At 40.6% G+C, this 288358-nt stretch overlaps 1 protein-coding gene across 5 annotated transcripts; it reads left to right on the top strand.

Moving 5' to 3' along the window:
* Nucleotides 1-170356: 170356 nt before the first annotated feature.
* Nucleotides 170357-285346, top strand: INTU (inturned planar cell polarity protein). Of its 5 annotated transcripts, none has more exons than XM_030564133.1 (16): nt 170357-171118; nt 190401-190993; nt 203699-203784; nt 219034-219237; nt 225414-225532; nt 235342-235431; nt 239363-239440; nt 241084-241273; nt 254299-254352; nt 256016-256078; nt 257649-257870; nt 258489-258980; nt 259983-260080; nt 262943-263132; nt 282721-282878; nt 284884-285346. In XM_030564133.1, exons 1-16 carry the CDS (start codon nt 171006-171008, stop codon nt 284993-284995), a joined length of 2862 nt encoding a protein of 953 aa, XP_030419993.1. In that variant the 5' UTR covers nt 170357-171005; the 3' UTR covers nt 284996-285346. The 5 variants fall into 5 exon arrangements, with proteins under 5 accessions (XP_030419993.1, XP_030419996.1, XP_030419992.1 ...); XM_030564136.1 differs by lacking the exon at nt 170357-171118 and adding an exon at nt 180718-180905 and having other exon boundaries at nt 258489-258911; XM_030564132.1 differs by lacking the exon at nt 170357-171118 and adding an exon at nt 180718-180905.
* Nucleotides 285347-288358: the final 3012 nt, after the last annotated feature.

The following is a 288358-nucleotide window of genomic DNA, read 5'->3' as shown; positions in this document are numbered from 1 at the left end:
TGAAGACTTCCCTCCACCGAGATTTGAAAGTATCTTGTCCCCCTATTGGTCCTCTGGTCAGGTGTCAGCCGGGTTCACTGAGCTTCTTAACCCTTTACAGGTAAAAGAGACATTAACCCTTAACCATCTGTTTATGACAGAAAATGGAGGAAAACTTCTCCCTTGCTATGTATGTACATTGACTAAACCGATACCAGTAAACAAAGGAGTCAGGCTTTCTAAACTACACTTAGAAAGCAGGGGAAATCTGTAAACCTTACCCTGATTCCTAGGAACTAATTCTGATTTTATTCACCAGGATGCAAACTAGGAGGAGTAACTCAATGGAAGCCAAATGAAGTGAGGCAGCGCCTGCTACTGAAGGCAATGGAGTCTCTCACCTTATACTTGTAATGCAAGCTCTTCAGGGCTCTTGTTATAGATTTGTACAAGGCCTCGAACCACACAGAGGCTAAGGTCTCTTGGCATTACCACAGTACAAATAATAATACCTTATCTGAAGAAAGCTGAAAAATGGGCTTTTGAACTCATCCAACTACATGCTTGTTGGTAAGGGCAGATGTGTTCTCTCACAACTCCTTTGTATTAAGAACAAATATACTATTTTTATAGGACAGGAGGGTTCCTATTGCTAAAATTTCCTACCTAAGCCACTTCCTCGAGTAAGTCTGATCTAATGTATCTTCTGACCTAAAATAGCAAAACTCATATTGCCTTCAGTGGGATAAAAATCAGACTCTAAGCTTAAAAAGAGGTTGGGTCTATTAGTGTCTAGCAAAATTCAAATATTTTTAATCAGTTCTGGATTGTTTTAATAGATTAGCTTTTTCTCATTTTCTTCCTTATTTGTATTCAGCAAGTTGATTTATTTTTCCTTGAGTAACAAAGCATAATTCATTAAGATGAGAGACTACAAACATATTGGAACTAATGTGCAAAGCAATGCACCATTCAAATCAAATGTTAATTTCCTTTCCCCTGAAGAAATGGTTCAGGTCTTCCAAACAAACTACAAGTACATCATGGAAAAGAAAATCCATAAAAGCTATATTACAGACCACAAGAAAGCAGGTAGAACAGAATTTTGGCTGAATCAGTTTAGCATGGAAACTCATACTCTTCCTAATTATTTCTGTTTTTAAAAGTACTGGGTCAAATGATTTCTTGGTCCAGTTTACTTGTTATTAAGATTCTATACACGATCCAGCATCCCCAGATGCTCCTATGAATATAATTTAAATAACATGTAAAACCTCTGCATATTTAATCTGTCCCTTTAAGCAAAAAAATCTAGCTCCTTCTCTCTCCCCACTTTGGACAAAAAACAAAATGAAATAGTAATTTTAAAAGCTCAAATGTAGAAGCTAATTCTAATCTTTTTGGAATACATTAATCATTTGCGACTTTATCAAGTAGTATGAAATGAGAAAGAATAAGAAAGAAATTAAAGAGGTAGTGGGACACAGAAAGGAAAGGAAGTGAGAAAGGAGAAATAGACACGAGAGGGTCAGCATTCAAATGCCCCCTGAAGTCAATGGGAGTCTGTAATGGGCTTTGAATCATGCACAAATGAGGATCGTGCACAATAAAATCTGATCACCAAAAAAAACTTGTACAGCATGAGGCTGCCTTGCACCATCTTTTGGAACCAGGAGAACAAGTCCAGACTGCCTCTCCCTGGACTGGATCCAACTCCCACTAAAATCAATGGAAGCTGAGTCAGGGCCCTAGCAAGCATGGGGTTTTTTTAATTAGTTTTTTTTTTAATTTTATGATGTGATAATGTAATGCTTTCTCAGTACTTCCAGAACTGTAAATCATATTGTTACTCTTCTGCCTCAGCAAGAGAGAGGTTTGTTATTGCTAAACTGCATGCCAGCTCCCTGACACACCAATGTTATACAGCCTAACAACTCCTCAGGACTCTGCCAGACCTTTCCTTTCCTGTCAGATAAGTCTGGATGCCCCCAGTTCCCAGCCACCCTGGAAGAACATCCCTCTGTAGTACCCTGCCTGTCACTGGACACTTAAAGAAATTGTCAAGTCCACGGTCTCCAATGGGAGAGAATACACACTAACCTGCTGGCTCAACTGAGGATGTACACCTCACTTCAATATGACAGCACTGAAAAATTTACAATAAAACAAGAAAAGTTTTTTAATAAAGAATAGAGATTTAAGTGATACTAAGCAGAGAGATTAGAAACAGAAAATGATTACAAAAATACAATCATGCTTCCTAGTGATTAAAACGTAACTCAACAGGCTACTACCCTAACTAAGATAGTTCTCTTACCTAAAACAGGCTTTCAGTATCACCCTGCCATGTGGTAGGGGATCCACTCCTCAAAGACATAGAAAGCACTCACCTGTTTGTCCCCTAAGTGATGAAAAACAAAGGGGTTCTCTCCCCTTCTTCTTCTAGTCCAGTAAACCTTTGAAATGCATTTTCTTTTGAAGCGTATCCCCAGATAAAGTTCTCTTCCCCTGCTGTTTGTGCCCCAGAGAGCTGACACCATGCTGTCTTCCTCACTCTTCTCTCAATTTGTCCTCCTGTTAATTCAGATGCAAAGGTAACTTCCATAGTTTCTGGCTTTAGGCAGACAGGTACATCAATATTCTTTTGTTTAGGACAAACTTGTTTATCAACTTTGCCTCCAAAATATATTTAAGGAACCTATCTGCAGCACACATGCTTAACTCTTTACATACCATCCATACATTTCATGTAAAGATATTAATGACCAGTGTAACACCAGCTTTCATTTGATACTTCACATGACACTCTTTATAGATAAATACTATGACAGCAATATGTTAGGAGTTAGAACAGTGGGCCCTCTGCCAGTTGGCATTAAAAAGCTTTTAGGGTCACAGCTAATAAAAATGATTTCCACTTTGAGATTGAAGGAGGAGATTTTTTCCACTGTCTCTGCAAAACTCTGTTGTACAAAGTAAGAGCTGTGAAGGCAAATTTTAAAGATAGGATAGCATGAGTTCATCCTCATCAAGGCCCAGGATACGGTTTAACAGAGGCTAATGAGGTATTGTGGTGCCCTTGTCCATGTCAGGGCTACTATCTGGTAGGCTCAAAGGATGGTGGTAGTGTCTTCAGAAGATTGCAGGCTAAAAGTCTAACAGAATGTGCAACCTGACTGATGTCTATTCAATATTTTATTTTGAGTTAAACATAGTTTGGGAAAAGACAAAGTGCCAGATTCATTTCCAAGTTCATCCTACAGAGTAATTTCAAGTTTCTTATTCCAGTTTGTCCTGGATAAAGGTGAGGATGACAGTATTTAACCACTGGTATCACTGCCCAGAGAAATAGCATCCCTCTGTGTTGGAGCAAAACTACTGAGTGGAAAGGTGATTGGTTCAGAATTACAATGGCCTGGTGAAGTTTCCTTAATCTGATGTCTATGGAGGAAAGATTCCAAACCATAGGAGATCTACATAAATTCATCAACACTTAAATATAACAATTTATCTTTCCTAGCATCAAACATTTCACTGTCCTATAAATGAGCAGTTTACCACTGGTAGATGAAACCAATTGCTTCCTGGGGATTAAAACTATTGTTTTTGAGTGTGATACCTCGTATCTTGTCTTGATAATCTATGTAGACCTGAAATCAGTGGGAGCTATTAGAGACCCAGCTCTTTTACAAACCAGGCCACCTATTTAGGTGGCTAAATATGGATTTGTGAAGCCAATGTCTGACATCCAGGGAGATAGGAGATTAGGCAAACCACCTGTCCGCTCTCTGCCTCAGTTTCCTCATCTGTAAAATAAAGATAATGGGTAATATCTGTTAATTATTGAAAGAATTATACTTTTTATAACTGGATGTCAGACATTGGCTTCACAAATCCGTATTTAGGCACCTAAATAAGTGGTTGGTTTGTAAAAGGGTTGAGTCCCTAATAGCTCCCACTGATTTCAGTTCTAGATATCAGATAGCTTACAGGTTTCAGCTTCATTGGAAGTTTGTTCTGGGTTGTCAGGTGCCTAAATACGGGTTAAGAAGTCCAGCTTTAGGCATCTAGCTTTGAAAAAAATTGGTCAATACCTACCTACCTGACAGGGTCATTGTGGGGTCACAACATAATGCAATGTAAGTGCAAAGTATTGGAACTATAAACATTTTGGGGAAAACGGTCTGTGATCAGTATTATATTATTATTATTATTATTATTAAAGTAAAATCCACTGTGATCAATGTATGGCTAATCAAAATACAGTTTTGAACAACGAGTATCCAAAGTCATGTTCTGATTGGACAATTTGGTCTTTCCAATGACGTCAGAGCCACATACCAATTCCCCAGGATATATGTCTGGATCTAATTAAGAAGATAAAAAATAAGAAAATCCCTACGAACTTTGTGATAAATGGGTTTTTAAAGCTCATTTAATAAAGGGAAGCATCTAAAGCATTTTTTTAGAATCAAGGTTTCTATAAACCCAATATTTTTCCTTTGTTGCTAGAAAAATCCTGATCCTTCTTCCACAGAGAAATTGCTGCAGACATTATTTTGGAAAAACAACAGCTGCCAGGAATGACAACTTGGATCAATTTCATTTCACTTGGGATCTTTTGTAAGGGATCTTTTCTTGAGTACTATCATTTACTCTTACAATTTCTTCTTTTCCAATCTAATTCTTATTTACTTTCTTGCTTACTTTAACTTCTTTTTCTGTTTAACTTTTGTAAATAAAACCTATGCCTGTTAAATAATTGTTTTGTTCAAAGGAGATATTAAGGGCACAAGAACTATATTAGAAATATTCTTTTTTATTGGGTGTTTATTTTCAAAAACCTGCCACATTCAAAATCTTCTGCATATTTGTCCATTAAAATTAGAATGAAATGTTATGTAATCTTTTCTGTTTTACTACTATAGATTACATTAATACAATAAATATTTTAATAAAAAATTGCAGGAAATGGGGATGGCCAGGGAAGTTTTTTTTAACTCTTTGTCACTGTTACAGGGCAAGCTGCACTTCTGTCGTCTTTCTGGTCTCTTAGGTTTTGTCTACACAGCAACTAGACACCAGTGGCTAGCCTGTGCCAGCCGACTTGGGCTCATGGGGCTTGGGCTGCTGGGCTGTTTCTCTGCTGTGTGAGAGAGAGAGCTTTCCCTTCACCCTCTTCCCTTGTTCCTGTCATGGAGATAGAAAGCAGAAGACCACAAGTCCTAACTGCAGGCAATGCGATGTTTATTGGAGTTAGTTTCCAGTAAGCATGTGTCCCATAACTCTGACACCACAGAGCCTTGTTTCCGCAGTGTTCTGTCTCCTCCATCCTTAGTAGGCATAATTATATCTGAAATGCATGCCCACAGTCCCACTCCTTACAACATATGGTCATTTTCCATTCTGGGGGGGTCATGAGTTTGAGGTCTTCATCCCACCCCTTTTGTACCCTAGGGGAGGGGTAAGGAGTCAGGTTGTGCTATGGTCAGGGGCAGGCATTTCTCTGGTCTTTAAGTGTTTTACCTCCCACCACCCCCATTCCCTCTTGCTTTTCCAGACTGGCTGCTTGACTTTGCCTTGAGTTAAGGAGTTGAGGCAGTCTTCAAGTGTGCACTCATATATTATATTCCCACCATGCCCACTAACACATTAACAAGGCCATCTGGCTTAGGCAAAAGCAATGTACACAGTATCTTTGTCACATATTGTCACTAGTGTAGATATGTGGGCAGAGTTGGCATTGAGGTTTCCACCACAATTTCAACAGCTTCCATCCCACCATCAACCTCAACCTGGACCAATCTACACGGGAGGTCCACTTCCTAGACACCTTGGTGCAAATAAGTGATAGTCATGTTAACAACACCCTATACCGAAAACCCACCGACCGCTATGCCTACCTTCATGCCTCCAGCTTCCATCTCGGACATACCACACAATCCATTGTCTACAGCCAAGCGCTGAGATACAACCACATCTGCTTCAACCCCTCAGACAGAGACCAACACCTACAAAATCTTCACCAAGCATTCTCAAAACTACAATATTCGCACGAGAAAATAAGGAAACAGATCAGTAGAGCCAGATATGGAGCCAGATGTGTACCCAGAAGCCTCCTTCTGCAAGACAAGCCCAGGAAAGAAACCAACAGAACCCCACTGGTCATCACATATAATCCCCAGCTAAAACCCCTCCAATGCATCATCAGGGATCTACAGCTCATCCTGGACAATGATCCCTCACTTTCACAGACCTTAGGTGGCAGGCCAGTCCTCGCCCACAGACAACCCGCCAACCTGAAGCATATTCTCACCAGTAACTACACACCGCACCATAGTAACTCTAACTCAGGAACCAATCCTTGCAACAAACCTCAATGCCAACTCTGCCCACATATCTACACCAGCGACACCATCACAGGACCTAACCAGATCAGCCATACCATCAACGGTTCATTCATCTGCACGTACACCAATGTAATATACGCCATCATATGCCAGCAATGCCCCTCTGCTATGTACATCAGCCAAACTGGACAGTCCCTATGTAAAAGGATAAATGGACACAAATCAGATATTAGGAATGGCAATATACAAAAACCTGTAGGAGAACACTTCAATCTTCCTGGACACAGAATAGCAGATTTAAAGGGAGCCATTCTGCAGCAAAAAAACGTCAGGACCAGACTTCAAAGAGAAAATGCTGAGCTTCAAATCTGCAAATTTGACACCATCAGCTCAGGATTAAACAAAGACTGTGAATGGCTTGCCAACTACAAAAGCAGTTTCTCCTCCCTTGGTGTTCACACCTCAACTGCTAGAAGAGGGCCTCATCCTCCCTGATTGAACTAATCTCGTTATCTCTATCCTGACTCACTCTTGCTTGCATATATATACCTGCCTCTGGAAATTTTCACTACATGCATCCGACAAAGTCAGTATTCACCCTCGAAAGCTCATGCTCCAATACTTCTGTTAGTCTATAAGGTGCCACAGGACTCTTTGCTACTTTTACAGATCCAGACTAACACATCTACCCCTCTGATACTTGACATATTAGTAAGGATCCCTCTGCTCACACATTAATAATAAGAATATGTATATGAATATGTACATACATACTTATGTATATGAATAAGAATAAACAGGCAAGCAAAACCCAAAATATCTCAGGAGAAATTCTACATTGGCACTAGCACTCCAAACAGTGTAGACTTCCAGACTTGGGTTGGAGCCTGGGCTCTAGGACCCAGTGACCTAGGGATGTAACTAACCTCTGTCCTTGTGGTTTGTTCTCTCTCTCACCCTCTCCCCAGAGGAAGAATCACACCTGCAGTGGAGCGTTTTGTTTTGGTAAACGTTGCTCTGTGTTTACTTAAAAGAAGGCAAGGTCAAAGAGCTTCACCTTGCATTTGGAGCAGAAGATGTGAGATTTGCCATGGCTTTTAGCCCCCTAAGAAAGCTCTCTCTCCTGCACAGACAAGTTTTACCTTGAGGATAGAATGTGGCTGAGGAGTGGAGCTGGCAACTGACTCAGCAACTGTAGGCTTCTTATTGGAGCTTGAGATGGTCTTTTAGACACCCTGCTCCCAGGACACAGAGCTCCTTGAAGACACTGACTGAGACCTTGAACTTGACTTAATATAATGGAGAACAGGTTTGAGGTGCAGCTGGGGATAGGGATATTTCTCTAACAGAATATTAAAGAGAATAATAGTATCTCATCCGTCAACCCTTCATCACTTTTCCTTCCCTCTCCCATCTTCACTTAACTTTTCATTTTGGGAAGCTGAACTGGGAGGCCTTCAGCCAGTTCCCAGCTTTCTAAAGGAATATTTTAAACTGAAATGTAAACAGAATGCTTCTCTGTAATGGCTTTGCATGGCAGCTCAGCTGGGAAAGGAACAGACTTTTTTCTGGAGCCCCAGTAGAAAGGTCAATCCCAAAACATGTTTTTTATTTACAACAACACAAACTTTTTCTGGAAAAAAACTATACAAAAAAAAATCAAGAGTACCTGACAGAGTTGTATAATTACTGGTTTGAAAATTGACACTGTACAAAGGACTTTACAGAAATGTCTCACCGAGACGTATGGATAGATATAGAACAAACTGTGTTTACACTACACTACATATACATACACACTACATATACATATACCCTACAAACAAAATTGCAGGTTTCTGCATAGCTAAGAGTAGAGCAACAAAGTGTTTGGAATGTAAGGTCATAAAAGTTGACATTCTATGACTCTTCACTTCACAGTAGCTCCAAACCAATAAGACAGCCCTCACATGAAAAGCAAAGTAGGCAAAAAACTTAGCAAATATTCTTGTGTGTCATTTATAAAGCTATGAACTAAACCAAAGGTATTAAGGTCAGTTTGAGAGAATGAATCTGAATTGATATTTCTCCTGGTAACAGAGGGGGAATGTGAATGCTCTGCATACCCAGTTCTTTTCCTCCTTTCTCCAAATCCCAACAAAAGACCAATTAGAAATCACACAAGTCTAACTCCAGATGTAGAGTTTTAGCACTTATTTCTACAACAGCCCTCCTTGGTCTCTTTTAAGTTGTTCCATCAATGGTGATAGGATACTATTCTCCATGTTATGGCCTCTTTTTTTGGTCAGCAAGTAGTAACACAGGATAAAGAAGATCATAGCAAAAGTGGTAGGAGGATGAACTTGGAAGTCAGGGTTGGTTGATGGAACAAAAGAACTTGCAGAGGTTATAGAAATGATACTCAAAACACTGGCTGCGAATGTCTGAATTCTTATCTGAACTACTTGACTGCATTACCCCGCAAAACTGGGTTGGCAATCTATGAGAACAAGCGCTCAAAGGAGATTTGTGGTACTTCCAGCTTCCTGTAGAATTGCCTCTCATGTTATTTCAGTAATGGCAGGCTTTGTCCAGAACTTGAAGTGGAAACTCAAGGAAGGGCAGAGAAAATGAAAAACCATATGAGAGTGTTATATTAATGTATCTGTATCTCAAAAGGGTTTTGTTTGAGTTAGGGATGAAGGGATTTTTGGGGGGGAGGGGGAAGAAGGAGGGGTAACCCTCTACCACTCCTTAAATTGACTTACATAAATGTCAGACAAAGTAGTTGCAACTTGGAAAAGGGAGAATAAATGAAATGTTAAAATACAGCAGCAAGTTACAGAACAAGTAAAAACATATGTTTTCCTAGGAAGCTTGATCAGTGCCCATGGTTCCACCAAGGATGAGGTTAAAAGGAGATGTGCTTTAGCTACAAGTGCTGCACAGAAGTTGATTAAATTATGGTCTGATAAAAATATTACCTTTAGCACCAAAGTGAAAATGTATCTAACTAGTGTACTAAGAATATCACTCCATGGTCATGAAGCAGCTACATTAAATGAAACATTCAAAAGGCTGGAGGCAGTAAAAGTGAGAGTTCTTCAGGTGATAGTGGAAGTAAAGTAGAATGATTTTAAGATAAATAAAGAAGGTAGAAGGAAAGTAGGATGTGAAGTCAGGATATAGGATTGGCTGCAACCAAAAAGATTACAATGGAGGGGATACTGTAGAAAACAGTGACAGGATGCCAAAGAAAATAATGCAAATGCAACCAAAATCAGTCAGACCTAGAGGGCAACCATGACTTGATGGCAGGGGTATGACCAATCTGGGCTTAATGGAGGAAGATGCCATCAACAGGAATGAATGGTGATGCTGCACAGCTCACTGACTGTAAAGATGCCTTGGGATGAGAATGAGACGACAAAATGGGCTCAGATCATTTCAACTCCTACTACAGTCAAAGGAAGTCATTGACGTCAACAGAAGATGGATCATGTCTTTACTGACTCCCCTTTGTTCTGGGCCTAGAAAAACATTTACACTCAGCCTCGGTATTTTGGTGATATAGGCCAGTGCATACATCCCAGGAGCAGGGGAAGAGCTTTCTCAGTTGTAACCGCTTTCACATAGGATTAGACTGTATTATCAGAGCGCATTACAAGATGTCTTTTCATAGAGGCATTTTTCTAACAGATGTGCATGGCCCCAACTCCACTAGAAATATGACATTTATAGTAAAGGGCTAAAAAGAAACAGAAGAGGTGGAAATCCTGTGCTCCCTTTGAGTCAGTCCTTTTGCTCTATATCCATGAGACAATCCTATCTAGAGACTATGATGATGGGCCCTTTAGATGATGGGCCCTTATATGTAATAATACTCTAACTGGAGCACCCTTTCCTATTTCTGATTGGTTATTTTATAAAATATATTTTCATTAAAGTTTCAATAATTAGACATAGAACACCTATATTATATAAAAGTACAAACATCAAGTTTATAAAACAGCCTTCCATGCTATTTTGATCTTTCACCTGTGGTCCCAGCTAGACTTAAGAAATGCAAATATGCATCAAAAGGAAAAACTATCCATTTTGGAACTCACTAATTTCTACCTAAAACTGTTGGGCTGAAAATGTGGAACTTTTCTCAACTTACAGGATGGACAGAATTGGCAGTTGGCAGAGTGAACATTTACTGATGAAACCTTCAAAGGCACAGACTCCATGACCTGTAGTACAGTAAATACCACTCAAAAACCTAACAGGCAAAATCTGCACACTAATGCAATTCTACTGAGGTCCAGGGGGTTGCAGAGTGGCAAATAAGAATACAGTCTGGCCCACACTGGTGTTGATAGTTCATTTTTGGGGCAGGGCAAGCTTCACAGATTGGCACCTAACATTTAGAAAGGAAAAGATAACTGCCACAAGTTTGAAGAGCCACTTATCTGTTGCAAAGATGTAAGCATCTGCCTATTTTCACATTTGCGAGCAGCTATGCTTAAGTCAGGGGAACTACTTGTGTGCTTAAAGTTGCACCTGTGCTTAAGTGCTTTGATGGATCAAGCCAGTGTGCTCAGAAGCTTGCAGGATCAAGTCTTTAATGCCTTCATGCTGGGTGGACTTTTCATGGATGAGGCACTGTATTTTCCACCAGGGAAAAAAAAACCATTCAGAGTTCCAAAGACAGTTGAAATGCATGAAACTTACCCCCCAGGAAGTATTTTAGCTTTGTTAACTTTCAAAAAATATAGTAAAAACATATTGCATTTACACTAGAAATGCTATGTTCATTAGCATAATTGTTATAGAGTTCTTAAACACATGATTAATAGCTCACATTGCTTACTAGTGATGTCACTAAATGCTGTGCATTTGGTACATACTAGTATAATGCTGAAAAGCATTAGCATAAGGAGCATTCCAGGAGAAAACAGTTAAAAGCAATTGTCAAGTCTATTAATTAAACAGGAGCTAGCTTATTTCCCTCTAATATAAAACCCAGACTATGTCTTGGAATTCTGAGACTTTTCACTGCCCACTCAGATATTGGGCCCCAAGTATGAGCCCAGGTCTTCAAGCAGGGCTGCTTTTAAAATTCATACAGCTTAACAAAATGGAATGAGGTCCGGATTTTCAAAGCCTAATTAGTGTGTGCATTCCTCTAGCTACTAAGCATCCCTTTGCATTTTCATGTTAGGGTAGTGTTTTCAGAGGTCCAAAGTCCACTCATATTTCATATGAAAATTCAGCCAAAATGTGCACTTGCAGTAGGTAGCTGAAGGTTTGTGCACAAGCTAAAGCTGCACTCTAAAAATATTTTCTACATCATCATAAACATGCACAAACTCCTGTGCTGTCCTGCACTATTCACTTCAGGCCTGCTGTGAATAATCTGATGTCCACTGTAAATAGGGCTGAAGGGCTTGCATGAACAGTGAGCCTGGCTCACATGCTATCTATCAGCATCTCTTCCTACAACAATAAGGCTAAAAGCAGGGAGCAGACCTGATGCCAGAGCAAACATATTCAGATGCTGACCACAATCTTTCTGCTTCATGAAACTACTGAACACCTTCCCCACAACAGACCATCCTCCTGCTCACACAAAGGTGGATCCTGGATCCAGGATAACGTCTGAGCCAGGTTCAATGGCAAGGACTCCCATCCCGAAAAGGTGGAGAAAATGAACAAAAAGTGGAGGGACCTCTAGAAACAAGCATCACCAGAACCCCCAATAGCTCAGGGAAACAGCCCTTTCATCACTGTCTCATAGACGTAAGGGGAACAAAAGCAGTTTAAAAGCCAGCTGCTAAAGTCCCAGATTATGGATTTAGGGTAGTTTGGGGAGCAGATGGCACACAAGTGCATATAACAAATGCTAGCAGTGGAAGAAACAGGAATGAGAATAATATGCCAAGAAAGCAAGAGCTCAGTGAGGACAAAGATGGCAGACCACATTAGGACAAATGTGGGGTCAGCCTGGAGGTTTTCCAGAGAAAACCAACACCCTCTTAGTAAGGTGACTGATGCAGTATCATCTTTGCACTGTCTTGAAGTGGCAAAATCTGACCTCTTATTATACATTATGTCTTTTTGCCATGACCTTTGAAACGTCCTATTAGTTTTTTAAACTACTATTCTGGGCATTTTTATTCCACTCCAAGAAGAAGAATATAATATGTTGAGAATAATGTTGACTGATCGATTCATGAGGTCTATGTAAGAGAGACTGACAGCTGTAACATCAGCACCAGAAAGTCAAGGGAAAACACCACAAAAGCAAAAATAAAACAGTCTCTTTAACATGTCCACTCCTTGGCATTGGAGCCAATTTACAAACAGGCAAAGGAAGAATTTTCCCCTCAGCTTGACTCAGAGACAAGCACTGCTGAAAGGGTGAAACTAATGTCCTGCTGCATTATTTGTGCAGCGAGAGTATGCCTGCCAGGCACCGTTTCACACTCCTCCACACCATGCAGAAGCAGCCATACAGCTGTATGATAAAAGTACGTATCACAACTTCTGATATCTTGGGCTTAATTTAACTGTCACTTACACCGGTGTAAATGAGGACAAACTGCAGTGAAGGCACTGATGTAAGACTAGTGTGAGCAGTATAAATCAGGCCCATTTACTTTAGGGATTTATATTTTTAATATTCCTCGTGTTTATCCTTTGGCTGAGAGGGATTCAGTGGAAAAATTCAGGGACACCATGAGGAGAGGTATGACTTTTCTCTAGAGATACAAATCAGAAGCATGTCACAGAGGTGAAAGGAATTCCCAGTCAGAAGCTGATGCCTAACTGAGAAACCTCTCAGCTGTTTGCCTGCTACACAGAAAGTTTCTCTTTAATTAAATAAACTGATAGGCCAAAAAATATGAGGGAGGAACTACCAGCCACTTGCTCTTACTTCTCCTATTAGAAACATATGGCATACAAATGTTTCCCATTTCAGGGGGATGAATTAATATCTTTATGCACTGGGAAATAAATTCTAATACTGAACTTATTTACACACCATGTATAATGAAGATCAGATCTGTTTATAAGAGGAAAAAAGGTTTGTTTTGTTTTTTTGTTCCTAGGAAAATTAAATCAAACTTCGTTGGTCACGGCCTACTTGATTTCGGACTGCCTAGTGGACAAATGGTTTATTGAATTTACAATCTATCCAGGGTACTGATTTTATAATGTGAGGCATGTTTGCATTATATATTTTATGTCTTCTTTCCCTAGACATATTTCTCCCACACACTCAGAGTACAAAATTTACTTACCTCTCCTACCAACCTCTTACAGGAAACACATATAATCTTTATGTTACTTAAATGAGTATATTTATGGCATGTAAATTCTGCACTTGACTCTAAATTAAAATCACCCCCAGTTATTTAATTCATGCTCTAAACCAGGTGTACTCCAGAATGGAAAACTAGCTGCCATTTGCGCTAGCTAATCTCAACCTTATTCTATTTAATTTTCAATCAATGGATCCGCTCAGCCAGCTAAGCCAAATGCAGTGTAAAATTTACAACTATATAAAGCACAGAGACAGAGTTTCAATGGCCACATACATGCTCAACTACTATGAAGTGTTATCTTAGACATCACTGTTTTTTCCTCATAAGAGATATTTGCCTATTGGCAAATGTAGACATTGTAATAGTACTCTCTATATTTCAATTACTCTATATTTCATTACTCATCAACAATCCAGTCAGTGTCCTATGTTCCTTAAATGGCAGATTCATTTATTCTTTCATGAATGTTATGTAGCACTCAGATCCTGGGGAATTCATATAGCTGATCAACAAGAACTTAAAGTCCTTTGCCTTATTCTGGAACATTTCCACTGGACCTTTCCTGTACTAGTACCCATACTACCATACACCTTAATTTTAATAAATCCACACTAGCATTTTTTCTCAGTTTCCACTTCCTACTCTTCCATCTACTGTACAGAAGGCTTTTCCCTCTTTCTGCTTGTGAACGGTGACAAATACGCAATCTTGGGGACTGAAATCCTCTTATTAATAATTGTTAGTTTTGTTTGTGGTTGTGGCTGAAACCTAAATCAGGATTGAGCACTGGACAAGAGAAGATAAGATTCATTCTCAGAAGAGTTTATAATACTAGAAGACAAACATCATGTGAAGGGTTGGGTAGAGGGATACAATCAAAATGTGTGTAATCATTACATATGTCATTTTAAAATAAATTTATTCCTGATTGCTCCTCCACCTAACCTTTCTGAAAGGTGTACAGAAGAGTTGGATCTTGAGGAGGAATATGAAGGTAAATAGAGTAGTAGCTTTGTGCATCCCCTTGGGGAGGGCATGCCATGCATGGCAAGCAGAAGAGAAGAGACAAGACATATTTGTGGTAAAAGTGGACATATGGACAGTCAAGGCTAGAATCAATCACTGAGCAATGTGAAAAGACATAAGAGCAAGAACAGCTATTAACGAGGACAAATTTGAACCTGATGAAATGAAAGGGAGAAGCCACTGGAAAGATTCAACTTGTATTTATTAATTCACATCACAGCCAGTAGCAGATGCTTCCCCACACTATCCATCACTGTGCACAAATATGGACCTTGAAAAGATCACCGCTAGCAGTGCAAAGGTGATTCAATATCTTTGTCCAGCTAATCCTTGAAACTACCAATCAGGATGCCAGTTATAGCAAATGCTGTGCATGTACTAAGCCACCTTTTCTGTTGAGCAGCCAGTGTAACTTCCAGACACAAGAAGATGCAGCTCAGGAGCATGAGATCCAGCACAATCTAAGACTTAGCACAAGAAATAATCTTACAGTTGGGGGTTATTGTTTAAAATCTTATGTGTCAAACTCTGCTCTTATTTCCTCCCCACACAAGTTCGTTGATTTCTACAGGCATGCACGGGAAATAAATCAGGATAGTATTGGCTTTACCGGTAATTTTCTTAAGTTACAACTGTGACACTATGCCCCCATATTCTTCAGAGAGATATTGTTATGAAGTGAGTATGGCATAATTATGATGTTCTTTGTGCAAGAGATATCATTGGAAAGGTTATGATTTATTGAATATGATTATCCTATTTGTATGCATGTATCATTTCTGTATCTGAAGTTAGGAATATTGAATATGTATCAATTACAAGCATTTACACGCCTGGAGAACACCCACCAGACAGAATGCAATCAGTTGAGATGGCTCACTGTGAGGAAGAGCCATTAAAGAGAACACTAGGTTTCAGAAGATGTTTATCACCCACAGAAAAGCCTTTGAGTTATGGCTGCAGGGTCATGTGGTCAAGTCACCTGATACTGGACATCATGATAAGGCTAGTATTTTTTTTTTCCACTGATGGGGTGTGGGGGCAGGGGTTGGAGGGAAAAATCTTACTGGAAGACAAAGGATTCCCGCAGTATGTAAAACCTATTTAAGGCAGGGGAATGAGATAATCTGGGGTTGTTCTTCATGGAATCCCCACCCAGGATGACTGCTGTAAACATCTAAGAAACAAAGGGTATGTTTACACTTGCAGAGTTTTTGCGCTGTAAGTTTCACTGGTGATAGGGAATTGGTGAAAGAAAAGTGCTAGTTTGTGCTCTCACTTACTTCCCCAGGCGTCAGAGAGTGTTTACATTAGCAGCACTTTCATCGCTGATGAGAGCAGCGCTCTAGGGTAGCTATCCCACAGTGCAGCACTCTCCAGTTGGATGATGGGTCTTAAGGGAAGGAGGAAGTGATCAAGGGGCGTCCTGGGTCCCTGCAAACACTGATCAACTCCAGCAGCTCAGCGTTGCTCCAAGCAAGGAATTGTTTGCTCCGTGGAGCAGGCATTGTCACCTGGCCAGATAAGGGACCACTTGCAAAGAAAACAGGAAGGGGAGTTTCAAAGTTCCTGGGACTTTACAGTGGGAGGGGTGGGTGTCTTTTTACCTGGCAACAGAGCAGCAGAGCTGCTGGTTAGTTACCTAGGCACTGTGGGATATCCTCAGGAGGCTAAAAGCTGTGTAAACAGGAAGAACGTAACATATCTTCACTTGCACATCACTGCAAAAGCATCACTGGTAAGAGCTGTATGCCTCTCATGCGGGTGATTTTCTTTTTGTAGTGAAAATTCTGAGTTTCACTGCAAAAAGTCATTGGCAAGTGTAGACGCTCCCATGGTTTTTGCACAAAAAAGGGACTTTTTCTGCCTTAAATGGCAAGTATAAATATGCCAATGAAAAGTGGTTTCTTGAGAGTCATGGGGAGGAGGCTATTAGGCTGGTTTTTGTAAGGAGAGGGATGGAGAGACTTGGATTGTTTCTGAAGAAATAAAGTATGGGAGAGGAGGAAACCTTTGCTGATTTTACACTGCTTTGGAATCAATGTGTATCTTTCACCACAATTTTCATTGTCACTAAAGTTGGCCCCATGTTTGTACAACAATGAACAGAGTAAATGCTTAACAAAAAAACAATCATGTTATTTTTCATACCACAATGTTAATGCTGTATAAAATTACTACAATAAACTCACTGCAACTGCATTCAGGGCCACACATCACCAGCCTGACTGTGTTCTCACATCACTGTGAAGCAGAAAGTATTCCACTGAAGTCGATAAGGTAAAATCAGCACAAGTGAGATCAGAATTAGGCCCTGTGTATCTTCTGAAACTTTGTAACAACACTCAGAATAAGGCCCTGATCCTGCAAACACTTATACACAAGCTTTCCCTTGAGCACATTAGGAGTCCTGGTGAAGTCAATGGAACTATGCACAAATGATGTGTGTAAGTGTTGTGGCATAGGGCCTACAATATTTAAATTCTCAAAATTAAAAAAATCTAAAAATATACCAGCACAAAAGGTGTGGTTTTTAAACAGAAACTTTGATCTCTGTATTGCAATAATTAGCACACACATACTCATCCACAAACACCTCTTATGTAACTAATGTATAGAAATCTGCATGACGGGAAGCTGTGACTGTGGGGATTTTTTTATTTCTTTAACAGAATATTTGATTTACTATATGTATCTTGTATAAACTTTTCCTTTAAACAATTATAATTTTGCTTGCATTATTTTAAAGTTTCATCTGTTACTGTTTAGACTCTTGCTCGTGATTATTCTTTATAACTGTCATATGTTCATTATCAGAGATAATTTTGTTAGTTAAGAAATGGAGTCATAATTTGAAAACCTGATGCTGAAAACATCATTTCCTGTAATAGAAGACATGACACACCCATTAGTACACTAGTAGGAATATTCAACACATTTGACATAGTGCTAGGAAAGTAATAGATTTGATCTTGGCTCATTGACCAGATCCTAATAACTTTCTTGGCAAATAGAGCAGATCAATTTATCAAAATTAGTTGTTTCCAAACTGTAATGGCACTAAATATTTTATCTTACTGGCAATGGGTACTGATGCTTTGAACATTAAATCAAATGCTATAGCAGATTTAAGCAGAATAGCCTTACATAAACACACCCAAACCACTTGCCCCTAAATTATATGCCATATGCTTTCAGACAGCCAAGGGCTTCAACCAATCCCATCCCACCCTGCTGTTTCCTTAGGGTTACAGCACTATTGGAATGTAGCCCATTCACCTCTGCCACTCCAGGGAACCTAATTTAAAGTTCATATTTTTTTTAAAAGTACATTAAAAGTAAATATACAATAGGGGAGTTCATTGGAGTTCTTTGACCCTTTGTAAACCTGACTTATTCCTGTGCTAAATGTAGTGATGAACTATACAGACTGGGAGTATTCTCAAAGACTGAGATGCTAAATTACTGCCAAAGTGTGTGACCAGAGCTGTCCTTGGTTGACCTTGGGTGCAGCTCCAGAAGGAACTTTAAGTAACATCTAAGGGCAAAGCTGGTAACCCAGCATAAATATTATTGCATTACAAGCTAGCAGCCTATAAATCCCCTCCTATTTTTGAACCTCCAGAAAAAAAATAGATGCTAGGTTCCATATGGAGGGGGGATATCATTGGATCTCAAAAAGCTGTAGACCTATTTGGACTTTTTTACTGCTTTATGTCTTCATATCGGGAAACTACGAAAAGCTATAAAGGTTACATACCTATTACTTGCTACTTTGTGAAAAACAAATTGAAAGTGTAGCTGCCCAAAACTCTGTCACATGCATTTTATTCTGGGCACTTTCTCTTTCTTCTTCCTTAGAAAATTGAATCCCCAGATGTGTCTGACTAAATAACAGAGGGAGCTGAATTGTCTTATTTTTCTGTCAAAGAATCAGAAACAATGACTGTGTAAAGACAGTAGGAAGGGTTTTTGTTTTAATTCAATTAACCACACTGCCTGGAATCGGACTCTAAAGAACATTCATTCAGCTGCTTTCACATATTATAAAGCATAAAGTTAACCTGGACATGCTATTTACTTTTGTTTGAGTTTATAACGGTTTTAATTCACACAAGAATTACACTTTTCTTGATTAATCTCAGTAGATCTCACACACACACACACACACACACACACACACACACACACACACACACACACACACACTATATCTGTAACTTTTGGGGCAACAGCAAGGAGTATTTAAAAAAAAATTATTCAACTGAGCTAAAAATATCAAAATCCTTTCATTTTTTCCTTTTCTGTTTTCTCTCAGATACTATTTAAAAAATCAAATAATAAAAGGATCAAAACAATAGTACCCCTTTTGGGTACCCTCAGAAAATACTTCTCCCCTTTTAAAAAATAAACCAAATAAAAACAGTTTTTCTGATTTCATTCATGTCATCTTTCAGTCTTAAAATAAACTTTACAAAATGCCAGATTAGCTATTCTTTTTTTTTTTCAATTCAGTATTCTCTTTTGAAAACTCTGATTCACAAGACTGCAACATATTGGAATAGTGGGAATCAGCACAAAATATTTATCATCATTAGCATGTGTCTCTCTGCTTAACTTATCATTAGTTCTGCAAAGTGCTGGATGGGCAGCCCTAGAAAGTGAAGCCCTCTCTGTACAAGAAGATAGAGCATGCTTCTTCATTCTGCCCCACCAATGTGTCTTAACTGGGACCTTGAGACTGAATTAACCCCTGTTCAATTCTTGGCCTCCCTGTGGAGTCTGCCAACAATGGATATGTGTTCATTGCAACAAAACACCTGCAAATGGCTGTGTCAGCTAACTCAGACTCTGGATCTATAAAATTACACTGTAGACATTAGGGCTTGGGCTGGACGCTGTGTAGGGGGTGGGGGGTTCCAGAGCCCAGGCTCCAGCCCAAGCTTGAACTTCTACACTGCAATTTTGTAACCCCACAGCCCAAGTCAGCTGGCATGGCCATTTGCAGGTGTTTTGTTGCAAAGTAGATGTATCCAATGTTGCCAGTTAGTGCCAAGCGTGGTGGCATTTTTTGTGATATGGACATGTACCATCCAGCAACTGGACTGAGAAAACCAAACTTATTTTACCATAGGTAACCTATGGGCCGTCAGAGGATATTTGATTGGGTCAAATCCATCTTGATGGCAAACAGTGCAAAGATATAAATTTCTCTTCTGTTTCCTAAATCTTTTCATTCCTCTCACAATCACTCCTGCTTTAATGGAAGATAGAAGGCCTGATTCAATTCTCACACAAGTTTTTATACTGATGTAACCCAATCGACAACAATGGAGTTGACTCCTGATTTTATGTTGCTATGAGAAGAGAAAGAGACTCAGCAACTATAGCCTACAAAACACTCTCTCTCTGTAGGAAATGGTTTGTTTCTTGTACAATTGGATTTCCAAGAGCAAACAGCAACTTATTTTATTATGTATTCTATTACAATAACACCTAGAAAGTCCATCTGAGATTGAGGCCCCAAGATTCTAGTGCTAAACACATACAAAGAAAGAGAGTCCCTGCCCTGAAGATTTTACAATCTAGACAAGACCAACAAATGGTAGGAGAAAGGAAATTTGCTGTCCCCATTTTACAGATGAGGAACTGAGGCACAGAGAGCTCAAGTGACTTACTCAAGGCCCCATAGGAAGTCTGTGGCAGAGTCAGAAATTGAACCCAGATCTTGCAAAACACAGACAAGGGCCTTAATCTTAAGGGCTTGTGTTGTTCTACTGTCCAGAGATTCTGCTCTGTCATTCATAATGCCTTCCTTCTGCTGTGAGCACTGAGAGAATTAACTGCAAACAACATTAAATATAAAGAAGAGGAATTATGCCCTTCCTGATTTTAACTTTTATAAAGTTTTTTAAAGCACTTTTGAATTTTTAATAGTAATAAAGCTATTAGTATGTGACTCTCCCTCTGAATTCCTGCTCTCTCATTCCTGCTTCAAAGCTGGCCATTTTATATTATTTGCCTACACTCACTCAGACTCTATTGATTCTGCACCAAAGAGTAATATAAAAAGCCCGAAGGTGGGTTACAGATACTGCAATGGTTAAACTTAAATATTAGAAGCTGGTAATAAAAGGGCTTGAAGGATCCTTCACTGAAAAGCAGATGAAAGTAATAAAAAAGGGGCAGGTAACTGAATGTGAAAACATGTGTGTTCTTTAATGTACCAGAGCTAGATGGGGGTCAAGGAGGCAGCGTGGAATGGGAGCATAGATCAGGTCTCCACTAGGTACGCCTACTGTAGAGCGGACAGAGCTCCAGCTCATTCTGCTGTGAAGCCCAACAGTGTTCTAGCAACTACTCCTCCATCTCCTCCTCTGGAGCTCTGCAGGACCCCAACGTAGGAAGAAGGAGAGACTGCATTAATTGAGGTGGGGATTTTGAAAAATCACTGAGTTTTGACCTAACTCTGCTCCTATTGAGTTCAATGGGAGTTAGGCCATTGCTGAGATCTTTGGAAAATCCTTCTGCAATGTTTAAGTTAAGAAATCATGTGATCAGAAATTAAGGAATTTCAATAGTAAATACTCAGCCCACATGTTTGCCACCTTGAGCATATGCCCTAAAACATTTAGCAATAATTTGTCAAAAGCTATACTACGAACTAGAATTGGCTGTACCTAAAGCTTTCACAGCATACGGATTTACACTGCATCACCATAGGACCTGTATTTGTGACCATTTTGTGTAAAATAGAGTTAAATTTGGATCAAATGTGACAGCTCTTGTAAAAAGGGACAGCCAAGAGGTACAGCTGGCACACAGGCAGCTTCACCACAGTAAACATTAGCTCTTTCTGTCTATTTTCTTTCTACAATCATAGCCACTTCTGTCCCCCTTTCATGTATTCTGAAAAAAAGTTGGAGGCAAGACAGCTCCTATTATGTCCTGCAGTTACATAAACAAAATCAGGCTTTCACATTCAAAGAGACTCATACCTAGGACTAAGCTAATAGTTGAGTTCTAAATCCAAATGCCCCCACAGCCCAATACTTAGCATTCAGGGGTGGTCGAGTTTGTAACTGAGCGACCTTGCCGTGGTGCAGCAAGAATTCAGGGATTTATTGTATGCTATTGGCATTCATCAAGTCCTTTTTGGGGCTCTATATCTCAAAGTGCTTTACGGAGCAATTAACTACATATTGGACCTACAGCACAGTTCCACTGAGGCCATTTAGAGCCGTTTTCATGCCCTTACCAGAACCTAACCCTTAATCTCACATGATTACAGAAGAGTTAGGAATTCTGAAATCCAAAGCTAAACACAAAACAAGGGAACACCATGCTATCTCTTTTAATATGCATTTGTTTTTATATAACTCTGTAACTACATAGACATTAAAATAGGCTTTCAAAAGTGCCTATCCAAACCTTTACCTGCAACTGGCACATTATATATAATTGGTCAATTTTAAAAGCAATAGCTTCCATTTTTTGTTGCCATAGGTTGCGAGTCCAAATCACTGTGGACAAAATTTTGTATCCATGACTAATTATAGGTGCAGTTTAGTCTCTCAGCTGTCCAAAGCTTGGGGAGAGGGTTGGGCTTCAGAGTCCAAGCTCCAGCCCAAGATGGAACATCTACACAGCTATTTTTAGCAGCCTAGTGTGAGCCCCACAGCCCAGGACTCTGAAACTCACTGCCATGGGGGACAGAGGATGAAGATGGGTATGTAGTGTGGCTATATCAAGTGCCTGACTGCACCACCAAATCAGGTGCAATCCTTAGACATCTAAATGACCTAAAATGTGCACACAAATAACTACACCCATGCAATTTAAGAAACAAAGGCCTAGTTAAGGCCAGGCTATAAATCAGGCCGTAAATACTGGGGCTGTCAACTAATCACAGTTCACTCAAGTTATTAATGCAAAGCAAATTAATTAGATCAAATAAAATAATTGTGATTAGTTGCAGTTTTAATTGCTCTGTCAAATAATAATAGAATACCAATTTAAAATTATAATTATTTCTGGATATTTTTCTACATTTTTCAATTGACCTCAGACAAGTACTGCAATACAACCTCTTTATCAGAAAAGTGCAACTTACATATGTAAAATTATTTTTAACATTACTGCACTCAAAAACAAAACAATGTAAAACTATAGAGACAACAAGTCCACTCAGTCCTACTTCTTGTTCAGCCAGTCACTAAGACAAGTATTAGAGGGGTAGCCATGTTAGTCTGGGTCTGTAAAAGCAGCAAAGAGTCCTGTGGCACCTTATAGACTAACAGACATATTGGAGCATGAGCTTTCGTGGGTGAATACCCCCTTCATCGGATACACGTGGTGGAAATTTCTAGAGGCAGGTATAAATATGCAAGCAAGAGTGAGTCAGGCTAGAGATAACGAGATTAGTTCAATCAGGGAGGATGAGGTTCTCTTCTAGCAGTTGAGGTGTGAACACCAAAGGAGGAGAAACTGCTTTTGTAGTTGGCTAACCATTCACAGGGCTTGTCTACATCAGAAAGTTGCAGCGCTGGTGAGGGAGTTACAGCGCTGCAACTTTGAAGGTGTACACATCTGCAGGGCATCACCAGCGCTGCAACTCCCTGTTTGCAGCGCTGGCCGTACTCCCGTTTTGTCTCGGGTGTAGAGGATCCAGCGCTGGTGATCCAGCGCTGGTAATCCAATGTAGACACTTACCAGCGCTTTTCTTGACCTCCGTGGAAGGAGGAAGCCTCTGGTAATCAAGCTGGTCTCCTTCCCCGGCTTGCTCTCGCGTTCCCGGAACCCCGAGCAAGCAGGTCTCCTTCCCTACGGTTTGCAGGGTGGTCCGGGAACGTGAGAGCAAACCGCGGCGAAGCTGGTCTCCTTTCCCGGTTTGCTCCCTCCTTCCGAACCACCCTGCAAACCGCAGGGAAGGAGACCTGCTTGTTCGGGGAACGCGAGAGCAAACCGGGAAAGGAGACCAGCTTCGCCGCAGTTTGCTCTCACGTTCCCCGAACCACTCTGCAAACCGCAGGGAAGGAGACCTGCTTGTTCGGGGAACGCTAGAGCAAACCGCGGCGAAGCTGGTCTCCTTTCCCGGTTTGCTCTCGCGTTCCCCGAACCCCCCTTGAAGCCGCCCAACAGCGCTGCAGTGTGGCCACATCTAACACCACTTGCAGCGCTGGTTGCTGTAAGTGTGGCCACTCTGCAGCGCTGGCCCTATACAGCGCTGTAACAACCAGCGCTGCAAAATTTTAGATGTAGACATGGCCACAGTCTTTGTTTAATCCTGAGCTGATGGTGTCAAATTTGCATATGAACTGAAGCTCAGCAGTTTCTTTTTGAAGTCTGGTCCTGAAGTTTTTTTGCTGCAGGATGGCTCCCTTTAAATCTGCTATTGTGTGTCCAGGGAGACTGAAGTGTTCTCCTACAGGTTTTTGTGTATTGCCATTCCTAATATCTGATTTGTTAGCATTTACAGGAGATAATGCTGCCTGTTTCTTACAGGGTCGCCCAGATGGGGGGGCAAGTGAGGCAATTTGCCCCAGGCCCCGGGCCCCGCAGGGGCCCCCACAAGAGTTTTTCGGGGCCCCTGGAGCAGGGTCCTTTATTCGCTCTGGGGGCCCCGGAAAACTCTCGTGGAGCCCGGGCCCCCAGAGCTTCTTCCGCTCCGGGTCTTCGGCGGCAATTTGGCAGCAGGGGCCCCCAGCCACTCAAGACCCCAGGCCCCTTGAATCTTCTGGGCAGCCCTGGTTTCTTATTTACAATGTCACCTGAAAGTGAGAACAGGCATTCGCATGGCAGTGTTATAACCAGCATTGCAAGGTAATTACATACTAGATATACTACACATTCATACATTTATTCATAAATAAGCATTCACTTATACCTATTCATGCTTCAACTTGTAGGCTCAAGTTTTACAATGTTTTGGTTTTGAGTGTAGTTATATTAAAAAAAATTCTACATTTGTAAGTTGCACTTTCACGATAACGAAATTGTACTACAATACTTGTGTAAGGTCAATTGAAAAATACTATTTCTTTTGTTTATCTTTTTTTACAGTGCAAATATTTGTAATAAAAAATTATATAAATGAGCTCTGTACACTTGTATTCTGTGTTGTAATTGAAAACAATATATCTGAGAATACAGAAAAATATCCAAAATTATTTACAATAAATTTAAATTGGTATTCTATTTTTAACAGTGTGATTAAAACTGCCATTAATGACAACTATTTTTTTTAATCTGGTGACTGACTGTAATTTTTTTTAATTGTTTGACAGCCCTACTAAATACATGTTCATTTCTGTTGCACTTGTTCTGAACTAATGGAAGGATAAAGAAAGAACAAAAGAAATAAGTGATGTCAATTTTGAGCAAGAACTAATTTTTTAACTAGTTTTTTAACTGGATAATTTGTTATGGGACAGCAGCAGCTGAAATGACTACTACTGAAACCCAACCCAATGCTTTTTCAGGGTCTCTTTTGTCAGCCACTTGTCCGTCTGCCTGTGGGAAATGTACAGAGTTTTCTGTCCTTGGCCACCCCTTTTATTCTTCCTTTACACCTCATCGCATCTTAGTTTCCTGTGTCATCTCTGTGTTGAAAATTTACATTTATACCTCTCCACACCTGCTTGTCCTTCCCTAATTGTGTGACATACCATCTTGGATCACCCACCCACAGCTCGACGTCAACATACCTAAAATTAAGCTAGTTATTTTTTCTCCTAAACTCCCCTTTTGCTCATTTTCTCTATGGCTGTTGACAGTACTACCCTTCTCCTGCTATCTAGAACTCATAATTCTTTAACTATTCTCTCTCCTCACTCATTTAAGTGGTCCGCATATTTTGTCACTTCTTTCAAAAACATAACCCTTATTCCCCATCTCAACAGTTAAACCACTCAGCCATGCCTTGTCATCTCCAGCCCTGACCACTGTAATCTCCTTCTCTCTGGGCTCTCTGAAGTCACATCATTGCCCTCTCATCAATTCAAAATGCTGCAACAAAATTCTCTTCCTTGGCCATAAATTACATCATGTAATTCCATTCTCTGGATTGTTCAACTGGCTTTCCCCTTGCTCACCAAATCTAGTTTAAACATCTCATCCTCGTCTTCAAGTCCTATACCACACATATTGTCTCCTACACCATTCCCACCTTGTCCCCTTCTTTCCAGTGACATCTGCCTCTGCACCGCTTTGTTTCAGTCTCCCACTCCTGTCTTTATGCCTCCTTTCATGCTGGTCCTGTGCACAGAACAACCGCACTATCCCAGTCCTCAAAGTTCTATTCTTTATTCTTTCAATTCCTTCCCAAAGAAACACTATTTCTGAAAATCCCACAAGTATACTCAAATGAAAAACAATAAATTCAGGGATTAAAAATATCTAAAGTAACTTCTTTCTTTGGATCGCCCTCTGCAACTTGTCCTTCTGTGACTGCCTGTAAGCTAGACTGAAAACTCTCCAGGGCAGGTACTGTCTTGCTATCTGTGCTTTGTACAGAGTAAGCACATTGTCATTACTTGACAAAAGATAACTCCCATTCCACAGAATTCTCTCCACAATCTCTAGCTGACCAGTGACAAGAGCATAACAGCAGGACTTCTGCCATTAAGCTAATCAACATAGTCTAGAAAACCAAGCCAAGTACCCTGAAAAAACTCCATTGCACTCTCAGCCTGCTGCTTGAAACAAAATATATGGGAAGGGAGGACTTCTAAGAAACACTGCCAGTATACAACATTATTTCCTCTTCTCCCCATCTTAACTACTTTGGGGAAATGTGATAGCTTGTCCTTTCCTGTGCCCTATGCTGAACATGGGTTCCACTCTCCTGGGGTAGAGGATTATATATACCATCATATCTATTTGCTCAGAAATCTCTTTAACGTGTGTATATCATGCCATTTCAACAGCTTTCCTGTTATCAGTGTGCATCTCATTCTGCCTGGAGCAAGTACAATGAACAGATACATGGTGGAAGCTCATGAGGGCCAAAATTAGGACAGCAAAGAGCCAAATGAGACTCATAAGTCACAGGTTGAAGGTCACTGCTCAGCAGTGCACACTATCACCAATTACTTACTATATTTTCAGAAGTAATGTGATACTTACATATTGGTCCTCCAACAATCTTCATACAGGAGAGAAGTTCTGTAATTCTTAGTCTCTAGCATTACTTAATCTCCCCGTTTTTGGAACAGTGTATACTGAAGTTTCTTCCCAACTTGAAAGGTGATTAATGTTCAAAGGATGTCCGGTTTTGGTTTGGCACAGGGAGCTAAATAGCCCCATTGTCTATTAGACCCTGAAATAGGGTGACCAGACAGCAAGTGTGAAAAATCGGGATGGGATGTGGGGGGAAGGGTAATAGAAGCCTATATAAGAAAAAGACCCAAAATCAGGACTGTCCTTATAAAATCGGAACATCTGGTCACCCCACCCTGAAAGAACACTAATATTTTAACATTTCAGTCTCAGTTATAGGGAACAGTGGCATCCAAAAGCCAAAATTTGGAAGCAAAGCCTTTCCATTCCAGCTCAATTTTATTTGGCAACTTTTCCTCTTCACCCATTAAATCAGGTCATTCTGGCTTCCCAGTGCCACTGCCCATGACTAATAATAATCACTACCATATTTTGCTAGAAGTTCAGAAACCTCTACCCAAAGAGGGATAAGTGGCCTCCTTTATTGTTAACATGCCAAGAATTTGGGGATTCTGATACATCAACACATCAAACTCACCTTAATAGGGGTAGGACTCTGAGAAAGCAAAGCTCCAGTTACCTTCCCCGTAGATTTGTGACTGTGTGAGTGCAAAGGTGGCAGCCCAGACAGATGTAGATGGAAAGGGATAGCCCAACTGTGAAAAGGAACAGAAAGAGGTATTGTTAATATATTCATTTGGTTTTTTAAACAAAGTATTATTTGGTATAAAGGCAGACTGCATGCTCACTCTCTGAATCAATGACCAGTGTTTAATCACTAGACTATGCTAGCTTGTTTTCAGATATATAACTAAGAAAACATTTTGTGAAGCCAAAAATACAGTAAAATTGACAGAACCCCAACAGTGTGTGTGGTATCTCAGTTTGGTGTTTAGCCATGTTGTATACAGTTCCAGCAGGTGTAATAAATGTCAAATAGACTAGTATAAGCGGTGCTGCCCTCTTGCTGTCCTGTATTTTTTAAGTAGAATTCTAGCCAGGCAGACATCAACAGTTTTTAGAGGAGGGGAAATTCTCACTCGGTCTGTCAGTCCAATCCATAAATATTCCCCCTAACACTATGCAAACACACACACACAAATGTTGAGTTCCCGGGCAGAAAAGCTTCTGAAATCAGTGACAGCCCTGTTTAATTATTGTGATTTTTATTTATTTGCATAGCACTGCAGCGTGCAAATTGTTTCACAGGTATTTATAAAGACACAGTCCCTGCCCCACAGACTTGATAGTCTACAGAGGCATCCAAAGAGAACTCCTGACTGGCTTGTAGTAAAAGGGCTTGTGGTTGCTCTGTAAAGAATATTTGTGAGAGCGCTCCTGCACCCTTAATGTTTACAGAATAAAAGAAAATCAAATAAATCATTAGATCCTTGCTTGCTAAATCTCATTTTGCTTATTCTATGATAAAAATTCAATATACATTTAACTTTCATTCATTTAATTTGCCAGTAAACAAGGAATTGATGCACTGGCTTAGAAAACCTTGAACTTGGAAGAAAGAACATGTGTTATTTCAAACTAAATGAAGCATGAAAAGTTTAGTTTGGTGGTGATCTCTCAATAGAATCTTATATGGCTGAATTTTCCATAAAGTAATAAACAGTCACTGAAATAGGTTTGTATTCAGACACACTTGGCTCAGCAAGCTGTGGTTTAGCCCCATAGGTAAGCTCAGGTTTGACGTGGGTTAATATAAAATACTCCTTGACGAACTTGTTGCGGTAGCTGAAATCTTATGCTTGGTGAACCAGTAAGGTGGTTCAGATCCAATTCTTCCACAGTTCCTGAAGCTGGAACAGGCCTGGTCAGTCAGTGCCCTACATCATCAATCCTGTGTGCCTGATCGGTCTGCGTTTCACTAAGAAAACAGTAAGAGAGTCCTGAGACACACAGACATAACATAAATAAAAAAATACATTCATGTTTCCAACTGTCCACACATTCTCAAGCAAGTTGCACCTATGTTATATTACTCAGCATGTGGTTTCAATTGTAAAAACAATGCACATTTGTTCGACTACATGCTGGCTGCTAACTACACTACTAGCTATGTTTAAACATGGCATGGCCTATGACTGACTCCCTTTCAGGGGTCAAGTGTCTGGCATGTGCTTTCTATGTTATGGTCAATATAATCTTATAGATTACCCAAGCAACAGATCTAGACATTTTGATGTCATGAAGTCTTATGTATACACAGTATATATACACACTGTGTATGTACCTTTAGGGAGGGAGAAAGGGAAAAGAAAGAGAAAGCTTGATGTCCCTGTAGGTCTTTCCAGCATTTGTCGTTCCCTTTTCATTTGGATTTCCTTGAAACTGTTTTTCCCGTAAAGAATCAAATGACAACATTCCCCACCACTCACCAAAACGAGTTGCTCACCTCTTAACTGGTATTCACAAGGAGACTTTTCTTCTTTTACACCACTGACATGTTGCCTCTCTCTGCAGGAAAGCTGACAACGAATGTTACACCATGGAATTTCACAGCAATATTTGATAGTACTCTCTATCAAAACATTTATATTCATGGCTTTCAGTGTTCCAGGCTCATGGATTTATGACATGGCCTATACTTTTGCTTTTAGTTCCTGCACGATCATAGTGGGGAGATAAAAGGGTAAATAGAATTAAACATCATTTGATAAAGCAGACTCTATTTTAGAACTGCCATGGATTATTTAACAATGAAAGGGGGCTGTATCCATCCGTCTACTGGAAAAAGAAATTGATCCCTGCCAGACATCTTGTATGTGCTTTATTCTTCTTTGAGCCACTTTGCTTTTTAATTGTTAATATATTAGTCTATTAGTGCTTCCTGTCATTTCCCAATATTAGACCCTGTTTTCAGTTGTTTATAACTTTGTGAAATTTAACTATTTAAAAGGGCTGAAATTTTACATGCCTGATTCAGGGTGGCTTTCTCTCCCCCTCAAACCAAATGGCTCAGCCACTTCCAGGTACAATATGTTGTTTTGCCCAAAGGTCTTTGAAATGTTTTAGCACCCTCAGGCTTAGGAACTGGCACTTGTGTAGCCTGTGTCAGGGATATGCCGTTTGCGATGCCCATGAAACTCTGCCCAGATTTGCCAAAAGCCTTTGGAAAAAAATCAATTTGCACATGCTCAGTAAAGACTTCTTAGGGTTCACCAGCTAAAATAGTACATGATTATATAATAAAAGACTGCATTCATAATACATACACACAAGGAGGCCAAATTTACATTGCAGAAGCAACCTTCATTCTGACATTTCCGAACTTTTGAGCGCTTGACTTTGCAACCTTAATAATGTTTTTTTAAAATACATTTCTCCAATCCATGTGACACAAAAACTCCAGCTTGGAAAAAGCTCCCAGCAAGATCAGAATTTAACGACTGAGGCCATTAAAAACAAAACAAAAAAGCTATTTAAAGATTTTACATCCTTCTCCACTGTAAAATATGCCATCCTGTTCCTCCTACCCTCCAGGCTATGTGGCATCATCTGGCTGCCACAATGGAGCCACGTCTTGCAACCACACCCGAGACTTCATGGTGCCACTTCAGTCACAGAAAAACATTGTCCCAAGCATAATGAACAAGGGCTCTGTTTTGTGTTGCAATACAGATCAAATCTTTCCAGTGAAAGTCCCAGAAAAGAAGGACAGTTTTAAAGGTTTATCCACCCTCAAAGTATGTTTGCTCCACAGCAAAGTCAAGTGTTTTCTATCGACCTCAGGATACAGAACTTTCAACAAAAATGGGAGCTCTTGGTTTGCTAGAATATCAGTCCTCAGCTGAAAGAGTGTAAACCTGAATTATGATGGGACCCAAAGAGTATCCCCACAAACACACTGGGTGAAGAAAGTAGGATTTGTTTAGTATTAGGTTTCCTCAGAGTTCCCCTAGGTATACGAAATTTACATTTTCTATTCAGTTTGTCCCCTTTCAAAGTCTTTGAGAGTTTGCAGGTCTTCTTGCAAAAATAAAAAAAAAGCTAAGATGCAATGTGGAAAAGGCCAATGACCAAATCACATTATCACTGTAACTTGGTAGACATGTTTTATTACATATCACCGATAAACTGAATAAGATGGATCCGCTAAGTACAGGAATGTGACGGTTGTTATCACTATCTTATGTCACAGCTCACTGGGCACTATGTTGCTTACTTACTGAATGTACGGGCTGGGAGCTAATATTTTACAGCCGGAGTAACAAGCTAAAGGCGAGTAGCTGACAGGAACAGAAGTGGCATGAGGTAGACTCCTTTACTGCTTTGGGAAGTTGAATAGTAGCAGGGGTGAAAGTAACTTAAAGGATTTACCGGTACTCTGCAGTCCTAAGGAGGGGGCGGGGCCTCAACAGGAAGAGAAGTGGCCTCTAACAGAAGAGGTGGGGCCTTTAAACCCCAGGCACTTTAAATCAGGATTTAAAGGGCCCGGGGCTGGGGCTGTGGTAGCAGCAGCTGGGAGCCCTGGGCCCTTTAAATCTCCCCCGAGCTAACAGCTGCAGAGGTGGCTGGGAGCCCCAGGGGTGATTTAAAGGGCCTGGGGCTCCAGCTGCTGCTACCACAGCAGAGGCCCAGTCACCTTAAATCAGCCTCTGGCAGAGCTTTAAAGGGCCCAGGGCTCCACTGCAGTAGTGGCAGCCGGGAGCACCTGGCCCTTTAAATCACTGCCAAACCCCCGCGACTGCTACCCCAGGGCTCCAGCAGTGGGGCTTGGGTGGCAATTTCAAGGGCCCAAAGGGTAGCAGCAGTGGGAGTCCCAGGCCCTTTACATTGCCACTCGAGCCGTGCTACCAGAGCCTCAGGGTAGCAGTGGCAGCTGGGGGCTTGGGCGGTGATTTAAAGGGCCCGCAGATCCAGCTGCCACTACCCTCTGGGCCTTTTAAATCATAATAATAGGAGATATATCTATCTCCTAGAACAGGAAGGGACCATTGAGTCCAGCCCCCTGCCTTCACTAGTAGGACCAAGTACTGATTTTTGCCCCAGATCCCTAAATGGCCCTCTCAAGGCTTGAACTCACAACCCTTGGTTTAGCAGGACAATGCTCAAACCACTGAGCTATCCCATCCCCATAGCCATGCTCCTGGAGCCCTGGGGTAGTGGCAGTAGGGCTCTGGTGGCGATTTTAAAGGCTGGGGCAGTAGCGGCTGCCGCAGCCCCAGATCCTTTAAATAGCCACTGGAGACCCGCCACCACTACCCCAGAGCTTCAGGGACAATTTGAAGGGCCCAGGGCAGTAGTTGTGGCAGGTGCCCCAGGCCCTTTAAATCGCTGCCTGATCCCCGCTGCTGCTTCCTCAGGGCTCCAGCAGCAGGGCTCTGGCAGCAATTTAAAGCGCCTGGGGCTTCAGCCACAGCTGGGAGCCCCAGGTCCTTTAAATTGCCGCCAGGGGAAGCCAATCCACATCGGTACAGCACACTGGTTCTTGCCGGTACGCTGTACCGGGGCATACTGGCTTACTTTCACCTCTGAATAATAGTCATTCACTGACAGATCCTGGTGCCTCTAGAAATAGGGTCATTTATTGAAGCAGAGAGCATTTTAAATAGCCCAGAGTTCCCATCATGCTCTCCGTAACTATCTGGTTTCTTATATACCATGCCCCTCATTGTACTATTAGAGCTTCCACAGAAGCTAATTACTCAGCACTTTTGAAAATCAAGCCATTATTTAAGTGACCAAATAAATACTTAGAAACCTAATTCTATTTTCGAAAATCCTGACATATATGTCAAAATAGGAAAAGACAGAACGGAGAAAGTACACATGGGAACAATGGTGGGCATGCGAAAGTCATCTTTGGGGGGAAATTGTTAGTGACATGTAAAAATGGGGACAGTTAGCTAAGGATAAGTGTCAAAGTAAACAAGTCCCACATGCTAGGACATACCTCAGAAAGGAACAATTGCTTGCTGATCTAAAAGGCAAGGATCATAGGTAGTCACTCAACCAATTGACCTAGTGCTAGCAGATTGAAAGGTATTCAAGTGGAGCGAGCAGGAGCTAGAAATATGTGGAAACAGCACACACAGGACCTGGAAGATGACGGAGGGAGGCCTCATATCACAGAAGCTGCTTCCCCAGCCAACATTCCATGTAGTGTTGATGGGCTTTTGAGACAGAGAAAGAGAGAAGCACCCAAAACAAATGGGATCGGAGTGAAGAGGGAGGAAGGAAGGAAACTGGAAAACAAAAAAAAAAGCATGTGGGTGTGAAACTGGAAGATACTGTATCTGAGAATAAAAACACCTACTTTCACCAAATGAAAATCACTCCACAATAAAGTTGTTGGGGCGGTAGCAAATTAATTTTGCATATGTGCAGCATAAGCATGTGCAGGACACATTCATTAAATAATAAAATTACATATAAAAAAATCTGCTAAAAGTGTCAGGCCAGGCATTGACAGCTAAAATACAAAGTTACACATTATGGGCCAAATTCAGCTATCAGTTATACCCACGCAGACACATGCAAACCTAGTTGGGCTATCAGCTGCCAGAATTAAGCCCATAAAGCATATGGACATAAAGTATGTTTCCCTGCTGCCTAAAGCTGGACAAATGGGAAGTGGAGGCTTACATTCTCTCAGCTCTTCCACTTAACTGATCAGGCATTTGTGAAAAGCAAATATTTTGATTTATCCACTTGCTTACTGTTCTAGTCTGTGGGTATTTCTTTTCCCATGCACAGTGCCAATGAAGAAATAAATGTTTTAACCCCTTTATTGTAAATGCTCGCTTAGAGCTAGGCTGGTGATATCCTATTTCTTTAGCCAGCACCATCTAGCAGAGAGTGTTGGCAACCCCCCCCCCCAGAAATGAGGTGTGAGACTTCCAGAGGAACCTCCCTTGCAATCCAGTTTCTGAGAGATTCTGTGATGGGTCCATTCCTCTTCTTCAGCCCCAACAAAAAAAATTAGAAGTCAGCACTTATGGTCAGTCATGTCCAGCCAAGGCAGTCATGAAACAAAAAGCCTGACCACACATACTTGCTTCACTCAGTAGCAGAGAATTCATCGGACACGTACTATGCAGCCCATACAGTATGACAGCTGAGGGTCCATCTCAAGATGAGATTTAGTCAATAAATTATCTGTTAGTTTTAGTTATTCTGCATGTCAGGTCATAGTTCTGCATTTCATTGTCCAGGTGGTTACAGATGTTTGCATATTTTTGTTCTTGTCTTTTCACCTCCTCAGCATTGATTTAAGAGTTGTTATTCTCGGCAAATAGAAAGTGTGAGAAAATCAAATCCATCTGTTTCTGCCAAAAAAAGGAAATGGAAGAATGGAATCAACAGAAAAATTCACTTGCTGAAAACCACTTACGCACACCACAGAAGACTCTGCCAACAAAACCCATGTTCAGACACGATGATCAAAGTAAACAAACTGCCTTCCTGGTAACAAATCCACATCACCTGTCAGTCTTGCCAGATGGTCAGTTGCCTTTGGTCAATTGCCACTTAACCAATTTGAGAAATAATTCTCAATCTACCCATCATAAGCTTTCAATTTCTGTACAGCACTCACAGATCAGTTCAGTGGCTGAAAAATATCACGGATGAACCAGAAGTAATAATTTTACTATAGTTTCAAAGCAAATTTTTTAAATTTAAGGGGGCAGGGAGTAGTTTTCAGGCAATCCTACCCATCACCATTTATGTTTTTAACCATAAAGAAAGGATAATCTGCTATTTGCATACACACAGAAAGAGAGGCAGTGTTGCTCAGTGGATAGGGGAAGGGACTAGGACTAGGACTCAGAAGAACTGGGTTCTATTCCCAGCTCTATGACTGGCCTGAAGAGTGACTTTGGTCAAATGTCTTTGTGCCTCTGTAAAAAGAGGATAACAATGCTGACCTTTGTAAAGCACTCTCAGCTCTACTGATGAATAGCCCCAGATAAGAGCTAGATATTATTATTACATCAGATAATATACAATTATATTTACATTAATAATTCCTAATCATAATGCACATGTTCATCAGATCCAATTAATGAAATAAATTTCCCTTTGGATTTTATCACTTTATTTACCTTTTGATATATATAGCGTCTTACGTGGGTGTACAGCCCATTATGTCTTTGATCCATAATCTCACTGAAGGTGCAGCATTTCTCATCCAATGTAATGCAGTATACTTCTTTTGCAATTAATTAAGCACAAACCCAGATACTTTTATTGCCACTGCTATTGAATTTCAGACACATTTTAAAGGACATTGCCAGGATAAAAACTATGGACTAGGTTCACTCTGGCTGCCTTGTGCCACTCTGCCAACAAAAAGCAACCTAAATGGCCGGTTTAACTGGGTTTGTGGCTAACTTTTTATCATCAGCACAGCCGTGCAAAGCAGGCATTGTACTGGTGAATCTGGTTCTGTATTTTCTTTTCAAAAAAGCAAAATGTCCCTGCCTATGATATTAACAAATGTTTGCTTATTAAAACTAAAATAGTTTTGAAAATCTGATTTACTGTTCAACATTACTGCTGTTTGTTTACTAATTAGCTCCGCATGGTTTAGTGGAGTACAAGTGACAGAGTAAGGAATTTATTTCTTCTAGTCCTGGCTCTACCAACAACTCACTGAGAGGTCTTGCACAAGTTACACAGCGTTTCTGTGCCTCTGTTTCCCCATTAATAAAATGAGAATAACAACAACAACAAACAACATACTTACTGGAGAGTTGTGAGAAATTATGTTTTCCCAGGTTAAATCCCTATTATTTTGCATTTCACTCAACTTGGATAAAGACAATAGTCAATCTGACTTGCATTTACTCAGGTTCTAGACAATTTCACTTTCATGTTTTCATGCACTGGCACAACACTGCAGTGTTTGAGCTGGCAATGCTGAATGGGCACGTTCATTTTAAAAAAATCTGCTACAATTTTTAAAAGGTCATGGAAACTTTCTGTTTCTCACAAGTTTTACAAAAATCTTGTTTTTACAAAATCCAATTCCTGGACAAGCTGTGATCTGGTAGTGTTTCTTTATGACCAGTCCCCACCCTGCCTTTTCCTTACCAACTCTGCACGTTGGGTGTGGGGAGGTAGAACCTGTTTCTCTCTTGCAACTGCAACCTATGGTAGGTATTAGGTAGCCTACAAGAGGGAGTAAGGTGGAATCCTTAAGCCCCTTTATTCCCTTGCACAGGCCGTGAAGATCTAGTGGTAGAGACCCTCAACTGGTATTCTAAACCACTACTAACCAGGTACTTTGTTATTCAAGATTCTGGAACATAAAATAGGAAACAAGGCAACCTACATTTTTAACTGAAAGGTTTTGCTCTAAAAATTTTCAGTTTCACCCAACATCCAGCAGAGATCCGTATGATGATGCAAGAACCCAAAGTCTTTTGGACGTAATGAGACACACATTCCAGTAGCCAGCACTTGCCTTTCCCACACATTGAGAAAAATCCCTTTCCCATCACACTTTAAATTAGACTGGGCACCCAGGCACCTTCTGCTTTCACAGTGGCCAGAATCTTCCTTTCTCCCCACCTTTTTCCACATCCGTCTAACAAATCGGAATCATGGAATCATAGTTCGTTCATAGTCTTCCAACTGAATGGTTCTCTCTTTAGATGAAAACAGGAGATGATGTTTTTCTCTTATTCACTGCAAAAAAATATTCCCTCTCTGATCATAATTATTTGGTATTTGTTTTTTTTTAACCTGAAAACCAACTGAAAGAACGTTAGGTAACTAGAGAGTATCCCTGTCCCAAAAGGAAGTGTTGGAAATAAATCCTGTGAATGCAAAAACACTCTTCAGTAGTATAACTTTTGTCATTGGCAGTAAAAAAGTTTATTTAGTTCAGTCTAGTACTTCAGAGGAAACACTATTTAAATTATGACTCATGACTAAGAATTCGTGTCATCAAAAATAAGTGGAACATGTCTAACAGCTCAATACAGAACCAAGGGCATTCTAGGCATCAACACCACTGGACCTGTGAGATTTCCACTGCTACAGGTGATTTGTAGAAACACCATGCTATACTGAACGGCACAGATCCGTCTTCTAGGAAGAAAATGTAGTTACTTATAGTGTGGGTTTCCTTTTTGTAGTATTTTTTTCTGTGCTTCTTTCTATTCAAACTGTGACTCAAGTTTTAGGAGTCTTATTAGCGTTTAAAGTATTATTTTCATTGAAGATTGTAAGTAAATAAAAGAGGCCCTGTCTAGAAGCTCTGGGCCACGAGACAATACTCCCCGTCCCCATGGATGCATTCCACCAGCATCCTTTCTCCAGGAATAAGCCAATGCAGCTTTACCAAGTGCCGCTGTATGGGGGAGCAGGCTGAGGCCATATCCACTAGACCCCTCTGAGGCTTTCTCCCCACCTGCAAGGGAATGGTGACTATCCCATGCCTCTTCTTCTACCCTCCAACCATGGTCCAACCACAGAATTCAGTGGCCTCACAGTCCATCACTCAGGCATTAAGAGCTTTTATGCCCCGGCTGTCCACAGCACCAGCATACAAGCTGTCCCGGGCGGCTAGAGGTTCCCTTGTGCTCCTCCCGCCGCTTGTCTACCGGCTTCCCAGCAGGGTACTCATGGGTTTCATGCCTCCCTCTTAGCCTTGCAGGGTCCGATGCTAACTCAGAGGTAAATCTTCCTCTGCATATTCCTCCGTCCTTTTGACCACGGCTTCTACGCTGATGTCACCACACCCAGACCCGTATGCTATCGGGAAGCCACTGCACAAACTGTTCGGGAATCATCTGATCCATGATCTGCCCCACAGTTTGGGTGTCGGGCCTCAACCACCACGTCACCCAGTCCGTCAATTTCTGGGCAAAGGCCCAGGGCTGAATGCCCCCTGCCCACTCGCCTGCCCGAAACTTTTGCCAGTATTTTTCCAATGAAAGCCCCAGTTGGTCCAAGATGGCTGCCTTCACTGTGTCATAGTCTCTAACCTGAGCATCTGTCAGGGCCATATATGCTGCTTACACCTCTCGCTAGGGGCTAGCCGCAAGGCCTATGTTGTCCTGTCCCTCCCATACCCAGGGCCACCCGCTCAAAGGTGCCCAAAAAGGCATTGGGGTCATCCGCCAGGGCCTTCTTACAGAGGCTGAGGCCCAGGGGGTGGGTACCATCTCCCCCCACAGGTCTCACCAGTTTCTGCAGGAACTGCTGTTGCAACACTGCCTGTTCTTTAATAAAGTCCTGCAAAATCCTTTGTTGCTCGGCCTGCCAAGCCAGTAGAGCTTGTCTCTCCAGCTGGTAGGACTGCTGAAAGGCCTGCAGTGTTTTCTGCATCTCCTCGTGTCACTGCATGAGCCACTGCAGAGTGCCCTCCATCTCCAGGTCGCCAAACTGTGTCTCTGGCAAAAGATCCGGAACAAGCCCACACATGTAACAGGGTTCCATGACCGGCCTCTCTTCCTGGGGCCCTCTTGCCCTCCCCAATAAGGCTCAGACAGGCTTCAGAATTATGCAAAACCCATGTCTTTATTTACTTCGTTGTCTCACCACCAGAATCCATCTATATACAAGCTTTACAGGTTTGGTTATGTCCCTCACAGGCAGGGTCAGAACTTCAGCTATGAAGCCGCTAGCTCGCTCGCTCCCTCCCTCACTAACTTCTCCCTTGCTGCTCCCTCTCTTCCTTCTGGCTCCCCCTAGCCTTTATAGTCCTTGGCTTGTCAGGCCATCAGGTGTTGCCAATCCTCAGGCCAGCATCAGACCTTTTCCATCAGTCCCAATCTGCTTCCATTGATTGGAGTTGACCGAGCAGGGGCTAATTAGGTGCTTCTGCACCAGCACCCTGCTACAGAATTATATAGTGCATTCAGCATTCTCTTTGGCCAATAGAAAGTATCGGTCACTTGCTGTTCACAATACTTGGTAGCACCCAACTAGTCTATGAATGCATTATATAATACCAAAAAGAAACAGCCAGGGAAGCCTTAGAAAATATATGGAAAGTGTAATGCTGACAAAACTCTGTTAATAATAAGCACACTTCTCTCTTTACAGCAACTATGGGTGGTCCTCCAAAAAAAATTCTGGCTGCTAGCTAGCTAACTGGCAAATTCAAAACCAAATATCTGCCATCAGGTGTGAAAGGAGTGAGACAATCCAAAAACAACGAGGAGTCTTTGTGGCACCTTATAGACGAACAAATTTATATGGGCATAAGCTTTCATGGGCTAAAACCCACTTCATCAAATGCATGAAGTGGAAAATACAGTAGGAAGAAATATGAAACATGAAAAGATGTTAACAGTCAGATGGGTCACTACAAGAACTGAAAAAACCTAAATTTCCCTATGCTAATTTGCCCCTACTGTTACTCATGCCTTCTTGTTAACTGTTTGAAATGAGCCGCTTTGATTACCATTACAAAAGTGATTTTTCATCCTTTTGATAGCCCACTTTAATTGAATTGTCTCAACCCGCCCACTGGGTAAGGCAACTCCCATCATTTCATGTACTGCTCTATATTTCTTCCTATTGTATTTTCCACTCCATGCACCTGATGAATTGGGTTTTAGCCCACAAAAGCTTGTGTCCAAACAAATGTGTTAGTCTATAAGGTGCCAAAAGGACTCCTGGCTGTTTTCGCTGATACAGACTAACATGGCTACCTCTCTGAAACCTGAGACACTCCAGTCTCCCGCAGCCATTAGAACTTTGCAGAATTTCCAGCACTGATAAGACTTCCCAACTCACACCTCCTTTGTTAGGCCTCATGATCCTGCCTGAATTACTTTGACACTGGGGATAATCATTCACCATTTACAATAAGTGTTTCCAACATATCTGAATCAAATATACCGTACAGTCCAGATATATTACTTCAAGAACTCACACTGTGCTAGTTACATATTCCTTATGAAGGGTTAGGGAGGTGGAAGTTGTGGGTACAATTATAAGATGTACATCAACCAAAACAATAAGCATTCCTGCTGGTCACATCTAATATGGATAGGCATTTATACATTTCACACACAACATACTCATCAGCTAAATCAAAGCTTTTAATTATTGGGTAAGGTTGACTCATGTGAATACACAAAGTTAATCTATAGTTTCTATTTTTTTAAACAACTCATCGAAAAAAGAATCTGTACGTAACCCCTCTTTACTACCCACGCAAAATATCAAGTATTGATCTCTGACTCCCCTGTCAGAATCAATTTATTCCTTAGTCAAACAAGTCCCTTTCATTCCTGCTTATATCAAATGTCCTTTCAGACCTCCTTCTAGGTCTCTGTCCCTCATATAGACGGCACATTGCGGGAAATGTTTGCTTTAGCATTTGCCATCAGGGTACTGGGATAAAGTATCAGACGACAGGCTTTCATCTGGATATAATTTATTCATTATATCAATACTTTATATTAAAGAAAGTGCATCAGTGTGAAAATATGAAGGGAAAACACATTTTGGCTATTGAATAACCTGGAAATTATTAAAGTTAAAAGCTCCTGGGTCAGAGGGAGTAGCACCATGTTGTTATAATAATATGTTAATGTTTCAGTCATGTAACCTCTGTGGGTCTTTGGAACACCTGTGATGGAAATGAGTTTTGTGCTATTACAATACTAACAAATAGATTGAACCTAGTCAGTTTAAGTGCTTGAATCTGTTCATGGGACTGCTTTATTAGCTAATAAAACACATCCTGGCATAAATATAATAAAGATTTCATACATGACAATACCCTAAGTCAATTTTCAACAAATTCTTCCCTTTTTTTTCAATTGTATTAGTCTCTATTTTCCTGTTCCTTCGGTTTTATTCAATACAGCTCCCGCTCAGCGGGTGGCTGATGTCACTGCAGTGAGATTGAAATTGTGGGAGTGCATGTCAGCTACCATATTATCTGTCATTAAAAAGAGGAGAATATTGCTGGTGAATTTAACTCTTAAAAGTAGCTTTGTCCAAGATCTCCGTCCCACTTTTTTGGCCCAGCAGAATATATACCATTGGCAATGCTGTTTTCCCATTCCTTGTCAATATTCCCCTCTTAGCTTTATCCCCCCCAAATTTACACCCTTTCCCTCTTTGCTCCCATTGCCTCTGCTTAGTGTTATTGACTTACAATGATCCATAACTGCACAGCTACTACTGTACAAAGCTGTGTGCTCTATGTAGCAATGTCACTGAGAGTGGCATCTGGGAAACCATTTTCCGTTTCTGATGTCAACAGACCTATGACATGAAAAGACAGGCCTGAGCTGCAAAGTTCAGATACGGAGTCAAACTTTCCCAAAAGCTTGTGGAGGAGGGTGTTTGGATCAGGAGTTTGATTTGGCCTCATCTCTAAATGAGTTATCCATTGTACCATTTTCCGGTGGGGAAAATAATGAAAACATCAAGGTTTTTCCTATGTCTATTAGGAAACAATAAGCAAGTTATAGAAATATTTAAAAATCTAAAAAGGGAGAGGAATAGACGGAGTCCCTTGTGATTGGAGAGAGAAGTGTGGCGAGTGGTGAAGTCAGTTGGCATTGCATGTAGAAGGTAGTGAATGGCAGTTTATGCTGATAGAAAGGGCTTAGTTGCTGGATTCTAGAAACAACTGGAAAATGAGCATGTCATCACACTATTGAATTCATTAGCTTTTTTCTCATTCTAATTGCAGCAAATTTGAAAGCTGCTAATCAATGTCATAAATGGGTCATTGCTTTCAATGAATTACCAGACAGAAGTGTATGAAATACTACAGTTGAAAGTAGTAGGAAAACAAGCAATTCAAGGGATTCAAGGTAGTGAAGAGAGAGAATTCTTCCAAAATAAAAGGTAAATATCATTAAGAGTTAAGTAACAAGTTAATTCATGCTCATCTCAAAAAAGTTCAGAAAGTCAGTTTTTGATATTGATTTCCCAGCTTCCCAGAGATGCTTGGTGGAGCACCTTTCCACTTACTGTGCATTCACTTTGAATGGGCACAGAACAACACATTATATATGTGTCCACCTACTGCAATTACATTGAAATCTGCACTGAACACGTGCTTTATTCAATTAGGGTGTTTACACATGCACAAAAAGAAATAAAGAGAAGTTGACATATTACCAGCTGATGAAAGCGCTGTCAGAGTCTCTGTGGAAATCTGGGTTGATATAATTAAAAACAAGAACTGGAACCACAAATGGATAAAATTAAAAAAAAATCCAGAGAAACTATGGAACTTCAATTATTTCAATAGGATTTGTGGATGCATCTTTGACAACCAGAACACTTATTTTTGCACTTAAATTTGGATTAAGGAACCTAACTTTAAGAGACTTTTGATAATTTTGGCCCTAACTTCTCTATCTTGATTTCCCATTTGTAAAATGAGAATATACCATTAGATTTGTGTGAAATTCATACATTTTGTTTCGTGGAATCATAAAAATATTTGGTGTTTAGTTTCATTAACTTTCATACACCCATAATTTATTTAAAGTTTTGACAAAGTAGCTAATTTTGGCATAAAAATATGAATGTTCATGTTTTTGACATGACCACAATATTTATGGAAAAGATGAGTACATTTTCGTTCAGAAATGTCCCCATTTGCTAGGTCAATTCAGCTACGCAACTTTGAACAAAAATGGGAACATTTTCATATGTGCAACAACTACAAAAAATAACTTTGAATATTGAGTAGTTTTGAATGTCACTAAAAATATTTTACACGGTAACATTAATATGTGTTATGAATGTAATGTTGCCAACACTCCAGGATTGGCCTGGAGACTCCAGGAATTAAAGATGAACCTTTAATTAAAGATTAGGTCATGTGAGTAAAGCTCCAGGAATACGTTCAACCAAAACCGTCAACTCTATAAATGGACAATAATCTCTGAGTCCTGTTATCACATTATGCAAGGCAGCAAAATCAATAAATCATCAATTTAGAGGGGAAAAAAGCCATAACCATCAAGATGTTGAATCTTGCATCATCTTTTTTCTTAAATGAGCAAAACAGGCTGTAAAGAGAACAGCTGTACTCTACCTACAAACTAACAGCTGTAAAACAATGCCAGGAAATGGAAGAAATACCACCTTAGAAAAATTCATTTTTCCCCCAGCCACACAGCCTAAATTAACAGATCTATTCATTTGCATTTTTAAAGCCTTTAGTAAATTTGGTCATTTTTGCAAGATATTTAAATGCCAAAGTTTTATTGATTTAATAGAAATTCCTTGAGTGGGATTCAAGAGTAATGTTATTTTTTCCTCCCTTTTGCACATATGTTTAAATAATTATGTAAAAGGATTCCTGACTATGTCTTCAGTTCTTTCAGAGGATGACTCATTTAATTCATTTTCACAAGGCACGGTATTGCTTAGGTGCAACTGAACGTTACTTTTATATATTTAATGTGGACTACGACCAACGTAGACCAGTATAGGGACTAAATGACTCTTTGCTAATTATGTCAGCAGACAGAAACAAAATACGAGTGTGGGGGGAAAAGGGTGGATGAGGGAGGGTAATTGGCAGTCAGAAGAGAGATGAGGTGCTTGGTGACTTGGTGATGTGTGGGAGAGATTTGGCAGCCTCCCTCTGAATAATATATCTCCATCTATCCTGACCCTTGAGATCTACCACTCTTCCCTGAACATTTAGGTCTATATATTCCCCTTCTGTGCAAAAGCAACAAATAAATGGAAAAAATCATTAGCTCAACTGAAGCTACTGAATCGGCACACTCACCCCGGCTTTCCAGCCCCAGTCTGCAACACTGGGAGGGTTATGGGACAGGACGGGGTCAGGACAGGGACTGCACAGCCATGGCTTCAACCCCATGGTGCACACCTATCTGCATGGAGGAAGTATCCTCCTCACTACCCTGCAGCCCACCTCCCCACAGCACTGACAGCATTGGCTTACAGGTGTGAATTCTACCCGAGGAAGGATTAATTCTCTGTTGCTCTTATCTACGGATTGACTGAAGATTTACACAGGAGATGCATGCAGATTCATGTGGCTTCTTCCCTTCACCTCCCCACTCCTTCCCCAGCCAACTTGATATTTGTCAAAGGGAGGAAAGTGGTCTTGTGATGTAACAGCATCCTCCTTAGCCATTTTCACCTCCACAGACCTCCACATCCTTCTGCTCCTCTCTGCATTGCACTGAGTGAGGAGGGTTGGAGAAGCAGTAGGCGATCCTTAGTTTGAGGCTCAAATGCAACTGTTCTGGGCCCCATTTTTGTCCCATCTCCACTGAAATGTTGTCCAGTGTCATTCAGAGCTCATGAAATCTATGTTGCATACAATTGGCTACACTCTAGGATTGCTTGCAAACACACACAACTAAATAAAGTGAAATCACAGAGCCCAGCACAGATTCAGCTGGGATCCAAATTAATCTTGCAATGTAAGGAGGACATGCCAGGCCATCCAAACTTGCCTGCAAGCCACTTGAAACCCAGAGCGTGCCAGCTGGCCATCACTGACCTTGAGGGCCATCTTAAAAACACTGATATCCTGTTCCATAGAGAGTAACTCAGCTGATTGTGGAAACTCCGCCTTGCCCTTATGCAGCTGGATTAGAAGGATGTCATTTGCTAATAAGTCACATTAATTTAAGGAGATATTAGACAATTAGAAACCCAGATTGATTGTACTTTGAAGTTCACTTACAATGACAGAACTGTGACATGCCCCATGGAACAACCCACCAAGATAATTATGATCTACCCCTGGATAGACCCAGGTTCCAGTTATCTGGACATTCTCAACAGTAGATTTATAGCAGTGGAGCTTTCCAGAAGAGATCAGATTGGAGCTACAACCCAACAATGTGAGTTCAATAAATAACACTCCTTTCTGAGAAAGTATTCACCCAGAATCAACACTCTTAATATAAACCTTGTGCACACAAAGAGCGGCTTCTCTGCTATGGAAGAACAAAGAGAGAAAAACAAATTTTTCTGTGGCCTTTCATGGTCCTTAATTTTCTCCAGCCCTTAAGTACTAGGGTGATAGGCACTATGTAAATCCCTAAGACCAAGAAAATATATATTTGATAATTTAGTTCCTAGGCCATGTCTTGAAAAACAGCAGGTAGACTGTGAAAATATATCAAAACATTTTCCTTATATTTCCTAGCATGTGTGAACAAACCTATTTTTGAAATAGGGCAAAAAGTCAGATGGGAGACTCTTCTTTTTTGCTGATTATTAGGCTAGAGATGTCACAAAAAGAGATGACTGCAAATGTTCACTGATTACAGTTTTCTTGGGGCTCTTCACAACCTGTTATGAATAAACAAAAAGTGTGATCCAGAGATTTATGCAACACTGGAATTCACAAAAAGCAGGCCTGAAATATTGTCATAGGCAGCCAAAGACTATTCAAAAGTCCTAGGATTCCAACATACACTGTGAGACAGGAACTTCTTTTTAGCAGTTTTTACTGAAGGTACAGACAAAGTTGTCAAAAGAAATTAAATTAAATAGCCAAAACTATCTGAAAATAGTCAAAAAATTGCCCAGTTTATCACAAGTGGGAATTTTTTAAAAAATTTCATTTACATTTGTTTTCATTGTACATTAGGAGGTCAGTTTGTACTGGATCCATTTTTGTATTTCCATCCATTTTTAATGACATTTCTTTTTACTTTATTAGAGCACATAGGAATAATAATTGGGTCTGGTGGAAAAGTGGGATCATCAAGCGGGTTTTGGAACCCTAGCTCTCTGCTGCATCAAGCAGCATCTCACCCCACATAAAGTATAACAGCATTTACTGGTCTGTAGTTTTCTGTCATCACCACAGTCATTGACATGTATTACTCTATATAAAATATTCCAGCACAAATGGGACTTTAATATTCTCTGCCTGTGAGGGCTTGCCTGTGCAATGTTAATATTCCCTTTTTGCAAGCACTTATACAAGTAGCTAATAATAGCTTGAATGTTCCTGGGGAGCTAACACAACAGGAGCAGGAGAACAGATGAAGACAAAAATAATTCATTTTTGGATTCATGCGAATGCTCACAGCAGTATCTTCTCCAGAATTCATGCAGCTATTTATGCTGCTCCTTCTCTTTCTTTCTTTTCTACCCACCCATGTTGGAGAGAGGATAGCCCAGTGATTTCCCTACACCCCCCCGGGAGGGTGTACACCGCCCCTGAATTTCCCCAACACCCCCCCCCAGTTTTGTGAGCTAGTTACATACCAATTTAGTGACTGTTTGGAAATCTAAATTTAAACTGAAACATTAATACACACTTTAAAAGCTTATACAGTGTATGATAAAATATGTGTATCTGAAAAAAATATAATAGATTTGAAAAGTATGAACATAGACTAGTTTCCTTGCTTCCTTATACAGCTGTTGTTTTTTATGATGTCAGTGCATTAATTTCGGTGATGTTGGCCAACCTAATAATTTCAAATGATGATTTGTAAGCAAAGTCTAAATGAGCCTCCCTGACAGCTAGTGATGAGCTGGGGCTGTGGGGAAAGGCTTCAGGGCCAGATTATATTTACATTCACACCTAATCTACCTAGGTATCCAGCAAACAGAGCTGTGTTGTCCAAGTGAAAGATTTTGGCTGGGGTTGGGTTACAAGCCACTTGAATGTGGGAGGAACAGAGGATGAAATGTTGTTCTTATTGTATGAGTAAAGGACAGTAGAACTGTATTTAGCCTATGATGATTTGAAGGCATCAAGAGAGAAGGTGGGGACCTGTCCCTCTTCACTGTTTAAAGACAGCGCTGATTAGGCTCCATAGAGAGTCTTTTGTTCTGTTAAGTGACCACTGCAGCTGAAATCACTGACAATCAGGTCTAAGTGCTTAGTCCTGTTGTGGAGACAGTTTTCCTGTGGGTAGTGTTTTTGTGTAAGAGACAGCCCAGACTGCACTAGCAGCGAGGTTCCCACACTGAGAGCTCAGCTGAAATCACTGAGAGCTGGTGGAACCTCAAGAGATCAACTCGCAGAGGTCACAGTGGCAGGTGGCAACAGAAGGTGACTACGTAGGGCCATTGGCAACAGAGCAGTGGAGTGAACGGTGGCACAATGAAAAAACGTGGCCAGAGCGAACAGAGAGCAGCTGGAGGAACAAGCAAGGTGCCTTCTTGTCCCCCACCTGGAAGGTATACTCAGGTGAAAGCACCTCTGAATTCTGAGTCTCCACTGACCAAGGACAACACCAGTGAGTGAAGTGCAGTGGAGGGAAAAGTGAGGGGCATGTTAAATAAACCTTTATTTGTTGGACTATATTTTAGTCACTTTGCTCCAGAATGCTAGATTTGTGACGGGGAATGGAAACTTATATAAATATGTTTCCTAGTAGGCCAAGATTTTTAAAATGCATTATTTCCCAAGGTTGTTATCTCACATTGTTGCTATCTTGGGAGGTCATTATGTTGGGGAGTTTCTCTACTAAACATTTTTATTATTATAATTAATTTTTACATAAGAATGGTCATACTGGGTCAGACCAATGGTCCATGTAGCCCAGTACCTGTCTTTCAACAGTGGCCAACGCCACGTGCCCCAGAGGGAATGAACAGAACAGATAATCATCAAGTGACCATCCCCTGTTGCCCATTCCTAGCTTCTGACAAACAAGCTAGGGACACTCAGAGCACAGTGTTGCATCCCTCCCCATCCTGGCTAATAGCCACAGATGAACCTGTTCTCCAGGAATTTATCTAGTTCTTTTTATAATCCTGTTATAGTTTTGGTCTTCATAGCATCCCCTGGCAAAGAGTTCCCTGGGTTGATTTTATATTGTGTGAAGAAATACTTCCTTTTGTTTTTTTAAAACCTGCTGCCTATTAATTTCATTGGGTGACTGCTAGTTCTTGTGTTATGTAAAGGATTAAATAAAATTTCCTTATTCACTTTCTTCGCACCAGTCAAGATTTTGTAGACCTCTATCATATCCCCATTGGTCATCTCTTTTCTAAGCTGAAAATTCCCAGTCATTTTAACCTCTCCTCCTGTTTCATACCCCTGATCATTTTAGTTGCCCATCTCTGTACCTTTTTCAATTCCAATATACATATTTTTAGGATGGGTGACCAGATCTGCACACACTATTCATGGTGTGCACATACCATGGATTTATATAGAGGCAATATGATATTTTCTGTCTTATTATCTATCCCATTCTTAATGATTCCCAGCATTGTTTGCTTTTGTGACTGCTGCTGCACATTGATTGGATGTTTTGAGAGAACTATCCACAATGATTCCAAGATCTCTTTCATGAGTGTTAGCAGCTAATTCAGATGCCATCATTTTGTATGTATAGTTGAGATTGCTTTCCAACATGCAATACTTTGCATTTATCAACATTGAATTTCATTTGCCATTTTGTTGCCCAGTCACCCAGTTTTGTTAGATCCCTGTGTAGCTCTTCGCAGTCTGCCTGGGACTTAATTATCTTGAATAGTTTTGTATCATCTGCAAATTTTGCCACCTCACTGTTTACTCATTTTTCCAGATGAATATGTTGAACAGTACTGGTCCCAGTACTGACCCCTCAAGGACACCACTATTTATCTCTCTCTATTCTGAAAACTGATAATGTATTCCTACCCTTTGTTTCCCATCTTTTAACCAGTTACTGATCCATGAGAGGACTGCCCTTTTATCCCATGATGGCTTACTTTTCAAAAGTCAATTTAAATTAAATACATTTTTTTAATTTTTTTTTTTTTTTTTAGAAATCTAGATATGTTATGTGTTTTGGTGTAACTTGCATTTTCCTTATGTTAAATTTGCATTATCCTAACAAAATATTTACTTTATTCACTTTCTTCACATCAGTCAAGATTTTATAGACCTCTATCAGATCCCCATTAGTCGTCTCTTTTCTAAACTGAAAATTCCCAATCATTTTAATTTCTCCTCCTGTTTCATAATGCTAATCATTTTAGTTGCCCATCTCTGTACCTTTTGCATTTCCAGTATGTCTTTTTTGGGATGGGGTAACCAGATTTGCACACTGTATTCAAGGTGTACATGTACCATGGATTTATATAGAGGCAATATATTTTCTGTCTTATTATCTATCCCTTTCTTAAAAAAGCAAAGGTTTCAGAATAGCAGCCGTGTTAGTCTGTATCTGCAAAAAGAAAATAAGATTTTGTGGGCTACATCCAATGAAGTGGGGTTTAGCTCACAAAAGCTTATGCTCAAATAAATGTGTTAGTCTCTAAGGTGCCACAAGTACTCTTGTTCTTTTTAAAAAAGCAAACAGAATGTTGGGAATCATTGACTGCAGCTGCACACTGAGTGGATGTTTTCAGAGAATTATCCACAGTGACTCCAAGATCTTTCTTGAGTGTTAACAGCTAATTCAGAACCCTTCATTTTGTATGTATAGTTGAGATTGTTTTCCAATGTGCATTACTTTGCATTTATCAACATTAAATTTCATCTGCCATTTTTGTTGCCCAGTCACTCAGTTTTATGAGATCCCTTTGTAATTCTGCGCAGTCTGCCTGGGACTTAACCTTCTTGAATAGTTTTGTATCATCTGCAAATTTTGCCACCTCACTGTTTACCCATTTTTCAAGATCATTTACGAATATGTTGGACAGTAATAGTCCCAGTACCGACCCCTCAGGGATACTACTATTTATCTCTCTCCATTCTGACAACTGATAATTTATTCCTACCCTTTGTTTCCCATTTTTTAACCAGTTATTGATCCATGACAGGACTTTCCTCTTACCCCATGATGGCTTATTTTTCAAAAGTCAATTTAAATAAACACTTTTTTTTTAAATGTATATTTTTTAGAAATCTAGACCTGTTATGTGTTTTGGTGTAACTTGCATTATTCTTAACAAAACATTTACTTTATTCATATCTCTTTTATATATCTCATTGATCCTGAAACACACACACCCCTGTAAATTCAAACACCCCCCCCACTTTCAATTCCTGGGGAAACCACTGGGATAGCCTATCCACACAAACCACCAGAGATACTGCAACTAATGCTGCCCCTGCCTCATGGCTGCCTGTCCTCCCCTCAAATACAGCCACCTGGTGAGGTAGGGCTGGAGACAAACACATTATAATGGAGTCTCCCATCAAGTTTGATGGGGAAGCTACAGTCACTTATTGTGGGTCCTGAGGTGAGACTAAAAACTAATTTCATACCTGCACACCCAACTGCAAATGCCACAATTAAAGACAATTGTAGATGAATGTGCATTGCTTTTAGTTTTATACCTCGCTCGTCTCTCCTTGATTGCAGCAATCTGTGAGCTCTCAAAATCTTTCAGTCCAAGGTGGCAGAGCTGCTGTCATTGGATTTCATTTCAACTTAAAAATGTTGACAAACTTAACAAGGCAACTGAACTTGTGGAGAACTATTCACAGGCCATCTCAATTTACATACTCAAGGACCTTAGTAAGATCAACAGCAACTTCAGATATATCTTGATTCTGCTCACATCATTTCTCCTGAATTTGCCAGAGTACAAAGATCATGTGTCATAAACAGATAGCTAAGGGTTAACGTCTCTTACACCTGGAAAGAAGTACCTGAAACACCTGACCAGAGGACCAATCAGGAAACAAGACTTTGTCAAATCTGGGTGGAGGGTTTTTTGTGTGTGAGTCCTTTGTTCTTGGTCTTCTGCCTGCACTCTCTCGGCTATGAGGGGATTTCTATTTCCTGCTTTCTAATCTTGTTTCCAAGTTGTGAGTACAGAGATCATAAAAACAATAGGGGTTATTGGTTTTTTCTTTTGTATTTACATGTCTATAGTTGCTGGAGTGCTTTGAATTGTATTCTTTTTGAATAAGGCTGTTTATTCATATTTCTTTTAAGCAATTGACCCTGTATTTGTCACCTTAATACAGAGAGACCATTTTTATGTATTTTTCTTTCTTTTTATATAAAGCTTTCTTTTAAGACCTGTTGGAGTTTTTCTTTAGTGGGGAACTCCAGGGAATTGAGTCTGCAGCTCACCAGGGAATTGGTGGGAGGAAGAAGTCGGGGAAATCTGTGTGTGTTAGATTTACTAGCCTGACTTTGCATTCCCTCTGGGTGAAGAGGGAAGTGCTTGTGTTTCCAGGACTGGAAATATAGAGGGTGGACTCCCTCTGTTTAGATTCACGCAGTTTGCTTCTGTGTATCTCTCCAGGAACACCTGGAGGGGGGAAGGGAAAAGGTTTATTTCCCTTTGTTGTGAGACTCAAGGGATTTGGGTCTTGGGGTCCTCAGGGAAGGTTTTGTGGGGACCAGAGTGCCCCAAAACACTCTAATTTTTTGGGTGATGGCAGCTTTACCAGGTCCAAGCTGGTAACTAAGCTTGGAGGTTTTCATGCTAACCCCCATATTTTGGACGCTAAGGTCCAAATTTGGGACTAGGTTTATGACATCATGTCTGAAGGACAGAAGCCACAATGGCTTTCAGGCAGCATCTTTCTTGGACCACCTCAACCATGGATTGTTTGTTGTCTAGTCTCTACCCTTTGACTTGCCCAGCTGAGGTGCTCTACACCCAACAGACTCATAATGGGATGGCAACTCTTGCTGCTGCTACTGAGCAGCAACTGCAATGGAATGCTAAGCTTTATTATACACTTCAGCCATTAGGAGGCATTTGTGTGTAAAATACCTTCTGTAAGCTAATCTCAATCATACTTCCCAGAGCACTAAAGGATCTTTAGTGAACATGTCTGTTGTCTCTCTCTGAGAAGGAAGCTCTGTAGCCAGTCCATATTTGGCACAGGAGCCTCACCTGCTAGTAGGAGCCCTGCAGCCTACCATATACAAGAAGTACGTGGCAGCAACATTTACAAAACACTCAGTGTCACTACACCTTCCCTATACTTCTTGCAAGTTTAGGAAACATGACATTTTTCCTCAAATTGTAGTTCTGTAGAAAAGAATGGCTTTTTCCAGCCAATCTTACCAAATCCTTTTTCCAGCTGCTAGGGAAGAGTCCTGTATCAGTTCAAGTAAGAACAAGTGACTCCCAAGCTTTCTCTCTTGTTATACCCACTTCCCCTCCTTTTATGTGGGAATTAGTATCTACACCCTGCCATATTGTCATAACTGGATTCCTCTGCAATCTGTGCAGTGTGGAGTGACCCCTATTACTCGCCTGCCCACAGACAGATTTTTGACATTCTTTCTCCTAGTTAGTGAATGAAATATTTCACAAGGTAGGGTACAGTTTGGTTTTATCTGAACATTGCTTTTCTATATTCAATGTGGAATAAGACCACCACAGATCAGCATGTAGACCAGCATGAAAAACTTGTTAGAAAAAAATCCTCATCCAGTAAGTGAATAGTTGTATCATGGAAATTCTGATAGTCAGTTGACTAGGATTTTCTTAAGTGTTTACTTAGCAGAGTTCTCTGTCCTTCGGTAGCGGTGGCTGGGTCTTCTAGCCCAAGCAGTAGAGGCTTACCTACCCTTTTCACTGACCTTTTCATTGCAAGACCTCACTGTCTCCTACCTCAGACTCCCCAGGGATACTTAGGATATATGTCTACACAGGAGTTGTGAGCATGCTTCCCAGTGGAGGTAGACAGACAGGCACTAGCTCTCTTCCAGCCAGCACACTAAAAATAACAGTATGGCTGCAGCAGCACAGGTGGCAGCTCTGGCTAGCCACTCAAGTACAAACTGACCATGCACATGAGTGGCTAGCCCAATACAGTGCTAGTGCTGCTGCAGCCAACAGCTACTTTTAGCATGCTAGCATGCTAGCTCGAGCACAGCTGGCACACATCTGTCCACCCAAGATGACAAGCACATTACCAGCTGCTGTGTAGACTTACCATTAGGGTATGTTTACACTGCAATTAAAAACCCAGGCTGGCCTCTGTCAGTTGACTCGGGCTCGCAGGGCTCGGGGTAAGGGGCTGTTTAACTATGGTATTAACATTCAGGCTCAGGCTGGAGCCCAGGCTCTAGGACTATATAAGGTGGAAGGATCCACGAGCTCAGGCTCCAGTCTGAGCCTGAATGTCTACACAGCAATTAAACAGACCCTTAGCCTGACACCCATGAGCCCAAGTCAGCTGGCACAGGCCAGCTGAGGGTGCCTAATTGCAGTGTAGATATACCTATAGAGACAATGAAAAGGAGTGAAGCCATACATGACTGATGTATAGTCCTGGCCCAAAACCTCCAATCAACTCTCAGAGAAGCCATTAAAATTTACTGTTGAAACCACTGCACCAACCAGACAGCCAAAAACTTCATGTAGCTTTAAAAAAAGCTCCTCAGATGACTATCCATGGCCCCTGAAAATCAACCACAGCTGTTGCTGAAAACTAGTCCAATTCCACAGGAAACCCACAGAACTGGCAACTTTAAAAACAACAGCAAGTTTCCCCAAACAACTTTTAATCATGTACTGGTCCAAAGCAGATGTATCATCTATTTCTCAAAAAACTCATGATAGTTGACTAAGTGTGGCCTTTTCCACTGTCAATCACACTCCTCTCCAGCACAAAATGGCCAAACACTAAGCTATGAAAAATTTCCAATATAAATTATAAAAACACTTATAGGAAAAAAAATTCAATACATTTTAGATTATGTGATCACAGAACAGAGGCACAGCAGTTTATACGCAAATATTTATATTTTTCCCAAACATTATGGACCGAATTCCGAACCAATTGGAGCCTTATATAACCCTATTGACTTCAGTAAAGTCAAACAGATGTACTGCAAGTCAGCACGGAATTTGAACCTGTGACTGTAATCTTGAAACCTCAACAATCTGAGAGGAAAATAAAGGCTATCATTCAGATTTGGGGCTGCATTGTTACTAATTTGCACTGTACTGCTGGCAAGAAGTGGTTCTGCAGCCCTCACATCAGCCTGCATGTCTGCTGGCATGAAGTGGTTCTGGGATCATCCCAGTATACATGCATCATCTAGCTACTCTAGTAGCTTAGAGCAGCATGGTAATGCCTACACCCCCCATTCTTCCTGCTGCCTTTGCAGAAAAGGCCAGAGGAAAGGGAAAATAGCTAGGACTTCTCTCCCCTCCACTGATTCCCACTTAATATCCCCCTATTATCTCCTTGGAGCTGTTAGCAGCTAGCTCAAGTCAGAGCAGACTTTAGGCTCTTCTAACTTATGCCAAATGAATGGATTGTTGCACAGCTACGATAGACATCACCTTTGAAAATCTCCCCCTCTAAACATCCCTCCAGGAACCTCAACTGCTCATACTTGAAACTGGCCAATTGCCTCAGCTAGAGAGCCCAGAATATATGGATGGAAAACCAGAGAAAGTATGACGTCACAAATTCTCACACATCAGCAAAACAAGTTGAGAGTTATCACACCATGTGAGTCCAAGGAGCAAGTGGAGTGGGAATTCAACCTGAGATGACGTGCCCTAATCACGTGTAGAGATCCACGAGCAATTGATTTCTGTGACCAGAGACTTTTGTCTTGAATGTTCAGTTTTGCCTATTCACCAATTTATTGAAGATATTGATTAATCACTTTGATGAAAGAAAAAATATCATTGGATTTTGCCTAGCTCCAATTCAAACACAGTTAACTCTCTTGAGAATCCTAAAGGGACAAATTTCACATACACAGTTCATATGTGACAAACTGGAGTTAGGCCATCTCATTGGACAATATGTGCTTCACAAATAAAGGGTTACCTATCCTTACATTAAAATATGTGTGGCTGTAGTTAGACTCTCAGGTAGTTTAGCAATTACCACCTCTGATTATTTGATAACCCATTTGGTGCAGGTACTTGCCCCAAATACCATCAGATGGACTAGGACTACAGATAAATGTGCAAAAAATTCATAATCAGCTTGGAGCACTATTTGCAATACCTACTATAACAAGATCTTCATTTGTTCTTAAATCCAGATATTACAGCACACAATAGCAACTACTGGACTATGATATGTGTATATATACTGGATGGACTTTCTAAACATGGTGCTGGATATGCTGCCTCATTAGGGTAAACTCATCCCCCATGCTCCAGGGCTGTTTGCAATTCCAGTGCTTGAGAAATTACCTCATTGATAGATATCGCCAGACACCCTTCCATTTTTATTTTAGGAAGGTTTGCCAATTGTTTATGGGATTAATAAATATTAACAGGAATGGTTGCTTCATGCCTCCCTTATGGCCAAAAACATTAATGCAAAAGTTGAAACCCTGCTTTACTCCATGAGTCAGTGATAGGCATACCTGTGCGAATGATTTTGCTCTAACGGATAAACTGGCATTGAAACTAATTGATAACGGATGACTCATGATATATAGTCTGCTTTTCTGGTTCCCTATATTTAATAATCAACATCTATTTATATTTTACATATACATTCTCATTATTTGTACTTAGCATATTCCATTTGGTTTATTTTTCCAGACTCTCTTTGTTCTTCACATACTTTATTCTTCTGACAATCAATAAAATAGTTAAACAATTTAACAGAGAAACAAGGTAGGTGAGATTAGATCTTTTATTGGATGAATTTCTGTTGAACAAACAGTCACATACATTAAGTCCCACCAATTCTTTCAAAATAAATATTATCAAAAATACATCCAGCATGAAAAAGGGGAAAATATAGCAATAGCCCAAATTCATCACTGGTATAAATTCATTGCACTATTGAAAGAGTGATAGCAGGGTCCCATTTAGCCCATTAAGTGTTTGAGCTTAAAAAATGGTCATTTTAATAAATGTATACTGATTTAGTGCATTTTCAAAATATAAATTAAGCATGGGATCATTTCAAAAATAGCAAGGTAAATTCATCCCTGGTGTAACTCTAGTGTGGTTCATGGAGTTAAAACTGGGATGATATTGGCCCTGTGTTTTTCTAATGGGAGTACTTAACTTTACTATTGGCAAAGTTGGTGTGCAATCATTCCTACAGCTGTTTCCAGGTGGTTTTAAATACGCTGGGCTCAAATACAGTATTTTAGACACAATAATGAAGCACGTTATTTTATGATTTTTTTTTTGCATTGAAGTTACATACATAAAGTAGAGATGGGTGAAAGGTTCAGACAAAATAACATACATCTCCTGGTTCTGACTGGAACCAGAGATATAAAACAAGCAGATCCCGATCTGAATTGTGTCCTCAGTGTTTAGTAATAACTTAACACTGAAGACCTGAGTCAATATAAAGATTGGGCCAACCTACTCCCACTGAATCAATGGCAAAACTCACAGTGACTTGAACAGGATCAGAATCAGGTGATTCTGTATAGCCTCTGAAATTTAGATGCCACAAAAAACAAATTTAAACAAAACACATGAGGTAATGGCATGCTTGGTGAACAAAGTTACGTAAACATTTGATGTAAAATTTATAAATCAATCCAAAGCAGCAATGGTTTAAGAGGTGTTACATGTGTCCCTGATCCAAAGCCTACTGAATTCAGTAGAAGTTTCTATTAAATTTAATGTGCTTTGGATAAGGTTCCTGATTTGCATTTCCATATCTACTTATTGCAGTGGTTTGGGGTGCTAATTCACTCATTAGATCAAGTCAAGAGCAATAAATTGTGTTGCATCCGACGAAGTGGGTATTCACCCACGAAAGCTCATGCTCCAAAACGTCTGTTAGTCTATAAGATGCCACAGGATTCTTTGCTGCTTTTACAAATTGTGATTTGTGATTCCCATTATCACTACTAGGTTAAGGAAACAGATTATCCTGTGTTATTTGTTAAGTACAAATAAAAACTTCTGTTTTTAAACATATTTCTGTAACTCATGGCCAAGGCCCCTGGAGATACTTGATAGGAGATATTATTCAAAATCTGTAAGCCTACTAAATTAAACATGGGACTCTGGGGTCCTTGAAAATTAAGTGGAGAAATCGGAGATTTTTGGCTAGATAACTCAGTGAAAGTAAGTGGCAACACGGTACAGTTAGGTTCATTGTCCTGTGCCTTCTTCAGCCTGGTTACTCCAATTAAACCCAAAGGTTAGGTTTATGCATTCTTTCCACAGCTTTCATGTTTCTAATATTCTTTTTGATGCTGGCTAGAATTGAAACCTTTTCTGTCCCTTTTTCATCCCTTTTTCATTTTCCAAATGAGAACAAAAACTATATTTCTCTTGAATATTGTGTCATTAATATTCCTGCTCCAGTATGTCATATTGTTTATTTTGGTGTATTCCTTTGAAGTTTCTAGCAATTTTGCTCATTATTTTCTGATATGCACTTTGTTCTTACCCAATGGTTACTTGAAAAGCTGTTTGCAAGCATGATATTTAAGTAATCACTTGTTCACCTCTGTGGGGTTTTAATATATATAGAAACCTTTGTAGTTAGGTTTGTTCACTGTATTTTTCAATGCTTGCAGTAACCGTAAAGGATTCCTTCTCTGCTTTTTTCACTCTCTCTCTCACTCAGCTTCTATATCGATTTGGTAGCCAATTATGAAGAAGTTTCCCAACCAGTATCTAGGTCTCTTCGTTTCCAACTTGTCAATATTTCACTCCTGTTCTTTGTGGAAAGTCCTCCTTGTCTAAACTCTGTATGCTGTTGGCTGACTAGGATATCTTGCAGTAATCACCAAAGATGGCATCTTCAGAGTGGATCCTCAATGTGGCCTTGCTGCTTTTACAAAAGATGGCATCCTTTGGGGAACTAGGATGAAATCCTGATGCTGCTAATGGGATCAGTGCAGAGCGCATGATAGAGGCTGTTTAACATGACACCTTCCAGAACATTGCTGAGTGTACTTTGCTGCTCCTTTAAAGAAGAGTAGCGCCCCCTACCCAGTGCATACTGCTCACACTCACCTAAGCACTAAATGAGAAGCCTATCACTTGCACAAGAGGTTGTGAGAAGACGCCTTATGCTTTCTTTTCCACCAAATACACCCACACAACAAACGGCATATTTTGGCCATTCCTGTGCAACTATAATAACCCTTAAAATATTAATCTGAGAAAATTAGAATATAGCATGCAGCATCCTTGTTTCTTTCTGTTATGGATACATGCTATCCTGTGTAATGTGCCAGCGTCCGGCCCAGGATTTGATTCACATCCACATAAGCCCTCAAAACAAGATAAATGTCATCCTTAAGAGCACACTAGTCTTTTTTTTCCACATAAGGCTATGTATTAAACTCGTCCTCAACCTGCAGTCTGCAGACCTCTGGTGACCCAGAACTACAGATGCCTTAGGGATGATGTGAAATCAGGATTGGAAGTTCGTGAGGAGAGCAGTCAAGGAGATGATGTGCATCTTAGGATGTGATTAGTATATATAAGCATTACTGGACTTTTGAGACTAAAGTAGCTTCATAGATTCCTAGGTCAGAAGGGCCCACTGTGATTATCTAGTCTGACCTCCTGCATAGCACAGGCCACAGAACTTCTCCAAAATAATTCCTGTTTATAGACTGTATATGGCCTACATATTTACTGACTAGATCACTAGACCATATCTAGATTCATTTCCTTCCCGGGACACATCTGACAAATGAATACGGAAGGTGTCAGCCCATGTCCAGGTAGAAGCATTTCCAGCCCATGACCCAGCCAAGGCAGTTCCCATTCACTCCATCCACTTCTCATAAAGGACAGTCAGAAAAATAGACTAGTCTCAGTAATATAGACTCCAGAAATAGAGATAACCCAAACCAGTTCAGCCCTCCCCAGACTCTATACAGATGAATAGGAATGATTGTCTAATAGAACTTAATACCAAATCCTGACACAGCATGGCCCAACCACTGAAACTTGCTGTGTAGTTCTGTAGTTTGAGCAGTTGATTTTTTTCCTCAATAAGCATATAGAAAAGGCATTATGTGCTGCCTATTTAGGAGTTACAGGAATTGAGAAGTTGTGAGGGAATTCTAGCAATTGGCAGACAGAATATATGTGGTAATACCGGAATTCATGCATTCCAAGACTGGACAGGCCCACTGTGATCATCTAGTCTGACTTCCTATCTAACTGAAGTCCTAAGACTTCCCTGAAGTAATTTCTGTTTGAAATCAATCTTTTTAAATCAAGATTGGATGTTTTTCTAAAATTCCCATGACAGCCCCTGGTAAGTTGTCCCAGTATTTAATTTCCCTCATTGTTGAAAAAAAATGCACCTTATTTTGAAACTGAATCGGTCTAGCTTAAACTTCCAGCCACTGGATCTTGGTATGCCTTTGTCTGTTATTCTGCAGAGCCCTCTATTAATCATGTTTTTATTCCCGATGTAGGTACTAATAGAGTGTGATTAATTTGCCCCTTAATTTTCTCTTTGATAAGTTAATTAAATTGAGCTTTTTGAGTCTTTCACTGTAAGGTATGTTTTCCAATCCTTTAATCATTCTCTGAACCCTCTCCAATTTCTCAACATCTTTCTGAAACTGTGGACAAAGGGTTCCGGTAGCAATCATATCAATGCCAAATACAGAAGTAATATAACCTCCCTACTCCTACCCACTATACCCATTTATACAACCAAGGATCACATATGCCTTCTTGGCCATAGTGTCACAATTCAAAACACCCTTAGAGTTAAGGAACAGGGCTGGGAGTCAGAAAAGTTCTCTTCCCACCTCTAGCTCAGACATCCTGTGGGATCTACACAGTAAGTTGCAACCTTTTTGCTCCTCACTTTCTTCTTCTGTAAAATAAATAAATGCCTATCTGAGGGTTTTGGAGAGGCTTAATTTGTTCATGTTTGTAAAGTTGTCATAACGGATAGTTAAGAGTTAATAGAACAGAAGTACTTCATCTCTCTTTTGCCTGTAAAGGGTTAACAAGTTCAGTGAGCCTGGCTGTCATCTGACCAGAGGACCAATCAGGGGACAGGATACTTTCAAATCTTGAGGGAGGGAAGTTTTTGTGTGTGCTGTTAGTTTTTGGTTGTTGTTCACTCTGTGGGCTCAGAGGGACCAGACGTGCAACCAGGTTTCTCTCCAATCTCTCCGATACAGGCTCTTATAAGTTCAGAATAGTGAGTACTAGGTAGATAAAGCGAGTTAAGCTTATGTTTGTTTTCTTTATTTGCAAATGTGTATTTGGCTGGGAGGAGTGCAAATGTGTATTTGGCTGAAAGGATTTTAATTTGTACTTGTATACTTAGGCTGGGAGGCTATTCCCAGTGTCTATAGCTAAAAGACCCTGTACCTATTCCATTTTAAATTTACAAAGATAATTTTTACTGTTTTTCCTTTCTTTAATTAAAAGCTTTTCTTGTTTAAGAACCTGATTGTTTTTTTTATTCTGGTGGGACCCCAGGGGACTGGGTCTGGATCCACCAGGGAATTGGTGGGGAGAAAGGAGGGAAAAGGGAGAGAGGTTAATTTCTCTCTGTGTTAGGATTACTTTCTCTCAGAGAGAGTCTGGGAGGGGGAGAGAGAAGGAGGGGGGAAGGTGAATTTTCCTCTCTGTTTTAAGATTCAAGGAGTTTGAATCACAGTGATCTTCCAGGGTAACCCAGGGAGGGGAAGCCTGGGAGATGCAAAGGTGAGGGAAAGGGTTTACTTTCCTTGTGTTAAGATCCAGAGAGTCTGGGCCTTGGGGTTCCCCGGGCAAGGGGGACCAGAGTGTACCAGACACTGGAATTCCTGGTTGGTGGCAGCGCTACAGGTTCTAAGCTGGTAATTAAGCTTAGAGGAATTCATGCTGGTACCCCATCTTTTGGACGCTAAGGTTCAGAGTGGGGAATTATACCATGACAAAAGTTCTTTGAGATTCTCAGATGGAAAGTGCCATGTACATGCAAAGTTTTATTATTAAAAGCTCTCTCTGCTCTACTGGCTCCTGAAATCTATATTTATTCGTAATGAGTGTGTTTGTGCAAAATGGCAGCTGTGTTCCACTGCAGAGGAGGCAGCATTGCAAATCATTTCATGGCTCAGTGTTCGTGCCCTTGGAGATCTCAAGATGAAAAATGACATATTTAGCACAACAGTATAACAGTAATTCATTCACTGTTGTGCTATTTTCCTTTCAGTATGCCACAGACCATTTTCAATAATGACTTAGAAATTGCAGTATATTTTTACACTTTACAATTTTTTTCCAGGCACGGCTTGAGTTGTGTCTAAAAGGCATTTAGTTTCTGCAGTAAACTCCTCCCTGTTAAATTCTTCTGCAAAATTTAAATGTGGATTTATGAACAGAACATTAAAAAATGAATTCTGGAGTTGGTTATTAATCAGAATTGGTATTTTCACTCTTCCAGATTAAACCACTTTTTCCAAATTAAAAAACAAAGCCCCATTAAATAAATGACATAAAAATGGAATTTGATTTCAAACAGAAAAAGCTTGCAATAACAGCTAATAACTGCTAATGTGATTCAAGCAGCATCTTTCTTCTTGCTGCACCTGAGAAAAGAATTCCATCTTTGAAACTGTATTTAATTGCACCAACAGAACTCCACTGGCTATCACATATAGTCCCCAGCTAAAACGCCTCCAATGCATCATCAGGGATCTACACCCATCCTGGACAATGATCCCTCACTTTGACAGACCTTAGGTGGCAAGCCAGTGCTCGCCCACAGACAACCAGCCAACCTGAAGCATATTCTCACCAATAACTACACACCGCACTATAGTTACTCTAACTCAGGAACCAATCCATGCAACAAACCTCGATGCCAACTCTGCCCACATATCTACACCAGCAACACCATCACAGGACCTAACCAGATCAGCCATACCATCAACAGTTCATTCACCCGGACGTCCACCAATGTAATATATGCCATCATGTGCCAGCAATGCCCCTCTGCTATGTACATTGGCCAAACTGGAGAGTCCCTATGTAAAAGGATAAATGGACATAAATCAGATATTAGGAACGGCGATATACAAAAACCTGTAGGAGAACACTTCAATCTCCCTGGACTCACAATAGCAGATTTAAAGGTAGCCATCTTGCAGCAAAAAAACTTCAGGACCAGACTTCAAAGAGAAACTGCTGAGCTTCAGTTCATCTGCAAATTTGACACCATCAGCTCAGGATTAAACAAAGACTGTGAATGGCTAGCCAACTACAAAAGCAGTTTCTCCTCCCTTGGTGTTCACGCCTCAACCGCTAGAAGAGGGCCTCATCCTCCCTGATTGATCTAACCTCGTTATCTCCAGCCTGATTCTTGCTTGTGTGTATATATATATATATATATATATATATATATATATATATATATATATATATATATATATATATATATATATATATATATATATATATGTACACACACACATATACACACACACTGTGACAAAGTTCCTCCTCTACGTTGGTGGGTCCTGCACTTATTGACAGATTTGCTCACCTCAGTGATCTCCCCTACAGTCTGGATCAACTCCTCCTGTGTCTGATCAGGAGTTGGGAGGTTTGGGGGGAACTCAGGCCAACCCTCTACTCCAGGTTCCAACCCAGGACCCTATGGATTTGCAGCTGTCTATAGTGCCTCTTGTAACAGCTATGTGACAGCTACACCTTCCTGGGCTACTTCCCCAAGGCCTCCTCCAAACACCTTCTTTATCCTCACCACAGGACCTTCCTCCTGGTGTCTGATAATGCTTGTACTCCTTAGTCCTCCAGCAGCACACCCTCTCACTCTCAGCTCCTTGCGCCTCTTGCTCCCAGCTCCTCACACACACTTCCTCTCCTCTGGCTCCTCCCAATCTGACTGGAGAGAGCTCCCTTTAAAACCCAGGTGCCCTGATTAGCCTGCCTTGATTGGCTGCAGGTGTTCTAATCAGCCTGTCTGCCTTAATTGGTTCTAGCAAGTTCCTGACTACTCTAGTGCAGACCCTGCTCTGGTCACTCAGGGAACAAAAAACTATGCACCCAGTGACCAGTATATTTGCCCTCTACCAGACTCCTGCACCCCACTGGCCTGGGTCTGTCACAATACACACACACACACATAGTATGTATATATATATATATATATATATATATATATATATACACACACACACACACACACACACACACACACATACATACACACACACACACATACATATACATATACATACACACCTGCCTCTCGAAATTTCCACTACATGCATCCGACGAAGTGGGTATTCACCCATGAAAGCTCACGTTCCAATACGTCTGTTAGTCTATAAGGTGCCACAGGACTCTTTCCTGCTTTTAAAAATACTGTGTATAAATGTGTTATTGCTGTGCCAACTTTTGCATATAGCAAAGTCTCTATTCATCTACCACATTCTCAAAAGCCTAAGGTATATTGTGTTCCTTTGAAATCTTTTTCTTTCTTGTGACATCAGACAGTATTGATTTTGTCTGGAAATAAAGATGGTCAAAAGTACTAAAATACGTAAAAGAAAAAATGCACATTTCTTACATGCCTGCATATGTGAGGTGAAATTTTCTAAGAGAATCAAGAACAGGAAACAGACTCCCAAACCAGGAACAGCCACTGCAAACCTTCAGTGATGTGACTTCCGCTGAAGAAGTTCTTGTAGTTTTAGTACTTCACTTGTAGTGAGATTTGAATTTGTGTTTTATCTTCTTGGGCCAGGCATCACAGGACAAGTCTTCATAACTTGCATGAAGCTAGAGCTCAGCAGAATGTCTTCGGTATTTTAAAAATTTGTTTCATTTTTGCTGTCGACTAGACTTTATATAACAAATTGGGTCATTCAATTTTAAGTATGCAGTTTTCAGGTAGCCAGCCCATATTTCCCAGATAACGCATGCTAAACTTTTTATAACTGATTGTGTAATTAACAGAACATAAAAAATCATATGCAGATAGTTATTTTGCTTTACTTTGGTATGTGGTCTAAACTGAAGTATCTGGGGGCCTAAAAATATAAAAGTTTCATTTAAATAAAATGTATATAATAGCTATTTATTAATAAAGAAACAAGAAAAAAGTATGAAATTTTCAATTTATTTTTCTACACAGTGAATGAGAACTAATACAATCAAGTCTTAAAGACATGAGAACTATGTAATGGTTGAACATAAGCTTTTTCTAAATTTTGCAAATATAGATCTGTTCAAATAGATCATAGATTCATAGACTCTAGGACTGCAACGGACCTCGAGAGGTCATCGAGTCCAGTCCCCTGCCCTCATGGCAGGACCAAATACTGTCTAGACCATCCCTGATAGGCATCTATCTAACCTACTCTTAAATATCTCCAGAGATGGAGATTCCACAGCCTCCCTAGGCAGTTTATTCCAATGTTTAACCACCCTGACAGTTAGGAACTTTTTCCTAATGTCCAACCTAAACCTTCCTTGGTGCAGTTTAAGCCCGTTGCTTCTTGTTCTATCCTTAGAGGCTAAGGTGAACAAGTTTTCTCCCACCTCCTTATGACACCCTTTTAGATACCTGAAAACTGCTATCATGTCCCCTCTCAGTCTTCTCTTTTCCAAACTAAACAAACGCAATTCTTTCAGCCTTCCTTCATAGGTCATGTTCTCAAGACCTTTAATCATTCTTGTTGCTCTTCTCTGGACCCTCTCCAATTTCTCCATATCTTTCTTGAAATGCAGAGCCCAGAACTGGACACAATACTCCAGTTGAGACCTAAGCAGCGCAGAGTAGAGCGGAAGAATGACTTATCGTGTCTTGCTCATAACACACCTGTTAATGCATCCCAGAATCACGTTTGCTTTTTTTGCAACAGCATCACACTGTTGACTCATATTTAGCTTGTGGTCCACTATAACCCCTAGATCCCTTTTTGCCCTACTCCTTCCTAGATAGTCTCTTCCCATTCTGTATGTGTGAAACTGATAGTTCCTTCCTAAAAAATAATGGAGATATCCTATTGCCTAGAACCAGAAGGAACCTTGAAAGGTCATTGAGTCCAGCCCCCTGCCTTCACTAGCAGGACCAAGTACTGATTTTTGCCCCAGATCCCTAAGTGGCCCCCTCAAGGATTGAGCTCACAATTCTAGGCTTAGCAGGCCAATGCTCAAACCACTGAGCTATTCCTCCCTCCCTGATCACATACAGTAACACTAGATAATGGGAAAGTGCACCAACAGTGACTGGAATTTCCATTGCTTTTATACACCTAAATTATTTAGACTGACATATGATGTTTCCTGTTAGCAGACTTTCATGCAAATACTGGTACAGTGGCATCAATAGGAGTGATAATGGAAATGGTATTATGTAATATATAATCTCATGTTTTCCCCTCATTTTCTTTACACTAAGATTGGACAATGGTGATGTAATTGATTTTCATGCTTACATCCCCAAAATATGCAAGCAGGCACATTCAGTAAAGGTAACATTGCCTTTCATCAACTCTTGTAACTTAAAATTATGCCACAGTGACTAGTGTCGGCACAAAGCTACATTTCAGCTCTATTTACTGTACCCTGTGGCCTCCCCGTGCCAAAGGTGAACAACACAGTACAAAACATACGTGTGCTTTCAACCAGCCTCCAGACTCAAATTTCAGAACATATGGGACTAATTTTGAAGCCACAGTCAACTTCTAAATCAAGAGAGAATGAATCATTTTAAACGATGCCTTTAACCAGCACAATGGGAGAAGCCATCAAACTACCCATGTACTATTGCTGAGGTAGGATTCAGACTCATGGTGGGCCAATAAAACTTGTGGTAATTTTTCTGTAAGTTAAATGGTTTCTCTCTGGTTACGCATGTGTCTTATTTTAAAATTACTAAATTTCTTCACACACACACAAATCCCACTGAGTCACTGGAAATAAGATCCCACAAATAAGTGAGTGATTCTACAGCTTTGAAGAAATCAGTCTCCAATAACACCTACCCAGGACATGCTCATCTGAACTAGGCTTATAGTCATTAAGATTTATGGGATAAATGAAAAGCTTTTGGAACGATCAATGGGAGACTGCTGTAAGAAACAACAAGCAAATATCTGAAATCTGTTCTGTATTCGGCTGTTCCAGTAAAACCATAATCTGGATTTCCTTTCTGCCTAAGTTTCCTCAACTATAAACTGGTGTTAATATTTACTTGCCTCACTGGGCCGGGGGGACGATTAGTTATTTTATGTTTGTATAGCTCTTTATTGATTATTAACTATCTATATTACAGGAGCTTCTTGACCAAACAGATTTAGACCCATTACGCAGGACACTGTACAAACAGAGTTGCAGGCAGTCTCTGCCTCTAAGAGCTTACAGTTTAAATGGACATGACAAATGGCAAGGGAGAGGGATAAACAATACAAAGGGTGACTTCAGCTGGTGTAAATTGCCTCACCTTCGTTTAAGTTGATGGAGCTATTATGACAATTTACAGCAGCTAGGATCTGCTCAAATATGAACAGAGTGGTGGTTTGCAAAAGTCATGTTAGTTCCATGATATTTTTATTAGAATAATGGGTTTTGTGCTACAATACTAAATTCTTCCTCCTCACCTGGGGCCTGGTCCAAAGTTCACTGAAGTCAATGGAAATCTTTCAGTAGACCCTTGCTGCCCCTTTTTACAGATCAAACCAGCTCCCACTTAAGTCACTGAGAGTTTTGTCTCTGATTTCAATAGAGGTAGGAACAGACTGAGTGATCAAACATAAGCCAACCCATATTAGGTATTATAAAAAGAACAGCCAGTTCCCAGCTAGGAAAAGTTATTTATTCTGGACTTAAACTGTGTTTACAGAAAAGGCAAAAAGAAGAAGAAAAGGTCCAAAATAAACATTTTTGACATGCATGACAAGAAACTCTGTGCAAAACAAATGTCATGATACCACTACCACCATGAGTCACTGCCCTAAAAAATACAAAACAATGACAGAAAAACAAAACCACAAACTATAGGAATTAGAAAGCTACCAAATAACACCCTTCCGGACAAAGTTCCCCACAGTTCAACAACCCTGGGAGGAGAAACTAAACAGCTTAGAAAGAAAGGGGAAAAAAAAAACAGGATCAGCCTCATGCCACAAAATAACTAACCTGTTCAAGAAAAGCCAGACACACTGGATAATGAATGTGCACACATCTAGCCATGTTAAACATTTTAATTTTATTATTAAGTATTAGTATGTTGCATCACACAGGAAGATTTATAAAGGTCACTGATTATAGCAGAGACACAAGGTGGACGAAGCAATATCTTTTATTGGCTCAACTTCTTATTATAATACCTGTTATTGAAACAAGAAGAAGAAATTGCTCAACAACAGATATTACCTCTTCTGTCTCGTCTCTCTAATATCCTGGGACCAACCAGCTATGACAACTCTGCATGTATACTAACTATAGCAGGCAGCAAGTAGCTACTGCTACAGACCAGCTTTTAACAAAGCATTCAGGCACATGCTGTATTCCCACTGAAATCAATGAGACTTAAGGGCATGTTTAAAATTAAGCACATGATAAATGATTTGCTGAATAAGGGCCATGGGTAAAGTTAGATTTGGAGTTGCATTATAATCCTCTGTTTCCCCATGCTCCCAATACTGGGTCTGGCTTTCAACTCCACTGTGGCCTTCTCCCCTACTCCAGCTCCACCGGGCTTACACCAGCATAGAAGTGCCCTGCAAAAGGAGGAATTCTTTGCTGGGAATCTGACTGATCTAAAGCAGGACAAAAAGGCCTTGGTAGATATGCAAATCTGGCTCTAAGGTTAGGAAGTTAATTCTCAAAAATCAGAAAATGTCAGAAGGTTTTCACTGAAAATCCAGCTCAGAAAATGGCTTTGAAGGAGAAGTTTCATTGCAAAAAGGCTGCTTCATAAAACATTAGCATGGAAACTGGAAATAAGAAATAGGACTCACACTGCTAAATTTCACAACTGGTATCTTGGTTTGGCAGATCTGGCTTTCCATCTGATGGCAATGTTTTATTTAAAAGATAAACAGAAAGTTAAGGAGATCTGGTTCAATCTTCTGTTAGTTTACAATAAATACATTTTGTAATTGTTTTTACATCAAAGTATAATAAGGGTGTGTGTGTGTGTGTGTGTGTGTGTGTGTGTGTGTGTGTTATTAGTGTGTTATTTATGTTCTGTCTTTAAGACATTTATTGGAATTATTCCGTATTTGTATATTTTATTCCACTTTGGAAAATAAACATTTTGAAAGCAAACAGAGGCAGACAAGAAAAACAAAGGGCAGACTTCTGGTAACAGTAGGATGTCCAGACATCCCAATATTAGAGGCTTTGTCTTCTATAGGCAAATATATCCTCCCCCCCAAAAAAGGTCTCAAATTTTTATACTGGCTCTCCAGTCACCCTACATAACACAACACAATAAGGGGCCAATGTATAACTCCTTATACATTACTACTGGGCTCTGTGAGTGTGCAAAAAGCCCTTCTTCACCTCAAGAAGACCTCTTCCAACATGGCACTACTGGGCAGCGGTGGACATATTGGCAGTCTCTGTACTCTTCTAACTAATCCATGTCAGGGACGTATTATAGAAATTGACACACCAAATCAAAGCAGTGGTCATTCTAATCCAGAATCCTGTTTGACAGTATCCTGTACTAGCTGCTTCAGAGAAAGTTGCAACAAACCCCACAATGGACAATTATGAAATAATGCATTTATAGGGGACATTTCTTCCAAACCCTACCAATTATTGATTGCCTTATGCTCTGAAGCATGAAGGGCTATGTTCTACTTATATTTTATCCTATGCAATGTATCTGTTCATGTTCTGATTATCCATATGACTAATCTTTTTCAGAAGTCTGTTAAATTCTTGGAGTCAGTAGTTCATGGCAATGAGCTCTATGGGTTAAAAATATAGGTTATCATATCCACCGTAGCAGTGGATATTCCCATTCATATAAATGTGTAATACTTACTGAATCATGCAAAACTCTTGTTTGCAGTTGCACGTGTTAATTATGCATTGTACATAAGTATTTGCTTTAAATTTGTCATAAACAGATGGTTAAGGGTTAATGTCTCTTTTACCTGTAAAGGGTTAAGAAGCTCAGTAAAACTGGCTGGCACGTGACCAGAGGACCAATAGGGGGACAAGATACTTTCAAATCTTGGTGGAGGGAAGTCTTTGTTTGTGCTATTTGTTTGGTTCGTTGTTCGCTCTTGGGACTGAGTGGAACGGGACATCATTCCAGGTTCTCCAATCTTTCTGAATCAGTCTTTCATGTTTCAAAATAGTAAGTAATAGCCAGGCAAGGCGGATTAGTCTTATGTTTGTTTTCTCAACTGGTAAATGTGTCTTTTTGCTGGAAGGATTTTTTACCTCTCTTTGCTGTAACTTTGTATCTCAGACTGAGAGGGGGGAGTCTCTCTAATCTATATGAATCTGAGTACCCTGTAAAGCATTTTCCATCCTGATTTTACAGAGATAATTTTTACCTTTTCTTTCTTTAATTAAAAGCTTTCTTTTTAAGAACCTGATTGATTTTTTCTTGTTTTAGAATCCAAGGGATTGAGTCTAAACTCACCAGGGATTGGTGGGGGGAAAAGGAGGAGGAATGGTTAATTCCTCTTTGTTTTAAGATCCAAGGAGTTTGGATCTGTGTAAGCCTCTCAAGGCAACCCAGGGAGGGGAGAGTCTGGGGGGAAAATGAGGGGGATGGTTAATTTCTCCTTGTTTTAAGACCCAATGGGGTTTAGGTCTTGGGTTCCCCAGGGAAGATTTTGGGGGAACAGAAGTGTGCCAGACACAGACTTCTGGCTGGTGGCAGCGTACCAAATTTAAGCTAGTAATTAAGCTTAAAAGTGTTCAGGCAGGTCCCCACTTTTTGTACCCTAAAGTTCAAAGTGGGGGAAAAAACCTTGACAAAATTGGTTTTCATTTTTTTTTGCCTTACAATTTAACTCAATGTCCTCTTGTTCTTGAAGTAAGAAACAGGTAAATAGAAGCATCGGATTTACCTTCTCTATACCATTAATTATTTTGTATATCTCTATCATATCTTCTTTCTACATTAAAATTCCCAGTCTTCTCTTTCTCATCTTATATATAAAATGTCCATGCTGCTAATCTTTTTTTATTGCCAGCCCTTTGGTCTCTTCTATTTCTGTTACAGTTTTTTGAGAGAGGGTGACCAGAACTGGTTATAGTGCTCCCTCTCCTTGGAATACACTTGATTTACATAATGCCATCATACTGTTTTTCAGTATTATTGTCTATCCTATTCTTCAGGCTTTCTAACATCTCTTCACTTTTTAAAGCAAATTGAATATCTAACATGCATCATAACCACTATGTATTATTAGTGATTGTCTCAGAAAACAAAAGTATGTTTCACTATAATGCAAGTTAAGAAAGGACAATGAGACAAACACATCACAGAGAAGCTTCCTTTTTTTACATTTGCTGTTCTGATGCTGATTCTGTATTTCTATTGAAGGAGATAAGCTGAACTGAATACTATGAATGTTTTTGATATTGATAAAAAGAAATAAATATTAAATACACAGCTGAACTGTAAAGTGGATCACAAGTTCAAAGAAAGACAAAGGGCAAAATTTAGGCTATCAAGAATTACATCTTCTTGTAATTTCCACAAGATAACAAGCTATCAGGCTATAAGTAGGTAATCTGGAATTCCTTTAAAAACATCATGTGCTCACAAATGCAGCCAATAAAGATATCCTTGACATATCAGGAAAAATATACTGTTAAACCCGAGGGTTTCTGATTCTATTTTCTATAAACAAAGAGGAAAGTGAATAACTGTAATTGTTGTTGCTTTTATTTTAATCTACATATTGTTTTCCCAAATAAGTACACTCCCCACTGTAGAGCAAAAGCCAGCTGTCAGTGTTATTTTCAAACAAATCCACAGACTATCTAGTAATCATTTCAACTAAACTGTATGGATAATTATTTCTTTTGGCTATTTCAGCAATGTGACTGGTTATATGTAGTTTTGGTGGAAACACATTGTGAGCCGTGCACCACTCACAATAATGCTCCTAAGAGGAGCTTCTGCCAATCCAGACAGTGGTCTAGGATTTGGTGGGTTATTTTTCTGCATGGGTTCAGGATCAGCTCCCTTCTGTGAGATAAGTAGGTGTGGCTGACTCTCATCAGGCTCAGCACTTAGAGTGTAGTTGAGTTATTCCCAAGGCAGTGAGAAGAGGGTTGTGACAACAAGTAGCTCTGAGGAAATAAGAGAACTAAGGCCTGGTCTACACTACGCGTTTAAACTGATTTTAGCAGCATTAAACCGATTTAACGTTGTACCCGTCCACACTACGAGGCCCTTTATATCGGTTTCTGTACTCCTCCCCGACGAGAGGAGTAGCGCTAAAATAGGTATTACCATATCAGATTAGTGTTAGTGTGGCCGCAAATCGACGGTATTGGTCTCCGGGCGGTATCCCACAATGCACCACTGTGACTGCTCTGGACAGCAATCTCAGCTCGGATGCAGTGATCAGGTAAACAGGAAAAGCCCTGCAAAATTTTGATTTTCATTTCCTGTTTGCCCAGCGTGGAGCTCTGATCAGCATGGGTGGCAATGCAGTCCCAAATCCAAAAAGAGCTCCAGCATGGACCGTAAGGGAGATACTGAATCTGATTGCTGTATGGGGAAACAAATCTGTTCTATCAGAGCTCCGTTACAGAAGACGAAATGCCAAAGCGTTTGAAAAAAAATTTACAGGCTACACAGTGCTGCGTGACAAGCATAACGGGAAGCCAGAGACTCAAACGGATGCTCATGGAGGGAGGGAGGGGGTACTGAGGACTCCAGCTATCCCACAGTCCACAGCAGTCTCCGAAAAGTATTTGCCTTCTTGGCTGAGCTCCCAATGCCTGTAGGGTCAAATACATTGTCCGGCGTGGTTCAGGGAATAGCTCACCAATTTACTCCCTCCCCCCCCACGTGAAAGAAAAGGGAAAGAAATCGTTTCTTGACTTCTTTCAATGTCACCCTATGTCTACTGAATGCTGCTGGTAGACGCGATGCTGCAGCAGTGAAGAGCAGTATCCACTCCTCTCCCCTCCCTGGTGGCAGACGGTACAATATGACTGATATCCGTTGTCACTATCAGCCCATGAGTGCTCCTGGCTGGCCTCAGGTGAGGTCGGCTGGGGGCGCCTGGGTAAAAATAGGAATGATTCCTGGTCATTCCCAGTAGATGGGACAGAACGGCTGGTAACCGTCCTCATCATAGCAACTGGGGGCTGAGCTCCATCAGACCCCTCCCTTTCCTGTGTAAAGAAAAGATTCTGTACTGCCTGGACTATCATAGCAGCGGGATGCTGGGCTCCTCTTCTCCGCACCGCTTAATGTCCTGCCTGGACTGTCATAGCACTGGGAGGCTGCCTCCCCCTCATTTTATCTCACTAACAAGTCATTGTTTCTTATTCCTGCATTCTTTATAACTTCATGACACAAATGGGGGGGGACTCTGCCACGGTAGCCGAGGAAGGTTGGGGGAGGAGGGAAGCAATGGGTGGGGTTGTTGCAGAGGCACTCCCCGGGAATGGCATGCAGCTCATCATTTCTGCGGGATCTGACATGGAGCAGCTGTACTCTCTGATACACTGCTTCTCTAGTACACTTGCCCCAAATTCTAGGCAGGACTGACTCTATTTTTAGAAACCATAAAGGAGGGATTGACTCGGGGAGTCAATCCCAGTTTTGCTTTTGCGCCCCCGGCCGACCTCAGCCAGGGGCACCCATGATAGCAGCAGACAGCACAGAAGGACAGATAACCATCATCTCATTGCCAAATTACCCTGGCAGCAGACGGTACAGAACAACTGGTAACCATCTCTGCTATCATGCAAAAGCAAATGAATGCTGCTGTGTAGTGCTGGAGTATCGCCTCTGTCTGCGGCATACAGTACACATACGGTGACTGTAAAAAAAAAAAAAAAAAGCTGAACGGGCTTCATGGTTGCCATGCTATGGCATCTGCCAGACCAATCCAGGGGGAAAGGGCGCGAAATGATTGTCTGCCATTGCTTTCCCGGAGTAAAGAATGACTGACGACATTTACCCAGAACCACCCGCGACAATGATTTTTGCCCCATCAGCCACTGGGCTCAACCCAGAATTCTAAGGGGCAGGGAGACTGCGGGAACTATGTGATAGCTATGGAATAGTTACCCACAGTGCAACGCTCCGGAAATTGATGCTAGCCTCGGACCATGGACGCACACTGCCGAATTAATGTGCTTAGTGTGGCCACGTGCACTCGACTTTATACAATCTGTTTTATAAAACCGGTTTACGTAAAATCGGAATTATCCCGTAGTGTAGACATACCTTAAGGCTTTGAATTGGACTTGCTTAGTGAATTCCCCAGCCCCAGTTCAGCCCAAACTCCCTGCCCCATTCTCAAGCTTCCCCCAACTTTGTCTCTGCTTAATCACCAGTGCTTCTCTCTTCATGCTCCCCTGTTGCAAGCCATGGCTTCATTCATCCCTATCCTCCTGTCTGGTTCCATCATCTCACATTGGTACCAGCTCCAGAGCTCAGTTTGAGCTCCAAGCATCAGGCCCAGTGTTCTTCCCTCCTTTCCCCAACAACAAACCCTTAACTCCCAATTATTGGGCAGGGGGGATGGGAATAGTGGTCAGTATCAGGGCGCATGGAGAAGCTTGCTGGGATTGAGAGCAGGGAAAGGATGAGTGAGGAAAGGGAAAACCACTCTGTAGGGAGTAGAGCTGGCTGGATGAATAAGAGCTCCAGGACATGCTTGAAGCTGAGATGTGGTGTGGGGCTTGACACAGAGCAGGAGAGCCCCACTCCTCCTGCATTACATCTTTCGTGGAAGGCTTTGATGCTGTTGGTGGTGGCTGGTAGTTCCTGGCTTCAGGCCTGCTGTAGTTCTTGGAGGTAGCTGTAAGGTCCTCTGGTAGCTGGTTCTAATTCCTGGTCCTTGTTGCAACAGCTCCTTATAATGGCTCCTAGTAACTGCTACTATGCACCTCCTTTTGGCTTTTACTGACATCCATCTCCAGCTGAAAGTAAGGTGGAGGAGCCAGCAACACCTTTTGGGCTCACATCTCTTTTCAGACCAATAGCAAATGATGTGAGAATCACTAACGTAGGAGAATTGGAAGGAGTCCACTTAGGGTTCTTGGGGAGGAGGAGGAGGAGATGATCTTTGATTGTTTGAAACAAAAAACAGAATGGAATTAAAAGGGGTTTTTTATTATTATTATTTAAATCCCCTCAGGTAAAGATACAAATAGTTTACTAAACAATGTGATGTTCTCGTGAGTTTTGGACAAACTTTGTTTCAAAATCCTGCAGATTTTCCAAAGGTTTCTCCAGAATGTAGGAAAATGTTATATAGAATTTATCAAACTTCCTCAAGATTTCTAGCCGCCCTGGCAGTAAGCAAGCAAGCTCTTGTCCAAATACAATTTAATGTTGGTAATGTTACTATAGTCAGTAAGTAATAAAACCATTAACAGAAAAGGACTATAACATAAAGATGGGATCAGGTTAAAAATGATTGACTACAAAAATGGAGTTCTGCAGAATGGCTTTCTCCCCTGCACTTTGAGTTTGTCAGAGCCCATCTTTAAGAAAACTTGTGACTAATAGATTTTAGTTCTAGTAATATTTTAGAGAGAAAATTAAGATATACAATTATCACAGAAAAAGTTTGCCATTTTGGTCTCCTGCTGTATCCTGTCAATAAAAAAGACAAATTGGAACAGATTCTGAGCTCCACCCATGCTAAAACATATACGGAGGATGGCTACTTAGACACAGTGATTAATTCCTGGTGTAACTGCATTGAAATCATTAGTATTACACAAAGGATTAACGTATTATTTGTTATTCAGTCACTACTATTATTAGAGGTGTTCTATGGTTCAGGGGATCAGAGGACTGTTTAAGAAATAAAAAGAAATCTGAACTAAGATGAAAGCGTGCAAGATTTCAAACTTACTGAAAATGCACAAACAGAATCTTTTTAAGAAAGATAAGATTGATTCTAGACAGCTCCATTTCCAAACATGCCATGTACTGCGGAAGGCACTCTAAGGTGCATCAAATGGCATTAAAGTTTGATGCCCCTCATTGCAGCTCTAGACCTTTCCTATATCAATCTTTGGCAGAACATTTCAGTTCATAGCACTGTGCGTCAAAGACATTACATTCAGCAGCATTTACTGATATCAAAAGCATCACCTTGCCAAACATATCAAGTAGCATTGATCATAACAGTGTAAGTATTATATGCACTTAATGTTTAAAACATTTCGGGGGGGGCGGTTCTCTATACAGTACATTTGCAAAACTCCTATCGGATGTTAGGAGACTGCATGGTTTTTTAGAAGGTTAGTGATAGATACAAAGCCTTTCACCCTCCTCTTCAACGTCACTTAGAATCCAACCCAGGTCAATGGGTGTTTGAAAGCCATTAACAGATGATGGCCACTGTGTATGTGAAATGCACTGGTAGTCTTAGTCCAGTGCTTTAAGGGATCCAAAACAAGGGGGAAGCCTGTTTAAATACCCCAGCCTCTGGGCAGGACAGGGGGCCTTCTTGATTAAATGCAAGCTGTCTTGGTTGTAGGCACAGGATTGTCCTTAAAGGGCACTCCTTCACAAGTGCCAATGGGAGAAGTATCCAGTACAAAACCACAACCACATTTGGCATCAATTGGCATTTTTCTAGTCAGTCAAATCAGCAACATGATGGAGATTGAACAAACCTCTCACCTAGAGATGGTCCTATTGAAAATGGTTGAGGCACAGCAGTGTAGGGAAACTTGCACTTTTGCTGCCTGTGCACCACCTGCTCTGCGTAATTGGCACTGGTGCGACTGCTGCTTGAATACGGTGTCCAGTTCTGGTGTTCACAATTCAAGAAGGATGTTGATAAATTGGAGAGGGTTCAGAAAGGAGCCACCAGAATGATTAAAGGATTAGAAAGCATGCCTTATATTAATGGACTCAAGGACCTCAATCTATTTAAAAAAGAGAATGTAAGAGGTGACTTGATTACAGTCTGTAAGTATCTACATGGGAAACAAATATTTACTAAGAGGATCATCAGAGAAACTAAACAGAGAATGACCCAAATTTCTGGAAACTGAATTCACAAATTCATCCTGGAACTAAGGTGTGCATTTTTGACAGTGAGGGTAATTAACCACTGGAACAATTTACCAAGGGTCGTGGTGGATTCTCCATCCCTGTCAATTCTGAAATCAAGACTGGATGTTTTTCTATAAGATACGCTTTAAGAATTACTTTGGGAAAGTTCTATGGCCTTCATTATACAGGAGGTCCGACAAGATGATCTCAGTAGTCCCTTCTGGCCTACAACAAACAAAAGACAGAGAGACAAGGTAGGTGAAGTAATACATTTTATTGGACCAACTTTCTCACCAAGAGATACTACCTCACACACTTTGTCTCTCTAATATCCTGGGACAGACACAATTATAACAACAATGCATAAACAAAGGTCATCAGTCTCCCATGCTTTGATCCAGAACACATTATAATGCAATCCAGTTCACATTATAATGGAAGTAATATTTTTAGAGGGAACAGACCCTTTAATTTTGATTATCTAACACATTCTTTACTCTCTTGGCTTACTCTATCACCACAAGAACAATGTGCTGCACTTATGGCATTGTAATATGGAATAGTTATTTTAAATATACACAAAAAATTCTAGATAGTGAAAACTGTAGTCTCAGCAACCACTGGGAATATAATCTGGACTAACAATAAAATACAGGACAACATGACTTTGAAGACTGTTTGATTCTCTGGGAGCATATGAAAAATATCTTAGTGCTTATGTTACTTTACATCTGCAGTTCGTCATATTAAATTAACAGTTACATATTAGCCATTTTTGCTTATTTCTAAAGGTTTCTCAGCATTCATTCAGTAAACAGTTTTGCAAACAAGTCATGAACAACCAAGTCAGAAGTCTATGTTACTGCTAATGCTTTTCTGTCACACTATAAAGGCTAATAGTTAAGGTTAATAAGGCTTTTTTAAAGATGTATGAACTTTTTCCAATCTGTCATAATTTTGGCAAAAACTATTCTTTAAGGCAGAAATTTTCCATGTTTAGTCTCAGTCCAAGAAGTTTCTTTGCCAAGCATGACAAAATATAATTCAGACATCTTTTAAGTTACCAGAACACAAAATATAAAATAGTTTTAAAAGCTTTTTTTTTTTTTTTTTTAGCTCAGATAACTAAAAAAAAGTGATTAAGTTTTAAAACCCAAAGCTTGGCAACTGACAGAATTTTTAATAAAGTTAGTTTATATTCAAAAGATGCCTGATGTGTTATTTGCATAATATTATCAGTGACATCACCTTGTTTCAATAAAAAGCATTAAGCTCAAAATGGCTGCCAAATATTACATCACATCAATCATGTTCATTTTTACATTCAAAACAGCTTTGTTTCATGTAAGTGACAAATAAACGTATTTCTTCACCACTTCAATTGCACAACACAACTGTCAGCACTGGAACTAACACTGAAATTGAATATGTGATAAGATAGAAAATAAGATTTGAAAACTCCCACTTGTTTGTATCACAGACTAATTTGCCTCTAAAACTGTTCCTTATCTTTCTCTTTTTCAGGGTCAATATATTTGCATTGAACCTCATACTGGGAACTCAGAAGAATTAAATTTACCTTAAAATCCAAAATGCAAGAAAACATACAGTTTTGATGTATTTTTTTTCCTAAATAATTGCTTCCATATTTTTGGCTCCCTTTGACTGCATTGTCAAATTGTTTTGATTATTAGCTGATGAAATGACGAAACTTTCTTTCCATCATACAGCCATGCAGATCACACCTAACTAGAATTAATTCCTTTCATATCATGACTCACAAGTATTGTTTAACCACTTCATTCAAAAATATTTTTTTCTTTAATTTACCTCACTAGATGAGCAGGATTATAAAGGCTTCTTCAGAGCTTCCAATCACATTCCTCATATGTATATCCTAAATGAATCTTAAAAGTACAGAACTGAGAAACAGCCTCAAGAGATGTAATCATAAAGTAGATAGCCCCCACCATCACCGTGCTTCAAACCTTAGCGGCATGCTGAGAGGAGGAGAGTGTCATACAAATTAAACTACAGTCCAGATCCTATCAGCAAGCTACTATTGTCCAAAAGTCCCATTATATAGGACACTCCCATGAAGGACACTCATCACACCAGTTACGTAAACATAACTTCCTGATGTTCAACATTTTTTGCTTCCATCGAGATGCGTTGTCTCGTCCAGTCACAAACGCTTGTATTAAAATATGTATTTCATCATTCCATTTTTTCTAGAGAATCTTAGTGTTCATTTTTGTCCAAACTAATTAGACATTTCGGATCACATCCTCAGCTGGTTTTAAATGCTTTAAACTGTTTAAAAGCCTCCACTGAAGTCACTGCAGCTGCGCCAATTTAGGACTTGTCTACACAAACTATTAGACTGAGGAGAGGTGGGGGTTATACACAAGCTGTGTAAATCTTTCCACCTCCTGATATTTCTCTTAAATGTACTAATTACATGAAGAGATTATGTGAGAAGTGATGAGGGGTGAGAGAAATTTGGCTCTATTTTCCATTCAGTATGAGTATGTCCATAGCAAAGGATTCTGAAAAGCTTTTATTATTCATTTGTATTAAAACAATTACAGTAGATTAGAGATGCACCCAACTGAAATCCTGGAACCAATCTCCCCAATTTTTTTATTTTTATTTTTATTTTTTTGAGCAGCAGAGTGATTGAGGGTTTGAAGTTACAAAAGATTCAAAGATGACACTTGCATCTTTCTATAATGGATTGAGCCAAATCTCCAGCTCTGAACTTTTGGGGGCCTGAAGTCCAGATGCAAATTTTGCCATTCAGGTCTGTGATAAATGAAGGGAGTGTAGCTCCCTTTTATGGACAGCTATCTATAAAATTCCTGTTAGTAGCTGTTCTCTACTTGCTTTACCTGTAAAGGGTTAACAAGTGCACAGGTAAAAGGAAGGGAGCGGGCAACTGACCAAAAGAGCCAATGGGAGGGCTAGAACTTTTTAAAATTGGGGAAAAACTTTCCCTTTGTCTGTCTGTTGTTCTCCAGAGAGAGGAGAAGCAGAGCAGGAACAGGGCTGAACTATGCTATAGGAAGCTTTAAACCAGGTATGAAAAATCATCAGATCCTACCTAGAGACTCCTTAATTGGAACCCCTAGATGTATAAGTAGATCAGGGAACGTCTAGGAAGATGCAGTTAGGTTTAGATCCTTTTTTTTTCTCTTATTGGCTTGTGGACTCCTCTGTGCTAACCCAAAATGCTTTTGTTTTATTTGTAACCTTTAAGCAGAACTCAAGAAAGTTATTCTTGATGTTTCATTTTTGTACTTGGGTTTTTAAAATCTAGCAAAAGCCCAAGTTCCAGATGTATTTTCTTTCTGTTTTTAATAAAATTAACCTTTTTTAAGAACAGGATTGGATTTTTGGTGTCCTAAGAGGTTTGTGCACATGTTTAATTAGCTGGTGGCAACAGCTGATTTCCTTTGTTTTCTTTCTCAGCTCTTCCCCGGAGGGAGCGTGAAAGGGCTTGAGGGTATGCCAGAGGGAGGAATTCCCAAGTGCGCCTTCCTGGGTCCCAACGGGGTTTTTTTTGCAATTGTGTGGTGGCAGCATCTACCCATCCAAGGTCAGAGAGAAGCTGTAACTGTGAGAGTTTAATACAAGCCTGGAGTGGCCAGTATTAATTTTAGAATCCTTGCAGGCTCCCACTTTCTGCACTTGAAGTGCCAGAGTGGGGAATCAGCCTTGACAGGGTTCATCTCTACAAGATTTAAATTAATCAAATTTCTCAAGGTTAAATACAAATGAAAATATACTGAAAGCAACCAACTATATATAAAAGTACTATTTAATAACAAGAGGCCTGAGTCTGTGTCTGAAGCAGTCAATAGAGCTTTGTCATTGACTTAATGGGAAAAGGTAGAGCCCTAAAAGGGGTTCAGTTCATAATAATGACTTGAAACCAAGTTAAGAAAGCTGTCTACATAGATATGACCTTGATGGGAATGTAAGGCACTGCTCTGATGACAACAAGCATTAGACTTGAGTCCCAAATGTTCCAAAGAAGCCACTGATTTTTGGTGACTCCATTTATATGTGCCCAGCAGAGAATGTGGGCCTTATTTTAGAAGTGCTGAACACTCAGAATTCCAACTGAAGTCAATGGCAGCTCAGCACCTCTGAGAAACAAGCCTGAGGCATCTGAAGATAGGCACCCAAAAGCAGAGGCACCCAAAAGTAGTGGACTTTTTTGAATATTTTAGCATTATTCTTTTGTGTTTTAAAAGTAATATCATGCATAGATTATGAGATACCTTCTTTACAGAGAAACCTAAAGCCAAAATGTATGGAAATGCCTGTTACTCATTTACTTCTCACTAGGGCTGTTGATTTATAGCAGTTAACTCACACAATTAACTCAAAATAGGTAAACCCGATTTAAAAAATGAACTGCGATTAATCACAGTTTTAATCACACTGTTAAACAATAGAATACCAGTTGAATTTTATTAAATATTTTGGATGTTTTTCTACATTTTCATATATATTGTATTGTGTTGTAATTGAAATCAATATATTAGAAAAAGCAGAAAACATCAAAAAATATTTAAATAAATGGTATTCTATTGATTGCAATTAATTTTTTTAATCGCTTGACAGCACTACTACTCACATTTCAGAAAAAATACAGCACACATAAGGTCAAATTCTGCACTCCTAGTTTCATACACAGTACCAAAGAACAGAGTTTAATTCTCAGTGTATTAGATTTGATTTTTGAAAAGTTACATATATTGTATGTAGACCTCAGTATGAATTCGGAAACATGTGTTCAACCTGGTTGAACTAATATCAAAGTTATTGAGTTCCAGTGTGTTTGCGGTTGTATTTTTACTGAGAATTCTTCCCAAAAAAATTCTCTTCACTAAGTGGCAAATGGATTATTTTGTTTCCAGCATTCTTCAAAAATCTTTGTCATAGTATCTTTGTCAAAGTATTCTGCATTTAGCTGAAATATCTAAACACTTTAAGGAAACCACATACAGTGTAAACTACTAATCCTTAGCACATATTTTCCAAACAATAAACCATTAGAATGCTTAGCAAAATTAGATCAAAGATAAATCATTCATCCTTCTAAAGTGTTTTGAGCTACCTAAATCAATGGTTCAGACACCTATAAGTGGAACAAGATTCTGTCTGTATTGTAAAAAACAATAGGAGTCCTTGTGGCACCTTAGAGACTAATGAATTTATTTGGGCATAAGCTTTCACGGGCTAAAACCCACTTCATCAGATGCATGGAGTGGAAAATATAGTAGGCAAGTATAAATACACAGCACATGAAAAGATGGGAGTTGCCTCACCAAGTGGGGCGGGGAGGAGTCAGTACTAACAAGACAAGCCAATTCAATTAAGGTGGAAGTGGCCTATTTTCAACAGTTGACAAGAAGGGATGAACACCAAGGGAGAAAAAAAAATCGCTTTTGTAGTGCTAATGAGGCCAATGTAATCAAGGTGGCCCATTTCAAACAGTTGACAAGAAGATGCGAATATCAACAGAGGGAAATTAATTCCAGTTCTGCAGTTTCTCATTGGAGTCTGTTTTTGAAGTTTTTTAGTTGAAGAATTGCCACTTTTAAGTCGTTATTGAGTGTCCAGGGAGATTGAAGTGTTCTCCTAATGGTTTTTGAATGTTATTCTTGATGTCTGATTTGTGTCCATTTCTTCTTTTGCGTAGAGACTGTCCAGTTTGACCAATGTACATAACAAAGGGTATATTGTGTTTTCTATCAACATCTCATTTACAGTCTGTTATTATGCAACAGATCAATTGCATGCATTATGCACTAAATAGGGCAATGCTGTTAGATGTGACTTAGCACTCTGAGGAGTACTGCACAGGGACCTATAACAAATAGTTTTGTCCTCCAACAGATCTTCTAAGATCCACACATTTTGCATGCCAAAACCCTGTCAGTTCCACCGGATTGGACTGGGGGAGAGAAGCAGATCAAACATGTTCTTGTAACGGAACAATCCAGAGCAAACTTCATGTGGTTCTTCTCACACAATTTCCTGTCCCCTATGCATGTTTTTCCTGCATGAAGCAAACCTGAGCCCTGGTTTCTTCTACTGTGCTGTTCTCACTTTCTGTCTCATTGACTGCCAAGCGGGACCCATCAACTCCTGCAAATAATATTCACACATGGAGAGCTGAAGCTGTCATTTAACCTTCCCAATAGTATAATACAGAAGGTATGTTCAAAGAACCCTCCCCAAAGATTTGTTTCCCAGTTGCTCTCTTGGCTGTAGGTAAAATACTTCAGTGACTTGAGAAGAACAAAAGCAGGTAAGAAGGCAATAGGACCAAAGGCAGACAAAAGAAAACAAATGTATATGCTGCAATTCTATGGTAAAGCCATTTCCTCAACAGGAGAATAGTAAAATTAAGGCTATGATGTGGCCAGATTTTCTAATAAGCAATACTTCCCAAATCTCCCTGCCTGCTTTCTGGGAATTAGATGCAACTGACACACATTACTAACACATTTTCATGCTCTTCACCACTAGCCTTGGTGAGGATGCATGTATACACACAATTTTTTTTAAACTACAGTATTGTTATTCTCACACGCTTCATGTTGCATCACGCTGTGAGGAATCATTTACCAACAGATGTCTTCTTAGTAACAAACTGTGTTTCCCATCTGAAAAATGTATGATATTTTCATCACTGGAGTAATCCATTCGCCGGACAAAGTGGTTAAATGATCTCTCTCAGTTGTTTTGGGTGTGGCATACCGGTAAGCACAGTTCCTTCCGATTAACCCACACACATAAGGTGATCTGAGAAATCTTGAAAGATTGTAAAGGAAACAAGCTTCAAAAGGAAATACACATAGGATTTTTATTTTCAATTTCAGTGTATTCTTTAGGTCTGTTTAAACTCTGGGTATTTCCATGGACTTCACCCACATTACAGGAGCAATGAGCTTTGCCTTTTCATCTGTATATAAACAGTTATGCCTAAACAGATACATTGGCCCCAATCCTGGGCTGCATTCCAGCTCTCTCACTCTTTAGAAAGTAGCTGAATTTCCATAGTGAGTCATTCCCCCATTGAGGGTGGGAGTCCTAGGGTGCACAAATCTTTTGTAATGACTGCATGCTGCCTTTTCTCACAGTTCCTGATAGAAGAGTCTTTTCAGAGTAGGCCCAGGAAAAGGAGGGAGATATGTGGAGAGGGAGTAATGGGGTGTGACCAGAGCATTCTGCACTCTGGTTATTTTGGGTTACTGGTCTCTTGAAAACCACGTCAGTTTGAGCATAATGTAGAGCAGCTCCTGGGGCTGTTCTAGCCAATGCTGGGAGCTGGTACCCACATCAGTGCCAGAATCCCAAAGGTGCATACATGGTTTATAATCACCTTGGCCCCTGCCCAAAGATTGAAGCTCATAAACTGTTTATCCTAGGTGCAGCTAAAAATCAGGTCTGAAAAGGGACAAAATATTTGATTTACATCTATTGGAACTTTAATTTTAATAGAAAGGCCTCAAAAATGAAGAGCATTTTTCCCTTCTGATATTTCTTTTAAGAAAGATCTGATCTCCAATCTATTTACCAAATAACACTGATCTTATTAATCAATATGCACCTGGCTAGTTCTTGGATTATTCAAGCCAATAATGGATTCCAAGATCTGGTCCCATCCCTTATCTCTAAAGAAATGGAGTCTGTGCTGGGCAACTTCAACAGTTTACACCTTGTTAGCTTGTTAAAAAACGTACAAGAACAAAACCCGTCAAGTATCAGAGGGGTAGCATTGTTAGTCTGTATCCACAAAAACAACAAGAAGTCTGGTGGCACCTTGAAGACTAAAGGATTTATTTGGGCATAAGCTTTCGTAGGTAAAAAGACACTTCTTCAGATGCAACCTTACATCAATAATCTTTACTCATGTATGTAGTGCCATTTAAATCAACAGGCCTGTTCTCAAAAGTAGGATTTGCAGGATTGGACCCCGAAAGGAATGGCATGGAAAATCTGTGCTATCTGAATACAAAGAGTTAATAGTGTCACTGATTACTGAAAATGAGCTGCTGCAAGGAGTGTAACTGATACAAGGTGCTTATTCTGCCTCCCGCCCCCTTATGCTTCCCAGCACACGCACTTTTCAGTAAAGGTCAGGAATGTGGACTTAGACACAGGCATTTCTCATAATAGGTTAAGTCTTGGGAATTAACAGCAAGAGGCAAGGCTATCTAAGGTGTCATTCCCCTTTTTAGGAAAATATAGCATAATCAAAATGACAAATTTAAAGAGATTTTTTTAATATAGTAGTTACAAAAGCAAACTGAAAAGAAGTCTTCCACAAGGGGAATATGATCATAAACTCCCTTTTGCACAGCAACACTGAAAGCCCAACCAGTGGTCGTGGAATTCTGCTCTAAATGCCAGATGATCCACACTCTGGCCACATGTTCTTTATTGCATAGGGAGATGATTGGGGTCCTGTGAGTGTTAACCCACATGTGATAGATTTATAAGGTTTGGCATCCAGGATGGAAAATGGTCAAGTCTGCACCAGCAATAAAAAGATTTTTTTAAATAAAACTAAACTTTCTTATTCCTATATCCTTCCTCAGAGAAAACTGTCTACCATAACAAAATGTCTTCCCCCACCCCCAGCAATTCTGTGCTGTAGACTGTGTAAAAGACTAAAAAGAAGAGTCTACTCTAACCTGTTAGTATTTTAGGCTGGGATGAAGGTATGTCCTCAAAAGATCAAGACCAGAGCCGCAACCACCATTCAACACAGTCTCCACATTGTTTACATATTATGAATATTTTTAAAGATAAATAATATTTCATTGTTTTCTATCATTTTATAGCTTTCCCTTTTGTTTTATACCCAAGGGCTCATATCAAGAGCCACCTTGAATTGAGGGAGGTAACTAAATTGTGGAATTTAGTCTCCCACAAAGAAACTGTTAACTTTTTTTTTTTTTAAATCTTCCATCCAGAGGCTCTGAGCCAAATAGATTTGAGATGGAGAGATGCCCAGATTTCTTGCAGCACTCATTCACTAAACTATGCTAGCTTATTGTATATTCCAGTACTATAGAATGTATCTGACTCACTGAGAATACTACTGACCCATTTTGCAGCACTGCAATCCCTGAGATAAAATGATCTCCTCTAGTAGAGCATGGGGGGGGGGGTCAGCGTTCCAATGGCTGCACAGGTTGGATGATCTGCATTCAGCTGCCAAGGGGAAAATAGAATTCTGACACAGATGTGCTTCATCTCCAGCTGCACTCACACCTCTTAAATACTACACACACTGAAAAAAAAGAAGCCTTTCAAAACTGTCTTGTTGGCAGTTTTTACAGCAATCACCTCCATAACCATGGTCCATTACTGGCACTTAACAACTGGTCCTTTGGAATGGTGAACAAACCAGTCGTTGAAATCATGTAACCCACACAGCTGTCTCTGCTTAACTGTGAGCCTGTGTGACTGCATTCTGATCACGGACTGGATGGGATGTTGCCTCTCAGGATTTTTAACTGCCAGTGTTTCACTGGTTTTCAAGAGGTTAGGAGACTGTTTGTGTTTCCACATCTTGGCCAAGTAACACAGTGTAAGGATCTTTCCTGCAGAGTGATGAGGTTGATATGCAGCCTGATTTACAAGCAAATTCATCCCAGTCATTCTCTCTCTCTTGCCATTGATTACTTATGAGAACTATTCGCATTTCATCTTTTTGCATTTCTGATGTCATGCATGTTTCGGGGGTCTGCATGGGCTCTTCTATTCCTCAGCAGCCTCCACAGCATGGCTCCCTGTTGAATATCTGGAGCCCAGACCAGGGGAGAGATAATGCAGCATTTGATAAGAATTGGTACTGCAGTGGCTGGGTACCATATCATCATGTGATAGCTGGTAGAGCCAGAATGGCTGGGCAGCTAGCTTGCGCACCCCCAGCAGGGCCTGAATTCTCAAAATGTCAGCCCAGTTTGCCCTCATATTTGAATATTCCTGTGATATCCAGAGCATGCAGAACTGAGCATTCAAAACACACCCATATCTTCTCCGAAAATTCCCCTGCAGCTATCTATCTCAGTTTCCTTGTCTGTAAAATGGGGATAACAAAGTTACTTCAGAGATGCTGAGAGAATTAAAGTCTGTAAAGTGCTTTGAACATGAGAAATTTTGTTGTTAGTGCTAAACATTTATTACATGTTGTAAATGCTAACTATTGACTTATTACAACAGCCTGACTATCCTACAGCGACCCAACAGTCAACAATGCAATGTAAATTATTCCAAATGTTCCATAACGATGCACCTATCCAGTCTAATCCTGTAATCAATGGGTTTTTTCCTGAAACAGGACAGTATGGTAAGATCCATAAAGAGGGACCATAGCTCTAACTACTTGGTGGACCCTCTTTTCATTACATAGCTACATATGTTGAGTAAAGAAAAAAAATATGTAGTGCCACCTTGGCCTTTCATTCAGCCAGGCCATCTGCCACTATCTGCCTATTTTATGCAAAACATTGTGTTGGTTAAAAAAGTAAAGAAAAAAAAATGTAATCCTAAAAAATTCAAGAAATTTCTCCCACATGCAGGTTTGAAGGACAACTGATCAGCTACACAAGTATATGCATTTTTAAAGGCTAAATATACATGCACCACTTCAAAAATGTAATAGCTCTCCTGGGAAGGGAGGAACCCATTACTTTCAGGCCAGGATTCTTTTTTAAACTATTCCCTTTCCTTCCTCAAATCTGGACTCTGTAAGAATCAGTTCAAAGCTTTTCTCCCACATTCACTGACTTTGTTTCATAAACATCCTCCTCCTTGGCATTGTCTCTAACTTGTAATATACATTTCATCAAACATATTAAAAGTAAATAATTAGATTATTTATACATTGATTATTGTGCACCATGGTGATGAATTAAACAATATGGGACTGTGGAGACAGTTTCTTTTGGCATTTCCAAACAATGTTTGACAGCCTATTTCATATTATGAAGATAAAACTGCCTCAGGAAAGTCTGTTGCTCCAGGATGGAGGAACAGAGAGCTGCATGTCATGACATTAAAGTTGCAAGATAGCAATGTTACTTCTGCTGCTGTAGCGTCCTGCCAAGAGGAGACACCATCTGAGGTATTACGGGGAGAGAAAAAAAGGAGAATCTCTCAGGCAAGGTGTTCAGTTTTATTTTTTGGCCTAATATAATTCCATTGTCTTCAGGGATGAGTCTGCCCTATATGTTCTGCAAAGCATTTTAGAACTTTAATTCAACATTGTGTTTTCAAAGAGAAATACAGCTCAATGTATAAATCACTACATTAAATAAACAGCACCTAAGAACTAAAATGTGAGATAAGAAAAAGAGTTTTGTTTAAAAACAAACGGTTTTTAAAAAATTTGGCCTGCCCGGCTGGACATGCATTCCAGAGTTCAGCACTTTGGTCTAAATTTTCTCTCCTCAGAGAAAGGTTCCCTCACGCCAGCTCTCTTTCTCCCTGCAGTATCAGATTTCTACGTTGTTTTCTTGTTCTCTCTGGGCCAGATCCTGCACCCACTGAAATCAATGAAAAAAATATTTCATTGATTTCAATGGAAAGAGAAGAAATGCCCTGGCTTTCAAGTGCCCTGGCTTTCAAAGAGGTTTCACATTTTATTTACAGGACCAGTGTTCCCAACTCAGTCAGTTTTTAATCACAAGTTTAGTGATCAATATTTAGCATTTCATTTAAAGTCCTAGCTCCTGAAATCAATTGTTTACATGAGAATCTTCACTTTCATGTTTTGTACAAAGTATGTTTTTAAGGATACCTAGGCCTAAAAACATGACCCAAGTACACCCCAAAGGCTCAGAAACCAAGAGTCAATAAAATGGACTCAATATAGATTGTAAGGTCTTTGGGACAGGAACCATCTTCTCTGTCCAGCGCCTAGCACAATGGAGTTTTGGTTCATGACGGGGACTCACAGGGGTGACTGCAATAATAATTGCATGATTTGGGAGAGGGAGAATTCATGATTTTTTTGAATGGTTGGTTTGGCAAAACTGCAAAAAACCAGTTTCAGCTAAGAAACAGCAGGGAAGAGAATGAGAGACAGGAGAAGAAGGGAAACATATATACTAAAGCTGGTTAGAAAATGGTTTTTCTCCTATGGAAAACAGATGAAAAAAATCAAACCAAAAATTCAATTTGGAAATGCTGATGTGGTGACGCATGGGAGGCAGTTTTCGTTTGGGTGCCTCAGGCCTTCCTTCTCATATAGAAGCTGAGCTGCCTGGCTTGACTACATCTTCCATGATGTACCGAAGTCTCATCTCCTGCTGAGGCATCATAATGCATCCTGGGAGTCCCTAGCTGCAGCATCATAAGAGAGAGACTCTGACTGGAGAACCTGACCCATAGAGGAAAACGGGGGCATCAGACACCCAGATTACAATTCCCATGAGGTACCACAGCAGCATTTCCAAATCACAATTTAGGACAAAATTTTTGGCATTTGGTTGTTTGTTTTTCAATGAAAAGTAAAAATATTCCACAGAAAGCAGAAACATTTCATGAAAAATTATCAAAAACTGAATATTCCATCGAAGGCAAATTTGATTAAATTTATCAGCCAGCACTACTGTATATTGTTTATAAATACAAGTGGAAGTCATCCCTATGGAGGTCCCAAGTTGAAGTTGAAGTAGAATTTCATTTAGAGCTTCAGATGTGGGGAAAGAGGGCTTACTTAATTACCATATAACTACTACCTATCTGCTAGAGTACAACTCCTTGTAACACAGGAAACAGAGCAGGACTTAGAAATGGAATCTCATAATTCTCTCTTCCAATTCTCCCTCACTTTCTCTCTGGGCTCCTTTCTCTAGGGCCTTATGCTTCTCTGCTCCCAGGCCCCCATTACCCTCCCTGCTTTCACAGCACCTACTCTTTCATTCTTTCCATTTCACTGCTGCATAGACTTTGTCTTCAAAGGCAATCCTGATCTTACTGCTAACTCCTAAATAATGATGTCACTACAGCCAAGCCTTGGTGTGCACCTGAGAGTTTCACTGTCTACCCTCCCATCTCCAGTGTGGTGTATGGGCCATCACACCAGAGATATGCACTGTACAGACTGAGTTAGAACTATTAACACTTAGAAAACTATCTAATGTCCAGATCGACATGGCCTGAAGGGCTACCAAGAGTGGGAAGATTCATCACTTGGCAAAGTTGGAACATTCATCAGGTAGTTTGCAGGAGAGTTTGGACAGATAGAAGGGAGGAAAAAGTGACCAGGTGCTTAGGAGGGAATTTTCTGAGAAGAGGTTCAAGTCTAAATACTTGTAGAGCTAAGGCATAATGTGAGACAGTGCCATAGTTACTTGAAGGACTGGGTTTTAAACTTCTCTGTGATGTTGCTGGAGAAACACAGATAACAGAAGGATCCAGCAGCTGGGACATTTCTCAGTTTGCCTAAGATAAGTTCAGCAACTGTTGGGAGGCTCAGAACCGGACACTTCTTACTGAAGTGTCTTATCATCTAGGGAGCTGCCAATGGATTCTACAGTTCGAAAGAGGTTCAGGGCACTTGGAGGTGATTGTGGGAGTTTCAGATAAAGTACTTCTGCGGTGGGGGGCGTTAACACTGGCAGGGCTGGCAATATAGAAAGCAGATCCCAGAAAGAAAATTAGACACTGCAATAGCAAACGAGAAAACAGGGAGAGGAAGAAAGAGGGCCCTGGACACAAGAGGCCTGATCATACCTCATTGTTGGCAATGGATGTTTTGCTATTGACTTAAATGGCAGCAGTATAAGAGGAAAGAGGCTGATGGGACCCTGGCAAGCAGAGAATAAATCAAAATGGCTTTAAGAAAAGAGAGATTGGTTCAAAGAAGAAGGAAAGGGAAGAGAGAGAACTTTCAAGGAGAGGTCAGGAAGAGAAGCCAAATGCTGTCTCTGTGAACTTAGTTACACCCATTTTCATTTATTTAAGATTTATAATATGCACCATCACCCACGGCTTCGGGTTAGCACATACTACTATTGGAATTGACACAATAATTAAACATACCTTTTATGGCATAAACCAAAGGCTTGATATTCTACTGTGTAACCAAATCTTAAGTGATCCAGTGTCAGACCCCACCACTGCATAAGTTTTGCCATCTTGCTGGGTCAACATTTCAGATCCTGCTGCATGACGCCTAGTCATCTGAACCAACTACTTGTCCAAGCACAAGCCATTCACCAGGCATAGAATGACACGGAAAAGATGGGGCTGAACCCCAATTCCTTAAAGGCCAGGCCAGCCCATGATACAGTGATGAAACTCCATTAACTGCAATGCAGGGATGACTCAGGAACCCATATTTACAGGATGTTGAATACAATGCAACATTCAGAAGCACAAAACACCACAAATACTCCACATTGAAATAGTGAATGTTTGCTTAGTGTTGCCATGGCATTTAGACTTAAAATTATTGGTTGGTGGTCTCTGGTAGGCCAAGCTGCTTTTTCCATAATGCTTTTCTTTTTTGACAGTAGTTTTAAAAGTTATGAAAACTGAGTATGGCATTCTATTAAATCATTCAATAAAAAGACTAATTTATTAAATAGTGGTTTTTTAAGTGTCAAAACTAGGTTTAAAGAAAAATAAGAACAAGCACTGGCTGGAGCCAATGGAGTTTTCCATTTACTTGGGTGAATAAAACAAATACTGTAGGTCCAACAATTAAAAAAGGGAACTTATTTGTATTAAAAATGATTAATGCCTAGACAGCAGCTTAAAGGCTGGAAAATAAACTGTTCAGAGCATTTGGCTACTGGAAAAGTCATTTTTAGTAGTTAACCCTCAGAGCTGCTCAACATCTGGAAAAGCAACTGATTTTATTATATATTTAATATTAAACATCATATCGTTTGCATTTAAAAGACGGATTTTATAACTGAAGTCGCTAAATGGCTCTGTGGGTTTAGACAAGATAAGACATATATATGGATATGTAGATATATAGGGTATTTAAAATTAGGAGAGGTGTTCACTGATTCGAACAGAAGTTCAAAGACTCCATAAAATGGCTAATGCCATTCCTCAAACAAAGGCTTGTTAGACATGTAGACATTATGAGCTCAGTTCTGCTGGGTGCTTAGCATCTTTCGGAGATGCTTATTAGAATAAAACCCGTTCTCTCTGGAGTCACAGGAATATTCTGCACCTTGCAGGATTGAGACTCAAGGACAGGTATCTGCAGAGTGCTGGATTGGACGCTCATTGAATTGAGGGCACTCTGTACCTTGTAGGATGTTGCCATGGGTCTGGGACACATATTCAAAACCATAGTTTAAAATCCTTTAATCGGGGTTAACTTGTCAGGGGACTGAGTAACAATTTTGTGTAGCTACATATGTCACCTGTTTTATAGAGATATATGCATGGTCAATGGGACACTGGAAAAGTCATGATTTGATAGGAATTAATTGTCAGGAAAGGGCCAATACAGATGAATATACTAATATACACACAAATCAGTAACAATATAAACATAAAGCAAGAAAGAAAATAAAGCTGGAATTTTCAGAGGTGCCTAACGGAGCTGAGATAGGCACCAAAGTCCCATTGAATATTGGTGGAGTTTGGGTGCTTAACTGCTTAAATTGCCTTTGAAAATTCTAGCCCCAAAGTCCATTTCATTCCAACTAGTCATTAATGCCCAGGAAATACCATGTGTCTTAAAGCAGATTGCTTAAATTGGTAATGGTGAATCAATGCTCCAGCATTCTTTTAAAGGACTCTAGGACATATTCTGATCACTTAAACCATTGTAAATTTGGAATAAATCCACGGACATGCTGTAGAAAGTCAGTCTCTCTGGACACCTTTGCTATAAGTGGACAAGACACGGACTGTGGGACTGGATGAGGTTGGAGTAATTAAGGACTGTGCTGTAATTTCTGGCTTAATTATGGTATGTTCCTTCTGCAGAGATGATGGGGCATGCTTCAGTTATCAGTACTGTGACACCTGGCAGTTTGTCTAGCTGCATTCAAATCAGGAAATGTGTGGGGGTTTTTTTGCTGTCACTTCACCCAGAGTACAGCAGCTTGGCTTTCAAAGTTGCAGGTTTGAGCATTTGTATGTAATAGTGATACTTGACTGGACGAAATTCTATCAGTGCCTGGACTTCCATGACTTAGAAACCATTCTAAAGCATATCAAGGTTGCCATGTGGCTTCAGTGTCTGCACCTAGAACTATGTCAAGCACAATTAACAAGGCCAGGTGATCTCTTCCAGTGTTTCTTTCACTTCTCCCAAGCAAATGCCAAAGTGGTGAGCACAGTAAAAATATACAGTGCTTCTTTTGTCCCCTGAATCTCTTCCATATAACTAGGGAGAAGAGAATTTGGTTTGCCAGATTAAGGACCCACTTGAAAATCATAGGTTCTTGCTCGAGAACTGAAAACTTTTGAGGTTTTAGCTCTGTTTTGCTCTCATAAGATGAAAACTCCAGGGTCACTCCACTTTCTTTTTTTTTTAAATTTTTTCTTTTATTGATACTAGAAGCAAGACAAGCATTAATTTTAGACAAGAACTTTCCTTGTTTCCATAGTCCAAGATTCCATTTAGTTAGAAATGTTTTGAGTTAAATTTCCCTTGAAAAACAGCAGTTTAAATTAAGGGGACATATGTTTAACAGAACTCAAAAACATTTTGTGAAACCAAAATCTTATTTAAAAAAAAATAAAAAAAATAGAATTTTCATAAAGCCCCAACACTCCTATGTTTTCCAACTTCTCCTCATAGGACAAACAAATCCAGCCCCACACCTTCCCATCAACTCTTCCATAAGCATGGATCCAGGTGGGTCTACTGAGCAAAATGTGTGTATTATTTGTTCCGAATGCAGTGCAATTTCTGCTTATTTTTCATAGTTCTTCCTTTTATTTTAATCCCTTTCTTGTCATTTAGGATCTCCATTGCAGAGACCATGATGAGTTTTCTAGCTGAAAAACCGAAGACTTCTGCAGCACAAAATCCTCATAGCTTCGCTACTCCCATGTTACAGGGAGCTACAGCCAACAGGAAAGCCAAAAAGGCCAACTCATGGTCCAGAATAGTAAACGTATCATAAAATATGGGAGGAAAGGAGGAGGGGAAGGGAACAGAGAGGAATGCAGAAGAAAAAAATTAAACTGTTTACTCCCTTATGGCTTTAATTGTGTAGCAAAGAGGAATAGTTATAGCAAGAAACAGCTTGGCTTAGTCCTGCAACAGCCCTAAGTTTTGGACAGAAGCAATGTTATAATGTATAATTATATAATTTACTTGAACAGTTGCTTTCCATATGGGAAGTAATGGATTTGCCCAGCTGCATTTTGGCAAAGACCGAACCTACCATTATTCAGGGTAGAACAATTCTGTTGAAAATTGGAAATCCTACTGAAAGAATCTGTACATTTCTCTGATGGTTCCTGACACTATTTCTTTTTTCAAAAGAAATATATCATTTCGCCCTCCTTTATCAGGGCTCCCAAGCCATATCCAACATATGGGATTTTCAGGATAACCTGATTGTGTTCTGTTTTGCTGGCTTCCAAAATGAGATAACCAGCAATACTGCACTACTCTGTTGCTACAATGAAAGTGGGCCTAGGGGACTGAGGAAAGGATGGTTTTATTTTGAATGCCCCATTCTACACAATCTTATAAGGCAAAATGTGCTTTGAATTAATAGAATTGTTTCACTCTTTCAGCTGCTCTGTAATCTATATCCCAGTTAAAATTTTGTCTTCTGTATCAATAACCAATTAGCTGAGGAACAACATGGTCCTCAGCAGCCACAGAGGAGGAAGCAGGGTTTATCCTTACGTAAATACACATTCCAGCATCTCAGATATAGGCACACGTTTGGTTACATCCTTTTTGATATTTTCAGGAATTCACTTTATGTTCTATGTGTTTTAGAACCGCAGCTAACATCAATAAAGAATCTTGTGATGTCAATAGTCCCTGTCCAACACATGAGCCTCATCAGATTCCCTCCTGTTACATGAATATCAAGAAATGGTTTTCAAAATAAATATAAATAAATATAAATAAAAATAAAATAAAAAACTAATAGGCCACACAGGATATAAATTGTGGAGTGTGAGAGCTGGAAAAGAGAAGCCTCAGAGTCTGTCATACTTTCAGAAGATTGAAGCACAAATGACCTAGCTATGAGAATATCTGAGATTCTCAAACTTGAGTCAAATGCATATCAGTTGGTAGCCTTCATATGGCAAATCTTTAGAATATTGTGCATAACATTGCTTTATCAGGCATACTCTACTTCTTAAGTTTACGTCATCCAAAGATGGAAAAGAGGATGTGTGTCCACGAGGAAAAAGACAAACCAGAATTAAATTGACAAGGGAGCACCAAAAGTGGTTCCACAGATGCCACTCTAGCCTATAACTTTTTCAGTATCCCAGAGGGAAATTACCTCAGATTTCTTGTGTTCTCATTTGCCCAACACATGTTTTTATTGCACAAAACTAAAAGATATAAAATGTATTCCATGAAATTCCTCCAAGAATCAAATTGCCACATGATATTGCTTTCTGCTCTCTTTGTGCATCATGGTTTTGAGAAGCAAAACTATGGTGGTCTGGACAATCTATGAAGGCATCTGAGAGCCTTAGCACAGCTCATGAAGAGTCAGCAATTTGTGCCAGTAGTGCTTATGGTCTTCTGCCAATTCACATGTCTAAATCCACTGGAATGTTAAAACATCCATGCTTTGTTTCAAATATCTGCTGGCACCTACTCTGAGCGGCTATAGCATAAATAAAGTGAGACTGTCTTACACAGACAATGTAATAGAAAGCTAGTCACAAGACAATCATGTTTTCAGGATGGATTTTAAAAATCTGCTTAAGTCCTTGTTTTCAGAGGTAAATGAGACTCAATTTGAAGTCAGAGTTTTAGGCACTCAGCATGTCTGAAAATCAGACCCTCATAAAGCAAGTATTCACAATGGAGCTAGCAGACCAAATCAGAACAGTTCAGCAAAGCATGAAGCCACTGTGAGCTGCCAGATGTCAATGGGAGCTGCTGAATTCAGCTCTTTCGAAGATCACCTATTTAGGAGACAAAATTACTCTTGGGTATTTAGGATACTGTGGGGTGCAATCCAAACCCTTCCCTGCAACAGTGGTGTCTCACAATGCTTTGCTGCTGAAGCTCCCAGCCTGAGCTCCTCACAAACAGCATGCAGGTCACATCCTGAGTGTCTGTGTACAGCCAAGGCCTGATCCAGCAGCCTGTCAGCAAACACCAGCCACACTCTGGCTTTCAGCAGCCTTGGTTACTATCGGAGGGTGACCCCAACACACTCCCAGTCTCAGATTTTCTCTCAAAAACATGTCTTTTGCATGGTCCAGCCCTCTCCTGGACAATCCAGATATATTAGGTTCATTGCCCATGAAAGGCAAACAACACACAACAGTCTGCTACCTTAAATGAAGTTACCCAAACAAGGCACAACACTAGATTAGTTTTAATTAAAGAATAAAACAAAATGATTTAACTTGAAAGGGAGAGATTTTAAGTGACTACAAGTATAAGGCATTAAAGTCAGAAATGTATGCAAGAGAAATAAAGATAAAATGCTTTCTAAACTTAAGAAACTAGATTTGATTCAAGGTGAAGTTCTTACCACGAGTCCAGCAACAAGGCTGACCAAATATGAGGTCAGGATTTGCTTCCAAAGTCCATAGGTTGTTTCTTTTGTTATCTTAGGTGGAAAAGAGAGATGGATAGAGATAACTTGGGGTGTTTTGCCCCTCACTTTTATAATTCAGTTGCTTTTTAAATGTATTTTCCTAAAGGTTACCCCTACTTAAAATTCATTCAAAAAGTAACATGGTGTCTGATGCTGAAAGGCAGATTTTCCTTGTATCCTGTCTTTCCCCTTTCACTGTCTAAGGACTCTGTTTACAACTTATATGGAAACTGAGGTAAAACACACATTCCTTCTGTTTAGGACCTGCTTGAGCATGTGGGTTTTAACATGTGCCATCATCATCATTAGGGGGAATTCATAACTTTACATACAATGCTGCTACACACATTTTACCATGATATTATTGACCAGCAAGTCATTAGTTTTCAAATGATATCTCATAAGGCATATTTTGGACAAAGATTATTACAATAGTGTGTAGGGTGTGAATACAAGTGTACATTTGGTCACAGTATTTCAACACACATATAGCACAGAAGGTTGTTTAACAAAAATGTTCAAAACCTAGAGAGTAAAGGACAGTCTTGTGGGATGGGAATCAGGAAATCTAGGTTCTATTCCAAGGTCAACCACACCTGCATTACAATGAGCAAATCACTAAACCTTTCTGTGCCTCAGTGCCCCTTTTGGTAATAATAGTTCCTCCCCATACAGAAGTGTCAGGAGTCTTCATCCATTAACATTTGTGAGATGTTCAGATACCAAGCACCATATAAATGCCTATAAACAAAGGGTGGTCCTGGTGAGGAAAAGCTGATTTTACCTCTGGGCCCCAATGAAAGTTGAAAGCTCTGGGCAGCTTTAATTTATACTTAGCAGCTTGTAACCCATACGGCTGCTACAGGAAGCAGAACAGCTGGAACTCTGGACATATCAATAACTGATACATTCTATGCAGGGAACTCCTCTAGACTATACAGTGGGCAGATCGGCTTCCTTTACGGCTACTTTATGCTGCTAGAATGATGTGAAGGAACCATAAGGAAACAGAGACGTGGGCCCCTTTGGTTTCCAAAGAAAGGTATTATCACAAAATACTGAAATAATCTTTCCTAGACTCCATGAGGCTGATGTCCAGATTGTACCTAGAAATCCCACTTCAACGGGAAGTAAACTGCAGACTCTTTGCAGGAACTGATAGCTTGATAGAAGAGGTAAGAATATTGAGGGGGAAAAATAAAATAAATAAGGAGAGAGAAAAGAAGAGGAGAGGAACAAGACCTTCTGGATGAGAAATAAAGGCTACATGGACTATGCGTAGGAAGTATCCAGAATACTAGCAATAATCTTTGGATGGTGACATCTTATCACTTTGGATCCAAATCAGAGAGAGAGAGAGAGAGAGAGAGAGAGAGAGAGAGAGAGTGTGTTTTTACTAGCACTGTAGACTTCTATTTCTCAATTCTTCCTATAGCCAAAAGCAAGATAAAGATATGGTCTACATCTGAGTTTGGAACCCAAGCAGGGCCCTTCACTCCTGGTTGGCAATGATTGGGAAAAACAAGGAAGCAGCATGCTTAGCCCGAGTGCAACACGAGAACGTTGCTCTGCTTTTTTCTCAGCTTCTGCTGGCAGATTTATGGATCAGCATGGACAAGAAAGAAAACAGCTGTGTGGAACACAAGGCTTTTGATGAAGAGAAGAGTAAAAAGGAGGAGAAATGGAATGTTCCTCAGTGCTCCAAAAGAGGCTAAAACACCCACACACACACACTCCCCAGCCAATCAGATCAGCACAGTCCATAATCTCTTCTTGGGGCAAACAAAATACTTCTACAACTGTGATACCCCAAACCAATCACTTTCTAGTATTTGGGATTTTGCTGATGCAATACATTTTCCATTCCACTGAGTGATTCTGGAATCGTTATGCAAATTTTAGCATATTCATCTGTGAACGAAGATGCTGCCAGCCCTTCGCACAGAGTGACAGCTCCTCACTCCATGATTCAACTCCACATTGTGAGAACCTGGGGGGTAGAATATTTTACTGACACTCTATTTCCATCTAATTCTTTAACCTGACAAGTGCCGGTCTAACTTCCTCCCAACAATGAAAAGCAGTCCTCGGCCCCTTCCAACATTTTATGAGCAAGAGCTTGTAATTTGGCTGTAAAAAATAGACATATATTCCAAGGTGAAATTTAGCATGCAAAACTCTTTGTCTGAGAACTGTACATATCTATAGGCATGCACACACACACACTCACAATATTTGAAATAAAATGTTTAGGTCACTTTTTAAATTAGTTTAAAAATATGGTAATTTCCATATTTCAGGTGCCTTTGTCCTACCCTGAACATGAACAGCTGTTTTTATTTAAAGCTGAAACATGACAGGCAATGAGACCACAGTGTGAACGCCTAAAAGTACAGGAAGAAAAGAGCCATAACAGGGCTTTTATTATGAAGGAAGTTGGTAGGGTTTATAACATTAAACTACTGCTCACCAAAATGAAAGGGCATGAGATTATCAGGTTTGTCTCTCTGGATGAAGTCTACATTAAGGCTAGGCAAGGGGAAGGCACCCAGCAGAAAGAAACGGAGAAAAAAAAAACAAAAATAAAAAAATAGTTCAATACTGTCTTAATTTTTTCATTAGGAGAAAAGAAAGGAATTATGTACAGTACCCAGCACACCACTGACTGGGCCAAAATCGTATCTGGTGAAACTGTTAACTTAAGTGAAGTTACACCAACAATGAGTCTAGCCCTCTGAGCTGAATTCTGATCTCATACTAGTTAAAATTAGGAGTAATTCCACTAAAATGAATAAAGTAGCACCATTCTAAGTGTAAAACTGATGTCACCACAAATCAGACCCTCTGTATTAAAATGATCTTAGTAAACCCCCAAATGGCACATGCTCTGACAACTCAGAGGTCCAGCTGATTGATTGTGAGTGGAATAAGCATGAATGCTTATTGGCAGATATTTCTTAAAATAAATCCCATTATTGGTTATATACACAATATTTTACTTTATAAATGTATCTGTCTTACAACCATGGAAAGAGTGTTACTTTAAAAGACCCTATAAAAGCATACCAAAGAGGTCCCTTTGCTGACCAAACCATCTCAAAAAAACTATCTTTCTCTAGGAAGAAGAAGAAAAAAGGGATTCGACTTCCCATTTTAAGAGCTCACAAATTTACTCCAAAAACAATGGGGCCATCCTTGCATATTGTAACAGAATATGCTACATGGCTGCACTGAGATATTGTTGATAAACACCTACCTTTAATTATTTGTATTTAGTTATTACCTTGTAATATTTTTTTTCCTTGAAATAAAAAACCCTCAGGAGGAAAAGAAAACAAAATACTGAATTCTTGCTCCTTACAAGTGAAACCTGAAAAAGAGAAATTGAAGAGCCAGAGTGCCCTCTAGTGACAATACAGCATCAATATTAGTACTTAATGTTAAGAAACATACTTTAGTTTGTTTTCATACGAACAAACCAATTCTGATGTATTTTGTTTCTTTTTCCCATTATTCCACATAGAAAGTTTATAAACATGAAGTGAAAATTCCTGAACCTTCTTCAGACAGAGAGATTTTTTTAAAAGAGACTGGAGAAACTATATAATTTTCATATACTGTCCTTCCCCGCTGAAGGAAATCTGGAATTCATTATGCATGGAAAATAAAGTTCACGCTCAGCCTCTCTCAGTTCTGAACACTATAATGGTTTGAAATGAAAAATAAGTCACTGGTAAACTTGTGCATAGATGGCTTTGTTTAACACCTGAAGCACCAAGTGTAGGAGAAGGAGAAATCTATCCACCTCACAGGGAAAGAAAAATTAAATATACTGGACTGGACAGGAAGAGAGAAGAGTTTTGCACTCAGAACTCGAGATCAACACAGATCCTGTGAAATCTTGATGTCAAGACCATTCATGCTGAAGCTTTGTGCCACTCTGCATTAAGGTTGGCCCCAGTCCAACTTCCTACCTTGTTTCCCAGATAAGCTGCTGTTCCTGGAACTCCCCACAATTACTATCTTTAAGGGAGGGGCTGCGCACTTGGAAAAGAAGCTCTGCACAGACTAAGGCTACATTAACTTTTTTGTGGATTCATTGCTTGTTGCTGAAAGAAAGAAGATACAGGCTGCTTTGATGCTTTTCCTTCTTGGACCAATGAAGGACTGACTCCAGCTTCACAACAGGAGTGGAAGATTCACATTCTTGCAAACAGAGGATGACTCAGACTTGGAAATGGGATAAGAAGCCATTCACTGGTTTGAATCCAGAACATACTGCAAGCAATCAAAGGCCAATGGCTATTCAGTGTGATTTATATCCAGCGAGTTGTCAAGTCCTACTGGACCAGTGTCTGCATTGTAACCGTGCTATTGTTGTTATGACTGCAAAGGATATAATAAGTGTAAAGGTTACATATGGACTTGCAGAGGTTGCCCATCTTAGGTCATCACTGACACATTTTGATGAGGTGTGGGGAAAATCTGAACAGCTAGTGCTAGTTTGAGGATAAACAGACTTCTCCCACATCAGGGGCATTAATCCAGTACCTATTCCCAAACTCAGTTTTGAAAGAAAATACATTTGTGAGCATCCACTTGTAGTTTTCTTCTAGGACTCATGATTACTATCCTCGAGGGTAACCTACAGAAAAATTCCATATAATTTAAATAATTTGACTGAAATCAACAAAACTGAGGACACTCAAAGCTAAAACTGACAATCCAGCCTCAGCTAAAGAAATTCATTCTAAAAGCCAAAAGCTGTATTTCAATTGAGGGAGGTACTTTCCGAACCTCAAAATTTTCAGCCAAGTGACTTTTTCCAGTTAAATTATAAGCCACTGATTTAATACGTTATCTATTGCCAAAGCTTTCCAAAAGAGGGTAAGAATACCTCTATGGGCAATTTGTGTGCAAAAGGAACAGCTCATTAAGGACTCCTTTATTGAAAATATGTAAACAAGGGCCTTGGCCACAAAGAAACAATTTCCTGGGGCAAACTTTATGGTCTGATTTCCCAAAAACACATTGAAAAGTTAACAAAAGTGAATGCCCTCCATTGTTTTGTCTGGAGCCACAGAATACAACACAGGGCCACACCCAGCAAGGAGTTAACCATAGCACCACTGGCATGAACAAAACAACAAAGGTTACAGCAAGAACAGATCAGGTAAAGCTGGAGTTTCAAATTATAATACATGGCATGCCTGGACTTTTTTTTTTCCTATATCAAAAAGATTTCTGTAATTTTTACATTCATTTTGTATTTAATACACTACAACCTTAATTACCTAGAGCACTATTATTCGATACACCCTAACATATGGGTAATTGAGATGGTCTTATATATCAGGCTAAGAGTTACTGTGACTGAAGTTCTGATTCTTTAGACGAAGAGCAAATGACAAAGTTTAGTGTGGTTCTACTCTAAAAAGTGATTTTGAAAAAAGTGGCTCCACTGGTCTCTGTACGCCTAAGTCAATCTGTTTACTATACTGACTATAATATATTTTACTACTTTTACACTTTCATTGAACAGGATGCTATAAACTGGAATATGAAAATTGTATATGGATTGCAGATTATGTGATCATGTAAAATCCCTGTCGTATGGTATAGGCAGAGTAACAATGTGATGGTGAGGTCTCTTGCTTCCTTATTCATTTTGGGCTATGATACATCAATATGATGTAAATCTAACAATAACATTGATATTGTGCTCTGTAAATCAGTAGCACTCTTACAAGCAAAGTGTTGCTATAATTTTGGGTTTTGCACTGTCCCCATTACAAGTTTCATGTGTGTACAGGGGGGAAAATCTTACTTATTGCTTCTGATAGTACTTTGTTTAGTCAAAGTTAAACATTTTGGTAAGGAAATCTAAGCTGGTGCTTTGTGATTTTCGGAACACAGGACAGAATAAGATAAGATGAGTCTGACTTTTTTAATGATTTCTGGTTTGTTCCTTGAAAAATCCTTACTAATCATATTCACAAGAGGAATCAGACTTTTCAAAGCTCTTGCTAGACAATCATTGTCTGGTGTAAACCAGGATTTTCATGACACAGATACCTTTGACATTTATGTGGGTCACCATTAAAATTATTTCTTCTCTAAATTACAGAGGAAGAAAAATGTAAATCCATATTTTTGACCATGGCAAGTAGAAAGACAGACTATTGATGAATGAAATGTCATCATAAAAACTAAGTGAAAACAGATTGTGAGCTTGATTAAAATCTTCACATTCCCCCAAATCCAACTTTATTGCAAAATGTTAAAATCTACGCTTCCAAAGACAATCACTAGAAGAAGGGCTCTTCAAGTCCCTGGTGAGCTTATATGAAATGTCAAGAGATTGTCACTTTGGGCCACTCTTTGCTATGTGACAGATTTGTTTGGGATGTCCTGAGGCAGGGGTTGGCAACCTTACAGAAGTGGTGTGTTGTGTCTTCATTTATTCACTCTAATTTAAGGTTTTACGTGCCAGTAATACATTTTTAACATTTTTAGAAGGTCTCTTTCTATTGTTGTATGTAAAGTAAATAAGGTTTTTAAAATGTTTAAGAGTTTCATTTAAAATTAAATTAAAATGCAGATCCCCCTAGACCAGTGGTCAGGACCTGGGCAGTGTGAGTGCCACTGAAAAATCAGTTCGTGTGCCACCTTTGGCACGCGTGCCATAGGTTGCCTAGCCCTAGGAGGTAAGCTGGCAGATACAGAAGCCCTCATCACAGAGGGACATCACAGGACATAAGGAACAGCACAATGAAATGTGCCTCAGTAAAAAAGTGAACTCTGAATCTTGCATCCTTGAAAAGGACTCTGAAACCCTGGCAAAGAATTCAGAGTGACTTTGCAGAAAAGGAGAATTGTATTGTTCCCTGTAACAGTGGGTACTCAAAGGGCCCGATTCGCCAGTCCAGCATAAATCAGGTTTAACTCTACTGAATACTGTGGAGTTACATTGGTGTCTGGGAAGAATAAAGCATGGACTTTCAAAGGATGTCAAAGACAATGGCTCTCAATCTCAAGAATTTCAGACTTTCTTTTTAACAGGATATCAATCACAGTAAATCAGCTGCTACAGCATGCATCAAATTGGCTCACAGGGCACCTTGTCCAAACATTAAATATTGCAACAGATGATATTCTCTCAAGTATGTCAATATACCACTTTGTAGCAAAATGTTTAGTTATCTGACTGCTACTCCTCAAAAAAAGAAATTATATAAAATTTACTCAGTTGTTTTAAAACATCTGGAAAAAATACCCCTAAATGGACAAGAAAAACGTGAAAACAAAAGAATAAAGTATTCGCTCCTAAACAAGAAAACAAGAAGGTAGAATTAAGGGTCCAGATCTCAAAGCAGCTAGAAACATGGTGGATCCACCTACTTGGCTATTCCCCCGATATATGCTATGTTATCCATGCTACACATCTGTAAATCCAGAAAACAGATTAGTGTGCTAAGGACCTGATCCAAACCCCATTAGCGTCAACTGAAAGACTTCCATTGACCTCATTGGGCTTTGTATCAGGCTTTGAATTGCCTAGCACATTTATCTATAGCAAGAACAATTTTCAGAGGGGTAGCCGTACAAAAGAACAATTTTGTATTTTCGAGGTCCATGAACACTGAAGATTGATAGACTGTGAGTCAATGAAAATATGCCCTAGACCAGTGTTTCCCAAACTTGGGATGCCGCTTGTGTAGAGAAAGCCCCTGGCAGGCCGCGCCAGTTTGTGTACCTGCCACGTCCACAGGTCCGGCCAATCACGGCTCCCACTGGCCATAGTTCGCTGCTCTAGGCCAATGGAAGCTGCTGGAAGTTGCAGCCAGTACGTCCCTAGGCCCGTGCACACAATTCACAGACAAAAAAGCTCTAAGTTTGCACCATCCTTCAGGTCTTCTGGTGTGTTTTGTGTCTGATCGTTGTCTGTCAATCTAAAATCAAGAGCCTCTGGGCCAGGAGCACACCTTCAATTGAATCTTATCGTGCCAGACAAAATCAGGACCCAAGGATCTTTTATACAATTTCATGTCCTCTTTGACAAATTGGGAGTCCCTCCAGGAACAAAAGATAATTAGGATTACTTTGAAGGAGGTCTATCACCAGTGCTTAGCTAAACAAATTAACATAAGGCAATTTGCTTGTTCCGCCACCATTCACAGATTATTTGTTATACATTTCAAAGAGAGATGAATACAGAGATAACCCGTGTTTACAATTCATTTAAATGCTAGGATGTTCTTTTGATCTGAATTATCAGAATACAGCATAGACAGGGACTGTTGATTACACTGCCGACCCTACTCCTCATAAATATGTAAATACACAAAAAACACAAACATTATCTCCCATTTATTCTGCAGAATGTTTAACCTTTTCTAGCTATGTGTCACATCAACATATATATTTTTAGGTGCTCATAGCTTTATTTTAACATAACTTGAATTAATGTATTTTATTGTCAGACAGTGCCCAGTGATCCAGGAATTTCAGAAGAAGAATTTTATTTACAAATCACCTCCCTCAAAAGTGCTCAGAGTGCTAAGCAATGTCTGATTCATTAATTAAACATCCTGACTGCAACAAAACTGCAGGCAAAATGGGTAAACAAATAAAATAATAAAAGAAAAACAGCAGTAGTAATTTTAAAAACACCCATGGGAAAAACTATGTTTTTAAGGGTAGTTTTTAAGTGGGAGGGGTTAAATGAACCAAATTTCAGGAGGGAACAAATTCCACACCATTAGGCCTACCACAGCCAAAGCTTGATCACCTCCTAACTTCAGGCACAATAACAGAACCCCCAAACACCAAGTTGTATGTGAATGTACAAACCTATCAGGTGAAGGCTCAAGGAGGTGGTCTTGAATATAATCACGGACAACCCCATTCAGAGCTTTATAGACCAGTAACACTAATTTAAACTGGTCACTTGACAGGCAGCCAATGTAAAGAATGTAGTGCAGGCTGAATATGATCAAAACAGCTCAAATAGCTATTGTGTTGCTGTATTATAGCAAGCTGCAAGCAATGGATCAGCCTCATCAATAACCCAGCAAAGAGAGAATTACAATTATCAAGCCTCAAGATCACAAGGACAGGCATTGCCATTGCCAGGTTGGCACGAGATAAATAAGGGCACAACCTACACAAACTCCATAGCTGTAAACCATATTTCCAAACCACGTCTGGCTTTCCATGGACACCGCATGGTCAAAAATAACACCAAGATTTTTAACCTGACTCTCAATCTCTGAATGAGGATCTCAAATCAAAAGACACACAGAGGAGGAGCCACTCATCTCTGTCTTCTCAGGGTTCAGGGCAAGATAGCTCTGATGCATCCATCTAGCAATATCATTCAAGCATTCCTCCATATCTGAGACTAAACTCGCAGGGTCCATGAGACACGATCTATATAATGAAGTATTATCGGCATATTGATAGTGCTCTACCTCATGCTTCACCACAATCTCCCAAGTAGCTGCATATACACAATAAACAACACTGGTGACAAAATCAACCTTTGAGGAAAGTCATATTTCAAATCCAAACTTGTCCCACACATCTCTGTCCCCTATCTGGCTTCTTCAGCCAGGTGATCTCAGACCAGACCTACAAAACAGTTATTACACATGCATATGAGAGAGAGGGAGCTGGCTACAGGACACACTTAATTCACCCCTGGACATAGAAATTCACACATTCACTCTCTCAGCTAGGGTTTGATCCTGATAGTTTTGCTATTGACTTTAGTGGGAGCAGAATTGAGCCTGAAGTGAGGCAGAAACCGCAACTCAGAGTCAGAGTCAAATTTGGGTTATTCTTGGTTCTGTATATTCAACTTTAAAATAATTGTTGAACAAAAGGAATTCTTTAAAAGCCAGTGATTTTCTTCCCCATTATCAATGGAATTTGAATTTATTCCATCTTGATTTTGACTATTTCCTACTTAATAGCAAAATAAAAGATAAAACTTATTCCATCGTGCCTTTTCATTTGTTTTTGTAAAATATTTATTATATATTTTCTATTGTTTTTAATTAATGAGTTAATTCTCGTGTTCTGAAAAATCTGTGGTGTTTCTCTGAATTCAAATACAAAAAAAGTATTACTTATTCTCTCTCATCATACATCAATTATGCAGATTAGCACGAGCCATTTTCAGCTCTATATTTTCACCAACAGGTGGTGCTAACAATTCTGAATTCATTACAATACAGTATCAGTTAGAAAATTATATTCTCAACAAGCTAAAAAAATCTTTTTCACTGAAAACTTTTAAGGGAACAATATTTCACAGGTTAGCTGCAAAAATGTCACATGCAGGAGGGAAGTTATGATCAAATCAAACGAGGATGTGCTAAATCTGAAGTAAATTGAAGTCCAGTGCTCTGTGATAGGCACTTTAGAAATATCATAGATTAGATGGATAGCATATGCTGAGAGAATCTTTTCTCTTTATTAAAAGAGTCTTAATGATGTGACATTTCCTAGATACTATCCCAGAAGTTAATTTAAACACAATACTAAGTACAAAATAACATCTAAACAGGAATGAAAGAGATTTCAGAAGTCTACAGTTCTTACACATAAGGTAAGTTGATAAAGGTTCTGTATGTTTTGCATTCACAAAGTTCTGTTCTAGAGTATAAATTGTGTTAAGACTAGAGAAATGGTAAAATTCTAGAACTGAATTCTGCTCTGAGATATGCCCATGCAACTCCCATTGACTTCTTACGTTACCAGACAATTTCCAAAGCATTGACAGAAAACTTCAGTATAAGATACTTCAAGTTTGATACTCCATTAGCCTCTAGTCTGCTTAAAAATTAACATACCCTCTGTTTAGGTATCAAATGAAGATGTATATACTAAAAACACATTAAATTCTAGTGACATTTCATATATGAAAAAAACAGCAGCCATTTACTTGCTGAGATTCTGTGTTCTGCACTCTTTATAAATGAAGTAAAATAATGTTTGAGAATGACAGCATGAATAACTACACTTACCATATTTCATGTGTCAAAATACTATCTCACCACTCGTGGAGCCCGGAGAAACAAATTACTGATATTCCTTCCTGCGGGAAACCAGCTAGTAGATTTATACTCTCTTGTTCACAGAAAATGAATCTTTGGTAGGAGGTGGAGGGTTTTGTGGTTTTAGCAAGTAATGAGATTTAGCAAGCAGTGCTGAAAAAATATAGAGGGCCAAATCCTCAGCCTGAGCAACTAAGCGTATCACCATCGATGTTCAATTAATGTCAATGGAGCTATTACACCAGCTGAGGATCTAGAAAGTGAGACAAAGTAGAAAATCACAACTGGTCATACTTCAGAATCATAGTCACATACCAGCTATACTTTTTAGTGGATATTGGATTCATAGGCAACAAGACTGACTAAAATCTGTTCCACAATTGTAATATCCTATACAATTGTTGTGGCAAAAATTAAGGGCCCAAACTGCAGTCTTTATTCATGCAGGTAGGCCTTACTCTCATAAGAATTATCCCATTTACTTCCATGGGGCAACTTGCATAAGAAAGGAGTGAAGGATCAGGCCCTGAGAAAGTATCCACCATCACATCCTTGAAAATCCAACTATTTGAACTTCTCCAGAGGAGTGTTACAAATATAAATCCAGCCTCCCTCTGCTCAGGAACTAAGCCAACATTTAAATAATTTTTCATCTATTTTATGCATATTATGGGTTGGATTCTAGCTGGATCAACTGGCTTAAATGATAACAGAACCATATCAAGAGGAGCAAACAATCTCTACTCTGGTCAAGTTTCATTCAATAAAGCTCTGGAGGAGCTGTGACAGCTGCACTAAGATAGATGCACACCCCTCATGCCTGAAAAGTGCAAGTGGGAATGCATGCACACTCTGGGACCATTATTGGTAAAAAAATAAAATTAATAAATAAAATTTAAAAAAAAATTAACACCTGCTGACAGGACAGGCTGCCAGCTTCCTTCAAATGAGCAGCTGTTAAACCTCTGATTAGAGAATCATCTCTTGATGTGAGCAGTCTTGCCACTTACCATGCTGCCCCCAGCTTCCCATTTTGGGGGAAGGTGATTGAGAAGGCTGTAACATTCTAGGGTTATCTGGAAACAATCTGTCTTTCAGGCTGGGCATGGCTGAGAGATTCACTGTTGAAACCTGTGCAATATCTCCTTCTGGGGTTGGAGAGTTGGCTATACATGCAGTCAGGAGCTTTCAATACTGTTGACCATGAACAATATCTTAGCAGTGTAAACACAATCTTGCTTCAGCTGTTCTCTCTTTTCTGAGAAGGTGTGTTGGGCAATTATTCATACACCCAAGAGTCCTCTGATGCAGGGTGTGCCAGGCTCCAGTATGTCACTCTCTCATTAACTGTATAGTACAGAGGGATAGCCAAGGAATATAGAGTTGATTTGGACTGACACATTGATGATGTTCAGTCCTTGGAATAGTTTATCTGCTTTTCCAGTGTTTGTCTGAGACAAGGTCTGAGAAAGTGAGCCAGCTGAGGTTTCTTCCAAATTTAACAGAGGTGATGTTGGAAGCTAGTGGGGAACATCTACAGTTCCTGATGGAACATGCACCATCTTTCAAAGAAGTTAACTCTGAACCCCCATCTGTTCATATACTCTTAAGTAGGAACTGTGGATATCAGCACCTTTTCCCATCTGCCTTTTGTCAGGTTTCAACCATTTCTTTCTGAGGCAGAGGTCAGCACAACTATCCATGAGTTTGTAACCTCCATGTTGGATGAATTCTCTGAAGGCCACTCAAGAACTTCAGTTAGTGCAGCCTGGGATAGATTGATTTCTAGTGGTGCTAGGTGTTCACCTGTGGAGTTCCTTATGGCTCAGGTCTAAAATCATCTTTCTCATCTTTTGTAATCACCTACATTAAGCAGTTTGAGGACATTTTCAGTTCACATGATCCCAAAGGTCAGCAGGACATCACTCTCTTTTTTCTCAGATGCAGGCAGCACCATCTTCCAGCTATCCCTCTGTCTAATGAAAGACAGGTGGCTGAAGATGAACCTAGAGAAGACAGCGGTGATGTCTGTAGGAAGAGGAAAATATATTTAAAATATAGCAACCACCATCACATCATCCTCCATCAAAGTTGTCTTCTCTGAGGCTATCAAGTTAGTCATCAGCCATAGGGTCCCCAATGCACTCAACACTGGTGTGGGATGCTCAGATAACAATGGCCTTAGATAACTAGCTAAGAGAATGTGCCCCATCTTATAAAACAGATAGATCTGGTGACAATGATCCATGCACCTTTGTGATCTCCAGGCTTGTTTACTGCAGCCCACTGTATGTAGGAATGAGTATTCCAACATTTGTAAAATATTTCAGTGAGTCCTGGGTTTGACAAGACAGGCAGACACAAGGGGAAAGAAGAGAGAGGATCTTAAAGGTGGGAGATATACAGCAGTATTTTTACTGATGTTCTCAAGATACAAGCGGGGGAGGGATAGCTCAATGGTTTGAGCATTGGCTTGCTAAACCCAGGGTTGTGAGTTCAATCCCTAAGGGGGCCTTTTAGGGATCTGGGACAAAAATCTGTCAGGGATGGTACTTGGTCCTGCTGTGAAGGCAGGGGACTAGACTCCATGACCTTTCAAGGTCCCTTCCAGCTCTATGAGATAGGTATATTATAATAATAATAAAGGCAGCTGGTCAGTCACAGACAAATACTCTGGGCTGATAGGTCAGCTGTTGTTCTGGACCCTGGTTTGGGATGTCTTCAGGTTGACCTTTGTCAGGTCTTTCTCAGACTAGGCAGAACTGAAATGGTCATTCCATTGTGCTCATGCTGCATTATTAAATTGGTCTCAGGATCAAGTGAAAACAAAGCTGAGTCTCTGAGTATAGCTGAATGTTCTCCAAATAGGGGTGGTGATGGAGTGGCAAAACTATTCTACCAGCACAGGATTATAATGCAACTTAATTTCCCTCTTTAAATTTACTGAAGAGAAAATTTCTAATTTGTCATCTACACTCAAATTTCTCTTGTGTGTAAACTCACTCATATGCTGTACTGGAGTGCTGGTAACAGGAGTATCTCTTAAGCTTGGCAAGTATTATGAACTGACAATACAGTTTGTTGCAATTATATGAACGGGAAAAAAAGCCATGAGACAGCTGAAGCTTGGGCACAGCAAGGTTTTGTGTTATTTCACTGTTGTTCTGCTGCTAATATGGTATTAGATCTTAAATACTATTCTTTTTACTCTGTCATGGTATAATTCCCCACTCTGAACCTTAGCGTCCAAAAGATGGGGTACCAGCATGAATTCCTCTAAGCTCAATTACCAGCTTAGTACTTGTAGTGCTGCCACCAACCAGGAATTCCAGCGCCTGGTACACTCTGGTCCCCCCAAAACCTTGCCCAGAGACCCCCTAGACCCAGTCCCTCTGGATCTTAACACAAGGAAAGTAAACCCTTTCCCTCACTGTTGCCTCTCCCAGGCTTCCCCTCCCTGGGTTACCCTGGAAGATCACTGTGATTCAAACTCCTTGAAGTTTAAAACAGAGAGGAAAATTCACCTTCCCCCCTCCTTCCCTCTCCCCCTCCTGGAATCTCCCTGAGAGAGAAAGTAATCCTAACACAGAGAGAAAATAACCTCTCTCTCTCTCCTTCCCTCCTTTCTCCCCACCAAGTCCCTGGTGAATCCGGACCCCGTCCCCTGGGGTCTCACCAGAATAAAAAAAAAAATCAATCAAGTTCTTAAACAAGAAAAGCTTTTAATTAAAAAAAAGAAAAAACAGAAAAAATTATCTTTGTAAATTTAAAATGGAATAGGTACAGGGTCTTTCAGCTATAGACATTGGGAATAGCCTCCCAGCCTAAGTATACAAATACAAATTAAAATCCTTTCAGCAAAATACGAATTTGAACTCCTTCCAGCCAAATACACATTTGCAAATAAAGAAAACAAACATAAGCCTAACTCGCTTTATCTACCTAGTACTTACTATTCTGGACATATAAGAGACTGTATCAGAGAGATTGGAGAGAAACCTGGTTGCACATCTGGTCACTCTCAGAACCCAGAGAGAACAACCACCAAACACTAACAGCACACACAAAAACTTCCCTCCCTCAAGATTTGAAAGTATCCTGTCCCCTGATTGGTCCTCTGGTCAGGTGACAGCCAGGCTCACTGATCTTGGTAACCCTTTACAGGCAAAAGAGAGATGAAGTACTTCTGTTCTATTAACTCTTATCTGTTTATGACATACTCACATTCAGTTAACAATTTTGGGTCACTTTAACATGCCATGTAGATAACTTTTTTAATTATATGGAGATATACCTATCTCATAGAGCTGGAAGGGACCTTGAAGGGTCATTGAGTCCAGGCCCCTGCCTTGACAGCAGGACCAAGTACTATCTCTGACAGATTTTCACCCCAGATCCCTAAATGGCCCCCTCAAGGATTGAGCTCACAACTGAGAGTTTAGCAGGCCAATGCTCAAACCACTGAGCTATCCCTCCCCCACATTCTGATGCTGTACAGAATTACCAAGAGAGCTACATTTGTATTTAAAATATGAGAACCAGAATTAAATAAGAGAAGCGACCAATCCCAGTAAGGGTGTGATATTTGAAAGTCATTACATTATCTTCAGCTCTGCAATAAGTTTCTTTGTACTGCACTGTGAATGATATTGTTTTGCACGTTGAGATTAGATGAAAAGAATTATACACATGCTAGTTATGATTCACTGAAACCAATCAAAGTATTAATCTGCAATACTTTAAAAAAGAATTATACACATGCTAGTTATGATTCACTGAAACCAATCAAAGTATTAATCTGCAATACTATGAAGCAAATACTACACAGATATGCTTTCTATAAAATTATTTGAAACAAAAATGGAAAACTGAAAAATTACAGCTGGGATTTTCAAAAGGTACCTTAAGAAGGTAGGCACTCATTTCCTACTGAATTTCCCTATTTGGCTATGGTATGTTTAGATGGCTGTCACCACAGTATCATTGTCCTTCCATGGAGAGACCATTCCATACTGCTAAGTAGAACTGAGATTTGGTTTTGCCTTTACTTTTAAACAGCAGCAATTATTCTAACTCATAGTGACATTTGGAAAGTTGTGCACAGCTTTAGGTATATGTTGCAGCAGGCTAACTAGACTATTAAACTGTATTTACTGCTAATTTAATTGACTATATATGTACTGTAGGTGATTTGCACCAGAGAGAAATAATTTCATTTGAAACTAAGCTATTTATATCATAAGTTATTTCTGATCCCAATTCATCTGAAGCCACTATAAAATAAAGAGAGCATTAGGTTCACAAGGCTTGTTGGGTTACTGAGAAACACAGCTTTGGGATACTGAGGCCATCTTAATCATAGCTCTGTGTCTAGCTCCACAGCATAAGGTGTGTGAAAAATTAGCTAAAAAGGCCAAGAAGCAAAGCGAACTGTTATAACAACAAATAATTGGGTAAGAATGAAAAGGACAAAGGCTGTGATTTCTATGTGAGGTCTTTAAAAGAGGAAAAAACCTCTAAGAAGAAATACAAAGTGTGAAATCCTGACCCCACTGAAGTCAATGGAAGTTTTGCCATTGACTTCAGTGGAGTCAAAATTTCCCCCAAAGCTAATAAGCCATTTATATAATGGTGTTTATTTATAAAATACATCAACTGTTCCCACTTGGTTAAAATTTCACCTGAAATATAACCTACATTCTACTGAAATTTCAGTCACTAAAGCTCATTTTTAATAGAATCATTCAATATAGCATCACTGGTAATCTCACTTCAGGGACACCCCCAGAACTCAGTTAGTATGGAGATTTAATCCTTTCAGATAAACAGACATTGTTTTTCCTGTTCCCAGTTTAAAGCATCAGTATATTAATGGATGTTCATCAATATATTTTCAGTATTCAGGAATATTGGCCATTTGCAGCAATCCACCATCAAAGATTGGCAAGCCAGGGGGCTTAGGAAAATGCTGCTTTCCCCTCACACTGGACCAAACCATTCAGCATAATTACAGTTTTGCTAGGATTTATTCTCAGCCAGTTCCTAGTTAACACAACTTGGATCCTGATGATAATGTTCTTTGAGGGAGAGAGATACAGTTGCATACAACAGGAAGCCATCTCTCTCCAAAGGCAGCATATAGTTGCTGAGGAGAGTAGGGAGTCTTGGGTTCTTAGCCTGTTCCTCACAGTCTAGCCTCTGACTGAGAACAGAAATGAATCAAGTACTGAATCTAATGCTTTCTGTGTTGTGTTGTTACAAAAATCCCAGTGACTTCCATTTAACAGGAAAGTTTCAGGACAGTTTCAGTACCTGCTGTGTGTTAACAAACAGTCCTGCCAAGCAAATGATGAAACATGGATTTCAAACATTTACAAACATTACCCTAATAAAAAACTTCCCAAGTAAATAGCACAAGGGAGTTCCAAAATTTTAGTTTCTAAGGAGAAAATTTTATTTCAAAAATATTTACCATACTTAGCCTGCAGATTGGAAGACTTGGGATATAGAAACTACAGTATTACTCTGGAGTGCAGTGAATGTTTGTTACTGGCTCTGCTGTCACAGTAAGTTTCTATGTATGTTATTATGTGCCACATGGCAGGGAGTTTACTCTTCCGGTGATTACCTTTGGAGAGGGGAAACCTGAACCACTGACTGGAAGTAACTGTAATAGTGATCCTGCTTGGCAGAAAGCCTTGCATTGTATCTCTACAGGCTCCAGTCCTCCACCACAGATGTCATAGTGGTTTGTCAATACAGACAGAGAAGGAAGTACTAGGCTGTAAAAAGGGAGTTAGTCTGAGAAGAGAATGTATACATAAATAAATATAACATTAAATCAGTTGTACATGGATGCAGGCCAGTATTTAGCATCTGGTTGCAAAGTGAGTGAATATTTACTTATGTTCTCTTGTTATATTTCCCATGCAATTATTGTTCACACCAGCAACCACTTCACTATATACTGTAGATTACTGGTTTCCAAATTGTTCAGCCTAAGAGTCAATATTATTATGTTTAAAAGGTCAATAAGCTACAGTCACTACTTTCAGTTCTATTATTTGCCCCATTCCATTTCTTTTGTGCTACTCAAGTGTGCAAAAAGAAAACACCTTCAAGTACCCTGTTGGGGATTCCTCTTGTGTGTGAAATGTTCAACAAGCACAAAGTCAGCGTAGATGGCTCTCATGTCTTCTTCCCCACAGCTCCAGATACAAGGGCCATGTTGGGTGCAGAGGAAGATATCAAGATATGAAAGAGGCGTGGTTGGAGCATGCTATTATCCCTAGCTGTGCTGAGATTTCAAGAAGGGATCAAGCAGAGAACTTCTGGGGTTGATGAAACAGTCTCAGGGTGCTACAAATCACTGTTCATTCTGTGTCATCAGAACTGCTGATGATTAAGTAGCATATGGTTTGGGTTGTGTCTGTAAAGGAGAAGGTGATTAGAGTGTGGAAGGGGTCATCTGAGTGAGTCTAAGACAAAGTATTTAAGCAAACTTTAAAGGGTAAAAAGGCAGGGGTAGCAAGACAGAATCACGGGAGAACATACAACATACCAAGCTAAACAAAGTTTTCTCTGTAAAAGTAAACAAGGGAAAATATGGCAACAGCATCTCCTTTTGCAATGTATTTCTCTAATTCTTTGAAAAGCCCAGCACCTCCTCACCTCTCGAGTTACTATCTTGCCCTAAGTAGATGACTAAAAAAGAGCATCAGTTTCAGTATGGAAGGTAAATATTCAGTTGCTAGTGCTGGTGATACTGCTATTCATTTCAGACATAATGTTGTCTATTCTCCGGATATGTGAGCAACTTATTTGCTAATGCCCATTAGAACTATTACAATAATTCTCTGTTTAAACCCATTTTCAGTTTTAAAAAAAGATTAATCTATATTATGCAATATCAATTTCAATTTTTTAAAATAATCAGTTAATTGAAAAGATGAACCAATGAGATCACAAAAGTAGAACAAATACTGATAGAGTCAAATATTTGAAGTCATACAATGCAAGCTGGGGACAAAAAGTGTTAAAATTAGGCATGAAAATGAGAAAACTAAACACTGTAGAATAATCCTCTCTCATCTTATGTTAAATATATGCATCCTACACAAGACTGAGGGCCCAATCCTTAAAGGACCTAGGCACACACTGCAAGATGCTCAGCGCTTTGGAAAATCAGTACCTTAAAAATTGGAACAAAACGTTCAAACTTGAGTGTGTAAATATGGGCACCTACATCCGTATTTGGGCACATAAAAGTGATCTGATTTTCAGAGCACTCCGCAGCTTCTGTTGACTTCAATGAATGAAATATGATTGACCAGTCTGAGACAAAAGTGTGGCAGCTCATTTCACTAACCTAGAGTTATAACAAGAAAAAGGCAAACAGGAGCTTAATATTTCTTGCAGACTACAGCCAGCTCCTGTATCAGCACACAGACCCCTCCATGGACGCGTATATCCTTTCACCATAAATGCTGGCCAAGGTAAGAGACCAGTTTTATTCATTCATTCTGATAATGCTCCACATTCTCCAGCCAAGCCTGTTACAGTGGTATCAATGCAAAGAATGGTGAAGAATTAAAACATGTTTACTGCCACATCATCAGTATGGCCAGGGAAGCAATGAAAGGAGTGCTGACAGATGGCAATGGAAACTGGGAAGATAAATAATGACCCAAGTTGTAATTTAAAAGCAGGACAACTTAAAATGTCATAGTACCCAGTGAATCTTTGAAATCTGCAGGAAAAAGCCATAACTATATGAATGGTAGTAAGTGACCATCAGAGGTCCTATGCTGCAGAGTAGGATTAAGCTTACATTAAGTAAAACCCCAGTATTATCTGCACTATTTTTTAAAGTCAAATTCTTCTCTCACACCAGTAGAATTCCTTAGTATCTCTACTGAAGCCAATATAATTACTTTCGATTTACGCTAGTGGAACTCAGTGCAGAATTCGGTCCCTAAATTTGTACGGTCAGTGATTCACTCTCTCTTTCTGTCTTGTGTATGGGATGTTATTGTTCTGAAGCAATATCTCATGGTGGCAAAATTGTGAAATTCCTACAGTCTCTGTCCCTCATCCCCTTTGGTAAAGCAGTTCATTTAATTGCACTTTAGGTGGGAAAATTCAACAGCTTATCTGTCTCTCATTATTTGTCAAGTACCAGTAGTTATTTTCTCTCAGTTCTGTTTAGCAGAGACCAAAATTTCCTGAGCCATTCTTGTAAGATTTTGGCCAAAAATCTTTCAAGACTGACAGTTCTCAAGAAATTCCTGCCGTTTTGCCACATCTGAACTTTCACTAAAAAACGGCTCCCTCTTCTTGTTTTGGATCCAGCTCAGAACCAAAAATCACAGGGATATTATTTTCTTCTCTAACATGGCTGAATAAAGTCACCAGAGCTCAGGAACTCCAGTACGATCGCTAAAGACACTGATAAGTATGTTTATTCCTATTGATAGTGAGTTAGGATTTAAACAGCATGTATGCTGTGGCTCAATTGGATACAAACTTCTTTGGGTATCTCTGCGACTAGAACCTTCTACCAATGAGGAACAGCCAATGCACCTGAATATATATTTTTTTAAAAACAGCACACAACACTCCTTAAGCCAGCTCAGATACAGAGATATGGATCTGAATTCCCTCTTCCCAGCTCAGACCCCAACACGTAAAGATATTTAGTCCAGCTCAAATTGTAACCCTTTGAAGACTCTGGGCCAGAATCACTCTGCCTTACATAAGACATCTCTGCTTCAGTGAAAGTCCAAGTCCAGGCATTCTAAGAGGAGATAGCTGATGGTACAAACACCATCTGCCCTCTTCAGGGACTCTGCTAGGGAGAGCAACTTTCATTTTTGTTTGTTGCTCCACTGGGGTCCTGACTGTGGCTGCTATAGCAGGTCTGTGTTGAATCAATGTACTGACTCAACCAGAATTCTTTTAGGGGTTGATGGGTGGGAACGTATGCTAAAGTGAAAGCACCACCTTCTTAACCAGGGAGCAGTATGTGCTCCTCACCACACCAGTCAAGTTCTGTTGGCCAGTCCAGGAGATGGGACCTGTACCCATTCCACCCACTTTGGGGTGGCTAGTATCAGCAGCACTAGCCCAACAGTAACTATGGCTATCACCACATCAGGGATCCAAATGGAAAGAGAACAATTTTCAACCATTTGCCCACTGCTGTGCATCCACTAAGGGCTAGACACAACACAGCCCTAAATATGTACCTTCAGGGATTACTGTACATCTTAGAATTATACTATAAAATATGCTGGACATGGAATGTGGGTGAGATAAGGTTGCTGTTGAAACCTTATTTTTTACAATTCCTACCATTTTGTGATTTTAAGCATGCAACCTTGACATTGAAGTAGTGTTTGCTTTAGTACTTATATCAGTGGAGTAGGAGGAGTGGACCAAGCATAGCTGAAGAAATTGTAGGGAACCAGAGAAGTCTTGTGCTTTATTTATTTATTTGACACATTGATTTAAAAGCTCACCTGATGTATAAAATTTAGGACATCTGCCTAGAAACTTAGCCCGGGTGCATATTTTATAAAATGTATATATATATAATACATGTCTTCCTAAGCATTGAGAAATGTTAGGATTCTGTGGGTTAACTTTGATCTTTGATCCATTATTCTGTCACTCAAACACACAGAACCACCACTTAAGTGACTCTCAGTGTTTGATTTGATTAAATGAATAAATATAAATAAAGCTGCTTTTTCTATACAGCAAAATTTGCAAAGCATTCCAGGAATTTTATTTTATTTTGCCAATTTTAGCTTATGTGACATTTTTGCACTTCTTATTTTCACCTTTCACTAAGACGGCAAAAAAAAAAACCACCCTAACTTTGAGACAGTCTATTTCAGTAAATTAAATGAAGATATTTAGACATTGACCAAAAGTTCGTGCTGTGCAACAAATGTTCCAGGGACTAAAAGCCAAAACCTTGAAACTTTTGTATTTCTAATGAGAGAACTACTTTTTTTATTTCTATAATTATGTTGCACAGCTAGATGCAGATAGAGATGATAAATGTGGAGATTTGTGTAACAGTCAGACACTGCACAGGTGTCCTTTATAAACGTCAGATATGGAAAGACTGCTCCTTGGAGACTGGAGTATTACAAAGCTGAACGTTCTACACATTCATCATTGAAACAGGCTGGATGCCATCACTCTAGGCCAAAGCAAAGCCAAGTGTTCTCAGCTAGACTCCATAGCACATCGAGTAATCAACTATCCTAAAATGGAAAGCAGAACTTTTGTTTTAAAATTATCATGGGAAGTGGAATCACACAAACATTCAACTCTTCTGAGTCAGAATCTCATTCTTTTTCCTCAAAGTTTCCATAGAAAAAGGTAATTAAATTATTTCAGGAGGTAAAAATGCTGTAGTTTTCCCAAAGGAAGACATAGGTTGCCTTCTCCTAGTGTTTTAGTAAGGTCAGCAGTGGGTATATCTGCTTGTGTTGATGCCATTTAAACTTTTTTAAATAAAAAGAACACTACCAACTAAATTTATGAACTCAAAATCAACACAGTCACACCCAGTAAGGCCAAAATTCTGCTGGCCTTACTTGTGAATTGTCCCAGGGCCTTCGGTGGGACTATATGTGTAGCACCAACAGACCCCGGTCATCGGTGGGCAGGATTGAATCTGGAACCTCTAGAGCTAAATGCATAAGCCTCTATTGCATGAGCTAAAAGCCACATGGCCCTGAGCTAATGCTGTAGAGCAGACTCTTTAAGTGGTCTTGGTGCCATTAGGGGGGACAGAACACCACACCTGGGAGATGTGTGGGTTACATAAGCATGCAGGGTTTGGTATTCTTTCTAATACAAATAACTTTATACTTCTTACACAAGCTTGGTTTATAAATAAGGCACCCTAAAATAATAGCTCTGTTTTACTGGGACAGGTATTTAAACCTCTTTTACTCTTACTAGAAGTAGCCCACCCTTTTACCTGTTTCAGTTTAAGGACAGCATTCTTCCCAACAACTATTCACTGAAGCACTTTTACACATCACATTAAAGAAGAAAAAAAAACTGGTTTATATATTTTTCTGCTTCCTCTCTGATGCCTTCTGTCAGCATTACACTGGTAGCCTAAGCATCTTTGAAGCTAATGCTAAAGCTTCACCAAGATATAAGACATGAACGAATAATCTTTTGCATAGTCTGGGCAAACAGCAGTAATCATTTATTCCCCATTGGAGCAGGTGGGAGGCAAGGGATGAGGAATAGGTGGGACCTTACTTCTCCCCCCATCACACTGGCTCATGCTGCTGAACCTGTGCAGGGGGCAGCATAGGTGGTATTAATTTGCAGCAGCTGCAGGCCAAACAACAAAATTACTACTCCATAGTGCAAGGGAGGGAATTGTGGCTCCTTCAGCATTATTGCACGACCCCCTACTATGAGCTAGGTCTTATGACACAAGCTAGCCTTTAGTATGTCTTCAATTATCAAGACTTCTACTTTAATACATACATCTGTAACCACTCTTGTAAATATTAGCAATTACACTGCGAACATGTTTCAAAGCATGACATCTTCTGGGAGAAGAGAGGCCTCCAAATATAGAAGGCATGTTCCTCATAAATTCTTAAGAGGGTCTGCATTTACATCATATTTGTTTTAGAATTAAGTAAACTATTAATCTCCATACAAGGGTTTATCACTGTAAGTATATAGAACCTAAGACATGTAACAAACTGTATCAAACTCCCAACTTTTGTCAAAGCCTGATTAAAAACACACGTTTGTTAGTGGACATTTCCACAACCACACAATCAAAAATCCCATCCTTTACCTGACCACACATGCATCCAGAGTGGCTATTTCAAGACACACGGTAATGTGTATTATGTATCTAACTACAGAGTTTAGACTATAAGACTGAAATGTTGTCAGTGATACGGTATGAATTTGCCCCTCTCAAAGAACAAAGATATTTGTTGCCTTTCCAGGCATTTTATAGGAGTCAGCTCCATGCCAGGCCAACTAATTCAGCAGAAATCTCAACAGGATTTTTAAATAATTTTTCTTCATTTAAGAGAACTGAAACTAGGTCCATACAGATCCACAGGAAGAGGAAAGTTCCCAAGGTAGTGTTACCCAACCTGTTGGACTGACTGTACTAGAATGGTACCAGACTAGCCCTAGGGTAGCTGACCCAAAGAGAGGAACAGTGGGTGTAGAGAAAGTTACATTACTTCGTATCCATCCAGCTCCCCAACGAAAAATGTACAAATGTGGATAAAATGTTACATCTTTGAAAACCACCCTCCTTTCCCTGCCCACACTTGCAGCCACTTTTAATGCATATGGCAGCAGATGTGTACAAGGCTGAGGCCTAAAGGGAGTCTTTTAGCCCAAGCTTCTAAATTATTTTCTGTTCACACGACCCCCAGCCACATTTCAAGAGTGCATATCACCAATAGATGCTCCCTGCCCATACTGAGCCCCTTGTAGTTTTCTGGTAAATGGCAAGTAGGAGCTATCAAAGCAAGGGAAAGATATGCAGGAAAGCAAAAGATGAGAAAAATAAAAAAGAGAAAAGGAAAAAGAACAGAGGAAAAAAGCAAAGGACAGGAGAAAGGAAACAGGAAAATATGAGAATGTGCTGATGTAAGGCATGAAAAAAAACATGATCCGAAAGGGGACAACATCCATCCATCAATCCACTTCAAAAGATGCTCTAAGAAAAGGGTTAGGAACCACCGCCTTAAGGACTCATATAGGTTCTCTCTCCTATTTCTGATAGCTGCCTGCCATTCTATTGACTTCAGTGAGGTTGTGGGGTTGTAAATAAGGTCGGTATTTAGGTTGGCAGATACAGGGTGGGATTTTTCAGAAATGCTCAACGTTGTTTTAGCTCCGCTCCCCTTGACTTATCTGGGAGAGTGAAACCTATACAGAGCACTTCTGAAAATCCCACCCATAATGCTCAATTCTCATCCAAGTTACACTAGTACAAATCAGGAATCACTCCACTGTTATACCAGTGTACATGAGATCAGAACCAAACCCATGAACTTTAACTCTGACTCGTGCCAAATACAGGTATTCCATCAATTTCCATAAACCCTTAGGAGCAGAGCAGTTGTATTTAGAATAGGAGAAACATGTTTCATACTTCTGAAATAAGTAATTTTATATGCAAAAAACATAGTATGAAGCACCAAGGTAGAGCTATGTCAACAGTGAAAGAAGTTGGCGGTCATCTTTTGGCATGAGGGCATATTCACTTACAGTGCATATCCCAATTTTATGGCCCTACTGTGTCCACACTTACACTTCAATAACAAAAGCACCTTTGAAAAACCACCTATTTTCAGTAGGCATGCAGAAGATTTGATATGAAAGCTATTCATTTTAAACCTTCTGAATTCACTACTACACAATGGCAAACCAAAAGAACTTCATGAGTAAATTGGTTCAGCTCTAGCAATATTACACAGAACATTAAAGAGTGATTTACAAGCCTTCCACTGAATGTGAAACCTACCCACCTTAGTCAAAAACAAAGATTTTTAAATTTTCCTTGTAAGCGAGAGTGGACACTGATCAGTGAGAGAAGACAAAATTGAGTACCAGCTTCAAGTTTCTTCAAATTCTCTTCATTGGGGCTTGCTTTATTTTCAAAAATACAAAATTCCAAACCAGAACAAAGCAATTCAGACAGAGACCTTTCCAGCTTCATCCAGCTAGGAGCAGAGAGCACATACTCTCTCCCCCTGATGACCTCCTCTACACCTGTTTCCTCTTAACACTTTTAACCCAACCTAGATCAGCCATGTGATAGGCAGGAACCCAGAAGCCTTTTTCATGCTGGGTATCTTTACATCTTTTATCATTTCTAATAAACAATTTGTCTCATAACTTAAGGGTATGTATTTTTACCTCGTAGAACAAAGTTACAAACTTGAATCATCTTCAATTCAATTAAAGAAACAATATTAAGGATTATGACCACAGTATCATTACCAGCATAGTCCAATAAAAATATGTCTGCCACATTTGGGAGCAACACGAACATGGACTAAGGATTCATTTAAATATACGTTTATAATTATAATGATTTACTGTTTTATTTATCCAAGTGCCTGGCATTTTATAACATGCTTTTGAATATACTGAAAGCAGATATGAAACAGGCATTTATGTTGTTTAAACAATATTTGCCGGGATTACATGCTATTTGCAACAGCTTGTAATAGCATTATTGGTTCAGAATTTAATGTATTTATAATGTGTGCTGTTATAAGATTATATGTAATAAGTTATGAAAGAGCATGATGCCATCTGGTAATCATTTAAGAGCAATTAATGGGCCATTTATTAATGGAACTTTAAGTTAAGGTGTTACCCAAATTTGTTCCTTAAATATTTTTCAGTTTATTTAAAATGTGCCAAAGAAACAACTTTATAGCATGTATGGGAATTATATAGCTGGAAAGCTTTTGGTTATTGGCAAGTTACATCTTTAAAGCAATCTATACTGTATTAGGAATTAAGCTTTCCAATCATAGTGGGAGGCACATTTAGTAAAACACCATTTCTTCAGCCAGAGAAATCTTGGATCTTAAAGAAGAGCACATCCTTACTTACTCAATGGGATTACAATGGGAGCCCATTCACACAAAATGTAGTCCTGGAAGCCCTGATGGTAATCAGGGCTTCTGCCTGTGACTTGTCCCCTGCCTTTCCTGGCTAATAAAAGGGAATACAGCTCACCTGACCTCTGTTAACAGAGCTTGAGAGTCTGCAGCTCCTGAACACGAACCCCTGGGCTACTGCCACATCCACGCTACATCCGCATGACAGTTCTGCTAATGACTGGAGATTTGAAAAGTCTAAGGCCTTACACGCTGCCTAAGATACCACCCCAGGGACCTGATTGGATCAGTAGACTGTTTAAGGAGAGAGGAAGTTGTCTGTTAAACAAGGTGGATCTTGGCTTGCTGCTGCTAGAGCCCCTGCTCTCTGCTACCTGACTCCTGACCTCATCCCCGGTTCCTGATTTTGACTCTGCCCTGTTCCCAGCTTCTGCCCTTGGATTCATTCCAGTCCCGATTGCCCTGGTTTCTGACTGCTTTGGCTCTGACCTAGGCTATGGCTCTTTGAGCATTTGGTTGGAAGCCACTCTGTGCTTTGGCTGCGGTTTCCTGATTGACCTAATTCTGACTTTTGGTTCTGACACCTGACTCCTGACATGCCCATTGGTCTCTGTTTCCTAAATACCAGGCCAGACAGCCCACATCCCGGTCTTCCACAGACCCCAGCACAGGCTTTCAACATCTTCTTTGATTAGGTGAATCTATTACCACTCCAAAAAAACAGGCACTAAGTGTAATCAATGTTAATCAACACTTGAGACTGCAAAAAAATTATCATCATCTAGCATCTTAACCTCCTCCACCACCCATTTCTAAGCAAGCTAATTAAGCAACTATTTAAAAAAAAAAAGTCTCCAATACCATCTGCCAGTGTCCTGGACTCCCCACAGTCAGGCTTCTGTTAGAGACACTGTACTAATCCAGCATGTGTTGATGGCATCATGACTATAAATAAGGACAGTAAGTCCATACTCAGCCTACTGGACCTCTCTATGGTGATGGATGGTATCAAATGCCAAAGTAAGACCTGCCTAAGAAATTGATGAGTGAAGAGACACATTCTTAGATGACTCAGAGCCTTCCTCATAGGCAGTTGTCCCTCCACCACCAAAACCCTCTTACTGTGGAAAACCTCAAGGCTCAGTCCTCTCTCCTGTATTATTCAAGGTAAATTTTGCCACTGAAACAATTATAATCAGATGTTAATAATTATTAACTACAAATACAATTAAATGCTAATGGACACTTGGGCAGAGTAAGGTACAATATTCATTATTTTAGTACCTTACCCAACCCATCCCCTAGGACCGGCCATTCTGGCCAGCAGAGCATACAGGTGAAGGTAACTGCTTGGGCTTTGCTTTTCACGTGTCCAAATCAGAGTCACTCCAGCAATTGAGCAAAGAGCCCCACTTACTACAAATGTGGCTGCATCCATGGAAAGTTTAGTGCCCTAAGCCAAAATCCAGGACCACACCAGAATGCAGTCTTCCCTTATTGGGTATTCTTGTCAGTTCCAGTTACTGCAGCTTTGCAGCTGCTAAGTACAGACACAACTTAAGACCTGGCACAGTGACAAGTAAAGGCATAGATGAGGAAGGAAATGCTGTAATTGAAGGTCTTTTGTGTTTTTCAGAAGCCTAGAAGGTGAAGGTAAGCTCCATTTTATGGCTTCCTCTCATTTTATGGACTCATTTTCAATTATATTGTTGTCCCTGTGCTGAATGGTAACAGATGTCAGGGCCTTGCAGGTTAGCTTCCTAGTGGAGAAAAAAAATCAATGGCATGAAGTCTGGATATGTTCTTGGGTATGCAACTTGTTTATTTTTATTTTATGCCCCAGTCCTTAACCATAGGTGGTCACAAACAGCACATAGGCAATCCTCTCTTTCAGGGATCTCAGCCCAATTACCGATATCCAGTTCCCAGGGAAAAACTCAGCCTTAAGAACTGACACTAGTTAGAGAGTATTAGAGAGGTAGCCGTGTTAGTCTGGATCTGTAAAAGCAGCAAAGAGTCCTGTGGCACCTTATAGACTAGCAGACGTATTGGAGCATGAGCTTTCGTGGGTGAATACCCACTTCGTCGGATGCATGAGTCAGAGAGTAGTTAGAGAGTAAGGCAAAGACTAACTCCCTTGCTTCTTGCCAGAGCTCTACCAAAGAGCTGCATAACAAAAACTAAAAGCAATAAAAGCATTTATTCAAAGACTGAAAAGAGCTCACATACTAAGAAAAAAGAAGTTCTGAGTCCTTATGTAACAGCACCATCTGTTGACTTCCATCATAAGAGTATTTATTCCAAGTGATGTAACAAATGGTAATGTTCTCCTGATGCCCTACCAAAGATCTATGTACTCCCCTTCCTGCCTTAAAAGGGCATGAAAAGGCTAGAGAGATACAGGGTTCAAATCTGCCCCCATCACATTTGTACATCAAGCACTTTCCACAATTTTGGTGCTGTACATCTAAAAATAATAATCTTCCCCTCCTGGAGGGAGGGACAATGATGGAATGAATAGGGAAAGAGGCACTGGTCAACAAAAGTATAAATGCTGGGATCTGTATAGGAGAAACCAATGGACATCTAGCCTTGTAACACCCTGCAACTGAGTCTTCCAGGTCCCATCGTGCGTTCATGATATTACTATGGGGTGTACCTGCCCTACCTCCTTTCCCCAGTGCATACACCACATCCATAGTATTGGAAAGCCATGGCAGGGAGAGGAATTTCTGCTACTAACAGTGCTTTAAGCATTCTATTTCCTGATGGGCTGGGAAGGTAAATTTGCTGTGCAGAGTAGCTCTTCCTTTCACTCCTTCCTATGGCCATGCCTTCTAGCTGCGGCAGAGACTGCTGTGGAAAAAGAGCCATGTGGCAGAGCACAGGTAGGCAACAGATGGCATGCATGCCAAAGGCAGCATGCAAGCTGATTTTCAGTGGCACTCACGCTGCCCGGGTCCTGGCCACCGGTCTGGGGGGCTCTTCTGCCAGCCTGAGGGCCCGGCTGCCAGCCTGGGGCTCTGCAGCCACCCCCAGCTGTGGCCCACTGGCCCCAGCCAGGGACAAGAGGGGGCGCTGCTCAGCATCCCCACCTTAAAAATTGTTCCAGTGCCACTGTACTGGGATATTTTTAAGTTCTGATTTGCTGCTTACATCACTATCACGCCAGATGGAACGGCGCACTGCATTTGACATTGTGCATGCCGTCTGTCGTGATTTTTTTTTCCAAATGTAAGTTGAAGGGTACATTTGACAAAATGTCAGCTCCTAAGAAAGCAAAGTTAGATGTCCATTCATTTCAGCCTTTTTGGATAGACACATTTGGATTTATTCAAAAGAAGGACTGTGCTGTTTGTGCTTTCTGTTGTGAAAGTGATGTTTGTTGCACATTAAGTGTTCGACGACATTTTCAAACAAAGCATGAAAAAAACCTTTGTTGACGACGCAGACAAGACTGAATCGATCAAAAAGGCAGTAGCAGGATATGAGAAGCAAAGCAGTGTTTTTAAATGTTTAAGTGTAAGTAAAAAACAAGCCACAGAAGGAAGTTGCAATGCACTGTGCAATATTGTAAAAAACAGAAAGCCCTTTACAGATGGAGAATATATAAAATAAGTTTCTCCTCAGCAGTTCAGAGGTTTAGTTCAATGATTTGCCAAATAGGATCATATCTTTATCTAGAATAAAAGAACTGCCTGTCTCTGCCAGAACAGTTGAGAGATGTGTAAAGGAATGGCAGAAAACATTAAGGAAAAGCAGACGCCTACATTAAAAGACACAGCAGTGTTTAGCCTTGCAGTTGATGAGAGCAACGATATAAATGACGTTCTACATTTGGCAGTTGTTGCAAGATATTGTGCTTCTGATGAAATCCAAGAGGAACTTTGTTGCCTAAAACCCCTGAATGCCACAACAAAGGGAGAAGATATAATGGAAAGTTTTGTAAACCATTCTGAAGAATGAGAGTTGACATCAAAAAAATATTGTGTGACAACAGATGGTGCTCCTGCCATAGTCAGAAAACAGAAGGGATTTGTAAAGTTACTTGAATATCAAATTGGCCACCCAACAGTCAAATTTCATTGTATCAACCGTCAAGAAAATCAGTGTGCTAAAATTTCTAATTCAGAGCTTAATAATGTGATGAATACAGTGGTGCAAATTGTGAATTTCCTTGTTGCTCGATCTTCTTTGACTCACAGGCAGTTTCAAGCACTGCTAGAAGAGATGGACAATGCTTATAATGACATTCCACTTCATAGCAACATTAGGTGGCTAAGTTATGGCAAGATTTTGGTGTGCTTTGTAAACTGTTTTGATGCAATCAAGGCCTTTTTGTCAGATTGTCTGCCATCTCAGACCATCGTGGAGATATCCCACAGGGAGGAGCAGGTGTTTGCAGAGGTCACAGGAGAAAGACACAGACATCCGAACTGGATGATGACAAATGTCTGTGTAAGCTCATGTTTCTAACTATCACTGCTCACCTAAATGAACTCAACCTCTGTCTCCAGGGTGCAGGGTAAACGGTTCTGGATTTTTATGAAGCCTGGAAGGCATTTGTTGTAAAACTAGCAGTTTTTTCCTCGGGATATTCAAACTTCGACTTTCCGCTACTTCCAACACATAAAAGAGCTATCAACATGTTGCACTGTCCGTGTCAATGAGATTGGAAAGTACATGCAAGAACTGGAATCATAATTTTCTGACAGATTTCAAGATTTCCAATGATTTGGCCCAATACTTTCTTTTCTAATTAAACCTGAAAAGTTCAATGAAAGTAACTTGGATTTGTCTGTATTTCATGGATGGGTGTTGAAGATTTCAAAATGTAGCTCATTCAGTTAAAAAAGCTCAGAATTGTGGGCATCAAAGTTTGGAGATCTGCAGAGTGCACTTGAAGCTACCGAGAGAGATCATGGGGCTTCTATTCTTACCTGCTAGACGTCCCTGCCAGTGAAATTTAACTGTTTGAAGAAAATTGCGTTTGCAATGCTTTCGGCATTTGGATCCACATACCTGTGTGAACAGGTATTTTCATATATGAAATCTGTCCTCTGTCCCTCTCAGAGCTGGTTAACAACTGATCACTGTTTAAAAGCCTGTGTGCAGCTTAAAGTATCCAAATATGTGCCAGACATTGAAAAACTCAGCAAGGAAAGCAAGGGCAAGGATCACACTGATGAGATCTGCATTTTAATTTAATTTTAAATGAAGCTTCTTAAACATTTTAAAACCCTTATTTACTTTACGTACAACAATAGTTTAGTTATACATTATAAACTTGTAGAAAGAGACCTTCTTAAAATGTTAAAATGTATTACTGGCACACGAAACCTTAAATTAGAGTGAATAAATGAAGACTCGGCACACCACTTCTGAAAGGTTGTCAACCCCTGTGGCAGAGAAACATGTTTAGCTGCCTTTTCACATCAACACCTCCCGGACTCCCTTTTTTCCAATAGAATATTTGCATCTCTAATGTTCTCTTTTGTGATACGTGAAGGGAGAGAAGCATATGGTCCTAAATAGCAGCTACCTGAAATTGTCCTGCTGTTGCCTTGTCCACATCTTTAGATTTTATATTTTAAATATAGTAATTTGAATTATGATGTCCCAAAAATCTTTCCTAGGTAAATTCCTCTCAAGTGTCCTTTCAAAATATTTAGTTGGAGATTAAAGCCCTTTAGCTGAAATCATGTCCAGGTGATTAGGTATACGAAAGACCAAGAAAGACACCTGTGAACAGTATGGCAGCAAAAGGCCCAGATCCAGCTGTGTGTCACAGTGAGTGATCCTTGTCCTCTCCTGAGAAAAAAATCTCCTGCCTTTGCTGCTACCCAGCCAGACAGGATTTAGAAATAGTCTGTAAAACTGTAATAATCTGCTATTGGCAATAATTCAGTTTGGATTTGTGTCATTCCCTACAAAAGCAAATATATTTGCAAAATTGATGTAAGGCAAAATTTCCACATTTCCAGCAATATAAATATGTTTTCAATGAAAATGGTAAAATGCCATTCTGCGAAAATAGTGACTTTTCATTTATTTGCCCTGAGCAGCAATTACAAACATTGAAATGTCTTTAGTGTAACAGTGAAGTGCTCTTGATCTTGGCTCCTCGTCACACTGAGCTTTCCCTGCTATTGATATGCTTTGTACGTGGCAAGAATGTGGCTCATTTGCCACAGGTCATTTGAACTGAACTATTCTACCACCAGGGTATACTCATGTGTTCTGTGAAACAGACACAGTATGATGAAGTTTTATAAAAAGTCTGCCATCTCAGACCATCGTGGAGATATCCCACAGGGAGGAGCAGGTGTTTGCAGAGGTCACAGGAGAAAGACACAGACACACAAATGCAGGACAGAACAGAAATGTTCAGTTTCCAAATTAATTTTTAATGACTAAATGATAAAGGACCAAATTCTCCTCTCAGTTACACATGTGCAATCTCACTGAAACCATAGATGTAAGAGAAGATAAATTGGCCCCTACATTTACATTGCTGTAATTAGAATTGTTATAGGAGCAGTGGGACTGCCCCTGTGCTGAACCCACTGCTGGGAAGTGGGGGGTGGGGACAAGGGAGCATCTGAAGCACTGGTGTCAGCAGAGAGAAGAGGGGCAGCAACTGAGGGAGCTGCTGTGCCGCTGGTCACACTGGCACAGCTGCCAATGGGCATAACAGCAGCAAATGGCTTTAGTCACATTCAGAAATGTTCCAGGCAGTCATACAAGTCATATTATTCATACATTATCCAAGATATGAAGCACATAAGATAAGATGGCAACTTCTACCAAAAATTTGTGAAATATGTCTATCTATACAAGTGGTAGCCAAACTGTGGCTCACGAGCCACATGTGGCAGACCCCCCCCACACACCCATTCTTAACCTACCAGACTGGGTGGTGCGGGGAGCTCAGGACCTCTGCATTGCAGCAGGGCAATCAGATAAGGACTTCTGCCCAGCAGGGACGGGAGCCTTGGGGCTTCAGCCCTGCAGGGCATACCTGCCAGGGGATTGGGCTTAGGAGCAGTAGGCCTGAAACCCTGAGCCCCGGCACCTGGCAGGTCTGACCCCATCTCTCGGACTTCTGAAGATTGTCATATGCAGCTCGGAGGACCAGTAAGTTTGTCCACCCCTGATCTATATGATCTTTCTTCGGGAAGGAACAGAGAAGGTTGGTGCCATTGTCTTTTAAGTTTTAATTATTTTCATACAAAATTAAATTAACACCCACTTTACTGCTCCTTTACACTGTAAGTGTGGTATAAATTGGGCTTAACATAAATCCCTTTTGTAAAGGATTTATTCTATAATGCACATGTTCAAAATAAAAGAGGGAATTTTATTCTCCTGGTATTACAATTCAAATATCTGTGAAAGCTGATAAAGTGAGTCTCAGAAGCTCTCTCCTTTCCTAATCTATAGAAGGTGAGACTGATTTTTAATAGTTAAGTTTCAGTTGCTCATTCAGCATCTTTTCTGCTTGATGCAATATGTTTGCTAGTGTTGCCCTTTTTCAATTCAAGCTAGCAGGGGTGGCTCTAGGTATTTTCCTGCCCCTTGCCTGCGGGAAGTCCCCAGTCCCGCGGATTCAGCGGCACGCCTGCGGCAGGTCTGCCGAAGCCGCGGGACCAGCAGACCCTCCACAGGCATGCTGCCGAAGGCAACCTGCCTGCTGCTCTCGAGGTGACTGGCAGAGTGCCCCCCATGGCTTACCACCCCAGGCATGTGCTTGGTGTGCTGGTGCCTGGGGCCGCCCCTGCAAGCTAGTCAAAGCTTGGGGCCCTAGGGGTGTTCCAGTTGGGAGTAGAAATTATTGTAGTTAGCTATGTCTTTGACCGATGTTTATTTGCAAAAAAGGTTATGTACAGAGTCCTGTGTCTCTGAATGCAGAAAAAAATCAGTTAGGAGGAAACAGCTTCTTTTTCTCCCTACATCAAGAGCACTATTTTGGTCTGCAACCGTGACCCAAAAACTTCTCCCTGGCTTTCTTCCAGGGTCAGCCATGTGCTTTAGCTGGTCTTTCAAACTGCCTTGTTCATTCTGTCTGTTCTTGTTTGACCTCAGTTTCTGTGAGATCTCCCCACCTTCTCCACACACACCATTCACCTATCCAAAACAATACTCAGCCGAAAGCTCCTGGAAAGATTCATATCATTTTGGTTTTGTGGGAGAGGGGAAGGGTTTACACTTATAGGTTATATAAATTGAAGGGTAAGTTCACCCACCAATCTCAACAAGGTTTAATTCAACCCATAAAACCCAGCTCATAACATTCTGATGTTGTCATAACAAGGGCATGTTAGAATTAATCTCAAACTCATCTTGACTCTTAAAAAACAAACAAACAATGAAATGGTGTTTATACATAGCTCAGTACAAACATTTTAAGCACCATCTAGATTTTTGTATTTGATGTCATTACTTTAAGTTTCTGTTAATCAGAACATGTTATTTTTATTTAAATTACCCTGTGTCATCAAGGCCCCGTCTGTCCATTCCTAATTGTATGTAAGGAGGCTGTTTAAAATCATCTCTTGGCACTGTCTTCTCCAAACATGAATAAGTTTGATTCTTCAGCACTGTGGCGACTCTAGTATGTTTGTGGGAGGAGGGGCAGAAGGAAGATTTGAAGGAGGAGTGTTGGCAGCACTCCTACTGGAGCAGAGCTAAGGATGTGATGAATTGTCTGCAGTGCATTGGTGACTGGTCTAGCAGCAAAATTCATCTGCGGGTGTCTGGATGGAGGTGTATATATTAATTACTTTAACTCTTTGTTCCTTGATGTGGTGGTTATGGGAAAGGTATGTTACAAGTACAACTTAAGTTATTTACAAAAACTAATAGAAATATTAAAAGTTCTAGGGTTTTATACCATTTTTTTAAATGAATAGACTATTTTGGTTGAGCCTTATGAGATATTTTATGCAAATGCTGAAGAAGCACCTATTCCCTGGTCACAGAGAGATGTACAGAGGAAAAATTAGTAGGGTCTCTTTACCAGTGACTCTATTTAAAGTTATCAATATCATTAGGATAAAGTTACTATACAGTTAATTATGCAGCTTATTATGTGGTTCTCTTCAAACATATATACCAAAACCTAGGCAAGACTCCCACTGACTTCAATGGAGCTTGGATTTCATCACAAATTTGTGACATGTTGCTGGCGTCCCAAACCTGCATATTTTCCAGCAAAAAATTTCAGCCAACTATATTTTCACCCAGCACTAGTCTTGGATGAGAAATAGTCAACATGAAAGAGTGAGCCCGCAACAGCATCAGGAGATTATTGTTAACAAGCAATTTCTTTATGCAGACCCTTTATCCCTCCTCTGAATTTTTCTGAGATATGCCCAGACCATAGAAGGTGAAGGAACTTGTTTTTGGAGGACCATTAGAAGAAAACGGGCAGCCCTAAGATGGTCCAGCACACTGATCAAATATTTTACAGATAGTAAAGAATTTGACAAGTCAGACAGAACCAGAATTTAAACCCGTTCCCTGGGAAGCAGTCAATGGTAACATGTAAAGTAAGTGGATAAATGTAAAGTAATGCACATTGGAAAAAATAACCCCAAAACTATACATACAATATGATGAGGGCTAATTTAGCTACAACTAATCAGAAAAGAGATCTTGGAGTCATTGTGGATAGTTCTCTGAAGACGTCCATGCAGTGTGCAGTGGCAGTCAAAAAAGCAAACAGGATGTTAGGAATCATTAAAAAAGGGATAGAGAATAAGACAGAGAATATATTATTGCCCTTATATAAATCCATGGTACACCCACATCTTGAATACTGCATACAGATGTGGTCACCTCATCTTAAAAAAGATATACTGGCATTAGAAAAGGTTCAGGGAAGGGCAACTAAAATGATTAGAGGTTTGGAACAGGTCCCATATGAGGAGAGATTAAAGAGGATAGGACTTTTCAGCTTGGAAAAGAGGAGACTAAGGGGGGATATGATAGAGGTAAACAAAATCATAAGTGGTGTGGAAAAAGTGAATAAGGAAAAGTTATTTACTTGTTCCCATAATATAAGAACTAGGAGCCACCAAATGAAATTGATGGGCAGCAGGTTTAAAACAAAAAAGGAAATTCTTCTTCACACAGTGCACAGTCAACCTGTGGAACTCCTTGCCTGAGGAGGTTGTGAAGGCTAGGACTATAACAGGATTTAAAAGAGAACTAGATAAATTCATGGAGATTAAGTCCATTAATGGCTATTAGCCAGGATGGGTAAGGAATGGTGTCCCTAGCTTCTGTTTGTCAGAGGGTGGTGATGGACGGCAGGAGAGAGATCACTTGATCATTACCTGTTAGGTTCACTCCCTCTGGGACACCTGGCATTGGTCACTATCGGTAGACAAGATACTGGGCTGGATGGACCTTTGGTCTGACCCAGTATGGCCATTCTTACGTTCTTATGCCATTCTGGACTTGTTTGCAAAAGGCAGAGACTTTCTTGGATGAGGGAACCAGAAAGGATGCACCCCTCTGATTTCAGTTTCTCAAAAAGGACACAGCACTCTGCTTTTAAATAATAGTAAAGGACCAAGCTCAAAGGCTTGTGACTGAAGGAGACAATGCATTACTCCTTTTAAATGCTGCACAGGGGTAAGAATTTTAAGTAGATTTCCCATAAGATAGCCAAAAAAAAAAGCAGCCTTTTTTTAATTTTGGTTAGAACAACACTGCTACAGCATCTCATGGCCAATTCAAGCCTCTGTAACATGTGGGGTACAGGTCTCTTGTCAGGATTATTAGAGTATATCTCTCAATATTTCCCTGCCATTGCAGGGACCTCAGGCGTTGGTGCAACTTGGTCATGCCTACTGTCTGTCTGTAGCACGTAATAGTCTAGTCTCCTGTAAATTGTAATAGTCTCCTGCAATACTTTAGTCTCATTTTGATTGTTCAGTTTAGTTTGCACATGCTGGATTTGTTGGTGATATACAGGAGTCAAACTAGATGATCAAGTGGTTCCTTCTGTTGTTAAACTCTATGACTATGACCCCCACCACATAAAAACACATACTTATTATGAAACACTCTTTGTTTGAAACTATGTAAACTTTTCCCACATCCCCACAATCACATAAAAACACATGCTTTTCATTAAAAAAAAAAACAACTCTGAGAACAGATTTTCCATCTAATAAAAAAAATTAAGATTAAAAAGAAATTACCCCAAGTTGGGACAAAAATGCCAAAATGGATGTTTGTGTGAAGTTAAATTAAAAAAAAATACTAATTTCATGTCTTTCAAACCATTTCAGGATACCTTGATATTTTTTTTTCCAATTTTTTTCCGAAACAAAATGTAGTCTATGTGACTAAATTCACACACAAAAAAGTTGATTTCACCAAACTGGCATTGTCAAACAGAAAACTGTCAATTAAAATTTTCTAACCAACTAAAATCAGCAAGAAAACTTAAAAGAAATGTGTGATGCTCCAACATCACAGAGGTTTTCAGCCATACCACAAGTCTCTGCTTCAGCAGAAAGACATTAATATTGTAAATCTAGGTCCTTAGAAGGAAGTACTTCCCTAAAATTATTTTTAAATATGCATATATTAAATAAAATAATTTAGCATAACCAATATTACAGGGTTACTGAAAAAAATATGTTCAGGTCACTTAACGTTGTCTAATTACTATATTTCTAACTAAGTCTTCGGAAGAACTCGGGAAGAAACTACCCCTTGTTGGTTCCATCCCAGGTTTTACAAAAGATTCAGTGCATTTGAGACAGGATTTTTGAAAGTCATTAGTTACATTATATGTAAACATGTAGCCTGATTGTGTGTAATCATCAAAGCTGCTGATTCTTTATATTAATACTAAGTCTTAGCATTCTAATTCAGGGCTCTCAGAAATCTGAAACAAGTCACCTTTTCTTTTAACTTGCTTTTGACCTTTTCTCTGGCATACTCCCTTGCCTTATCCTCTTCTCCAAATAATCTAAACTTTTTCTTGACACACATCCAAAATATTCTTTTTTGATCTTTGACAACAAACACTCCTCTACACGAATTTGTATTATCTACTCTGTTTTTCTTGTTTTTCTTGACTTTCATTAATCTGCAGGGCTGGCCTGTGAACAAATAACAGTGTTAGACTACAGTACCCCAAAACACATGGAGTTCTTGCTGACATCATGGGGTCAGCTCCAGAATGCACTTTTCTGAAGTACGTGGCACACTTGAGTCTCAACAGATTATTTGTTGCTGCTGTTCTGACAAGCTGTCTACATTTTCCACCAGGAAATTCTCCCATACCCTAGAAAAGTTCCCAGAATGAAATTGATGAAGGGAAGAGAGAGATAAAATAAGGCTAAAGAAGCTGAGTTTCTGAAAATTAATTCAATATGACTACTAGCATGCCAGCTTGTGACTGGACTTTATGCAAATGCGCAACATGAATCCTTGATCCCATTCCCCTCCACGTCAGCCAACACCTCTTGCTTTTGGTAGTTGGAGAATTGAAACACACAACTCTAGAATTCATTCATTTTAAAAAAAATTAGGTCTCCTTTTAAGATCATGTTCATAGCCCTATTCTAACTTATCAAGAGTTGTAAAATACACTTATTCTATTTAGGATCAACTTGCATTTTTAAATGATTTAAAGGCTTATTAGAAGCTTTTATTACTCTGTATATTCAAAAAAATAGCTCTCTCAGGTCCATTTAAGAAAGTTGTCCAACCAAAATAGTTTGAGAACCTTGAGTTTCATAACCTGGTGAGGTTTTTTTTCTATTTTGCCAGGAAATGAATTGTATTTAGTATAGTTTAAATGCAGAGATGATCAACTCTTTTAGCTGCATAAAGAGTTAAGATATGTGATCCCAGAGGATGCTGAGTTACTCCACCAAAAGTGGTCAATTAAAGAAAATACTTGAATTTTTCAGGAAACAGACATAGCTACAAGACTTAACTTACAATACAATTATAAAGATGTCTGTCTTGCAACCATAAAATAAACTTTATACTAATACCAACTCCCACTGGTCTCTCTTCAACTGAGTGTTGTGAAAAAAGTAGCTTGAAAAAAATGACAATTGAGGACACACTAATACAAAGAGACATCATTGGGAAAGAATAAAAGGAAAGATTAAAAAGACGTATATAAAGCTTAGCCAGATGACATCTATGGGGGCAGGGGGAGATATAATCAATGCACACATATCTGACATAAGCCTTAAGGAAGAGTATGAACTGTTCAGGATGATATAACCAGAAGTAATTTATATTGCAATGGCACCCAAAGGACTCAGACAGTATCAGAGCCCTGTTGTGCTATACAAACATATAGAAATATATGGTCCCTGTCTTTTAGACTGAAAACTTAATCTCAAGAGAAGACACAACAAGTGAGCATAACATACAATGGAAGGGAAGGGGAGGGCAACAGTAATAAAATCATGTACTGATGTAGGCTAGCTAGAAGCACACCTTCAAAGAGAGCCAATATTTCACCCTATTTTAATAAAATATAGATATGAGCAATCCTCACTGGCCCCATTATCTTTGAAATTCAACAAAAGAAATAGAGGCTGAACAGAGGAATCGTTTCCTAAGAATTAACTCTATTAGATGATGGAACACCCAACGGAAGCCCCATTGCTTTGATAATTAAAAACAGGATGAAACTAGCAAATATGTGGCAGGGAACAAGGTTGCACTGGAAAGGGAATAGACAGGGTGACATAATAGTGATGTGTTAGAATTTTCCTGATCCATATTGTAATCTAAGTTTATTTTGGGCAAGCTGTTTGGGCCTTCTTGGTGATATGATCCCAAACTTAAATAACTCCCAAAACATAGGCAAGATATTACCAAATCATTTTACTTACACACGTCTCTAGCATAGCATATTAGTAACCACATTAACTGATGTAGAAATACACACCGACAAGAGCTCACACTGGATCAGCACTGGTTACTCCCTCTGAAACAGTGTAGCTTGTGATATCCCATACCAGCTTCCATACACAGACTGGTGTAGAAGGGGGACTGGTCTATGTTTTCACCCCATGCATTCACGTTCCTTTTACATGTCTAGCACAGCTTATTCACTAGATACCCAAGTCCTTGTTCTTATGGAATACAAGGATGGGAATTTTCCCTGACACATCAGTGAAGAGACTCATTGATGTGTTTTATTGGTTTAATAATAAATGGCAATGCTTTTAACAAGACCCTTTTGAATTTAAGGGTGATACCTGCAAGGAGCAGAAAGCAAGAGCCACGATGACAGTGATGATCAGTCTGCAAGGAAGGGGAGCTTTTCTGATTAATAAGATGAGTTAACAGGCAATGCAAATAATGGGAGCTAGAGCAAAAACAGGAAGTGGGTGTGGGGGCCAGCAGGGGAAGCATGGAAGGCAAGGAGAGGAGATTCAGTAGAAGTGGGCAGGAAGAGGAAGAGAACCATGGCAAGGGAAGGAGTGGAAGCAGTAGAAAAGATGGAAACAGAATCTAAACAACACAAAGCAAGTATGGAACATATTAGTGCAGGAAGGGTGGTGGTCAGGGAAGAAGTAATCTAGGAAGTATAAAATCATACATTATGGCCTGTAATGCCATTTCAGGGGTTTGGTGACTTGAACTTCACTCTTCTAATTATTAGATTACCAAACCCACCCATTTTCTTGATAGAATTACAGCCTGGTGATTCACATTGAACTGTTTATTCTATATTTGATACACACCCAAGGCAGTGGAAGACATGAGGCCTCTCAAAAGAGCACATAGAAATTTTCAGTTGCTGAATCAATTAATATGCCCTGTTACTCTGTGGAATTCCCATGATGTTTTTCCATCTTACATTTTTCTTAATTATTTTAAAATATATACAGTTTAAGAAACACTCCCTTTCAAACAGTGATTTCATTGGCTATTACCTTGCATATGCTGACATCTCTTCTAAAGAGAAGTGTTGAAATGTTTAAACAGTTGAGAAACCTGACCGGCTGAACACTTGGTGAGTTATATAGTAATAATAAACAAAAAAAATCATCTGTAGATTTTGGGTTCAATGTAAAGTCTGCAGACGGTAATGACAGAATGGATAAAATGTGACAAACACATGAACACTCTGGAAAATACAAACACACAAGCCAACATTGGAAACTTGCTCTTGGTCCCTGGAAAACAGAGTTGGATTATGTCATTGCAACTGTTGACAAAGAACAATTCAAAGCGCCATCAAATAATCAGAACCCATAAAAAAAGAGCTCTAGTGCTTGGAGTTTTCAAATATGTAACATTGAAGAAATGAAAAGTAATTTTCCTGACAGTTCTTCACATGTGATAAAAAATATTGGGAAGATACTGTTTTAAATGTACTCATTCTGCTTAGCACAGCATTTTGAAAATTCATATCTGAACTCTCTTTGACATGTATAAACTGAGAACTGCATTTGGCTAGTAAGGGTCAAATATTGCCTGCAGATCTGCTGACAACTCTGACTGTTAACAACCAAGTTATGGAATGTATCTGAAGACAGAATTTCACCCTATTTAAAGAGGATTTTTTTTGCAAACCTACCATTGCTGGGGTCCATCTGTGGTGGTGATACCACTTAGAGGCAAATCTTTCCTCAGGCAAGACTCTCTTTGAGTTCAGTGGGAGTTCTGCTACAGTAGGGCCAAATTCTCAACACTGCAGACACTGAGTAAACGGTCTTTGCAGATAAGATCTATGTGGGGCTGGGAGTGTGATATCCCCCATGCCATACTGTGGCCATGCGACTCCCATGATGCACCACCGTGACTCAGCAACAGGGGACTTGAGGCACATGAACTACAACTACTATAAGGTACCGTGGCTACATTTCCCAATCAAAAGTTTCAATTTTCAGCTGAACGTTTTCAAAATCTGCCAAAATGTCAAAATTTTCAGCGGGGGAAAAAAAAAAAAAAAAAAAAAGACTAGTATGACAAGCTCTAAACTTAATTTTAAACCCTGCCTTTCTCTTCTAAGCAGAGCAGAATGATTTAATCCATTCAGGCTGTGTTTTGTTGCCACTGTGACTAAAACCTACTATATGATCTTCTGAAATGTCAATGATGCAGGATTTTAAAGCTGTTTTACATAAATATTCTGAGCCAAGTGATTCCCTCAGATTCTCATATAACTCCTATGGGCCAAATTCATAGCTCATGTACACAGATGAAACTTTCAGGGAAGTCTTTGAGCCATAAGCAGTGGATTTATAAACTCTGATGTCAATTATATTTCCTTATAAAGTGGGTGTAGATTTAAAAGAGAAAATAATGGCAATACCTTGGATTAACACTAGTGTAAATGAAATCCAAATCTGGCCTATGGATTCTTGTTCTGCTTTATCCAACTTGAGTTACTGATAACTAAGAACCACAGTATCTTGAGGGCATAAGGATCAGCGGTGAAGGTGGGGGTGGGCAGGTTGAGAGGAAAAGGGGCAAACTGCTCAGTTCAGTCTTCCCTAACCTTAAAGATTGCAATTCTAGCCAGCCTTTATATGAGCAGCAAAATAAGGCAGGAATCTTTTACTCCCTTTAGTCCAGCTTATTTGTGAATGAGTGAACTAGTATTTCATCATATGATGCTTAAAGAAAACAACAACTTGAGCACACTGCCTTTATTTATTTGTTAAAGTTTAGATGCCAGTCAGTGAAGAGACCAGCATATTGAGTAACTGTCTTGTAAAAGACTGCAGACAAAAATGAAACCACACCACTGAAACTAATTCAGGAACACCACTTTGTAGTTATCCTTTCTCACCTAGAAAAGTCTACAGAACAACCAAAAAGCCTGAATGCATCATTTGGTTGATGGTAAATACTTATCTATGCCCTATCAACAAGAATTATATTATATTAGTCCCAGATTATACTTCAATCATTCTTTTTAAAACCATGATAGGTGATATTTTACTCAGTTAAATGCAATCATGCTTCACAGTAGAACTGTTCAGAAAGGTCACAGCTGAAGGACACAGAGCATGTAAATAGTGAGCAGTGCACTTTCTAATTTTATGGAGATGACAATGCAGTCTTTTTAGAACTAGGGCACAAAGTTCAAATTTTTCTAATTTATCATTGCAGAGGCTACCATAGAAAAAGTGTTCAATCATGATGCTTTGCAACAGGTAGAAAGAAAAATGAATATCTTCAAAAGTGCGATAGTACATCCACATGACTTCCTTGCAGCTTTGTAAACTTGTGCTGCAACTTGCTAGGCTATCTACCGTAATTTTGAAAAAATTTTTGTAGGTAGTGGAGGAAATGGGAACCTATAGTGCAACCATCTCTATCAAAGCAACTCTAAAAATCTCTATCCTTCAGCCATGTTTCAGCAAAGTAAGTCTGGATATCTAATAATCTGTTACTGTGTGTGGTTTTTCATACAAGATATTTGTGTTTACTGCTTTTTCTTCTTCCCCAGAAGATGGCTAGTCAGCCCATCTGGTAAATAAAAGACATCCATCTTTTTCTTTTACTCTCGTTTACTCCTTTGGGGTTATCCAAATTATCCTTTTGAGGTAAGATCATTAATAATATAATGAAAGTGAAAGAAAAGCATCTGTCAAAATCTCTGGATGGCCAGCTAAGGCAGGACCAGATGCATGATGGAGCAGGGGCTGGCTAGCATGGAAACTGGTACCTGCTGAAACAGGAACAAAGCCCAGCACAAGCACAGGTAGTCTTCTGATAGAAAAACTAGGCAATGGGATTGGGTACCAGACAAGTAGCAAACTGGAGAGACTGCTTCCCTGAGGAGCCCATATACTTGCATTGGAATCACCTGGGTGGGTCCTTAACTTGGATTGATTGAACCTGACTGAATGGATGTGGCCTATCACCAGACTTACAGGTAACTGCTTCTGATTACTCACAACAGTGTCTCCCTCAGGCATGACACATCAGGCTCAGGGTCAGAAGGAACTCGTGGGTGACTCACTGCAATTTCAAAGGAGGCTATTCACAGTCATGGCACATGGAGAGGCTTTGCTATTTTGAGATAAATAGGCTTTAAATGTTTCATACTGTTTAAACATTCCATGTTTCTTCAAAAGGAAAAACAGACAGCAGAGCAGCTCTTCCTTTGCATTTTTTTTCTTTAAGGACCCAAACCATCAGCCATTACTCATGAGAGATTCCTGACAGCTTTAATAGCTCTCTGTATGATATAAATTATATTTTACAGTATTTACTATTAAAGTAGCTTCTGAAAGCCCTTAGCAGGATCAAGTCCCTGTACAAGCTAATAGGCAGTCACTGCACTGAAGAGGCCCCACTCCTACAGAGACGTATGGCTTAACTTGTCGCAGAAGTACTTTCACTGACTTCAGTGGAGCAAAAATCTTTACATGTGTTGGACCCAATTTAAGACAAGACAAAGCAAGCGAGTGTAACATACAATAAAGAAAGAGGAAAGGGATGAAGAGTATAAATAATCAGTTTGTGCCTAACTTGATTGTCTAATCCCTATTCAGCACAAACCTTCTTTGTTAGTTGATTTCTTGTAGGCATCGGATGTGCATCCTGAGGCAGAATTGGAGGGAAATGGTTGTAGCCAGGTGGAGCAGACAGGGGAGGACATTCCATGAGTAAGAGGCAGCATGGAAGGTAATGAGATGGTTGTAGAAGAAACAGACAAATGGATATTCAAGGCTAGATGACTGGACGGGCAGAGGGTGAGGCAACAAGAGACCAGAGCTGTTAAATAGAAAAGGTCAAACTATGGAAAATGCATTGCAAGTTGTCTGGATTTTAAAAAACTCCAAGAGTTTTTCCCTCAGTTAAGTATTTGAGAGAAAAAGATATCAAACTCAAGTTGAACTGTATCTATTTGCAATATCCTCAAGCACTGGGTGACCTAGTGGTCAGAGCAGCACAGTGAGAATCAGGATTCCTGAGTTCTACCTCCAGCTCTGCAATGCATATTTTATGAGCTTAGGCAGGTAACTATTTTTTCCTGTAATATGTTTACACATCTGAGAATTGTGAAGATTAATCAGCTGCTATTGAGTACATTGTTATCATTGAATAAAAGCAGCTATTTCACAGCTATGTATTTTGACTTTTTGCTTCTGCAGGTGCGTGCTAGAATGAGTATGTACTGGTGCCCTACCACAGTATACATATTTCTAATCCCACTAATCGGGGCCTGTTATTAGGGATCTAGTGCTGCCCCTGCTGAAGTTAGTAGCAAAATTCCTATTTACTTCAATAGGAGCAGGATTGGGCCCAATGTACTCTTCTTTCTAGCAATTTAATATTTGTTTACATAATATAAGGCAATGGCATTTGAAAGATGTTGCTTTTCTAGAGCTATATTACAGCCATATGATTTTTATAAGGTTTAACACTGAAAGCCAAGTGCTTTCAACCACTTGAAGAGTGCATTCCTCTCCTAGATTGCCTGTAATTATTAATTCCTACTCCATTGGTGTTTACACTTATTACAAACACAAGCGGTTGCAACAAACAATTTAAAAAATCCATTTCTGCTCAAATAAGACATTTGTGGAAGCTAAATTTAAAAAAAAAATTGTTTCCAAAAGTTTTGTTTTTAAAAACTTTTTAAAAGTAATTAGTTGAAGTAGATTTCAAAGTGTCATTTTAATATTTTTAAATGAAATATTGACTTTTTTGGATTCTCTACCCCAACTGCTGACCAAAACGATTAGATGAAATCAACATGAGTTTACAAAATGTTTCAGTCAACCTGAATGTGCATTTTTTGGCCAAAAGGGTTTTGACCAAAAAATTTCACCCAACTCTGCTTATTTGTTACTGTTACTTGCGGGAAGTATTACAAAAATACATTTCTATTATTCTACACTTCACTGATTCAAGACAATCCTTGCTGAATAATCCCGTACAAGCCAGTTTGCAGTTGTGTTATTTGGCCTCAGTCCCAGATTCATTACTCAAGCAAAACTCTTATGAGTTTTGCCTGGGTACGGAATCCAATAATGAGACAGTTGAGAGTAAATTTTCAAAGGAAGACTGTTCAAATTTAGCAGACCTTACTCCATATCTCTGCATTTGACAGTGTACCAGATAAAAAGTTACTGATCAACTTTATTTTTATATAAAAGCAAAAAGCTTTTTAAACTAGAAATTATGTTTTGTAAAGCTACAGTTGTTTCTTACCGATCTTAATTTCAGACTTTTTAAAAGTTTGAAATTGATTTAATGCTGTAGTTTAAAGAAGCTAATTCCAATACATTTTCACACTGTATAACATGTACTCTTTTCCCTTGAAAAGTAATATCCTCTTCATTGTCCTGTCTTTAATCAAACACCCTGCAATCCTTAATTCACTGTCATATTTGTGGAGGGATGAGGCTGGGACTCTCTCTGAGACATGACTTCTTAATCCATAAATTCTTTAACCAACTGGAGGAAAAGTTGTCGAATGAAGTGAAGCATTGCCTAGAGCTTTCCCCCTTCACAGCTAAAAGTGCTACCTGACAGCCTGGAGAGAGAGAAAAATCTGGACATGACTGCTTCTCAAAAGGATTCTTAGAAGCAATTGGTTAATATTTTTCCTGGGGTTTTTTTGGACAGAGGAACATCCCTCAACCTGCCTTTGCACTCCACTCTGACCCCTACCATTGGCCCAACATACAGGGTCAAATTTTTCCCTCAGACATACTAGTCCTACTGTCTTCAGAACAGATTTTGGCCTTGAAACCTTGAATTCTTCAGTATTCTCACTGCCACCACCACCTTATTTTTCACTAAAAGTATGATTATTTAAATAGTCATGAAAAAATAAGTTTATGATTAGTAATATTGGGACCAGAAAAAAAAGCCCACCAGAAATTCACTACTATGCAGACAGTGTGAATGTAAAAATGCTTTTAATTGTGCTGGAGCAGCTGCAGCTTTCATTAACCTTCACTTGTTCCTCTGACTGCGCTTAGCATTCTAATTTAGAAATAGAGTATAAATTGGGAGAATTAAACTCTCCCAGAGCTTTTAAAAAATAAATATGATAAAAAGAAGTATGCAAAGCACTACTGAGAAAGTTTGGCCAATACAACACAGGGGTCCAAAACAAAAGGAGGTCAGCAAGCCTGGTGGGTAGTGGGGGAACAGAGTATTAGTAGTGATCTTTCTGTTTAAGAGTTTTGTCTTTTTTTAAGATTCCCACTTAACACAAGATTAAAGATTAGGACTTTTTCTATTTTGTTTTCTTGAGCTTATTTGCTATAATATGGAAAGTGGTGCTTAAAATGTAAGCAAGGTGGTTAGGTCAATGTCATACCCATGCATTGTTTGAGGATGGCTGGAGGGGTATGACTTCATCATCCACCAACCAGATGGCTCCTTTCAGAAAATTCAGCTCAAAGCCTTATTATATTTCTTGTAATGCCTGGTCTTTGCTTTATTATGATCATTATATCTTGCCAGCTTGCCTGTTCCGAAGTAGCTGGGAACTGATTGAATTAGAGCTGTGACCTTTATAAAAGTGACCTGAATTCACCAATATTCTGCTGTCATGTTGTTTTATATTAAATGTATATTCTCTGCTGTAATACAATTGAAGTTTGCTTCACTGACACCATTTGTGTACTAGCAGCACTCTAGGAAAAAGATAACTGTAAAGTGTGGTTTGTCCATGGATGGCAGGTACTGGTTTTTATGCACACTTAAGAGTTCAGTTGTGTTCCAAGTTGATAGATATATCTAATTTTCTTCAATGCACAGATCATGCTAATTGCCTTTAACATACTGTGGAATTTTCATATTGTTTTCCTACTGGGCAATGCAATGATGTTGTTTCTCTTAATATTCATCATGAACGCTTTTATGATCAGGCCATCAGACAGGTACTTTGACCCAATGAAGGCAGGGCCGGCTCCAGGCACCAGCCCAGCAAGCAGGTGCTTGGGACGGCCATGAGGAAGGAGCAGCACATCCAGCTCTTCGGCAGCAGGTCCCTCACTCCCTTTTGGAGCGAAGGACCTGCCGCCGAATTGCTGAAGACTGAAGCAGCGGTGGTAGACCTCCCGCAGATCGTGGCTTTTTTTTGTTTGGTGTGGTTTGGTTTTTTTGTGCTGCTTGGGGAGGCAAAAAACCCGGGAGCTGGACCTCAATGAAGGACATACCTATGTGCTAGAATCTGTGAATGAATATAACTTGCCTTCAGAATTATCCTAGGAGGGAGCTTAGGGTTTACCTGGACTAGCTAAAAGGACATCTGTCTTATCTACAGTGGGATTTTAACACCTGGTAGCTAACAATTGTTTGTTCTCATGAGGACAAGGCCCTTGACAATCTTCAGAGCCTGGAGGTTATAAAACTCTAGAACATAATGTAAAACATTTTAATCAAATTCACTTTGGTTAGTTTTTGGGAATGGATTTGGCCCATTTTGTTTGGGTTTTAACTACAAATATTTGTTTTGTGTTCTATTTTCTGTAACTAAAGTAGCAAGCTAACACGGGTAGACCTTAGAGAATTAGAAGTTGATTCCAATTCTTAACCTATATGAACTGTTTTCCTTTTCACTGATACATGGCAGGTACTCATATAATTTAACTCAGTAGTGAGAAAGAAGGGCATTGGTCTTGTGATATAGTTCTCAAGCTCTGCTCAGGACAGACAGTAAATTGGCTGCTCAGTTGGGCTGTGGGACATGATCTGATAATTGCTATCTAGTTCTTCATGTACACTTGTCCACTTCAGAAACTGTTGTAGTCACCATTCCAGAGGAACGTCCATGCTGATGAGGGGTTCTGCTCGATAACAATCCAAAACAAGGCAGACCAACGCACACTAAATTTTCATTATCTGAGTCAGATGCCATCAGCAGAAGGTTGATTTTCTTTTTTGGAGGTTTGGGTTCTGTAGTTTCCGCATCAGAGAGTTGCTCTTGTAAGACTTCTGAAAGCATGCTCCACATCTTGTCCCTCTCAGATTTTGGAAGGCACTTCAGATTCCTAAACCTTGAGTTGAGTGCTGTAGCTATCTTTAGAAATCTCACATTGATACCTTCTTTGCATTTGTCAAATCTGCAGTGAAAGTGTTCTTAAAATAAACAACATGTGCTGGTCATCATCCAAGGCGCTATAACATGAAGTATATAGCAGAGCAGGCGACATACAGTTCTCCCCTAAGGAGTTCAGTCTAAATTTAATTAACTCATTTTTTTTAACATGGAAGAATGTCCTCTAGAAAGGCGGCCGAAGCATGAAGGGTCATATGAACTTCTAGCATATCTGGCACGTAAATACCATGCAATGCCGGCTGCAAAAAAGTGCCATGCAAAAGCCTTCTCTCATTTTCTGGTGATATTGTAAAGAAGTGGGCAGTATTATCCCCTGTAAATGTAAACAAACTTGTTTGTCTTAGCGATTGACTGAACAAGTAGTAAGATTGAATGGATTTGTAGGCTCTAAAGTTTTACATTGTTTTGTTTTTGAGTGCAGTTATGTAACAAAAAAACTACATTTGTAAGTTGCACTTTCACAATAAAGAGATTGCACGACAGTACTTGTATAAGGTGAATTGAAAAATACTATCTTGTTTTTTACAGTGCAAATATTTGTAATAAAAATATAAAGTGAGCAATGTACACTTTGATTTCAATTACAACACAGAATACAATATATTTGAAAATGTAGAAGAACATCCAAAAATATTTTATAAATTTCAATTGGTATTCTATTGTTTAACAGTGTGATTAATTTTTTTGAATTAATCACATGAGTTAACTGCTATTAAATCAACAGCCATACTTATTTTTAATTTGTTTTGTATGACACTCCTTCTGGTAGCCTCTGAGCCCGTCAGATATTGAAGTAGAGCAAATATTTTAAAAATTGTTCTCTCGAATTAGAGACTAAACTAATATGCTAAATACTCTGCATGATAAATAATATGCAAATGAGGACCTGATTAGCAGGTTTTCCTGTTTGACAAAAATCAGGCTGTCACACAAATTATCCGAGCAAATAATTGACATCCACTCACTTCAGTAGAGCTTTCAGTGTCTACTTCTGGATAATACAATTTCAGAAATGGACAGCAGAAGCAACCCAACAGATCTGAACTGCAGCATCTCAGTTATCATTACAGTGCAGCTCACAGATAGGGAAACCATACATAGCATTTTTAAGCTCTGTCCCTGACATCATAACTTTTTTAGCAAAACTGGGTATTTGTTCCATTCTCTCTTGCCGAGGGGAGGAGGGGCACAGAGGAACATTTGGGCAGAACAAAAGGGATAAATTCCAAGTTTTGCCAAAAAAAAGTCACAGTGGGGTCTGGACAAAGGGCCCCATATGGCATTAGCACACCTGCGTGTTGTTGCCGTTTAGACAGTGTCTCATTTTCAGTTTAGTGAAATGTGGTCACCCTACTCATGGAGCGCTGGTGTAATGTACTCTGTGACTCACCTCTCTGAGATTGAACCATTGCATTCTGTTCTCTCTGATGTCGGTCAAGGGTAGAGCCAAATAAAGCCCACTCCAGAAATTCAGTCTGGGAGGGACAAAAGCATAGATCATTGTGTCAAGAGGAGCAACTGTTTTCCAGCCAATCTCACTTGTGGGGGAGGGAGGGGACCAACTAGTATGAGCCACCGCTGCTATCTGAGAACCCAGAAGCAGTGACAAGTCAAGAATGCCTCTAAATTCCAAAAGATATTGGCAAGACCATGTCGTATTCCTGCACTAGAAGGAACAAGTATCTCCCTTCCAATTCCTTACAATGCTTCCCCTTTCCAACCAGCACCACTTTCATCTAGTCAAGGGGTGAGTTCTAGCCAGTTTGCTCTCATCTGAATCCCCAGATCTATCAGACATTGGCAAAGCATAGAATCCACAGTCTCTGGGGATCAAAAAAGGGAGATATGTATTCAAATTTGAGAGTACACAAATGTTTCAGTGAAAGCTGTAGCTATTGATTACTCCCAGTAGTTCATTCTAAGGGTATGTCTACACTACGGGATTATTCCGATTTTACATAAACCGGTTTTGTATAACAGATTGTATAAAGTAGAGTGCACGCGGCCACACTAAGCACATTAATTCGGCGGTGTGCATCCATGTACCGAGGCTAGCGTCAATTTCCTGGGCGTTGCACTGTGGGTAGCTGTCCCATAGTTCCCGCAGTCTCCTCTGCCCATTGGAATTCTGGGTTGAGATCCCAATACACGATGGGGCAAAAACAGTGTCGCGGGTGATTCTGGGTAAATGTCGTCACTCATTCCTTCCTCCATGAAAGCAACGGCAGACAATCATTTCACGCCCTTTTCCCCTGGATTGCCCTGGCAGATGCCATAGCATGGCAACCATGGAGTCCGTTTTGCCTTTTGTCACTGTGTGTGTACTGGATGCCGCTGACAGAGACGGTACTGCAGTGCTACACAGCAGTATTCATTTGCCATTGCAAGGTAGCAGAGACGGTTACCAGTCGTTCTGTACCGTCTGCTGTGCCATTGTAAATTGGCGATGAGATGATGGTTATCAGTCGTTCTGCACCATCTGCTGCTGTCATGGGTGCTCCTGGCTGGCCTTAGCTGAGGTCAGCCGGGGGTGCAAAGACAAAAATGGGAATGACTCCCCGAATCGATCCCTCCTTTATGGTTTATCTAACAATAGAGTCAGTCCTGCCTAGAATATGGGGCAACTGTACTAGAGAACCAGTGTATCAGAGAACCAGAGAGCACAGCCGCTCCGTGTCAGATCCCACAGAAATGATGAGCTGCATGCTATTCCCAGGGGGTGCCCCTGCAATAACCCCACCCGTTGATTCCCTTCTCCCCCAACCTTTCTGGGCTACCATGGCAGTGTCCCCCATTTGTGTGATGAAGTAATAAAGAATGCAGGAATAAGAAACACTGACTTTTTAGTGAGATAAAATGAGGGGGAGGCAGCCTTCAGCTGCTATGATAGTCCAGGCAGTACAGAATCTTTTCTTTAGACATGAAAGGAGGGGGGGCTGATGGAACTCAGCCCCTAGTTGCTATGATGAGGATGGTTACCAGCCATTCTGTACCATCTACCAGGAATGATCAGGAGTCATTCCTATTTTTACCCAGGCGCCCGCGGCTGACCTCACCTGAGGCCAGCCAGGAGCACTCATGGCTGATGATGACGATGGATAGCAGTCATATTGTACCATCTGCCACCGGGGAGGGGAGGGGAGAGGATGCTGCTATTCATTGCCGCAGCACCGCATCTACCAGCAGCATGCAGTAGACATAGGGTGACATATAAAAAAGTCAAGAAACGATTTTTTTCCCCTTTTCTTTCACAGTGGGGAGGGGGGTAAATTGATGACATATACCCTGAAACACCCCAGAAAATGTGTTTGACCCTACAGGCATTAGGAGCTCAGCCAAGAATGCAAATGCTTTTCGGAGACTGCAGGGACTGTGGGATAGCTGTACCCCCACCCTCCCTCCATGAGCATCCATTTGATTCTTTGGCTTTCCGTTACGCTTGTCACACAGCACTGTGCTGTGGCCTCTGTCTATCATAGCCTGGAGATTTTTTCAAATGCTTTCTCATTTCGTCTTCTGTAACAGAGCTGTGATAGAACAGATTTGTCTCCCCATACAGCGATCGGATCCAGTATCTCCCGTAAGGCCCATGCTGGACCTCTTTTTGGATTTGGGACTGCATCGCCACCCGTGCTGATCAGAGCTCCATGCTGGGCAAACAGGAAATGAAATTCAAAAGTTCACGGGGCTTTTCCTGTTTATCTGGCCAGTGCATCTGAGTTCGGATTGCTGTCCAGAGCAGTCAAAATGGTGCACTGTGGGATACCGCCCGGAGGCCAATACCGTCGATTTGCAGCCACACTAACCCTAATCCGATATGGTAATACCGATTTCAGTGCTACTCCTCTCGTTGGGGAGGAGTACAGAAACTGGTTTAAAGAGGCATTTATATCGCTATAAAGGGCCTCGTTGTGTGGACGGTGCAGCGTTAAATCGGTTTAACGCTGCTAAAATCGGTTTAAACGCGTAGTGTAGACCAGGCCTAAGTGAATAAAAGTGCCCACACAAGCTAAGTTAGGAGGACATCAGCCATGGAGCCACAGTGTGATTCTGCTTCAACTGTAAACAGAGTTCTGCTCCTTATCTGTAAGTTTCCATTGTGAATTCTCTGGAATTCTTCATGTTTTTGGCATTCCTGCCTATTTCAGCACTGAGTATAGGTACCATTTCCTGTGGTTTTAGAATGAGATGCATGGACTTGTTACAAGTTGGCAGTCAAAATTCATGACACAGAGGTAATATCAGCCAGAGAAAGTCCATTTCATGTTCTTGTGCCTTTCGAGTTTCTACTGCATTATCTTTCCAAGGGGAAAAAGTTTGTGATATGGATCACAGAGCAGAGAGTTGCATGCAGATCCCAAATATTTACGGGGGAAGCAAAGAGCCATCCTGCTAATTCCATCCCATTTCTGATAATGGACTTGTACTGTCCAAATTACTACTCACCTCTTTAACTCTCTCATATTTCAGTATGTAGCTTGGAATTCATTGGAAGCAGAAGCTAGCTGCTCATAGAATTTCAATAGAACTATATTTACAAAAGTATTTTGAAGAGCACTTGTACAATTGCTGGCAAAATAAAAGATTTATTCTATTTTTTAAGAAGAGACAAGATGTAAAATTTAATGTTGCCAGCTGCCTGGCCCCCCCATAGAAAATTCAACTTTAGAAATGGTGTCTATTTAATTCTGTTTCATTTACATTCTGAGAGAACATGTGCATTATATTTTGTTGTTTGTTTCCATTGTGTAATGCACGTGCTCATTGCCTGAAACAATCATTGTACTTATCATTTAAGTGCCAGAATTTCCACACATGCCCCACTGCACAGTGACCTTCACAGCTTTTCTGTCATGTAAATGTTTTGTTAACCACACAGAGAGCTGCTGTTGAGAGCACTGTGGAATTAACAGATGAATAAAACTTTTAATGCCCTCTAGTGTTTCACACTTGCAAATAAGAATTTATAGTCAGTGAAAAATTTCACAGTTGGTTATTTGGATTTTCAAGTCCCTCTGTGTATATTGAAAACAAGCCCATTGTAAATAAAGCCACATCATGCAGGGTAGGAGATTTAGCAAACTAGCACTAGATTTATACAAGCTGTGGAATATTTTCAGTTTTTAGAATTGAAGTGTTGAGAAGCCAAGGGTAGTGAAACATTTTAGCTTATATTGTGCAGCCCCAATAATCTATATACAGTCAAGGCCCTGTGTACTTCATGACAACCCAGATCTTAATTCTGTGCAAAATGACTGAATTCTGCAGCACTCTCATACAAACTTGAACTTCTGTGGCAACTTCATTTAAATTAAAAAAAATATGTTTTTATGGCCAGATCCAAAGCCTATTAAAGTTAACAGGAATCTTTCTGTTGGCTTTTGGCTCAGGTCTTTAACAAACTAAATATGAATAAAAAATACAAACATTACAGTACACATTCATTTGAGGTTGAAGTCTGTTTTACATTGTCCCCATATTTTCAGTTTCTGATATGCCACAGATTTGTGGAGTAAGAACTGATAGCTGCATCGTAAGACTTGTTGAGATGAAGCTGAACATTTTGGCCGCTGGAATTTTTGACATCTGGGGAGCCAGAGGAAGCAGTCTGAGACTGAGAAACACAACAGTTGGATGCTTCATCTCAAATTATCTGCAGTGAAATAGTTAATGTTGTTGATTTTGAAATTGTCACTTAGTTTGAGCCTTCACAGCCCATTGAGGTAAGGAACGCAATTCACATCGCTCAAGGTTGGTGTTTCAGGCTGTCTGCAGACTCAGGGATGCAATGCTGAGTCTGTTTAAAACCAGTTCAGATTTTGAAGATTTCTTTCATAACCATAAGTGATAGATTAGGGACTTAATAATGGGACAATATGGCCTATCATTTTATTTTTAAATAAAAGCTTTAATCTTGAGTACTATTCTGTGGCAAAGGATGGATTTCAGAAAGACAGTTGCAGAACACATGAGGCTCTGGATATAATACTCAGTATAGGCTTTTATGTGATAAATCTTTAATCTGATATAAATATAAGACTATTTTTATTCATAGATTTTGTCTTCAATATTCCTGAAAAGGTCAGGATTTTTGCAGATACTTATGGGACAAACTCTGATTGCCCTATTCAGAGCCTTATTGAGGTCACTGGAGCAACTTGTATGAAATGAAGTAAAAAGGATTTGACCTAATACAACTTTAACTGGTAACCAAGATGGAAATTAAGGCAGTTTATCTTTAGAAATCAGATTCCCCTGCTTAACTGTTCATTTATTTTTGTAGTTTTACATGGCAGCAGTCAACATAAAAACCAATGAGTGTCTCAACATAAGAAATTGCAGATACCTCATGAACAACCAAGGGAAGTTTGCCAATCCATTTGATAGAGGCACTACACTGAATTAATGGAGTTTCTCAACTTCACTCAGCCCCTTAAGGATGATGAATTGAAAAGAGAATTTATTTTAAAGTGAAGAACACAAAGCTGGGAGATAATTGCCGAGATCATTTATGTTGTTCGAATACATCAATATCTGGACTGCTCAAACTTCAATAATAAAGCTGAGCATCTAATTACATACTATTTTTAGCATAACCTAGATTGCCATGGCCAATAATTTTACAGGTGTTTTTAAAGCTGATACAGTGTAGCAGTAGAACAGGTTTCTCAGTAATGTCCATACATGAAAAGTGGACACAGAAGCTAGATCCTCAGTCTGAAAGGTGATTGACTGGTGCGTGAAAACCTGGCACCCTGAAGTCAATGGCAAAGCTCCCATTGACTTAAACAGAGCTAGTATATCACCAACGAGGTAGGAAATTAACTTTTTTTTTTAGCTAAAATTTTTGCAAGCTAAAATACTATGAACATTTTGATTTTCTAATAGAAAATGAAGCAATGTCTTCTATTCTTCTATTCTCAATGTCTTCTATTATTTGCTGAAGCAGAATCATTTACAGATCCACTGAATGTGTAATTTTAAACCCTTTTAATTTAAAATTTCTGAAACTCCTCAGATTTATACACTTATTTTCCTTTCTAAAACCTATAGATCTGTTTTAATTTTAGGCCTATTAATCATAACTGATAGTCTAAATAGATTTGCTTTATAACACTTTCCATTCACCAAGCACAGAATGGGCGTAACCCTGCAAATTGCACCTCCCTGCTCCATCTTGGCCTATTGCAGTCACCAAATGTCTGTGAAGTGATGTTAGTACTGCCTTCCTTTTTGAAGAGTCTCTGTTACTGGAAAGGGGCTTTATTCTTATCTGGAGTGGGTTTGACTTCTGGACTGCGGGTTGGCTTGTTTGTTAATATTTTAAATATATTCTTTTTTGTGATCTTTATTTCATTAACTATTCAAAGGATACTCTTAAAAGGTTATAGTACTAAATATGGTTATTAGTTATCTTTTGTAAGAGTGCTTGTAATTGCTGTTTCTTGAGACTATTGTTTGTATTTTAAAGTATATATTTTTGTATAGTATTGATCTATGTACGTGAACTTGAATTAGGTCAATGTGTGTCAATGTACACATACATAATTTTTTATTTTTTTAACAGTTGTGTTAGCAGGTTTCTTAAGGTTACTACCGAAAGAACAATACTGTGGGTCAGAATTAAGGTTGTGCAGAGATGAACCATGCATCATTATACTTTATTAGAACATACATGGTCCAAAACAAGTCCTTATGTTTTATGTGAGAGGCAATAACGTGATGTGATCATTACCCCTTAGCAACCTCAACTGATTATTTAAACAAAGTATTTTTTTAATATACTCATTTATTTATTACATCTTTAACTTCTTTTGTAGAGCTAAATGAGGACAGATTTTTACAACTGGAACAAATCAGATTATTAAAAGGTGAAACTGAGGGGGCCCCCAACCCAACACTGACTCCTACAGAACCCTGCCTCTTTACAACCACTTCTGTACAACAGGCCAGCACAAAGAGCTTGCGTTAGCTGTCTCGGGGGGTGAACGTCACCCTCACTGCACACCTGGGAAGATATACACAGTATCTAGGTAATTAATTTAATCAGGTATAGCTTGTTTTCACACAGATAAGTGATTTGCCAATATTCAATTACTCACAAAAGTTATTTTTACAAATACACTTTTTCTAGAACGCTAATACTGAGTGACATTAAGGAGAATATAAATTCAGAGATTAAGTATCACTGCTTTTTTATCCCTTATTACCTATCTAACCAGCATTTCATGACCAAGACAAGAAGGGCTGCTTACCTGTTCCTTACTAAACTGACTTCCATTTAAAAAATGTTTTATACACTTTTGGATGTTAAACTTTCCAAATTTATGTTGTGATTTACATGGAGCTGCTGTGTAATGATTTTTTCATACTGATCTTGTTAGTGGAATGCTTGCTGTGATTGTTTTTGTAAATCAAGAAGTCATTTTACAAGAATGATTTACAGTTCACCTTTAAAAATTTTTTTAAAAAATGAGGCCACAGAGTGAAGGGAACAATAGGTATATCACTGGTCATACTATCTACAAAAAGGCAAATAAGGACAACTCAGGGAACTATAGATCAGTCAGCTCAACTTTGTTACCCAGAAAGATAATGGAGCAAATAATCAATTTGTAAGCACCTAGAAGATAAGAAGGTGATAAGTAAAGCTACAATTTAATCATGGGTATTTTTAGTAAAATTCATGGATAGGTCACAGGCAAGAAACCAAAAACACAATACATACCACGGCCTGTGGCCTGTCCATGACTTATACCATAAATACCCCTGATTGAAGCTTAGGGGGGCACTGCCAAGGTGGAGGGGGGCATAGCCCAAGGCACCAGTTGCCTGGGGATGGGGGTGGGAGAAGCTCTAGGGGGCCAGCGGGGAAGGCACCGCTGCTGAGAACCGTCAAACTGCAGCTGCTCCAGCCACCCCCAGGACTGCTGCTCAAGTGGTCCCCAGGGCCAGCTGCATCAGCTACCATGCAGGCAGGCCCTGGGGTGCAGCTGGTGCCAAGGCCACTCCAGCAGTGGCTGGTGCAGCTCGGTGCTGGGCCGCCCAAAAGTCGGGATGCAGAGCCACTCCAGCAGTGGACAGTTTGGCTGTCTCCATGGCTGTCTGAGCAGCTGGCTCCAGGGACAGCTACTTGGGCGGCCCTGGGGTCAGCCACACTGGCCACTGCAGAAGTAATGGAATCCATGACTTCTGCAACCTCCATGACAAACACAGAGCCCTAATGATAAGTAACAGTCCACATGGATTTGTCAAGAAAAAATCCTTTCAGACCAGCCTAATATCCTTCTTTGGCAGGGTAACAAACAATGTGGATGGGGAGAAAAAACCAGTACATGGGATCTCTCTCATCTTTAGTTATGCTTTTGGTATTGTCTCACATGACCTTCTGATAAGGAAACTAATGAAATATAACCTAGATGTGTGCACAACTGGTTGGAAAGTCATACTCAGTCACACTAGAAAGGCAAATCAAGTGGAGCCCTGCAGGGATCTTTCCCAAGACTGGTTCTGTTCAGTACCTTCATAAATAATTTGAATAATGGCATAGAGAGTACACTTTTACAGTTGCAAGCACTTTGGAGGACAGGATTAGAATTCAAGATGATCTTGAAAAACCTGGAGAAATGATCTGAAATAAACAGGATGAAATTCTTAGGGGTGGACACTGCCAGGGCTGGGGGGGGGCAGTACAGCAAAAGTACTAAACTTAGAAAGGAATACTCAATTGCACAAATAGACAATAGAAAATGACTGTTTAGGAAGGAGTACTACTGAAAAGAATCTGTGGGTTATAGTTACTCCTGAGGGAATTCAACACACAGTCTTAAAATTCTGCAAAATTTTGTTTGTCAATAAGTAAATATATAGGCTCCAGCACGGCAGTGGGGAGCACAGACCACTGGCTGCATGGAGATGGGAGATCACCGTACAGCCCCCATCCCTCCCTAGGACATGGACTGCACCTGACTCTGACATAGCAAAAGGGCCATGCCTACCCTTCCACACCAGGTGCACCAAGATAGTAAGTGAGAGGGACAGAGTCTAATACACACACCCAGCCCTGCCTCCCCACCCCAATCCAGGTGTGCGGCAAGCAGGCCCTTAGCCTGGCAGTATCCAAGTATGGGGCAATATGCGTGCAGGCAGCTCAGTGGGGTGCAGGGGCAGCTGAATACAAAGGGGCTTGTTGGGGGGTTTCGGGTGCAGAGGGAATGTGATTCTGCAGGGTGGTCTAGGAGAAGATTGTTGGGGCTCAGAAGAGGGGACTGGATGTGGGGAACTCGTAGAGGTGGTCTAGGTGATGGGGAAGTGAGGCTTAATAGGGTGGAGGTCTAGGTGCAGAATGGGTGGGGCTCATTGGGGTGGGGGTCCAGGTGCTGGGGGGCTCACCATGCTGGTCCAGGTGCAGGGAGAGTGGGGCTCATTAGGGTGGGGCATTGAATGTGGGGGACTCAGCAGAGAGTGAACTGGGTGAACAGGTGGGGGTCCAGATGCAGGGGGGAAGGAGCTCAAGGGGATCTGCATGTAAGAAGGTGGAGCTTGGCAGGGAGGGGCAAAGGTCGGTGTAGGGCTTACTGGGGGTGATCCAGATGCATGGAGCTCCATATGCAGGTGGTGAGGCTCAGGCCTGGTCCACACTACGCTGTTAAACCAATTTTAACAGCGTTAAATCGATTTAATGCTGCACCCATCCACACTACACTGCTCTTTATATCGATTTAAAGGGCTCTTTAAATTGATTTCTGTACTCGTACAAAACGAGAGGAGTAACACTAAAATCAATATTACTATATCGATTTAGGCTTAGTGTGGATACAAATCGACATTGTTGGCCTCATTCTTTTACAGTAGCTACCTACAGTGCACCGCTCCAGAAATCGACGCTAGCCTCAGACCACGGACGCACACCACCGAATTAATGTGCCTAGTGTGGACACGCACAATTGACTTTATAATATCTGTTTTATAAAATCGGTTTAAGCTAATTCAAATTTATCCTGTAGTGTAGACGTACCCTCAGCAAGGTGCAGGTTCAGGTGCAGTGACTCAGTGGTGTGGATGAGGCTCAGCTAGATGTTCTGGCTCTGGGGGGGTGGGGTTTGGATGCATTGGGGTTGGGCAGACAGGAGAGCAGCTCCCCATACAGCGACTCCTCCCCCTGCAGTTGCCAGCATGCTGGTAGACAGGCAAGCTACACCATTCCTTGGGCTGGAACAGCTTCTTTCTCTGCAGCCAGTAGGGTGACCAGACAGCAAAGGTGAAAAATCAAGATGGGGGGTAATAGGGGCTTATTTAAGAAAAAGACCCAAAAATCTGGACTGTCCCTATATAATCGGGACCTCTGGTCACCCTAGCAGCCAGCCATTTTCATTTCATATTGAGTGAGGTAGGCCAATGGCTCCATCATCTCCCTACCCTTTTCTCGCTCCCTTGAAGCGATCTTCACCCTAGGAAACACACAAAAGTAGCAATCCATATACTCCTCTGACCAGTGACAATCAGAGTACCTGTGCTCATCACCAAGGGGACAAAAAAAATGTATCCTTATACTCTACTGCCTCTGTGCAACCATGCAAGGCCAAAATAGATTAATTCTCCTATTGTGGCTCTAAACTGCAGCTGCCTAATGGTCTAAAGTTAGGATTCCCTTCCTTTAATGCTTTTGCACAGTTCTTTATCTTAGTGGCTTTCAAACTGGGGGTCAGACCCCTCAGGGGGTCACGAACTGTCAGCCTCCTCTCCAAACCTCATTTTGCCTTCAGCATTTATAATGGTGTTAAATATATAAAAAGGTGGTTTTAATTTATAAAGGGGAAGGAGGGTCACACCCAGAGGCTTGCTGTGTGAAAGCGGTCACCAGTACAAAAGTTTGAGATCTACTGCTTTATCCCTTTTGTTACTCATTATTTCCTCTTTTGTCATTTTTTCTGCATTCAAACAAGCTCTGGTCTCCCACATTGACAAGAAAACATTATTTATGTTAACACAGACTCTATGATACCTAGTCATGGACCCAGACTCCATTGTACTAGGAGCAGAACAAATATTTGACCCCCTTTCTCATGAACAAAGGCTACCCAGACTCTCTTCTTCCTTTCTCAGTAAAATTTGGGAGAGTACTATTCATTCACAGCTTTCATTTGTACCACTGCTTACTTCTTCCCCTCTTGTCAGCTGCCACTCTAATCAATCGTTCTCATGAAACTGTTGTTCTCTTCTCCCCCACACCCCCAGTGCTATAGATTTTTCTTTATTCTTTTCAAGCTTTCAGTGGCTGAGGAAGCACAGTCTTCTCAAGGTCATGTTCATCCCTTGTGTAATCAAATATTAGGATTTGCCCCTGCCCATTTCTGGCATGACAGCTCAGTTGGGGCAGGGGTTTCCCCTCTCCCCATAGTGCCAACCTTATCTTTCTATCCATTGCTTTCTGTGTCCTGAGTGCAACATGGGAGATCTCTCCTCTAATGCTGCAGCAAATGCCCAGAACATAGGTCTGACTGGGGATTAGACCTCGCAGAGTGCATGATAAAGGAGCCGTGAAACAGTACAGCAAGAGTCTGATTGGAATTATTTGTCTTCACTAAGGGGGAGGTTTTCAAAAGTCACGCACAACAAACTCCCCTCTGTGCTTTTGAAAGTCTCCCCGTTTCATTCCCTATCATCTTTTAATTTTCTCAAAATAACTGTGTTTCATTCTTTAAAACCATTTTTTCTGTTCACATGAAATAGTACGTGGTACTATTTTACTTTAGAAGATGCGTAGGAGCCCAGTGTGCAGGAACCCTTCAAAAGCCCAAGTTCCACATTTAGCTTTTGTGCTGTCACTTTCTGCATTCTTACCAATTCTCTGGATAATAAGAAAGAATCCCCAACAAGTATATAGGAGTTGAATGTAAAAACTCTGACACCAGATGGTGCTATTTCGCTATTTTTAGAAAGCATGTGAAATATTTAGATATTAAAAATAAATTTTGACAAAATCTAAACTAGAGAGAAAAGTATCTATTGCATCAAATTATTGGCCAGTTATGTGACTGCTTTAATGATTGTGTATTCAGCATTTTAAGGAACTATGGATTTTCAGATCATATCGGATATGAAACATAAAAATAAATGTCTTAACCTTTTGCAAATAATCCCGATTAACTCATGATGAAAAGTTACATAAAATGCTTAATCCACAAAATTACTACATTTGCTTCTAAGAGCGTGGTTTAAACCCACAAAAGTTGAATTTCAGTTACAAACAGCTGTCACACAAAGTGGAGAGGACGGGGAGAGAGAATTAAGGGCAGAATATCTGGATTATTGGCCATAACTTTTTATTCCTTTTTTTTATGCAAGTATGAGAGAAGAGTTGTTCCTTCTCTCCATTTCTTCTGTTGACTTGAGGCATATTCAGTATTCCTAACCCCAAGCATTAAAAATTCATGAGTCAGCCCCCTCACCCCAAAGTCACAAGACTGTTTTACAAGGGAAATTGGGCTGTATAGTTTGGATATCCTCCACCTCAGTAGAAGGGGGACCAATCTCCTCAGGGATAGGCTGGCTAGAATAGTCAGGAGAGGGTTAAACTAATAGCAAAAAGGAAAAGGAAAAATAGGGAAGATATAAACACTCAGATAGCACAAACATAAGATGTCGGGAACAACATTCATCAAGAAACTAAAAATGACATGGAAAAGAAATTATTTAAATTGCCTGTACACCAATGCTAGGAGCCTGGGTAGCAAAAGGAATTGAAACTGCTCGTTTATGAGCATAAATTTGATCAAGTTAGTATTACTGAAACCTGATGGGATGATTTGCATGATTGTAACGTTAAAATCAATAGTTATCTATTTAGGAAGGATTGGGGGGGGCAGAAAAGGATGGGCGAGTGCATTCTGTCAAAAATGGCATTACCTGTTTCCAAGTCACTGATAATTTGTGGAGAAAGGGAACTTGAATGCTTATGGATCAATAGCCTAACAGATTATGCACAAGATGGGATATTAGTTGACATCTGCTACAGATCACCAAATGTCACTAGTGAACATGATGACCTCCTCCTTATGCACCTATCTATAACATGTGGGGCGGGGGGGAAGAACTGTGTTATCACAGAAGGACTTCAATTTGAGTGGCATATGCTGGAGGTGTCATACTGCCAGGACTAAAACATCCTTGGAATGTCTAAACATTAGATTAAATCTCTTAACTCAAAATGTGTTGCACTCGACATGGGGGAATTCTTTATTAGATCTTATCCTAAAGAGAAAATGACCATAGGAAAAAAAAAATAATGGTAGCTTAGGTACAAGTGATCATGACTTGATCACAGAACTTGCAAGAAGAGTAAAGTAAAATACGTGTTTGGTGCTTTAATGGGTCTAGTTTTATGAAACTGGAAACAATTACAAGCCAGATCAGGTGAGAGGAAGAATTTAATCAGAAAAATGTGAATGATAATTGTGAATAATTTAAGAACACCTTACTACATGCCCCAAAAGCCACAATCGGGGGGAAAAGGCCATGCTGGTTTTAAAAAAAAATGCACTGGTTTAGAGGGGAAGCAATGGCAGCTATAATATAATAAATGGAAGAAAGGGGAAGTTGATAGTAATTAATATAAATCAGAAGATAAGAATTTTAGGAAGTTAATAAGGGAAGCAAAAAGACACAAGGAGAAATCTATGGTCAGTGGAGTTAAGGACAATATGGAGGGTTTTAAACGTATATATTAGGAACAACAACAACAACAACAAAAAGTCCTGACAATAGTTTTGGTCTGTTACTACATGGAAATGTAGAATTATCAATAATAATTCAGAAAAAGCAGAAGTGTTAAATAAATATTTCTGTTCTGTATTTGGGAAAAAACAGATGATACAATCTCATCATATGGTGAAACACTCTTTCCATTCCACTAGTATCTCTGGAAGATGTTTAACGGAAGCTACTAAAGTTATACATTTTTAAATCAGCAAGTTCAGATAACTTGCCTCTTGTTGAAAGAGCGAGCTGAGGAGCTCAACGGACCATTAATGTCAATTTTCAATAAGTCTTGGATTGCTGAGGAAGTTCCAGAAGACATAATTACACTAGCATAATAGTGTTTCCAGGATTATTTGTATCAAACTGAAAAAACAGGTATAACATGCAGTGCTGCCAACATGAGCGGAGTTATTGCAGCTGCTTTTGTGGGGATCACATCATAAAACACCAACAGCTCAGGAATTTTGCTTAAATTACCTACAGTTTTCTCCTTTGGCCACTAGAAGCCACTCTGCCACAGGCAGCTGCCTGCAGTATCCAGGCATCCACAATAAAAAACCCACAGCACCAAGTCTCACCCTATGTTAACACTGTAGTTAGACACCCATGGCTGGTGCCTGCCAGCTGACTCAGGCTCATGGGGCTCAGACTAAGTAGCTGTTTAACTGCAGTGTAGACATTAGGGCTCAGGCTGCAGCCCAAGCTTTGGGACCCTCAACTCTCAAGGTCCTACAGCCTGGACTCCAGTCTGAATGTCTAGACTGGAATTAAACAGCCCTTTAGCCAAAGTCAGCTAGCATGGACCAGCCATGAGTGTCTAACTGCAGTGTTGACACACTTTCAGAGCCCAACTCAATTAACTCAGGCTACAGCGCTAAAAGCCTGGGCTCAACCTGAACACCTACAGTGCAGTTTTTAGCCCTGCATCCTGAGCCCAGGCCAGCCATGCCTGTGCTGCAGTTCTTATTCCAGTGTAGTTGTATCCCAGGTGTACTCTGAGCAGGGCAGAGCTGGACCCTCCCCCCAAGATTAGCAACTTCACCATGACAGTACACAAGAAGAGAGTTAATGGAGGTAACAGGCCAAGGCAGCCCCTTACCCTGCAGGCTGGAAAGAAGAGACAGCAGCTGGAACCTACCAGGGAATATGGAGACTATAGGACCTTGCTAGGACAATAGGGGATTGAAGAAGCCAGCCCAGAAGAGAGGCTTCAGGGACTGCAGGATCCTATCTGGGGAACTGGAGAGTGGGGAAGCAGGTGTAGGTATGCGTGTGTGTGTGTGTGTACACAGTTACGTGTAGAAGTTTGGATTTCAGTCTGTAATTGTCACACATGGTGAGGAGAGGGGTTCTCAGGAAGAAGCTAAAAAAAACAAACCAACCACACCACACACGCACACAGAGAAAACAGACCAAAAACCATTTTAAGAAAAGAAATCTAAGTTTTTAAGTCATGATTTTGGGAGTTCTAAGTTGTGATTTGTGATCTGTGGTTTAGGAATACCAAATACTTTAAAAGTGTCCTGAACCAGGTTCTCTGATCTGGCCAATGAGCGCTCAGCATACAGCCACATACGAGGAAACGGTAACCACCTTTGGCACTCCTGGAACCAGTCAGAAACCAGTCTGGTCTTTAGTGTAAATTAGAGCAGCCCAAAAGGAATCTTGATCTCAGTCTTATCCTCTAGCCACTATAAGTTGCAGAATTATTTCTGCATAGAACAGTCATTCAACTAAACACAACTTTAAGATTTATAAGCTAAGTCTGGCTTTATAGGAGTGTATTTCAGATATACTCTTTCACTGAATAAAAGCTAAAGCACAGAAGGGATCAAATAGCAAAACTCAACCTGGAAAATATTTGTAATCTCTCAGAGCAATGACAATGCTGAAAATTGAGTCCTGTCTACACCAGAGTTTGTACCTTTGCTAGTACCAGGGCAACTAAAAAACAGCTACAATTTTCTAGTATGCATATGGTGCTAGAGTAAAAATATAGACCTAGAAAAATGTTTAAGTGATCTGCCATTCTTTTCGGTTCTTATAACCCAAACCACTATCCTGGTCAACATATCCCATCATATGGGCCTGGCTGAGGGAGGGCTGACACAGAAGAGCACAGGGACTATAAAAGCCCTAGTAATTTTACTGATTGTTGCTCTATGGGGACCCACTGAAGTACTCTCTTGTAGCTGGGCCCAGCATAGCAGATGGTCTCTCCAGTCCCGTGGTAGTTTAACTCTTCTTGTGACAGCCCTCCAGCCAGGTCACAATTTAATTCCACTCTTCCCAGGTGAACAAGAGTACAACACAAGACAGCTTTCTGCCACCTTTGGGGCTTTTCCTAAGCCTGTCAATTAGGTTCAGTCTTCCACCCTACCCTGGCATCAATACTCCTTATATAAGACTTATGCACCCTTTCCTCAGAGCTGGTAGGGGAATTCAGGCCCTGGACCATGACCAAGGGACTTTGGTTTAACATCTTCTTGTTTCATATAGCCACTTCCTACCTGTCTCTAGTTTGTGTTTAACACATGCTCTCCTCTGGTTCCCCGTCCACCAGCTTCTCCCAGCTCTTCCTTTCTCTGCCGGAATACTGCTCCTGCAGAACTAGCTGTCTGTGACCTACCCCCTTTCTAAGGCTCATCACAGAGATTCCAGCCCTATTCCAAAGAATAGAAACACATGACCTCAGCTTTCAGTGATTTCTCAGTCTTCCCTAAAACTCCCCTGTAGCTTTCACTTCCTTCCTTTATAAAGCCCCAGCTCCTCAACACTTGGGTCTAATAACAAATCAAGGTTGACACACCCTCCAGGTGCAGCAAGGTGAGCTACCTTTTGTTCTCCTGCATGGGGTAGGCACACCATCACACTTTGAATGATATAATGTCCCAAATTTACCCCTAATGCAACACCATTGATTTCAGTCATATTACACCAAGGAATAATTTGACTCAGTATATTTTCTGTCATTGTATATACTACAACCAGGAACAGGCTTTATGCACAGAGTAGACAGTGCTTATTCTGTGTGTAGGGGGAAAAGGATGGAGGAACTGGAGATCAGAAATGCATCTAGGAGAGGGAAGAAAAGATGAAGATACATTTAATAAATATTTGGGTAATTAGGACATGATACAGAAAGAAAAGAGGAAGGACAGACAAGGGATACATAAAAAGGAATAGAAAAAACACTTATCTTCCCTGCTTTCCTCCTACTGTTTTCACTCTATTTCTCCCACTCCCTTCTTTCTATTTTCCTTCAATCTATGCCTTTCTTTTGAAGATGCTCATTAATATGCATTAAGCAGAGTTGGATTAAGGCATAGGCAATACAGGCACAGTTTCTAGAGTCATGTGATGACATCAAAATCTCAACTTTCATTTTTTTAAATAATTAAATCTCAAACCTTAATGGTTGCAAATAAACTATAAACCCAGCATGACTACTGCAGTGACGTCTGCTGGGAGTCTGATTTCATAATTCTCAGAGGTATGAACTGTCTAAAGAATTTCAGTAGGATGTTAATGCCAAGACCAGCACCAACCCAACAGAGAACTCTGTATATAAAGGAGGAAAGGAGAGTAGTGAGCCTGACCCAATCTATCCCAAGCAGATACACCTGCAGGGGTAAGCCACTCCTGGCTTCCTCAGTAGGGGCAGAGAGAATCCAAGCTGCTCCTGAGATGTGTGTCCATATTTTCTTTTGGGGGGAAGGAAAGGGCATGCTGCTGCCTCTGCCTTTTTAGAGCTCCCTTTCCTCCAATGGGGGGGGGGAGTGCAACCACCATGGTGGATGTGGAGCTGTCATAACATTTTTTCCCAGATCTGGACCTTAGCGTCCAAAATATGGGTGTTAGCATGAAAACCTCCAAGCTTAGTTACCAGCTTGGACCTGGTAAAGCTGCCACCAGCCAGGAATTATGCAGTGCCTAGCTCACTGTGGTCTCCCCAAAACCTTCCCTGGGGGACCCCTAGACTCAGATGCCTTGAGTCCTACAACAAAGGAAAATAACCCCCTCCCCTTGTTTCCTTGTTACTTCCTCCCAGGCTCCCCTCCCTGGACGACCCTAGGAGATTCCCTGCTTCCAGTCCTGGAAACACAAGTACCGAGAGAGCTAATCTCTCCCCCTCACCCAGAGGATATGCAAAGTCAGGCTTAGTAAATCTAACACAAAGAGATTTTCCCCCTGACTTCTTCCTCCCACCAATTCCCTGGTGAGCTGCAGACTCAATTCCCTGGAGTCCCCACTAAAGAAAAACTCCAACAGGTCTTTAAAAAAAAGCTTTATATAAAATAAAAGAATAAAGGACATTAAAAATAGGCTCTGTATCAAGTTGACAATATACAGGGTCAATTGCTTAAAAGAAAAATGAATAAACAGCCTTATCCAAAAAGAATACAATTTAAAACATTCCAGCTACTACACACATGTAAATACAAAAGAAAACAATATAAACCTATTGTCTTACTATTTTTGTACTTACAAATTGGAAACAGAAGATTAGAAAGCCAGAAGATAGGAAAATCACTCTCAGAGCCAAGAGGGTTAGACACTAGACAAAGAACTCACACCCAAACTTCACTCCACCCAGATTTGAAAAAGTCTTGTTTCCTGATTGGTCCTCTGGTCAGGTGTTTCAGGTTACTGGTGTTACCCCTTTACAGGTAAAAGAAATTAACCCTTAGCTATCTGTTTATGACAGGAGCCACTGAGGTCATTAACCAGAATCTCAAAAACAAACAAAAGAAGGGTAAAAATTTAGAAAAGTAACATAGGATATAGGATAGTGGACAAACTGACTGAACGGTTTAGAGCAGTGGCTCTGAATTTTTCCAGACTACTGTACACCTTTCAGGAGTTTGATTTGTCTTGCATACCCCCAAGTTTCACCTCATTTAAAAATTACTTGCTTACAAAATCAGACATAAAAATACAGAAGTATTACAGCACAATATTACTGAAAAATTGCTTACTTTTTCATTTTTACCATATAATATAAAATAAATCAACTGGAATATAAATATTGTACTTACACACCAGTACTTTTTATGTAGCCTGTTGTAAAACTAGGCAAATATCTAGATGAGTTGATGTACCCTTTGGAAGACCTCTATGTACCCCCAAGGATATACATACCCCTGATTGAGAACCACTGGTTTAGAGCACAGGTTTCTTAAGGGGATATTGAACCTTTCATCTTTAAGTCACATGTTCAAATGTCCAGTTATTACCTTGTTATGGCTGTTCAATAGTCTGTCCAATTCTTGGAGAACAGATGTCCACACCACAAAACCACCACCACAACAACTACTAAATGGTGGTGGTCTGAACAAACATGGAAACCAAATTACACTGCAGTTTATGATTGAGGCACATTCTTAACACAGAGACGGAAATTTTTTCATACGTGCCTGCTTTGTGGCTTGACATATTGCAAGGCTAACTTCACTGATAAAGATGGCTGATTCTGTACTAATTTATGCAGCCACCCCTTGGTTGTACAGCAATTGCCACAGCTACAGAATTGTTATGATTGTTTATTAAGCACTGGTGGCATGTTTGGCATTGTGTATGAAGAAGTTGAGGAAAACAGTCACATTCTAAATAGATAAACAACATAACAGTGCTAGTTTAGCAGTTTTCTTTATTTTTTTTTCTTCCATGTGGTAACGTAAAGCTTCTGCTTAACATGTACATCTGAGGAAGCTATTCCTTAGATTAAAAATAACAAAGGGTGTACAGGTAACATAATCAGAAAAGAAAATCTCTCTATTGTCAGTGCCTGCTGAGAATTGGTTACTGACCTGGTTATAACAGTCAAGCAGGTAAACCCATACTCAGGGCTGTAACTAAAATCCACTTACCATAGGCAAAAAGCTGCTGTTGTGGATTTACTTGTCACTATAACTATAAATCAAAAATCTGACCAAAAGGGCTGATCCTAAAAAAAAAAAAAAAAAAAGAGGTGAATTGTTTCTTCCAACTCCTCACATCCTATTGAATTCCTTCAAACTACCATCATAACTTCAGTCTTAGCCAGATGGAATGACAGACAGCTCACTCTCATCCAAGCCTAGATCCCAGCAAGATAGTGTGTTAATCAATCAACCACATTAGCCAGGTCTAAGGAAATAGAAATGTAAAGTTGTTTATCATCTCAATATTGGACATATGCACCAGTCCATGCTCTCTTGTAAAAGATTTATGGCCAATAAGCAATTATCCTACATTTCCCTTTGGGTACTCATTGAAAGACAAGAACAGAGCCGCTTCAGTATGACTTCATTTATCCCTCCCAAAATCTGTAATAGTCTTAACACCTTGTGGTTAATGGTATCAGTGGCAAACGATGGATCTAAAAGAATGATCACTTGATTTTTATCCATTGCCAGAAGGAGATCATCCAGGCCTATCCAGGCCTAAAACCCAACCAGCCACAGTCAAGGAAATCTGAATATTCGAGATATAGCAAAAGTTGATTCAACACTACCTTCTTCCTAATCTTCCTCCAGAAAGGAAGATTATAGAAACACTGTCACGAGAGAGTTTCTTGACGAAGGGCCTAACAACTGTGTCTTTAAAAGAAGTCATCAATATTTCCTTCAGAGGTTTGGGTTTGAAAATCTCCTCATGATATTACTCCCTAGCTCCACTGGATCACACACTTCAGAGGGCCAACTGGATAGTACCACAGAGGCCAGGTTAGAGTGTCAGGCCAAGTACAAGTGCTAATAACCTTACATAGTGTTCAGTATTAGGCAAAATTTTATTTCATAAACATCACAATCCTTCCCGATCTTTCTTACATTATAAACAATAATCAACACAGTCAAAAGTGGGTAGCCCTTTTAACGGGTCTGACAGTAAAGCTTTTCATGGGGAGAGTGGGACCAGATGCACTGGAATTTTTCTGGCAGGCTGGGTGCCACTTTTAAGAGTTTGTTTCTTTTTCTTCATTCCCTTAATTTTGTAAATGTTACTTTTTTTTTCCCATAAACTCTCTCTAGTCCAATGCATTTCAATAAGTTAAAGATACATCCTGGATTCCCCTCCCCCATCCCTCCCAAAACTCTTTCTTGTAATAAGAGCTAAGTAATAAAAGTGGACAGATTTCAAATATAGTGATCGCTAATATCCTTTCCTCCCTAAAATATATAAATAGCTACTTCTGGGGTACTCTCTAAAATCCTGAAAAAAATTACAATAAAATAATAATTTTGTAATCTCTGTAGTTTAGTGATCTCAAATTTACATGGCTCAAGACTCAACTAAAATAATTATTGTAAATGTCAAAGGTTAAGGATTTGCAGAAATCACGTTTGAGGATTAGTCCTGCTTTCTTGGAGCTTTTTCTTTAGCTGTGAGGAACTTGTCTACAGCTTGTAGGAACATAAATAGATCCAAGAAAGAAAATATACTTTCTTGAATGTATTCACTGCATCACGTTTGGATTGTTCCTCTTCTTTCTTTTTGTCACTTCTGTTATCTGGACGTATTGATCTGAGGTGTAGTGACTTGGAAAATGTACAAATTAGTGTGCAGCGATATATTTTATTGGACTTTAAACTTTGTGATTTTATCAGTTTGTCAACAGCAAGGCCCTATTGGATCTTTTGTTATTGTACCTCATAAACCAAAGTAATCCTAAACCAAATATTTTACATTTTCACATTTTGGCAAGCTTGAGGGGCTTTAAAGTTTTTTAATTGATTTTACAAGCTCTTTTTCTTCTGCGGCATAAAAGATTCTAAAGATTTTTCACATACATTTTGATCACACTCATAACAAAATGTAATATTGCTCACAGCAGATAATATCATTAAAAATAGAATTATGTGCATAACTACAGGAAAAGTAATAAATGGTCTCTTGGGAGAAGTAGCTGCAGGATGGAGAAAAGCTAACCAGTTGCATGGACAGTCTACTGGCAACACAATCTGATTTTAATGTCCAATGTGTCATTCTACTGTTGTGTTTCACCAGCAAACACTAGTTCCAGAACTAGGTTTTACATTGTCCGAACTAAATTGGGAAATTACACAGCCCTTTGAGTCCAAAATGACTGTAACACCTATGTGTTCGTAAGGCATAAAAAACCGAAGGGAACAAAATAATACAAAACTTATACTGCTTTTTGTGTGTTGCTATTATGCAATATTGTTCCCATACCTCCACTTTGCAAGGCCAGTAGGAATGTAGGGAAGGCAGACTGGAGGCAAGGCCAGATAAACTGCTGAAGCTGAGAATTCAAAAGATATCATATTCTAAACTTTTCAGATCCTATCGGCTTATGAAGGGACTATTCCCTCAGCGCTCCTCAGACCTCATACATACAAGGCAGCACAGCTGGTTCCTGCTGCCATTGGCAACTAAGCGCTGGTTGTGCTCTGTGATTCCTCCAAGGAGAGTAACAAAATGTTTTAGGATTAGTTGTTGCTGCTCTGAGCAGTATTAGCTAATCTCTGTTTTTTCTGTCCATTGTAATCCACGTAGGAGATGGAATGTACCACTTAGAACAGCTATTTCCCAACTCCTCCCTACTCTCTCTTTCTGAACAGCCCTGGGCTGTGGCAAATATTTTGTACGGATACTGAAACAGCTACATGAGAGAGGGGAACAAAACTCATGACCTTTCCTTTTCTCCCTGATGCACACCTAGTGCTGGAGGCACCATAGTGCAACCAGGTGTGCTACACTTTAGAGTGGGTGTGTCTTGGTAAGATGAGGATGTGACCAGTGCTATGCCCTGCACACCTTCCAAAGCCAGTGTGGTGGGGAGTGCAAGAGCCTCTTCTAAGCATGCTCAGCTAAGGGCCCCAGAAGTTTGTACCATACATTCATAATGCCTCCAGAAACTGCTATTTGGGCACCACACTTCTGCATAAGCTTCCATCTCCCTAGCAATACAGACCTGGCTTTAAAGATCACAATAAAGCCTTCGTGGACATGAAGATGAAAGATACATATACAAAAATATCTAATAACATACTTTGTAATAGTAGAATTGTGAGGAGACTGTCTCTCTGTCAGAATTTCTGACCCTTACTAGAGAAAAATGTTAGACATTCAGACATTAGAGACATCTCATTCAGAATTAATATGACATTAACTCTAACCACCTAGCAATAGTGATTCTGCATTCACCACCTCCAGGCTGGACTACTGCTACTCAATCAGTCTGGAGCTGAAAACAAGACTCCAAGAAAGGTGCAGCTTTTCCACTCCATGGTGGCCTTCCTCCCAAGCAGTGGCCCTAGAAGTTAGTAGCTGGTGACACCACTCCATGGTGGCCTTCCTCCCAAGCAGTCATGTTGAAGAGAGCAGAGCAGCTAACATCAGTTCTCCACAACTTTCACCTAGTTCCTGTTCATTATCAGATCTGTTTCATGGTAGCGGTCCAGATCTTTAAGGACCTTATTGGACTGTCTTAGGAACCACTCTTTTTTCATTGCTGTGCTGTATTTACTATGATTATCTTGCATACTATGGCTGAGAAAGACTAGGGAGACAATAGCAAGGATCTTATCAGCTCACCATCCCAAACTGTGGGACTACCTATCACTGGAAATCGGGAACCCAAGTCTTGTTAAGTTCTGGAAATGATGCAAAACTCATTTCCTCATGAAGGCATTTCACAAAGAATTAAGCAGAAGAAAAAGCTAGCTTCCATCATATGAAAGACTATAATTTATAAATAGGAAATGAGAATGGCAGAGGATATGATCCTCAAACCAGATTTACACCATTTACTTAAGTGGAGCAGTATTTGATGTAAAGGAAGCATTGCCTCCTGTGATTCAACAACTATTTAAAAGCAACTAGATTCTTTGATTAGGAGTGTTCAGTTTTTTATTTGTTTGTTTGTTTTTGTATTCACAACACACCCAACAACACCCTAGGTTGGATGAGATTCTGTATGTTCTATTATTTTTCATATACATTTGTAATAATGAAAAATAAAACTGATGAGTGCAAGAGTATTCACTATTGCGACTGCTAGTAAATATGTCAAAAAAAGATTTTCTAACGTTGCAGGAGCCCTGGCTGAGTGGAAGAAGTTGTTACCTGAAGGATCTAGAGCTGCCAGTAAATAATTGTTTTACTTTATACAAAACTTGAGTTCATTTCCACAGGCCCAGGTCTATTTTTTTGTGGTGGGGGAATAGACTGACAGCAACATCATACCATATTAACAGCATTCTTAAGTTCCTTACTACATTACAAGGCAGGCCAGTTGCTACAGCTGACAACAGACCATGAAGAAGTTCATAATTTCAGTTCCGTTTACATGCACAGGATTCAGAAGATAAGAGATCATTATGTCCTTAGAACCAGAAAAGTTAGTACCTGTTTTTTCATGGAACAAATAGTTGATTCCTGGCCAGCCGTTTGGGACTTCCACCCCCAAAAGTTACCTTGATCCTTACCAGACTGTGCATGGAGGACTTTAGGACCAGGGGAAGTCCGGGAGGAAGCAGGAGAATTGAACAGCTCCCACCTGCTCGGTTTGAATTGCTTTCAAAGTTTCATCTGCAGATTAGAAGTTTGCCTTGGAGGCTGGAGCAGTAGCAAGCGATTCTCTCCTTCTTCGGGTAGACACTGGGCCCTTTCTCAAAACATTCAGGAAAGCTCTTGAGTGAGGGCTGGTATCTGCAGGCATCGGCTTTTGGAGGAAGGAGGAGATTCTTCTGCTCTCCGGAGGCAGAAACTGTTCGACTCATGTTATCTTTAGATCACAGAAGAATTGCTCTGAGGGCACATTCAATCCTTCCTCTTCACTTCTCCTGAAATGACAAGCTTGATCATTGCTCTGAAATAGCTAACCCACCCCGGTGTAGCTGATCACTAGCCCTCGCGTAGAGGGGCTTGCGTGAAACCTGGCGAGCAGTTCTGTGTCTGCAATGAAGTGGCCTCTCCTGTGCAGCATGTTCAGCGTTGGTAGGTACAGCATCCCGAGACCTGTGACCAGGAATCTGGAGGATCTGGACTCAGTGCAAAGTATCCTACTGCACAGGTTAGTGTGAGGGGGATGGGAGCTGAAAGGCAGGAGAGGGAGCTCACAGACCTTCCCTTTCCCACCAGGCACTCAGTTCAGACGGGTGAAGAACTGTTTTAGATTTTTTTTTTTTATGTAACTGAAAGGCATTGGCAATTCTTGTTTTACACTTCTTTCTAGCTGCTTCCTCTGGGACAGGAGCAGTCGGGTCTGAAGTCCCCTCTGACCCCCGCACTCCTGTAATTCCACTAATATGCTATGGTGAACCCCTTCTCTCTAGGCACCCCAGAAAGAGGTGTATTGGTAAACTTAAAAAACAAAAACACCTGGAAGGGCTAAGAACTACTGTGTGACACCCACAGCCACTGAGCAATGAGCTTCCGTTATAGAGAAAGGTAAATAAAGAGATCATCTCTCACTGTGCTCCTTGCTTAGTTTACAGACCCTGCTCCTGTGCATGTGCTTTGGCTGTGCTGTAACAGACACATGATACTTACAAGAGGCAGCAGTTCAGTGCAGTAACTACTACTGCTCTCAGAACAAGGAAAAAATTGAAACTGGGATATGCAGTTATTAACTTTCCGCTTTCTCTAGGAGGATGATTAGTGGGCAGAGAGTCTTTTGTTGTTCAGACAGGAAATGAGAATGTGCTGTTTCCCCTTTTTTTGGTTATTCAGTCGAGGATGGGGAAATGTTTAATGTCTGACATACAAAAGAAGCATGCTCGATACAAAACCCAAACTTTCAAAGCATTATAGGTGATGTACTATTCGGAGGCATGGGAGTAAAATGGATTGGATGGAGAGAATATTGAGCCGGGGCTGTTTGTGTCGGGTAACGAAGAGGATGGGAAGAATTTTTACCTCTTTAATGCTAAGACTAAATAAAAGGGCTGGCTGGTTTTAGAATAATTAATAATTCTCTTGTTTAACTCCCTATTTTAAGTGTACTGGCATTTCCTGTAGTTGCCACATAGAGAGGGAAGGAACGCTGTATTGATACTTTGTAAGGGCACTATAAAAATCTAAGCAATACAATATGAGGGGTTTCGGGGCAATATTCAGGCTTACACTTAATAGAAATGTTGGGGGGAGGAGACAAGAGGAATCACTTACATGATCATCTTGAATTTTTCTGCCTTTTTTTTTTTTTTAAATCACAAAGCTATGCCAGATGGGAAAATCGTCAGTACCTTTGAGATGCAGGAGGAACGCTGAAAAGAAATTGCTTCTTTTCCCCCTTCCCCGCCCTCACCATCCCTAACATGCAATTTTCCACAGTTTTCCGCAAAGAAGCACTCACAATGAGACCTTATCAAAGGGGCTAGTAAAGAAAGGACGCTAAAAGGAATCCCAAAGACAATTTCCCAGCACTAACCAGAAAAGGCTCATGACTAAACCACACGTTACAATACGAAAATGATTCTATTGAGCAGTATTTAATAAAGCTCATAAGTAGCCTGTGTCCAATAGAGCATCTGTTTCCCAAAACACACTTTTTGCTAAATTATTTTATTTGCTATTGCAAATGAAATGCTGCAATCTGTCATGTCAGTGCCAGCACCAAATAGATATAGCTACTGAAAATGAAACCTAATTATTAACACAGCTGCAACTGAAAAAAGTTTAAAATTAGTATCTACAGAATTGTAGCTATGAAAATAGAGACAAATACTACCCTGGAAATAAGTAGATAGGAAATTCTGGAACAGACTTGCCCTCATATCACATTATGAAGCAACTTTTATCTGAATTACAGATAAATGCTCCCATATGTGACGGGACCCTCTGAAATCTGAACAGTTATGGATGCATTTGTCAGTGACTGTAAAGCTGAGTGGGTGTTGTGGGGCTTTTTTAAATCACGGTAGCAAAATGTTGCCCAGCAGTATTTCTTATTTTAATTTACTTTCCATGCACTGGAGTACTATTTGTACTTACATTTGCATTTTGACTAACTGCAAAGAATCACTGTATTCTTTAAAAAGAAAAGGAGTACTTGTGGCACCTTAGAGACTAACAAATTTATTTGAGCATATTCTTTGTGCTTAACCTATATGTCATATCTAAGTGATCCTCATAAAGGCTGTGGAATTTAACAACAACAACAAAAAGCAAGCTGTGGAAAAATCCAATTTCAAATTATTGCTACTTTAAATGCTAATAGGCAATGGTTGCTGGAAATTAGTTGGTGACTCTATAAAATACTCCCCCAAAGGAGTCACAGAGGTTGGTGTGGTCTTCCTGATTTTTTTTTCATATCTGTCTTCCAATATTCTGTTGTTCTTCTTACTGCACTGAGGACACCAATGACAGAGGAAATAGAGGCAAAAAAAAGTGAAATCTGCATTTACTTATTTTGTATGTGGTATTTGCAAACCTGAAGGCTTTTTCCTCAAAGTTTCTATTATTTTTTGTCACAAAGGTAGCCTTCACTCTGGCTTTAGGTTATCTTAATTTAAATACACTAATTTAAAATGAACACAGTTTCCCTATTAAATTCACCTTGCCTTGAAGTAAACTGTCCCCACACAGTAATAGCAGCAAAGTTGTGAACAAAAGGTTTTATGCTTGTTGTTTGTCTTTATAAAGTATTAAAGACCTGAAAGTCCATGCCACTTACCCTTCAAACACAAGCTTTTTTTCTGCTTGTTTTTTATTTTACATTTTTTTTCATATTTGTACGTCTTCCCTTCCCTGTTTTGCTGAAGATGTCCCTTGGAGAACACAAATGTACACCTACATTGAAAGGGCCAGGGTAGAGAATCTTTATCAAAATAAAATCTTTTTTGCCCAAGTAAATCTGTTAGTCTTTAAGATGCCACCAAATTCCTTGTTGTTCTTAACAAAAGAGGGTGTGTTTTTTTCCCTTCCAACTTTGTTTCAGTTATTTGAGCAAAGTAGGCATTAACAAAAACAAACAGAATCTTAACTTAAAATGAAAATCACTTCCCTGCTCCACTGTGGTTTTACTTGCTTGGTATTTATAATATCATATTTCTACTAGTTCTCCAGTTGACCATAGAGTCTTCCAGGAGAAAAACCAAGTCGAACAGACCTGAATTTCAGATCTTAAAGAAAAGCAGCAAATAATCTTGTATGTCTTCTCCGTTATCTTTAAAGAAACAAAACCTGTAACTTCAAAGTCCAGTGGAAAATGGGGAAGAGGAAGAAAGCTGGGGACCGTTTAAAATGTTGTTAAGCATTGGCAATTAAGAAAGGCACATTCTGCTGTAGTCAAAGCACATTCATTGTTTGCTATGATCTATTTATACTGGCTATATTATGCAAAGGGGCCACAGAGCTAGCAGATCCAGCCACCAGGAAACTGTCCTGGCTTAGGGGGAATCTCTACCCCAATAGAGCCAGCAGCACAACAGATCTATGAACATTCACACACACACCCGCCAACACACACACAGCATCTGACATTGGGGGTATAGATAGAGGGGAAAGGGTGTGGCTGAAAAATCTCTGAGCTCGAGCTATTTCTGCAATGGTCCTTCAGGGCCATAGATAACAGCCATGAGTTGAAGCAACCCTGGCTGGCCCCAAATACAGGAGGTGCAAAGGTGGCATGCAGTCACCAGGCCATCACTTTCAGTCCTGCATGGAGGGGAATTCAGCCACACCCAAGACCCAGGGCTATATCTTGTCTACACTAGCCAAACAAATCATGCTGGCATCTTTCTAGCAAATACAACAAGACCAAACTGTGCTATAAGAGAGTGAGGGCAATTCCATATTTATAAAAGCAAAACAACCATTCTTTATACTTCTGCCACAAAAGAGAACACATCTTCTCCAAATACCAGACCTTCCTTTTGCAACTTCTCATTGGAAAAGCCAATTACCAGTGAATAACAGTGGAGAAAATAATACTCAAAAGCAATAGTTTAATTTTCAATTTAGTCAATAACTATCTCTATTTTCATTTATATAAAGTAATGCATTAACCAGTTGTCTAATAGGAGATAATTATTATATCAGTGCCAATGCTAGCCTGTGGCAGAACTCTTGGCATCTGTTTGTTAATGCAGGAAGGATTGGAGAGAAGTTTCGCTAGACTTCCAAGTCATGAGTACCAGTCCAGCTAATCATGTTAAATATAAAGGGTCTTCCATATGAATGATTATTTCAAAGCTGCTTATAATTTTTCTGTATAGGGTATGGTGTCAGGGTTTTCCCTTCTACAGAGATCTTATGGGAAATTCTGTCTCTATTCAAATAACATCCTGCTGGGGGAGAGACAGTGCCTTTGCTTGGTTGTTTCCACACCAGCAAAAATCATAAATGTTTCAGAAAACATACTTGGGAGATTTGCCACTACTGCTTTCAGTAAACCGATGTTCTCTGGTGCTTCGCTCCCTAATACGGTTATCCTGGAAAACAGCAGTATATGGGCTTTCCTTCTTTTAGGGAGAGAAGTCTGTCCTTCTCACTTATTGAACTAACAACTGGAAACAATTAACCAACCTTTGAACTCAATGAAATTTAACATAACAGTCTATGCCAGATGGTCCCATCACTTCTCAACAGAGACATTTTCATGTGCTGCATTAAAGGTGCTAGCAAATATAAATGGAATTAAGCAGGGAGGGATTGAATATCTCACCTCCAACTTTTTATTAAAATCCTGATTTATTGTGTAATATTCCATTTAGAAAATCACCGGACATTGGGTAATTTGGAGGAGTTCATGTGTCTCCTGTTTATCCAAAATGTTTTGTTTTTTGAGGAGAATTGCTTGAGAAGTTGAGGTAGGGGGGTTTCCCCTCCTGCTTATCTGGAAGTAATATACTTGCCTTATTTTATCTTGCCTTTATGCCATGCCTTAAAATTACCATGTGCTAGTCTAAAATAGAAGTCATAGATCTGAATCTGTTTAAGAATTCTCCACCATTAAGACTGGTATACATTGAGTGAAATTTTTATGTCACCTAAGATGGGAAAAGCTTAAACCCTGCCTATTACTTCCTACCCTGAAGCTGAACTGAACAGTTAGGGATTTTTTTGTACTACTACGTTTTCTTAATTTTCTCTTATTTTCTTCCATAAGAGCATTAATATGCAAATTAGATACAATTAAGTATCCTTCCCTATACGTGGATGGAGTTGTATGACTAAACCTATATACTTGCATTCATAGATGACAGGCTTTTACTTTTAAAAGCAAAAGCACAAGTCTTGCCTAGAGCCTACTTCTAGTCCAGGGGTCCCCAACCGACGTCATCAAGAGGCGTCGCTGCTGAATTTTAGCGGCATTTCGGTGGATGCTTGACCGCGCCACGGTTCTTCATCTGGTGCCTGCCAGACGAAAAGGTTGGGGACTAGGGTGACCAGATGTCCCGATTTTATCGGGACTGTCCCGATATTTGCTTGTTTGTCCCGCGTCCAGACCAATGCTAGCTCGGGGACACTGGACAAACAAGCAAAGGCTCTGGAGCCCGGAAGGGCTCGCGCCCGCCCCGACTCCAACCCCTGATTCCCCCATTGGCTCCCTCCCCAAATCCCGCCCCCTCACTGCCCCATTGGCTCCCTCCCCAAATCCCCGCCTCTTGTCAAGCCCGCCATGCCCAGGAGACAGGGGAGCGCGGGGCCGGGGTGAGTGTGAGTTCGGACTGGCGTGGAGCAGGCGGGGCTCGGGCGGGCTACCTGGAGGGAGAGTAGGGGGCGGCCTGCGGGCCAGGCGGCGGCTGTTCTCCCCACCTGGGCAGCGGGACTCGGGAGCATCCTGCCACGGGGGGAGGAAGTGGCCAAGCACGTGGCGCTCGGCGGCTTTGGCGCCCGGGCCCGAACCCCCCAAGCCTGGGCCTGCTGCGGGGACCCAGCAGCGCGCACGCTGCACCCAGCCCCTGGCCAGTCGCGTCTGGGCTGGCTGCCCAGCTGGTGCAATCCCGCGGCGGAGGCATCGGCAGCCCAGCCCCGTTCGTTCCCCTGCGGGACCCGAGCGGGACGTGGGGGCTGGGGCCTGCTGCCCCCGCTCCGGGGCTGCCCGCAGGATTGCATCAGCTGGGCAGCCAGCCCAGACGCGACTGGCCAGGGGCTGGGTGCAGCGTGCGCGCTGAGTCCCTGCAACAGGCCCGGCAAGCTTGGCCAGCGGCTGCTTCCTCTTCCTGCAGCAGTGGGAGCCGCAGCAGCAGCTGTTCCCGAGTCCCGCTGCCCAGGTGGGGCGAACAGCCACCGCCTGGCCCCGCAGGCCGCCCCCTACTCTCCCTCCAGGTACTGCGCCCGAGTCCTGCCTGCTTGGGGCCAGGCCGGACTCACACTCACCCCGGCCCCGCGCTCCCGTGAGTCTCCCGGGCCTCCCTCCAGCGCTTGCGGAGGGAAGAGGAATCGGGGTTGGGGGTTGTGGTTTTGGGTTGGTTTTTTTTTGGTTTTTTTCTTTTTTTGGTTTTTTTTTTCCTCTGCCGCCATTTTATTCCCCTTCCTCCCCCGCCCCGCGCGTCCCGATATTTGACCTGGGTGAAGTCAGATTTCTGTAACAGTTCCAGTTGAAAAGTTAGTTGTGGAGCTAAGAAGGATATGTGTCCAAAGCACTCCTTTGTCTGTTAATTCACTTGGAATCCTCTGTTCACTAGTTAACATTTTCTGTGAAACTGTCTCAAGTACAGAAGTTTCACACTAGACTCTTACACCTACTGCAACAAGCTCCAGCAGTGTAATGTCTAGATCTTCAGAACACAGATCAATTCCACACTTTTAGAAATGTTCCACCAAGTTTATTGCATCTCATTCTGTATGCACCCTAACATCTTGTTGTGGTTATTGAATGCAGCTGTGCATCCAGCATAAGTTTTCATTGAACTGTTTACTGTGACACCCAGTTTTTGAGTTGATAGAACCCTGTTGGATACCTTAACTTTTATTTCCGATGTGTATTATTCTGCATTATTTGACACTGAATTTCATTTACCAATGCGTTGCTCATTTAGGTCTCTGAAGTTCTTCACTCCTCTGTGGTTCAGACTAACCTAAATAACTTGGTCATCTGCAAACTTGCTACTTCACTAATCATTTGCCTTTCAGATCATTTAATAAATGTATGAAACCTTGAGGCACTCTGCTGTTAACCTTTTTTGCCAAGGTGAAAACTCCCATTTAATCCCATGCTTTCTGTCTCCAAGCCAGTTTTTGATATGATATTTTTGCTTCTCACCCAGAGCCTACTTAGCTTCTTTAGGAGCCTCTTGTGCAGGACCTTGTCAAAGGCATCTTGGAATTCTCAATAAACTGTTAACTGGTTCTCCTTTATTCACTACTATATTGATATGTTCAGAGAATTTTAGGAGATTACAGAAACTGAGCCAGATAACATGTTAAAAGGACAACTTGCCTTGTCTGTGCTGGAATTTCAACAATTGGCTAACATGTTAAAAACACCTTCCTCCCCCTCAGGCATTTTCTGGACTGGGATTTAAAGTTGTGATATTAACATGTTGACTTTCACTGTCTAACTAGCACATTTTAAGTATAGTGTAATGGCACACTGCTTTTAACATGAACTGACTGATTTAGCACAAAGCCTAGGATTTCCCAAGGCTTCAGCTCAGCCAATTTAGCAGGTTAAAGGCAGTAGTTTTGTCTACACATCTTAAATTCTAAGCTAGATAAGTCCATAATGAAAAACAACCATGAAGCAGCCAAAGCCTCTGGCAAAGGTTAAAGTGCTGTTGTGGCAACAAATCGATAAGCTTTAACCTTGTAGTTGTAGACCTGAACCATGTTTACAGTTAACCATATTAATCTATATCCACACAAAAAATGAGGAGTCCGGTGGCACCTTAAAGACTAACAGATTTATTTGGGCATAAGTTTTCATGGGTAAAAAACCCATTTCTTCAGATGCCACATCTGAAGATGTGGGTTTTTTACCCATGAAAGCTTATGCCCAAAAAAATCTGTTACTCTTAAAGGTGTAACTGGACTTCCCATACCAGTAATGTGTTACAAACGCAAATCAAAGCTGTAGTGTGGAAGGGCTTTAAAATACATTAACTAGTAATTGCATTAGATTTGAATTGAAAAGAATTTCAGGGTTTTAACTTCTGCTTTTTTATATTACTGGAACAAGATCTATGGTCTGGGAAAGGTTTAGAGTTCCTTAAAAAAATTAGCTGGATTCCAAAATGTTTGAAAATTGTTACAAGCCACATGAACTTCTCAAAGTGACCATTTTCATTTTGTTTGTTCGTTTTGAAAACTATAATTTCACATGAAGCATTAGTAAAATTAAAGATGATTCCATGTAAACATTTGTTCTGTTGAGTCAATCATATTGATGGATTATGTGCCTTCTAGCAATAGGTCATCAGTTTATCCCAAATAGTGGTTGTATTTGAACACGTTTGCTTTTGGGATAGCAGGTGTAAGGGGGAATCACTACTGGAAATAAGCCCAGAAGTTTATGTTCAGTTTCTATTTTACCTTAGTTCTGTTCTGAGGAAGGGTGTGGGGCCTGGTGGATAGAAAGTGAGCAGAGACTCAAAACACCTAGGTTCTGTCCTTGGCTGAGTCACCATTTCTGCTGGGAGACTTTAGGCAAATCACTCTACCTCACTGTACCTCAGTTTCCCTACCAGTAAAGTGGTGATGACAATACTGACTCCTTTTTCAAAGCAGTAGGAGAGTGAATGATGAAAAGCCTTGAATAAGAGTAGAGCTGCTTATTATTATTATTATTATTAAGGTGGCAATTTTGCAACAAAAACTTCAAAAACAGACTCCAAAGAGAGACTGCTGAACTCGAATTAATATGCAAATTAGATACAATTAAGTTAGGCTTAAATAGAGACTGGGAATGGTTGGGTCATTACACTAATTGAATCTATCTTCCTATGTTAAGCTCTCCTCGCACCTTCTATTATCACTTCAAAAGTGTTTGTTTTTTCTCCTGCTGATGCTAGCTCATCTCAAATGATTAGAGTTTTCCTGTTGGTATGCATACTTCCACCTTTTCATGTTCTCTGTACGTATAAATATCTCCTGTCTCTGTGTGTTCCATTCTGTGCATCTGAAGAAGTGAGCTGTAAGTAGCTCACAAAAGCTCATGCTGAAATAAATTTGTTAGTCTCTAAAGTGCCACAAGTACTCCTGTTATTTTTGCGGATACAGACTAACATGACTGCTACTCTGAAACCTGTTGTTATGGTGTGAAATATGCCTAAGCCTTGAGTCTTTCCAGGGCTGGTGCCAGGGTCTATCCCACGCTTTTCTGCCTGACCCCTCGCAAAAGAAGGCGCAGTCCGCTGTTCAGGTTGAGATGTGGGATGGGAATCGGTACCCTCGCCTGCCCATGAGGTCACAGGCGACGTTAGGGCACAAGGGGCGTGCCTGTTGCTCCGTCCCCGGCTGCCCTTGTCTCTACTGCCAGCACAGCGGGTGGCGGGAGCGCCCCCGGGCTGTTCCGCAGGTCCGGACCCTGTGCCGCGTAGGGGGGGCTCAGACAGGGAGGAGCCCGAGCCCGAGCGCGCTACCCGGTCGCTGCTGCAGTAGGAGCTGCCTCGCCATCACCGGCCGATCTCGCTCAACAGGGCTTCTCCCGTCTCCATGGCACCCGGCCGGCGGCACCAATAGAAGGGCGGGGCAGGCATCACATGTCGCCTCGTGCTTCCGGGTGTTTGGTGTCATGGCGGCAGGGGGCTGCTGGGCTCCGTAGTGGTGGGGTGACATCCCCTCGGCATGGAAGAGCCGCTCTCGCTCGAGATGCCCCGGGAGCCGGCGCCGCGGCAGGAGGAAGAAGCTGCGGGCGGCGACGAAAGCAGCGAGACCGGCTCCTGCTCTGCATCGTTCTCCGGGGGCTCTGAGTAAGGGCGCCCCCACCCTGTGGGTCTGGGGCAGAGAGTGACTGGCTTCCAGGGCACCAGGTGTGAGAGCGCACCTCGGCATCCCGAGGCGCCTGCCACCCAGCTCCATTCAGAAGAGCTTGGATTTTATGCTCCCCTTTTCCGCTCTTCAGTTGTGAGAACTCGAGCAAACAGCTTCACGCTCTGTACCTCTGTTTCCCACCATAAAAGGGGGGGTAGGAAGGGCTCCCTGCACTGCAGAAGGTGCTTTGAGATTCTTGGGCGGAAGGTACTGTAAAAGGAGAAATGGCCTTACTTAGCCCTTATACTTGATTCAATGTAGGGAGGTTCAGTTAATCAATTTTGTTAGTCTTATTAATCATTTAAATAGCTCCCAGAAGGGGACTTGGCTGTTTAAAAGTAATATTTGTAACAGTTTATCAGGATCAAAATAACTATTCACTCATAAGTATGTATGTGCCAAGTATTATGTATTTTTGCAGATTGTGGCAGTTGGGATCTGAAAACCTAAAGCTAAGCTCTTAAGTCCATTTTTAGATACCTAGATAAGTGGTGTGATTTGCTCCTAGGAGCTTCTGTTGATTTCAAATGGCTACAGCTTTTGTTGTTGTAGGGTTACACTGTTGTTTCTTCTCCTAGCTAAAACATAAACCAAGTTGATTTCCCCACTTCCCCAAGTTCGGGTGGAAAACTGCTTTGTTCTGTGGTGGGTTTTTTTGTTTTTGTTTTGTTTTTACTCTGTTTCCAGAACATTGTTCATTTTGTGCTGGCTGTAAGCTAAAGCCTCCCCTACACTTAAAATTTAGGTTGATGTAGATATATCAGGGATGCGAAAAATCCGCATGCCTGAACTTTGTAGCTATGCTGGCCTAACCTCAGTGTACATGCAGCTAGATTGATTTAGCTACGATTGTTTAATATAGACTGTGGTCTGGCCTATACTACAGGGTTAGGTTGATTTTAAGCTGCCTTGCATCAACCTAGCTGTGAGAGTATCTTCACTTAATTTGGCTCCTGGTGATGCAAGTGCTTCTCTGCTGATTTAGTAACGGCACCTTCCTGAGTGGCATACAGTCACAGTCAATGTAAATAGATCGACGCAATGTCAGCATAGACACTTCATGGTTTACATCCATTGTTACTGGCAATGTTCCACACTGATAATACAATCAATACAAGTGCTTCTGGTGAGGATGCACACCACGAGCACAAGGAGCCAAGTGTGCACACACACAAGCGATTTAATAACTGTGATGGCTGTGTGCTGACATAAGCTAGGTCAACATAAATTTGTAGTGTAGACACAGACCGAGTCTACCTTGTGGTGCCAGAGCTGTGCCAGTACAGTTCCATAGTGTAAATGTGGCTTGAGTTTTCTGTGGCTCCTTGCTATGTTTGGTGGAATGAGTAAGGGCCTCAGCCTACAGAAGTAGCAAACACCTTGAAATCTACAGAAACCTGTTACTTCTTTACAGCTAACCTACTGCCTGATCCTTTCGCTGAGATCAGAATCCTGAAATAACCTTGCCACTGTTGTCTAATGTTGCTACTGTTGTCTAACCTGGTGTCTAACCTTCCTTTTGATTATACTGCTCCAGCCTCTGTTCGAGTGACTATTTTAGTTTAAGGCTGGAGTAGCAGCCTCAGAATAGCTCTGCTACTACAGTAAGGTCTGGAAGTGTGCATAGGAATTCTTCTCTTCCAGAAACACCAGTAAGGTTCACAGTTAACACTCTAATGAGATGTATAGAAGCAGCGTATGCTTCTGGAGGCAAATCCTGTTTCCTGCAGATGACCATCTTATAATTAAGGGCCGGTCTAAGCTTAAAATGCGCACAGCTTCACTGATGCAGTTCTGCCCATGTCATGGTAGAATTCCCCACTCTGAACCTTAGCGTCCAAAAGATGAGGTACCAGCATGAATACCTCTAAGGTCAATTACCAGCTTAGTACTTGTAGTGCTGCCACCAACCAGGAATTCCAGTGCCTGGTACACTCTGGTCCCCCTAAAACCTTGCCCGGGGACCCCCAAGACCCAGTCCCTCTGGATCTTAACACAAGGAAAGTAAACCCTTTCCCTCACCATTGCCTCTCCCAGGCTTCCCCTCCCTGGGTTACCCTGGAAGATCACTGTGATTCAAACTCCTTGAATCTCAAAACGAGAGGAAAATCCACTTTCCCCCCTCCTTCTCTCTCCCGCTCCCAGACTCTCCCTGAGAGAGAAAGTAATCCTAACACAGAGAGAAATTAACCTTTCTCTCCCCTTTCCCTCCACCAATTCCCTGGTGAATCCAGACCCAGTCCCCTGGGGTCTCACCAGAATAAAAAAACAATCATGTTCTTAAAGAAGAAAAGCTTTTAATTAAAGAGAGAAAAACAGTAAAAATTATCTTTGTAAATTTAAGATGGAATATGTTACAGGGTCTTTCAGCTATAGACACTGGGAATATCCTCCTAGCCTAAGTATACAAGTACAAATTAAAATCCTTTCAGCAAAATACAAATTTGAACTCCTCCCAGCCAAATACACATTTGCGAATAAAGAAAATAAACATAAGCCTAACTTGCTTTATCTACCTAGTACTTACTATTCTGGATATATAAGAGACTGTATCAGAGAGATTGAAGAGAAACCTGGTTGCACATCTGGTCCCTCTGAGCCCCCAGAGTGAACAACAACCAGACACTGACAGCACACACACAATCTTCCCTCCCTCAAGATTTGAAAGTATCCTGTCCCCTGATTGGTCCTCTGGTCAGATGACAGCCAGACTCACTGCACTTGTTAACCCTTTACAGTCAAAAGAGATATAAAGTACTTTTGTTCTATTAACTCCTACTATCTATTTATGACAGCCCATGTAGTGCTTTAGTGAAGATGCTCTAAGCTAGTGGTGGGCAATCTGCGGCCCTCACGCAGCCCACCACTGCTCTAAGCAAACAGGAGTGAGATTCTCCCATCAGCTTAGTTAATCCATCTTCACAAGAGGCTGACCCATAGCCTCAGAGTTTGCCATTGAACTGTGAGCTCTGGCTTCCAATCAGCTTGGAAGCACTGTGAATCTTTTTCAAGCTGGAGTTCTTGGGGTTTCCAGGCTTCCTGCTGCAGAGCCAGGGCTTCCCAGCTCTTCAGCATAGATCCTAAAAGCTCTAAGTGTGGTCTCCTCAGCAGCCCACCAGGCAAGCTGGCAGAAACCAGGCCAGGTTCTGACAAAACCCTGCCTATTTCATAAGAAGTTTGTCAAAAAACATATTTCAACAAAACATTTCAACAAATTGGCGTTTTCTGCCAAAAACCTGTTTCATCAGAAAATTCCATAGCAGCTGTAGTTGCCATGTTTTGGGTGTGATTCATATGCACTGAAAACCAATGGGATCTCTCTTCTCCTTTCCCCATTTGTCACTGTGTGGTTAAAATTCTATTAAAAACTTAATCCATTAGTACAGATTTGTTTTTGTTTAGAAAGGAACAAGTATGTGTGTGGTTAGACAGTTCTTTCAAATATTTCTATAATACTCTAATAATTTTAAATTTGGTTTCAGCAGAGGGGGAGGAGAACAGTTAGTGAAGATAAACTTAGTTTTTGCACAGTATCGTGTGGCCTAATTATTGGAGGTTGGAGTACTTCACTGTGTTGCATAGATGACCTATGTTCTCAATTTGTAATTTTTAAAAGCAGTCATATTTCTGTCTGCCGCTATTGCTTTTGAAGCTTTTTGTTTGTAAGATCAGAGCACAGCTTATACATCCTTCCATTCTAGTACATCTTTATTCACACTTTTACCAAGAAACCTGCACAGATGTTTTGTAGCTGACTCTGAAAGCACAGCAATGCTAGTTGGATATAATTCATAGGTTTCAAAGAGTAAATTTATATGAAAACTGATATTCTGGTCTAATCAGTATATTGTTCCAACTACTTCAGTGTCAAAATCCCTACTAATGAACCAAGGTCATTCCAGCTTATGCCTACTTCTCTAACACATTTCATGTCCTGAGGCCGTATTGTATTGATGGGGAGGAAGAATGACTTCCGATGTTCAACTTATACATCAGAGGGGTAGCCATGTTAGTCTGGATCTGTAAACTTATACAGTTTATTTCAAACCTTTACCCAGGAAGGAAGAACTTTAGTGGATGGGTGAGGCTGTGTAGGTATTGTGGCCCCACTGTTTTGCAGATCCATGGGGAGGGAAACTCCCAGGCCTGCACAAATTTGATCCTTCTATGCTGCTGCTCTGCTTGCTCCTCCCTCCCCAGCTGCAGTACTCCTGGAAGCTGGAGGATGGATAATGGGGATGAGGATGGGAGAGACGTAGAAACTCATTTAATTTTCCCTCCAGGCAGCATGATCTTGTGTGCAGAGATTTGTCTGCAAATGGAGAATGCTGTGCAGAATGACTCCTTTTGCCACCAAGTTATTTATATTATCTTAGCAATTAGGAGTCCAGTGTGGGTTAGGGCCCCATTATGGTAGGTGCTGTACAAACACAGAAAAAATATATTCCCTGCTTCCAAGATGTTGCAATCTAAGTAACCAAAACTGTAGATCTCCCTCAGAAGGGCTCTCCTGGGGCCTCAGGAAGAATAAACAATACATGGAGTTCCTTCATAAACATTCCATCAGAAATCTGTCCACCTCAATTGTCCCTTAGATCTTCAGTTATATAGCTGACTGTATATAATGTGCTTTACTCACCTAAACCCATGGAAACCTATATTACCATAAGAGTACTCTTAATTTAGACTGACTACGGAACTAATATTGTACTGTAATCAGTTCTAAATGGAAGCTTATTTTATTGATACTTAAAAATAAACCCAGTTGGGATAGGAAAGGGAGGTGGAAATCTTCCCATAAACAAAGCATTGATAGTCCGTTATCTTTTATTGCTAAAGTACACTGCTAACTCAATTTTTATTTGTATGCTGTTCATAAATGCCAACAATACAACTGTTCTTTTAGATGGCTTAAGGAAGGAACATGGGAAAGAATGGACATGATGTCGTTCTTGTTTGACTAAAAGAAAACCCCTCACTCTGATGGATAATGGTTACTTATTCAGACATGGCTATGAAAGGAACGGTTCAATGACATTGGCTTCTGTGAATGATGCTTTTGCAATTGATGAATAGTAAGACACTATAAAAAGCTACTTCAGACTCTGGAAGGGCAGTTGTGGTTCTCCCACTGCTTTTTTTTTTTCTTCTTTTTTTCTTTTCTCTCTGTAAGGATTTTTATATTCAACATGATCTAGAGCACCAAGGTGTCAGGCTTTTTCTTTAGCAAGCGCTAAAGAGTGTCGGAGGGTGCTTTGTAGGTTGCTTACAAAGTCCAGAATGTTAGTTCCTGGAGAAGGCGTAATCCTCTCCCATTGCTGCTTCACCAACTGTAATGGCCCCTTAACCTTATGGCGATACACAAGTTCAAATGGTGAAAACCCTAAACTGGGATGTGGTACAGCCCTGTAGGCAAAAAGCAACTGCTGCAACACTAGGTCCCAATTATTGGAGTGTTTGTTGATGAATTTACGTATCATGGCCCCCAAAGTTCCATTAAACCTTTGGACCAGCCCATTGGTTTGATAGTGGTAGGGGGTGGCAACCAAGTGGTTCACCCCATGAGTTTCCCATAGTTCTTTCATCGTCCATGCCAGGAAATTAGATCCTGAATCTGTAAGGATGTCGGAGGGCCAACCTACCCTGGCAAAAATGTCTGTTAGTTCCTGGCACGCAGCTTTAGCCCTGGTGTTGCCTAGAGCTACTGCTTCCGGCCATCAGGTAGCAAAGTCCACGAAAGTCAGTACGTACTGCTTTCCTCTGGGTGTCTTTTTCAGGAAAGGACTCGGAATATCCACAGCTACTCGCTGAAATGGGACCTCAATTATGGGGAGTGGCTGGAGAGGGGCCTTGACCTGGTCTTGGGGCTTTCCCACCATTTGGCATACCTCACAAGACCGGACATACTTGGCAACGTCCTTGCCCATCCCCTCCCAGTGGTAGGACTTGCCCAACCGGTCCTTGGTTCTGTTCACCCCAGCATGGCCATTGGGATGATCATGGGCTAAGCTTAAGAGCTTTTTCCTGTACTTAGTTGGAACCACCAACTGTTTTTGTGGATGCCATTCTTTCCGGTGTCCACCAGAAAGAATTTCCTTGTATAAAAGTCCTTGGTCTATAACAAACCGGGATCGATTAGAAGAGCTGAGAGGCAGTGGGGTTCTCCGTGCCGCCGCCCAAGCTTTCTGAAGGCTGTCATCTGCTTCCTGCTCAGTCTGGAACTGGTCCCTTGAAGCTGGAGACACCAGTTCTCCCTTAGACTGTGGACTTGGGCTTGGTCCCTCTGGAAGCGATGTAGGTAATGGAGTTGTTTCCGCTGCTGGCGAACTGCTCTCTGCTGGTGCACCAGGGGGTATTTCAGGCTCTGTCTGAGCCTCTTGGGTGTGGTTGTCTGCTGCTCTGCCAGTTCAGGCTCGCTGGCGCCCTCTGGTGTTGGGGTTGAAGATGGATTTGCAAGCACTGTCGTCAGTGCTGGCACCGGTTCTGGTGCTGGCTGCTTTTCCAGTTCCTGGTCTGGGACTGGAAGCACTGTGGCTGTTTCCGTTGTTGGCATGGGATCCGGGTCCACTACCTCTGTCTGGGTCTCTTGTAACACAGATGGGGCCTCTGTGGACGGCTCAGGAACAGGAATGGGTCTGGAAGCTTGCCTGGTTTGGCTATGTGTAACCATTCCCACTTTCTTGGCCCGCTTCACCTGGTTGGCCAAATCTTCCCCCAGTAGCATGGGGATGGAATAATTGTCATAGACTGCAAAAGTCCACATTCCTGACCAGCCTTTGGACAGGCAGTTCAGCTGTAGGCAAGTCTACAGCTTGTGACATGAAGGGGTAAATTGTCACTTGGGCATTTGGGTTGATGAATTTGGGGTCTACGAAGGATTGGTGGATAACTGACATTTGTGCCTCCGTATCTCTCCACGTAGTAACCTTCTTTCTGCCCACTCTCAAAATTTCCGTTCGCTCCAAGGGTATTTGAGAGGCATCTGGGCCTGGGGGTCTTTGGTGTGATGGTGGTGTAATGAACTGCACTCAGTTGGGGTTGTTTGGGCAGTTAGCCTTGATATGTCCCAGTTCATTACACTTAAAGCATCTTCCAGCTGACTGGTCACTGGGTCGAGGTGGGTTACTGGAGACTGGTGAGGTGGAAGAATAGAGCATCTGTGGCTTTCCTTGGGTTGTAGGTGGGGTCTTTGGCTGCCCTCAGTTGTAGGGTTTATTGTCGGTGTGCTCCCTGGGGTATTCATTCCCTTTGACAGTAGCTTTCTTGCTTTCTGCCACTTCCATCCATTTGGCTCCAATCTCCCCCGCCTCGGTGAGATTTTTGGGTTTTCCATCTTGTATGTACTGTGTTATGTCCTCAGGAACACCATCCAAGAACTGCTCCATTTGTATGAGGAGGTGCAGTTCGTCCATGGATTTAACATTGGTCCCTGATATCCAGGCCTATAATTCTTTCCAACGTAGTAGGCGTGTCGGGGGAATGACACATCTGGTTTCCACTTTTGGGTTCTGAAACGCCGACGGGCATGATCCAGGGTTATCCCCATTCTGAATCTGGCCTTGGTTTGAAACAGTTTATAATCGTTCATTTTGTCCTTTGGCATTTCAGCCACCACCTCTGCTAAGGGTCCACTGAGCTGTGACCTGAGCTCTACCATGTGCTGGTCTTCAGGGATGCTGTACCCAAGACAGGCTCTTTCAAAATTTTCTAAGAAGGCCTCGGTGTCATCACCTGCCTTGTAGGTGGGAAATTTCTTGTGCTGTGGAACAAGTATTGGCGAAGGGTTGTTAGGAATGGCTGTGTTCTGTTGCTTAGCCTGTTCTAATTCCATGGCCTGTTGGTGTGCCTCCCTCTGTTTTTCCAACTCTCGTTGGTGGGCTGCATTGTTGGCTTCTTCTTGTTTTTGTAGCCTTTCCATCTTTTGTTTGTGAGTTGCCTAATTTCTGGCCATTTGTGTTCTTAGTAGTTCTATCTGTTTTTCCATTGCTTCCTGCTGTACTGCATTCTGGTTCCTGTTTTCTTGTGTTGAGGTGCCCTCCAGTGTTTATTGTCTGAACTGCTGGCTCTCTGTTGTCTCCTGGGGTTTTGCCTTTTTTTTTCTTCTTCTAGCTAATCTTTTAAATGTAAAGTAAACCAGAAAAACCACTTTATTTGCATGTGTGTTTTGCTGGGGTACTTGACTCACAGTCGGAGTGCTATAGTTTAACAAAAGACCCTTTGTCAATCTTAATAGTTCCTTGCTTAATATGCAAGCCAAACTGCAACAAGAGAACAGAAAAAAAAAATTTTCTCTGGTTCCTTTTAAAACCACCCTTTCTCTCTGCTTAAAAGCCCTAGCAGAGAAAAAGAAAATAATATTCCTACTGGCTTCTGGATTCTTATCTATCCCTCCGCTTCCACCATGTCATAACTTTCCTACTCAGATCTGAACTTTAGAGTTCAGAACATGAGAAGCTAGCATGAAACCTCCAAACTTAATTACCAGCTTGGATCTGATATCGCTGCCACAAGCCAGAAAATTCCAGTGTCTGGCTCACTCTGGTCTCCCCAAAACCTTCCCTGGGGAACCCCAAGACTCAGATGCCCTGAGTCTCACCACAAAGGGAAAGAACCCACTTCCCTTCCCCCTCTTTACCTCCTCCCAGATTTCCCCGCCCTGGGTACTTTAGGAGATTCCCTGCTTCAAGTCCTTGAAACACCGCACCGAGAAATCAAATATTTCTCTCCCCTCACCCAGAGGTTATGCAAATTCAGGCTTAGTAAATCTAACCCAAAGAGATTCTCTCTTGCCCCCTGTCTTCTTCCTCCCACCAATTCCCTGGTGAGCTGCAGACTCAATCCCCTTGAGCCCCCTCTAAAAAAAAATCCAACAGGTCTTAAAAAGAAAGCTTTATATAAAAAGAAAGAAAAAGACATAAAATTGGTCTCTGTATCAAGGTGACAATATACAGGGTTAATGGCTTAAAAGACAAAAAATGAATAAACAGCCTTATTCAAAAAGAAATACAATTTAAAACATTCCAGCAACTACACACATGTAAATACAAAAAAACCCCAATATAAACCTATTGTCTTACTATCCTTGTACTTACAACTTGGAAACAGAAGATTAGAAAGCCTGGAGATAGAGATCACTCTCAGAGTTGAGAGGGCCACGGAACCAAGACAAAGAACACCCACCCAACAACTTCCCTCCCTTGACATTTGAAAAATCTTGTTTTCTGATTGGTCCTCTGGTCAGGTGTTTGGTTCCCTTTGTTAACCCTTTACAGTAAAGGAACATTAACCCTTAGCTATCTGCTTATGACACAAGGCCATTGAATTTCAAGAGGGAGACTTTCTCACCCCCTATCCAAAGTAAACAAATGTAGTTGGTATTACTATCTTCCTTGTCTGCATTTGCATTTAATTGTTTTTTCCTCTCTCTCTCTCAGTGACCTTGAGCCTGAATGGTTGGACAGTGTGCAGAAAAATGGGGAATTATTTTATCTAGAACTGAGTGAAGGTGAAGAAGAAACTCTTCTTCAAGACAGCTCTTCGGAGGTGCCTGCAGTGAATCATGTCAGGTTCCGTGAAAATGAAGCTGAGGTTATTCAAGAGGGATCACGAAAAGAAAGAAAGTATGAATCCAGACTGAAAAAAATCACCAAAATTTTAAAAAAGAAAAGCCTGTTACCAAAGCATTCTAGTAAGAAAGGAACTGGTGGTAGTGATAGGCATCCTTCTGGCCCAACTTCCATACTGAAACACCAATCCACTCAGAAGGTGGGAGTCATAGTCCAGCAACAGTACAAAGATGTATGTGTTTATGTAAATCCAAAAAGACTACCCAACGATGGAGCAGGGGAAAAACTCAAGCTTTTGGAGGCATTGATAGGGATTGTTCATCAGTCTTCATGGAGCAACAGAAGAGCTGAAAAGCAAGGAGAACAAAACAGAAGCAACAAAGGGATCAATGAAGAGAAGCTTGTGGTTCATGGCTTGGTCCCAGGCAGCTCAGCCATAAAAACTGGTCAAATCTTGATTGGTAAGTAACCCAATGAACACTGACGGGTGCTTGCTCCGATCAAAACCAATGTTAATTTACTCTTCAAATTGCAGCAAAACCTAGACCACCAAGCATTTTCAGTAGACGTAAAGGATAACTTAAATATTTCTGAGATTTTAAGTATATTTGAGCTCATAGTATATATATCAGCTAATATCTCTGACTTTCTACTATAACTGGAATTTAGTTGAACACAAAACAGCATATATAATTTATTTTTATTAAACAAAACAACCATATGTTTTGGATACATAAACTTCTCTCATCAAAATATGATCCACATTTACAGCTATCTTATAATAAGTTTAGGCCTCAACATATTTGATACTAAATTCAGATTTTAAAAAAAGCCCATATTTTTATTTACAAAAAATTCAATTTTTATCCAAACTGAGCTATAGGCACATAGGCTATTCATAGACTTATTACCAATAAGCAATGAATGTGTTTTTGTGCTCCTGGCATGCTGAGTCAGTTTTCTGTTGGGTCTTGGATCACTGTGGGCAATTTAATACAAATCTCTCTAGGCAGTTGAAGCCTTGTCCCCCTCTCCAACCATGGTACTCATACAGACAAGTGAGACTGCATACACTAGTTTTGACTGGGTTCAAGAGGAGCAGCAAACAAAGGCTCCAAACTGTGTCAAGGGTGAGCCTGAGCTGATTCAGCGTGTGAGGCACTTTGGAACAAAGAACTGATAAACTAGTGTATGGGCCTATGAGAATCCCATGCAGATAAGTAGTGCCTGGTGAGATTAGCCTGCATGTAGACTTTTGGTTTTTGTAATACATTTTTCTCTGAAATGTTTTTGTCCTAAATGTACTGTGGTTTGTGACAATTGATTGGTCACTGGTAAACCTGTCATAGTTCCAGGTAGATAGTCCAGCACCTGCAGTTCTACTAAAGTGAGATTTGTTTAAAGAAGCACTGTAACTAGGGTTCCCAATTCGGTTGGATGTATTCTTGGAGCTTTCATCACATGACATAGTCTTTAATTAAAGATTAATCTTCTAGTCTTGGAGACTTCAGGACAATCCTGGAGAGCTGGCAATCCTAACTGTAACTTGCAAGAAAATTACCGCCCAAATCCCTAGTCTGGAAGGGGAGGGACATGAATTTCTACCCTGAGAATAGTGATGGCTAGAGGCCTGAGATCTGAGTAGGAGTGCCCTCAAAGGGATCAGAGATGCAGTTATCCCTGTGGCAATTTTGGGGTAATCCAATAAAACCATCACTGTGTGATCCAAAGTGTGAAGCTTTGAAATGTATGTATATGTTTGTATTCTGAAACTGAATTAAATTGTGGGAGGGAAGCATGTTGGGTAAGGGAAGCATGTGGGCAGGGAATGAAAGTCCTAGGCCACCATTTTACAGGGTCTTGGTAGAAATTCTGCAATTACCTTAAATGCTCAAGAGGAAACAATCTGTAAGTATAAAGGTCTAAATGGATTGTGAGAACAGATACATATTGCACAAAACCTTTACCTGTTCATTTGTAAAGAACTGGTGATATTAGCCTTCAAATTGTTCTCTGGAGAGAAAGGAGTGAAGATGTATACTCTGGATGGGATTTTCAAAAACTCTTAAATTTAGGAGCACAAGTCCCATTTGAAAGTCAAATCACATAAGCACTCTTGGAAATTCCACCTTTGACTCAATAGTGCATGTTTTGGATAAGAGTATTAAAGAATATTCCCTTGTTTTTAAAAAAAAAAATGAATAACCCTTCAAGTTGTGCCATAAAATAGGAAAAGGCTAATATATAAATAAGGTTGAAGGGAGACTCAAGCTGTATCTTCAGCTTGATAGGCCCTGGTTTATATGCATAAATTTCATTAACCAACAGTTGGTAAATGCCTGCCATCACACTAACAATGTAATACCTTTGCTTGGGACACACTTAAGGTGACCAGAGAGCAAGTGTGGAAAAGTGGGACAGGTGGTAAGAGGTTATAGGCACCTATATGAGACGCAAACCCTGAATATCAGGACTGTCTATAAAATTTGGACGTCTGGTCACCCTAGTCACACAAGTCCTGAGTTAAAGTAGTATTCTCTTCTCTCCTGATTTTTGTCTACAAGAATAGGCATACAGGCAGATCACTATGACAAGTACCTGGTCTTGGAGATGAGATTAACTCCTCAACTGTTTCTGTTTCCATGGCAGGTGTGTCAGTACTGCATTTATCCTTAACAGAGCTAAGGAGGCAAAGGCATGTTAAGAGGATGTGGAGAAATGAAATCTTTGTTTTGTTTTAAGTGGGGACATTTACTTAAACCTCAGAGGTTGGTAGTTTATTGCATGTCCTGAGCTACCATCAACCAACATAACCTTATTTTTACATGTTGGAAACAAAATACTTTAAAGCATACTGCCATCATTCAGCTTCGAACAGGGAAAATGTGCTGCCTCCTGTGCCAAGTGGCATAAAAGTATAATTTCCCTATAAAAATACTCTAAATTATACGTGTGCAGTGAACATTGGGTACTCTGAAATCTATATGTGGTATCTAGCACCAGGGACATTTTGCATAAACTAAATGCTTGGATTTTAATGCAGTTGGCACAAGGGATGTACAATTAAAAACCCAAACTCTCTTAATTTTTTTTTTTTTTTTTTTTTTGAAAACCACATTTAATTTAGTTTGTTCCAGTCAGAAACCCTTCAGGTTTAGCATTGCTGTATTGTATATCAGAAGGCAAGATAGCCAGGTCCTTATGAGTGTACACCCAAACTCTGGTTAAAACCGCAAGTGCAGTTCTGCAGGCTGACCATCCTGTTTAATTTTAGATACATACATGGTACGAACATGAAGAGAATAGAAAAATACATGTTTATTATGGTCTAAAATATCACTTAAAAGAAAAAGCTTAAGATGAGGTTCAAGAATCCTGCCCTGAATTGAGCAGTTCTTTATTAAAATGTACTTCAAGTTTAAGTTGATCTAAATACTCATGAGAATTACTAGTTTATCAGTTGTTAAGTTTATCAAAATGGTATAGGTCAGGCTAACCAATGTTATTAGAACTCTACTTCTCTCATCTCTTACCAATAAGGGCCTGCAGAACAATACACTACTTTGTCTATATGCATTTGTTACTCTGTAAAACAATGTGTGATCTCACTGCTCATCATAACCTTGAGAACCAGGCATTAAACAACTTTTCTCTCTGAACATGAATATTTTGAAGTGCTGTTCTTTGACTATATTAGTAACAGTCTTGGGACCCTTGGCATATCTAATTTAACTTTCTAATTTGATTTCTAAATCAGAACTCTGTAGATTTTAGTTTTGTATCCCTGGCAGACAGAATACCTGACTTTTTCAAGTAATCTCATACAGCTCTGAGATTGTAATCTCAATGACAAGTATGGTAGCTACTTTAATAGCGGTCAAAGTTTAATATTGCAGATTAAGCACTTCGTTTTACAACCAAATGGACTTCCAAAAAAGATGGACAAGGCAGTTACTTGACATTTTAATGGAAATTTTTGTTCATAGTTCCTTAAAATAGTGCCTTAATGTATCTTGTCCAGTTTATTCTGAAATTTGTATCACTATAGCTTAACACTTAAGATTGAACATCTATTTGTGCACCACGCATTTAAAAAACATCAAAGATTGCATATGGAAGTAATGTATTCTCTTGCAATACTTAACCATATAGATGGTCAGAATCATGATTACATTTTAATAATAATAGGTATATCTCCATGAATTATAATTATCTCCTAGAACTGGAAGGGACCCCAAAGGGTCATTGAGTACAGCCCCCTTCCTTCACTAGCAGGACCAAGTACTGATTTTGCCCCAGATCCCTAAGTGGTCCCTCAAGGATTGAGCTCACAACCCTCAGTTTAGCAGGCCAATGCTCAAATCACTGAGCTATCCCTCCCTCTTTTATATTCTGAGAAGAAATAAACCAGTTCTGGTACCAAACAGTTACTGTCTAATAGTCCTGTGTTTTTTCAAGAACAAAACAAAAATACTTTAGCCAGGTCTGTTAAACTGTTTACTACAAAGATGTTCTAAAACTAAATCTTTCTGTATATTGTGACAGCTCCAGTTGAGTAGTCTTCTCTTGGCCACTTAGCACATCCGAATCTCCCAAGTGTTTTAAGTCTCCCTGGGTCTTAGCAGGCTACAGTAGTGTTTCTTCCCTTTGTGCTCTGTCTGGCATATTTCTGGGGCACTAACTCTGTTACTCTCTCATGGAAATGGAGCCCATCAAGCTACCTGTATAGGCCCCCACTTCCAGCACTCCCAGGATACCCCAGGAGTCTATATAATCCTAGAATCCCATCAAAGGTCTGATCTTTCTGGGCTGCAGATTCTCTCAAGAGACATGTGGTAGGTGTAGCATATAACAGACACTTTTTGTTCTGTGACACTTTGCTCTTTATTTAATAACATAGGAAATACACACCATCCATTAAAAAAAACTACATGCATTTCCCCTCACCTTGGCAGTCTTTGGGGAACAATCTGTGTTCAGGTACGTAGGGTCCACCCTTCTGTCTCATCCATCTCCCGCAGCAGCTTCTTTCATCTTGAGTTGGTGAAAAGTGGCCTAAGACAGAGGAATAGAGTAGTTTCTGCCCCCCCATTATAGCCTTCCTGTCTCCTCTGTCAGATGATTTCCTAGTCAGCCTCAGCAGGTGACCACTGAGTCCTATCCAGTGACTTCATTGTCAGACCACCTTCCCTTGACAAACGAATTATCCTGGCTGGGAGTCACTCTTGTCTACAGCTGTTACACAACAATGATCGAGCATTTAAGTCAACAACCCTTTTTGGTTTGCCCTTTTGCCTCCAGGCTGGACTGAAATACCAGAGCACATCGAGAAAGCAACTAGTTTCTACACTAAAAATTAAATTTGAAACTTGATAAGTATACATTCAAAGTTTATAATCTCACACAGAATTTGCTAATTGTAAAGACAGGTGCCCAAATCGTCACAGAGGTCCATCATAGTTCACCATCCCAGACAGAATTAAAACAAACTTACCCCTCAGGTCTTCTTTAGTCCAAAAAAGTTGTGGGTTTATTTAATTTTTGCTCCGAATGTTCTTTTTATTTTTCTGCTCAAAGTAACAAGCTGCTAGGCCTATTGTGTTTGTAATGACTCTTATTTCAGATCCTCTTTGCAAATGTAAGTCCTTTTGTATTTTTGCAAAACCACTTTTGCTTGCCCAGCTTCATTCTTAAAGATCATGAATAATCTTGGTTTCCTGTTGCTGCTTTATCAGTCATTCCAAGAAACTATTAACTATATTCTCCATTTAGTGTCTGTTCAGTGTCACTCTTAGGCTAACAGTTCCCTATCCTAGTTAAGATTTATGAGTATAGGTCTTTTCTAGTATTAGATGGTGGTAATGGAGTAAGTGTGTTTGTTGCCACTTCTCATACTTACTCAGTAGTTGCTGCCTAACTCATAATTCCTTAATTTCTGTGTCTAGGATGCCTATTGCTGCATGTGTAAAGAAAGTAGAGATACCATATAAGGGAAAGATTCTCCTTTTCTACCGGAGATGCTTTTTGAAACGTCTCAGTTTGTTACTGAGTCTCAATCTTTCACTTTTCTCAGGATGCAAAAGGAAATCTCATAACGCTCAGCTTTTTGTTTTGATCAGGTCAGTTAGGTGCAGGTGCAAAGCAGAGCTTATTTTAAAATAGACTTTTGTATGTTTAAGTTATCCTGCAAAAATTCTGGTAAAGATGATCAAAACTTAGAACTCTGAACATGTTCAGTATTTTATCAGAAGATTTTATAAGTGGTCTAATTCATTTAATTTTATAAAACTGTACATAGTTCTCTTTTTTTTTAATTTTTTTTTCCTCCCAGTGCTGAATTTTTCTCCTTCCAGTTTTTTCTATCTGGTGAAAGAGCTAATAAAGATAAAAAGGCCCACCAAAACAAGCCCAAGAAAAAAATGACTTCTAAAGACAGAAGAGGCTTGTGATAAGAGATGCTAGTATGATTGGTTCAATCTCTTCTAATTGAGTTAATTAGCGAGAGAGGAGAACTGGGTCCCCCTGTCTTATGGGATGGGTGTTACTTAACTGATGCTATTGCAAGTCTCACAATAGCCCAAATGTTAGAAGAAGTATGCATGGGGAGGAAAATCCTTGCAGAGACTGAAAGGTTAACACTGTGGCATCCTAGTTTTTTAGTACTACACAGTGCCTTGTGTGCTATAGCTACACAATCATTCCCATATTGACCCACCTATTGACTTCCATTCGTTCTGTTACTGCACTCGTCGCCATGGTATCTGATTGCCATTCATGGCTTCCTTTACTGCCTCAGAGAACACAGAGGTACTTTTTGTTTTCTAACATGATATAAGAACTCGAGAGAGACTAAGGCTATGTCTGCACTGGCAACTGAATGACACAACTTTGTGTTTCAGAAGTGTTTTTTTAAAAAACAAAAACCATCAGACAAAAGTTTTGCCAACAACAAGCGCCGGTATGAACAGTGCTTTGTCGGCAGGAGCGCTCTCCTGCTGACAAAGGAAACGCTGCTGCTTGTTGGGGGTGGAAGGCTTTTTTGTTGGCCGGAGAGCTCCCTCCTGCTGACAAACAATGGCTATGCTGCATGCCTTTTAGCGGCATGGCTGTTGTGTAGACATAGCCTAAGTACATTCAGGGTTACTGTAATTCTAAAGAGTGCAAAGCTGGGGCATAAGTATCTGTTGCATGTAACATTGCAGATGCTCAGTCCTTGTCCAAGCCAGAATGAACACTAGAAGCTAAGCTGGAAGACAATCCCACATCCTCTTTTAATGGCAAATTGATCTTTAAGGTTTTGTCCTCTAAGAAAGGGAAGCTTCGTCTCATTTCCACTTTTCGCTCCCAAGAATCAATGAAGGATGGTGTTGGTTTTCTTGCAGAGATGATTCCTATTGTAGAGAAAATGTGGTCCATCATGCTTATGAAATAATTCATTTTCTCCTGCATTTGAACAATAAAAGCTAGGCCTGTTAGTTAATTGCAGTTAATGGTTAACTCAACAAATTAACTCAATTAAAAAATTGTCATTTTAATTGCACGTTAAACAATAGACTACCAATTTAAATTTATTATAAATATTTGTGGATGTTTTTCTACATTTTCAAATATATTTATCAATTACAGTACAGAATTCAAAGTGTACAGTGGAATCATGGTCAAAGGGGCATACAAATGTTTAACATATCTGGCACAAAAATACCTTGCAATGCAGACTACAAGAGTGCCATGAGAATTCCTGTTCTCACTTTCAGGAGAGGTTGTAAATAAGCGGGCAGCATTATCTCTTGTAAATATAAACAAACATGTTTGTCGTAGTGATTAGCTGAAAAGGAAGTAAGACAGTGGAGTTGTAGGCTCAAGTTTTATATTGTTTTGTTGTGAGTGCAATTATGTAAAAAACCTACATTTTTAAGTTGTGCTTTCACGATAAAGAAATAACACTACAAAACTTGCATGAAGTGAATTGAAAAATACTATTTCTTTTTTAGTGCAAAAATTTGTTATAACAATATAAAAATGAGGGCTGTACACTTTTTATTCTGTTCTAATTGAAATCAATATATTTGAAAATGTAGAAAACATCTAATATTTAAATAAATGTTTTATTGTTTAACAATTGCAGTGCAATTAAAACTGCAATTAATTGCAATTATTTAATCTCATAATTAAGTTTTTTAATAATTTGACAGCCCTAATAAGAACATCAAACCTCAGTTGTGGAGACCCTCATGTCAAGTTTTGTGTGTTGTATATTTATTTTTAAAATACTATCCTAAAACGTCACTAATCCATGGGTATTGACAGTTATTGAAAGAGATTGGGCCATACCAGTGGATAATAACAGACATGGACTCTGCCTAACTTTCACTTGTTGTCAAACAGCAACCATTGCATAAAGACAGGTGACTCAGAGGCATATACCTGCAAGGCAGATATGTGTCTGTCATAATGGAACTAACACACAGCTAGGATTCATGTCAATAAAAGCATTCCTTTGAGAGCTCCAAAGTACTTTAAGGGATCTGTTAGGGTTTTTTTTGTTCCCAAGAGAGAGAGATTGTACTCAGGTAAAGGGTTATGTAAACTAGAACAAAGTTAGCCAAAGCTAGCTGTATGGTATTTGCATAAGCATTGCCATGTCTCAATTTTCATTATAGAGTCTGAGATGCAGCTTATGTTTTGAGCCTCCTCTTGAAACATAGCAGCATTACTTTAGGATAAAAGTGCCCTCTAATTTATGTAGCAATTAGTTGATCGGTCATCAGTGGAATGTGTGGGTTTTTTGTTTTTTTTTTTGGTTTTTTTTGAAAGGAGTATGGGAATATTAACCCTTAAAAGTATTTTTGCCTATTGACTTAGTGGAATTAGAGAAGGTGGTGAATGTCAAGATTTCATGTAAAGGTTATCTATTTCCTCTCCCATCAAGGTGCTGAAGTAGATCACTCTCCATGTTTAAGGTGACTTCCACTTTCCATTTCAACCAGAACATGATATTCAGTCATCTGTGGCCTGAAACCTCAGTTAGTAAGGATAAGGGCATTGAGGCCTAGATCCTCAAAGGTGTTTAGGCTCCTAACTTCCACTGATTTTTCAATGGAAATTTAAATACCTTTTTGAGGCTCTGGGCCTGAATGTGTATCTTTTAAGAGGACAGACATTTTCAGAATATTAGACTGACTTGTGCTTTGGGACATAGGAAGGTGGTCCCATTTATACATGGATGAAGGAAGGTATGAGAATAATGTAGCTTAATGCCAAAAGTCCCAAGAGTTTAAAAAAATACTGTCTGAGTAATAGCTTTCATCTTTGACTAAGAGGTAACTTCATTAGAGATTTGCAAAGAAGCCATCTCAGTTCTATATACAGTACTACTAATACAGGTGGTGGGGAAGGTACTGTGCATCAGGTGCCAGCTGGACCTTAAACTTATCCTAGGGATTTATGTACTGCTTTTCAAAATCTCATGCATCTGAACTGGTGAAATAGATTTAAGGAGGCTAAATAAATACATTTACCTGACTTTTTTTTTTTTTTTTTTCTTTTTAGTTCCTATGTTATCAGTCCAGCAGGACTGTTCTGTTAGGCTTTTTTTTTCTTCTTCTCCCCCAATGATTATTGTTTTCCTTTACTGGATTAACGTTCTCTGCACCCTTGGTTGCTCCTATTCTTTCCATACAGCCTCAGAGGATCAGTCTGATAAATTTAGCTTTTCTCAACTATACCATGAGTGATCTATAAAAAATAAGGCATTTTTGAAAAATGGGAACCACCTATGGGAATGGTTGGAGTCTCTGAAAAGCTGATTTATTTATAGTGTATGCTTACATTTTTATAAATTTAATTAAATAAATAATCACTGCAAGAATGGAAGTTTTTAAATACATGAACTGTTAGGCATCAAATGATAAAACACTTTGAGTACATACAGCATAAATACTGCTTTTAAAAGGCAGTTGAAAATTTTCTGCTTCAGGAAATTGAAACATCACGTAGGAAGTATGAAAGTCTTCCTTTCACTTAAAAATATTAAGGTGTTTACGTTCCCACTAAAATGTGTGCCGCTGGTTTGAACTTTATTACTTGGCAGAAAATTAAACTATTACTGTTGTGCAGACAGTGGTCTAAAAATTTTGAATTCCCTAGTAAACAAATTTGTTTTATTAAGCAATGCCAGTCATCTGGAACAACTTTTTATATTTCTTCTAGTGCCTGTAAAATTCAGAGGTTCTAAAACTTTTGTAATGGTAACCCCGTTCACACAGCAAGCCTCTCTGAGTGCGACTTCCCCTCCCCCCCCCCCATTATAAATTAAAAACACCATTTTTATACATTTAACACCATTATAAATGCTGGAGGTGAAGTGGGGATTGTGGGGTGGAGGCTGACAGCTCATGACCCTTCCCGCCCCCGCAATAACCTCATGAACACCTGAGGGGTCACGACCCCCAGTTTGAGCATCCCTTCTAAATGATAGTCTTCAACATCCTGTACTAAAGTATTGCATAGTATGACACTTCGCTAATTCTATTCTACCAACTATGTTCATTTAAAAAAAAAAATTCTTTAACATAACCTCTTAACATTCAATGTTTGTGATCTCTGTCTGTACTATCATAGTGTGGACACCACATACAGAATCAGGAACCCATGATTCCTGTTGCACTGGTATGGATTCCCCTTGGTTGCTTTGGGCAAGCCATTTAACTCTGCCTCAGTTTCCTCATCCTTAAAAGAGGGGTAATATCTACATTACCTATGGGGCTGATGAGGACATCTTATGTATTTTTAAAATATTCAAAATGTGAAATAAATGTAATTACTTCTGCCCTAGAAACTGTTGTGTGGGTTTTATGGAACTGCTGAATACCCACAGGATCCATTGACTTCAGGGGCAGCTGCAAGTGCTCAACACCTCTGGAAAATTAAGCTGTGATTGGCTAAAGTCCAATTCTGCATACCAGAGCCCAATAGTACACAGCTGGTATAATCACTAAATCCTATAAAAGAAAAGTCCATATGCGCTTTGCATTAAATGGGTAGGTGAGATGAACCTATAGAGTTAGAAGGGGACAAAACTAAGAGACCATATGCTGCAGTCTGAATGTATGGGAGAGATTTTTTTGTTCGTTGGGAAGAAGTGATACTCATGCCAAGGCCTAAACAGGCCAAAGCCTTTCCTGTGGTGTAAATCAGAAAAAATACAAACTGGAGAGAGAATGGTAGAGAGATCTACCATTATTTGAAAGGAAAAGTTTTCTATGGGACGTTATCCTAAGGAAACCCATGATATTTGCTATAATAATAAAAAGGGATTTTATCAGTGCTGTTGTTTGTAACGCACTTCCTTTTTGGGGGGTATTAATAATTATACAGGACTGTGCTTCAAAATCTAATGTCAAGTGTTCCCAAGAAAGTTTCAAGTCCCTGTTCTATTGAATAAAGACAATCTTTTATATAATCTTCAGTCTCTTTCTTTCGGTTTTATTTTCAATTACTTTAAATAAACATCTAGCCAAAAATGATAAAAGATGCGCTTAAGCCTACCACTGACAAAGGGGAAGGGTTTCAATCAGATTCCAAGATCTTTCAACCACTGAACTGAAGGATAGAAATACGTGACCGCTGTGAGTACATTCACAATCCTCTCCAAATTTATTCCACTTCCTATCAAAATTATTTCAGCCTTCTTTGGACTGATATGAACCCAGCATTATGGGAGAACTGCTATCTCTGTTAGCTAATAAGAGAGCAGAATCTGGGTTATGTGGAAAGGAGAAGTAAAGTTGAATATCATTAGTATCTTGAGGAGCTGCCTAGCTCAAAACATCTCACAATCTCCCTAGACAGTTTGCATGTGCCCTGAATAGGAGGGTTGTGAAGACTGAACCCTATTAGAGACTAAGGAAGCTCTTGAGATGAAAATTTGCCCAGCTCCTCCCAAAGAATAAAGAATGCAGCTACTCTAGAGAATCGGAGCTTGTTTAGTGATAAAGAGCCTCAAAAATAGAAGTTGTCACTGTCATTGACTGATTTACTCTTTTCTTAATAAAATAAATAAAAGGGAAGATTAAAGACAGAACAGAAATTGAGAATGCTAATGAGAAGATCTGACCTAATAAGCATGAGCTTATCTGCCTCAAAGGTGCTCAGAAGAAAATGCCTAGTTTTAAAACTGGCTGATTTGTAAACCAGTTCCTCTTCTCTGTAAAGAAGATCTAATTACCTCTTGCTAGGCAACTTACTGTCTCAAAAACAATTCTGATCAATAATAGACATGCTCTCTCTATTGACTTTGGCTTGGCAGCAGTTCATTTTTGCAGGTGGTTTGTGTGAATTTTTTTGAGATAGTCTTTGTATATCATAAAGGTCTATACAAGTCACAAGTAAATTTCTCTTGCTTTTCAACTCATTTTTTCATCTCAAACTCAACTCAAACTTATTTTGTTCATCTTAGCTTGCCTTCATTTTCTATAGACAGAAAGCATAGACAACCATGCAAGTGATCAACTAATTGAGCTATTTTTCCTGTCTGTAGAAAGAAAGTGTTATCAAAGCTGTAGCCTGAAAAATTCAAACTGAAAATAAAGCACAGATTTAAAGGGAGGATAACTAGCCTGTGGAACAGCTTTTAGAGGATTCCCCATCACTTGAAGGCTTTAAATAGAGAAGCTATTTTTAAATCAAGCATATCTTCCCCAAAGAGATCTATTTCAGCCACAAGTTATAGGCTTCAGTGCTGGAATTACTTGGTGCAGTTCAGTAGCTTCTATTATAGAAGTGGTCAGACAAGGGACTAAATCTGCAAAGAGAATTAGGTGTTGCAATGCCTAATTTTTAGAGGTCAAACCACCCCATGCAATCCACAGCCCCAAGTTACATGCTTACACTTTGTTGTCTTTGAAAAGTGACATCAATATACAGTAAAAAGAACAGGAGTACTTGTGGCACCTTAGAGACTAACAAGTTAAAGGCTTAGAGGGTCAGGCTATTAATCTTTGGATTTTCTCTTGTGTAAATGATGTATTTAAGAGGAGCCTACTTATATTTAAGGAAAATCATCAGAGTACTGGATGATATTTTAAATTTGAAGAGAACCTACTGTTGAATTTTGTATGGTGTTTGCATACACTCTGTATTTATTGTTTGTTTGTTTTTATCTCCAGGAGATGCCCTTGTTGCTGTAAATGATGTTGATGTGAATGCTGAGAATATAGAAAGGGTTTTGTCTTGCATTCCGGGGCCTATGCAGGTATTGTACTTTTGATAGAACTATATAGTGTGTTTTTGATATTTATTGGGCAGTGGTAAATATATTACCTGTATGCAAAGAGCCAAGTTATAGTTGCTGTGAAAATTGCAACTTTAAACACTATGATCTGTGTAAATAGAGGATAATATATGAAATGTTGTGGTGTCTTGATCGTACTGGCTAGATGAGATGGGGAAGGTTGAATGGTCTGTAGATGTTAGGTATGAGGCAAAATATCACTGTCTTGCTAATAATAATGGACAAGTACGCTGTTGGTCAGAAGTGGTGGGTGAATAATGGGGAATTTTTTAGTTTGTAATCCACAATTGGGATATATATGATGAAGAGTGAGTGTAAGAGGATTTTTGAATTATAGGCTGTCTTGGCAAGATGCTCTTTATTGTGGTGATGGGAATCATGTACGTATCTAGGTAGATAATTTAAAATAATTGTTGTCAATATAAATGATGGCCACAAAGTCACATCTAGGGAAAAACAACTTGCCTGTTAACCATAAGAGCATTTAGATGGTACACTATTGAGATCTCTGCTAAATCAAGTTGAGATCTTGGACTCCCAGAAGGCACACATGACAAATCCAACAACTTTTTGTTTAAAATATATATTAAAGATATTGCTCCTGATTAAGATGGAGGATTTCATCCTTTTTCCACAGACCTGCTCTTTTATCTGAACAAGGATCCTGGAGTCAAGATAAAAAGTTTATAGATTCTGGTACTGGGAAAACAGCAAATAGACTTTTTTGACCTCTGATATACAGGCTCTGTGCTGCCTGCACTGGAGATATATAGACATAACAGTTCAATTACATCTTTCCCATTCTGGGTCTGTTTTCCTCTAGTAAGCAGATACATTCTGCTTCCACTGAAAAAAGAGTTCGTAACGAACGATATGAAAGCATCTTCCTTTACTCATTGAAGTTAGGGTTTGAGTAGAATAAAAATTACTGTATCTGTGAATAGTTAGACAAGATTGAGGCAGTGAGAGCTCTGGAAAACCTCTCAGACATTGCTGATATTCCTTTCCTGTACCAATGTTATTTATTATGTGTCTGTTACATTTCTGTAGTTTGCTTACATACTGTAATGTTACATATGTGGTCTATTATGGTTTATTTCTATTCCCTTATGGCGCTCTGTTTTGCTGCTGGAAAAGCTCTATATAAACATTTGATTCCATGTGCTCTGTATCTCTGTTTTTAAATCAGTGGTTAAGTGAGTGGTTTCATACAGACTTGGGGCCAGTTTCTGGAGTGTCACTGACCAGCACATTCAGGAATGGTAAAAAGGTGGCTTAAAGTTCACATATGCATTTCCATAATCCCGGTACCATCCCCTTTGTACTGAATTAGAGTTTTCCAAGGATTACTTAAATTTATGTTCTCTGCAGATGCCCCGTAAGGACCAGCATGATTTAGGGACACCCCAGCCAGGCCCCCTTTTCCCCTATTATACTGGCAACAGGGAGAGAAGGTGGCATGAGAGCTCTTATATCAGCTCTATGTCATCAAGGATTACCTTTGTACTGGGTAATCTTCCTTTGGCTGCTTATGCTAGTTTTAGGCCCAACTATGTTGGTGGCGTGGTACAAAGCATAGATAATCTGGCCTTACGTTTGAGGCTAAGGATATGACTACATTAGATTTCCAGAAAACCTTTGACAAGGTACCTCACCAAAGGCTCTTATGTAAATTACGTTGTCATGGGATAAGAGAGAAGATCCTTTCATGGATTGAGAACTGGTTAGAAGACAGGGAACAAGGGAGAGGAATAAATGGTAAATTTTCAGAATGGAGAGGGGTAACTAGTGGTGTTCCCAAAGGGTGAGTCCTAGGACCAATCCTATTCAACTTATTCATAAATGTTCTAGATAAGGATGTAAACAGTGAAGTGACAAAGTTTGCAGATGATACTAAACTGCTCAAGATAGTAAAGACCACAGCAGACTGTGAAGAACTTCAAAAATATTTCACAAAACTAAGTAAGTGATTGGGCAACAAAATGGCAAATGAAATTTAATGTGGATAAATGTAAAGTAATGAATGCTAATGAGAAGGGGATAAGTTTAGAAGATAAATTAAAAAAAGAACAAGTTAAAAATCACTTAGAAAAGTTAGATGCCTGCAAGTCACCAGGGCCTGATGAAATGCATCCTAGAATACTCAAGAAGCTAATAGAGGAGATATCTGAGCCTCTAGCTATTATCTTTGGAAAATCATGGTAGATGGGAGAGATTCCAGAACACTGGAAAAGGACAAATATAGTGCCCATCTATAAAAAGGGAAATAAAAGCAACCCAGGAAACTACAGACCAGTTAGCTTAACTTCTGTGCCAGGGAAGATAATGGAGCAAGTAATTAAGGAAATCATCTGCAAACACTTGGAAGGTGGTAAGGTGATAGGGAATAGCCAGCATGGATTTGTAAAGAACTTATCGTGTCAAACCAATCTGATAGCTTTCTTTGATAGGATAATGAGTCTTGTGGATAAGGGAGAAGCGGTGGATGTGATATACCTAGACTTTAGTAAGGCATTTGATACGGTCTCACACGATATTCTTATCAATAAACTAGGCAAATACAATTTAGATGGGGCTACTATAAGGTGGGTGCATAACTGGCTGGAGAACCGTACTCAGAGAGTAGTTATTAATGGTTCCCAATCCTGCTGGAAAAGTATAACAAGTGGGGTTCCGCAGGGGTCTGTTTTTGGGACTGGCTCTGTTCAATATCTTTATCAACGACTTAGATATTGGCATAGAAAGTACACTTATTAAGTTTTTGCAGATGATATCAAACTGGGAGGGATTGCAACTGCTTTGGAGGGCAGGGTCACAATTCAAAATGATCTGGACAAATCGGAGAAATGATCTGAGGTAAACAGGATGAAGTTTAACAAAGACAAATGCAAAGTGCTCCACGTAGGAAGGAAAAATCAGTTTCACACATACAAAATGAGAAGAGACTGTCTAGGAAGGAGTACGGCAGAAAGGGATCTAGGGGTTATAGTGGAACACAAGCTAAATATGAGTCAACAGTGTGATGCTGTTGCAAAAAAAGTCAAATGTGATTCTAAGGATAGAACAAGAAGCAATGGGTTTAAACTGCACCAAGGGAGGTTTAGGTTGGACATTAGGAAAAAGTTCCTAACTGTCAGGGTGGTTAAACACTGGAATAAATTGCTTAGGGAGGTTGTGGAATCGCCATTTCTGGAGATATTTAAGAGTAGGTTAGATAAATGTCTATCAGGGATGGTCTAGACAGTATTTGGTCCTGCCTTGAGGGCAAGGGACTGGACTCGATGACCTCTCCATGTCCCTTCCGGGCCTAGAGTCTATGAATCTATGAATGCACATTGGGGGGGGGAAATAACCCCAACTATACATACAATATGATGGGGGGCTAATTTAGCTACAGCTAATCAGGAAAGAGATATTGGAGTCATCATGGATAGTTCTCTGAAGATGTCCACGCAGTGTGCAGCAGCAGTCTAAAAAGCAAACAGGATGTTAGGAATAATTAAAAAAGGGATAGGGAATAAGGCAGAGAATACCTTATTACCCTTGTATAAATCCATGGTACGCCCACATCTTGAATACTGAGTACAGACGTGGTCTCCTCGTCTCAAAAAAGATATACTGTCATTAGAAATGGTTCAGAGAAAGGCAACTAAAATGATTAGGAGTTTGGAATGGGTCCCATATGAGGAGAGATTAAAGAGACTAGGACTTTTCAGGTTGAAAAAGAGGAAACTAAGGGGGCATATGATAGAGGTCTATAAAATCATGAGTGGTGTGGAGAAAGTGAATAAGGGAAAGTTACTTACTAGTTCCCATAATATAAGAACTAGGGGCCGCCAAATGAAATTAATGGGCAGCAGGTTTAAAACAAATAAAAGGAAGTTCTTCTTCACACAGCGCAGTCAACCTGTGGAACTTCTTGCCTGAGGAGGTTGTGAAGGCTAGGACTATAACAGGGTTTAAAAGAGAACTAGATAAATTCATGGATATTAAGTCCATTCATGGCTATTAGCCAGGATAGGTAAGGAATGGTGTCCCTAGCCTCTGTTTGTCAGGGTGGAGATGGATGGTAGGAGAGAGATCACTTGATCATTACCTGTTAGGTTCACTTCCTCTGGGACACCTGACATTGACCACTGTTGGCAGACAGGATATTGGGCTGGATGGACCTTTGGTCTGATCCAGTATAGCCATTCTTATGTTCTTATGTACGCTGCAAAACAAAAAACCATGGCAGAGAGTCTCAAGAGCCTAGGGCTACAGACTTGGGCTTGTGGGGCTCACACTGCAGCATTAAAATGAGCCATATAGATTTCTGGCTCAGGCTGGAGCTCAGGCTCTGAAGCACACTAGGGTTGTCAGGCGTCTGGTTTTTGACTGGAGCGCCTGGTCGAAAAGGGACCCTGGCAGCTTCGGTTAGCCTACCCGCTTCCGTGGGCTTCAGAGCCCGAGCACCAGCCTGAGCTGGAACATGTACATGGCTGTTTTTAGCTCTGTAGCACAAGCCCAAGTCTGTAGACCCAGTCTTTGACGCTCACTGCTGTGGGGTTTTTGTTTGTTTTTTGCACAGTAGACATACCTTCAGAAGCTTTTATCCACAGCTAACACAATTTTGCTGTGGCCTCACAGCTTTCAGAGTAGGCACTTAAAAATAAGAGGGGGGTGAACTTGGTGATTGTACACTGAGCAACTTTTTAAAAGGAAACCATTTACAGAATTGTGGTAGTAACTTTTCTTCAGGAAGCTGAATCAGTTTCTTGTACTTAGAATGTAATATTGTGGTGAAGTGCTGTTGTCACAGTGCAGTTTGCATTTCCGTTTTAATGTTGTACACTGGATGCATTGATCTGTATTTATTTGTTTTTATAAATCTTTCTAACAATAATATTGCAAGGCTTATTTTTTCATTTTAAGGTTGATTTTTTAACATAACATTAATGTTTATTTTCAAATTGTAAACTATAACTCTTGTATTACACATTATGGCTAGTTAGGGTTTACAGCAGTGAATAGCACCCTAGTTACATGTGCACACCGTAATTCTCTAATGTGTGATGAACCCCGCATGCTGTTTTGACAAAGAGAGCCTTCCCCAAAACAACAAGCAGTATGCATTACTTTTGAGACTGTTGAAATTGACCATATTTCTAGGAGCCACTGAGCAGATACAAACGTATATACTATTAAAACAATTATTTTATCTTAGAAATTGTTAATTTTTATACTACCCATGTTCCAGATAATTAAATATTTCAAGTTACTTTGTTAAATCTACCTCACCAGAGACATTGTACAGATTGATGAGAGATGAAAATTAAAAACTAAACTTTTCTCATCACAGAATATGTCCCAGTGTGTGTGTACACTATTCTTAATGCTGATCAAATTGTTCAAGATTTAATCCAACTCCTACAGATAAACATTTCCTATAAAATAAACTTGTCTAGTGTATTGGGAACCTGACTGTTTTCTTCTAATAGTATACAAAAATAAGTAATAATAGTGAAGACATGTTTACCATTCAGAAGGCAAACAGCAACTAGAATTTTTGATTTCTAGGTCATTACACTCAGATGACCACACTGCCATTTACAGCAAAGTTGGTGCTAGAGTTTATAGGTTGTACATCTGCAGTTGCATAAGTCTAAGTGCTAGTGTGTCAGTTTAGGAAGGTTTCCAAGATATTTGACACCATGGAGCTTAACTAAACTAGTGAAGTTGTGGTAAAGTATTGGCAGAACTCCAGTGTAGAAGAATCCTGTTGCATCCTGCCTTTGACAAAATAGGTAGTTGCTGTAGCTACTATTGTTTACTGAACGAAAAGCAGACAATGTTGCTTAATTAATTGTGTCCTTGTTAAATTAGAGCATATATATTGTTGCTCAAACATCCCATGTAAACTTTTTTATAGTAGTTAATGATAATGCAGCCTTAACATTCCCATTGTCAGTAAATCTGTCAAGCAGAAAGTGATTGCTTGGAATGTATAACTGTTTCTCATGTTGGCTTTCCAAAACCTTTTATTAAAGTGCAATTATTTCCCAGTAACTGAACCAGCTTAAGTCAAGCCAGAAGAGTGATTGTCTAAATAGACTGTTGGAGAATTTTAATATATAGTTCGGGTTTTTTTGCAATTGAAAACATTCTGTTCATGCTGCAGCAGAAATAAGTTTTGTTGCTTGCAAGCTTTAGTAAAAAAGATTGCTTGTTCACAAACTGAGAGGTTAGTGTATTATCATTCGCTATGCATTGCAAAAGACATTGGATATAAGATGGTTGCAGCTGCATAAGACAAACCATAATGTTCTAAGTCAGTTATTTCCATAATAAGTTGTCACAGCTCTTTTGTTGAGTATACATAACTTTTTGCTATTTGCCTTTTCAGAAAAAAAATCTCTAACTTCTCTTAGCCCCAGTGAATGTGAATATAGTTTATCTTGCCCATGAGCAATACTTCTCAGATTGTGCTTATCTTACACAAATATCAATTTTTGGATCGATAACGCCCAGTTTATCATATTTGTAAATTATGCCCACCCAGCACCACAAACAGTTGCTACATCAGACTGTATTTTTTCAAGGCAAGGACCGCATCTACCTATCTGCTTCACCTGGCACAATCATGCCCTGATTCTGAGACGTTTGGGTACTACCACAATGCAAATAATACAATAGGTAGGTAGATACAGAAGTAAATAAAAAATGAAACAAAAATATCCTTATTTTAACAAACCAGATTTTCACTGAATATCTGAAGGTTTTACAGCAGTCCTTGGACATGATCTAGAGACTACAGAGTACCCCAGCCTCAGAAAGATCTTAGAAAATCCTGAATATTTACACTTTTAGTTTCATACAGAATCTACATTTTAACTCGCTGTAACCAAACCAGCTGCTACTTAATTTGACACAGATCACTGCTAGTGTTGACCCACTTCTGCTTAGCTTTGCTCATAAGAATATTGAGGAGTCTTTTACCACTCTTTAGAAAAGAAAACCAGACCCTATTTTAGAACAGGCCTAAGTAAATACAGTGATTTACTTAATTTAATTCAGCTTGGCTGACTGTGTTTCTTTATGTCCCATGAAATTATTGCAAGACACGCAGGCTCTACTGTACCCTAGTCATAAGGGTAACAAGAAGAAGAAAATCTCTGACTTTCTCCAGGATCTATTTTAACCAAATACTTTGAAAACGTTCAGTTAAGTGAATGTAACTGACATTTCTGTATTGTCTTTCAGCCAAAGATCCCAAAGCACTTGGTAAACTTTACAGAATATATGTATGGACTTTGGGCTTCCTACATCCTAATTTATTTTAAGTGGGGGAAGTAAGGAAAAGTGTTGTTTGTTTTTTTTTATTAAATGAGTGACCATTAAAATGACCTTTTTTTTTTTTAAGTGGATGATTCCGTGAGCTGCCTGTAACCCACAGCACTGATGGTGTAATCCCACATGTTCCAGGTCTGCTTTTGGACTACCTCTATCCTTAAAGCCCAGAGTTGGGAGCAGCTAAATTTCTAGTCTGCTCCCCATTCCCAGATGACAGGATGATAGGGAAGCGAATGATTGAAGGTAAAAGGGGCAATTGTGGATGACAAAAGGTGGTTCTAGACATGGGAAGAAAGTAACTTCCAGCTTGTGTAGAGGAGGGCCAGTTTGAAGTTGTGCTTGTAGAGGTAGGGGTCAACCGGTCATTTTACCACTGCTAGAGATCACGTAACTCACACTCACTCAAACCCGTCACCCCAATCGGGGGATGGGCCGCCAACAACAGATCTCCGGAGTCCTCTATCCTGGGCCATTCGTTCTAACTGGTTCCAGGTATAGCCCATTTTTTTGCTATCCGCCTGAAGGTCACGTCGCCAGGTATTTCTTGGACGGCCTCTTTTCTGCTTGCCTTGAGGGTTCCACCGCAGTGCCTGTCTGGTGATGTTAGTTGGCTGCTTGCGTAGTGTATGTCCTATACAGCCCCACCTTCTCCTTCTGATTTCTTCCTCTGCTGGGAGTTGACAGGTCCTCTCCAAGAGGTGGATGTTACTGATGATGTCTGGCCAGCGGATCTGGAGAATCCTTCTGAAGCAGCTATTTATGAGGGTCTGGATCTTCCTGATGGTGGTTTTGGTTGTCCTCCAGGTTTCAGCTCCATACAGTAGGACTGATTTCACATTGGAGTTGAATAGTCGAATTTTTATTGCCAAAGACAGCTCTCTAGAGCTCCAGATGTTCTTGAGCTGTAAGAAGGCTGCTCTTGCCTTACCAATCCTTACTTTAATGTCTGCGTCTGTGCCACCCTGCTGGTCGATGATGCTACCTAGGTAGGTGAAGGACTGCACTTCTTCCAGGGGGCTTCCATTCAGTGTGACTGGGTCATTGCTAGTGGAGTTAATCCTAAGGATCTTGGTCTTGTCTTTGTGAATGTTGAGGCCAACCTGTGATGACGTGGCTGCCACTACGTTGATCTTCTCTTGCATCTGCAGTTTACTGTGAGAAAGGAGTGCAAGGTCGTCAGCAAAGTCCAGGTCATCAAGCTGGGTCCACAACATCCACTGGATTCTGTTCCTACTCTCGTAAGTGGATGTCTTTATAATCCAATCGATGACGAGGAGAAAGAGAAGTGGTGACAACAAGCATCCTTGCCTGACTCCAGTTTGCACCTGGAAGCTGTTAGTAAGCTGCCCTCCATGGATCACTCTACAGTGTATACCGTCATATGAGTTCTTGATCAGGTTGACCACCTTTGCTGGGATGCCGTAGTGCCGAAGGAGCTTCCAAAGGGTCTCTCGATCCATGCTATCGAACACTTTCTTATAGTCAACAAAATTGATGTATAACGAGGAGTTCCACTCTGTAGACTGCTCGACTGTGATGCGAAGCATTGCTATCTGGTCCGTGCATGATCTGTTCTGCCGGAAACCTGCCTGTTCATCTCATAGCTGTGGATCGACGGCATCCTTCATTCTGTCTAAGAGGACTCGGTTGAAGACCTTCCCTGGCACCGACAGGAGTGCGATTCCTCTATAATTGGCACAGTTGCTAAGGTCTCCTTTCTTGGGGATTTTGATGAGATATCCCTCTTTCCAGTCTACCGGAATCACTTCTTCTTCCCATATCTTCTCAAAGAGGGGGTACAGCATTTCCACTGAAGCATCCAGGTCTGCTTTCAGGGCCTCTGCTGGGATGTCATCAGGTCGAGCCACCTTCCTATTCTTCATCATGGTGATGGCTTTTCTGATCTTGTCTCTGGTTGGTTTATCGCAATTAATTGGGAGGTCCTCGTTAGCTGAATTGATATCTGGTGGATTTGGTGGTGCTGGTCTGTTCAGGAGTTCCTCAAAGTGCTCTGCCCATCTGTTCATCTGTTGTTCTATACCTGTTATAGACTTCCCTGCTTGTCTTTAACGGGACGTTCTGGCTTGCTGAACTTTCCAGACAGTCGCTTAGTAGTATCATACAGCTGTTTCATATTACTGCTATATGCTGCCTGCTCCGCTTCTGCTGCCAGTTCATCCACATATTCTCTCTTGTCCTTCCTGATATTCCTCTTCACTGCTCTGTGGGCTTCAGCATACTCTTTTTGAGCTTTGGCCTTTGCTGCTCTAGTCCTGCTGTTGTTGACTGCTGCCTTCTTCTTCTTTCTAGCGTTTATCTTGATCAAGGTCTCTGCTGTGATCCACTCTTTCTGCTGGTGTTTCTTAATTCCAAGCACTTCCTGGCATGCTGACCTAAGTGTCTCTCTCACTTTCTGCCATCTGTTTAGTACACTGTCTTCCTCTTCCTCAGATGGATCCTGTAATACTGAAAACTTATTCTTCAATCTCAGTCCAAAATCTTCCTTGGTCTTATGGTCCTTCAGAAGGCTGACGTTGTACTTCACTCTTCTGTCTGACGTGTCTATCCAGTTCTTTTTCAGCTTCAGCTTCAATCTGGCCACCACTAAGTGATGGTCGGACGCCGCGTCTGCTCCTCTTCTAACTCTAACGTCCTGCAAGGATCTTCTAAACTTCTTGCTAATGCAGGCATGATCGATCTGATTTTCTGTCGTGCCTGCTGGTGATACCCAGGTACTCTTGTGGATCCGCTTGTGAGGAAAGATGCTACCTCCTATGACCAGGTTGTTAAGTGCACACAAATCTCTCTCCATTCTCACTCATCTCTCCCAGAGCGTGGGTCCCCATGGCTTGCTCGTATCCTGTGTTGTCAGGTCCAATTTTGGCATTAAAGTCTCCCATAAGGATGATAATGTCTTTGTCTGGGAGAATCTCTAATATTTTCTGGAGTCTGTTGTAAAAATAATCTTTGTCCTCCTCTTCACTGTCATTAATTGGAGCATAGCACTGAACAACATTCATCTTAATCCTCTTCATTTTAGTTCTGAAGGATGCTGTGATGATCCTGGGACCATGTGCCTCCCAACCAATCAGTGCTCTCTGTGTGGGGTGCGTTGCTCTCTTCATGTCCTGAATATAGCAACACCTCTCCTGTCAACAGTCATCTCTGCCCCGCTTGTGTCCATCTTGTCTCGCTAATGCCTAATAGGGTCAGGTTGTTGCTCCTCATCACTGCTGCAACCTGCGCCGTCTTTCCTGACTCGTACATGGTCCTCATGTTCCATGTGCTTATGGTAATCCTCCTGGTTGCAAGAAGGGTAATCGGCTTAGTGGCTTCCTCACCGCTTTTACCACCCAGCGTCATGCATCTTCGAATTGAAGACCCTTCTTTTTCCAGGGTAAAAGTCTCTGTCTCTATTGTTGGCGTTTCTGTAGCAGGTTGATTTTTTATGGGGTGGAGTTGCTAGCCCCATGCCCAACCCTCCTCCTTTATCATGACTTGGGACAGGCAGATGGCCCCAAAGGACCTCTCTGGTGGAGTTGAGATCATGTCATGTATCACTGAAAAGTAAGCACTTCTAAGGTAAAGGTGGCAGCTTTCCTCCACTCAGGAGAAAGTGAAGAATATCTTTTAAATATTTGAAATGACAGAGAAATCTTAAGTAGACAGAATGTCAGAATTTAGCCATGACCCTGAGGCTTATAGCCATGTTCTCACAAAAGAATACAACACACCTGTGTACACCAGCAGTGAATTTGTCCCTGTAACTGGTATATAGAATTGATGATGCAGAATTTTGGATGCATGGTACTACCAACTGCTTAGAGTACTGTATATATAAATGATTTCAAAGTAAGTGATTATTGGCATATGTAGATATTACATACAAATAAACTATGTGGAAAAAGTGTTGTTTAGGTTGTAAAGTCAAGCACTCAAAAGGCAGGAAAGGCCAGATGCAGGTTGCCTGTGCAACTTTAATGTGGTTTCCCCTGTGCATTTTGATAAAGGCTGTTATTGATCACATACTATTTTTCCACAGGACTCTTGCCTCATTCAGTGCACAGGATGAATGGTGCTCACTGAATGAGATGGATGAATTCATATTTCCTAAGTCTTAGGAATCCTAAGTTCAGTTCTAGAATGGAGTGGTGCTGTAGTGATTTTCTATCCTTCTCTCCCTGCCCCCTTTGCTCCTATTAACCTGCTCTGTCAGGCTTGCGTTCCTATCCTTGTTTCTGCACCTTACCCCTCTGCATTTGAGTTAGAGGTCTTCATCCTCCTCCTCCTCCATGCTGCTTGGACGCCAGCAGCAGGAGCACTGAGAGCACAAAAAAAGATTGTCTCCCTCAATTCTGCTGCCCAGCTCCACAGCAGCCCTTGGCAGCTGGGTGGAGCAATTATAGGGAACAGTCTACTCAATGCCTGTATCCTTGGAGTGGTGCGTGCTCTGTACAGATGGAATCTTTGGAGAATATTGCCAGCGTCTATTAAACTTCTACTCTGTGCAAACTGTGATTTTCAGAGTCTTATAACTTGGCTAAATTTGAATGGTTTTTTATGAGGAAAGCAAAAGACATAGTCACTGCTCCAACAGAATAGAGATTCTAGAGTTTCTCAGTGAAATGGTTGTAAGAATTTTTAAAGTGGGCAAAACCACATATTTTTCCCTAACTGCATTCTTGTAAATCACTGAACCATTTTAGTTGGAACTTTCTAAAAATGTTCAGTCGAAGGCAGACTCCTGGCATGGAAAATTTCAGCCTGAACAGTTAGTTTGGCAAGTTATAAGCTACTGAAAACAGGGTTTTATAACAGGGAGGTGCAAGGCAACTTTAAATAGGCGACACTGCCATCTCTGCACATAATAAAAGCCATCTTTTTGGATATTTGGCTTTCTTGGTATTCAGATTATCCTTTTTCTTAATAAGATTTCATGTCAGCTGTGTCTTCTTTAACCAGAAACTCTCCTGAAGCTGGAAAAGGGATGCCCAAGAGTGGAAGATACAAGATTGTCTTAGAGGATTTTCCCCTTTCCCATACAGAAGGATGGGGAGACCATGCACAACCACCAACTCTGTGGCATCATTTTGTCCTGTCTCCAGACTCCATGTTGTTTTTGTATTACTTGTAGCATCTCGGAGCCCCAGTCATGAATGAGGGCCCCATTGTGCTAGATGCTGAACAAAAAAAATTGTCCATGCCCCCAAAGAATGTACATTCCATGTATGGTAAGAGATGAGAGGTAGATACAGGCAAATGAGGGAGTCCAAAGAAACAATGAGAGCATGATAGACAGTGGTCACAGCACATTAGCTGCATCTCTGTTGTCAAGTTTTTTGTAGACCTCACAGCAAAGGGGAGTTTTAAATGGGAGATTTAAAGGAAGACAATGAGGTGGTTTTGTGGATGTTTATGAGGAGCTCACATGTATGAAGGGCAGCATAGGAGAAATCACAATGTTATTTGAAAATATAACAAATGATTGATGGAGGCTGGCATCACTGGCAGAGTGGAGGTGAGAGTCAATATCTCAGTGTTTGAGAGAGGATAGGAAGGGGGGAGTATCCCTTGGCTTGGAAAATGGTAGAATTGAAGGAGGAGAGAATATATATGTTGTGAAGGTTGTCAACATAGGCACAGGTTTTCCACCAGACACACTTAGCAGGAGTGAAGGAAGCAGGTATTGGGGGTGAGCCAGAGCTGTGGGTGGCAGTGACAGAATAAAGGTGCAAAAGAGGCAAAAGTGAAGGATAGTTAAGCATGGAGAGAATCAACAACGATATCAATGGGAGAAAGGGAAGAGACATAGAGAACAGAAGAGAAGTCATCACCATTGCTGTACTAGAAGTCACTGAAGGGTCTGTGAGAGGGAGGGGGCAGATGAGTGATGCTGAAAGAGACCAGATGATGGTCAGAGAGGGGGAACTCCAGTGATGGATCAGAGTTGAAAGCAGTGCTTGATGAAGATCATCTCAAGTGAATGTCCATTTGGTGAGTGGGTGAGTTGAACCAAGGCTGTAGGTCAAATGAGGAGGTAAGGGTGAGAAGATGGGTGGCTAAAGGGTGGGTGGGTCATCAAAATGGAAGTTTGAAGCCACTGAAGATATCGATGGGAGAGTGTGATGAGAGGAAGAGGAAGAGCCATGAGTTGAAATCAGAAAAGAAGAGTGATGGGGAGGAGCTGGGTGGGTAGGCAATGACACCAACATGCAGGGGGAGAGGGAAGAAGAGTTGGATGCCGTGCTCCTCAAAAGAGGAGAAGGGGCAAGGGGGAAGAGGAAGAGGTTGGAAGTGGCAGGAATGGGAGAAGAGAAGCTCAAGGCCATCAGTGGGAAGGAGAGATGGGGAAGTGGAGGGTCAGATGTCGAAATGGTTGCAGTACATGATAGTCTTTTTGCTGTTTCTTGACAACCATGAGTATTGTATACTGTCCATATCGCTTGCTAGATTTTCTTTGAAATATTTTTTTTTTCACACACACTACTTGCTTTTGTTCAGGCTTCTTAAGCTTAATTGCTATTGAGGAAGCATGACTGTTTGTTTTTTTTCCTCACATCAGTTACCCTAGTTCACTGGACAGAACCAAGGTTCCAGTAAAGTCAATGACATAGCTCCCATTGGCCTTAAATGGAGACAGCATTTTAGCATGTAGTATACTGCCTTTGAAACTTCCGTCCGATCAGATATTTTGAAGTTAATTTCCAAATGGGCAAACAAGCCTTCACCAAGAAGGTAAAACCTTTTTATTTTCCCTTTCTGAAAGGTATAATTTTAGGCTCAAACAAGAAATAAAAATTCCTTTGTGTTCCCTATCCTATACTTACTGTGCAGTTTTCATTAAAAAAGAATTGTATTAATTAAATCATTTTTAAATTACTTTCATAAGCCTACTGTACATAAAATGCAGATTTAAAAACACATTTTGAAAAATGAAGAATCCAGTTCCAAACCAAACTTATACTTGGATTTGATGTTTAAAATTCCAATGTATATACCCAAAGCTAAAAATTATACTTGTTTTTAAAGAAAGTAATATAAAATAGTTGTCAGCAGTACAATTTTTTGTAAAATGGATATAAATGAGTGTCACACTTTGCTTGTTAGAAGAATTGGAATGGCAGGTAAGACTTGGAATGGCAGGTAAGACAACAAATATTTGTGCTTTCTACTTATGGTATATAAAAGATAGTTGTTAATGTGCAGTCATAAATCAGCACAGCTCTTCTTTTCCTGCTTAATTAAAAAAAATGATATGGTAAGGAACAATGAAAATGTACTGGCAAGTTAGTTTGTGGTGAAGAATTCAATGGCCACTGAGTTCTAAAAATTTACTGAAAGGTTGGTGGTGGTTTGTGGTCCAACTTAAGTAGGTTGCATTGCACTAATATACCTTTCTAAACTGATGAGTTTAAAATATTAAGGAAATATTTCTGAAAAAGAGCCTTAAGAACATGTAAATGTGTAAATGATGCCATTTTGAAACAATTTTTATGTAATAATGTTTCAAAATGGTGGTGCTAGATTGTGTTCAAATAAATCCAGAGCAGGAAGTGTGTATTTCTGTTTTTAAAACCATAAAAAACAAGCATGAAAACATATCAAGCCACATGCCTAGTTCACATGGTTGATAAAACATGTAATCGCTGGCTTTATCATTGGTAATACATGGTTATATAACGTTGAATGTATAAGTGGCTTTCTTCAAACCACAGGGATTTTTCAGTGCTTGTCTTTTACGTGTTGCAAAATTTCTTTGTAGAGAACTCTCTCTACCACAAAAAAGGATAGAAGAGATTACAGCTCTTCTTAAAGCCAAAATATATTTTTATTTTAAATATAGCTCCATTTTTATAATATATTTAATTATTTTAATAGGTGAAACTTACATTTGAAACTTCAGTCTTTGAGCATGAAGGAACATCTCAACAAAGGTATAAACAGGCACAGTCTGCTATGAACAATCTCGTCAAGCTTCTATGGGGAGAAGATAATATGGACCTTCAGCTGGCTATCCAAGGCATGCCTCATATTGTTATGTACCTCACGCTTAAATTGGACTCTGAAACATCTAAGGATGAGGTATGTGATCAACCAAATGAAGCAAAAGACAGGCAGGATTCAGTTTAAATCAATAGATGTCAGTAAATGTTGATTTCAGGTGACACACTGAAATCAATGAAAAAAAATCCATCAGTAACAGTCAGTGCACCCTCCCCCTACACCTTGCACCTGCAGGGATGTAGTGTCACCAGCCCTGTAGCAGTGCAGAAAGCCCTCTGCAACTGTGTTGTCACAGGAGTGAGTGAGGTGGGCTGTGACAGTGGAACCACAGAGGGCGCAGCCATAGAGACACAGATTCTGGATCCATGTGGGTGCTGGGAAGGCTGCAGTTCTAGCAGGGTAGAACAGAAGACCCCTGGCCAGGCCTGCAAGGAGGAGGAGGAGGAGGACAAGCTCCCAGTTGCAGGGGAGGCCACCCCACTGCTCAATGGGTCTGTCCTGTGCAGGAACTGTTCAGTAACGAGGTGGCCTTCCCAAGTGCTGGCTCTTCCTCCTCCTTGCAGCTCTGGCTAGGGTTCTCTGCTTTGCCTCTACCCTACCTCAACTTAATTTCCTGCAACTAAAAATTAAAATAGTTAAAAAATAAAAAGTTAAAAATACAAATTAATTAGTCTAAATTGCACAAAAAAAAATTAAATCAGATTCTGCTGAGTCTAATTATAATGTCAATTGTTGTGACTTTAAATAAAGGTACCTCATGTTTACTAATAATTTTCTAAGTGATTCCATCTTATGGTCAAAGTGTCTGCAAGTTATTATGTCTATTATGGAAATCAGGCCTGAAATTCCAGGAAAAAGTTGGAGTCCAGCTTACAATCTTTAACTGAGTTTTGAAACACTGCAGCACTGCTGAAGGTCCCATGATAAAGTACATTACCATAGGTTCTTAGATATAAAGTGAGAAGGAATATCTTCAGGTTTTTACAGTTACCTGCCACATTCTTATCATGCTGCATTTGAACATTGCTTTATAAATGTAAAGCACTATACAAGTACAAAGCATCCTAACTCATCAGAATTTTTTTTATGAGAGAAGCTGGTAGAAAACCCTATATTTAAGTTGCTTAACGCTTTCCATTATAAAGGATTCATGGGACCTTTTCTTTGGGAAGCATTAACATTTTCTTTGTTTGTAGCAGGCCATTGATATTAGGCACGAACAACACCCTCATGCTCCAGAAATGCCCTTTCTTTGTCCTATGAAATTCCATTCAGTTTTCGCTGAGATATAAACTATTGAGAATTGCTATTTCCTTTCTCTCACTTTTATGTTTGTCAGGAAAATGTTTTCAGAGTGCAAGTACAACTGAACACAGGAACATTTTAAGGTTGGGTTCATTCCGTTGACAAAGCAGAAGCAGCACACACTGTACGAGAAATGCCTGGGAATTATCAGAACAGCTGTGGCAGGTAGGGAGAGAGAGAGAAGCCCAGCCCAGCTCAACTATATCTGCCCTCGACCCAACATGACCAGGGCCGCTTTAGGAGCATCACATGGGGCAGCAACCAGGATCCCTACCCTAAATTGCCCCTGGACTCAGCACTTAGTCCCAGGAGACCATTTCCCCTCACTCTTGAGCACTATATGGAGCAGGAGCTTTCCAAAATCCCAGGGTAGCAGGTGAGAGGAAAAAGGTGGGCCAGGCTATGTTCTTTTCCTCTCTTGCTGCTGACTAATGCCTAGTGGTCCATCCTTCTTCTGGGATAACATCTTTCTCCAGTTGCCAATTAATGCAATTTGTTCTTAGTTTAAGTGGCAGATGTCTTCACTGCCATGATGATGGTTAGGGTTTAAATTCTTCATGCATTATGGAGTGGAGAGTGTTAGATGCACATAAAGGAATTTGTTTTTACCGTTTTCCTTTGTGAGAGAGAGGAGGGTAACCTAAGAAATTACTTTAACCCGTGTTCCTTCCCCTACATTTAAAAAAAACAAAAAACTGTTTTAGTTTGCAAAATCAAACTCTTGAAAGTAAGGATATGTCAGCTTTACAACTAGTTAATTCAGCCCCTTGTGTGTATGCCTTATGATACTGTTGCATGTTGTTTTTTTCTGCAGGACTGCTGCTTCAGTCAGTGTATAGAATGGACAGAGGGGGGCAGAATTAACGCTACACAGGCAACTATAAATCTGGCATTTCCTAACTTTTCAATCCTAATAATGTTCTTTGAAAACACACACCCTCTTACCCTCCCACCCCCCATTGGGATAAAGGCTACATTATAATACTATAAGCCAGCAGTTCTCAAACTGTGGGTCAGGATCCCAAAGTGGGTTGTGATCCCATTTTAATTGGGTCGCTAGGGCCAGCATTAGACTTGCTGGGACCCAGGACTGAAGCTGAAGCAATGGGTCTCGGGCTACAGCCCCCTCTCCTTCCACCAGGAGTGGCAGGGCTTGGCCTATGGCCCCGTTTCTCCCCACTCACAACAGCATGGCTCAAGCTTCGATGCGCTGCCCCAGCCCAGGTCAGAAGGAGGTGCAATGACGTTTGAGAGCCCCTGCTGTAAGCTTTGCTTTTCAAGCCTCTCTCATATCATATAGGAGACTACACTTCCATGATCAGAGGTGGCTATGGTACAAAGTAGTTTATGCAAATGTCTTCTATAAACCCTTCAGGGCCACTCTGGTTCACTTTCTGCTGTTTTTTGCAACCTAAGACTTCTCCCATTAATGTACAGAAAATCTCAGAACATTTCTCACTTTGGTATTTTCCCACAATAAGAACGTATAAGGTATTCTCAACTGGCAATGGAATAAATATAAGAAGCTTAATCAAAGTTCACTTACAATATGTTGTGAATGGTTAATTTTTCTTTTTAAAATCTTATGCTGCAGCTCCTTGTCCCCATTCATCCAATATGGACTATATGGTAAAGCTAGAGACAGTTGTCTTTTATAAAGAAAGAGACAGCATTGTCCTGGTGAAACACATAAACTTTAATATTACCAAAATAGTGAAAAAATACAAGGATAACCAAGGCTTATCTGTTTTCAGAGCTACTAGTTGCCTCATTAGGAGGTAGTTAAATGTGGCACAAGTACAGTCCCTGCGCTTGGGTATGCGAGGGCCACTCCCTCAGTCACTAGGGTGACCAGATGTCCCAATTTTGTAGGGACAGTCCTGATATGTGGTGCTTTTTTTTTATATGGGCTCCTATTACCCCCCACCCCGTCCCAATTTTTCACACTATCTGGTCACCCTATCGCTACCCCACATGGCACCCATTGTCCTATCCCTTCTCCACACTTCTCTGTGATACAGGACTGGCACATAAGGAGTAGTACGCTACACTCTTGAAAAAGAAGTTTCAGCTGGCCTGCTCCCCCTACATTCCAGGGATAAATTCTTCTCTGAGCAACCCCAGAGGTGGTGCAATCTTAAACAGCCACTAATGCTGTCTTGTGCCTAAATGGCACAACTGAGCTCTTAAAAACATACATTTTACCAAAAGAACGCCATCTCTTTTGGAGAAAATTGTCCTGAATGTTATCCTATTAACAGTGAATGAATAAGGATATGTTGTTCCAGAGTCCAGAGCTTACGTAGTTTGGATTGGAAATGAAGAAACATATCTATCTATCTTCTATAAGTGATCCTTTACTGGGCTTTCTATCTCTATCTTGTGGCTGATTTGGTGTGCAAATCACATCTTAGCCTCATTAGTAAATAATAGCAATTTATTCTAGTTTCTCCCATTTATGAGCCCAAGGCACTCAAAAGCAGAATTAAAGAATCCTAAGCCTCACAGAGCTCTGGCTGTTGTATCATAATGTAAAAGTCATCTGCCTATAAGAAAATTAGTCTTCCATGTAATCACAGGTTCAGCTGGTAGGTTGCATCTCAGTTGGGCTTTTTAGAACAAAGTAAATATTTCATTCCATTGTAACAGATTTCTGTACTTGGACAGTCTTCCAGTGATTTCATGTTTTAAGAGAATAATGTTATTTATGTCTTTTCTAAATGATTGATATCAGTATTGGAAGAATTTGTTTAGTTTCTATGTAAAGCAAGCATTATTGAGCAACTAATGAGACCCTGTTGGCTTTTACAAATACTTACCATGTAAATTCTGCAGTAATAGTTCCTATTTTAATAGCTTTTGAATGAATCTTGCAGCGCTCACAGTCTTCTTGTGTACAGCAAAGCAGCAGACTATTGTCTCCTTTCACTGTGGTGTAAGGACAACTTAAAACATCCTTTGTCAGTGTCCTTTGTTTGAAGGTTGTGGGAGGTTTTTAGCTGGTCCTCTCTATTTTGACAGGAGTCCCTTCAGCCATCTTTCTTGGTGCCAAGACTGTTCTGATTAAAGCAAACTGTTTCTTGGCAGTTCATTATATGAGAAATGAGGATAATGGAGATAGAAGAGGTGGGATTTACTAACAAAATAATATTTCCAAGCAATATTTTAGTGGTTCTGTTCAGAAAATATTGTATTCTTTTAAGATTAACTACTTTGTCATTTATTAATTCAATTGTCCATGGCCTTTGCACCATTTAGACAAAATGACACTTTTCAACTTGCTTGGAAGACAACTGATCTCCTTGTGTGGTGATAAATACTAAACCTTACTAACTCATTAATATATAGATGGTGCTGCTGGGATCTTTTGTTATGTTTGTCTTTTCTTTCCCTGGGAAAGTGTATAGTTATTTCGCAAATGAACAGTGTAAAGGTCCCTGTTCATTGGGAAAGAAAAGATTTTTTTTTTCCTAACCCATTGCAATGCTGTAATTAGAAAAGACTTTTTTTCTTGATGAAAGGTTGATGCAGAAAATCCTTGTTGCAAACAAGTATTTAAAAATAGAGCTAATTAAATTGAATGAAAGTGGCAGAGCTTGCCAGTTCTCTCAATAGCGAGACTTGAAATTCTTTTAATCTGATTGAAAAGAAAATGTCCCAACAAAATTTTGGCACAGTCACTGTTGCTTTTATTTGTTAAGAAAGATAATTTAATTTTTAATAGTATCTCCTGGCCTCTCTGTCTTGGGTAGACTTGATATTTGAATTAGATTATTTCCAGGCCATCTAATAAAGATTGAAAACACTGTATAGGTTGCAATATCTCTGTAGGTATCAGTTATTAGCTCTGTACATTTTCATGGGTTGACAAACTACACCAAATATGTGGGCATTATTATCCTTTAGTTTATTATTCCCACACAAAAGTGCTTTAAGTTAACAGTTATATTAATTACTTCAGAAACCTTTATGTAAAATAGGTAACTACAGCATTTTCCTTTAAGAACCTAGGAATTTAAAAGACTGGAAAGAATCAGGTAAATCATTTAACTAAAGATTTATTACCCCTACAATTACTGATTCTGCAATTTTTTGCCCTGAGGCAGACTTCTGCTCCTGTGCAACCACGTGTAGACAATTGCATGCTCAGCACCATATTTGTTAATGACCTATGAATTATTTCAATATATACCTACTAATATCTTGCTTTACATGTAAATATATCATCAGTGATGTATGGTAGAAAGGCCGTGTATTTTATGTTGTAGTTTAGGGCCTGATCTTTAGAGGAGCTGTAAACCGACAACTCCATCATTGAAAAATGAAGAAGGCTGTGGTTCTATTAGTGTGAATAAATGCTCGCCATGTTGAGTAAGGGGTTCACAGATTTCCATTTAAGAGCTAGATTACATGTTCAGATTGCTGAACAAACACGAACAAATCTGATTCCACGGGACTGTTGTTTTTTAAAATGACAGTATTTTTAAGATGTGAAATTCTTCAATATGTTTTTAATTTTTGTATATATTTGCCCTCATAGTAAAGATTTACAAAAGTCTTTTTTTACAAACATATATATACAGGGCCGGCTTTACCATTTTTGCCGCCCCAAGCAAAAGAACTGCTGAAGCACACAAAAAAAAAAAAGCGCTCCGACTGTGCCGCCCGAAGAATGGATGGAATGCTGCCCCTTAGCATGTGCTGCCCCAGGCACATGCTTCCTATGCTGGTGCCTGGAGCCAACCTTGTGTGTATATATATGCACATACTTAAAAACTCTGCAAGTTTGTAGCAAGATCTGGAAATCCTCCAACAAACCAGTGCTAAATAACATGCTGGAGAAGTGTGTGATAAGTTTTCAAGTCCAAAATAACTGATGTTGCGGATATACTTTTTCCTTAGCAATCTTTTCCTTTGCTTAACTAACTGATAATCTGATATCCTGACAGCAAGAAATTCTTTACCAATACCCCATATCAGAAGCATCCCAAAAGCTGAAAAGTGTGAGAGGAATATTTCTCACTCTCTGTGATATGCTGGAAAATGTGACTGGAGCCCACATTATCAGGTAACAGTATTTTCAACTTAATACAAAACCTTTTTGTTTATTTTTTAACTTCCCTTTCTTTTTATTTATACTGAAGAAAACATCTGTACATCAGGCTTTATTGTTATGCCGAATCAAAACAAGAATGAGTTTACCTTCTAATCTGTAATGTTTTATTTGGTATAGCCTGCTTGAAGTTGATCTGCCTAATGTGGCTGTACTGTGAATGGTTATGTGATATTGGGCTGTTTCTTTGCTTTAGGTCTCGGTGGCTAGAAATGTAGTATGATATGTAACATATCACAGGATCTGATCTTATGAACTCCCACTCAACCTTGATCTAAATTCTTTAGCAAGATTCCTGGATTCTGTATCATTTTAGCAAGGTAGAATGGGCGTTCTGTAGCAGCTTAATTTAAATTAAAAAACTAAGATTTTAACTAGGTTACATATGAAAATGAGTGATAGTCAGTACAGTAACTCCTATTTATTAATTTTGGTATTAAATTAATTTTATTTAATGAGTTTTTGTTTTTGATTTGTCAACGATCTCAGCACGTAACTGCATCATCTTTAAAGGTGCAGCACAGAATCTCACCTGTGGTTGTGTTTTGTTTTTTTTTTAAGACTGTTTACAGACTCAAAAAATGAGATTGCAACAGTTTTAAACTTAGTTCACATTTCAAGTTCAAGATTTTCTTCTCAGCTATAAAATCTGGGGCATAATAGTTTTAAAAACTGAAAGTTTAAACCTTAGAACACATTTGTTTGGCAAATTCCACAGCCTGAGAATCTGAGTATGTCTACACTTAGAACTGGGAATGTGATTCCTGGCTCACACAGACATACTCACACTAGCTCGCATAGCTAAAAATAGTAGTATAGTCATGGTAGCACAGGCCATGGCAAGCGGCAGCATGAGCTAGGTACCCTACGTACAAACCAGCCTGGACTCTTTGGGTACATACACAGGGTGGTTGGCCCATGCAAATGCTGCCAATACTACTACCATGACTGCACTATTACTGTTATCGCACTGCTTCAGTGAGAGCTGGTGAAAGTATGTCTACATGAGCTGGGAATCACACCCCTACCTCCAAATGTAGATGTGACCAGAGAATACATGGACCCTGGTTATATGTAAGGTAGAGAGAAGTTAATGAAGCTGTATAAAAATGGGAAGAAGAAATCTTTGGGAATAGAAAGCCAGTGAAGGAAAAAGAGGAATAATGAGGATCAGCCATCTTCACAAACTAGAAGTAAGTTCCATTTTTAGTTCATGTTACTCCCTCTTGACCTCTGATTATATATTCTGTGCCAGTCACATCAGTCCATAAGTGTCTAAGGGTACGTCTACACTACGGGATTATTCCAATTTTACATAAACTGGTTCTGTAAAACAGACTGTATAAAGTCGAGTGCACACAGCCACACTAAGCACATTAATTCGGTGATGTGCGTCCATGTACCGAGGCTAGCGTCGATTTCTGGAACATTGCACTGTGGGTAGCTATACCGTAGCTATCCCATAGTTCCCGCAGTCTCCTCCACCCATTGGAATTCTGGGTTGAGATCCCAATGCATGATGGTGCAAAAATAGTGTTGCGGGTGATTCTGGGTAAATGTCACCACTCATTCCTTCCTCCTTGAAAACAACGGCAGACAATCATTTCGCGCCCTTTTTCCCTGGATTGCCCTGGCAGATGCCATAGCATGTCAACCATGGAGCCCATTTTGCCTTCTGTCAGTGTCACCGTATGTTTACTGGATGCCGCTGACAGAGGCGATACTGCAGCGCTACACAGCAGCATTCATTTGCCTTTGCAAGATAGCAGAGGTGGTTATCAGTTGTTCTGTATCGTCTGCCATGCCACTGTAAATTGGCGATGAGATGACGGTTATCAGTCGTTCTGTACCGTCTGCTGCTGTCATGGGTCCTCCTGGCTGAGGTCGGCCGGGGGCGCAAAGACAAAAATGGGAATGACCCCCCCGGGTCATTCCCTCCTTTATGTTGTATCTAAAAATAGTCAGTCTTGCCTAGAATATGGGGCAAGTGTGCTAGAGAACCAGTATACTAAAGAGCACAGCTGCTCCGTGTCAGATCCGGCAGAAATGATGAGCTGCATGCCATTCTAGGGGGTGCCCCTGCAACAACCGCACCCATTGCTTCCCTGCTCCCCCAACCCTCCTGGGCTACCATTGCAGTGTCTCCCTTCCCATTTGTATGATGAAGTAATAAAGAATGCAGGCATAAGAAACACTGACTTGTTAGTGAGATAAAATGAGGGGGAGGCAGCCTCCAGCTGCTATGATAGTCCAGGCAGGACATTAAACGGTGCAGGGGAGAGGAGCCCAGCATCCCGCTGCTATGATAGTCCAGGCAGTACAGAATCTTTTCTTTAGACATGAAAGGAGGGGGCTGATGGAGCTCAGCCCCCAGTTGCTATGATGAAGTTGGTTACCAGCTGTTCTGTACCATTTACTGGGAATGACCGGGAATCATTCCTATTTTTACCCAGGCGCCCCTGGCCGACCTCCCCTGAGGCCAGCCAGGAGCACTCACGGGCTGATGATGATGATGTTGGATAGCAGTCATATTGTACCGTCTGCCACCGGGGAGGGAAAAGGGTGCTGCTGTTCAGTGCCACAGCATCGCGTCTACCAGCAGCATGCAGTAGACAGGGTGACATATAAAAAAGTCAAACGATTTTTTTCCCCTTTTCTTTCACGTGAGGGGGAGAGGGGGTAAATTGACGAGCTGTACTCTGAACCACCCTGGACAATGTGTTTGACCCTACAGGCATTTGGAGCTCAACCAATAATGCAAATGCTTTTTGGAGATTGCGGGATAGCTGGAGTCCTCAGTACCCTCTCCTTCCTCCGTGAGCGTCCATTTGATTCTTTGGCTTTCCATTACGCTTGTCACGCAGCACTATGCTGAGTCCCTGCTGTGGCCTCTGTCTGGAGATTTTTTTCAAATGCTTTGGCATTTCGTCTTCTGGAACGGAGCTCTGATAGAACAGATTTGCCTCCCCATACAGCGATCAGATCCAGTATCTCCCGTACGGTCCATGCTGGAGCTCTTTTTGGATTTGGGACTGCATTGCCACCCGTGCTGATCAGAGCTCCACGCTGGGCAAACAGGAAATGAAATGTAAAAGTTCGCGGGGCTTTTTCTGTCTACTTGGCCAGTGCATCTAAGTTCGGATTGCTTTCCAGAACGGACACAATGGTGCACTATGGGATACTGCCTGGAGGCCAATACCGTCGATTTGCGGCCACACTAACCCTAATCCGATATGGTAATACTGATTTCAGCGCTACTCCTCTCGTCTGGGAGGAGTACAGAAACTGGTTTAAAGAGCCCTTTATATCGCTATAAAGGGCCTTGTTGTGTGGACGGGTGCAGCGTTAAATCTGTTTAACACTGCTAAAATCAGTATAAACGCATAGTATAGACCAGGCCTAAGTATCAAACCTGTCACGGTGAACTGGTTATAAGTGGTAATTTTCAATGACTGATGTTCCTGCTCTATAACGTGAATATATACTGGATGGTACAATATAGTCATGTGTGCACAAAAAAGCATTTAGCACAAGAACTGCTGTTGTCAGCCATTTTCTAAGGAAGCATTGGAAAGTTTTACCAGCTATACAGGTATATAGTTATAGTTGTATAATCCCCTGTGTGGACACTCTTATTCTGGTGTGATTGCCTTTTTCTAGTTCAGGTTAAATCCCTTCCAAAGCAACATAAGCTAAATTGAAAAAGGGCACTGTTGTACCAAAATAAAAGTATCTACACGGGGGACGAGGGTTATGCTAGTGTAACTACATTCGTTGAAATTTACACTTGATGTAACACAGAAAAATCTTTCCCACGTAGATAAGACCTAAGTGTGATGGAAAGGCTATGGCCTTTTCCAGTTTATGCAACTTGTTATTACTACTTTTGAGTATCCTCTGCATATTCCTACTCCTAGGAAGCACCACAAGTTGGAACCTTCTCATTGCAGTTCAGATGTTGGAACCATCTCATAACAGTGCCCATTAGAGCACTGGTGCATCCCACTTACCTCTTTCCTCATCATTCCCAACATTATGAGGGCAAAGCTATTAAAGGGGGCGTGGGGCCCTCTGCCACCTTAGTTTCTTCCATCTGCTGCAGTACACAGATGTGAACCTCTCCGGATCCTTCTCTCAAAATAAATATTGAGTGCCTTAGTTTAACAAGTAATGTAGTTAATATAGATAGTTTTATTCTAATTATGCTATCTAATTGTTTAGAATATTGAGTTTAACTGCTAAGCATACCAACAATAAAAACATCTTCCAGTTTCATAGGCAATCCAAAGAGAGCCAGGTTTAAGAGGTATGCATCATTTACAGTGGCCTTCCTGACATTGGATGTCCATGTCAGATGCTTGATGTACCTAAGTGAGGCTGTGACAGAGTTGGAGTAGCTTAGGGCTAGCTCATTGCTCTTTGCACTTTGTAAGTGTTCCCACATGGGCCAAACTGGAAGATAATTGATTAGGACTGGGTGATTAACCAGTTAACAAGGACATTCAGCTCATCAGCTGGGGACTGTTAAATGGAAGATAGGAAGGGAGAAGGGAAGGCTGGAAGGAAAGGCCAAGAAACCAATGATTTCAGAGAGGCTGAGATCTCTCTCCCCACCCTCTCCCGCTGTGCCTAGAGCTACACTGAAGTTTGGGGAAAACCTTATGGTGATGGGAAATAAAGATGTATGCAGCTTCGTAAATAAAGTACATTGTGGTGAACAAAAGGGTGTGAAGTCTACTTGCAAAGAGAAATCCAGGGTGAGGGAGCATCCTCTGTGACTGCGGTCACTCTGAATTCTGAAAAATTCTCCTTTTGGGCTGAAATGTTCTATGCTTGGTCTACGCTATAGGGTGATTTTTATTTTTAAGAAGGGGGAAGTGTCCTAATATAATTCATTTCTGACTACGCAGTGTATATGCCCTTGCCCAGTTTGACAGATGCAGACTACAGCTCTCCCAGTATATAGAGCTGAACACAGATAGTGGGCTGTTAGTCTCAAGTCACTTCTGGAACATCTTCCATGGTGAAGACTGTAAAGGCCTAACTGAAAACCCACAATGGAGTACTCAAAAATCACAACAACAACACACCATCTGCCCTTAGCATCAGAAGGAGAAAGTCGTCTTGTTCTTGTTGTTGTTGAAGCACAAAACTGGTAGAACTAGTAATTTTATAGGGACTCCAAAGTGTTTACTACATTCTGAAAATTTTAAGATTTCATTTAATAAACAATGTAGGTTTCTACTTTTTTCAGTAGACTTGGCACAGCTACCTAACAATAGATATGCTGATGCCTCGTTAAGTCTTACAGAAAACTGACTCCTGCCAAAAATTAGAAATAAAGGGCTGAATTCTGCTTCTTCAATGAGGCGTGAACTTCAGTACCTAAGATGGAGCATTTAACATAATGCTGACTGCCCTTCTTCAGTTGACTTTATTTAGATATTGGTTTATATTTTATCAGGTTGTCATGGGTCATTGTTAGAAAAATTGTGGAAAGCATTAGTTTTTGTATTGACCTGATACTAAAATAGGTAACTTATTCATATCAAAAATCTTCTTCATAGAAAATAGATATGAAAATAAATTGTGCTGTAAGCCTTATCTTTGGAGCCACTACTTGTGCTTTGTATTTGTGTTTATGTACACACATAAAAATGTAAATACTTTGACTACTGCCGTCACTTTGTTGTTGTAGCGTAAATAGTAAACATATTGGGCACTGTACCCTTCCATTTTGCTCTAAGCATTTTAGATAGATGCTATAGTGCTGCTTCTATTTTTTAAGCATCAAAACATTAAACTGCTGAGAAAATGTAGCATTGTTTTTAATATTTTTGTTACTTTGTCATCTTCCCTGCCTCTTCTTTCTGTCTCCCTACACTGTGTGAATGCATTCTAATGCTCTGGCAATTATTGATTCAACTGAAGTATAGTTTATTCAGGCTGAACACCAGCAGCATGTGCCAGAGTGAGACTAAGTCCTCCACTTAAAATCTTAATTTATTTAACAGCATTTTTTTTAAAGTTAATTTGGTTGGAGTTAAGGGAGGAGGAGAGTTGTTTTTGCTTTTAAAAGCAACATGAAGATTATGTCCTGCAATGTAAGTTCTTTGGGGCAGGAACAGTCTTTTTGTTCTGTGTTTGTGCAGTGTCTAGCACTAGCACACAACAAGTGATAAATAATAATGAAAACCTCTTTCCCCTTTTTAGGCAATCTCAGCACATCTAGGTTAAGTTTTCCTCCTATCTTACATTGTTGAAGTGCTTCTGGCACTTTGTGCTTACAAAACAGTTAACATTTGCTAGTTTTGATTGATTCAGTAATTGATTCCCCTCCCACCCCAGGTTTCAGAGTGGTAGCCATGTTAGTCTGTATCAGCAAAAAGAACGAGGAGTACTTGTGGCACCTTAGAGACTAACAAATTTATTTTTGATGTTCTCTGTGTATATAGATCTTCCTACTGTATTTTCCACTGCATGCTAAAAGTAGGTTTTAACCCATGAAAGCTAGTTAATCTCCAAGGTGCCACAAGTACTCCTCGTGTTGTTGTTGTTGTTGTTGTTGTTTTGTTTTCAGTTCTGATCTAGCTTCCTTGACACAACTGGGTGTTCTGCCCTTGGGTTTACGAATTGCAGCCTCCTGCTCTAACCATGATATATCAGTCTAGCCTATAACAGTTGTGAAAATGCTTCTCCCTTTACTGTAGCTTCCCTTTTCTAGTGTACATTGGTTTCTTGCTTCATTTATTCACAAACCATTAGCATGTACCTAGTCTGCATATTTTAGGCACCAGACGCTTACCACTAATTCTTGCACTTGTACATATGTTCTCCCTTGCATCCTCTTACATCTTATATAGGTATGTACGTTGACTCACGCTTCATCAGTCATAGCCAGTAATTATATGATTTTTCTTGTAAATCCTTATGGATGCTGGATGGAGATTCTCCCACAGAGGCATTTTCTGACAGCTCCAAACTGTCTATAAACATTGTAAAACAAGGCAACCTATTTCTAGATGTCCTACACATTCTCTATTCTTGTATTCAAGAAAAGGTTACAAAATCCATAAAAACTTAGACTGACTTTTGCTGGTAAAGAACTATATTTCCCAATTTTAGAGGAAAAACTAAAGTGTAAAATCATTTCTGATGGCTTCTAGAGGCTGTTACATATTGTTTAAAAATGAAATGGAAAATACCAATATTTTGTCCAACATTTCCTTAGTCATAAAAGTAGCTTTTGATTTTCATCTCTGTTCATGTATGAGTTGTTGCTGAGTATATAATGAATTGCTGTGTTTTCTATTTTCTATACATATTTACTTCACTACTAGTATCTAACTTTTTGTTTGTAAAGAACATTAGAATATCTTAAGCTGGAGAAGACTAAGGTGGTCACTCTTGTGCTGGCGAATGGCAATGATCTTTAATTCTGTAATTCACTATTCTATAATATAAATATTGGATCAAAATAGAGTGATTTAATCATGGAGAGACAGCCTGAAAAAAAATAATTTCAGTTAATTTTTAAACTAAACTCTTTATGACTTTATTTCAGTTTGATACAGTGATATCTTAATTTGCTATTTAAAATGTCTAAGGCTGTAATAGGAATGGTGGGGAAAGTAATACTTGTTGGAAATCCTGGGGTCTGTGAAAATTTCAGTACCATTATGACTGTAGGACGTTACGTCCACTAAGTCTGTCTATGGTTTCGTGTCCCCCATCAGGGTAGTATTTCAGCATCTCATAAACATTAATGAATTAATTGTCACAGCAATTGCATGATTTAGAAGATATTGTTAGTCAAATTTTACAGATCAGGAACCAAGCTGAAGGAGATTAAGTAATTTGCTCAAAGTTGCACAGCAAGTCTGTGGCAGAGCCAGAAATTGAACCCAGACCTCTTAAGTCCCAATACAGTACTTTAATCACAAAGACTACCTTCTCAGTCTTTTTTTATTTAGGCAGAGAGTATTTACAGTCTTGAAGTTTAGCAGCAACCAGCAAACTCAATCTGTTGGTTATATTTAATCTGAGACAGTCTGGTAACTAGATTATTGGATTCCAACTCTCTTTTTTGTCCCACTTCGCTCGCCATTTAAAATATGTACATTCTCCATATACACCTCTACCCCAATATAACGCTACCCGATATAACACCAATTTGGATACAACACAGTAAAGCAGTGCTCCGGGGGGGCAGGGCTGCGTGCTCCGGCGGATCAAAGCAAGTTCAATATAACATGGTTTCACCTATAACGCGGTAAGATTTTTTTGGCTCCCAAGGACAGTGTTATATCAAGGTAGAGGTGTATTTCTATGATTAATACACTGATATTGTAACAGTGCAGGCTTACCTCTGTCATTATTTCAGGTAAAAAAAAAATGTCAAAGTACTGAAGTCTTGTTTCAAAAGAGACTGAGGAGCCAAAATCACTTGTGGGAGATCTCAGATGAGACTATAACCAAGGTTTTGACCACAGAAAATGTTGCCCAGAATCTATAGCTGTACCACTTTCTGCTGAAATCCTGTTAATTTTGTAAGCTAAGTGAAAGACCTCTAAAGAACACCTTAATTGCTCAGAAAGAGATAATGGCAGTCATCTCTCTGGCGTAGTACTTGGTTCCCACATGGGGCATGGAGTTACTTCAGGAGTCTTTTGGTTGGAACATAAAGCAAGTCCTCGCCATTTGTGGTAGTTTGTTCCAAGGCCCATTTTGTAACAATAGGGGCTTTAACCCTGGTGTCTTGGTCATTATACTTGGCCTGGCTAAATTCTCCCTGTAGTTTCCACTGGAAAAAGTATTCTGCATTTCTTATCTGAAACTCTTGTATGTACAATAGTATTGCTTTTACCACTAAATACAAATGACTGCATTTCAGTGGTTGAAGAACCAATCCCTGTACATACAGCTCATACAAAGTTACAGTTTATATAGTAATGTGTAAGATATGTTGGATGTTAAGTGCTGCTTGTCTATAAGCTCATTACTATTAACAGCATGCTCTGCATGTTACTGTGCAGTTACACATTTTCTTCAGATATTTATGCTTCTGGTGCCAGATCTTCCTGACCCAGTTTAGCAGTGCAAAGCTAGCATCCCTCTTATCAATAGCCACTCCAAAGAAATCGGGAAGAGGCAATGAGGAGGCAAGGACCAGAGGAAAGCTGTTAAAGGGTATTTCAGTGGCTATTGTCCTTGTAGCTCCAGAAGGCATTTTTCTAGCCTGAGAGGGGACAGAGCCTTTTGGAGCTCCCACATAGTAGAGAATTTTGACTGTCCCCAGTGCCTACTAGACTAAGCTGGGTGTGTTTTGAAAAAATCATTGATATAAATACATCTGAATTTTAAAACTGGACAATATTTCAAATTTGTTTGCACTCTCCAGAAATTTTTTTCTTTGCCTTTTCTTTAATGTGTTCCAGTATTCTGCTGTATTTAGAAAAAAAGGAAAGCTATCTAGTAGGCTTTTTGGTAACTGTTTGTGGAAATGTTAAGAAATAGATCTTATTGTTATGTTTTTCCCATTATTCCTACCAATTTGTTTAAAAAATCTACTGTGCAGTAGATGATTACCTTACAAATAACTTAGAGTATGCGCTTCAAATTCCAGAACTGTAAATGCAATTGTATAACTCAGCTGAATACTCAGTATTTAAGTAAGCATGAAGCTTTATATATTAACATTCAGAATAAATGATGACCCTTCATAAAGCCTAAGTAAACATTTTCTTCTGGCTTTATTTTTCTAGCTCATCCCTTTTTTTATGTGGGAAACTGGTTCAGGTGGTTTACTGGAAAGAATCTGACAAGTTGCTTGTGATTGGCCTTCCTGCAGAAAGGTGAGTGTTAAGCATAGCATGTTTATTTTTTAGAAGATGTTTGAAATGTGCTAAGACCTGGGAATAGTAACTCTTATGTCAATTTAATATATGTATAGAGCTATATTTTCAGTTGTATGGCTGGTAACTCTGCATCTATGTAGGAATTATTCAGCTTTCAGTGCATGGAAAATCACTGCCAAGAACTTGACAGAACTAGTTTGTCACTGAAAAAAATAGTGACTTTTATGAATACTTTAAATCCCCTGAACAAAAACTGCTATTTGTGTGGAAAATTATAGTTAATGTGATGTATCTGATTTGGATTGTAATCTCATTGCAGCAGGGACTCTATTCTTTATCTGAATATACAGAGTTTAGCACACGGGGCTGCAATCCTGATTTGGGGTCTGTAGGTACTACTGCTATACAAATAACAGTAATAGTCAGTGCGTGGTCAGGGAGGCAGGAACTCCCAAGTTCTTTTTCTCTGTTCTACCACTGATCTCTGTGTGACCATAAATAAGTCACTTAAAGGAAAAGTATTGTACAGTAACTTCTCACTTAAAGTCGTCCCAGTTAACGTTGTTTCATTGTTACGTTGCTGATCAATTAGGGAACAGGCTCATTTAAAGTTATGTAATGCTCCCTTCTAATGCTGTTTGGCAGCTGCCTGCTTTGTCCACTGCTTGCAGTAAGAGCAGCCCACTGCAGCTAGCTGGTGGGGGTTTGGAACCAAGGTGGACTGGCAGCCCCCCATCAGCTCCCCACTCCCCTAAGTTCCCTGTGCAGCAGCTGCCCAGCAGGCTAGCAATTTCAGCTATCCCTTTCCCCACTGCCATATGCTGCTCCTACCCTTTGCCTTGGAGCTGCTCCCCAAGACTCCTGCTTGCTGTGTGCAGGGACAGGGGAGAAAGAGGTAGGGATAATGTCAGGGTGTCCCCCTACCCGCCCCCCTGCTCCTGCACCTCACTCACCGTATCTTCCACAGAGAAGGGGGGGACACAAGACAGGGCTCAGGATGGAGGGAGCTTGCTGTTAGCCACTGCAGTCTCAGCAAGCTGATCTAATTAACAAAGCAATGTACTTAATGGGAAATGCGCATCTCACACACACACACACACACACACACACACACACACACACACACACACACTCTCTGTGTGTGTCTCTGTCTCAGTCTGTGATGCTGGCTCCCCGCCCTCCATTCCTGCTCCGTTGTAGAGTGTGAGAGTTAACCCTCGAGGGCTCAGCCAATTGCTAGTTCATCATTTAGCAGTAAGGCATTCCCTGGGAAATATCCCACCCTCTGACTCCTCCACCTCAACCAAGCTTTCACAATCATCATCACTGTGTACCAGTATTAAATTGTTTGTTTAAAACATACTGTGTGCGTGTTCTTTTGTCTGGTGAAAAAACATTTCCTGGAACCTAACCCCCTCATTTACATTAATTCTCATGGGGAAACTGGATTCACTTAACAGCGTTTTGCTTAGTCGCATTTTTCAGGAACATAACTACAATGTTAAGTGAGGAGTCACTGTATGTTACTATTTAAGTATTGTGACAGAGCGAGGCCGGATGGCTATAGTAAAGTTGTGGGAGACAGATATATTAGCCACAGGCTAAACAAATTCTTGCTACCGGGATAAGCAAATGGCAGCTGCTCCAGGTCAATTAAGACACCTGCGGCTAATAAAGATCTTTCCAGAAGGCAGGGAAGACAGTGGGTTGATTGATACACTTGATGCCAGTCAGGGGCTGGCTGAACCTAGTTAAAAGCCTCCCAGTTAGTCAGGTGTGCGTGAGTGTCAGGAGCTGTAGGAGGAAGCTGCACTGTTGGAGGAATTGAGCAGTACAAACCATCTCAGGCACAAGGAAGGAGGCCCTCAGGTAAGGGTGAAGTAGATATTAAGGAGCTGGGGCTGCTGTGGAAAGTAGCCCAGGGAATTCTACGCATCGTGTTCCCAAAATTTCAGCTACTATAGCTGATACTATTAGGGTCCCTGGGCTGGAGCCCGGAATAGAGGGCAGACCTGGGCTCCCCCCTTCCCTACTCTCAAATTAATCACTGAGACGGAGACAACAGAGACTGTGCAAGGGAGAGTAGCTTCTCCTCACCTCCCTTGGTGGCTTATGATGAAAATGGCTCAGTAAGCTGTGACCCTTGATTCTAGAGAGAAAGGCTACGTGGAGGGTCACAGTGAGGCTTTGAGGCTAGTGAAATCTGCCAGGAAGTGCGGGACCCACGGAGACAAGGACAGAGCTTTGTCACAGTATGCAGTGTATGTGCAGGGCCCTACCAAATTCACAGTCCATTTTGGTCAATTTCACGTTCATAGGATTTTTAAAATAGTCTGTTTCACAGTTTCAGATGTTTATATCTGAAATTTCACACTATTGTAATCATGAGGGTCCTGACCCAAAAGAGGGTTTTGTGGGAATAGTAAGGTTATTGTAGGGGATTGTGGGATTGCCACCATTACTTCTGTGCTGCTGCTGGCAAGGGCGCTGCCTTCAGAGCTGGGCAGCCAGAGAGCAGCAGCTGCTGGCTAGGCACCAAACTTTAAACTCAGTGCCACCACCAGCAGCTGCACAGAAGTGAAGGTCACAGGGTATGGGAAGGTGGGTTGCCATACGTCCATGTTTTCCCGTCAGCTTCCAGCCTGGGTCGGGGACTAACAGCCTGGTCTGCAGCAGGGCGGCGGGGGGTGGGGGGCAGTGGGGCAATTTGCCCCGGGCCCCGCAGGGGCCCCTCAAGCCCTGGCCCGACAGCAGTCCAGGTCTTCAGTGCCATTTCGGCGGTGGGAGACCCTTCAGTGCTGCCAAAGACACGGAGCCACTGAAGGGCCCCCCGCTGCCGAAATGCCACCAAAGACTGGACTGCTGCTGGTGAGTACAAATGCCGCAGCTCCCCCACTTTGCCCGAGGCCCCCTGAATCCTCTGGGCGACCCTGGTCTGCAGCCTCTCTGCAGTGGGGGGTGACAGCTCAAGCTGCAGCTTCTCCGCAAGGGGGAGTATCAGCTTGAGCCATAATCTCTCCACGCAGGGAAGGGGTGACAGCTCAAGCCACAGCCTCTGTGCATTGCATGGAGGGGTGATAGTTTGGATCGCAGCCTCTCCACCCAGGTCAGGAGCTGACAGCTGGGACCACAGCCTCTCCATGTGTTGGGGAGGGAGATGACAGTTGGGGCTGCAGTCTCCCACTAGGGTCAGAGTCTGTCCCAGCCAGCAGCCACAGAACTCCCTGAAACCAGGAGAAGTTCTCAGAGGTGGTTCTGACCCTGCTCCCGGAGCAGACCCCGCAGGGGAAGAGGAAGTCCTATCTGACAGGAATGTTCTGAGGCATAATTGTTTTACAAACTCAATGAAATGCTGAGTTTTACTGTTATTGTAGGACCCTGCTTATCAACACATTTACTATAAAGGACTTAACTTTGCAAGTTAGTAAGCAGATAAACTTGATTCAAATATGCCTTTCCTTTTGACAAATGTATTTTTTTTTTTTTTACTTCTTATAACACATCAGACTAAACTAGTAAAATAGTTTGGGGTATATTCTGTAAAATGAATTGTCAAAAAATAAGGGATCTCAGTACAGCGCTTTGCTATTAAATAGTTGCTGAGAAGTGTTGGAGTATTTTCTAAAAGGAAGTGATAGAAGCTCAGTCTCTTGGGGTTTTTAAAACTAGACCAGACAAGACACTAGAAAATGTACTGTCAAGAACATTGCATCAGCAGTGAAATACATGGAATGACCTAATAGAGCTAGTCCATTCTTAGTTTCTATGAAGTGGAGACAGGCTGTTCTAATTTTGTGTGTTTAGACCATTGTGAATCAGTGAGGCCAGCAGCAATAAAGAAATTCACCCTTTTTATCCATGATGCATTTCATCATATTGTAAGCGCAGTTTAAAGTGTTTGTTTTTTTGTTTTGTTTTGTTTTGATAGTGTGCCTCTTTCTCAGCTAAGGAACATGATTACAGATGTTGTCAGAACCTTAAAATTTATGTATGGTTCTTTGGACAGGTAAGTGCTTCCAAAGGATATGTTTTTATTAACTAATTTTGAGGTTAACTCTCAGACAGAGCAAGCTTCTATACCAAGTGTTTTGCTTTTTTGTATTTACGTGTCTTTGCACTGGATTCTATAGCACTGGAAGCCTGATGTCTGTATATTGTTGTCTGTTTTTGTTCCAGCCTTACACTAATAAAATTCTTTTAACCTTCTTTGATAAGCAGCACACCTCTACCCTAATAGACCGCCACCCAATATAACACTAATTCAGATATAACATAGTAAAGCAGCCGGGAGCCCTGGGCCCTTTAAAGCGCCACTCGAGCCCTGCTGCTTTGCCATGTTATATCCAAATTTGTGTGGAGCCCCGGGCCCCTTAAATCACTGTCTGAGCCCGGCTGCTGGAGCTCCGGCGGTGATTTAAAGGGTCCAGGGCTCCCCACAGCAGCTGGAGCACCAGGCCCTTTAAATCATCACAGGGGAGTCCAGTCCAGTCTGGCGCAGCGTACCGGCTCTTGCCAGTACGCTGTGCTGTACTAGACTGAACCCGATATAACGTGGTCTCACCCATAAAGCAGTGAGATTTTTTTGGCTCCTGAGGACCACGTTATATCAGGGTAGAGGAGTGGTTTTTTTATTATTATTATTTATTTTTTAAATCGCTTTGGTCCTGTTCGTGCAAAAACTTACTTGTGTCCTTAACTTTAGGCATGTCAGAAGGTCCATTGAAGCCACTGAGACCTATTCTTGTAGATTTTTAGGTGGATCAGATTATAAGATTTTTACTAAAATGTACAATCCATAGTTTTTAACTTTATTTGAGGGAGGGACTGTCTTCCTCTGTGTTCAGAAATCACCTAGCATATTTGGAGTGCTACTGCAATTTTCAGTAATAATGACAAGGGCCAATGTTAGTATAATTTCAGTATGAAAATCATAATAGTTATTTCTATTCCTGTGTTAAATAGCAAAAAAAAAAAATGTTATCGAGTTATTCTGCCTAGAACAAATGACATCTGGGCTCACGTTTACTGTAATAAGTATACACATACCACCTCTTATACATGGGCAATTTTCAGATGCATGTACACAGCTGTCAGTATATCTCAGAAAAGAATCAAACACTGAATAAGATGGACAAATCAATTTATTTTGATACAACTTTAGGAGACATTTGGAATAGTTGAATTTTATTCTCATTTTCTGAAGGTAATATGAAGAACATGCTATAGTATAATCTTTATTTAAAATTATTTTGGTTGACATCAATTAAACAATAGTCAACAATGGCAGGTATGTTAAAAAGTCATTAAATGTCCTAAAGAAAAGGAGCAGGTAGAGTCATCCAGGCCACCAAAGAGATGAATGTCATTTAGAGCCTTATTTCAAAATCTGCAATTTACTGTAAGAGGTAAACTGCAGAACTATTGGTATTACAAAGTACCAGTTGTTTTCCTAGCAAACCTATCTTTATTCTGGGTAACAACCCTGTGTTTTTTGTTGTTTAACACCGAGGGGGGGGCGGAGTTTTTGTTTTTTTGTTTTAATCCAAATGGAGTATCCTGCTTTAGAGCATCTACTATAGCATAGAGGATTATACAAACAAGGTACCAGTCTTGAAATGTTATTTTAACTTCTAGTTCATGTTTGTTCAGTGCTTTTTGCCAGGTGGAAAACATTTCCCGCTTGGATCATTTTTTCAACCTGTTCTTCCAGCGAGCAATTCAGCCTGCCAGACTCAATTCGAATGCCAGCCCCAGTGCTCAGCACTATGATAGCTGCAGTGCATTGTTTTTAGACAATCTCCCAGGGATACGCTGGCTAACGCTGGCACAAGAAATCAAGGTAATCTCCTTTACAAATCTCTTAAGAAGGACTTTTACATGACAGGGTAAACATTTGACAAAAGCAGTTTACTTACCACACCATTTTCTGTTTCTTTCCAAGGTAGCTTTTGCTGTTATTTCTAAGGTGTAATTTAAACAAGAGCTTCCCCTATCCCAGGCAATCTTTTCTTTCTACCAGATCCTTCTATGGAGCAGTAATGCTGAATTTGGAACCCCACATATATTTCCATAAGCAACTGCATGCTGCTGTAAACACAGCTTAGTGTCTTCACTCAAGAATCAGGTAGGAAGAGAAGATGAACTAAAAAGGAGTTAAGACCTTGTTTAACAAAAACATCTTCAATTTGTAGCAAATATAATAGAAAAAACAATTGATGGTACATGTGTTTGTTTCGTTCTGACCATTTAAATATTTTTCCAGTAGGCAGTCTTCTAATCTTTAATGTCATATTTTTATTTGAGCAACTTGCGTTGCAGGAGAGTTGCAGCCAGCTGCTATAGAATCTGGAGTTATGGCCACATGACATTTGTGTGGCAACAAACTAGTGCAGCTTCAATGCATCATTTTTCTGTATCTAATTCCCCCCAGATTCAGGCAGGAGCCGAGAGCTACACCGAAAGGATGTTTGGTTTTCTGCACTAAACTGCAAGGTGGTGGAGGGTTTGAAGAGAAAAGGTGAAATATTCTGTATAGCAGAGAGAGCTTGGAGTCTTGCACCTAAACCTCTTCTTCCTGAAATGATCTGAAAGACTTAAATGCGGGATATTGGAAATTCCCCCAAAACTGAAGGAAAATCATGTAAAGAAAAAGAAGCCAATTACTAAACCTTAATCTATTTCCATAAGCCCTACCAACACCTTTTCTGTGGCTTACCTCCTGTCTTCACTGCAGAATCCACTGTGCTGGAGCAAGGTGTTATATATACAGCAGAGACACAACCGTTGTATAATACAGCATTTTCTCGCCTTTGTGGATACACAGGTTCTGTAGTATGGTCCTTAATCATGCTACCGCTTTCCATCTTTTTCTTCTTCATCTTCATTTGGTTTTGTAGATTCCAAGGCTAGAACATTGTGATCATCTAGTCTGATCTCCTGCATAGCACAGGCCATAGAACTTCCCCAAAATAATTCCTAAAGAATATCTTTTAGAAAAACATCTGATCTTGATTTAAAAATTGTTAGTGATAGAGAATCCACCACAACCCTAGATCAGTTGTTCCAATGGTTAATTACTCTTGCTGTTAAAAATGCACGATTTATTTCCAGTTTAAATTTGTCTAGCTTCAACTTCCAGTCATTGGATCATGTTATACCTTTCTCTTCTAGATTGAAAAGCCCATTATTAAATTATTTGTTTCCCAGGTAGGTACTTATAGACTATAATGAAGTCACCCCTTAATCTTCTCTGTGTTAAAGCTAAACAGATTGAGGTCCTATAAATTCAATTTTCTAATCCTTTAATCATTCTTGTGGCTCTTCTCTGACCCTTTCCAATTTATCAACATCCTTATTGAATTGTAGGCACCAAAACTGGACACAGCATTCCAGCAGCAGAGGCACCAGTGCCAAATACAGAGGTAAAATAATTTCTCTACTTCTGCTTGAGATTTTCCTCTATATGCATCCAAGGTTCACATTAGCCCTTTTGGCCACAACATCACATTGGGAGCTCATGTTCAGCTGATTATCCATCACAACCTCCAAATCTTTTTCAAAGTCACTGTTTCCCAGGAAAGAGTCTCCCATCCTGTAAATATGGCCTACAATCTTTGTTCCTAGATGCAAACATTTACATTTAGCTATGATAAACTGCATATTGTTTGCTGGCTCCCAGTTTAGCAAGCAATCCAGATCGCTGCGCTTTAGTAACTTGTCATCTTCATTATTTACCATTCCCCTGTTTTGTTGTCATCTGCAAACTTTATCAATGATGATTTTATGTTTTCTTCCAGGTCATTGATAAAAATGTAAATAGCATAGGGCCAAGAACAGATTCCTGCGGGAATCCACAAGTAAACACTCAATGATAATTTTCCATTTGCAATTACATGTTGAGACCTATCAGCTAGCCAGCTTTAAATCCATTTTAAGTGTGCCCCGTTAATTTTATATCATACTATTTTTTTTATCAAAATGTTATGTAATATTAAGTCAAATGCCTTACAGAAGTCTAAGTAGCCCATCACAGGCAGTACTACAATATGTTTTGATCTTTATGTGCTATGTATGTTTGGATTTTCTTGACTGACATATCCATTGATTTTATGTAATGTAATATATAAATGTAATATGCACTGTGACTGTTGGACTTAATCTTCCATAGCTGCTATCTATCAGGCCTACAACCCCAAGGTCCTGATAAGGCATATTCTGTCAAATGAATGTCAGTAGCTGTGGCCAGACACTGCTGTGTTCCTATTCTGAAGGGCAGCCACAAGAAGTTCTTTGACAAAGCACTAAAGAAAGCCCAGGATTAGTGGAACTTGAGTCAGCAAACTTTGGGTTTGAGAACCCAGAGCTTAAGTGTCTACACTGATTGCTGGCCCTATGTTGAGAATTTTTCAATGCCTTCCTCATCCCCCCTCCCCAAACCCCCATTTCTGGCACATTGCTGGACTGCATTCAAACCCCCAGGTGTATTTCAGACAAACAATTTCATCACACATCAACCACATGGACTACTGAAATGGACTACTGTATAGTTATAAATGGACTACATTTCAACCTCCCTCCCTCCCCCAGTTGACTGTTTGCAGGTGGCTTATTACACCATTGAGTAGGTACGGAGCACCATACTAACAGGGAAGGCAATATAAAGTTCTTATTTTTAACAAACCGGAATCTCCTTGCTAAAAATTGTGCTGTAACTATAACTATATTAATAAACTCAAAAACTGAGACAAAACTTACCAGATCATGGGGAACTTCTGCCTCTTCCTTTTCTGCTTCCAGTTCCACGGTGCATTGCTCTTCCAGTTAGCCATCAGAAAGTTCCTTCAAGTATGGCCCCAGGATGTACTGCAGCTAGCTGTTCCTGCGGCAAAGCCTCCTCAAGGACCAGTTTCATCACCAGAGTCACTTTGATGGCCTCATCTGGCTCTTGCTGTTGGCTCCTATCTCTTCCCATGCTAGATTCTGGGGTCAGCAGGTCACCATCAGAGCTGACTAGGTCATCATACACCACTGTTGGCTACATGTGAGATGCAGTACCCAGCACTGCCAAAGTCCTTGTAAAACTGGCAAGATGATGACAAATTCCCAGAAATGCAATTCTGGTCCCTGGCTTTGCAGCTTTCTATCTTGAGCCACTTAATTGCTCTCTGCACTGGTCACTAGTCTGGTAAATTTCCAGTGCTCGGTGGGCGGGGGGGGTCCTCTACTATTTGCTAGTAGGCATAATCATTCACTGCACTCTTACTAATATCAAATGTTTTGCTCATCTCCCACCAGAGAGTCACCAAAACCTGACTATGCTCCCTCAACCAGGAAGCCGCATGCTTGGCAAAGGACTTCTGGTCGGTGGCCGTTGCAAACTCAGGAAAAGGTTCAGATAAACCCTAAAACAGTCAGTTTAAAATTAATCTGGATAAAATGATTGTGTTGCTAGTTGGCATAGAGCGGCATTCTCAGGATAATAAATAATAAAATGTTTTGCACATGCCTCTCTTCTTTCACAGACTTCAAAATGTTTGCAGCTCAGCTTCCAGAATAAAATGGAAGTGCCTAAACACTGAGCTGCAGTTGAGCAAAGGCGGGTTGTCTGCATTTCTTGGAATAGGAAGTGGGATAGAAAGGACAAAGAACACCATCTCGTGGGATTGTTGGGACAGCAATGGCAGACTCCCAGGGCCCAAGTCCAATGTGGCTGCATCCACACTGCAAAACAGTAGGGCTTGAACCTGGGGTACTGGCTGGACTTGGGCTCACCCTCTACCTCTGTGAGGCCCCAGAACCCTCGGTGCAAGCCTGAGTCTGAGAGATTTGTGTGTAGACAGAAGGGGTTTAAGTCTTGAGCCTGAGTCTGAGCCCAGGCTTACATTGCAATGTAGACATACCCTAAATGTGGCTTATTGGTGTTACAGAAAATGTCCTAATTCTATGGCCCATGGACATCTTTTTTTTTTCCTTCTTCTTAGGCTAGGTCAGTGTTTTTGATAATGCTTCCTATTTTTCCTTCCTTTAGAGTTTATATTGTTTTTTTCAAAGTATGTTTTAGCTCCAATGCAAGGTACTTCACTTTACTGGCTCAATAGCTGCTTCTTTCTGCCTTCTTCAAAGGTTTTTCTTAGTATCTGCTCCTCTTCAGAGCTTTTGACTCTATGGCCTTATCTAAGCATGCCAGAAGGGTGTGATTTGTAACACACACTAACATGTTGCACTCTAATTTTCCTGTCGACACATTTTAGAATGTGCCAACAGAGTCTACATGGGTCAGTTAGAGCACTTTACAAATCACACCCCTCTAATGCACTTTGCTGGCATCCTGTAGGCTAAAACAGATGGTTTAAAATTAATCTGGATAAAATGGTTGTGTTGCTAATCAGCTTGGGGAAGCATTGTGAAGATAATAAAAAAATATTTTGCACATGCCTCTCTTCTTCCACAGACTTCAAAATGTTTTTTGAAAGATGGGTAAGCATGGTTGTACCCAATCTGTAAGTGGGAACATGGAAACAGAGAGAGGTTAAGTGAATCCCCAGTGGTTATATAGCAACTAAGTGGCAAAGTTGGGTATGGAACACAGGTATTCTGACTTCCAACCCTGTACACTTTTCCCTGCTACAGTAGTGAGCTTGACTATATGTTGCCTACATATTTGGAAAAAAAAATCCTTTATCAGTCTTCTCCCGTGAAGGTATTTAATTACAGATCTATGCTCACCCACCTAGTTACCTCATGGAGTTGTAAAGCTTGATTTGGCTGTACTTCTGTATATTCACTCAAAAGAAGCTGATGGTAAGAGATCCATGTACTTTCATGGTATGGGAGATATGTTGTACTACCTGCTGGGAATCAGTCTCAGTGGCTTTAAGAATCATAACGCCAGGAATTCTTGTTAGTTTCTGCTTGGAGCAGAGGCCCAAGATCATGGCTATGTTTTACTTTTTTCCCCTGTTACCTTAGCAAGTCAGTGTAGCTGGGCACTGGAACAACTTGTATAGCCATTGAATTAAACTAAAGTCTGTATATGATAGAAACCACTTCAAGACGGGGTGCAGTAGTACCTCTAGTTCTAGCATCTATGCAATGCAGACTGCAATGCTTCTGCTGAAAGACATTCACTACTGTGCCTTGTGATTCTACAGATGTGGGCAGGGGACAGAACAGAGAAAAAAGGCATCAATAGAATATATTACTTATAAACAGAGGGCCTCTCATGGCTAGTGACATGGGTGGTGGGTATAATAGGCCAGGGGAGGCTTTGCCTTCCCCGGCGCTGCCGCAGCACCCGGAGCCTCGGTTGCGGGGTTTGGCGGTGAAGTTTTTGTTTTATTATGCCCCATGCCCTGGCCGCCGCGGAACCTGCATGGAGCATATCAAAAGCATCTTTTAGGTCACAGAAGCTTTTCCCCTGGGTGGGTTAGGTCCGGGGAGGGGAGGCATGATGGGCTTCAGCCACCCCAGGGCTCCTGGTGAGGCTCGGGACTTTGGCCAGCCAAGCAGGGGTGAGCTCTCTGGTCTGTGGCTAGCCCAGGGCTTCTCCAGCCAAGGGGGGAGCACTTAGGGCTTTGGCCAGCCCGGGGCTCCTGTGGCCAAAGGGGGGCACTCTGGGTCGGAGGGGCACTCCCAGCGGGGGGAGGCTTGTGGATCCACCGGCAGGGGGAGGTCTTGGGACTCTGGCCAAGGGGAGAGCATGGGTGGAAAGGGCGAGGCCAGGGGCTAGCTTCCCCAAAGGGGGGCTCTACCCACAGCCCAGGCTTAGTGAGGAGAAAAGCCAATGGAGCAGCAATAATGGAAAAGACAAGCCCATACGTCATTCTTCTCCTTGCTCCTGGAATGGCAGCAGTTCCTCTCCGTGACCACGGCATATTCCAGATTACCCATGATTCAATGGCAGGGATGGGCTGGCCTGCCAGAGCTGAGGAACAGTTACTCTAGAGACCACATGTTCCGCTTGGAAATCTGTCGATGTCCCCATTGAGTTAAATCTGCTCCTTGTAGCATAAATTTGCAATATATAGTTTCTACTCCCAACAAAAAGGGATAGGTGATAGCATGTATCAGCAGACAAAGAACCAGTGAGAGCATGTCCATAAAGCCAATCATGTTACCATAGGACTAGAGGGAGATCCGGACAATGTGCAAGGGGCTAGCACACTGCATATAATGCCCCAGCATCTGTGGGGTTGGTGACAAGATTTCCCTTGAATCCTTGGGTTCCGCATAGTTAACAGGCACAGCCACGGCATTTTCCCTGCCAGCACTAATCACAACCTCTGTCCCTGAAGAGATATGTCATATTCTGTCCCCCATCAGTGCCTGCTGCTTTTTTCTCATATTTTGTCCATTTTTTTGTGTTCTGTTACGCAAAGGAAAGATTCCAATTGTAAGAAGAAAAAATCCTATATTGTATAGATGAACTACAGATATCTACCAGATCAAAGCCTGAATAATGAATACCTAGTTATGTGAAGTAGGAAATGTTTATTTTTAAATATGTAATACTTTTGCATCCAATCAAATAGGTGTACTGTAATTGCAATATATGCTTATATTCTGCTGGCCATAGCCTCTTTCCTCTGCGCTCCTACACACACTACTATCTATGAACTAATGTATTTAAAAGAATTCATACAATTTAATACAAACCAAAACATTTGCTTTACAGAAGAGGCTGTCTCCACTTTAGTTTAAAGTATCTTGTTTCACTGATGTGATATTTATTAAATCTTCAGGCAGATAACTTGCATCTTCCAAATAAAGCCAATTTAGACTGTATATCATTTAAATATGAAGAAGCTCATTATATAGTAATAGATAATCAAACACTTTAAAAGATTCTTATTACCTGACCAAAAGGAGGCTATTTTTGGACAGTTATCAAATTGTGAATACGAGTGGGAAGAAGCAGATCTTGTTTGTGTTTGTACATTGCCACCTACAGGGACTTTTCTTGTATTGGAGATGGTCTAAAATGACCCTAATTTTTGTCATAAAGACAGTCCTGCTCTACACAAATCATTAACCTCTAACTTCTGATAAGGATGCTTACAACCCCCCTATGCTGTGGGGATTGTATGGGTTGGTGGATGAAGTATACGGATTCTCTTTTAGTATAATGATGCCAAATGACAGATACTTTTAGCAATAAATTTAGTCTTGTTTAAACCTGTGAATATTGCATACTATGCCATATAATTTCTTGAAGCATCTCAGTTTCTATGTCATCTATAACATTGCTAGCCTATACAGCAGTATCCCTGACAGCAGGGAAACTCATTAATTTTAACAGCACTTTAATTTAGTATTTTAACATTTTATCTGAATTGGTAAACTAAACAAATGTCATCTTAGTTGAACAATGAGGGCTGCAGGAGTACTGTACCAGACATGTAGCTTTACTAACACACTCATGCATTCAATGGCTTTATTCTTGATCATGCGGAGCATTATTATTACTATGACTTTTAATTTTTTTGATTTTGAAAATCCTACTCAGTTTAAAAAAATTATAATCCAGTCTGATGTCAGATCAATGGAATTACAATATTAAAACCCTTGATTATGGCTTCCAAGATGTCTTATTCAACAATGATATCCACTATATACCATATATGTTATAAACATTTCTAAAATAACCTAGATTAAAGGAGAATCTGATTAGCTGACAGGTTCTAGACCATGCCATTAACTCAGTAGTAGAAACATGTCAGGAACCATTAAGCATATTCTTTTACCACTTAGCCGTAGGCTTATGAAAACACAGGAAAAAGTAGAAGGGAAAATTTGACTGAGATATAGCCTTATTATTTTTCATATACCACTTTCTTGTTTATGTACAGTGGAACTTATGCCAAAATTTAAAGGCAGCTTTTTGTTGGAGTCAGGGGGTCTGTGTACAGATGAGGCTGAGAGCTGCCAGTCTTTTATCCCTATCCACCAGGACACCTGCTTAAGTTCCCTGGTTGAGAAGGAAGAGAGGAGTGATCAGTCCCTATCTGGGTCAAGAAGCAGGTCCATAAGTCACTGCCTGGGACATAGACTGAAGAGGCTGACTTTATGGTGCATCTTGTAGTCTGTGCTGTTCATAAGATTTAGTCCAATACAAAATTCTGATTAAAAAGCTATGACAACAAAAATCAGTATACTTCATATAAAATGAAGTCAAACTTAGTTAACTAATAGATCTCAAAGTAAATAGAAAGTCGTCATACTGTGGGGCATTTCTGATGGGATCCTAGAGGAATCTGTTCTTGAACAAATGCAATATCAAAATCTTTATCAGTTATCTGTAAGGAAACAAAAAATCTTTACTGGTAGTTTGCCAGTGCTACCAACTTTGGTAGAGTTAATTAGGGCATATCTGTTCTACAGAGTGATCTGGATCACATTATCTAGGCTCATTGGAACAACATGTGCTTTAATACAGTTAACTGCAAGGTTGTTCATCCAGGAACCAAGAATGCAGGTCACACTTATAGGATGGGGACTGTATTTTTGAAATCAGAGACCTTAATCATGATGAAAATCCAGCCAAGTATGCACTACCTGTATGATGCAGTGGCTAAGAAATAAAATGTGATCTGTGGGTGGATAAGCAGGGGAATATGAAGTAGAAATATGGAGATATTATTACCACTATATACTACATTCATTCGTAATAGTCCCTTCTGGCCTTAAAATCTATTATGACTTAAACTTATCTTTGAGCAGATCTAATAGGTAAGATGTGTACCAGCCACAATCTTATGTGCACTTGGAGCTGGGGGTTTCAGTTTATACAACTGGACACTAATTTCCAAAAATGTTGTTAAGGAAATGAAGGCTTAAATGTGAGTATATACTGTAGTTCTAGGATGAAGCTCTAAAGACACTGAATCCAGGTAGGATTCACAAGAAATCAGCAGCTTTCACTGAACCAGCTTAACAAAACAGAGCCTTTGTAATGGAGAATGAATGGTGCCTGCTACCTTGGAAAATGACATTTTGACTTCAAAAGATCAAGATTGTTGATTTTGGTTTTTATTGCGTGAATTCAATGAAACTCCTGTTCTGACGTTTACAACAGAGCATATTTCTAGCCCACTCATGCTCTTTTAGCACTAATTTAAAGATTCTTCACTTTTACAAGCAAACCTTGTAGGTTTAGTTTTGGTAGGAAGAATGTCAAGACCTAGAGAGTCAAAAATATGGTGTATAATCAGCTGGCAGTCTTTTTACAGCTAGTGGAGAAATTATCATCTCTGTTCAATTTCCAGTTGAAAAAAATCTTGAAATAACCTTCGTCAGTGTGCACATTTTACTGGATTTGGTATGCTGTAATAATTTTTACATTGTATTTTGATTTAAGAAGTGTCTGATACCATGAGCCAAGCACAGCTGTAAGGCTTAGTGGACCTATTTGATTCCCCTTCCTCCCTTTTTTTGTTCTTGTCACTTCACATATTATATACAGGGATATCTTTTGAAGTATGTATATATACAGGTTGTGAAAAAATTATCTGACATGTTCTTCACTAAGAACTATAAGTGTTAACCAGAATGAAAAATACATGTGCTGCTACACACCTTTACCCCCTACCCCACTTCCGAAAGACTGCCCCTGTAATTTAAAGGAAAAAAATAGCTATACGCTGGCCAGTGTAGTATATTCAGTTCTAGCACATGGTCAATCAGCGACCTAATACACTTTTTGAAAGGTAATTTATTGCATCTCTTTTGTTTTTATAACCTTTCCTTTCCAGGCTTCACACCACTTTTTCTTTCTTTTCTGTAATAAATAATGGTTATTTGCAGTGTTGTTTGTAGCCCTGTTGGTCCCAGCATATTGGAGAGACAAAGTGGGTGAGGTAATGACTTTTTATTGAACTGGTTTCTGTTGGTGAAAGACGTAATCATTCAAGCTTACACAAAGCTCTTGTTCAGGTCTGGGAAAGGCACTCAAAAATGTCACAACTAATTACAAGGGTGGAACAGATAAGGTGTTAGCACATGTTGCAAGATGAAAACCACGTGTGATATGGTGGTCTTTGTCTTTTATCATTTTTTTTGTATGATTTCATTCAAAAGTGTAGTGACTGTTCTGTTTTACCCACATAATTGTCAATCAGTCCACCATATGACGTGCACCCCATGTTATGATAGGCATATGTAGAACCCATGGATCTTGAAGGGTATGTTGGGGTGGGTATTGATCATCGTAGCACTTAAGATATATCTGCAGGTTTTGCATCTGTTGCTCTGGTAGGAGCTGGAGCCTCTTTGAGTTGGTGTTTCCTGGTCTGTTGGCAGCTTTCTTCTTACAATGAGCTTAAAGAGGTTGGGGGCGGTCGTTTGAAGACCAGAAGAAGGGGTTCAGGAAAGATGTGGTCTCCACTGAGTGTGGGTTGTAACTGTTTAATGATACACATGGGTTCCATTGTGAGTTGTAGGTGACAATCAGGGGTGTATGGTCTGAGGGTTTTTTCCTGCTGTACAGGGCTTTGGAGTGGAGCCCGGAGCTGGAACGCTGAGCAGTAGGTTTGAGCCTGGAGCTGGAGTGGAGCAATTGAAAAATTTGATTGCTCCAAATCCCTGGTATTGAAGCAGGTTCTCTCAGAGTATTTGGAAAAATCTCTCTTCCCTGCTTCTTTCCTCATGTCTCCCATCAGTCTCACTCTCTCTCTCCCATCCTCGTTACCCATACACACACCTGCATCAACTCTCTCAACCATCTCCTTAGAAATACATAAGGGTTGTATCACACATCTAAAATGCAGAGGACTAAACCTACTAGTTAAGACTGATAAAAGCATAGGGGGATCCACCATCCAGGAGCAACATTTAACTAAGAAGCCAATCTCTGCCACTTCCCAGTTGCTGGAACTCCTACCTAAGACTCCATGGGTTCTGAAAGGGAGGAGAAGTCTCCATCTGTCTCCTCCCACACAAGAGCCTTCTGGCTGCAGCCAAGGTGGGATGTTTCTACTAGTCCTGACTGCTGCAGCTGTGGCAGGCATTTCTATTGCTTTTCTCCTGGCTCCTGCAAGGAGTGTCTCCAGTATTCAACCTCTCACCCAGCACCTCTATTTGTACTCCTCCACTGTGAAAAGCTCAGTGCCAGCCTCTGCAGCAACAGAATGAAATTTACCTGACCTGATTGTTCCCAATTTCACCACTGCCAGTTGGGTTTCCATTAGCAGTAGTGAAAACTGTCAATATACTGGTTAGTTTTCTTTCTCTTGCAACTTGTGAAACATCTGACTAGCTGCAGACATATTGTAGTTTTCTGTCTAAAAATTAAGGAAGACTTACATTCAGTTCATATTTGGAAGGTTTTCTTTGCAACTGTAAGGGCTAGAAATTTGTCAAGTGTCAGAGGGATAGCCGTGTTAGTCTGGATCTGTAAAAGCAGGAAAGAATCCTGTGGCACCTTATAGACTAAGAGACGTTTTGGAGCATGAGCTTTCATGGGCATGCATCTGACGAGTGGGTATTCACCCACAAAAGCTCATGCTCCAAAACGTCTGTTACTCTATAAGGTGCCACAGGATTCTTTGCTGCTAGAAATTTGTGTTTGTTTTAAATAGAAGCTTGGATTCTGCAGAAATGAAGGCGCTTACTTGGGAAAGCTTGCTACTTACCACAGATTTTTCAAGCACTGTTATATATAGCTGTGTTTGGGGTTGTTTTTTGTTTTGTTTTATTCTCATGTTAATCTCTAATTCTGACATCTGTCCCCTTGAAGAAAATATATGAAAGGCATTTCTGTGAGTTTGATACTCTTGGGGAAGTGAAATTTGAACTTTCTGTCTGACTCTGTTTTGGAGAGAGAGAGCCAAAAAAGTAGCAGGAAAGTCTTGGAAAAATATATAAGGACATTTTTAAACCCCTATGTTTCTGAAATTCTTTGTACCCACATTTTTCAGATAAGTTATACTGTGTAACAAGTTAAAATTCCTGGAGGGTTGGTTTTGGTGAAGTTGGAAGTGGATTAAAAATTGGGTTTATATTTGGAAGCTAGTTTCAGCTTTAATTAGGGAAGGATTGGCAATCCTCCTTAATAATAAAAATAAGAATATCAGTTCTATGTGGGATAGATGTATAATTTAGTTCTAAACCAAGAGAGAAATTGAGAGGCATGATTATTTGTGATTGCCAACAGTATGGCTGACATTTCAATAAATCTGAAAAACTTACAATATCGCAGTAAGAGACAACTTGTTTACAGAACTCAAAAGGGGTGCCATGGCCTTTTTAAAATTCTTTTCATTAAGTAACATATTTGTCATGAACCTGAGTTGTTGCTATTATGTTCTTTAACCAAAAGTGTTTTTAGTAAAATTTATATTAATCAACAGCTCCTGAAACTAAACAGTATGCAAGCTTATTGCTGTTTGAGTGGAACAAAGGTAACGTGTGAGAAAGTTTTGGAAATTTCCATAGAGACAAAAAGTAAATCCAAAGTGAAAAAGATTTTTCTAATAACTCAGTTGGATACTAAAGCTTTGCCAGCTTTCAGAGGAGCCTCCTGCCTTCAAGTTTTAGTCCATGAAGAAAGTAAGATTGACGTCTCCTTTATATAAAACAGTGGGTTCAGGAGACAGACAAGCAGAATGATTTTTTCCATCATTCCAAGAAGAGGGAAATATGCAGAAATTGGAAAAGATTTTTCTTTGATCTTTTGGAGAATTCAGATGTTCTTGATCTTTGATGTTGTTAATGCAAAAAGTGTGGGCAATTTTTTACCATTTCCCTATAAAGTAATGAATAATGACTCTTAATCTTGTGAGGCTACCAGTACTATGTCATATACATTATTATCATTGTCAGTATATTTGTTGGAAAAATATGTTCATATCTACTATTTCAATATTTCAGGTGGAAATTGACACAGCACTGAGTGATTTGGAGGCAGCGGATTTTGCAGAGCTGGTAAGGAGTATGTTTTTATAGGGCAGGCGATTTGTGCTGTTCACATTCAGTAGCTTGAAGAAATCTTGGATTAGTTTTCTTAACCAACTGAAAGTCAAAGCAAGCTATGTCATAATGGTGTAACCGTCATCCATATTTTTCTTGATTTGTAATAAAAGTTTAAAGAACTTCCCTTTTTTGCTTCATGAATTTCTCTCTGTAGTTACACCAGTAACTGCAGGGACACTGAGTGGAAACTAGATCTGATATAATTACAAGCTTGGCTGATGCTTAGCTCAGCTAAAAAGCCATTCTTTGCTACCAGAGGGATATTTCCTTTTTCCGTTAATAGTAAAAATCAACTTCTTCTCTTTCAAATAATGGGATAGTCCTTAAAATTGCTGTGCAGCATTTAAGAACAAAACTCACGAATCTTAAGAAAGCAACTAAAAGTCTCAGTAACAGAAAGCTAGAAGGCTGTGTGGTGCAATGTAGGACATGGTTCTTATCACTTTTTTGTTAACACTTAATGATATAAGCCTAATACTTGTTCGAAAATGATGATATAATATATCATTGGCATAAAATTGTGCGTGTGTGTGTGTGTATACAGAACTGGCTGCTTTTCTCTACACAGTACAATTTTATACACATTCACAGTTTTCAAGAATTTTTATCTTGGGACAAACTTGAAAGAAGCAAGTCATTCAAGCATCATTTTTTGTGTGTTTCCTTTACTATATATCAGATGGTGAGAGATAAATATGTTTCATACTTATGAAAGTTTTCTCCAGAGTATGAAAGTCCTTCTTAAAGCTTTTTCTGAAGGAAGAATTTATTTAAAAATGAAGTTACAGATGAATCTGTTATGCCTACATGTAAAGAAAATATTACTGAATATATGTACCACTGAACATTTTGGAGTTTCTGTCTTTTTTTTTTTTTTTTAATTAATAAAATGTCTGGGACTATAAATACAAGGCAGATGGCTGTCTATAGTCCCACTTCCTGTTAAACTTTACTATTTGTGTCTAATAGGAACCAAACCATTTGTTTCCTAAATAAAATAATTTCCTAATGATTATTGAAAATTTATATTTATAAATACTGTTTTATTGAGCAGAGCTATATGCATCCACTACGTTTAAAATAAAGCTGCCCAGTTGAAATCTGTGTTGTGATTGTGAGAGCATTTGTCAATTAAATTTTAAAGGTAAATGAATGCGTTAATGTTGGGTAACGTATTTCCGGGTACTCTGAAAAAGGACTGGTATGTCTTCCTAGATTTGCTATATGAGGTCCCTCTGGTGGCAAGAGCTATGCAACAGCTAGCTGGCTGTTATGAGCTGTGAAACTTAGAGAACCCTATAAAAAGCCATCTGTTTTACAGAACTGAGTAGGAAATATGAGTACCTGTTATGCTGTGCTAGAAATAACTATAAGAATGACACTGCAGTGACTTGAAAACCAACAATAAAGTCTAAGTGTCAAATTTTTATTTAGCTGTTTGTTCTAACTTCACCTCTCTGTTGCTCAGCTGCTAATAAATTAATTTAAAGAAGGCACTCTGAATAATTGAAATATTAAATAACACCTACTGTCATTTATTGGAATTAGTTTCACTTGCCTTCACTCAGTCATGTAACAATCAGAAGTTATAAATGTACTATATATTTGTTTGCAGTCTGAAGATTACTATGACATGAGACGGTTGTATATGATTCTGGGCTCTTGTCTCTTCTATAAGGTGAGACTGTTTGAGTGAAGCATGGAGTTGTAAAAAATGCACCAAGCGGAAACATAAGCCAAGCATGAATTTGTCAAGCTTGCCTAAGCTTGACAAATATGAATAATGTGTGGTCATTTTGTCTGTTTAACACTTCTTACAGACATAATTGAACTCACAGAATAGAGCAAAACCATTTACTTCACAGATGCAAATAAAATATTTAAAGTCTTAAAATAATTCTTACTGTACGATACGTAAATATCTTTATGAAAGCAGTAACAACAGTCTTGCAAAATGTGTGTGAAGAGATGAATGAAAAGGCACAGTAGTCAGTGATGAATTACCATATTAATTGATAAGAGAATTACTGTGAGGTATTCTGATAGCATTATTCTTTGCCCATCCCTGTCACTAACTGAAGGCCTCTGATTGTAACTGTAATCCCAGATAGATAAGACTTGGAAAACTTTCTTCCAGCTTGGCCTGTCTGGTATTTGTAAACATGTTATTTATTGAGCATTGTCAGTATATTCAGAACCATACAAAACAAAGAGTAATATACAACTCCTCCTTTACAGAGCTTATGTTCTAAGGTCTCAGTCATCCAGTCCTTACTTATGCAGGTAGTCCCATGGGTTAGGTCTACTCACATGACTAAGGTAGGAAGGATAAGGCCTGTCTACACTGAGATTGGTATAACAGTGCAATGCCAGCGAAATGCTAGCAATAATGGAAACTCTAGTACAGACCATCCACAGGCATTTTTACCATCAGGTCATCTAGACCTGCTCTAGAAAAACTCATGTAGCTGGTCTCCTCTGTGTGTGTTTTTTAATGTAATGTGAAAAATCAAGAGGTATAGAAAGGGCAGTGTTAGCAGAAAACTTCGCCTGCCAACAAATCTCAATTCTGTTTTGAGTGGGAAGCTAGTGACCATTCAAACTCCAGTCCTGATCTTATGAGGTGTTGGGCACCTAGGAGTTGAGATATTCAGTACCTTGCAGGAAGTGCTCAGCAGCTAGCAGAAGAAAGCCTTCAGGCAGCAATTCTTTTAAGCTGTTGTTCAACCTAAAGGGAAATATAGCAGGACTTAATTAATACTATGTAATTTTTATGATGTACAATTATGAGGGTCATATTTTAAATCCTTGTTTATTCAGTCCCTGTCTTTGACTGGGAAACATATTAATTCCAGTCAAAGAGTTATGTTTTGTGGTAGTTACATAGAGGACTGGGAATTAAAATGTTTTGGTTAATTACTAATTCTGCAACTAAGTGTTTGGCAAGCCACTTAACTTCTGTATGCCTCAGTTTACACCTCTGTAAAACTGGAATAATAACTTATAGATGTGTTGCTTGTTTGTTTGTTTTTGTTTTATCATAGCACCTAAAAACCCCAGTCATGGACCAGGATCCCATTGTGCTATACTATACACACACAATACAAAAAGATAGTCCCCACTACCTGTCCCAAAGAGCTCATGATTTTAATATGTAAAACACTGAGATCTTTAGATTAAAGACACTCTAAAGTGAAAAGTATTGTTGTTTTTATTGAATGTGCATTCTTTTTTGTGCTTTAATTAAGGGCTGTTTGATTGGCAATCACTTACCAAAGGAGGATCTTATTGATATAGCTTTATATAGTCGACACTATTGCCTGTTACCCTTGGCAGCAGAACAGAGGATTGGTCAGTTAGTGATATGGCGAGAAGTATTTCCACACCATCACCTCCAACCAAGTGAAGCTTCAGGTGTTACAGGATACAGAGAGCCTGAAGCAAGATACTTTTTACTAATAGTTGGTTTGGTAAGTTACAATTTCCAGAGCACCTATGGTTATGATTGTCAGTTCTGCTGTTGCCTTTACATTGTTATATGTGATTACATATTTCCAATACTAAGCATACACTGGTCTCATCATTTAAAAAACATCCTTACTGCAGCTGTGACTTGGTGTAGAATTTTTCAGCTGGGGAATAAAATTATGATTAATACTCATAAAGCTTATAAAATTAAGCATAAATACAAATTTTCATGGTTTTGATGCTCTTTTGTTCATGTCGGTTGAAATTTTTGTCAGATACTTCATCCATTTTGAGCAGAAATTGTTTTTAAAATAACCAGCAAATGACTATTTAAGAGGCAGTTTCTCATATGCGCAGAACTTAATTTTCATAACTTGTGGTTAAATAAACATTCACTTGCATGAGGATTGTAATAGAGCCAAAAAAAAAAAACCCATAAAGAATGATTTAGACATAAAGTGGCTCGTGTTGGAGGGCAGGAGATGTGTCCAGTTTTGCAAATCTTTGTAATTTGCTGAGATACCGTATTAGATTTGATAAGGAGTGCAATATAAAATGGATTCTACAATATGCAGTATTTTAAATCAAAGATTAATCTTTTATACCCATTTGTTTTACAGAGACACTTTATGCTGTGTGTTTTGCTGGAGACAGGGGGCTGCACTTCCAAAGCTATTGGGAATCCAGGACCAGACTGTATATATGTTGATCAGGTCAAAGCAACTATACTTCAGTTGGAAGGAATAGATTCCAGCATAGAGGAAAGATTAGAATCTCCCGCCATTCCATGTCTGTCTTGTGCTGACTGGTTCCTTCCTGCATCACGTGACAAACTGGAAAGCTTTACAACCCCACCCATCCTCAGTAAACTGCAAAATACTTCCAAAACCGCAACATCTCCAACAAGCAAGAGAACACTCTTCACTGACTCCTCCTTAAGGACACGTAAGCCCAGTCCCACAAGGAGCAGTGGAGGATCTGACAATGGCAGTGAAGGTCCTGAAGAAGGTGGAGGCCTTAACCTACTTGCTACAGTAGATCAGGTCCGAAAGCACGAACGAAAAGAATCACAAGGTTTTGGCGGGTCTGAGGGAAGTGGTAGCTTGTTCAAGGTATTATTGTTATTACAATGTATTATTTATTAAACTGTTTAACTTTTGAATGTAGGTATAGCCAAGGGAATGTTGAGAAATTAATCGATACTATTCTAGATGCTTGCCTCTTTTCTTATGGTAAATGTTTTAATAAATGTGAGGTAGACGGATATTCACTGAGAAAAAACAGCAGCTACACTGCACGCCTTCTAGCGGCATGGCTGTAGTAGCACAGCTGTGTCACTAAAAGGTGCATAGTGTAGACATAGCCTAAGAAATGTGCGGTAAGGTTGCAGATTCTAGTTGCATTCTGTGACCATGGAGACAGCTATGGAAAACTGATGCATTCCACTCCTTCATTGGGAATTATTTTTCTGTATTAATGGAAACAGGATAATTTTTTATATTTTTTACAAATTATGCTTGATTATTTTTAAGCTAGCTTAGTGCTATAATTATGTATTTATTTGTTTTGGATTTATATAATGCAACTCCTGGTGCTTAAGAAGTCAGTATTGGTTTTGCTGAGTTTCATTAGGATAATTTCAGTTCTTAACTAAAACTAATTTTATACATACGAGTAGTCTCATTGATAGTCAGCTGCTTAAGCACACTGAAGTCAGTTGAAAGACTCTCCTTGACTTCAGTGAGCTTTGGATTAGGACCACAACTAGCACCTGTTTCTCTCGTTTGATCATCATCGCTTCTAAATATTTGGCCTTCTGATGACTAAATTGGGCACAGCTGTGTTGAAAACTACAAAAGTAATTGGAGAATTTTTCCAAAGATTATAAAAGTATAAGCAATATTGATCAAGGAAACTTGGTATACATTGAACAATGCTACCAGTTTGTTTTAGCCTGCAATAGACTTTACACTATAAAATACATTCTAAAAATTGCTGAAACTATTTAATTTTTTTAATACTTCGATTTTAAATAAATGATGTTGTTGGCTGGATTTTTGTCCTTGATTTAGATGTCCTTATTCTGATAGTTTACTGTGCCTTTTGTTTTTTAGGTCACTAGAAAGAAACATACCCTTCCAAATCCTTTTCATTTAGGAAACCTGAAAAAGAATCTTTCAGAGAAAGATACAGAACTCTATAATGTTGTCAAGTAAGAGATTATTGGTTTTGTTAAATATTTTATTTTTAAGACACCAAAATTAACCATTTTTGTCCAAAGACACATGCAAATCACCAAAGGCTATGATTTTGTCATGGATATTTTTAGTAAAAGTCATGGACAGGTCACGGGCAATTACCAAAAATTCACAGAAGCCTTGAACTATCCCAGACTTTTACTGAAAACATCCTTGACAAAATGGGGAGAAAGGAGGGTCCAGCATCCTGCCCCACTGCATGCAGCGGCAGGGAGTTGAGAGGGACCCCTGACCACAAGGCTAGGAGCTGGGGGGATCCCCTGCTGCCTTGTAGGGATGGGAGCTGGGGAGAGGGTCCCCCCACTGTCTGTGATGACTGGGAACTGTGGATCCCTGCCACCCAGTAGGACTGGGATCTGCGGGGTCCCCACAGCTGCCACCAGCTGGAAAGCTCGGGGGGATCCCCCATCACCCTGCAGGGCTAGGAGTGGGGAGGGGGGCCTCACAGTGTCTGGGAGCTATGGGGCAGGGGGTCCCCCACTGCTGCAGCAGCTGGGCTGCTGCAGAGCCCCAATGGCATGGTGATTGTAGAAAGTCACAGAATCCATGACTTACGCAACCTCCATGACATACCTGTAGCCTTAATTCTGTGTAGTTGACTTAATTTGAGCTTGTAACACCAGCCAAAAGTAGGCATCTGCAAAAGCAAAGTATCTGTGTCACAAACAGAGGAGACACAGTCACTGTGGTCAAGCAGGAAAACAGTTGGAGTTTTTTTACATTTATTGTATGCCCAGTTTTCCTTACTGCCTATATATCTAAATATGCTTAGTGATGAACACAACCACTCCCATAATGCATTATTCTGAACACTATATAGAGAGAGATAACTAGGCTGCAACTCTATTAACATATCTGAGAAATTACCTGGCAATAATTTATCTAGTGATGATTGTTCTTCCTTCTGTAATTCCTGCCATCTTGGGGAAGGCTGACCTAACCACTCCCTTCCACACCTTTAAACTGGTCCCAACGCCATTGCTGTGACCCCACTGCCCTCTCCTCATCTGAGGGTAAGGGTATGGGAGGAGAGGTGTTGCCCCTACCAGACATTAGGCACCGCAGCCCAGCTCCCCATCTTCTTTAGGTGATACCCTCTCCTAATCCTGTTGCACCGTTCAATCCAGGCAGTGAGTTAGGAAGCTCCCTTTATCCCTCCACACCCCTGCTCCTCAAACTGACAAGGAAACTGAGCTCTCACTAGAGAGGGGGGCAGGTTTTCTTTTCCCTGCTGGCCCAGAAAAAGCTGCCTCCACCGCTGAAGCTGCGGATTTGAGGAGTGCATTCTTGTTGTGAAGGATTTTGGAGTCATCTAATCAAGTTGTCACACTAGAAGAATGTTTCAAAATTAATAGTGGGCTACGTACTATATGCAGGTATTTGGCACAGTTTCTCAAAAAAATTGAGCCAGTGGAACAAACCAGCCTGAGTTCACTTAAACACAAATTACTGGGCTCAATGAAGGGGTTACTGGATTAAATTAAATCTCCTGTGATATGCAGGAGATCAGACTAGTGTTCCCTCTGGCCTTAAACTCTGTGAATCTCTGAATTTTTGTGTATTTCATTACAGCCCTCCCCAGTTTTCAAAGCAGTGCAGGAGATTTAGCCACATCTCTTCCATTAACTTTTTACAGTCTGAATACTAGCCTTTATTAGAGTGAATTTCACCTCTGTGCAGAGGCCCAGCGCAATGCCAGTATCCTACTTAAGTCTCACATCAACCCTCAAAAACAGAATTTAAGTGGTGCACTGGCTTTTCGCTGGTCTTCTCCACAGAGGCTAATTTCACCCGTGATGATTATTCCATCCCGTAGATGAGTCAAAATTCCAAACTGCAGGTATCTTCTCTCTTCTGCCACTCTAGTTAAAAAGGTCTGGCAGTAAAATGTAAAATTGTGAGGAAGTGTGTACATTTACTCATCTTCCAATGATTTTTTACCCTATGCTGTATCGTTAGTGCTATGATGTTGGCCCTATGAGTGTCCTGGTGAAAAAGGGAGATCAGGAAAATGTAGTCTTCAAAAAAACAAAAAAGTCATAACTGATGTTTTGCATCTAAAATAATCTTTTCCATTTTAATGTAAATATGAAACATTATGTTTAACACAATATTTTCAATTCTGTGTATGTGCTTAGAGAATTTGGCCAAGTGTATTTAATAATTAAATAGTGTGTGTACTTTTACTAATTAACAGTGTAACTATAACTGAATCTCTGTGTCATATTCCCTGTTGGCATAAATCAATGTAGCTCTTATTCACGTTAGTGGATTTACATCAGTTTATGTCAACTGAAGATCTGGCCTTCTGTCTGGAAATCTAGCCTCATCCTCCCAGTTGATGGGGGTGTGGGGGCGGAGATATTTAAAAAGTGATGTTACGAAATAGCATTAGAAGTGCAGTTGTCTTCAAGCTGTAAAAACAGAAAAAGAACAGTAGTTTGGTTTGAAGAACAGCTTTGTTCTTTATAACCCATGGCACATAGGTGACTTTGTGACTAATATGCACTCTTAAACATCTTTTCTATTTTGAGTGAGCTAGTTATTTATGCTTTCTCTTTTGTTTTGGATAATACTACCTCTTTGGAGTAGGGCAGCAACTCCCAGTTACCTCCATGATCACTGTTTTTTAAAATAATCAGTGTTAACAGTTTTAATTAGAAGGAAATGTATCTTGTGTAGAAATAGGAAAATCTTGACAATGTCTGGTTCCATTCTCCTACCATGTTACCACTGCCAGACAGCAATAAAGTGTAAAAGTGTATGTTGTCTAGCCAAGGTTTCATTCAAAATCACGTATTCTCTAATTTTTGAAGGTTGACGTCTGGTCCTGAGAATACCCTCTTCCACTATATTTCTTTAGAAACAATGCAAGGAATCTTTATTACTCCTACGCACAAAGAAGTACAACAGCTCAGTGGATCCATCCACCCTCAGCTAATCAAGAATTTTCATCGTTGCTGTCTTTCAATTCGCTCCATTTTCCAGCAGGCCGTGATGAAAGAAGTAAGAAACTTTTGTCTAACACAATTGTTTTTTGTACTTTTTTGTACTTTTTATTTATACTTTTTGTACTTCGTACTTTTTTCTTTACTTAAATCTCCTAGTTAATATTTTCAAAACTACTATCATGTTAGCATTTAAATAGTCCCCCAGTAGAAGATTCTTTGTGAGTGTTCTTTTTAATTTACTAAATGTTTTACTTGTATGGGCAGACTGCCTCTCCGACAGGCAGTCCAACCAAACATGCACGTCAAAAGAGCTTCACCTCCCCGAGGCAGTGCTCTGAGAATCAGAGAATTATATTGCTTTGTGGGATGTGGTGTCATGACTCCTGTACTGTCCATAATTTAGTAAAGAGTTTCACAGAAGGCCTCTGGGAGAGAATGGCAAGAGAGGAACTAAAATCATTTACCCTCTCCTGCCTTCTACAAAAACAATTTTTTTGTTATTGTTAATTTAGTGCTTTTCAAAGATGCTGGCTTGACAACACAGGAGATTTAAGTTTTCTGTTTCTTCACAGAAAGTGATTGGCATGTGCAGTGACAGTTTAAGCTCCCCTCCCCCCGCCCACAACCTGCCATTGCGTTTCAACCCTGACCTGAAGAGACTATCTCTGAAGGCGAGAGGATAGCTCATTATCAGTCTCTTTGGCCTCCCTGCTAAAACTGCCAGCAAATTGGCCAACCACTAGTGTTTGTAATGCTGGGGTTTTTAATGTGGATGTCTGTCCAGTAAAAAACACATTGCAACTACCAACTCCTTTCAAGCATGTTGCCAAGTAATCTCTTCTAGGGGTATATCTGCACTAGGAAATTAGGTCAAATTTGTGGAATTCTATCTTTAGAAAATGATTTTATACAGTCAATTGTGTATGTCCCCAATAAGCACAGTAGGTCGACGGAGTGCGTCCTCAATACCGTAGCTAGCATCAACTCACGGAGTGGTGCACTATGAGTAGTTATCCCACAGTCCCCACTGCCCATTGGAATTCTGGGTTAAGCTCCCAGTGCCTGATGGGGCAAAAACATTTTCATGGGTGTTTTTTTGGTACTTGTCATCAGATTCCCCTCCCTTTTGTTCTCCTTCCCTCCTTGAAAGCAATGGCAAACAGTCGTTTCGCGCCTTTTTTTCCTGGGTTACCTGTGCAGACACCGTAGCACGGCAAGCATGGAACCCGCTCAGCTCACTGCTACTGTTGTGAGCATTGTAAACACCTCACGCATTATCGTGCAGTATGTGTAGAACCTGGCTATGAAACACCAGCACGAGGACGATTTTGAGGAGGACATGGACACAGACATTCCTGAAAGCACAGGATGTTGCAGTTGGGACAGCATGTTGGCAGTGGGGCAGGCTGATACAGTGGAATGTCAATTCTGGGTCCGGCAAACAAGCACAGACTGGTGGGATGGCATAGTGTTGCAGGTATGGGATGAATCCCAGTGGCTGCGCAACTTTCACATGTGGAATTGTGTGAGTTGCTTTCCCCTGCCCTGAAGCGCAGGAATACCAAGATGAGACCTGTCCTGACAGTTGTGAAGCGAGTGGCAATAGCCCTGTGGAAGTTTGCAGTGCCTGACTGCTACCGGTCAGTCTTGAATCAATTCAGAGTGGGCAAATCTGCCATGGGGGCTGCTGTGACCCAAGTAGCCAAGGCAATCACTAACCTTTTGCTATCAAGGGTAGTGACTCTGTGAAATGTGCAGGTAATAGTGGATGGCTTTGCTGCAATGAGTTTCCCTAACTGTGATGGGAGGATAGATGGAATGCATATTCCTATCTTGGCACCAGACCACCTTGCCAACAAGTATGTAAACCACAAGGGGTACTTCTCGATGCTGCAAGCACTGGTGGAGCACAAGGGACGTTTCACCGACATCAACGTGGGATGGCGGGGAAAGGTGCATGAGGCTCACATCTTTAGGAACTCCAGGCTATTTGAACAGCTGCAAGAAGGGACTTACTTCCCAGACCAGAAAATTACCATTGGGGATGTTGAAATGCCAATAGTTATCATTGGGGACCCAGTCTACCCCTTGCTCCCATGGCTCATGAATCCATACACAGGAAGCCTGGACAGTAGTAAGGAGCAGTTCAACTATAGGCTGAGCAAGTGCGCAGAATGGTGCTAGAATGTGCCTTTGGACATTTAAAAGCTCACTCGCGCAGTCTGCTGACTAGATTAGACCTCAGCAAAACCAATATACCCATTGTTATTGCTGCTTGCTGTGTGCTCCATAATATCTGTGAGAGTAAAGGGGAGACATTTATGGCGGGGTCAGCTGAAGGCCTGGTGGCCAATTTTGAACAGCCAGACACCAGGGCAATTAGAAGAGTACAGCTAGGCGTGCTGTACTTGCTACTGGCTTGATGTGGTAAAGTGTCCTACCGTGGAGGATGAAATAAGGCAGCCTTCTCCAGAAACCTTCTGCAAAGGCTTTCAGAGTACCTCCAGGAGAGCTTCATGGAGATGTCCCTGGAGGATTCCCGCTCCATCCCCAGACACGTCAACAGATTTTTCCAGACGAGGCCCATATGCACACAATATGATCAATGACAGTTGGTGCAATGATATATAAATCTCTAGGAGTGTGTTAATAGAAAGTCTCATGAAGGGAAAAAATCCTATTAGATATCATCATAACTGCTGCTTGCAGGAAATTGGAAGAATGTACTGTGAATGCAGCCCAATTCTTCAGGGCAAATCAAACATTAAACACAATTGCTTTTAACTGCTGTAGTATAGTTACAAACGTGCCCTCACCAGAGGTATCTTCTCTGCCTTCAGGATCTGGGAACCTGCCTTGGGAGGGTATTGGGTCCTGGCTGCTGAGGAGAATGGATTTTCCTCTTGCCTGCTGTGCATTCTTGTCTTCCTCCTCTTCCACAAAATCCTCCTCTATGTTATCATAGAATATCAGGGTTGGAAGAGACCTCAGGAGATCATCTAGTCCAACCCCCACTCAAAGCAGGACAAATCCTCAGACAGGGTTTTGGAGTTTTTTTTTAACCTCAGTTCCCTAAATGGCCCCCTCAAGGATTGAACTCATAAGCCTGGGTTAAGCAGGCCAATCCTCAAGCCACTGAGCTATCCCTCCCCCAGTAAGACTCCCCCCTTGCAGGTGTCCATGCACAATGGTGGGGTACTGGTAGGGTCCCCCCCTAGAATGGCATGCAGCAGATCATAGGAGCAGCATGCATGGGGCTCTTTGACCCGGAGTGATCGTTTGCCTCCTTTGTCTTGTGGTAGGCTTGGCTGAGCTCCTTGACTTTCGCGGCACTGCTGTGTGTCCCTCATGTAGCCTCTCTCCACCATGCCCTGTGCAATTTTGGCCTATATATTAGCATTTCTTCTTTTTGATCGGAGTTCTGCATGGACAGATTCTTCTCCCTATACAGCAATCAGATCGAGTGTTTCCCATTCGCTCCATGCTGAAACTCGTTTGCGATTCTGGGAGTGCATGGTCACCTGTGCTGCTGTGCTCGCTACACTGACCAAACAGGAAATGAAATTCAAAAGTTCCCCGAGGCTTTTCCTGTGTATCCGGCTAGTGCATGGGAGTTGAAAGTGCTGTCCAGAGTGATCACATTGGAGTACTCTGGGATAGCTCCCGGAGGCCAATACCATCGAATTGCAGTGTGCTGCGTCTGCACTACCCCAAATTCGAACCAAGAAGGTTGATTTTAGCGCTACTCCCCCCGCCAGGGAGGAGTACAGCAGGTCGACGGAACAGGGTTGGTTGTGTAGCCACATTGCTTATAAAATCGACCTAACATGGCTAAGTTCAACCTAACCTCATAGTGTAGACCAGAGCTCTGTGTGAGACAGGCACATGAGGTGTACATTCTTCCAATTTCTTGCAAGCAGCATTTATTATGATATCTAATAGGATTTTTTCCCTTCATGAGACTTTCTATTAACATACTCCTAGAGATTTATATATCATTGCACCAACTGTCATTGATCATATTGTGTGCATATGGGCCTCGTCTGCTTGAGACGCTGTCTCTCTGCCATGTGAAATCATGGCAGTTGTGACTATCTGAGTCACTTCAAGCTTTATCTGGGTGGAATCTGTTGCCAGGGTGTTTTTTAGGAAGGGATCCTTGATTGTGAAAATCACATAAGGTCTTAAGTCATCAGAATTTGTACTTTGTGACTATCTGGATAAGCTGCAAAACATTCCTGTTCTCCCCGTCTTTTTTCTGGTAGTGATGGATTAGTGGGAAGTTTGGACGGTGTGTCATGGAGAAGATTAGGGTTGCCAACTGTTTAATCACACACACCCAAACACTCTTGCCCCGCCCCTTCTCTGAGGCCCCGCTCCCCTCACTCCATCCCCCCTTCCTCTGTTGCTCGTTCTTCCCCACCTTCATTCACTTTCACCGGGCTGGGACGGGGTTGGCGTGCAGAAGGGAGTGTGGGCTCTTCTGGGGGGTGGGGCCGAGGGGTTCGGAGGGGGCTCCAGGCTGAGCCTGGGTCAGAGGATTGGGGTGCAGGAGTGGGTGTCGGGTGCGAGCTCTGGGAGGGAGTATGGGTGCTGGAGGGGGCTGGAGTGTGGGAGGGGTGACAGGTGCAGGGTTTGGGAGGGAGTTTGGGTGCAGGAGGGAGCTCTAGGCTGAAGTAGAAGTTGGGGCACAGGAGGGTTGTGGGGTGCAGATTTCAGCTGGGAGGCACTGACCTCGGGTGGCTCCAAGGCAGCAGTGCAGCGCGGCTAAGGCAGGCTCCCTGCCTTCCCTGGCCCCACGCCACTCCCAGTAGCAGCTGGCTCATTCCTGTGGTCCCTGGCATGGAGGAGGCTCTGCGCACTGCCCGTGTCCGCAAGTGCCGCTTCCCATTGGCCACAGTTCCTGTAGGAACGAGCCACCCACTCCTGGGAGCAGCACAGTTCCAGGGCAAGCAGGAAGCTTGCCATAGCCCCACTGTGCCACCAGACTTTCAGCCCCTAAAATCTCCCAGTTTGGCTGCAGTAACCGTAGAGATAGGGCGTAATTCCAGGAGACTCCCCAGTGAAACCGGGAGGGTTGACAAGGTTTTTGAGGATATTAAGTTTTAAGAATTTCTGGGTGTGCTTAGTATTTGATCAAAAATTTGTTTTCATTAGGGCTGTCAATTAATCACAGTTAACTCACACGATTAACTAAAAAAAATTAATCGCGATTAATCACACTTAATCGCACTGTTAAACAATAGAATACCAATTGCAATTTATTAAATATGTTGGATGCATTTTTACATTTTCAAATATACTGATTTCAGTTACAACACAGAATACAAAGGGTACAGTTCTCACTTTATATGATTATTTTTATTACAATTATTTCACTGTAAAGTGCAATCTCTTTATTGTGCATGTGCAACTTGCAAATGTAGTGGTTTTTTTACATAACTGCCCTCAAACAATAAAAGGAAAACTTTAGAGCCTACAAGTCCACTCAGTTCTACTTGTTCAGCCAGCCACCAAGACAAACAAGCCGATATTTACGTGCCAGATATACTCTAAACATTTGTGTGCCCCTTCATGCTTTGGCCACCATTCCAGAGGACATGCTTCCATGCTGATGACGCTCGTTAAAAAAATGTGTTAGTTAAATTTGTGACTGAACTACAGTACTTGTATGAGGTATATTGAAAAATACTAATTCTTTTGGTTTTTACAGTGCAAATATTTGTAATAAAAAATAAAGTGAGCACTGTAGACAGGAGCGGCTCTAGGGATTTTGCTGCCCCAAGCACGGCAGGCAGGCTGCCTCCGGCGGCTTGCCTGCGGAGGGTCCACTGGTCCCGCGGCTTCGGTGGACCTCCGAAGCTGCGGGACCAGCGGACCCTCCGCAGGCATGCCTGCGGGAGGTCCACCGAAGCCGCGGAACCAGCAGACCCTCCATAGGCACACCGCCGAGGGCAGCCTGCCTGCCACCCTCGCAGCACTGGCAGAGCGCCCCCCATGGCTTGTCACCCCAAGCACACACTTGGCGTGCTGGGGCCTGGAGCCGCCCCTGACTGTACACTTTGAATTTTGTGTTGTAATTGAAATTAACATATTGGAAAATTTAGTCAACTTCCAAAAATATTTAAAATAAATGGCATTCTGTTCTTCTTTAACAATTCATTTTTTTAATCGCTTGACAGGCCTAGTTTTACTTTGTATGTAATTCATCTAGATGCAAGATAATAGTAGATGCACATACAAAAAAAACCTAAATAAATGAATGTCACATCTTTAGAGACTTGGATTATAAATAGATCTACTGATGTGTGTCCAATACAATTTTTTTCTACAGTCCTGGTTTGTTTGTAGCAACTGCTAGTCACTGACTTGAACCAAATAGCTGATAATTCCTTGAACTTTCCAACTCCATTGGGGGCAAAAACTTTACATTTTGTCAAAAATATCTGTGGATGTTGTATACCATTTTTTTAAGATCTTAGAAGCAGCAGACAGAGCAGTTAGTGAAAAAGAAGTAATTCCAAGCTATTGACCAGGTGGCATTTCCTCACCTTGCAGCCTTTAATTCTCTCAAGTGGTGAGGAATGGAAAGCACCGGTACAGATTGAATGAATGTAGTTTGCAAACAGCAGTGAAGTCTTCCTTCAAGTTTGTTTGTAGTTTGGAGGTGTGAGGCGTGTGTATCTAAGAGGTCTTTTGAGATTGGACTGTTACTTCAGACATAAATCTGTTAGGATTGCTTAATACTTAGAAAAATACCGAATAGTGAGAATTTTTTCATCAACTGTACATAAACTGAGGCTCCGTTGACTGGAATCTTGACTGCAAATTAGTTTATACCTTTAGTACTTCTATAGGGAGTTATAGAAATCCGAAAGCTAAAAAAAGGAGAATTTTGGTTTTGCCTATAAGCAGTTAAAATAACACAAGTTGAAAAACCTTTTCTTTTAAGTTCAGATTGCCTTTGGTCACAACTAACAAGTACATGAGGTTTCCAATTTTTAGTTTACACCAAAAGTACCTGAATAAAGAAACCACTGACACATGCATAGGCATTTCCAGGTGTAACCAATAAAAATTGGATACACACAGCTGAAAGTGAAAACATCTGTTATGACCCCAGCCACATCAGCATGCACCCTTCCTGCCTGTTTCAGCCACGTCATTACAGTGGATGCCAGCTGAGCTCACAATGACCTGTAGGTCAAAAAGAACTGATGAATATACTATGGAGAACAATGATTTTCTTGTTGAGGAGAATCAGGCACACATGTGTAAACAAGTTTCATAACATTTTGGGACTGGATAGCCAGACTATTCCTGTGAGAAAATTTACAGACAGTTTTTGTGCATTTGGTCCAGCAACATATGCTATAGCTGTCTGCTTGGCATTTGGAAAGCTATGGCTCGGGAAGATAAGTTTGGACTATTTCGTTTACAGTGCATGATAAATGGATAACTAAGATACACAGAAATATGTATTCACATTGTATGATTTTTAGATCAACGAAACATGGCTGTGGTTTGGAATTTTATAGAGATGCACAAATATTGGAAAAAATGACTGTAATAAAATTAATTAATAATGAATTTTGGACCATTTTCTGAACACTGAAAAATCACTGGTTTGCAAGCATTTAAAATAGTAAAAAAAATTCAAAATAAACACTGGAATGGGGAAAAATAAACACAGAAAACCAGAAACCCTACATACTGTACAGTAGGTGACAGGCAAATTAGATTCTGATGTTTTTTTCAGTATCTGAAATAAGTATGTTCTTGTACAGAATCCCCGGGGTACAACCTGGAACTGGGGGACCGCTGTACTCCCTCACCTCTCCAGCCTGGGCTGTTTCACACCCAGCTACATTGCATGAGTGCTTCCTGAGCCATTCATGAATCATACAGAAATAGGCACCAGTCAATCACCCCAGCAATATACCGTCTTGCATTGCTCAAGACTCCCTTGTGCAATGCAAACTCATTAACTAGTTTGCCACTCTGACAAAATGGTAATGAACGTGCAACAGCCCTTGTTAACCTGAACTGAGATTCCCCAAGCACTTCAACTAAAAGCAAACTTTTAGATAAAGTATAAAACAGATTTATGAACTACAGAAAGATAGGTTTTAAGTGATTATAAGAAGCAGACATAGAGATCAAAATTGGTTACGTAAGAAGTAAAATAGAAATGCAGTGTAAATTCTAACTTTAACTTTAGGGCAAGTCTACACTACAGCGGCGCAGCTGCACCGCTGTTGTGTATCTGGTTAAGATGTACTATGCCAACAGGAGAGAGCTCTCTCGTCGTCATAATTACTCTACATCAGTGAGAAGTGGAAGCTATGTTGTTAGGAGAGTGTCTCCCACCGACATAGCACCAGTATGGACAGTGTGAAATTTGCAGTGACTTTGGCGGGAGGGGAGCTTTTTCACAACCCTGAATGACTATATATCATTCTACCTATATCAGCTTAGGCTGTCGTGTGGACCTGCCCTAAGCAAGATTTTAATCAAGCAATCTCTTACCCTAACAGACACATTACAGGCAGCTCACAGTTCCTCAATACACAGACTGGACTGCCTTCTATGCCTGGACCAATCTCCCTAGCTCAAAATCTTTGTCTTCTAGACAATGTTCCAGGTGTTGAGATGGGAGAGGAGAGAGGCCAAGTGATGATGTCACTGTCCCTCCTTTATGCCTTCTTCCAGCTGCTAGAAAGATCCTTGCTGTGATGTAGGGGTCAGGCAGTCCCCATTGGTTGGGCACTCTCCATTGTGTAAGTGCCCTCTCTATGGAGCCCCTGGGAGAGTAGATTCTTCTTGATGGACCATTAATGCCTGTCTGGCCAGTGATAGTTGCTCCTTTGTTGCAACTGAAAGACCAGCTCTGGGTGTTTTCCAACCTCATAACATATTTAAGTAACACATATAGCAATACTTCATAACTTCACATACAATGATAGTACATACAATCCAACAGAATATTAATATTCAGCAAATCAAGACTTCTTAAGTGATGCTTCACAAGGCATACTTTGTACAAAAGATATCATCATATCACAATGGTGAATATGGGGGTTCCAGGGTGTTACTTTGAGGTATAGTGTGTCACAGTTCTGATCAGTGTATAAATGTGGAGGGGAAGAAATTTTAATACCCATGAAAGTACAGGACTAGTAGCCTACATAGCTCTGCCAATACACCATATTCTTGATTTACAAGTTCCCTGCTCTTCCTGTCCTTGTTACTTTCTGAATGAGTAGTGTAAATTATGCCAAATTCTTCTTCGAATGCTTGCTCATATCCATTCCAACTAGGTGTGCGCGCGCCGCCTGCACATTCGTCGGAAGATTTTCTACCCTAGCAACACCCGGTGGGTCGGCTGGGTGCCCCCTGGCGTGGCACCGCTATGGCACCAAATATATACCCCTGCTGACCCATCCGCTCCTCAGTTCCTTCTTACCGCCCGTGTCGGTCGTTGGAACAGTGGAGCGCAGCTTAGCTGATCTCCACTTCCCTAGCTATTCACTCGTTCTAGTACTATTGTGTATATAGTTTTATAGTTTCATAGTTGTAGTTAACACTTTTAATAACCTTTTGTAAACCTAGTTAGTGTATATAGTTCAGAGGGTTGGGGATTAGCCCCTTCCCCTCTCCCAGTGCCCAGGCCCATGCCTGGTTCACCGGGCTTCAAACCGTGCTCGGCCTGCCGGCAGCCGATGCCAACGGGAGACCCCCACAACTCCTGCCTAAAGTGCCTGGGAGAATCTCATCTTACAGATAAGTTGCAAGTCCTTCAAGCCGCGGACAAAAAAGGAGCGGGACTTTCGTCTTAAGCAGCTCCTAATGGAGGCGGCCCTCACTCCTCCGTCTTCGGCACCGAGTGCCGCACAGTCCGCGCCGGGGAGAAGTGCCTCGTCAGCACCGGAGAGTGCCGGCACCACCAAGATGCCCCGGCACCAGCCTTCACCGGCCCAGAAACCAGCCCGGCACCGCTCCCTCTCCCCGCGTGCCAAAAAGGTCAGCGCTCCTGCAACTCCAATATTTACACCACAGTCTGAGCAGCAGCCGAAACCGAGTCGCCCGGCACCAACAACTGCCATGGCACTGTCAATCTCGGCACCGTTGATTCCGGCCAGGCAAGAGCCGTTGAGTCCGGTGCATGACAGCTCCCCGGCACACGCCGAGGTCGAGCTTATTGTTCCCACCACGCCAGAGACCTTTTCGACGGCGAGGGAACTCATTGCCCTAACAGAGCCCACCCTGCCCCAACCCCCAGCACCACCGGTGCGGGTTATTGCATCAGCAGGGAAGCCTGCCCTAGTCAGGCCACCTTCCATCGACGCCGCAGGCAGGCACCACTCGAGATCGAGGTCTCGCCAGCGCTCCCAATCTTGTCACCGGTCCTGATCTCGACGCCGCTCGCAGTCCTGGTACCAATCTCCTTCTCAGCACCGGTCGTACTCGCGGTACTGTTCAAGATCCCACTCTCCGGACCGATACTTCAGACGGTGGTCCAGCTCCCGGCACCATTCACACCGCAGTCACTCCCACCATAGAGCTTCATGATCCCGGTTGACCTCCCGGCACCGTGCCAGTCACAGGTCCCGGTCAACCTCTCGGCACCGGTACGACTCCCTGTACCGCCCTCCTGTGAGGCATGACGTACGGTACCCTACTCACAGGGCACCTCCTCACGGGCACTCTGCTCCGCCATGGCCATCACGGCACCCATCTGAGTCTTCACACACTGATAGCACCACATATGGAGATTCAGAAACGCAGAGCCGTGTCCTCCAGGAGCCTCAGGGCACGGAACAAGCGCCTCAGTGGTCCTTCTGGACGCCTTGGACATATCACCAGGCCCAAGGCAAACCCACGGTTCCATCTCGTTCCGCCCTGTCGGAACATCGGGCACCAGAGGCCACTGTTAGCCGCCCTCCTCCAGCGGGTACGGACGACTCGGCTCTTGCGCCAGATCCTCAGGTGTTCCCGGACCCTGATGCTCCTCCAGAACAGGAGTCACTAAATGAGCCAACCGTGCTGGGTCTGTCGTCCTCCTCTTCGCCAGATGAGGTAGTAGCCAGTACTTCTACATCAGGCCCGCCCCCGATCAACCTTCGAGCCCACCAGGACCTTCTCCAGCGACTCGCCTTAAACATCAACCTTCAGGTGGAGGAGGTCCCGGAGGTGGAAGACCCAGTCATAGACATACTGTCGGCGGATGCCCCGACTCGTGTGGCTCTGCCATTCATCCATTCCATCCAGGCCAAAGCGGACACCATTTAGCAATCGCCAGCGTCTATCCCTTCCACGGCCAGAGATTCATAGATTCTATGGTCAGAAGGGACCAATGTGATCATCTAGTCCGACCCCCTGCACAAAGCAGGCCACAGAACCCTACCCATCCACTTCTATAACAAACCTCTAACCTATGCCTGAGTTATTGAAGTCTTCAAATTGTGGTTTGAAGACCTCAAGCTGCAGAGAATCCACCAGCAAGTGACCCATGCCCCACGCTGCAGGGGAAGGCGCAAAACCTCCAGGGCCTCTGCCAATCTGCCCTGGAGGACAATTCCCTCCCGACCCCAAATATGGCGATCAGCTAAACCCTGAGCATGTGGGCAAGACTCACCAGCCAGCACTCAGAAAATAATTCTCTGCAGTAACTCAGATCCCATCCCATCCAACATCCCATCACCAACCACTGGGCATACTTATCTGGCGATAATCAAAGATCAGTTGCCAAAATTAGGCTCTCCCATCATACCATCCCTTCCATAAATTTATCAAGCTTAATCTTAAAGCCAGATATGTCTTTTGCCCCCACTACTCCCCTTGGAAGGCTGTTCCAGAACTTCACTCCTCTAATGGTTAGAAACCTTCGTCTAATTTCAAGTCTAAACTTCCTAGTGTCCAGTTTATACCCATTTGTTCTTGTATCTACATTGGTACTAAGCTTAAATAATTCCTTTCCCTCCCTAATATTAATCCCTCTGATATATTTATAAAGAGCAAGCATATCCCCCCCCCCCCCCGCCTTCGCTAGACTAAACAAGCCAAGCTCTTTGAGTCTCCTTTCATATGACAGGTTTTCCATTCCTCGGATCATGCTAGTAGCCAGTCTCTGAACCTGTTCCAGTTTGAATTCATCCTTCTTAAACATGGGAGACCAGAACTGCACACAGTATTCCAGGTGGGGTCTCACCAGCGCCTTATATAACGGTACTAACACCTCCTTATCTTTGCTGGAAATACCTCGCCTGATGCATCCTAAAACCGCATTAGCTTTTTTAACAGCCATATCACATTGGCGGCTCATAGTCATCCTGTGATCTACCAATACCCCAAGGTCCTTCTCCTCCTCTGTTGCTTCCAACTGATGCATCCCCAATTTATATCTAAAGTTCTTATTATTAATCCCTAAATGCATGACCTTGCACTTTTCACTATTAAATTTCATCCTATTACTATTACTCCAGTTTACAAGGTAGTCCAGATCTTCCTGTATGATATCCCGGTCCTTCTCCGTGTTAGCAATCCCCCCCAGCTTTGTGTCATCCGCGAACTTTATTAGCACATTCCCACTTTTTGTGCCAAGGTCAGTAATAAAAAGGTTAAATAAGATTGGTCCCAGAACCGATCCTTGAGGAACTCCACTAGTAACCTCCTTCCAGCCTGACAGTTCACCCTTCAATACGACCCGTTTGTAGTCTCCACTTTAACCAGTTCCTTATCCACCTTTCAATTCTCATATTGATCCCCATCTTTTCCAATTTGACTAATAATTCCACATGTGGAACCGTGTCAAATGCCTTACTGAAATCGAGGTAAATTTTGTCTAAATTCTTTTGTCTAAATAGTCTGTCACCTTCTCAAAGAAGGAGATCAGGTTGGTTTGGCACGATCTACCTTTAGTAAAACCATGTTGTACTTTGTCCCAATTACCATTGACCTCAATGTCCTTAACTACTTTCTCCTTCAAAATTTTTTCCAAGACCTTACATACTACAGATGTCAAACTAACAGGCCTATAGTTACTCGGATCACTCTTTCTCCCTTTCTTAAAGATAGGAACTACATTAGCAATTCTCCAGTCGTACGGTACAACCCCTGAGTTTACTGATTCATTAAAAATTCTCGCTAACGGGCTTGCAATTTCATGCGCCAGTTCCTTTAATATTCTTGGATGAAGATTGTCCGGGCCCTCCGATTTTGTCCCATTAAGCTGTTCAAGTATGGCTTCTACCTCAGATGTGGTAATATCCACCTCCATATCCTCGTTCCCGTTTGTCATCCTTCCATTACTCCTAAGCTCCCCATTAGCCTTATTAAAGACTGAGGCAAAGTACTTACTTAGATATTGGGCCATGCCTAGGTTATCCTTAACCTCCTTTCCATCCTCAGAGGCATGGAAAGGAAATACATGGTACCCTCTAAAGGGTATGAATACTTATATACCCATCCTCCTCCATGCTCTCTGGTCGTTCAATCTGTGAATGAGAGAGAGCGCCATGGCCAGCAAGCCCCTACCCCGAAATCGCAGGAGGCTAGAAGGATGGATCTATTGGGGCGTAAAGTTTACTCCGCCGGAGGCCTCCAGCTGCGGGTGGCTAACCAACAGGCCCTGCTCAGCAGGTATAATTATAATACCTGGCAATCGGTGGGTAAGTTTGCTGAACTGGTCCCCCAGGACTCCCGCCCAGAATTCCAAGCCCTTCTGGAGGAAGGGAAGAAAGTGGCACGGACTTCTCTGCAAGCCTCACTCAACGCTGCTGATTCAGCAGCCAGAACCGTGGCCTCGGGGATTACAATGCAGAGAATATCGTGGTTGCAGGTATCAGGCTTACCTCCTGAACTGCAACACAATATTCAGGACCTTCCGTTTGATGGACAGGGCCTTTTCTCTCAGAAAACGGACCCTAGACTCCAGAGTCTCAAAGACAATTTGCGTCATCATGCATTCCCTCGGGATGCATACTCCGCAAACCCAACGGAGGTCCTTCCGTACCCAGCCTCAACGCCCTTACCCCCCACCCAGGCCATGACAAGATTTTAGCAGGAGGCGTGGTCGCAGGAACTGCAGACGGCAGTCGGGTTCCCAAAGGGGCCAGAATAACAGTCCCACCAAACCATCAGAGGGACCAAAACCGAACTTTTGAAGGTGCGCCCGAGAGCAGCGCACCAGTCCTTCCCCAGGATCCTCTTCAGTTTTCCAACCGCCTTTCCTCCTTCCTCCTGGCTTGGGCCCAATTAACCTCAGATCGTTGGGTCCTACGCACAGTGGAATTTGGATGCCACCTCCAATTTATTTCGCCCCCTCCCTCCCCCCCATCCTCCCCGTCCCTCTTCAGGGACCCCTCTCACTAGCAATTCCTCTTGCAAGAGGTTCGTACACTCTTCTCCATCGGCGCTATAGAGGAGGTGCCGGAGGAGTTCAGGGGCAAGGGATTTTACTCCCGATATTTCCTAATCCCCAAGGCGAAAGGGGGTCTCAGACCCATCCTGGACCTACGCGGTCTCAACATCTTTCTGAAGAAGTTGAAGTTCCGCATGGTGTCCCTGGGGACCATCATCCCATCCTTGGAGACTGGTACACTGCTCTCGACATGAAGGACGCATATTTTCACATCACCATTTACCCTCCACACAGACAGTACCTACGGTTTATGGTGCGCAACCAACATTTTCAATTTGCGGTCCTCCCATTTGGCCTCTCTACCGCCCCATGCGTGTTTACGAAGTGCATGGCTGTAGTGGCCGCCTTCCTCCGTTGTCGGTGTATACACGTCTTTCCTTACCTAGACAACTGGCTTATTCGCGAGACCTCCGAGGTTCAAGTCACCAGGCATGTTGCTATCATCACGGACCTATTCAAGCAGTTGGGCCTGATGATCAATCTAGAGAAGTCTACTCTAGTGCCCACTCAAAGAATAGAATTCATCGGGGCCGTTCTAGACTCCACACTCGCAACAGCCTGCCTTCCACTACCCCGGCTTCAGGCATTAGTTTCGGTCATAGAAAGCCTCCAAACTTTTCCGACGACCTTGGCCTGCACCTGCCTCAGCCTTCTCGGTCACATGGCCGCATGCACTTTCGTAACCAAGCACGCCAAACTACGCTTGCATCCCCTTCAAACCTGGCTCGCCTCAGTTTACTACCCAGGCAGGGCGCGCACACCATAGACATGATTATCACCGTTCCTCAGAGTGTTTTAGGCTCCCTCAACTGGTGGCTAACATCTTCCCTGGTGTGTGCAGGGATGCCGTTCCAACCAAGACAGCCCTCAGTATCCCTAACGACGGACGCGTCATCTCTCGGCTGGAGGGCACACCTAGGTCATCGTCGCACGCAAGGCCTCTGGTCATCTCAAGAGCTAGCGTTGCACATAAACGTCCGGGAGCTGAGAGCAGTTCGCCTCACATGCCAGACGTTCCAACATCATCTGCAAGGCTGTTGTGTTCTGGTACTCATGGACAACACAACAGCAATGCACTACATAAACAATCAGGGAGGGACTCGATCCTCCCCCCTTTGTCAGGAGGCGATCCAACTGTGGGAATTTTGTAGAGCCCACTCTATAGACCTTGTAGCATCCTTCCTCCCAGGGTTCCGGAACACTCTGGCAGACCATCTCAGCAGATCCGTTTCTCTCCCATGAGTGGTCACTCCGCCCGGACATTGTACATTTCATCTTCCAGAAGTGGGGCTTTCCCCACATAGACCTATTCGCTTCCTGCAACAACAGGAAGTGTCGGAGGTTTTGCTCCTTCCAGGGTCTCGCCCCAGGCTCAATAACGGACACCTTCCTAATCTCTTGGGCGAACCACCTGCTTTACACCTTTCCCGATGGTGCACGGGGTTCTCGTAAAGCTTCGCAGGGACAGGGCTCGACTGATTTTGATCGCCCCTCCGTGGCCCCGACAACACTAGTACACCACGTTGCTGGACCACTCGATAGCCAATCCAATCCCCCTACCCCTTCATCAGGATCTGATAACGCAGGACCACGGCAGGCTTCTTCACCCAGACCTGCAATCCCTCCATCTAACAGCGTGGCTCCTGCATGGTTAACCCAATCGGAATTACGCTGCTCTGCCCCGGTGCAAGAGATACTCCTGGGTAGCAGGAAACCTTCTACGCGGTCTACTTACTTAGCCAAGTGGAAACGGTTTTCTTGCTTGTGTCACATGCAGAATGTTGCGCCTGCAGAGGTTCCTCTCCCTACTATTTTGGACTACCTCTGGTACCTAAAACAACAAGGCCTCGCTATCTCATCTCTGCGAGTGCACCTGGCGGCTATTTCTACTTTCCACCCCAGAGAGGGTACTTATTCTGTCTTCTCCCACCCTGTGGTCTCAAGGTTCCTCAAAGGCCTGGAGCGTTGATGCCCCACCCCTTCCTGGGACCTCAATTTAGTTCTGACTAGACTTACGCTCCCCCCGTTCGAGCCATTGGCAACCTGCTCACTCCTATATTTATCATTGAAAACAGCCTTCCTTGTAGCCATTACATCGGCTAGGAAAGTCTCTGAGCTTCGGGCTCTGATGGTGGACCCACCATACATGGTGTTCCACAAGGACAAGGTACAGCTACGCCCACATCTGGCGTTCCTCCCTAAAGTAGTCTCGGCCTTTCATCTCAACCAGGACATATTCTTGCCGGTCTTCTTTCCCAAACCGCATACATCTCGTAGGGACCAGCAATTACATTCGCTCGATGTCCGTAGGGTGCTCGCCTTCTATATTGACCGTACGAGGCCCTTCCACAAAACGCCCCAACTGTTTGTTGCAGTGGCGGACCGGATGAAAGGTCAGGCCGTCTCTTCTCAGAGGATTTCGTCCTGGGTAATGGCATGCATCCGCACTTGCTACGATCTAGCTCACGCCTCTCCGGATCTTATTACCGCACATTCTACCAGGGCCCAGGCCTCGTCGGCCGCCTTCTTAGCTCAAGAACCTATTCAGGAGATATGTCGAGCAGCTACGTGGTCTTCAGTACACACTTTACTTCCCATTATGCCCTGGTGCAACAATCCAGAGACGATGCAGCCTTCGGCTTAGCAGTTTTGCATTCTGCAGTTTCTCACTCCGACCCCACCGCCTAGGTAAGACTTGGGATTCACCTTATTGGAATGGATATGAGCAAGCACTAGAAGAAGAAAAGACGGTTACTCACCTTGTAACTGTTGTTCTTCGAGATGTGTTGCTCATATCCATTCCAAAACCCGCCCTCCTTTCCCACTGTTGGAATAGCCGGCAAGAAGGAACTGAGGAGCGGACGGGTCGGCAGGGGTATATATTCAGTGCCATAGTGGTGCCACGCCAAAGGGCGCCCAGCCGACCGACCAGGTGTTGCTAGGGTAGAAAATCTTCCAACGAACATGCACACGGCACGTGCATGCCTAATTGGAATGGATATGAGCAACACATCTCGAAGAACAACAGTTACAAGATGGACATCTTTTATGGATGGTGGACAAATGTCAAATGGAAAATTGGATAAGACAACTATGCATTTTTATTTGAGAGAAGCATTTGGAATGCTCGATGATTGATATATATGTATAGCTTGTTTGGTGACCTTAGGTCTTCAAAGTGGCAACATCAGCATGACTGTACAATGAGAGGCAGCTCTTCTCCGCAGTAATGGTAGACGCTCTAGGGAGGGGCTGCATCTGAAGTCCCATACTCTGTGTTTCATTCTCCACTATTGCTTTAGTGAGCAGTGCTTCAGAAGTTTACTGTATCAACTTTGGAAAGAAGCACAGTTTGAGCAGTTAAAAACCTTTCAACCACATGGGTACCCACTGTTCTGTTAATCCAGTACTGATGGGCTTTACATCTTTGTCCCTCCCTTTACTGGTAGACATGAGGTTCCTCTTCTGATATTTTCCATCATCAATCTTTTCCCCCTAGCCCCTCCCAACTCAGCAAGTTGAATGTCTTCCACCCCTGTTGGCAAACTTGCAGTACTACAGCCAAGTTGAAAGTCCTGTCATCTGTTTCAGCCTAAGACAAACAGAAATTCCTCAGGGCTTTCTCTGTATATTTTCCTTTCCATGGAGGCCTCTTTTCTGTTCCCTTCAACCTAGCAGCAGCTCTGGAGGAGAAGGGGTCTTTGCAAGATTCCAGGGGAACTGGGGAATTCCCCCAGCTTAGCACTTCCTCCACACTACTTGGTGGTTGAAACAGAACCCAGTTCAGAGGAATATGTGCTTCAGTTTCTCCTCATGTCATACTTTTATTTTAAGACCTACAGATTGTCTACTCAAAACTCTTTGCAACGGTAAGGGCTCAGTCACCAGATACCCGTCTACCTCATGGGCACTGCAGCTCAGAGCACCTTACAATGAGGTCTGCCATGCAACAATTTGATCTTCAGTCACTCCTTGGGCACTCCTTTACTAAGCACTAGTTTTACCTACTAAAAACTCCCAGTAACTTCAGTAGAAGTAGAGTTGGGCCATAATAAGCCCTTTTGAAACTCCCATCCTGTAATGTTTTATCCCCACTGGGATCTGTTTTGCCTCCCCTTTGTGAGAAGGAAGCCATCATCAATACTGGAATAACAGGACAATGGGTACTTTCTGTCAAGAGACAGAGAAAATTAGTTTCCTTGCATATAATTTTATCTTCTCCATGTGGGTGCCAGCTGTTCAATGAGAAAACATCCTGCACTTCTACAAAGGTTTTCTTATCCTTACTGACTTGGCAGAGCAGAGGAATAACCTTTTTTGATGGAATGTTCAGAGCAAGAGAGAAGAAGTGTTTTTAGTAAGGTATTAAGAACAGAAGAACGGCCATATTAGGTCAGACTAAAGGTCCATCTAGCCCAGTATCCTGTCTTCTGACAGTGGCTAATGCCAGGTGCCCCAGAGGGAATGAACAGAACAGGTAATCATCAAGTGATCCATCCGCTGTCATCCATTCTCAGCTTCTGGCATTGATGGACCTATCCTCCATGAATTTATCTAGTTCTTTTTTGAACTCTGTTATAGTCTTGGCCTTCATAACATCCTCTGGCATGGAGTTCCACAGGTTGACTATGCGTTGTGTGAAAAAATACTTCCTGTTTGTTTTAAACTTGCTGCTATTAAAACTGCTGCCTATTTCAATTGTTTATTTAAAAAAGAAACTCCTGACTAAGCAAGTTCATTCCAATATCCCTTTCTGGTGCAATGTTAACTTCTATTATTTGTTTTGTCACATCTTTGTTGTTGTTCTTGCTTCTCCTTAGCTATGGCAGCATGCTTTCTCAGCAGCATTCTCAGTGTGGCTGTATTACCTCATATGTGTTAGCGGGGAGAGTGAGCATTCAGTTTGGAGAGAAAAAACAATCACAAAAGAGAGCTTGTTTCCTTCTCCAATATGTGGAACAAACTCTGAAAGACCATCTCTATCAAACTAACAGAACTGTGTGTAGCCACTTTGGAGCAAATAAAACTACACATTAGGAAATTTAATTTTACCTTCCAAATCTTGTTTTCGGGACATAGTAATTGTGATATCAAGATCCTCCCACACAGAACCAGCAGCTTCCCTGTTACTCCCAAATGAATCACACTGCAGTTCATTAGCCTTCTGTTTATGCAGAAAAAATACTTCATGCTATATTAACATTTAATTTGCTATTTTCAGAAAAAGAAAAATGCAGACAGTGGGAGCAATTCAGATTCCAGAAAAGCAAGTTCTGACCTCAATCTAGTGAGAGAACATGGGGTTTTGTTTGAGTGTTACCCTGATAACTGGACTGACCAGAAGAAACCACCACCAACTATGACTTACTGGGTTGTAGGGTAAGTAGAAAGAAACTTACTCAGGTTTAAATTCAGATGTATCTATCTATCATAGAGTTTTCTATAACAGCCACCACTATCGTAGCTATGTGTTGATATTCTGGTATTTTGCGCTATCTTGTGTTTACTCTGTTCTCCTTCTAACCTCTCAGACCTCTGCACTGTCCCCACTTTGCAAGTGAATCAGACCCGTGCTGCTCTTCCAGCACACAACTCGTATTCAGTGATATGGGGAAATGAACGATGGAAATGCACAAAATTCAGAGGGGATGAAAAGAGAAGTGAACAAATTTAACTATTATTGGGGAGAACATATTTGAGATATTAAACTACCAATCCACTTGCAATATTTTGTAAAGCAGTCTTTATTTCAATGTGCTTTCAAATACAAACACGTGAAATTAAACTCTGCCATTATCATTCCAAATGGATTATAATTACTTTTCTTTTGTTGGTTATATTAAGTGTTAAATTATTTTTTCTTAAGTGATCTTTTCTTAAGTGATCTTCAAATTGATCTTCATTTGGGTTCTGGTGGGTGGTCCTTATTGCACAACCATCTCATGCTTTTTCGTATAGCCTGGCACCACACAGTGCTAGAGTTTGTGAAGTAAATATTAAACATCAAACCTACTCTATCATGGGAAGATAATTATAGTGTAACTTGAACAGTTATGACTGTAGCAAATTTTATAATTGTTTAGGTCCTCAGCATTAGGCCATCTTCTATAACCACCACTTGTCTACATCCTTCTTCTCCCACCCTAGCAGGCCACAGCCTTTACTGTCAGCATTATAGCTTCAGTAATCAGAAGGTAGGATCACGATCTGTTGATCAGCAACAGTAATTTTCCTCCTTTGTCTCTTTCATTCTATCTTTGGTGTCTTTGTTAGAAGGATAGAGAAAGAAGGAAGACTGAGGTTCCCATTGAGCCATAATTTCAACGTGCCAGCAGCAAATTATTAAGGGCACGGGGCTAGTTTGGAGTTTATTTACTGTGAGTGATTGATTCACTGAAGTTGTGTCCTCAATTGCGGAGCTGTAAAGCCAATAGTAAATGCTTTTGCCTAGCTAGCTTGGGAGAAGACGGCCACAAATGGGCTTACCATTGAATAATCTTCCCAACACCGCGTTTCAGTATGTGGCACAAACTCTTGTTTCTAAAGCATTTAGAGTGAATATAACCTATAATAATTAATTTATAAATAATGGATTTGGTCTGGAATCATAATTTTAGAAATTCTTATGATCACCTGAACCGCTCTCATCTCTGTTATAAAGTATGTTGATTATAGTACTGCCAATTTCCCTTCAACTCAAATATTTAAAAGAAAAATTCCTGTGTACTACTGAAGACAAATAAGTGTATATAACTACTTTGTGTGAGCTGCTATAATGCTGTAATGCTATTAAGATTAAAAAGGTTAAAATCCTGGGTACTGTTTAAACTGTTACTGGCCCTGTTAAGAAAAGCTTCAGTTTTCCAGTCTCAGCATGCTCAATGCGTGACATCAGGTTAAACTCAGTACCACTTGTGGAGAAAACTACTGTGCTCAGATATTAATAACTTAGTGGTTTTGGTTCCCACCTGGTAGGCAACCAGAGAGCTGACATGTAGGAATGTCCCTGCTGAAAAAAACCCAATATTACATTTTAAAGGATGTGAATACTATATAGTTTTCTTCTCAAGCACTCTTGTGAGTGTAGCTTGAGAGCACAGAGATTTGAAATACTGCAAAGAACCCAGTATCATGGGAATGAATATTGAGAACATGAAGAACTTTTGCCGTAGAGAGTCTTGAAGAAAACTGAGTAGAAGTGAAATTTAAATTGTTTTAAATATCCAATAAATGGGAACTAAAAGATTTCCAGAAGTGTGGAAATCTGCTATTAGTCTTGGTTTGCAATTACTTTCAACTTGCTATTGAAATCTTGTAAAACACAAATAGAATTTCTAGAATGGTGACTGCCTCCCTCTGACACTGGATTTTTGTTTTTTTCCAGGAGACTCTTCCTACATCCAAAACCTCAAGAGTTTTATGTCTGTTTTCATGATTCAGTCACAGAAGTTGCTGTTGAACTGGCTTTTAAACTGTCCTTTGGCTTAGCTACGTAGATGTGCTTCCTGACTAAGCAGCAGTCCTGAACAGTGCTGGAATCCATCTAAAGCACTTCAAATATAAACAGAAACTAAGTAAATCGTAACGCCCTTCTGTATGTTCTTTTGAAGTGCTTAAAAAAAAATCTGCCTTGTGAAGTAGCTCTGTTAAACACTGAAGTAACATGTTATTGCAGATTTACTACATCAGCTACCTATGGGAGATGATGTTTTTGGAAGAAGCCAAAAACATTAATTTAGATACAGTCAAATGGATCGTGATGAATAAAAAGATGAGCTTTTTGGGTGAATACCCACTTCGTCAGATTCATCTGACGAAGTGGGTATTCACCCATGAAAGCTCATGCTCCAAAACATCTGTTAGCCTATAAGGTGCCACAGGATTCTTTGCTGCTTTTACAGATCCAGACTAACACGGCTACCCCTCTGATACTTAATAAAAAGATGGAATTACTTACCCTGAGTGTAGCTTTATTACATAAAACATTAGCATAAAAGTACATTCCAGTAATGTCCAATATTTAATATCAAGTGCAAGATAAATGCAAGTGATAAATATCTAGACAGTATGGCAGTCAGCAGTGGAAAAAACATAACTTCCCCTGGTAATTAAGCACATGAAGCTCTGGAGGAATGACCAATTGGTGGATGGTTTTAGTAGTCATTTGTTAATCAAAATGAAAGGAAAACCAACAGCATCTGGATTAGGGGCTACAAAACACACACAATTAGCATGTTATCTTTTTTTATCCATTGTGATCTTTCATGCAGCCAAGGGCTATAATAATATTGATATTTTAATAGATTTCATGAATAGCGTAAATAACAAAGTACTATATTTGTTATAGAGTAATTTTGATCTTTATAAAAGTATAATAGGTACGAAAGTATGTGAAAAAAGGCTTTAACTGGTGGTTTTGTTTCTGAAAGCTAGGAACGAACATAGATATTTTTATGATGATGCTGTTATAATAAAGAAATTTGTATATTTGTAGGGGGGAAACTGTGCCTTCTATATTTTTTGTACAGACTCATCCATTTTCTAGTTTGCCACATTAGGCAATATTAGTTTGGTTAGCCTTGTTATGGTTTACAGTAGGATATTTTTCTTCGTATACCCTGTCCTATAAAAAAGATTCATATGAGACAAATGGAAACAAAACTCTTGCAAAATCAAGGTGTCTTCTACAAAGTCCATCTTTCCTACAAACTGTTGGAAGTTGTGTAATTCACGGGCCTGCTATTTTCAACAGCTTTCTTAAAGTCTGGTTTTATTTAGAATGTATATTTTTAGTCCCCTTTTCTCTTCTTCCCCCCCGCCCACTCTAACACTTGGTGCTGGCTTCTTGGGGAGCATCTCATCACATTCCATGTCAACAGCTGAACTGTTTTTTCTGGTTCTGTCATCGCTGGTTGCTTTTCTTGGTTTGCCCAGCAAGAGCATGCAAGGGGGGAGAGATAGCTCAGTGGTTTGAGCATTGGCCTGCTAAACCCAGGGTTGTGAGTTCAATCCTTGAGGGGGCCACTTAGGGATCTGGGGCAAAAATTGGTCCTGCTAGTGAAGGTAGGGGACTGGACTCAATGACCTTTCAAGGTCTCTTCCAGTTCTAGGAGATTGGTATATCTCCAATTATTACCTATTAAAGTGCATGATTAAACTTAAAGCTGCATTTTAAGCCATATGGCTGGATAACTCAAGCTGAAGAAAAATGTTGAAGAAATCAAAGGCAATTGCAGTTGACTATCACTTTCAAATATATTTCTTGGGTCTTGTCTGCATGTGAAAATTGTACCAATTTAACTAAATCAATTCATATTAGGCAAGATAAGGCACTTGTATGCTGAAATAAAAGAAGGGGTACAAACAGAAGCATGTATTTGCTAGATGTAAGTGATACTCGTGAAAGTGGCCATCTTGAAAATGTTGGTCTTAATCTCTCTGCATCTGTGTTCCCCATCTGCAGAATGATGATCGCCACAGAGATGTGATTTGAGGTTTATTTTGTTGTTTATAAAGTACATGTAGTACTATTACTGAGGTGTGTACAGCATTTCGGAAAGGCAAAATGCTTCAAAACTACTTTAAAACTACTTAGTCTTAAACTGTATGAGGGATTGTTTTGCAGATGGAAGAAGGAGCTTAGAAAAAAAGAAAAACATCTTTACTGCACTGCTTCCAGGTGAAGAAGCCCCATTGATGACCATCCATCAAATTTTTAAAGGTATTTAGGTGCCTAACTCCCAAACCAATGGGAGATAGGCACCTAAATACATTTTAAAACCTGGCCACAGTTGTTGTACTGAATAAATTTAAACATACTCTGTACAGAAACGGGGACAATTCAAGTATTAGCTCAGTAAGACAAATAGTTCCATAATTATTTGCTGGTATACAAGACTGTGCCTGAGCTAAATAAAAGTTAAAATATAATCCTTCATCTGATTACACTCTTTCAAATGTGCTGATATTGTGGGTCCTGCTGGAAAACAATTGGAACAGGGTTTTTCTATAAGATTCTTCATAATACATATCTCAGCATTTTATAGAGGTGCATAAAATGTGTCTTCAGTATCTAGTTGATTACATAAGTTTTATATGCAGCTACAGTTTGCAATAAACAGGAAAGGCCTTCTTTTAACTATTAGCTCAGTTTCCATTTGCCTTATCCTTTTAGTTACTTGTGGGATGTTCCCCATTTATACCCAGCTCCACCCATGTCATGGGGATCACCCCCAAGTCCAGCCATAGGTGAGACATAAAGCTCTTTGGAATCCATTACTGGGATAATAGTTAGAGTTGTACAAGTGAAGCAAGCCACTCCCTAAAAAACCCTCAGGCTAACTATGCTGCTTTCTAACATCTGCTAACCCAGGCACAGAGAACCAAGCTTACAGCACAATCTGATCTCCATTTAGCAAGACAATGAGCTACCTTTAGATGGCTGCCTATGTAATAACTTTTTTAACTGCTGTTCACATTTGTGATGTTTCATGTCATATTACCAAACAAAAACTACATTTAAGGTTAAGACTTCAACAGGACACACCCCATCTACTCAAAATTTAAAAGCATGGAAATAAGAAGTTACAGTGAAAGACTGCTGCTTTCCTTCCTACCTTCATATTAGCTACAGCACTGTCAATACCGAACTCCAGTGTTCCATAAAGCTTTCACTTCCTTCCCCAGCACATACCTCTAGGCAGTAGATACCCTAGCTTCAACAACCATGCACTGTAATGTAGAACCCTAACTGTGACCTCATGCTTTTCACATTCCATGCATTTTGGAAGTTACTTTGCTTTAATACTTGTTAAGATTTTGTGTTAGAATGAAAGTTTGCTTAAGCTGGCGTATGTATT

Source organism: Gopherus evgoodei, chromosome 5 (genome assembly GCF_007399415.2).
Source record: "Gopherus evgoodei ecotype Sinaloan lineage chromosome 5, rGopEvg1_v1.p, whole genome shotgun sequence".
In the NCBI taxonomy this organism is placed as follows: Eukaryota; Metazoa; Chordata; order Testudines; family Testudinidae; genus Gopherus; species Gopherus evgoodei.
The sequence above is the reverse complement of the archived record's forward strand: the minus strand, read 5'-3'. Positions and strand labels throughout refer to the sequence as shown.

Excerpts from the sequence above, each read along its gene's own strand:
- INTU (XM_030564132.1), top strand. The coding sequence starts at position 180,781 with ATGGAAGAGCCGCTCTCGCTCGAGATGCCCCGGGAGCCGGCGCCGCGG. Across the intron at positions 239,441-241,083 it reads ATGTATGGTTCTTTGGACAG|TGCTTTTTGCCAGGTGGAAA; the intron begins GTAAGTGCTTCC and ends ATGTTTGTTCAG. Across the intron at positions 263,133-282,720 it reads AGCAGGCCGTGATGAAAGAA|AAAAAGAAAAATGCAGACAG; the intron begins GTAAGAAACTTT and ends TGCTATTTTCAG.